Source organism: Notolabrus celidotus, chromosome 15 (genome assembly GCF_009762535.1).
Source record: "Notolabrus celidotus isolate fNotCel1 chromosome 15, fNotCel1.pri, whole genome shotgun sequence".
Taxonomy (NCBI): domain Eukaryota; kingdom Metazoa; phylum Chordata; class Actinopteri; order Labriformes; family Labridae; genus Notolabrus; species Notolabrus celidotus.
The window spans coordinates 22384231-22608718 of NC_048286.1; the positions used below are offsets into that span (position 1 = coordinate 22384231).

The 224488-nt window shown below is 40.1% G+C and overlaps 8 protein-coding genes and 2 long non-coding RNA genes across 15 annotated transcripts; 5 read left to right on the forward strand and 5 right to left on the reverse strand.

Moving 5' to 3' along the window:
• Positions 1–2924: 2924 nt before the first annotated feature.
• Positions 2925–9597, reverse strand: angptl4 (angiopoietin-like 4). Its single transcript, XM_034704009.1, has 7 exons — positions 8609–9597; positions 7644–7754; positions 7450–7531; positions 5164–5277; positions 4876–4971; positions 4374–4658; positions 2925–4272 (listed from the first exon to the last, which is right to left on the reverse strand). The coding sequence occupies exons 1-7, from the start codon at positions 9134–9136 to the stop codon at positions 4088–4090; spliced, it is 1401 nt and encodes a 466-aa protein (XP_034559900.1). The 5' UTR covers positions 9137–9597; the 3' UTR covers positions 2925–4087.
• Positions 9598–31872: 22275 nt separating this feature from the next.
• Positions 31873–35401, reverse strand: rps28 (ribosomal protein S28). Its single transcript, XM_034703976.1, has 4 exons — positions 35275–35401; positions 34945–34992; positions 33399–33521; positions 31873–32012 (listed from the first exon to the last, which is right to left on the reverse strand). Exons 1-3 carry the CDS (start codon positions 35311–35313, stop codon positions 33399–33401), a joined length of 210 nt encoding a protein of 69 aa, XP_034559867.1. The 5' UTR covers positions 35314–35401; the 3' UTR covers positions 31873–32012.
• Positions 35402–37771: 2370 nt separating this feature from the next.
• si:rp71-39b20.4 (potassium voltage-gated channel subfamily V member 2) lies at positions 37772–45069 on the forward strand. Its single transcript, XM_034702922.1, has 4 exons — positions 37772–38310; positions 38436–39069; positions 40883–41008; positions 43200–45069. The coding sequence occupies exons 1-4, from the start codon at positions 37772–37774 to the stop codon at positions 43515–43517; spliced, it is 1617 nt and encodes a 538-aa protein (XP_034558813.1). The 3' UTR covers positions 43518–45069.
• Positions 45070–48738: 3669 nt separating this feature from the next.
• insl3 (insulin-like 3 (Leydig cell)) lies at positions 48739–49659 on the forward strand. The gene is made up of 2 exons (XM_034703333.1): positions 48739–49040; positions 49281–49659. Exons 1-2 carry the CDS (start codon positions 48842–48844, stop codon positions 49484–49486), a joined length of 405 nt encoding a protein of 134 aa, XP_034559224.1. The 5' UTR covers positions 48739–48841; the 3' UTR covers positions 49487–49659.
• A 30034-nt stretch (positions 49660–79693) lies between these two features.
• Positions 79694–85411, reverse strand: LOC117827264. 2 transcript variants are annotated; one of them, XR_004634174.1, is made up of 5 exons: positions 85232–85411; positions 82474–82671; positions 81832–81922; positions 81164–81262; positions 79694–80108 (listed from the first exon to the last, which is right to left on the reverse strand). It is a non-coding gene; the product is annotated as an uncharacterized LOC117827264 (long non-coding RNA). The 2 variants fall into 2 exon arrangements; XR_004634175.1 differs by lacking the exon at positions 85232–85411 and adding an exon at positions 83841–83895.
• A 13357-nt stretch (positions 85412–98768) lies between these two features.
• On the forward strand, positions 98769–161230 carry kcnn1a (potassium intermediate/small conductance calcium-activated channel, subfamily N, member 1a). The gene is made up of 9 exons (XM_034703796.1): positions 98769–100129; positions 125252–125725; positions 130280–130375; positions 131140–131558; positions 147137–147278; positions 148573–148683; positions 149847–149974; positions 156277–156346; positions 159187–161230. Exons 1-9 carry the CDS (start codon positions 98849–98851, stop codon positions 159490–159492), a joined length of 3027 nt encoding a protein of 1008 aa, XP_034559687.1. The 5' UTR covers positions 98769–98848; the 3' UTR covers positions 159493–161230.
• On the reverse strand, positions 137135–179107 carry LOC117827263. The gene is made up of 3 exons (XR_004634173.1): positions 178938–179107; positions 167708–167888; positions 137135–137392 (listed from the first exon to the last, which is right to left on the reverse strand). It is a non-coding gene; the product is annotated as an uncharacterized LOC117827263 (long non-coding RNA).
• Positions 171907–182216, forward strand: ocel1 (occludin/ELL domain containing 1). The gene is made up of 6 exons (XM_034703797.1): positions 171907–172171; positions 175351–176523; positions 180459–180661; positions 180751–180922; positions 181028–181078; positions 181424–182216. The coding sequence occupies exons 2-6, from the start codon at positions 175402–175404 to the stop codon at positions 181520–181522; spliced, it is 1647 nt and encodes a 548-aa protein (XP_034559688.1). The 5' UTR covers positions 171907–172171; positions 175351–175401; the 3' UTR covers positions 181523–182216.
• A 2738-nt stretch (positions 182217–184954) lies between these two features.
• On the forward strand, positions 184955–199804 carry zgc:154006 (uncharacterized protein LOC563016 homolog). Its single transcript, XM_034703361.1, has 9 exons — positions 184955–185168; positions 187285–187864; positions 189331–189534; positions 189614–189775; positions 195535–195692; positions 197281–197529; positions 198121–198292; positions 198565–198606; positions 199363–199804. Exons 2-9 carry the CDS (start codon positions 187313–187315, stop codon positions 199462–199464), a joined length of 1641 nt encoding a protein of 546 aa, XP_034559252.1. The 5' UTR covers positions 184955–185168; positions 187285–187312; the 3' UTR covers positions 199465–199804.
• A 980-nt stretch (positions 199805–200784) lies between these two features.
• Positions 200785–213561, reverse strand: nr2f6a (nuclear receptor subfamily 2, group F, member 6a). 5 transcript variants are annotated; one of them, XM_034702786.1, is made up of 6 exons: positions 212907–213561; positions 211802–212566; positions 207898–207992; positions 206179–206510; positions 205725–205971; positions 200785–203199 (listed from the first exon to the last, which is right to left on the reverse strand). In XM_034702786.1, exons 2-6 carry the CDS (start codon positions 212068–212070, stop codon positions 202925–202927), a joined length of 1218 nt encoding a protein of 405 aa, XP_034558677.1. In that variant the 5' UTR covers positions 212071–212566; positions 212907–213561; the 3' UTR covers positions 200785–202924. The 5 variants fall into 5 exon arrangements, with proteins under 5 accessions (XP_034558677.1, XP_034558681.1, XP_034558676.1 ...); XM_034702790.1 differs by having other exon boundaries at positions 206179–206507; positions 212907–213554; XM_034702785.1 differs by lacking the exon at positions 212907–213561 and adding an exon at positions 212667–212777.
• Between the last annotated feature and the right edge of the window lie 10927 nt (positions 213562–224488).

The following is a 224488-nucleotide window of genomic DNA, read 5'->3' on the forward strand; positions in this document are numbered from 1 at the left end:
TCCATCAGGTCTTGTTTAGTTTGTGTTAAAGTCAAGTAGTTAGGCAGTGTTCCATCAGGCTGCCTGTCGTTCAAATGTAGCACAAATTCTTATGTTTGTACTTTAACATGACTTTGGGCATGAATCTTTTTGAGTCGTTCAAGATTTAAAGCTGCTGTTGGTAGTCACAGAGTAAACATCTGTTCAGAGAGAGGGACTTCGAATGTCAACCACTATCCCTTCCAACCAGATTTCCTCTTAGCCCCCAAACACAGATCGGCGTGTGCAGTCATGATAGTGCCAGACTCATAACCGATCGGAGGATGTAGCAGGGGCTGCCCCTTACCCAATCAGGACAGAGGATTGGAGATTAGCTATGATTAGTCTGTCATAAAAGGAACGAGGGGAATAATAACATTGCTTGATACAAAGATTTTGCAATAGTCTCAAATAACTCCACTTACTGATGGGTATTATGACCTTTTCTCCAAACCCAGCAGAAAAAAAAAAAAAGTTTTTTACACCATTCCTACCAACAGCAGCTTTAAGCTAATACTTAATATTTCTATTTTCTTGTGCTACTTTTAAAAGTAATAAATAAACAGTATATAAAATACAGTATAGCATCTGTACTTATGGTGCCGCCGATCGGGGTCGTGTTTACTGTTTTCATGAGTAGAGAGAGACCACATCAATGTCCCCTCTTATCACACACACAAAGCTTCAAATATAATTTGAAGTTCATGAGTTTTATGTGTCTGATGACATTCTCAGAAATAGTAGAGCCCATGATAGCCAGTTTCACATAAATACATTGCATTATTATGTAACTGGCAGTTAGAGTATTAGTGAGAGCACAGCTTGTGCAACATGTTATTTGATAAGCCACATACAGTACTGAAAGGACATATCTCAAGTGTTAACCTAGATCAGTAGGTTTGTTTTCTTGTCTCTTGTTCCTCTGTTTGATGTTACAACTGAAAGAAGAAAGAATTCTTGCATTTCCACATAAAAAGCCAGCATTGATATTTTGGCGTCCATGATGCCGCTACCTTGCAGCTTGAACGCCAAGCCTTTCACGCTCCTGATTGCACAACTTTACAAGTACCATTTGGAGACAGCCTAGAATGTAAGTGGAGTAAGTGTTTGTTATAAGATGAAATGTAATTCCTTTTTTTGTGAAAGGGGTTTCATGCTACCACTGCAAAAGGCAGTGCCCAGTTTGACCACTCTTATCAGAAAGGTCTTGCTCTGACCCGCTCTTCCCCGCTACCAGAAATATGCTGTTTTGGTCTTTTCAGATTTTGCTAAATGAAGTGGGAAGTCAGTACATTTCTATCTTTAGCTAAGCTACCCTCCTTGTCCAAACTTATCAATAACCAGCCATCAGCACCTTTAATTCAGGAAGCCATGTTGGTGATTTCCTGGAGTGTAGTCACACAAATTGAGCAAATAATTAGTATAATTGCTCGTCCACTTAGGGTTTCCTTACCTCTGTAATCCTGGTTTTACATAGTCCACTTTGTTTTAAGCTAACAAGCCTCTCATGGGTGTCAAACTCATTTCAGTTCAGGGGCCACATACAACCCAATTTGATCTCAAGCATAGACTGTAAATAAAAAGATCTCAAGTGGGCCGGACAAGTAAAATCATGACATAATAACCTATAAAGAAGGACAACTCCAAATTGTTCCCTTTGTTTTAGTGCAAAAAGTACAGTTAAATTCTGAAAATGTTCACATTTAATGAACTATATTTTTACTAAAACAGCTGCTGTATTTTTTGCCATGATGAGTCTCATAGTCAGGCCAAATATTATATTCTTTAAGCCCTGAAACCTGCTGCGAACACACCAAACACACAGGTTTCCCACTCACCTGCCTCGTTCAGGTGCGCTCCATCAGCACTATAATTGCATGTGACCCCCCAGAGGATAAATCTGAAATAGCAGTTACTTTTATTGAAAAATTGCAGTTAATGTCTTTATATTCAATTCAATTATATTTGAAGCTTTGTGTGTATGATAAGAGGGGACATTAATGTGGTCTCTGCTGATGAAAATAGTAAAAACGACCCGATTGGCGGCACCGTAAGTACAGATGCTATACTATATCTGTAACCATACGAACACGCGCGATCCATCGCTTGTCTATTCAAATTCTCAGCAAGGACGCAAATGTTTAAACCATTCCTTGGAGTGAGCCTCATGACATGTGCATCATAAAGGATACTTGTTCTGTATTTATAACATCAGTCTCATGACCAAAACGCCTCTGATCTTTACCATGGAATAAGTCACTGTGTGTTCTACATTGCAGGTGACAGATGCTGTCCTCAGAGTTGCCAATAAACTCACTGGGTAACCTAGGAACTTACTTTCACCAGCAATGCTGATACCTCGAAAGGCTGGGGTCAGATCAGAACAAACTCTCATCAGATCAGGTGGTCTAGAGGAAGATCCTGAACCGTTTGTCAGAGCTGGAAGGATCAGGATGGATGAAGCCCACAGAGGAATCAGAAAGTGGTGCAATGATAAATTAAATCCGACACCTAGAAGCTCTTAAAGATTGCTTCCAGGTAATGCAATTAAGCTGCTTAAATCATTAAGATACAAGAGATGTGTCACGTGTGGCTCTATGGGATGGTTCGGTACTGTTGAGTTGTATTAATGTATTTAAAACAGTTCGATGATGGGAAAATCGAAATGTTAAATGAATTCAGAATATCAATTTTAGGCTGTGGCATGTATTTGACATTGGCATTTGTTTGGATTGGGCCTGTAGTTTTTACATCACTAATTTGGGACAATATTTGCACAACTATATATTTAAATTCATGAAATCTATGCAGCTGTGTAATAGGTTCTGCATTTTATTAAGGTTTTTATCAGAGGTTAAATGTGTTGCATACTTTGATTTGTGGGCACAAAATACAAAATGCAGTTATAAGTTTGAATCAGTTTTATTGGCTCATTTTTGGCCATAAAATGGTTATTTTCTTTTATAAAACAGTTCAACATCAGCACAACAAAGACAATATAAATTACAAACAGGCAGCACCAGAAATATACATTGATTCTTTACAGCTTTTAAATAAGGAAAAGGAACATCAACAAGGACAAAGTCTCGAGTCACATACGACAGATAACGTCACAACAAAACAGTAACAGTTATATTTCTGAAAAGACAGATGACATTCCTTCAAATATTATGTACAAAACCATGTCTCGCTTCTTAAAGGTAGTCAATGTGACTAAACATCATCCAAATCTCCACACCAAACCAAAGCCAGTGAAGAAAATGCTTAAGTGAATTCAAAAGTCGCTGTCAGAAACTGTAATGTACAAAAGGCTGAAATGGTTGTCAGTGCCCTGTGAACTACTTTCTAACACCAGTCTTAACACAGTTTCTCCATCATAATCCTAGTTTACAGTGATTTATAACTTTACATAATGCCTTTGAACACTAATCTCAACATGTTCATGTGGAAAATTTCACTTTGTTTTAAGTAAGTCGCCATTTGGTCCATTGCATTTAAAAGGCTTGCTTAATCTGCCTTAATTTCACTCCTACATGCGTCCTCCAAAGAGCTATTCTTGAGCTTTTCGTTGAGCTGAGTCTGCTCCTTATTTGCTACATAACCGCATTAAAACTCGACATCTGCCCACGCATCAAATGTCTTGTGATGAGTGTCGACATGTTAGAAATCCTCTGTGATTTACAGCACGCTGGACAGGCTGGGACTGGCCCTGTGACGCCCTCCTGACTAGAGGCCCTACTTCGTGTTGCATGAAGGAATCAACTTGATGGTACGTGTGAGCATGCTTCCACTGCACAGTTTGTCTTTTTCCATCTGCGGCTGTACGTGCCTGCTTGCCTTCCAGAGAAACAGAGCAATGGAAACCTAGAACTCATTAAATGTGAGTTCCTTTTTGAGGGCTTTGGTTCTGGTATGAGGTCTTCCTCGCAGGGAGACAACCAGGCAAAACAAAAAATACCTCTACCTCATCAACTAAGAACCAAGAAAGTAAGAAAGAACCGTTCAAAATCTACTTCTTTCACTCCCCCCTTTTTGTTTCAACCTTTTCCTTTCAGTCTCTTTCTGTCCTTTAAGACTTGTTTGCAATCGCAGCTGGAGCAATCATTATCATGCTGGACTTCAGGGGATAGTAGCGCCCCCTCCAGGTCTTCCAGAAGATGCTCTGCTTCCTCTGGTGCCGCTGCTTGGGAGGAGGGCTCTGAAAGTACCTGCCATTCAGGTTGGAGCGACCGCAGTTACTGAACCACCAGCCACCTGGGGAGACAGGGGAGAAAATGATATCAGATAAGTTGATCCTCTCCTCTAAAAAATCAAAATTTTAAGACACAATTCAAGTTATCCTTGTTGCAACTTACCAGAGAGGTGTTTGGCACAGTTGGTGTCATTTTTCTGGTCGTTGTCTTGGTCCCGGGTTGAAAAAGGCAGGCCTGACGTGGCATCAGTCCCCAGAGAAATCTGCAAAGGGCTAAAAGTGCTGGTCTCTCGAATCTGCAGTGAGTACTTGGTTTCCTCTCCACCCAACTGGAAGGGGAGACTGATTGTTGCAACATCACCACTCCAGTCAGCCAGGTTGATGTTCAGGATGTAGCCGCCGTCTTTAGCGATCGCGTGCATCTTTTCTAGACCCAACCAGAACTCTCCTAGAAGACACACACAGAGAGGGAGAGAAAGGTGAGAAAACAACGCTTAGCTGAGTTAACCCTGTTTGTCTTTGATCCATTTTAAGGTGTGATAAGATGCTTTGGGGAGGCCAGCTCCTGCCAAAGCTCTGTGAACTTATCTAACCTTGGAAATGCCAACTAACACCTGTCCAGTCCAATTTTGCCTTCAGTGAGAGTGAGATAAAGGCGTATTTACCATTCAGGCTACCAAAGCCTTTTTCATAGGCCTGCCATAGCTGGTCAAAGTCCACTGAGCCATCTTGGCGCCGTTGGATCACCGTCCAGCCACCATCTTGAAGGGAAGGACAGAAAAAGACTGATCAGAAAAACGCTCAGAAAGAGAAAGAGCAGCTTCTTGTGCTGTTTGAACCTTTGAGCCATTCTGATTAAAGTCAGTGACTTATTGTCCATTTTTTTTAGCAATTATTAGCTAACCTACAGTGTGAGGGACAACAAAAAAGCAGAATACGAGGAAGTCTCTTACCAGCTGTCATCTCACAGAAGACCTTAAAGGGCTCTCCATTGATTGGCTGGATAGTGTAGACACCACTGATGGTCTCTCCTCTCAGGAACAGCTCATGACAGTCTGATGCCATCTCTACAAGAAAAGAGAGAAGAAGAGAGAGACAACAATGTTAACATCAACAGCTCTTTATAATCCAAACAATATACTCACAGCTTGAAGGCTGTTATTTTGTGTGTTACTTTTTTAAATTTGTGAATCTGAACTTGTTCACCCTGGCACTCAGAAGTAGGTCATTCACACTCCCAGTGTGAGGTTTCTCTAAGAGTGTCTGCAAATACGACTATCATTCCTGGTGAGCTTATCGGCAAGTCTAGAGATATAAATGTGCACCCGATAAGGCCTTTGGTTTGGCCTTAACAAGAGTTCTCACTTATAAATATGACCTTTCTCACAGTTCCCAAGCAGGCTTTCCTCTTTACGGCTACTTGAATTACAAACTACAACCCTGTACATTCCTCCCCCTGTCTCTGAATCCCCCCTCACCCATTGGCTCGTTACATCTCCCTCACGTGCGCAGCAGCCAGCCGGTGACGTAGGAGTGCGTGGCCGGAGCATGCATGGGGTGTGATCAGAGGATGGGGAGGGGGATGTTTGGGGCTGTTTCTGTGAAGGGAAAACTGAGAAGGGGATAATACAAAGCAGGGGACTCCGGAACAAACATGTGTCCAATGAGGCACGAGACAAACGGCATCCCTCTGGTGGTCTTTTTAAAATGAATGACATCAACACATTGTGCTATTTCATAGCTTAAGAGGAGGAAAGTTCGAAAGCACGTTTGACAAATTGAATAATGATTGGTATTGGTGGATATTGGCTTCATATTGTGCCATTGTTGGAACACCAGCTGACCACAGAGCCACATTAGTTCATTTGTGCATATTGACCTTTCCTCCAGAGGCATGAACTCTTTGTGGCCAGTTGTGTCTGTAGTCTGCCTCAGGGGGGTCAGGGGTTCTCCTGAACTTTGGCACACTTCTTATTCATCACAATGGGCAAGCAGGAAGAGATGGAGGTGCGGGGGTTTGTGTGTAGAGCTAGAAGAGGAGGAGGAGGGATGTCTGACTCCCTGACAGATGTAGGGGAAAGGTTGCTCATTCTTGTTGGGATGTGCAAATGTTTGTTTTTCACAGAAAGGTGGGATGTCTTAAGGAAGAGTAGGGAGGCGAGTGTCTTCAGAACAGTGGAGGATATCTGTACAAAGTTCATAGATAAATATAGGCTGTCTTTTCCCTTTTACAAATTGTTATTCCTCAGTTTTTCCCCCTTGTGCACACACAGCCTGTAATCTGAGGAACATTGCATGCTAGATTTGTGGAAAGCCTTTTCTTGCTTGTTTCTCCCCCCCCCCCCCTCCTTCAAATAACATAAATGAGCTGTGTGAGTAATCCTGCTGAGCTGTGTGACCCTGACTGAACACGCTCAGTGACCAGCGAACTTTCCCCCAGTTTAAACCATGCCAAAGAAACTTGTTTCTTTTTTCCTCATTGCACAAATCTTGCTGATGTCAGAGCTGCTGGGTGTTATTGTGATTTGCACTGAATGACTGATCTCGACTGTTGCCTCAGCCATGTTCACCTTTTACCTACTTCTCGGCTTTGGCCTGAGAAATACAGATATTACTATCACTGTAAATTTAATGTAACTGAGATGTACTCTATCAGGGCGCACATATTTCTAATTTAATCCTCCCTTCGCTGTCTTTATGGACCATATTGACCAAAAGTGAACGCTAATTGTGAAGGTTGAAGAGCTTAAAGTCTTCTTCCAAAAGAAAGCCATTCATTTGATTCTTTTGTTGTTAAATAAGTGTGCCAGCTGCTTGTGGCTGCTCACTGGGGCATCATTTACTGTAAGACTCAGTATGAGCCTCACTCTGAGTAATGTGACTTTTTTTCTTTGTAACTAAACTAAGTATTGGATTAGAAAAAGAAAAGGCCTAATTTACATCTTTAGTAACTTTTTTCAAGTTCACTGTGGTGACATTATTCTGTAGTGGCTGCCTAATGCAAAGCTAAAAGGCAGAGCATCTGCCAAAAAAAAACCACCTGTTGAAATTTCTGGAGTCCTGCTGAGCAGAAAGCGTGCCCTAAATTGATTAGTTTCCTTGATTTTAATTGTTAGTGATTTAAGCTTCTTTATGGCCTGACTACACAGATGGTCTGCCACATTTGGCGTCAGATTGTGTCCAGTCGACTTAAGACAGTGCCAGGAGGGGATTTTGGACGCTTCTCTAGCTGTACTTACCGACTGGTGAGTCTTGTTGCTCCGCCACAGAACTCTCAGCACTGCTGCTACGAATGACCGGTCTCTGTCGGGTCTGCTGGACCTGAAAAGAGTTACAAATCAATGATGTGGTGGCAGAAATTGTGTCAACTCTGACTAGCAATGCAGAGATTTTTGATGTTGAAACTCCGTGCTTAATTGTGACTCTTCCTCACCTGGCTTTGCAGTGTCCTGATGCGCACATTCTGCTTGTCAAGCTTCTCCTGCTGGAGTCTGATGCGCTCCATCAGATCATCGATGCGTTTGTTTTGACCCTCCAGCATCAGCTGAAGAAAAGATAACACAAAGGTGCCACACTTTTAGCTTTGTCTCACTTGCAACACCCTGCTTGTGCATGAAGTGTACCCATAGTGCTTAAGAAGTTCAGAGTACATCACCAAAGGAGAATTAACACAACAATACAGGCCAACTACAGAGTTTCATTGGAAAACCTGAAACCCAGACCCCCGACACATTTCCACCCTTCAATGACAAGCTTTTGTTCCTGCCAACCCAATGTGTTACAGTTATGTAACTCCCTTAAGCGCGGGATTTTCCATCCCACTATGAAGCCTTTCAGGTTCACATACTGCTGTGTAAATGGAGCTTGCGAAAGAAGCACAACTCTCGAAAGCCTCTTTTCACTGTATCATGTGGATGAATGCTCTCCAGGTTGTAAAATGTCACAGCTGCAAGAATTATTCACACATTCTTGCAGCCGATCTGTGCCGATCCCTTTGTCTGGCTGCCCTTCAGTGTTTCCCTGCACGTACAGCAAGCTCTTCCTCCCCGGCCTGGAGGCTTGTTAACCACCTCCCCCCTCCTCTTTACTACACTCACCACCCACTGCTTGCCCTCTGTGCATTTTAATTCAACGCCTCTGAGCTCAGAGAAAAGCCAACTGCCCATTTATACTGTAGATGGACTAATTTAATGAGTACCTTCACCCATCGGCTGCAGCACAAACACATGTTTTAACTTTTTGCTAGTCTCTTGAAGTAATTTGTGATGGGTTGATATCATGCAATCCCCAGTTTGCCTTGTTTTCTCAACACTGTCTCATTCATCTCCCCTTAACATGCTTCAGCATTCCCAAAGAAGTCATCATCACAAGCCAAAGATAGAAATCTTGTATTCTAACCTGGATGTTGCGAGCATCACTGTTGTTCTTGGCCCCAGGGTTTGCCTCAGACAGCAGTGTGTCTCCCTGCAGCATGCTGTCCACCCTCTCCTCCAGCCGGTTTATTCTCTCCCCCATCGTCTTCCTCTCCTGCTGCATCTCCTCCGCCTTCTCCCTGAGCTCAGCCGTGATGTTCAACAGCTGCCCCTCTCTGTCCTCTAGCCCCTGGGCTCGAACCTTCAGGGCCTCCCCTTCCACACGCAGCTTCTGGCTTTCCTTCCCCAGCTCGGTCACAGTACGATTGAACACCTTCAGCTTGCTGGAGATGTCCCTCATCTGGACTTTGGTTTTGTCCACGTGCTCCTTCAGCCCCTGGCCCAGCTGCAGCAGACCATGGGCAATGACATTTACATCATCCCACGCTGCATACTGTACACGCTTCTCCTTGGCTGCATGACCAGAGGGTGAGCCCCCTTTCCTCTCGAGAGGGAAACCTGTGGCCATGAGCACCACCAGGCACAGTGTCAGAGTTGCCAGTGTTGTCTTCATTTCTGCTGTTGATCTAAAGTGCTGAGACGTTGCTTTGAATAGTGGCTTTTGCAGAAGTGTGCAGTGTCCTGCCCTGTCTTCTTGAGTTGGATTTGAGAGCTCCAACTCCTGGCTGAACAGTCACAGTTATATAGCTTCACAGCTCTCAAGTCTGAGCTGCAAGCTGCCTGCCATTGGCCAGCGGAGGAGAGGGAGGGGTGCAGTCACTCTCAGGTTTCTGTCCCTCCTCCACCTCTCTGTTAACTACTCATGTAAGAGGCGGAGGAGGGACATGATATACAAAAAGACTGGCTTTCATCTCTGCACTGTGGGAGACAGGGAGCGCTTTATCCACAGGACGAAACTAAACACTTGATATTCCCCATATACTGAAACAACACTGTAGGTGTACCGCTTGTGTCCCTGATACGGTGAGCTTATCCATTCATCAGAACAGGAACTGTCTGAAATTGGAAGAGAAAGATATTAGAACCCTGATACAACTCATGCAATAGAGTGCATTATTTTAAGAGTCATACAAACTCAAAGTGAATCTTTAACACATCAGAAAGGATCAGCAGAACTATGATCAACACAGACCTTTTAAACATCTAGACACACCATTTCCTGTAAACTGGCCCGGTGTAAAAATAACATTTCCAAACTAAATTGGGAAAGTGAAAGCAGTAGATGCAATCTTAGTGAACCTCACACTGATGCCAATGAAGGTTTAAGCCAAGACCTTAAAAAAAATAAACTTTTTGCCATTCAAAGGGAGCAGCAGAGCCTCTTTTTCATGTCCTTAACTCACAAACTCATAACATATCTCACTCTGTAAACTGATATTGTTATTCAACAATATTATATACTATATTGCTATTTCTCAAATAAAATCCTAGTTGAGTCCATACTTTCTGTGTCCATCAGTATCACAAGTTTTCTTTGACACTATACTGTACCTGAATGATTTTTGTTTGCAACAAGATAAAGAAACCATAGAAAGAATCATTTTTCTTTAATCTCATTTGGGTGATTATAATCTGTGTTAAAATGAGAAAGCTGTTCATGTAAAGCTGGACCTTTATAACTTTAATGACCGATTTATTCATGCCAAATAAGTAATAAAAGTAGTGCAACCATGGTACCTCTACTAGAGTGCTTGAGAGACATCAAGGCATGGATGGCTTTTAACTTTTTAAACTTAAATGAAGATAAACTGAGGTCATGGTGTTTGGACCCAGTCGAGCCAGTGGTGTCTCTCCTACAGATCTGGGTTCCCTGCAGACTTATGTAAAATCCATAGTCACAAACCTTGGCGTCAAAATGGACAGCGATTTTAAACTTGATAAACTCAGTAGTTAAAACCAGTTTTTATCCAAAACACGGCTGTTCGCCTTTTAACAGGAACCCATAAGCATGAGCATATCAGCCCCGTTCTCGCCTCCTCCACTGGCTCCCTGTCCATTTTAGAATTAATTTTAAGATTTGTATAGATAATGTTTGTGTTTAAGTCACTACATGGTCTGGCACCTCAGTACATTTCTGACCTCATACACATCTACGCCCCCTCCAGAGCACTGAGGTCTGCTGATCAGATGTGTCTCGCCGTGCCAAAAAGCCGACAAAAGACAAGGGGTGACTGAGCTTTATCAGTGGAAGCTCCTAAACTGTGGAATGAGCTACCCACCCAAGTTAAAATGGACCCCCACACTGGATACTTTTAAATCACATCTTAAAACATAATTTTACTCCTTGGCTTTTAATACAGCATGAGAGTTTGTGTTGTTGTCTCTGTTTGTCTTTTAATTTACTGTATTTTAAAATGTACTATTATTTATTTCTACTGTTTGTATTTGTTGTGCAGCACTTTGGTAACCTTGTTTTTTTTTTTTAATTTGCAGAGGTGTCAAAAGTATTCACATTCATTGCTTAAGTAGAAGTATAAATATAGGGTTTAAAAAGACTTCTGTAGAAGTTGAAGTATCAACTGAAGCTTTTTTACTCAAGTAAAAGTGTAAAAGCTGGTTTCAAAACTACTTAAAGTATAAAATTAAAAGTAATGTAAGGGGGGAAGGACAAAAGCTTAGGCTGCGCCACAGGGCCCTATAGTGCACTACCCCACCTCCCAAAAAAAATTGTTTCTGAAGGCCATAATGACTATAATGTTAAATTAATATGTTAATGTATCATGTTTATAGCCTACTTCTCATCCAACCACAATCAAATTCACTCTATCTGGATGGCGGGATTTATCGGGATAAGTTTTTTGTTTTTTTGTCTGATTTTTTGAACAATGATGAGCTGGAATGAAAAGAAGCCGAAATGAAATAGGAGTAACAAGGCTATTTTTAAAATCTAAGGAGTAGAAAGTAAAGATAATTGCGTGAAAATGTAAGGAGTAGTAGTAAAAAGTCGGCTGAATTATTATTACTCCAGTAAAGTATAGATACACCAAATTTCTACTTAAATAAGGTAACAAAGTATTTGTACTTCGTTACCTGACACCTCTGAAAATGTGTTATATATATAAAATGGATTGGATGTTATATATCAACATCTCATCATGCTCAACGACATACTCTTAGAGTAGGTGTCCATACACATCATATTCATATTTTGTACTTTTGAATTATGTTGATGTAATAACTGTATTTATATTGATTGTTAATTTTGTATATTCTTATGTTATTTTATTTTTAGTATCAACTATTGTCTTTCTATGTGTCAATTTATTATTTTTTAATTCATTTTGATATTAGAACACTATTTGGGTGGAGGCTTCAAATAAGCTCTCTGAGTTTTCTGCCTCTTCCTGCACATTATATTATTCCATGCTATTTTTTTGTATGTATTTTCCTTTAATTGTGCAAGTAAATAAACAAACTTTATATTATGTAGCTTATAAAGGAAGGTAATCTGGCCTCTTGTTTTCTGTAAATTAGCCTGCTAGCAACAATAACAAACCTTTACAAAGGCTAAGCTAACTTAAAAATGTAAATGGTGCTTTATTAAACACACAACTGTTATGACGTTTTTGACAGCTATGATATATTAGATAATTATTCGAAATTATTTGCTGAACAGGATTAGTTTAATAATTCTGTGACGGGAATAATGTGGGTAATGAATTCAATCAGTGACGCAGTACGCAGAGGAGCCAGCTCGAGCTGCTGGGCGGACTGTGAGAATTAGGGGAAAGTTCACAGCTCGGAGAATGCCCAAAATGTGGGGCCGTAGGGTTTCTTTAACGACCTCCGCCGGGGATCTCGAAGGGCCATACGTGATACGGGGGCAGACCACAAAGAAGTATTAACCCTCTCCTGTCTGCAGTCCAGACTAAGTAGGTGAAAGGTAACTGGGAGACTGCTGACGATGCTCAGAGGGGAAACTCAGTGCAGAGGAATTACAAAGCCCTTTCCTTGTGCGTCTGGAATGTAAAAAAAAAACATGCATTATTTCCTCAAATCCTTGGCAGAGAGTGGGGTTCCATGGGATCCACCAATGACGGCTGTGTTCTGGTTAAAAATAGGCCTTTCTAATACCTCTTATTAATCTCAACTAATGCCACCAGTGTTAATGCAGACAGAATGGCTTTTGTTTGTTCAAACGGACTGACAATGGATCAGCTTTTATGATGATTCATAACCTCTCAGGTACAGCAGAGAGATAATCACTGAATGGATCTTCTCACAGGTGAATGAAAGGCTGAGTGGTGTCTGTCTGCAGCAGGCACAAGCAGAACATCTCAAGGCTTTCCCCAAACATAGCAGTGACAGTTGAACTCATCAGACTGTCTGTTTCATGGTCCTTGTGATTGTACTTGTAAAGAACGTACATGCCATGTTGTATTTTTTTAGGACACTGCAGAACTTGCATAGATCTGATTGGGGATACAGAATGGATGTGCAAGGTGAACTGCAGATGTTCATTTTTGGTGTCATGTGCCCATGACCATATCTTACCAGGAACATAGAGGATTACATTTTCAAATGAAAAAGATCTTTTTCAAGTCCAGTTCAGAGAAATACCACTTGTGTCAGTAAAGAAGAACTTGGTTGTTAAGCACTTTCATTGTGTGATGAGCGGGAATTTGTGGTGTGAGGCAGCTGTTGGTCTCATCATCTGACACAGATGAATCCAGTTTTTCTTGATAGTGCAATAATACTGTAATTGTAGGATGACTCACAGTGGTTTCCATCATGACCTGAAAGAAAGGCTGGCATTATGATTTTACAAGATGTTGACGGGAAGGGTGCGTCATCGGCATTTAGATCCTCCTTACTAACATAAAGGTATCTATCTTAACATCACAGTGTAAGATAATCATCATAAGTCATATAATAAAAGGTCAAATAGGTACAGCATGTGTATGAAATGTACTCTAATTGTCAAAAGTTGGATGTAATTTATATGCTGATTGCCCCTTTCTAAGATTGATTTAAATTCAGTATTTTTCTGAAACAGTATTTTTCGTATGTGTATTTTTTGTCAATCAAATTACAGTATTTTCCCATGAAATAGTTGGGCTGAGTTTGAAGAGTAACAGCTAGAGTAAACACTCAAAGTAGTAATAAATTACATGTTATTTGAGTCAGTTATTTTCACTCCTTATCCATAAAGGAATAAAACCAGCTCAAAGAAGAACCAAAAGTAGTCTCCCTTTTAGTCCACAATTATTTGTATGATATCAGACTAAACTTATGGGACTACTTGGTTTCACTTGTACAATTAATCTTTAACATTGACTCTCTCACTGGCTGATTTTTATTTATAAATCTATTCTTGGACTTCTCCCTACAGACTTGTGTATACACTTGTAGAAACCTCAGCCAATATGGCCTGCGCTCTCAGGATATCATACAGTTGCAGGTCTCGAGAGTCAGAACTGAACTGGGCTAAAAGGCTTTTAAATTTTCAGCCCTGTTTTCCTAGAATGATGTGCAGAAGGACTTGAAACTGAAACATCTTGTAACTCTGGGGGAATTCAAGTCACTCATAAAAGACAGAGAAACAAGCAGAATTAGATCATGTGATTGCATTGTGTAATCATGTAACCATGTGAAACTGTGACTGTATTTTATTTGTGTTGTTTTGTGTGCTTGTTGTGTGTTGTAACCTGTTTTGTGCTGCCGTCTTGGCCAGGTCACTTGAAAAAGAGGTTTTAAATCTCAATGAGTCTCTTACCTGGTTAAATAAATAAGAAAAAAAGAAAATGTAAAGGCTACACAGAAATCCGTTTCCTCAGCTCCTCCATATCCTCCCATCCACTGCTGCAAATCATCAATGGACCGACACCTTGCCACAGCTGCTGATTAAATTTTCCAAAATGGCCGATCCCATCCCTCTTGCCGGCATGTTGACCTTTTACCCAGATCCCGAACACAGAACATCTGTAAATCCTACACAGCCCCCAGACTTACTCATGTACGAGAGGATGGAAAGAGGCAGGAAGAAAAAAAAAAAAAACAGGTGCCGGAGCCCGGAGAGCCGTCACCCTCTGGTTCTCATGGACACACTGTGATCTGTGATCTCTTCCATTTGGGACCATTTTATGAGGTTTTTGTTTTTTATATGCGCTGACTTTTTCCACTCATATTTGCCAGAAATACATATCTGAATTTTTTCCAGTGAAGTTAAAGTTCTTGTGAAAGATTTAGACCCGTTTTGATTGAAAAGGAAGAGAAATCACAGGAATAATTGGGGAGATAAACTCTCGCCCTCTGTATTGGTTGCTGGAATTGTTTCCGTGTCAGCCCAATGACACCAATGCAAGATTAATCACCTCACCTAATCCATCATCAGAAATGACACCAATTAAAGACTCATAAACCCTGTCTGTGGATGTCCCCCATCCTCATCACTTCTCTCACCGTCAGCTGGAATTATTAAATGTCACCAGCTCCATGTCACTCATGTCTGATATCATGAGATATTCATGAGACACAGACATGCAGTGACCTTTATATCTGACTGCGTGATCACTGAGGTTCAGGCTGAAGGGAAAAGAGCTCATGACTGTCTTGTAATTAAGTGGAAAAGTCAATCAAGATGGATCAGAGAAGTAATGCTATAGGTGGGATCTTTTCTCACCTGCTGATGTAAAAAATATACATTTTTCAGCTTTCCTCAAAAATTGATGAGCTTTTTAAGAGAGTTTCCAATGCAATGTAATCAAACTGTATCAACAAATAGCACCATGGAAACATAATAACGAGACTGGAAAAAGGAACTTTATAACCAGTGTCCTTACTCATTCACCATGCAGACATGCAGAGCAAAACGCCTGCTTCAAAGCAGTTTTGCAATCCCTCTTTAACAGCATCTTGAGAGCAGTAGAAAAGCGGTTAAACGCACTACTGCCCCCCAGTGGTGCTAATCAAAAGCATATTGTTCCAATTTGTTAGGTCCATTCATCCAGTGGGGCCCCTTCACTGACTGATATAGTATTGCTGCACCAGGAACTGAATGTGACATGGCAGTGAAGTAAATGAAAACCTGCAGTTTTTCTTTTCACCTCCAGCAATCTGTAGAAACAAGATGCGATTGATTTCACCCCTAGCTGTGTTCGGTGCAAACAGATTCTGGCAGGGAGCGCACGGCTGAGAGGATATGAATGATTTCCTGTATGGATTCCAACATGCTGTCCTTGGACGTCGATGGTCCCTCTTCTTGCATATGCATGTATCAAGAGACCCTCTCAGTTCCCACGCAAATATTTGACTTCTGCCGTTTGTATGATGCCAAATCTTTAAATATCCGCTCAGCTTTTGTAACATCCTCTAAAGTTTCCATGTGCTGGATCTTTCACACAAGAAGCAAGTAGCAGTCTCTTCTCTTTGGGGTCAAAAGCTTTATGAAAGGAGTTACGTAAGACCAGAGAATATGTGCCCTAGTGCCCTGTATGTTCAGCTGCCAACACAAATACACACCAATCATGCATGTCTGTGTCTTGCATGCCCAGATGCATGCAAACACACCAACAGTCTTCTCCTTTTACATTCCTTGCCCTCATACTCAGCTTACACATGCACAGACATGTGTAATGAAATGTGTTTTTGTTTTTGCGTCTGCTTGCTGTGCTTTGGTATCAGTCTGCCATGAGATACTTTTACTTCTCAGACTGGTTGTATGGAACAAGCTCCCGCTGATGGATGACCTCCATACATCTTGTCCCCGGACCCTTTATGCTTTTCCGTCAGTTCACTCACTGCACATGGACTCAACGAGTGTCCCAGCTGGCAGGAAGCAGAAAAGTACAGAATGTACATATATCCCTCTTTGGAAAATGTAAATATGTGGATGGGATGTGGTGGACCTCAGCAGCTGTGCATGCTGTCAGCTTTGTAGAGTGCTGGCATCCACACAGGTTTACAGTATTTCTGAATTAGGCCTACCACTTTACCCTGCTGCCTGTGTGTGATTAGAGTATTAGACCTAATCCTCAGGCTGAGTGCAGTAACTACACTTAGGAAAGACATCTCTGCAGAGTGAGTTCTTCTGAGGGAGTTTGGAGTCATTTACAATCAGGGCAGCTGACAACTTGATTATTTTTTTTGTCTTCAAACTTTATTTGTTTGTTGCTTTGAGACAGGACCTCAGAACGTTGCACAACTGTTATAAAACAAAGCCCTACTTTGACTCACTGGGTGTCTGCTCCCTTTGTATACCCAGGAACAGATGGTAGAACAGAAAAATGAACTTTTTTTTCTAGTTCCATATTTTTATGAATTCTTATTATGTAACATGTTTTTTTGCAGTTATTGGATGCAAATGACCTGTTTTATACTTATCCTGAAAACATTTGACCACTTCAGAATTCAACTGGGAAGATCTAGTAATAATAGTGACATTGTCTTTGATTTGATTGATCATGTCTTTTGGTCAAGTGCATTTCACACAATTCCCAGTGATTCCTTTAAGCTAAGAGTTTAAAGGTGAAAACATCAGTATCGTGCTTGTTGTCCGTCAAACATGTAGCCATAGCCAGTTTAGCCTAGTAAGGCATGAAGGCTGCGGGTAAACAGCAAGCGGCAACCTCTGGTCTAAAAATATGAGTCCAATGCGGAAGTGCTAACAACTGCAGTTCATCGAGGATCCGCTTGAGGCTGGCTCCAGAAGTACCGGAAGTCACACACACACCAATTCAAAAAAGACAATCTTTACAGCAGAAATAAACATGTTTACAGCCTGGTACAAAAGACGAGTGTGGTCTAGATAGCTCATTTCTTGATCGGCTCAAACTGTGAGGGGGGTGAATTTCTTTCTAACGCTGCAATTTCGAAGATATTGAGATTACCAGTCTTCCAATGAGAGACACAGCTGATTGCGGGAACACTGTAGCTGTTGGCTAGGAGGCTCAAACTCCGCCTCTTTACGTCACACTGGCTCGACAGAAGCAATATGGCTGCCGCCGCCAATTGGCCTCAAAACAGCGGTTCAGAAACAGATAGGTGACGTCACGAATACTACGTCCATATTTTATACAGCCTATGGTAAACAGCTAGCCTGGCCTATTAACATTTACCTGAAGCATCTATAATGCCCACCAGTTAATGTGTCTGGTATCTTGCTCGTTCAAAAGTTGACTGTGTATTCGACTTAATAAGAATGAGCTTCAGAGGTGTAGTAAGAATTCTTTTGTTACCTGTGGAAACAGCATGGCTAGCTGTTAAACATTTACCCCATCATTGTGCTAAGCTAAGGTAATGGCCTTCTGGCAATGCGCTTCATATTTAGTACACAGACCTTGTGTCTTGTATCAACTGCCAAGCCCTGGCAGCACATCATCCCCACTCTCATTCACCTCCACTGGCTCCCTCTTAAGTACCGCATCACCTATAAGCTCCTCCTCTTCACCTACAAATCCCTGCATGCCCTTGCCCCCCAATACCTGGCTGACCTCCTCCACCAACACACTCCATCCCGGAACCTAAGGTCTTTGGACCTGGGTCTCCTCTCCATCCCCTGGACTAAGCTGCTGACCTTTGGGGACAGAGCCTTCAGTGTGGCAGCCCCCACTCTGTGGAACTCTCTCCCTCCCGACATCCGCAGCGCCCCAACCCTGGACACATTTAAGAAAGTAGTCAAAACACACCTTTTCCTCAAGGTTTTTCCCCATTAGATAGTGTGATTCCCACCTACCCCCCAGACCCCCTACCTGACCCTGTGAAGCGACCTTGGGTTTCTTGACAGGCGCTATATAAATATCAGTTATCATTATTATTATTAACTGACATCAAGAAAGTTCATCATTTGTACCACAGATCCCAGATGCTGTTGGGCGAAAAGCGGGTTACACCCTGGACTGATTACCAGTCAGTCATCAGACATCTTGTCACACTCACACTCAAACTGAATTTAGAGTCTCCAATCAACCTGTATGTCTTTGGACTGTGCCAGGTATTCAAACTCTCTGCTGTTAGATGAAAAAGCTAACCCCTGCACTACTATACAGCTCTCAGGAAGACATTTAATTAACATGTTTGTCAAAATATTAATTCTAAAGTTCTCTTTAATGAAATACTGAATTATCTTACACAACCCAACCAGGTGTCATGTGTTTTTATGAGCCCCTTGAGGATTTCTGCTTCAAATGCTGACTCTAAAAAAAAAAGGAAGAAAACCCTGGAGACCCAGAAACAAGTTACCAAGGTCAAAGATGAACTTCATGCTAAATGCCTCAGCTATAAATAACCGAAACCCATATTCACACTGTCTGGGGATTCTGTTCAGGAGGATCAGCTGTGGGAGATGACTGAGCTCCTCCAGATGATGTGTGATATCTCATGGACTCAAATCCTCAGACGTGATATGTTATAGCTGTTTGGTCTCCCCAGAGTTTCAAAGGACAGTCCCGAGCGCCTGTCCCATAAACCTGATCCCTTGGTGGAGCGTAACCCGGTTATTAAATGCGCAGATTCCCATGAACTAATTGGCCTTCTGTGAAACCCTCCATCACACACACACTGTGTTTACCGCAGACAAAGGAGCACTTGAGGCCTCTTGGTGTAGGTTACTGATCTCAATGATACTAACTCATTGTCCAATTAATTTAATCAACAGGAGTGTAGGTAGACGCAGGTCAGATGGAGAAGACTCTTAAACTGAAGAGGGATTTAACCGAATAGGGCCTGTGTTGGGAAACAAATGTGGGTTTCTGGCAGGCAGGCTCTTACTGTCAAGAGCTGGACAGCTGGTTTGGAGAAGAAAAAGGAAAGACGGTTTGAATTACAAAGTGTTCCTGCAGAACTACAGGGGCTCTGGCCTCTGACTGTACCACAGCTGTGCACTCTTTAGCACTTACATCTTTGTAGAAATTACAAACGTATGACTCTTATTTGACTTGTTAAAGGAACAATATACAATGTAAAACAGCACTGTAGTATTTTTTTTAGGAAACCACCCACACTCTGGAGGTTTTTGTGGGTGTGTGTAGTACTCCAGGCATGCAGAAGCTTTGGATTGCAAAGGAGGATTTATTTCCCGCATGTTCACTTATTCAAAGTAATTATTTACTGTTTTAGAGCGTCCTCATTTGTCAGTTTTGCTCCATATTGGATACCGGTATGAGATAAGATACTACTGTCGAGCTTTTCCAGTAATTATGAAATAGCTGCCAGGAGCCAAAGAGAGGTGATAAAATCTACCAGTATGTCTGGAGCTCATTAATTAACCTCTGAAATAAGTATTTCAATTGTAAAACAGCATGTGATGTAACTGTCTCCTGCCAACCTTATGAAAACCCCTTGTTAAAAAGGGGTTATACAGTGACAGTGTTCCTGATAGCAAATCTTCAGACAGCTTGGCTGGCTGTGCTCTAGTTTCTAGTCTGAGTTTTTGCCATTGTCAAAGGGAGTTCCACAAGGTTTATAATTGGGTCCTGTTTTATTAACACTTCATGTCAATGTTATTACATCTGCTATAATAAACTGTAATGTCCATCTTTATGCTGATGATACAGTTCTGTATTTTACTAAAACTGCACATTATCCAATGAAACCCACCAGCAAGCTTTAGATCAATGACAGCATGCTCAGTTTTATTAGGGCCCGAGCACCAACAAGGTCGGCGAAGGCCACAGGCATCGGCCACAGGCATCGGCCGTGCATCCCATTTATATATTTCGGGACTCTTGTCAAAGAAATAAAAAAATGTGCTCATCAGACGGTGGCGCAATTCAGGCGGTGCTTGTGCGAGGACCCGTTCATTGCTGCTTGCGGCTTTAATTTGAAACTGGTTCTCGACATGTTATTTTCTTATGATATTTCTGACAGTGTTTTACATATCAGACCAGGTGTTGGCTGCAGCTTTATATACTCTATTGAAACTTAAGATTGGTGTCTATTATTTTAAGATTTAATATTTAGTACTTTAAATGGTTCAAAGATACGTCCATATACTACATTTTGTGTTCATTATTCTTACACCATCAAAATGTTTCTAACAGTGTTGACACACACACCCAGGGGAACAGTGTGTTTCATTTGGTCTCTTGTCTTCTCGCTAAGCACTGATTCTTTGTCAAAGAGTGAGGAAGCAAGACGACAATAAACATTAACAGAGAAAGAAGAGAAAGAGAAAGAAATGTCAGTAACATTTTGTTGAGGGGCTTGTCCCTACAGCTAATTTCTGCCTTAGTCAACAGATGAGTCAACTTGGCAAAGATGGTTGCCAAGCAGATGCAACAACTCCCATGATTCCACAATGGTCACTGAAATAAAACACTCTCTGCAAGGGTATGTAAACAAACAGATCCCATGATTCATGTCAATAGTGCCTTTAAAGAGAGGTGTGCAGAAATCTTTGAGGTGTTGTGTCATGGTAACCTGGTTTGGCTAGTTTACGTGGGGCTAGCTTGGGCCATGTCAAAACAACAAGAGACGTTTTTTTTTAATCTCTACTTGCCACCTTTTCACATCAACAATTATCAGATGTAGCATGAAGTCCATGACCTCCGTCTGTTTGTTCTCTGTTGGGTCTCTAAAGACTGTCCTGATCCACGTTAATCTCAAATCCTAAACCCTAATCCAAGTGATGGTGGCAACAGGTTGGTCTGGAGTTTTGGAGGCAAAAGCCTTCAAATCTTTAAAGTATGGGGGGGGGGTCATTTGTCTTTCTGTTGAAGTACCAGAAGCAGACTTGCTATTGCAGGTGTGACTTTGGCAGGTGAAAATAATCTTTATTAATTTTACACATTTTTTGATGAATATTTGAATGTGGGCTAGAGAGGGCATTGCTGGTAGCATCCCATTTCTAAGCCGCCAACTGATTTCACAAATTCTCTGAGTCAGACAGTAGATATGTGAACACTGACATACATGTCATGTCAAAGCTTGAAAGTTAGAGTAACCTGTTTTATCAAATACTTTAATCTTAGACTTGGAGTTTGTTCGTGTTAAATATTGATCCAGCTGTGTCGTGCATGTTCTCTCATGGATGTGTCATCGGCTCACAGTCCTTCAGTATTTTGATTTCGTATGGCTGTGAACTAAAAACAAGACCAACTTCCAAGGAAGGTTGTGCAAACCAGAGTGTGTCATTGCTGAACGGTTATCCTGCAACGAGTTTTTAAAGCTTTTAGCACGTTATGGACTGCTGTATTTATTTCACATTGTGCCTGTATATGTTATCTGTTCCTTTTTAAGGCAGAAGGAACAAACCTGAACTCTTAAACAGAAACACACAGAACAGACAGAACATCAACACAACCTTTATCTCAGATGAAGTCTTCGAGGAAGATGACTAGTATGTCTTGTACCTGGATTAAACAGAAGGGTAGCAACCTTATCGCATGTTTTGGTTTTCAAGGGCCAACTTGATATATTATGAGTGTTTTTCAACCATAACACCATTATTTACTGTCAGCTATACAGGACTCCTTTCTCACTGTTTCTAACTGTTGATAGATTGTTGTTTACAGAGAGAGACAGATATGTTTAAAGGAGCTTCGATTAAAGGAGTTTTCAGCATCATGCAGATGTTTTGATGAAAACCATGCAGGACAAAAAGGTTTAGAAACTGTTTCTATCCAAAAGCAAAAAAAGCATCTAATTGAAAATAATGGAAGTGCAAATTTGGACAGTGTTATAGTTTGATCACTGCATGTGTGTTTCTTGTGTTTACTAATGCTTCTTTTTTGTGCATCTTTTTGCACCTGAAAAGGTTGCATTTAAATGTTGTTGTACAATTTACAATCACAATAAAGATATAAACTATCCTTAACCCTTCTGTTATTTTTGTTTCTCTGGAACAGCAATAGTATTCCTGGGTCAATTTGACCCGGGGTATATTCCATTATCCAAAAGTGTCAGAACCCCAATGGCTCTGTACCATAGACTGTATAAAATATGGACGTAGTATCCGTGACGTCACCCATCTGTTCCTGAGAGCTGTTTCAAAGCCAATCGACGGCGGCAGCCATATTGGAAATGCAGAACTCAATGAGGCATAGTGTGACGTAAAGAGGCGGAGTTTGAGCCTCCTAGCCAACAGCTATGTGTTACCGTCCAGGAGACAAGTCAGTCATGTCCTTATTTGGGAAAAAACTTGTAATCTTAATATCTTCTGAACCGTCGCGTTAGAAAAAAATTAACCCCTTGTACAGTGTGTGCCGATAGAAAGATCAGCTTCGTAGGGCCAAGCCGTTTTTTGAACCAGGCTGTAAACATGTTTATTAATGTTGTAAAGATTGACTTTTTCCCATTCATGTCTATGTGGTTTCTGGTGTTTCTGCAGCCAGCCTCAAGCGGATTCTCGATGAATTGCAGTTTATAACACTTCCGCATGGTCTTCATCGTTTGAGACCGGAGGTTGCCGCTTGCTCTGTACATGGGGTGCATGAGTTAATCACTAGGACAAGCCGACACCGCTCTATAAGCGTTCTTAATAGATGTAAAAAAATAAAAGCAGTGCCTGAAAAAGGTCCTCTCCCCTGCAAGTTTGGTCTTCAGTGAGTCTCACCCATAGACTGTATAAAATATGGACGTAGTATCCGTGATGTCACCCATCTGTTTCTGAAGAGCTGTTTGAGGCCAATCGTCGGCGGCAGCCATATTGCTGCTGTCGAGTGATTGTGACGTAAAGAGGCGGGCTTTGAGCCTCCTAGCCAACAGCTACAGTGTTCCCGCAATCAGCTGTGCCACTCATTGGAAGACTTGTAATCTCAATATCTTAAAAAATTGCTGTGTTAGAAAAAAATTCACCCCCCTCACAGTGAGTGCCAATCGAGAAATTAGCTATCCAGACTACACTCGTCTTTTGTACCAGGCTGTAAACATGTTTATTTCTGCTGTAAAGATCGGCTTTTTCACATTCATGTGTATGTGACTTCTGGACTCATATTTTTGGGATGGGAGGTTGCCGCTTGGTCTCACCTACTCAGGTGCGTCAGATGCATAATTCCACTTGATCCAGTTGTTGTGCTCTGGCTTTGTATTTAACAGATTGATTTGAGAGTGATATCAATCTTTCTTCCTCTTCCTTGGCAAAAACATGTTCTTACACTGTTATTGCAGGTTACATGTGAAAACCGCAAAAAAAAGAGGAAGGAATCAACTCTGATTAAATTAACCCTACAGCTACTTTTATTCACAGGGCTTATTACATTCATAAAACAAGCCTGGTCACATCATGTTTACTGAGTGCCACACAAGCCCTCAGTAACAAGCAGGAACAATGCCTGACTTTGTATTTTCAGGCAGTGTACGGAGCCGGTTTTCAAGTCAGTCCAGAGTCCAAGAAATGTTGTATTTATAATGTTTACATTAGGATGTTTGCTGGAGAGTTTAAAAAACAGCTCTGTCACCAACCCTGCTTCCACAACAGGCTTCATTATCATCAACAGTCAAGCATGACCCTGTGTATCAGGGGTCTACGCACCTGCTGTTTGTGCAGCGACAGTGTCGTGGAGGGATTGTGGGAAAAAAGAAGAGTTGCAAGTTGTCATGCTTTGCAGGGGGAGCCTTCAAAAAACAAATGGATAGCTTGTTTTTCTGACCTTCACACAATGGAGTTTTCCCCTCTAGCACTTTGGCGTACATAAAAGTGAGTTAAAAACAGTCGCGCTGTTTTTGGCTTTTGTTGCCACCCTTTCAGCTATCTTTTCTTTATCGTTCACTTTATGGTCTTATGTTTGTTTCTGAAGTGGTTTTCTCTTGCTCACACAAACATGGGCTTCTATGTCAGGCTCAATCCAAAATGTCATCATTATTTGAGCATCCTGGACTTTTTTATTTGCTGTGCACTCCTTGATAGCAGTGGAATAAAATTTACAGGTAAATAATGATGTTTTAGAAGGAAGGGTTTTATATCTTAATCTTGTTTTTTTAGCACCCCTTGCTGCTGCTGCGAGCTGTAAAAACTTGGCTTGTCTTCCTGGAGCCTAATTAGACCTCACCGTCTTCAATAATAGCAGGAAACAAGGATAATCTTTGGAGTGGAAGAGTGTACTACAGTTCAGCGCTATGAGGGTCTGGTTGGGGGGGTACACTAAGGGTGAAAAAGTTTGCAAGTCCTTGGACAAAGAGACTTTGAGAAAAGGAGTGGCAGACAGAGGAGAGAGAAAAAGAGAGGCAGTGAATGTCCTCTAGTTACCTCTGGGGTTGTAGTCTTCTTGGCCTCTCTTCTGCGTCCTGTGGGCCCCATTCGTGAATTTGAGGGCCTTGACCCAGGTCGTAGCCGAGTTCAGAGTGCATAAATCAGAGGCCTCTCTCTCCCCCTTTGGATGCACCATGACCTCCCTGCAGCACATCCTGTTACCCAGCATGGGAGAAACAAAACCCACAGTCTCCATCCAAGTTCCTCCTATTCCGACAAGCCCCCTCATACCAACATCACAAGATCATTTTTAGATTTCCCATGTCACTGCACATTAATTTCAAAACCGTAAAAAAAAAAAATCTGTACATAATTGAAACGGCTCAAGATAAGTTATACTCGAAAATGCTATCATACAAAGTAGAAAATAAGTGCAGTTGCTCATTTATGATACAAAGTTTCAACTTCATTATGAGGTACTTCTGTGTCATACATGACTCTATCCTAATGTTGTATTCACTTACTTTTTACTGCTCATCAGACAGTTTAAAATATAAGTGTTAAAAGATGATCAGGTAAGAAAAAGAAAACAATGCATTGAGAGGGAAGTGCCAAAAGATGTGTTACTCTTCAGCAGCTTCAACCAAGACACAATAACATTAGATTTACTGACTATGGGGCTCTGGTGGCCTAGTGTTCTAAGTACCCCACGTTTAGAGGCTACAGTCCTCGACACAGAGGTTGCCGGTTCCATTCCTGACTGGTCGACCATTTGCTGCAAGACTTCCCCCACTCTCTACTCCCCACATTTCCTGTCTCTCTTCAGCTGTCTTGTCATTAAAGGCAAAAATGCCCAAAAAACATAACTTAAAAAAAAAAAAGACTAAATACCAAATAAAATACATGAAAAAAAACATATTTCAGGTATTTGCCCTTATAGATATCAATACTAATTTGTAGGGGAAGTTCATTTGTTTATACTATTTTATACTATTAAACTTGCAGAAAAAAAACACGTTTGTTCCATGCATACTGCAGTAACGTAAAAACACTAAGATACATTTCCCTTGTCCTGTTGTGCATGAAAATATATATATTTTTTTGCTCCTGTTATCTCTTTTTTGGATCATACCATGCACTAAGAAATAAATATGGCACATGAGATGTAGTGTGCACCACAACGATGTCCAGCTTGTTGCTGGTTGTCATTTGGTGCCAGAAACATAACCTACAGTCTGTTTTTTTTCTCAGTATTAGAGTTGCCTGTTGTGGCCTGAGACAATGCAGAGGAGAGTTGAGAGAATGAAACAAAAATTGGAAAGCTGTAGGCTGGAAAACCAAATCAGTGAGCTGAAGGACAAAATGCTGTAGAGCTGAGACTAACTAAATGTGATAGCTTTTTAAGTTTGTTACTTCAAGCACCCAGTTCCATACTACATATAAGCTTTCCAGTTTTGGTACATTGTACATAAGGAATTTAAAGGTTTTGCATATCCTGTCTGTTATTCACAACACGCAGAGAAGCACTAAGCTTTTTTTAATGACCTAACAAAGCAATAGAAAGATGACACATCTGTTCTGATGTCAGGTACAAGACGTGTGTTGTTAAGATTTCGAGCATAGATATTCTTGGTAGAATGCTAGAATTTTAAAAGAACTCTGATGTCCCTGGTGTAATAATTCCCATTGCCACTTCAAAATAAAATAAAAATTGGACAAGACTTTGTGCCATCATTTCTTATTCTAGAAAGATTACACACTATTTCGATGTTGTTGCAGCCATTATACCTCAACACTTCTGTGCACAGTGTCCCTGTTCCTGTTGATGTTTGTGTGTCTGGTATAATGTTGCAGATTCTGCCTGCAGACAGACACACAGAGACGAGCAGACATTCCCAGCACTGCTGTTTTCTTCCGGCTCAGTTAGACCTTGGTGGCATGCAGACAAACATAGAGAGGCCTTGGGTCATATTTGTTTTTAAACTAGTGTGTTTCTATTTCAGAGAGAGAGAGGGAGGGGGAGTGAAAGAGAGAAACTAGGGCGATGGTAAACACATGCCACCCGTGAGATGTGTGTGGGTGAGGCAGGGAGTTTGAGAGGTGGTGTGAAATGATTATGACAGGGTGGTAAGACGACACCAGGTTTTTTTTCAACTGTAGAGGTGTTTTGAACCTGGTTAATAACTCACTTGAAGTGTCCCTTTCCTTCTTTTCTATTATACATTATGTGTTATTTTTTCTCTTTAAGGTCAAAGTTCAGAGCATGGTGCCCTTTTTCATGATTTATCCACGTGTATAGTATGTGTGGTAGTGTTTTTTCAACACGACTTACTTCAGCCTCTCCGATTCTGCCTGTCAAGTGAGAGCATGCTTTTGTGAGTGTTACATTTTTTTCACCATAATTTCTTGAATTGCGGCCCAGAATTAATTTGTGGCTTGCTGTCAGTTTACTACTTTGGATTCATCTAACTTGTTCATGCTTTTCTGGTAAAAGCTACAGAAGTTCTTGGGAGTTTGAAAACGCCTGCAGGTGTAGCTGCAATACAATATGAACATGCATGTAATAAATAAAGATCTGCATGAGAAGAAAATGGGTCAACTGGGTTATGTTTCGCTGACTCGTGGAAGTATGAACTGAAGTCAGTTGTCAGTTGGCCAACTCTATTTATTAGATTCATAAAGTGGGTTTTGGGGTCACTTTGGGCTTACTTGATGCATTTTCATACCAACAGGGGGGCCATGGCAGTAACAGTTGCACGTGCCATGCGCCACGTGGTGGTGATTTGTGGTGTCTCTGAACTTGCAGAGGGTAAAGCCGTCTGCGAGCAAAGCAAACAAACGTTTCATAAAAGCTGGATTCAGCTGGAAAGTATGCACACAAGGATATAGCTGCAGCCTGATAGAGGTATAAAACATGTTTGAGCCAACCTCGGGGAGAAAGAGAGGAAGATAGTAAAGATAATGCTAAAAGGTTAAGACAAAAAAATTAAAGATACAAACATACATGGACAGCTACTACTTAAGAAGCTTGGTGAGCAGTGTGCTGCTTTGTTAGCTGTAAGGTAGCCAAAAGTTGACTGACAGTTAACCCAGCTGCTGAGTTACACTATAGGTTCAACATTTTTTAGAGTTCTGGCTATGACAGACAGACTAGCTTAGACTAGGCTAGCTTTGATGCTTTATGACCTACAAAAACTAATGATATCATTTGCAACTAGACGGACAATCTCTGCATTATCATTTTTATTACCAAGATAAGCAAAGAGGAAAGACATGTCACTTTGTAGCTTGCGCCAAAATCGTCGCAAGCAGAATCTTTCTCACTGAAGCTTTAAAAATTAAAGCTTTATGGGTTTTTTTCTTCTTTGTTTTTGTAGGCCCTAAAAAGAAAACACAGCAAACACAGCTAGTTTCAGTGTGTTAACTGGTTACAAAGTCATCAAAGGGGCTTTACATTAGACTTTTCCATCGCTTTATTTAGGACACAACCTCGTACATATATCAGCACGGTATGGTAAAGCTGGGTCAGCTGTGAGGCAGACACTGATGATATACATTATTGATTTTAAGACTAAAATAAATTAACCTTGTAGGTCAATGCATAGCTCTGTTTAATGTAGGTCAGTGTTAACTACAAGTAAACATTCAGCACTGAAAGAGCCCCATCACAACACATCGCTCAAACTGACATGCTTTCCTGTTCAAACAAACTCTGAGGCCCTTCATGAACCTTCAGCTGGAATTCAGTCAGATACCTTCATTTCCCAAAACAACTCCCTCAACTTCAATGTTTGAATATACACATGTCAAAAAAGAAAAGAGGATTTTAACAAATTGAATTTGTTATTTATTATATTTACACAACATTTTAGGTATTTATTGGACAGATTTTTTACCAGAGGCTTATATTTTGATAGTAAAATTAGCTTAATTTTTGCCGTTCTCTCCATTAAAACACATTTTACCTTGTATTCTGTTGTGAGAAATAACTGAACAATGCATGACAGACCGTCAAAATCTGGGTGGGAACTGAAAAATTGTCTCAAAATTGACAACATGTGAGTCTTGTAAAACTTGAGTTTGGTCACATTTTAACACATCCAAATGAAAATCCACTTCTTCGTGCACGAGATTCTGACTAGTTCCTTCAGCATTAACATGGATTCAGTCACAACCTTTGATGCTGAAGCCATAAATTTGTTCAGCCAACAGAAAAGTGGTTTCAGACAAAACTCAAGCTGTAAGCAAGGGTGGGAAAATGTCTGAAGAATTAAGATATGCAGCCGCCCAGGATTTTCTTTTACAGCCCTCACATGTGAAGTTATTCAGGAAAAGACCAAATATATTGAATACTTAAACAGTACTGGAGACTTTATCAGAGTTCAAAACGAATTGAAGATATGTATTAAAATATAAAACCCTCAAAGGAAGGAGCTGGTGTTTATCACTGTTTTCACTGGCTGACTTGGAGACTAAATCCCACAGCAGTTCATATGATGGTATTAAGCAATACCTATTGTGCTCTATCCACAGACATTTACAACTCTGATTCAAAATATTGTAAAATATTTATTTAAAACAGATTTTGACGGTTTGCAAATCATTTCAACCTTATATCTAATGGAAAATAATGCCAAACAACTTATCAAATGTCAAAGCTGAAATGCTTTATTATAAAAAATATATTATATTCTCAATATGATGCTAGAATCATGCTTTTAAAAAGTTGGGACAGGGACATTAAAACATCAAAACTTTTGTGGATGCGAAAAAAAAACTAGAGGAACATCTCTTAACTAATTACATTAATTTGGAACAGGTTAGTAACATGACTGGATATAAAATTGCCCTCTAGAGAGGCTGAGTCTCAGATGGAAAGAGGTCCCCTCGTGAGAAACTGGGTGAGCATATGTTCAACAATTTCAGAATAATGTTCCTGAGTGTAAAAATGGTAAAGAATTTGGGGATTTCATCATCTGCAGTACATAATGTCTTGACAAGTGGTTCTGTAGAAGTCTCTTGGACTTGGCCAAAAACCAAAACTGGATGGCTTTGATCTTCAGGCCCTCTGCAGCACTAGAACAGACATGACTCTGTAGTGGAAATCACTGCATAGGCTCAAAATCTTTATACTGACAATGACCACCACTGTGCCTTCTGTGTTTTAATAACTACTTATTACTGCCTATTTATTTCAATTAAATAGTTTAGCTGTTCTATTTATTCAATATATATATATATATTACAACATTTGCACCCTGCACTACCTCACTTACTGTTTTATCTATTTATTTATTCACTCCATTATCCATAATTAACTCATATAGTCAGCCCTTCTAGTCTGTCCTCATATTGTTGTTTCGTCTTGTTTTTATATTCTGTCCTCGTCAGTGTATTGTTTGTCTGTCGTTTTATTTTCACTTGCACTGCTTTGCATATGCCATGTGAGAAACAAAATTTTGTTTAGCTGTAAACAGGCTATCCAGATGAATGACAATGAAGTTTGAGTTGAGTTGAATTGAGTTGAGTTGAAATTGGTGAATTGGAGACTGTCCTGTGTGGTGTAATAAATCAAAATGTGCCATTTTTGGAAATCATGGACACTTCATCATCTACTCTAAAGAAGAGAGAGACTACCCAGCTTATCAGTTCACAGTTCACAAGCCAGCTTCTGTTATTGTATATGAATGCATAAGTGCTCATGTCATGGGTAGCTTACACCATTAATGCAGAATAATATATACTGGCTTTAGAGCAACATGTGCTGCTATCCAGACAACATCTTTTTCAGGAAAACTTTGCATATTTCAGCAAGACAATGCCAAACCACATTATGCACGTATTACAACAGCATGGCTCTGTAGTAGAAGAGTCTGGCTGCTAAACTAACCTGTCTGTAGTCCTGACTCGTCACCCACTGATAACATGGGGCGAAAGATATGACTATGGACACACCAAACTGCTGAGCAGATTAAATGCAATATCAGGCAAAAATGGGACAACATTCCACTTCCAAAATGTCTAAAAATGATTTTTTTTACTGAAAGTTTACAAAGTGTTGTTAACAGAAGAGGGAATGCAACACAGTGGTAAACATTCTCCTTAAATCAAGCACATATCTTTCATAACATAATACAGTTTTTCAGTTTTAACATTTGATGTGTTATATGTGCACTATTTGAAATCTAATATGGTGTTGAGTTGATTTGTAAATGATAAAATTGTGTTTTTATCATCATTTTACAGGGTTTCAACTCTTATGAAATTAGGGTCGTATAGTATATTCTGTTTACACCCCTGGACTAAAGCTTGGTTTATATGAGCTTTGTGTTTAATGATAAATGAAAATAAATATTTGTAATCAAAAGGCAAAGGAAATGGGGCTCTGAGTTGATCCCTTAGTGGCTCAGCAGACAAGCAGCTTGCGTGAAATAACCGAAACAACTCATGCTCAACTCAGCTAAAATCAACCAAGAGTGATGCTGCCCTCTGATGGACAGCATGGGAATCAAACCTGAACACTCAAAATCAAAAATGTCTCTCTGTTTGAGTTGGGTATGCACTGCACATTCTAGTAAATAATTACTGCATATGAAGATGTCAAATGCTTATGCAATTATATTTGCAAGAAATATATCAAGAAACCTAACAATCAGGAAACACTGGCTACCTTTTACTTGACCCTGTGGTGCTGCTTCTAAGTGGGGCGGCTCTAGTGTTGTTCATACTAAGATGCTTGAGATATTATTAGAACTAATTCATGATGAGAATAAGTATTTTTGAAACTAGGTTATCAACTTCAATATTTGATCGCCGCACATGCATCTAAAGATTAGAATATAGTTGAAATGTTCAAAACTTTATATCAGTTATTTTACAGTCAAAATGTAATATATTCTGGACCCCTTGCACGATAATGTTACAAGCCTGTTTGTTGATTTTCTCTCAAAGTAACAGTTTAATTTGTTCTGAGTTACTCAGGTTTTTAACAGAGGAACAAATAGATTCTCCATTTTTTTTCTGATGCATTTGTTTATTGCTCAGAGAGCATCTTTCAGTATGACCTCTGAATTTTTGGAAGAATACAAACGCCCCCTTTTCTGAAATTACACTGCTAACGTAGCATTAATACCCCCAAAATGTAGAACAATATAATTAACCAACTAAAGGTTTCAGATCTGTTCAAAGTATTTCAGAGAAGAAAAAAAACACAGGACATTAACTCATCTTAATACCCAAATTTTATTTTCAAAACATCTCCCGAAGTGAGTTGTGCGACATTCCAATTCCAAATGATCTTCTCTTGAAAATGTTGCCGTCTTCTCCACCATGTTGGATCTGCACCTCACAACTTCAGTGGGCCCTGTGAAGAAAAGACAAGAGTCAGTCACACAACTTAAAAAATATACAGCTTTTACTCCCATGGCTGACAGACAGAAGAAAAGGAGGAAAGTATTAGTTCATTCAACCGCTGGGCAGATTATGAAATAGAATCAATTACTGTACTGTCTCTAATAACTAGTGCAGCTCAAAGCTAGATATATTGGTCATCCCAGGGCTGGTTCTACTTGTAAATGGCTAACTGGCTGTGGTGACTTATACTGCATACTTAACCAGGTCCAGAAGAGCTTTTGTTCTGAGTTTCTGGTTTCAATTCAGTCAGGGACAGCTCTTTAAACCAATTATTGTCCCTTATGAGCCACAGAGACTGCACTCAAATTTGATTGTTACATGCCTTCAGTTGGCAACACAAATTGGTCCATCTCTAGCTATGTCCGTTTTTACCTTTAGATACCTTTAATTAGTAGCAGGACTGTTTGTTTTTAATGTAGCCTTTTGCATTTTTAAATCCTACTGCCGATCATTATTACAACCTGGCTGAAGAAGGTGGATCGCTTCAATTTCTGTGTAGGGAACGCCAAACGTGTCAAACGCCCTCTATTATAGGAAAGATTCAATTCAAAAAACTTTATTTGTCCCCGGGGGCAATTTAAGGCACGTATGAGCAGCATTGAATACAAGAAACAGACACTAAAATTCTAAGAATTGTAAAAAAGGAAATATAGCTAAAAAAAAATAAAATAATAATTAACAGGTGACAGAAAGCCTGGGATAAAAGTTCTGTGCATGGTCCCTAACTAATAAACTAAGTCTATGACCACTTTCTTGATGCTATCATCTGACTGCTGTTGACAAAGCTTGTAACAAAATGTCTGGTTATTTTGAACCTGCCTCTAAGTACAGGCCCTTTGTGTCCCAGAATTTAATACGATGAACGCCAAGAGCAGTCTTGATGACTTGCACAGAATCAGGCCTTCACACAGTCAGAGTTTCACTGTAACTACGAGCCTCCTAAGTTCAACTATCAATGAATATCACTTGGACTCAAAAACACCAAGTCTCCTCTTGGATCAAGATTCATTTTCAAGTTACTGAATAGACCATGAACTATAAGATGCCTCACAAAAGAGAGCCACAGTAAAAAATGTGTCAACGATATATTTTTGTTTTCCTCCTAAGGACTTTGAAAGTTGGTGCTCTGAGTGTTAAGACAGTAGATGTCGGTTGGGTTTATATCCAGGTGGGCAATCTTCAGAATCAAGGCTGAGAGCTTGAGCAGGTCAAGAAATATACTCTAAGAAATATGAGCCCCTTTAAATGGCATATAAAGGCTTAAGTTTGTCTGCAATAATCATACTTAGGTTAACAATTAAACGAACATGGCCGGGTCTGAACTCCTCACTCTCACCTATCGCAGCCTCCTGGCTTCTCTTTCAGACTCTAGGAGTGTCAGCACATCTCCTTCTCTGACTGGGCCCTTCACGTTCCTGATGATGGACCGGTTGCTGTCGTCCATGAACTCAACACGGACCTGTGTGGACAGATAAAACGCCATGAATACATTACAATGAGAGTCAAGACCTACATATGTGAACGAATAAGTCTAATGTGGGAATTACTAGTTCTTTCAATTTCACCTATTTTAAAAAAGGTGTAAGAATTTCAAGACAATTACATTACACAGATGTTCACTCTTAGTTACTCAGAGCACAGTAGCTTAAAACGTGACACACGCATCTTCCGTAATGTAACATTTTCTTTTCAATTCTGATGAAGCTAATCTTCTACAACCATGAGAGATGTGGCGTTCGTGACCGAGTCGGTCTTTTGAACAGCTCTTTTAAGTGAACGATGAGAACTTGCTTCGGGTTTTAGTGAATGGAGAAATGAACTGGCCAGGATAGCTTCCTTTGAACAGCTTATATACAGTATCAACAATAGCACCAAAGTATTCAGATCAATATGGGGTCCTTATTTGGAAATGATTGGAGAAGGTGACCATGGTATCCGATGTGCAATTAATTTGTCTTTTATGTCTGATGAACGTCATTATGAAATGTAATATTATGACATGAAATACAATATATGTTAACCTCTAAACATCACCGAGAAAATTAGGAATGCCATTTTTCTTTATCACTTGTATTTTTTTTAATTATTATTATATGTTTTGTCTTGTCTTTTTTTCTCTATTTTCCTTTTGTTGGTTTTGTATTACTTATAGATAATTTGTCAACTTGTGGTGAAAAGGAAATACTGAACAAAATGCAATAAAAAGTTGAATGACAATAAATATATACGTTTTGTTATTTATTATTTTTACATTTTTTCTGTAATGTTAAAATGTTCTTGAGTGGAACATTTTACAGTAAAGTTGTTTTGTATGTTAGTTATTTGTAGCCTGCGTAGTTTTTCTAGTGCCACAAAGTTTTATAGGTGAGGGGAAATTCAAAATAATGATCTCACTGTTGAAGCATGGGGATATGGCACCATCTTATGGAATGTTTACAATGCCAAATAAAATTATAATCAATATTTCAGAATAATTCCCACCAATAGAGTATATATATTGGTGGGATGTGTAAGTTTGAATTATTCTGATCCTAACCTTATCTTAAAACTGCTACCAGTGATTGTTTCATTGATAAAAACGAGTTACCCCTGATTGACTTCTAATAAATAAATATATTTATTTATTTAACAGTGAACCAAAGAGCCAGTCTTTTGAACGGCTCTTTGAAATGAACGGCTCCTCAAGATCAGGTTCCCTTCAAAGAGCCATAGATCCCTTCTCTAACAAAAATGCATGAGAGACATAGCCCAACATTACAAAAATGGACATGTAGTAAATTTAATGTGTGCACAGTGTTCCTGTCCTCACACAGATAGGAGGTATCTTATTTAACATTGTTCCTCGGTAGCTGTGAGACATTGTGATAGCATTATTAGCTTACCTGTGTACATTGTCCCTGTGATCCAGTTCTTCCGAGAACTCTTGTAACCTGAAAAAAAAAGAACAGAATGAAGTATGAAGGCAGAGACTCTTTAATACCATTTATATTTCCCTTCCTCGGCGTGGAGAGCCGAGTGTATCAGACGCGCCATGCTAACAGCTAACTGTAGCATGGACGGTCCTCCATGATGAGCGCTCGAGCCCTTCGTAAAACTGAGCCTAAGAGTCCACTTAGGTTCAATCCTTTTGGACCCTTTATGTATTAAATAGTTACTGTAGCCTTCTGTTCGCCTAGCAGTGTTTATTTTCGTTATTAAATGCATTTTCTTACTCTTGCGAGCTTGATCTGTGGCACGCGGCTGGCGTCCATGTTGTCAGGTTAGACCGGAAAGGACGTCACGTGGTCCGCGGCAAGAATATATCACTGTCATCTTCTACTTCTTTTTTTTATCTATCTTTATTTAAATAAAATATTACTGTCAACATTAAGACAGTTACTAATAAGAATGAAAAAATAAATAAATAATTGGTATTGAAATGTAATGTTAGATGACCACTTCCACTTCCGGTGAATGGCCCATACCATGAACACCACCTATGGGTGGAATATAGGGTTGCACCCGGTTGCACCACTAGTCGATGTGTAACAATCTCTGCTACGAAGTTATACATTTTCACATTACAGTTGGATTAAAGTGATGACTTCATGGACTCCGTTTGTTTCACGGGATTTTTTTGGTATTACTTTATTTTCTGCTTTTCATATTTTAAACAGACACAACATACAAACAACCACAGTGCAATACAAAAACAAAAACAATACAAATACATGTATCAACTCCCCACCCCCTCCCTGAGGCTCAAAGAGAATGACAAGACAAGAAAAATAAATAAATAAACAACAACAACAACAACAACAACAACAACAACAACAACAAACAAAAAAAAAGTCGCAAAACTAGACAGGTTCTTCTCAGTACCATTCTGTGTCTACTTTTAAATGTGATAGAATTGTACACAAAGATCTGAGATAAGATAAGATAAGATAAGATATTACTTTATTGATCCCCGGGGGGGAAATTCAGTTGTTACAGCAACCCAGACATAAGTACAATCAAGAAGAAGTTTCAGTCAGTAAAATAAAATAAAATAAGTAAAAATAAAAATAGATAAATAAAGCTAGAATACAATTTAGATATATACAATGTTACAATGAAATTTAGATTAAATAGAAGTAATTACAGGCAGTATTAAAAATGTTTCAGTAGTGACAGGTTGACATGGTGTGAATATGGTTGGTAATGACAGATTAAGCAATAAATAAAAATAAATATGGGTATGTAATATGACCATGAGTTGTAGTTACAATAATAATGTAATGTAAATAAAACATTTTTAAAAAGGGCAAATACTGCTAAATGAACAGGTCACTTAATGTAAGGTGGAACCTATCTGCCTATCTTATATCTGAGCCTTTCCAGAGGTAGAACTGAGAGCACCTCCTTCAACCACTGTGAAAATGATGGGGATTAACTTGCCTTCCAGTTAAAAAGGATTAGTCTGCGAGAAAGTAGTGAAGCAAATGACAAGGCATTCGCTTGTAATTTTGTAAGCTTACAATTTGGGGGTGTTATACAAAAATGGCCGTGTGGAAATCAGGAGCTATGGTCTTTTTACACATATGAGAGAATACCTCGAAAATACTGTCCCAGTAACTATTTAGAGAGGGGCATGCCCAAAACATGTGTCCTATTGAGGCTGGGCTATTACCGCACCTCGGGCAGGCAGAGTTTGTGCTGGGAAAAATTCTAGCAAGTTTGTCACTGGAAAAGTGGAGATGATGAAGTACCATAAATTGAATTAACCTGTGTGTTCACACAACAAAGGAAATTTGAATCACTATCTCATTCATTATGAATAATTCAAGATATTTTGCTGTTCTGAGATGGGGATCTCTGTAAATTAGATCAAAGGGTGTGTGTATAATGGTACCAATAAAATGGTGAAGATAATTATTTTTATTGGGGGGACTGTTTATAGTTGCTTCAACTATATAAAAGAATATCCAGTTTAGCATATGCATCCAACAGATTGTTTTTATGCAAATAGGAGTAAATGCATGGTTATTTTGGTTGCATATTAAAATTATTTCAATACAACTTTGACTTTATTGAATTTAGATTTGGTACACCCTCCTTTACATAATTCAGTTCTAGGTCATCAAATCTTGACTTAATATTCTTTTATCTTTACTTTATTTTTGAAATGCACAAATAAAGTATTTCCTTTATGTATCATCTACACACCAAATCCAAGCATAGTGATAGAATATTACAGGGCTTTGACAGTGTCAAAGCTTAAACTATACTTTAGACCAAGTCCGTATTGGCTAACTTGAGCTATATGTCTGTAAAGATACAATAGGCAAAAGCAGTCCATAGTCTTGTAAGAAATGCAGTGCTGTCATCACACCACTCTCTTCGCCTGGCCTTCTCGCTCAGAACTCAAAGCCTTAAATCACATCGCTAATCCCTGTGAACAGTATTTTTAACTTGCGTTTGGACAGAAAGGACAGCAATAGGATTAGAGAATCAGTAAAGAGGCTGAATCCCTAACTCATGTCGTTGATCTTCTTGCACGCTGAGAGAGAGAAAGCACGGTAGCTCTTCCTTCATCTTTATTTCACCCATGGAGCATTTCCTGAGAAGACAATATACTGCTTGAATGGAGATCTTGTGGAATACTCTTGTTATTGCCTTTCACTGACTTGATCTGAACTTTGCAGAAACTTTTTCATTGGTTGGATTGTCTTTCAAGGAGCTTACATAATGGCGGCCATGAAGCCCAGGTTAAAAGTGCTGAAAAAGCGTCGCTCCAGTCTTTTTGCGACAATAAAACGGGAGATGAGTTTTTCGCACAGCATTGAAGAACAGGAGGGTGAGTTCCCCTTTTCCCAGGACAGCTCTGTGAAAGCATGGACATCCATGGACAACCTTGACACACCCGATGACAAAAAGAAGGCAAAGAAAACCCCAAACAAAGACCTACCAAACCCGAGGCAATCAAATATTGTCAACCTGAACATTGGAGGAAAGGTGTTTCACATCCCGAAGCATCTGGTCCTCAGACACCCTAAAACAAGGATTGGAGTCCTTGCGCTCTGTAACGATCCGGTCAAGCGCCTGACACTCTGTGATGATTACAACGTTCAGAACAACGAGTTCTTTTTCGACAGGGACCCCATGTTTTTTCACTACATCTTCCACTTTTATTGCAGTAATGTCCTGTGGGTGATGGACAGTCTCTGCTCTGTGAACTTTGAGGAAGAGATGTCATTCTGGGGGCTGAAACTGAAGGACACTCCAAGGTGTGCTGTGGATATTTGAAGTTTCAAAGTGTAGCCTGGTCTGTTGCTTTTTGTGTATGTCATGCATGTATTTATGTAGCAGCTCTTTAACAAAGACACATTGGTTTCTCTTTTTCTCCATCCAGGTGCTGCCGTATTCTGTTTGAGGAGAAAGTTGATGACATCAGAGATCAGTTGAAGGTCAACCAGGAGCTGATCGAGGAGATTAAACCTCACCAAGATGATGAGGGATATAAAACCATGTTTCTTGGGGGGCTTCGGAAGATTCTCTGGGACTTGATGGAGAACCCTTACTCTTCACTGTCGGCCAAAGCCTTTGCTGTGTTCTCCAGTCTCTTTGTGCTTATCTCCATCGTTGCTATGACTATGAACACGGTGAAAGAACTCAGGGATTACAAACTTGCTGGCAGAACCTACATGGAGTGGATAGAGATTGCTTCCATCCTTTTCTTCACCTTGGAGTACTTTTTGCGGTTACTCACCACATCCAACATCAAACATTTTGTAAAAAGTGCCCTGAACTTTGTCGATGTGGTGGCTGTCATGCCCTACTTTGTCCAGCTCGTTTTTGAGGCATTTGTTTTAGATTCGGAGGATGTCAGTCAAAAGGAGGATTTGAAGACCATGGCTAGAGTCAGTAAAGTCAGCAAAGTTCTCAAGGTTGTCAAGCTGATGCGTATCTTCAGAATCCTGAAGCTTGCCCGGCACTCCACAGGCATGAGGGCGTTTGGTTTCACCATCCGACAATGCTCTGAGCAGGTATGAAGAAAAGTCAAGCAAGAAAGATAAATACAACATATGCTCAAATAAAACAGAGCTACCTCTACCACTTCATGAACTTGGGTGAAGCCGATAAAAATACTGTTGCATCACTCGATCACATGACTTATATATGCAATTGGTCTCTCACTGGGATGAACCCACCTTAAATTGTCTCTACCTTTAGCCACTTCTAACTTCTTGTTTTGGTTAACCAACCTTAACTGCACTAGTATGTTTTAGTGTCACTGCTTTCTTTGAAAGTGTTTAAAGCTGAGTAGATATCTGTTTGCAGAGAAAAGGCCTTGCCTGCACAGCTCAAAACCGTTGACCTCTAACTGGTTACTTAAGCAGTGTATTTAACAGTTACATGCAGTATTTCCCTTAAGGAGCTGGTGGTGACCAAAACAGAGCCAAAAGCTGAGTGATCCTTTCCAAGGAGGCTATAATCACTGAACTTTAAATGAACTTCAATTTGTCTCCATAAGTAGTGGTAATATACAAATTAACTGTCAACAGCCAGCTATACAAACTTTTAAGTTGATACCATGCAAGTGCAGTGTTTACAGCTTTTATCATTCACAGTTCGTCAGAACTATTTTACAGGTTTGTCATGACAAGTTGGCAGGCAAACCAAAACAAGACTACATTTGTCAGGTGTAAAAATTAATGCTTATGCTTCTACAAACTGGATTTGTAAATTGGCAATCATTTGCTTACAAGTTTAACATAAAAACCTTATAGGGTGATAAAATGCTAATATGAAACAAGCATACTTTTGAGGACATATTGGTCATTGTAAGGTGAAAAGTAGAGGGGAAAGGGCTTTACGTTTCATGTAGCCACAAAGATGTTATAGTCTCAGTAGTTAAGATTCTCGCATAATCAGCTCATGCAACTTATGTGTTGCACTGGTTTTCAGCTTTACCACTGTATGTGGTTCAACAAAAACAAAATATAAAAACAACAACATACAATTTCATGTGTTTCAATTCTATTTATTTTACAACTCAATTCGTGTAGACATTGTAGGAACAACATTTTCATCCATTGTTATGCTTTCAAGATCCCAGAAACTTCATTGTGTATCACACAGTAGACTTCCACAAAATCATACCAACAATTCCATAACTTATTAAATAATTGTAATAATAATAATAATAATAATAATAATAATAATAATAATTTATTTGTAGAGCATCTTTCAAAACCAGGTTAAAAAGTGCTTTGTAAAAGGGATTTAAAAGAGCTCACTGACTCAGCATACCTAAATGTATGTTTGCAAAGCACATCTAGCCTCTTTTAAAATGCACATTGCAGTGGGAATAAGAGAGTTCTTGTAAGTTATCTTTTTGTCAGAATGTGTACGAAAGCATCTGAAACAATTATTGAAGGGGATGTGAAGAGTCCTCAGTGATGCAATAAAGTTCTTAGAGTTGGATTTGGATGGTGTTAGTGATTTCAACTGCATGTGTCTTCATGCTTTCTCTATTTTTATGTTCCTACAATATTATGCACATCACCTTAATCCTTGTAGCAGTGCAGGCCCTCATTGTGTATCTTTCAGTGTTCCTACTTATGACCACATTGGAAACTGTAAACACTAATCAATATCTGCAACAAGTCACACCATGGCCTCCCTTTTTCTAAATGTAATATGTATGCTGAAAATGTTGCTCAGTGTTTTATGGAAACACAAATACAAGTGTCATTTCACCTTGAAGGTCGCTCTAGATTCATAGTATACTGGTTTATATACCTTTAAATGTAAATGGTGACCTCTGTTTACATGTTTATTTCTGTCATTGTTCAGGTGTGCTGCCTATTTCTGTTTATTGCCATGGGCATCTTTACCTTCTCTGCGCTGATGCACTCTGTGGAGGTGGATCAGCCCGGGACACCGTTCAGCAGCATACCAGATGCCTGGTGGTGGGCTGCGGTGAGTGGGTTACACTTTCTTGGCACAAATCTTGAATCCAAACAAGGCAGGGGAAAACAATGGGGAAAAAGATGCTAACAAAATTTAAATTTCCTTCTTAAGCTTTTTTTCATAAAGCACTAGGTGACACATTTTCATGATTTAAAAAAGGAATGCTGCACTGTATTTTAAGGATTTGACCTTCTTTTATGGCTGCCACTTAAATTCTTCCGGATCAATTAACCTTGCTAATCTTTTCCTCTTGACTGTGCTGAAGTGTGTGCGTGTGTTTGTGTGGCAGGGGTCATTATGATCAAGCAGTGTGGTGCATTTCAGTTGTCAGGGATTAAGCCTCCTGGGATTTGCACAGCCTTCCTGTCAAGGCAAACGTGAAAAATGCAGAAGCGAGTAATATTGTTTTGCTGTTTTTGTGGCTCTATCATGAAGCAACTAAGACATCTTATTTGAAAATGTATTTTTGTAATAGAGGGTTGGCTAAGTTACATTGATATGAAAGTTTGTAGCAGAAATTAGACACAGCATTTTTTTTCTGATGATGAGCATGCAGTTATTGGATTGAAAACTCTCTTGCTGGTTGACAGGCCATGAGAATCGTGTTTTACATCTGTGCAGATGTGAAGAACTGCCAAACTGTTGTATGGTACTAACTGCTGCTTTGCTCTTACAGAAAAAAGGAAAAATTATTACCATACATTTGTGGCAGATCTCTTAAAACTAATCAACATGACATGTAACTTGTTAATTGGTGCAGGTTTGCACGTTTTTGAACTAATCTTAATGAGAAATTGAATCTGTGCATTGTCAAAATGTCAATTAATCTTTTGATATTCGACAGAAGTGATGATGATTACAATCTTCCTCTCTGAAACACATTCTGACCACCAAATATATATTTTTTTCTTTTTGCAAATTGACATTAAAATAGAACTCCACTGTGCGGTACATTTAGCAAATAACAGATATATGAGATCCAGTAGGCTCCACAAAACAAAGAATTCACATGGCAAAGTATAAAAATTAATAAGACACAAGACTGAAGACTTAGTGTGCTTCGGTTTACTTTCAAGTGTTTGATTTTGCCCTCAGCCTCGCTCTCTGTGTTTCTTTCATCCTCTCATTCAGGGACGTTTGGTCTAAATTTATCTGGTGTCAGCTCTTAACTTATATGTGTCTAATCCCCTCTAATACGGTGTAATGCGTCTCCTTTGTGGCTGGACATTATGATTGCATTCCAGAGATGGAAAGTGTTTCAGTGGATTCTTGGAGGTTTTATTTAATCTTTTTTGTTCTCAACTCTCAACGCATCAAATAGTCTGCAGAGGAGACTTTTATTAAGAGACTATAGGGGCATACTGCAGGTCATATATGGGTCATGGAGGAACAGTGCAGTAGTGTTGAGCATTCACGCTTGGCCTTTTTCTCTGATATCATGGACAGGGTGAGAAGCTTCATAGCTGTTATATAGTGTAGATTATATATCTGTAGCTGCAAGGTGTATTAATGAAGGAAATCTAACAGTCATGAACATCCCATCCTTTCCTGATTGATTGATAATAAGCTGATAACAGAAGTGATAGTGAAAATCTGCAGGGATAGCGTGCCAAATGTAAAGTTAAAGTAAGTAGAAACAGAATATATTTTTAGCTTACATTTTAGCTTTACTTCTATTTTTATCTCTTTAGCTAAGGTTGGGAATGAAAGCTAACATTAGCTGTTGTCTGATAGTAGAGTTATCAAATATTAAATATGATGTATCTTTAAAGCCTTTTCACACTTTCAAAAGGCAATGTTAGCACTGAGCTCCCTTTTAGCCAACAGAACAATTGCTAGGAGGTGGGTGGATGCTAACACCAATTGCTATCTGATTGGTTGTTAAATGTGTAGTTTTAACTTGAAATATGGCCCTATGTTCTTACCATAGGGCCATATTTCAAGCGGCAACCTGTAGTCTGGATAGCTCATTTCTCGATTGGACAATCGAACAATAAAGATTTGTCAGATTAGCTACATTTAAAACTTAGAACAAACACTCAGCAGAATGACTTTAATACAGCATGAGAGCTCAATTCCCTGAGAATGATGTCAGAGAGAACTGGCTGCCATGTGAACACAATATATGTTATACCATTTTCATTTGCAGAGTGTAGGTTGCATGAGTTCAAAGGCTAACTTTCTTCTTTTCACCCTCCAGGTGAGCATCTCTACTGTGGGCTATGGAGACGTTGTCCCCATCTCCTATCTTGGTCGCTGCGTGGCATTTGGCTGCATCTCTTTTGGCATCATCCTCAACGGGATGCCCATCTCCATCCTGTTCAACAAGTTCTCCGACTACTACGCCAAACTCAAGGAGCAGGAGTACAGCGTTTCAAACACAGAGCGCTCCTTCCAGCTCCAAAAACGTCTGAGGCGCAAGTTTGAGCACTGCTTCGAACCCCCACTGGAGGAGTCTGATGATGAAACTCACTGGAGGCCCAGCTGGAGGGAAACTATCCACGAGAGCGAGGATTGAGCAAAGCTGCCAACTTGCGATCTTTCTAACCCCAAACAGCCTTATCACCCATGGGTCTGCGAAGTTTAAGACCCCATCTGCCTCCAGTTCTGAGCCTGTGTGATGTAATACAAACAATCCAAAGGGGCAAATGGAGGCAGCAGCAAGTTGAGATAAGCTTTAAGCCTCAGCTTTACAGCAGGTATTGTTTGCACGCTATGGACCACGACTCCTCGGTCAAACAGACAAGATCCTTCCAGTAGACTTCCTCACCTCTTTCTATTTAATATGACTTAACTGAAGTACACTTTTGACACAAGGAGAAGTATTAGTAATATGAAAGTAAGAATGACGCTTTAAACAATTGTTTCTGTTGTAAGTGCTATTGAAGAACCAACTCGGACACCTTTATGGTCAACTCTGCACAAAAAAATGTCTTCTGTAAAACGGTTGGCCTATACCAAAACGTCAAAACATTAAAAAGACCTGTTATCACCGTCTTCCTATTTTCAAGGCTCAGAAAATCGAAAGAAAAAAGCAATGAAAACCCCTCAGATCTGTGTGCAACTGAGAACATCAGTGCAAGCTTGCCTAGCTGTCATCAGAGTGGTATTCCTGTCAAAAACCCTCTCCAGACACTCAGCAGGCTCTTGACTGTACCTAAGTAGGAGGAGATGCAGCTGGGATGTGTCGGAGGAGATCAAGCGTATGAGTGTAATTTTGCTGTCAAGGATTAACAGGACTTGCGCTTGCGCCTCCCGCCTGGTCAGACAAGGGCAGAAGTCAATCATGTCAGGTGCTATTTTGGTGGCACAGGGGATCAGGATTGCACTATCAGGTCTTGCTTAAGTTCTTACAAACTACTTCTATGGATGATATTGGAAAAAATTGAGACTGATATTCTATTGAATCCTTATAAGCAAACTAGAGAAAGGCCATTATGATGTTTACAAGTCATGCAAGGTGAACTGTGCTTATAATAGCCATCAGACATGTCCGTATTTAGCATCGTCGCTGCAGGGGTTGTGAAGATCTCCCATGTTCTTGGCCTGTAGATGTCAGGATCAAGCACTTCCTGTAGTCAAACTGTCCTTGGACTGTGTTGCTGCATTTAGCTCTTTCTCTAATACCATTAAACCAATTCCTGTTCAGAGCCACAACTCTCCGAAAACTGAAGAGTTATCATTAGACAATGTTTAATCCACTCCCAGACTCACAGCTTATATACATGAAAAGTGTAAAAATGTATGCATGTGATAAAAAAAAGTGCATTGGTAAAAAAGTGACAAAGAAGAACCTTTCCTAGAATGATTCAGTGTTATTTTTCTCATTTTCAAAGACAAAGCTCATCTGTTACTTTGTGGCTGTGAAGAAAGATGTGTGTGTGTGCAAAACCTGTAAGACTTATTCTTCTGTTTTGTGTTGGAAAACAAACTATTAAACACAAAATGAAAATAGTGTAAACCCAAGTTGTTAAAGATTAACACATGTATCATTGAGGTTTCTCACATGATTAAAGATATCTGTATCTCACGGCTTTCTTGTATTTTCATAATAATCCACACTTTCTTAAAAACCCCAAAGGTTTAAAGCTCCTGTGAGAAACTTTCTGTTGTGTTGATTTTGGCACCCCCTGTGGTCAAGGTGTTGACTTTAATCTCTTATCTTGTGCATGTGTACGTTGTGTTTTCAGACAAAAAGTCTCACCCTACTTTCTTTTAGCAGTCAAATGTATCATTCACTGTGAATATCTGCTGTGCATAAAGTAAAAAAGGTTGTTTCTGAAGTGTGCTTTCAAACATTTGGTCTGACCCTTAACCCCTCACAGAAGTTTCAGGTCTTAAATGCTGAAGAATATCAGTTGTCGCTGATGGTCTTGTTTGCTTTTGTAGGCTATAAAAAGGCTACGCTTTTTTATTGCTGTCTGTTTCATAACCAGCTAAAAACTCCTCAAAGGGGCTTTAATGTCTGTATCTATTTACAGACACTTGGGTCACGTTTTCAAAGTGGATGCTGCTGCCTGTGTAATAGTATTACAGGATAAGGTAACCGGAGAGATGCCAGAGGGGTTTAATGGTGTCGTCAGCATCAATTAAACCTCAAGAGGACAGAGAGAATCTGGCTGTGTTGTGTGAGTCGGTCAGGTCTGAATGGACAGGATTAGAAGAAGGACATCAGAAAAATAGATCTGAAAGACAGACAACCAGGCAGACAGATACACATAAAATCTTAAGGAGCTGATAAAACTCATCAACTGATTATTATGTCACTTCTTTCACACTGACAGAAAAAGTACATATATTAGTAGTCAAGTATGTGTTCAATCTCTTCTACATCTGTTTTGGTTTCCTTTTGTTGCTTCGGCACCATCAGAATTTCAGAGCAGGTGACCTTCGAAGAGTCTCAGGGTCAAATTCTGGAAAGAAATTGTCTTAGGGACTCTGTTGTCTTCCAATAGACTTCAATGTTCACATTCCACTGACAGGATAATATATAGAGTTGGTGTTTGGGGGACCTTCCTACCTGATCTAAACCTGATAGGTGATTGTGTATGGACTGGCCTGACTAACACAATGTTTTAGCACAGGTTAATTCATATGTCTACCTGGCTCCCCTCTGCAAGATCTGAAATTCCTACCACCAGATATATTTTTTGTGCATCCTGCTGGAGTTTTGGCAATCCAAGAGGGCAATGAAGCCACTAATTTGGAAATATAGGTGTTGGGAGTAATGCTCAGAAAGCAAGCTAAGGGTTAGTCATGGATGCTGGTGGTAAGGAATAAAGAAGGAGGCCTTTTCATTGGTCTCTGAAAGCATCACAGAGGCACTAGTTGGTATGAGAGAAGTTTGGGCCCAGGATGTTCTGAGCTAGGGAAGAACTCCTTTCCTGGACTCTGGGCATTCATGAGTGATTATAAGAGCACTTTGTGCAACTCCTGAACCCAAGAATGTCCTCTGCTAAAGTAGCAGAGTTGAAGATTTAGGTAAAGCCACACCCATGTACTTATAGGAGGTCATGGAGGTAGTCAAGAAGCTCCTTGGAGGCAGTCTGCCAGGTGTGGATGAGATTTCAGCCTGACATCTTAAAGGCTCTGGACATTGTTGCACTCATGTAGGTCTGGGACAGTGAAAATGGATTGGCTCTCTGGGGATTTCCAATATTGTGCATACAAAATGCACAAATATTTCACATTTTAGCAAAAAAACTAAGATCATAAACTGACAATTGTAACACTAGTAAAACAATCAACTGGAACCTAAGAGACAAAGGAGGACACGTACCTTCAAGGAGGTTATATTTTCTATGGCTCATCTGACTTTGAAACACCTTTTCATCTTTGAAAATTAGTAAAATGATTATGCACATTGTTAAACCTAAATGTTGCCATTTGATGCATTGAACCAGAGTTAGCTGAAAGCTCATTTACATTTGCAGAGATGAGCAGGAAAAATTGCAAGGAAGAGGGCTGTGTTGGCGGACTTTCTTATGGCTCTTTTCCACCGGCCCATCTTAGTCCTACTCTACTCGACTTGACCCGACTCTGCTCGGTTTTTGTTGCGTTTCCACGAGCAGGTACCTCATGTCAGATACCAGTTTCTCGTACCTGCTCTGGTTTCAAGCGAGCTGAGCCGATACTAAAAGGTGATGTCGACGGACTGCCGGCCACTGACTGGTCAGAGAATGTCATCACCGAAGAGTCATGAGCGCGACGCCTTACACAAGAATCAAACCAGCCATTTTTAAAAAACAACATCAGTACTGTACATTGTCTGCACGCAAAGTTCCTCCATAGTCCGATGACGAGGTTAGGGTTAGCAAGTACACTATTGCCTCTATGTCCTCCATTGTTTGTGGTTGATGTGTTTGTGTCACGTTCAAGACGTGAACGCAGTTTTGCACAGGTGTTTTATGCCGACCCCGCCCACCGTGAGTCGGTACTCTGGTGGAAAAGGTACCCAAACGGAGTAGAGTCGAGTCGAGATGAGCCGAGTCGAGTCGAGTAGGGCTGGAACTATGTAGTGGAAAAGGACCATTAGAGCAGCCAAGGATAAGCATGAGGATGGATAGAGGGATGAACAGATCGATGGATGGACAGAGGGGGAAATACTTATTACTTATGAACAAACCAACAAACATCACACTTAAGAACCGGGGGAAAAATTAGTTCCTTTCATTCCAGACAGGATACTTGGCTAATTTGCATTTTCAATTACTGTGGGCCTTGAGTGCTGCACAACAAGAAGTAAAACTAATTGGCCAATAAGCAAAAACACAATTACAAATCAGAGAACATACCAACTGAACAGAAAACACAGAGGCAGACACAGTTGATTCAAGACATTTCTCTTTAGTCTGTTTTAGAACCAGCAGGTTTTGGCCTGTATCTTGTTTAAACACATAAACTTAGTAAAGTGTAACATTTTTATGAAATAATTACTACAAATCTGTAGTGTCAAGTGAACACAATGAAAAGGAAGACCTTGAGGTTTTTAATCTAATATCTTACTCTCACTGAGGGTTATGGAATAAAAGGTACAAATGCAAAGTGTAGCCAGAGGTTCATTCAAGTCATAAAAATCACACCTTTCATAATTTCCTTCATTGCAGGAATTATAAAACAGTCCGCTCTGTGTCAGTTATGCAACTTCTGCCCCGGGGTGAACATGTGTGTGAATAGTTCCATCCATGTCCTTGACATCTTTTTGCTGTTACGCAATGTTCTAGTTAGCTGTCATCCGTCAAGATGTGTCACGATAAGGTGTAAAAGCAAGTCACATTCAAGGGAAAGATGAAGCACAACAAACGTCAAAGCTGTGAGCTGTGTGAGCGAATCAGGAGCAGAGGGACGTCAGCGAAAAAATCACCAGCTGGCAAAAGTGTTTTTCAGCATCTGAAGTACTTTAACTAAATGTTTGTTATATTTTTAATGTGTAATTTTTACATATGTAGACCCAACACAGACTAGTTTAGAGTTCCGAAGAGTCTTATGATGTTATTTTGAATTTGAATGACCAAAACAGTTCACCTGATTAATGCGTCTTAAGTTTTTACACCATGCTGTGGATCTTGGTCAGACCAGGTGTTTTTATCTCTACGAGAGTTTCAGCCTTGAGGAGACTTTGCATCACCATCATGATGAGCTCTAGTTCAGAACATGCTTTTCCTTCACCAAGGCTGAATACATCTTCCGAATATGTGGCCTAAGCATTTATGGGTATGACACTGACTATATAAACCACCTCGTGTACCAAAGGCAAGTCATCTCACATCCTCACAGCTCGTCTCTTCATCCATTCAGTACCTTTCTCTGATCACCAACAAGGGAGCAGAAACACATCACACCATGGCTGCTGCTGCTGCTAAGTTCTTGCTGCCTCTGATGCTGGTGCTGGTGGCTGCAGGGTGTGCGGCTGATGCCCAGGAGAGGATAAAGATGTGCGGGAGAGAGCTGATACGCCTGGCCGTCTCGTCCTGTGGTAACTCTCGGCTTAGGCGGAGCATTCTGGATGTAGAATCTGACCAGGATCAATACAGTCATACCTGTGAGTACTTTATTTTGCATTTTCAAACTTCTAGAGCCATTGCTTTTTTGTAGTTAGATGTGAGAAATATTTCACATTTTCAGACAAATATGCTAGATTGTTTGTAAAATGTTTAGATATAGTAGAATAACTCCAACATGGTATGATTTATTTTCTTTCATGAGTCTCAAGAAACATATGAGCACAAAACTGCACAATGCTCCCCTTGAGCCCTAGTTTTTCTGTCTGCCTCCACTCCAGGGAACCAGGATACCACCACAGAAGAGGACCCTGAGTCAGAGACGGTCCACACCCCTCTAGAGTCTGACAAAGAGGAGAAGGCAGCCGTCTTCTTGGTTCCTAACTGGTACCCCCTGTCCTCTCGGTTCAGACGAGCTGCTGGAAAAATATCTGATATTTGCTGTGAGAAAGGATGCAGCATGAAAGAACTGATCCAGTTTTGCTAGATACAGAACAATTTCTGTGAACAGCTTTCAGAATGCTCAGGATTTTTGAACGGATGTCTACCAAGTAACCCTTGAGAAGAATAACTTTATATTTCCAGCGATGTAGCATTCTCATGTTAGTAATTATAGATACTTGATCATATTTAATAAATTATTTACTACGCCAAATGATACGATCATCATGTGCACAGTCTTATTTTGTATTATAATTTATTCTCTCTGCATTGTTGTAGAAACATTTATATTTAACCCTGCAACCACACTGTAATTAATAAAGCTTTTGAAGATTATCTATAAAGGTTTGTTTGTTATCTGTAGTACTTTTTTTTTTTTGCCAGTTTCCCAACGTCGCCTGATGAGAAAGTTAGTGAGGTCTGATTTCTTTTGGAAAGCTACAGAAAAGGAATACTCCAGCAACTTAGCAGTGAGTGTGCGCAGAGTTCTGAGGACACAGTTAAAGCAAAAGAGGCCTTTGTTTTTGGACATCTTACTCCCTTAACCCTCCTGTTATGTTGTGGGTCAAATTGACCCTTTTTAAAGTTAAGAAATCTAAAAAAATTGTTGAAAATATATTTTCAGTACGCAACGTCTTTGTTTTGCTTAATAGGTGAAATCAACATTTAAAATCAAAATGGTTCATTTAACATTTTAGGCAATATATGTCTCCCAAACCAGCTAAAAACATCCAAAAATCTGGGCAGCATGTGACAGAAGAGGGTTTCGTGTTAATTTATCAACATCACTTCATAGAAAAATAATAATTCAAAATTCAAAATAAAATAAAACAAAATCTATGTCACGTAAAACTATTGTATTTATATTTAGGTCTTTTCAATGTACATTTAAAAAAGTTTTAACATGAATTTTCCTGAAAAACAAGTGAGTTATCCTCATTGAACCTTGATCTGTGAGAATTAAAGAACACCAATGGACTAAATATTGATTTAAAAGGTTAGTAATGGAGTTAAAAATTAGATTTAAAAAATGTTTATAGGGATTTTTTGGGGTTCTGACACTTTTGGATGATGAAATATGCCCCGGGTCAAATTGACCCAGGAACATTATCCTCGCCCAGGTCGTTATTGCAAATGAAAATTGGTTCTCAATTCACTCACCTGGTTAAATAAAGGTTAAATAAATAAATAAATAAATAAATTATTGCTGTTCCAGAGAAATGAACATAACAGGAGGGTTAAAAAAAATTGATCTTATAAACTTCCCATAATACAACTCAAAAGCACTTTTCATAAGACTCATAACTTATCATCAGATTTATTCTCCAGGTCTTCAAAGAGCTCCTGCCAGAGCCACAAAGACACAGTAAAACTGCTTTAACAGGATGAGAAGTGCGCCCCAAGACAAGTTTTAGAGTTGACTTGTTGGGCTTGTTTCCTTCAGAGCACAGGTCAGTGGATAGAGTAGGAAACTTGGATGAGAGAGTGGGGATTGACATGTGGCAGAGAGCTGCAGGTTGGAACCATAGACTGTATAAAATATGGACATAGTATCCGTGACATCACCCATCTGTTCCTGAGCGCTGTTTTGAAGCAAATCGACGGCAGCAGCCATATTGGAAATGCGGAAATCAACCAGGCATAGTGTGACGTAGTGTGAGCCTCCTAGCCAATAGCTATGTGTTCCCGACCGGGAGTCACGTCAGCCATGTCCTTATTTGGGCAAAACTCGTAATCTTAATATCTTCTGAACCGTCACGTTAGAAAAAAATTCACCCCCGGTACAGTGTGTGCCGATAGAGAGATTAGCTTCGTAGGGCCAAGACGTTTTTTGAACCAGGCTGTAAACATGTTTATTAATGCTGCAAAGATCGTCTTTTTCCGATTCATATCTATGTGGTTTCCGGTGTTTCTGCAGACAGCCTCAAGCGGATTTTCGATGTATTGCAGTTTATAACACTTCCGCATGGTCTTCATCGTTTGAGACCGGAGGTTGCCGCTTGGTTGGAACTGAGACTTAGGCCGCCTGCTTCGAGGACTTCAGCCTCTGAACATTGAGAATGCAGTTAACCTCTGGGCTTAACTTGCACCCTGCAATTTGCTACATTTGCTAAATTGATGGGTAGCCCCTTGAAAGATCAGAATCAGGTTTTATTGCAAAGTACAGGTTTAGAAATATGAGGCACTTGGCTTAGTGTAAAATATACAACAACAAGAAGAAACTCAGAAGTAGAATAAAAAAGTAGAAAGTTATGAAACAACATTAAACCTACTATTCAAGGGCCTAAATAGAATTTAAAAAAACAATATCATGAAAAATATTCACGATAATGATAAATTATGAGGATTTACTGTCCTAAATGTGGATTTTTAAAACCAGATTTTTACCTTTGAGAGTCTGTTTCTAAAAAACAACCTGCCAAAATGGTAGAAAATGATGCTGTTTATTTAAATACACCAATGACGAACAATTTATCTTGACTCACTGCAGCTCTGAAGTCAAAAACTTCCTGTTAACACCACTAATCCATTTTTAGATGATACCCTAGACATTCTATACATAAATTACTCTGACAATACCTGCAGCACAGAATTCAAACCAATTTAAACAGAATAATTAAACCTGTAGAGAAACTAACCTTGAAATTGCAAATGGTTCATTAAACTACAGTACCTGTTAAGTCCAGAAAAATGAAGGCACACACAGGCCATAGAGCCACACTCCAGTAATGTCACTGTGAGTTTACATCACTGGTGCTCTCTCTGATAGTGTTAAATGGGATGGAGGCCATTGGGCAGCCAATCAGGCTCATAATAACAGGAATAATCTCTGTAACTCGTCCAGTTCCTCACACTGAGGCCTGTGTAGTTCTCTCAATGGATAATCAAATGTGGGGCTGATTATCTGCCACTCTAAACTGCAGCTTTCACTAAACGACTCTTAATAGCAAATTAAATCAGCCCACAGTGACTGATTGGTTAATGGGTTTTATTTTGGAGGGATGGATTGTGTTGTATGTTCAATTAGTTTTTTGTGTAATTGGTTTTAATTGTTTCGTTATTAGAATGCTAAATGAAGATCTTGTTGAAGGAGGACAATTTGTTTGGAAGGTTTTTAACACAAGCTCAGAGAATACAACACTGATAAAGTTTATACCAATTACACAAAGCAAACTGCCTCTGGCCATGGAACCGATTCTACTAGTACATGATTAACCTTTAAACAGGAAACCAATTTCTAAGAGTCCTCAAGCCTGTAAATGACGCATTCAGAAGAATGCAAATGAATAATGACAAAATATAGGAAAGGAAACACGAAGAAGAGAGAAGATTGGAGGAAACATGCCAATACTTTTGGCGTGGAGATGTAGCTAGTGCAGGGAAATAGAAACATTGATCACTTTGTTGCTCACTTAAATGTTGGTAATTTAGTCAGCTGTACATGCAAGAGTATTTTATTGAATTCATGATTATGATCTTTTTTCACATCCTGAAACTTAGTTTATATTTGTTTCTTTAAGTTATTATGTTTTTTCTTTTGATGTCTGTGAAGGTTCTCAGTCATCCAGGTCATGGCAATTCAAAGCTTGATCTGAAAAGGCTTCTTCAGTTCTGACCAGACTTGGGAAGAGCTAGAAAATATAAGCCTCTATCAGTCGTGGGTGGGTCCAGGTGGTCACTGTGGATTATAAGCGTCAAAAGTAGGCTCGTTATCCTCGTTCCTGACAGCCGTTAGCTTACCTCCTGACAGTCCTTAGCCTAGTTTGTGACAGTCGTTCAGGTCATAGGTTGTCTGTGGGTCGTTTGGATCACATGATCTCTGGTGTGAGTGTTGCCTTAAAAGAGCATTAAAGAGGGCGTTGTATGTTGGAGATAAATGGTGTGTTAGACCACTCTTTTTTCATTATACCTGGGCTTCTTTGGGTGCAAAAAAACTGAACAAACTGATATAGAGTATGAAGATTCTAATTTAATTTAGGGCTTTCAAAAGATCAGTTTACTTAAGTGCAATCGATAACTTAATTTCAAAAGATGCTTGGGATTAATCACAGCATCAAAACAGTTTGGAAGTCCATATTAACAATGTAAAACAGCTCTTATCACGGTCTTGATTTGTCCAATCAGTGTCAATATGTTGATAATTTTACATTCTGAGGTAATTTGAATTACTCACTGAGGCCCAGTGATCCCTGTTTAATGTGATAACATTTGAACTTTTCAGGAGTTCCAGTTTGGATGCTGTCTCTGTTTCATACTGGTCCTGCATGAGTCAAACTATTATTCCTTGTGGCGACAAAGCATATCACTGGTCACAACATGCCAAACTTAGAATGCCCTGTAGACCTGAGTCTTCTACCATGTTGCCTGGTTTGCAGTCAGTTGACACTCAGTTAGCAAGCACTGTAGTTAACTTCAACTCAGTTTCATCCACAGGTTATTAACTGATCGCCATCTGGGAGTCTTTTTCAAAGTGAAATGTGCCACTCAAAATTACAATGGTGTATATGGCTATTTTCGAAACGGCCTGCTACATACTACCTACTAATGTAGTAGGCAGTAGGTACTGCCAGACGTCACTAGATTTCCGGTTTCGGAAAGCAGAAGTAAACAACGGCGAAGCCGATAGAGAAACTGCTTCTTTAGCATCCACAAATGATTTAAAAGGTAAGGAAGTGGTTTATAAGGAATTTAATAATTTTCACAGCACCTAAAAACTGAAGGCTCCCCTCAAATAAAAAAAGAGAAAAGAAAAAGCGTAAAGAACGCTCTGCATTGTGGGAAACAGTACGCAAAGCAGACTGGTACGATGCATAATGTGAAATTTTCCAGAATCAGTAGACATCCGGGGAGTTTTGGCATACTGCAGATTTTGCACTTTTTCACATACTACTTACTAAATACTGAATTTTGGCCAAATCAGTAATTACTGCTAGTATAGTAGGCGGTTTGGAAAACAGCCTTTATCTTCAATCACCGCAGCAGCAGGAAGCAGGAAGACACTGCAGTGGCTTAACTACAGTGTGCCAAAAGGGACAAAATAGCATGCAATTGATAAAAAAAAAGAAACAAATTTATTTCACTGAGGTTAAAGCATTGATGAGACAGCCCTAATTTAATTATCTTTAAATTATTAATTGTATATAATTGAAAAGTTTCACCTTTAATAAGCGTAGGGTAAATAATGAGAACTATTGTCAAAAGTTACTATGAAGTCACATTAAACCATATACAATCTGTATATGTATAAGAATCAAATGTATGTTTACACATAAAGAGTACTCAGGAAGAAGCTTGAGGTGACAAGTAAAGACTTAGTGCAGTGCTTCATATTAACCAGCAGAGGGTGACAGATATCTGATTTCTAATTATCTACCTTCAGGACTGCTTACTTTCATTCAACGGTGGCCCTTGCCTGTCACCATTAACATGGGTTGAGAATATATTCATTTAGCAAAATTCAGGGTGTTTCTAATTTCCATGTCAATGAATTGAGCTCCGTTGGTACAGTTTGTCCATCTCTGCCATATTTCCCCTCCTGCTATGCTGATCCGCCTCTTGGAGCTCGTTATTTTAAGATGCTCACTCACCTCAAGTGATCCTTCATCTCCTTGAGTCAGGAGGAGAAATATGATCAGAGGACACTTCCAGACTCCAGCCCATTATTACCCAATGCTAACATGAGATGACAAACTCCAGGCTGCATGGGGCCTCTTTGATGAGCTTCTCTCTATGCATGCTTGTCAACCAAATATGGATAATAAAATCAGAGCCTCAATCTCTCTTTCGGTCTTTCTATCTCTTTGTGTTTTAGTTTTAGTGAGCAGTAAAAAGCAGCGGGGAAGAATAGCACCTTCACAGAGTGCCAACAGAGCTGCCACACACACCACACACACACACACACACACACACACACACACACACACACACACACACACACACAAACACACAGTCACAAACACACATGGCATAACACATAAGCCAGGCAGGAGAGTGTATTTGGTGGACTGGTGGGTGTCAATTTGCATGTAAATGAAATGGCTCTCAGTGCTCTTGTTTCTAACAGTGAACGTGTCAGTACTAAAGATGCTTTATTTGGTGTGTGTGTGTATATATAGTTTATATGTTTTCATGGGGTGATTGCGTCCATGTTTGTACATAAGTGCATGCACTCTGCATGAGGGTGTGTGTGTGGGTGTTAACAGTACAGGGGAAACCCATTTCAAATTTGTGTCTATAATTATCTATTAAAGCCTTTTTTTGTGCGTGTTTGTGTGTTTTATTTTGAAAGCAGTGAGCACATGTGGGTTTTGGAGCTGAATTAAAAAACGATGAGTGACATTTCCGTTTTTGTGTGTTCATTATGATTTGCTCTTGAGGCATGCTTCTACGTAACACAAACTGTCAAATGTTGTGTCAAACACATCCTCAGTGACAGGCTCTTTGTCTGCTTTTCTTACATGCAGTCTTCTATCTTGACTGAAGCTTGTAGGAATCACACTGCAAGCTTGTTATAGTCAACCTACTAGACAGAGGATCTGCTCTGATTCTTGATGAGAGAAATAAGTGAAGAAACAACATACATAACATATAAAATAAAATTTATTTTGCAGGTGTCAGCATACATTGTCTTGCATGCATGTGCTTTAGTGATCTAGCTTAGTGAAGGCGCTACATTTAGTTACTTTTTATTTCGGGGCTTTAAACTTTATTTAGAAACAAGACGGTGAACATGACACGCAGCAAAGGGCCGCAAATCAGAATGGAACCTGTAATTTGTGCCACTAGAACTGAAATTGAATAGTTATATTGAATTTGAAAACCATGATTTGAAATTGAAATTAATGTTTTGAAACTGAATTATTTGCTTTGATAGTGAATATCTAACCTACTTCAAAATTAAAAAAATTCAATTTTGGTTTGCACATCTCAGCCCATACCTGTACTGTCTACTTCGAGGACTATAGCCTCTGTTCACGAGGCCCACAGCTCATCTGTGAAGCATAACCATCACCCTCACTATTTTAGTTTCTATGTCAAACTTAAATTCTCAAAGACTTCATAAAATGTAGATATCCTCAATAACCAGAAATGGGAGCTTTTAAGTTACACACCTGATTGACATTATAAGACAATATCCATCTAATTATTATGATTACCAAGTTGATCTGTACATGGTTTCTCAGGCACTTTTATAATATGATGGGAAAGTTAACAATTCATAGTAATTCATTATTTTGTTTTAGTTTGTTTTTAAAAACTATTCATAGAACTGTTCGCCCTATCTAAAAGAGTTTCCTGGTTCAATATTCATCTTCATATCCCTCAGACATACGCAACATCCTTCTTCATTGTCTACAGAATCCATAAAGAAATTGGTCGCAGGTCATTCAAATTCAAAGCCCCATCCAATTGGAATAATCGACCCCCTTCTCTTAAATCCATCACCTCCATCCACTGCTTTAAATCAAATTGTTTAATCATTTAAAACCAGCTGTTCCTGTTTCTGATGTGGTTAATGTGCTTTTTGATGCCTTTTGTTTTGTTGATGCTGTCTATTGTCAAGATTTTGTTTAATGATAGGGATGCTGGGTGGTCCAGGAGTGAGTAAGAGTGAGGGAGTGCTGTCTGTGTTTGTGTATTTGTGTTTGTTGTGATTTACTGTTTTGTGTGTATTAATTTGCTTTGTGTTTTGTTGGGACCCCATTGAACACAAGATGCTGCATCTCAAGGGGCTATCCTATAATAATAAATTACAAATCTACAATAATTAACTAGTTTAACTAGTACTTATAATGATTCAGTGGCACATGGACTGAGATACTAGCAGTACTTGATATAAATCAAATTACAAACTTTTTTGTATGTTCTGTTTTAAATGGTCCTGATCAAATCAATCAGCTATTCAGGAGAATTTTTTGAAGTGAAAATTCCTGTTGCTTTCAAAACCTCTTGAACCAGCATGATGGCATTCACAAAAACCAGAGCCCTGAAACTTTCCACATGTAAACTAGAAAAGATACAGTTAGCTTTTAAGAGACTCCTGTGTATGCAAATTGCAGAGAAATTGCTCTTCTCTTTCGATTTACTCATAACATAGTTAGAAAGTAGGGTAACATTTCTTACTATGTTCATTTCTGTGCTCTTCTTGTAGATGACATAACTTATTCATGTCTTCACATCAGCCACTTCCTGTCTCCATCATATTTGCTTCACTCAATACCTCAAGAGACTCTCACAACACCCATTTCAAACCATTATGAGGCTGTTTAGACCAATGGACACACCATTACTGGACGTATGAGGTCCTGAAAGCTGCCTAAGAGACAAAGACTGTCTCAGCTTCAGAACCCCTCCTGAGTTAAGAACCCGAATCCTTCATTTAAGTCTCGTAAAATGCCACCCAACATTATCCTGTATATCATGCGTCTCAGTTATCCTTCAACCTGGAAACATCTGCCATCTCCTACTGTGATGTGGACAGTCTGTCTTATCCACTGCTTGACAACAGTTAGACAGCCTGACCAGCAGTGACAGCTTCAGGAGCTCTGTGTGATTAGACGCTGCTCCCAGGGGGCCGAGAGGAGGAAGACAGAGCTACCAGAAGAGCTTTGTTGTTGTGATGGGCTCTGATCTCCTCTCATCTACCTATCTGCCTTACTGGTGTTCTACTATCTTTAGCATTGTTACTGGATTGCATTTTAACATTGTTTTTGCCAGGACAACAGTGAAGTAGTACATCTGTGGATTTAAAACTGAGTGAAAAGTTGTGAAACTTGATGAAAACTTGACATTCTTAGATACCTGGTAGGTTGAACTGTCATTTCATCACCTCATCAGAAGTTTGTTCCCTGGAAAAACACAAAACACACATTGGTTTAGTAAGGTGCCTAACTGAGAGAAAGGACCTGGAAGTGTTTCAGTGTCGGCCATGATAAGAGCTCTTTCAAAAATTCTCCAAGGATAAGGAACGGAACTTCATTATCTCGTTTAGCAAAGGATACCCGGGCTCATCTTTACAAAAGGAGAGAGGTAAAAATGACCCACAATTCTGCACTGATATCAAAGCCGTCTTCACTGGATGAAACAATTATTTTCATTAATCAAACTTATGATTCACGTGGATGCAGATGAGAGAAGAGGAGTGTGAGTGGGAGCGATATTTTCAACATGCCAACAATTTCACTCACCTATAACTTATACATCATCTTTAATTCTCATCTCCAATTAATAATGAATCAATAATTCAAACAGCACTTTATGTCCTTACTTTCTATTAAACAGATGAGTGCATAAGTAGTTTAACTACCAAGATGCTGCTTTCATGAGTTATGATGCTTACAACTGTAATGCAGTATGTAAATATTTACCCGAGACAATGGAGTGTTTGTTTATATTGGAAATACAAGATAAGATAAGATGGTCTATTATAAGTGTGTGTCTCAAACAACACAAACAACTGATAAGGAGATGATTTCATGATGTAAATATAGTAAGTTAAATAAAGGATTAAAATCATTCATGAAATTATATCAGATTAAATTTAAATTACAGTGGTGTACTCAGAGGGAGGGGGGCTGGGGGTGATCGCCCTGCCTGGTGCCTTAGTGTCTTAGGCTATGTTACAATGTTACATTGTTACAATGTCATTTAGCAGACGCTTTTATCCAAAGCTACATACATAAGAGAACAAGAACAACACAAGCAAAGATCTAGACAAGAGGAAACAAGATCAGTACGTGTAAGAAAGTGCTTCAAGTTCATTTGGGTGCAGGTACTGCCAAGCAGTGTAAAGGCAATGCACAAAAGTAAGTAAGGAATTTTTTTATTCTTCTTTTTTGTAAAATAAGAAACATCTACAATGAAGCAACCAAACCATTTAAGACTTTCCGTTATCATCATCAACCATTAGTTATCATCATCAACTATTAACATCACCACAATAATGACCAAAGTACCAAGTGCTGGGTCACTCAAGAGCTGAACACAGATTCCCAGAGTAGAGCAGGACAGTGTGAGTCAATTGTAGCTGGAAGACATGATCTGCCACTGGGGACAACAGTGGAACAGTCTAGCTAAGTGCATAGTGCTTCCTAAAGAGCTGGTTCTTTAGCTGTCTTTTGAAAGTAGAGAGGGACTCTGCAGATCAAATGGAGTTGACCAATTCATTCCACCATTTAGGGACAACAGAAGAGAAGAGTCGAGCTAGTGATTTTGATTTTGAGGCCTTGTGTGCTGGAAGCACTAGGCGCTTTTCAGAGGCTGAGCGCAGCGGGCGAGAAGGGCAGTAGACCTGAATGAGGGGTTCCAGGTAAACTGGAGCGGTTTTGGTGACTGCTTTGTAAGTCATGATTAGAGTTTTGTATCTGATGCGAGCTGCAACTGGAAGCCAGTGTAGCGAAATGAGCAGGGGAGTGACATGAGCTGTCTTAGTTCACACTGCAAGCAGAAGTGGCCCAAATCCGATTTTTGGGGGTCAAGTGACCAGGTTAAATTTTTTAGAGGCAGTGTGAACACTCAAATCTGACCCAAATGTGATCCATATGTGGTCCTGATTCAGATACAGATCCGATTTATTTCAATGCGACCTCAGTGTGCATGGCCAAGGCGGACTTGATGCGCATTTGATACTTTCACGTCACTTTATAGATGGAGATGGCACGCCTCAATTGAGTGTCCTGCTGAAGGAGTCTTGGGGAGAGCCGCTGATAGATGTAATTGAAAGTTGCCCTCGACATCCGGAAGTTTTGAATAAACTCTATCTCGCAGACTCACCACTCCTGACTCCGTGTCCATATCCACATAGCTCCGCAAAAAGCAGAAACAAGCAGTTTGGCTCTCTTTTTCTTTATAGTTGACCTCTTCTGCACCTGATCATTCATTCTCCGGCTCCCACTGCACAAAAACTTTATAACAAAGGGGAAAATGCTGACTTCCTTCATGTTTACGTTTGTGAAATAGCTATGTGACGTCATTGTTACTGTTTTTTGCCGCAAACAGTTCACACTGGAATCAAATACAGGTCACATTGTAGATGGTAATGTGAACAGGCAAACAAAAAATTGGATCTGAGCAAAAAAACGGAATTGAGCATGAAGCCTTGCAGTGTGAACTTAGCTTTAAATATGTCAGAGAAGTGCCCTCTTGGATGTCTTTGTAGTACATAAAAGGCCCTCTTTGGTGCCCATCCACTGGATGAAACATGACTAGTACCCTCTGAAAGCCCTTCAAGTTAATAAAATCTAAAAAGAAATTAAAAAGTGCCCCCAGTGGAAAACAAATAAAAAGCCAGGAAAGGACAGAAAGCTGAGGAGATTACAACTTTCTTTCCATCATATACAACAGGTGCCCTTTTTATTGTTTTCACCCCGGTCCCTCTAACAGCCTGATAACGCTACTGCATTGAGGGACGTTAGGGTTTGTGCATCTTCTGCGCTTTGGCATTAATTGATTTAAAGCTCCATTAGAGGTGAGTTTATAAGATTGCTTAATGTTTATGAGTACAAAAAAAACTACTCAGATTGCAGTTCTACATCTTATAAAAAGATCACATATTGCTTCCTCAGGAGGTCACCACTGTTTTTAAGCTATGAAACAGACACAAGAAGAAATTTGTTTTGAGGATCTCATTAATATTTATAGTAATAAGTGCGTTCCTTCCGGCTGTAAGGATATCGTGTCAGTTTTCTGGTTTATTCCTCTAAGACTTAAATGTCCTGGATTTCCATAGTAAGTGGCCTCTGAACCAAAGCCAATTATTACCTCAACTTCCTTAATTACTTCCTTTCCCTATACAGTCCTCCATATGCATGTCATTATATCTGCTTAATCTGCCCAGTGAGAAAAATGAATCACATGCAGCAACACACACACACACACACACACACACACACACACACACACACACACACACACACACACACACCACACACACACACACCACCACACACACACACATACATTAACTAGCACTTTGTCACAACCTCAGGACTGCTGGGAGGTGCTGAAGCTGAACTAATAGGGCTGAGCTGGTAGAGGGCAGTGTGGCAGCAGCAGCAAATAAACCCACTGCAGGCAACTTCTGCAGCTGCAGAGCTGAATGTCACAGCGCAGCACTGAGACTGTGAAGCTCTTCGCTGCTGTTTGCAGACAAATGCATGGTAAATAATTGAGGATCTACAGTTTGATTTGCTGTTTTGAAAACATCAGCCCAGAACCATAGCAAGTCGTTTTAACCTCTTCTAGTAGTGTTATCATATCCGGTGTCTTCTCTTGATTTTAGACAAATCACTTTTGCTCTTTGTTGATATTTAGAGAGACACTGAAATTTAATTTTAAGGTTTTTTTTTTTAAAGAAGCAACCCAACCGAGGTATTCTTTACCTGTGCTGCCTCTGAGTGGGAGTGTAGATCATTTATTGAATGAATCAAAACCTTTATTGGTCCATTGAATTTATTTCAATGCACATCTGAGTCCCTGTGATACAGCCAGAATCAAGTGATAAACAGTATCAGACAGCAACAGTCCAAGAGGGATTTTGATTAAATTTGATAAAAAATAAATGAAGTGAGCACATCCTGTATATGTTCTGAACATAACAGCACAAGTTAAATACTCATCTTAACCCCCCAGCATTTGTTTGGTTTAAAGGGCCTGTATTTAAATGTTGTTTTCAAAGACTGACGCTCTTAAATTCTATGAATTTTTGTGGAAATGGAATTGCAGCATGTTGTGAGAGTACGGCAGGAGCTGCAGGTCAAAGGAAGTGGTGGACAGTAACAAAGTAAATTTACTTGAGTACTGCACTTAAGTAAATTTTTTGAGTATCTGTACTTTACTTGAGTATTATTTTGGGTGAAACTCATTACTTTTACTCCACTACATTTGAAGGACAATTATTGTACTTTTTACTCTTCTACATTTCTATCAGTGCTCTAGTTACTCACTGCTTTTTGCTTTAAAGTCAGCTCATGAATTTCCTTCTCTTTTCTGAAATCTGATCCCTAAGACAGTAAAATGTGTTTGTGTAGTTCTGTTTGTCTCAGTGGTTTAGCTGTACCTGTATATCGTGCGTCTCCACGGTTGAACGTGGAGCAAACACAGAGCAAATTTCACTCAGATCAGGCAGTTCATTCAGAGGTGGTAAGGCAGGCTATAATTCTCCACCTGAGCACCCATGTCCATATCTTCAGCCCGTGTTAGAGGTTTTTGAAATGAAGAATGATACGTATCGTTTGAAATGTTCTCCCTGTTTCCCACTCTGCCCAAATATACAAAAATTCACTGTCCAACCTGAGAAAACGTGTTGAGCAACGTAACGTTTGCTTCATTCCAGATGAACATTTCAAACTAAGTTGTCTGTGCTTGGAGTAACTTAGTTTCTGTTTTTATTCCATTGTATAGTTTTTAGAGATTTCAAGTAATGGTTTCTAGATAAACATAATGTAACATAATGTACTTCTATGTATTCTTGACTGCACTTATGTATTGTGAAAATACAACATTTTGAGATTTTTTTAGTACTTTGAATACTCAAGTATTTTTAAAAGCAATACTCCAGTACTTTAACTCAAGTAATAATCTGACAGAGCAACTTTCACTTGTATTGGAGTAATATTTGACCAGGAGGATCTATACTTTGACTTAAGTAATGAAGCTGTGTACTTTGTGGTCATAGGCATACTTTGAATCCAGGTCTAAGTGAGGGACCCTGTGTTTCTTTGGAGTTTTTGTGATTACTTAGATGAAGACACAACTTAATAACTTTATTCAATGATTTTGGCGAATCATCAAAACTTGGTGTAAAAACACATTATTGCAAACTCCCAGTTCAGAAAGTGTTAAAACCTTGGGTGAGGTAGCATTTTTAGAAACTGAGACACTTGTACTGCCATTATGCTCGGCTAAATAAATAAATAGTTCTATAAATAAGCAAGCCTTATTTATAGATTTGTCCTCGGGAGATGTGCAAGACAAGAAAAATGTTGTATTTGAGTGCTTCCTTGTCTTTTATTCTTCCCCTCTTTTTTCTCTGGTAGCTTCCATTGAGTGATAGCCACTTCACCTGGCAGTCTACCACGATTCAGTCACTGTATGTTGGCCCATGCAGCAGAAGAATAGGTGTCCTGTGAAGTTGATGCTGATCGGAGTAAGCACCAAATCCCAGATGGTTTTGTGTGTCTGTCCACTACGATGTGGTGTGACCTTTGAAATGCATTAAGAGGATATTGCAGCGGACAACGTTACAAGTCACACGCACTAAACATAAATCTGGATTTCAGTGCAATGGAGACAGAGAACAGTGATGAAGATGGAGAGAGCATGTGTGTCAAAGTGTGTGAGTGACAGAGCAAGCAAGAAAAGGGTGAGAGGAGAAAAACGAGACACAGGGAGATAGAGAGAGAGAGCCGGAGACAGAAAAACGATTACTCCAGCTGCTCTTTCACAGCTGCTCCCAGCTGCTCCACTGCGCCTCTTTCTCCCCGTCTATCACTCCCTCCTTCTCCTCCCCATACAACCATGCATGACTGGGCTGTTTGTAGCTGATGTAGTGTTGACAAAATACTCCTGAGTGGCACTACTTAGCTGGCGTGGCTCACTGTTTCAGTGATGCACAACTTAAAGACGTTGTTGTAAAGATGTAGGAGAGGATTGTAAATGATGGGATGGTGAAACACTTTCAGTTTATGACTCTTTATCTCTTTCTGTTTCATGTAATGCATCATTAAATTATGTGCTCATTAATTTGATAGATGAACGATTATTTTAAAGCTTCAGTATAAAAGACATTCCTGCCTCACAGAAAGTGCACAATGGAAATCCTGAATAATGGCTCCAGCCACCTCATTGAAGGGCGTGTCTAGACTTTTTTGAAAGAGGTGGCCAAGTCAAAAGAGTGCACACGCACACGCACACACACACACACACACACACACACACACCACACACACACACACACACACACACACACACACACACACGGCGTGCCTCCTTTGATATTCCTGTCACACTTATCAGCCAGGTCCATCTCAAGGGGAGGCTGCTGTTAAAACATGATCAGTCCATTCAGTACACTTCAGCTAATCAAAGCTAAGCTGGCTGTGAAACTTCCAGCTCTCCAACTCATCAGTGTGTGTGAAGAAGACAGAATGAGAGTGCCAGGTTTTTCCAGGATGACTGCAGTGTGTTCTTCGTACACGTGTGTTTGAGGCTGTGTGTACTTGTCGAGGTTTTTGTGAAGCAGATTTGAGCTCTCATTCTTCAGTAAGTGAGTGTGTTTGTGTGCGTGTGTGCGTGCGTGCGTGCGTGCGTGACTCAGCAGGATACCTAAGCCCAGTGGAGCAGAGCAACAGCGGGTACAGTATCTTACTCCAGTGAGGCTATTTTTTAAGAAATTGAAACACCGCCTCTCTGTCACTTCCAGTAAGTGGACCCATTAATGAAAAGAGAGACTTAATGGTTCAGGGTCTGGCCCCCTCGGTGGTGAATGCGCCATTAACAAGGGATCACCTGAACCTGGTAGGTGTAAAAGAAAGAAAGGTCGGAGACACAGGAACCCCCAAGTTTAACCTTCCTCTTGTGTTAGCTTTCTGTTACCATCTCTTGTGTTGATGTCACTGACTCTCGTCACAGCAAACCTTGTGATTCCAGGGGTCATTTTGATGACAAAATGAGAATCCCCTAAAGCTCACATGATTGGGAAATGAGCTGGCTGTCAATGTGTTGACTCACAGTGCACTTAGGATTTCAGTTTTGGCTCTAATTATTGCTTTTTCATCTTATTTTTATGACCGGGTCAAAACTGACCCTAACAACACAAAGGTTATAATTTCAACCAGAGCATTTCAGGATTTAATGGTTTAAATTTATGTGGTTCTTTTAAGCATTTAAAAACTAAAACTGGTCGGTGCAGACCCTAACACAAGAGGAAGATTAAGTTTTTTCTAATGTGCCCTACAAAACCCATACATCTTTAAATCTCATATGCAGTATTCTGTCTTTTTAATTTCTCTTTACATTCTTTTAATTAGTTTTTCTTTAAACAATCCAAGGGATAAATCAAGACTAGTATACACATGAATCGTTCATTAAGAAACCACAATCCTCACAGACAGCATCATCTCACTTCACCAATTCTGACTTTGGGATTAAAGCTCCTGTAAAGAAGTTTTAGCTGGTTATTAAACAGCCTCACATGTATCCTGATGTTTCTATTAAAGCAATCAAGACAATCAGCAACAGTATGATCATTTTCATATCGTTGTTATTGATGCCTGAAACCACTGTTGCCAGGTGTCAGAAGAGATTCTTAATGGTGGTAGTGATGTGCGGATTGATACTGAAATATCGATACTTCCTATACCAGATCTTTATGCTCTAAAATCGATTCTCAAATCAAAATATCGATACTTTTGAAACTTCGGTCATTTGAGGCGATGTATATCATTAACAGGAACACAGTAGAAAGTAACTAAACCATTGAGATCTTGTTTAAATGATACGCAGTTGGTGGGAACTACTAGTTCTACTTCTTGATAATTAAAAAATAATTTAGTGTAATGGTTTTATTGTTTTACTTTTCTTTTGTTTTAAAACACCTTCTTCACATATTTTGTATGATTGTGTCCTCTGTTTTTCTGTTGTTGTATTATCTCGGCTATATTGTAATTGAGGCTGCTACCTCGATATACTTAGGAGTTTAAAATAAATAATAAATAACTCAGAAATACACTACTTTTTTAGATTTACCAGACACATTGGGTGTATTTGCACAAAGTATCTGTATTGGATCGGTAATGCTGATACCAGCCTGAATTTTACTCAGTATCGGATCAGAAAGGAAATCGGTGGTATCAAACATCACTAAATGTGGGATTCATGTGACTGTACTTTCAAGACACACAACTTACACAAAATCAGTAAAGACAAAAAAAGGTCTCACTTTTTCTACAAAAGGCACCAAAATCAAAACAAACCTAACGTTCCTCACAGGAGCTTTAATGTTTGCTTTATCTTTATAAGCTTTGTAAAAATGTTTTGCTGTGGTAAAATCAACCCCTACTTTCGAAATCATGCATTCCTTTTCTTTTTAGCTGACTGATCAATTTTCCTCATATTTTAACTGAATGTGTTTCTATTCATTGCTGAGCTGGCTTCTCTGCACTGTTAGATTAAGCAATTACTCCAAAAATACCAAGAAAAAGAACTGATTCTTGTTTCCTGATAATATACGTCCTTGTTCTGACCAGATACACTGTTATCATAAAGTCACCTGGAGCTCAGTCCACATATCCAACTCTCATGTGAATTTGCCGCTCACGACCCCCACATCCCCCTCCAAGCACGACAGAAACCCCCCTCGTACCTCTTACTCATTTTTATCTCCTCTGACCTTCCTCCTCCCCCTGTCCCCCTGTGTAGGTGGGTTCTCTCCTCTCCTCATGCTCTCTTCATCCATCTCTCTTCCTCTCTTTTTTGCTCCAGCTGCTCTGCCATGCATAATTAAGTTTCTAGTGGAAGTGCACCCACCCTCACTCTTTCTCTGTTGTCTCATCTTCATTTCTCTTCACATCCTCCTGCCCCTTTTTTGTTGCTCTCTGGTGAATAAAAAAAAAGAAAAGTAAGGCTGGCCTGAGAGCACAGGATGTCTTCTCTTTTCTCCTCATCTTTTCCTTACCTCCTTCTCTCCTCTGGCCTGCACTGGGGCCATTGCCAGACATGTCTAGTTAAGTGATAATGTTAAAATGCTAAATCACACCCACCACCGCCACCGCCATCCCACCCTCCCCTCTCCTTCCCGCCTCACCCTGAGAGGGGTCCTGGTTTCACTTTGCGCTGTCATCCTATCCAGTCAGACTCATCAATACGCAATGCAGGAGCTCCATCAGCCTGTGAGTTCCTCTTCCAACACCAGACAAGGTGATGCTTGGGGCCCGACCGACGCCATGTTAATGCGCATGTTAAGAGGCTGGAGTATCAGACTCCCTTCTTTCTATCAATTTCATGTCTTTTTCATGCATTGAACATGTACAAACACTGGGTCAAATTCAGGGTCTCTTACTTACAGTCTCCACTGAAAAGAGGAATATAGTAACACAAAATATAAATATCTGAAACATTATTGTTTCATATAACTAGCTTTTTCTGTATAAGACCCATTTCAGATCAACACATGAAGCCACAGAGAAAACATGAACCAAAGGTTTCATCAACATGTAGATTCTTGAAATGATGAGACATTCGAGTCTTGGGTATTCCCCACCTCATCAGGTCTTCAAGCACATATCATGCACTTTAAAGCTCCTGTAAGGAGTTTTCACTACGCTTTTAAACATAATGAAGCTATACACTGGAAAAAATGCCCCTCCAAAAACAAGGAAAAAAACTTATTTCAAGATACTTTTATCTTGAAATAAGAAAAAAAAATTGCCAATAGAACATGTGAAAATTTGATTGGTAAGATTTCTTAAAATATGTAATATTTAGAATACTGTGACCTTATTTGGCAGGGAAAACTTATTTTAAGCAATATTTTACCAGTATTTTAAAGCTTAGTGTCTCAGAAGAAGCCAGGAATGCTAACATTTAGTATTTTTTCACTCAAAAAAAGATTTCTGCACAAATAAATTTCATGTCAACTTCTTCATTTGAGATATATTCACCTTAATTTGAGTTGTATTATAGCAGCACTTCTCTAGGTTTAAGACCATCTTGTACTTGAAATAAGATTACAAAGTTTAATTTGAGCATTTTGAGATATAATGTCTTCTCATAGTTAACTGGATATACTAATATTTTGCCATGTGGTTTTTTAGGATAAGCCAGCTATGCTCAAAATTAGGTGTTTCATTGTGTGCATGTAGTTTGAGGATGTATATTTTTATCTGATTTAGAAGAAACAGTGTCTGAAAACTGTAACCCACCTTTAAAAAAAAGAACTTTCTTTCTTTCTTTCTTTCTTTTTTCTTTTTTTTTCTTTTTTCTTTTTTTTGTTTTTTTTTTTCTTTTTTTTTTTTTTTTTTTTTTTTTTTCTTTCTTTTCTTTCTTCTTCTTTCTTTCTTTCTTTCTTTCTTTCTTTTATCAATGGAGCTGTTTTCTGATAGATTCTCCAATAAAATGCATTTACTCAGAAAGCAAGATTATCTGTCTTCTACAAATAAGATCTCAGCTTGAAAAATGTATGAAATGTAAAATAAACCTTGTTTCTTCTAAATTACAACTCAAAACAAGATAATTTCAAGATAGTTTGACTTAACAAGATATTTAAGATGCATTGTCTTAGAACAAGTCCCTATCTTGCTCAAATGTTACTTTTTAAGTAAATTTATCTTAAATCAAGTGGGATAAGACATTTTGACTAAAAATGAGAATTTCACTTGGTAAGATTTGAGTTTTTGCAGTATAACGGTCTGGTCAGTCTTTAAGACCTACAAAAGCAAACGACTGTCTGCATAAGGATGGATTTCAGTAGTACAGTGGTGTTTTTTCACCTAATTGTACGAATATGCAAAATGTTGTGGTGCTGTTTATGGTTGCCAATATATTATACAGGCCCTCCTATGCCAGAGAGGCTGTAACCTGTGGTGGTTTGAACATCCTGCTGTCTCCAGGTAAAGACCTCTGTCTCGTCTATTTATTGATCGCTACCTCAGAATATGACAAATGGCGATGAGGACATTAAAGAACGTCCCTGCCTAAGAGGACCGCAGAAAAACACTGTTCACTTGTCATGAGTATAAACAAGACTTTTAAGTCTTTTGTAGAAGGAACCTGGCACGGGTTTTGACAAGCAGTTAGTATTGGACAAGCTAACATGGGACATACAAGTATTAATCTACAAGTAGTGTGCGGAGGAATACCATGAATCAAGGGGGGAGTCCTGATCCTGTCTGGAGCGGCTGGTGCAGTGGATGTTTGCTAATGATGTTGAAGATATAAATTAGGTGTGTGTGTGATTGGAGTGGGACACTTACAAGCTGCTGAAGAATTTAATGTCTCGGAAAGCCAAGAGCACCATGCAGCATGCTGAACTGACAGGAGTGCTGCGTATGCACTATACACCAGTGACAGTCATGATAGCAGTAGTATACTCCAGATTCTAGAAATGTAACAAGAAACGAAGTAGAGACTTTTTCTGGTTATATTGTGGCTTTGAGGCAGTTGTCATCTACATGCAATTTTGGAGAGTATTTTGGACGAAGCCCCGAGGGATCATTTAGTGAGAAAACTACACCGTGACGCTGTGCAGCTGTCAGAAAAGGATCTGACTTTTCCAGTAAGGGATTGTAGTATAAGTGGGAATTACTGTACATCCAGAAGTACAACAGGTATTCTGCACAGTGGAACTCACCAGGTAAACGCCCCATCAAGTGTTAACACTTTTTCTGACAGGGGAGGAGGGGAAAATTTAGACAAGGATATAAAAAATAAAGGACAAAAAAAGGCACAACCAACATGCTGTTGTTTATGGGGCGCCGTTTGTAATTCTCTACATTTAGCTCTAAAAGTTATAAAAATATAGAGTGAAGTTTTAAAAGTCACTTTTTTTATCATATATAGAGGAATATTGTGATCTTCTTCACATTTAATTTTCTTGTGAAAAATATATTAAGTTAAAATCATTTTTATATCCAAATGCTAAATCTAAATCTAAATGTTAAGTCTAAATCTAAATCTAAAAGTTAAACGATAAATCTAAATGTTAAGTATAAATCTAAATGTTAAATCCAATGTTAAATGTTGCTCCGCGATCCTAAATATTTAGCTGATATGCGGTAGTGTGAATTTGCATATCAGCTAAATATTTAGGATTGCAGCAATTTAACATTTCTATTTCTATTTAACATTTATATTTATCATTTAGATTTATCTTTAACATTAAGATTTATCATTGAACATTTAGTTTTATATTTAGCATTTATATTTAACATCTATATTCATATTTAACATTTATATTTATATTTAACATTTATATTTATATTTAACATTAATATTCATACTTAATATTTAACGCTCATATTTACGTTTAACATTTAAATTATTATTTAACATTTATATTTATATCATACTTGACATTTATATTTAACGTTCATATTTACGTTTAACATTTATATTTATATTTAACATTTATATTTATATTTAACATTTATATTTATATTTAACATTCATATTTATATGTAACATCTAGATTTATTGTTGAACATTTAGTTTTGGATTTAAAAATTATTTTAACTTGAAAGATTTTTCACAACAAATTAAATGTGAAGAAGATCACAAATATTCCTCTATATGTGATAAAAAAGTGACTTTAAAAATTCACTCTACATTGTTATGACGTTTTGGAGCTAAATGTGGAGAAATGTTTTTGTTATTTTCAGTGTGCACAACTTTACAAACGGCGCCCCATAGTTGTTCTGAAGTGAAACTCAGCTCGTGACTGCAGGTTTAAAAATAAAAAGTGTCACAACTGCTCCAAAAAGGGACACATTGCTCAAGCTTGCAGAAAGGAAAAAGTAACTTCTCAAACTCGGTATGTGTAAACAGAGGGAACTGCATCAAAAAGAGGGGAGGAGGAGGAATTTTGTTGGAGTGTTTCCAGTTTACCTCAGTCTGTGAAAAAGGAGTTGATTTTGTACTGGGGGACAAAGAGCACGACTATGCAACTGGATACAGAGCAAAAGACACACAACTGTTGGACGAAATCTAAATTCCTACTTTGACCAAAGGATAGCTGTTAGAGGGTACATCATCAGACTCAGCAAGTCCCTCTACCTGTGATCACTGTGCTGAGCAACAGACCGCCTCTGATTGGTCAGAACTGGACAAAGAAACTGAACTGGAAACAGATTTTTATTGTACACAGGGTTCTGTGGGGCACAGACATCCAAGAGGTGACACAGCAGCACAAGGGGGTGTTTTTGGAGGACCAAGGGTGCATTTAAAGGTTCAAAGCAAAATATCTAAAGAAAGCTTGATACTACAGTACACAAATCTTCTGCACAGCTTGCCCAGATCCATATTCCCTCATGGAAGCTGTGGAGAAACAGCTTGAGAAGTTTGAAAAGCAAAAGTCATTTCAAAAACTGAGAGAGAGAGTGGGCAGCTCCTGGTCCCTGTTTTGAAGGTTGACATAATAATTTGTATAGTGCAGACTGTAAGGTCTGTGTTAATCCCTTAACCTGTTGCTAATACTGAAGATTTGTTCGCTTCTTTGGCAGGAGGATCATCATTCAGTAAACTTGACTTTCGGTGGATGGATCAGTTTCTGCAAGGGCTGGACCTTGTGACATGATTTTTGGATGATTTTCTCATCACAGCGTTCTCAGAGGAGGAGCACTGGAGGCTGGACCAATGAGCTCACACATATGGAGATACAGAGCAGTGTGGAGTATCTGGGACACTGCATTGACAAAGATGGCTTGCACCCTACTGCAGAAGAAGTGGCAGACACATCAAATGCAGCAAATCCAACAAATGTCACAGAACTGAAGTCTTTCTTAAGCCTTCTCAACTATTACAGCCAACTTCTGGGAAATCTATCCGCCAATCTGTCAGCCTCTGCACAACTCACTAAGGAGAGATTCTAAGTGGATGTGGACTACTGAATCTGCATGTTTTTATGTATGAAAGGTGATATATAAATGAAGTTGAGTTGAGTAATTATTTTGCAGTTGAATAATAGTAAGGTCATGTCAGTAGCTTTTTATTGTCAAATGAGTTATGTAAGTTAGTATAATTGCAGACAAAGCATTAATAAATAAACAATATGAATACAAAGATTATTGTTGTGTTCAAGTTCTACTTCATTCTGTTGTAGTGAAAAGCAGACACAATCGTTTTTTAATCCCTTTTAAGCATTAAAGCTGTTTAAACTGTGACATTATCTCTTTTGAAATCCGGTTCAATCCCCATGTCAGTTTGACCCTTTATAACAACACACTTCTACTGTAGACTATCAGTCTATACTGTTTAGTACTAGTACACCAGGTAGTCCATCTTATCAGCTAATGTATTTTCCAGCAGCTACTGTACCACTGACCCACTGGTGGCCCTGTCACAGCTTTAAGGCTTTACAGGATTTAGACGGTAATGTACCTGGCTGGTTGCTCAGCTGTAGCCAGCATTAGGATAGGATATCAGTGATTCATTACATAGGAATGAAGACATTTAAAATGTCTGCTTTAAATGATTCTTTGTAACAGAATACAAACCGTCTAAAAGTTAACTGTTAGCTTGCCTCTCCTGGAGTGTGTTTCCTGGAGATCAGATAAGTGCTTATTCATGATTATAACATGTATCTAGTAGCCGTGAGCACAGTGAGGCAGTTCCTGTGTCAGACATTTCCATCGCACTCGCTTGAGCCAAGTCTTGAAAATAATCCAAGGCCATCTGTTGGGTAGATCCTGCGATATGCTAATTAGCGTGTGCCAGTCTTTTCTATTTACAATTGAGACCTGACAGTGTCTTTCAATAGAAGAGATCTACTATGTCAGGGATGCATTTAAAAACCAATTAAGTTTGAATTGAGCCTGCTCTAAACTGCTCACTTGAGGAACTTACAGCCCTGTGAAGATAAAATTAGTGGTAGAAGTTATTGATGATTTTTGACAAACTCTCTTATGCAACCCATGGTAAGGTGTTTGTTTTATTCATTGCCATTGCCTGTTTTATTTCGTACTTGCCCTTGTGTCTGTCTTTTAGATCCTGCTCCGTGTTCCCTGCCTCATGTGTCAACCCCACTCTGATTAGATCCACCTGTGTCTCCCCTGATTGTGTTTGCATTTCCTGTGTCTTCCCTTATGTTGCCAGTTTGTTGTGGGTCCCTGATTGTCACCTTGTTCCAACATCCCTACTCATGAGTCTCAAGTGTTTGACCATAGGCTGTATAAAATATGGACATGGTATCCGTGACGTCACCCATCTGTTTCTGAAGCCCTGTCCAATCGTTGGCGGCAGCCATATTGCTGCTGTAATGCAATTGTGATGTAAAGAGGCAGGCTCTGAACCTCCTAGCCAACAGCTACAGTGTTCCCGCCTGTCAATCAAGTCAGCTGTGGCCTCTCATTGGAAGACTCGTAATCTCAATATCTTCGAAATTGCAGCGGAAGAAAAAATTCATCCCCTCTACCGTGTGTGCCAATGGAGACATGAGCACAAGATCGTCTTTTCTGAATTGGTGTGTATGTGGTTTCCGGTACTTCCAGAGCCAGGCTCAAGCAGATCCTTGATGAACTGCAGTTTTTAGCACTTCCGCATTGGACTCATATTTTAGACCGGCAGTTACCGCTTGGTTTTGACCTTGCTTGTATTTTTTGACTGTGTCTTTGAACTGGACATTAAACTCTGTTTTTTACACACGCGCCCTTGTCAGAGTCATGAATCTTTGGGTCTGTCATTCTGTTTCCACTGGCTGTGTCAATTTTGTTCTTATGATCGATAGGGTCAATTCCTTTGAGGGATATATAAGACGTTGACCTGTGACAAAAGGGAAAGACAAATCTGATGCTATTTTCACCACTGAGAAAAATGGCCTCCCACCCAAACAAACACATTTATATCCAAGAATCATTAAGTGGTGAACTGATGGTGCTGTTCACCTGTGTCAATGACTGAGGGAGCAAGTTTGGGTAATGTTTTACATACAGGGTGCATACATTGATATGCTTCTGGTGTGATGCACACATAACCTTCAGCTCAGGGAAATATTAATTGTCAGGGAAAAATTTTAAGCCTGTGTGGTACTTAGTATGCTATGAGGTTGGCCATTTGACTCATAGGAGACCTCAGGAGCCTGAGTTAGTAATGGTTTCACTATAAAACACTGTGCTGTATAGCTCCTCCTCTTTTGAGTGTATTTATTTCAAATATCCCCAGAAACGGTCAGAAACTATCATTGTTATTCTTTTATCAATTACAGAATATAGAAAAGTATTATTCTTTTAATAGAAATAAGTTGTTAAATAAGGGTCTGTGTCCACTAACAGCTTTGCAGTACCTATTTCCAGTACAAAATCAATGCAGTTCAGTGTATTCAGCACTCAGCGTCCAAAGTGAAAAAACATTCTTAGCATTTGTTGCTGCATTTACAGTGCTTTCAGTTGACAAGTGCATAAGTTTTTTTTAACACTCCTGCGTTCGTCAATGTCACTTCACCATCAACCGGCCTTCCATTATCAAGAGGGGTTGGGACTAAGGATATCAACTTTGTTCTGCTGGATTACTTTCCTGACTCAGCAACAGTAAGCACCAGTGACGCACTCTGAAACTGAGTCTATTGCCAGTTCAAATAAGCTGTTTGTGGACACAGGCCTTAGGAGATTTACTTCAACAAAACACAACAAGGGTAACATGTTAGCTGGTTTACTGTCAGATGTCTGATGAAACAGGGCTGGGTGTTTATGGTAAATGTAGTCAAAGTTTCTGCTCTGAACACTTGATTACCTTTGTGATTAAATGATGCCAGAATATACGGGAGAGTCACATGGTTCTTTGTAAATACAGAATTTATAAGCAAAATGTTAATTCATGTCCCCTATCTAGTCACCAACTTCATCTGTCTTCCTTTTTGTCATATACTGATGGTGTACAGTTTCACGAATGACAGCTTCATTATGATGCAACTTACATTAAAGAAGTGAGAGCAAATAAAGAGTGATGTTGCAGGTAGCCAAAAGGTGCTGATGCCAACTGAATGATATTGTTAGCTTTGGTTTTAAGCTGTTTATTTTTTGGCATTTGACAAATGATTAGCATTGTTGTTTTCTCTCTCTCAGAGCAACCTCTTGTTCACAATGGGGCGCCATTTGTAAAGTTGTGCACACTGAAAATAACAGTTACAATTCTCCACATTTAGCTCCAAAACGTCATAAAAATGTAGAGTGAATTTTTGTGAAAGTCACTTTTTTTTAATCACATTTAGAGCAATATTTGTGATCTTCTGCACATTAAATGTTGTTGTGAAAAATATATTGAGTTAAAATCACTGTTAAATCTAAATGCTAATTCTAAATGGTAATATACATTTTAAATTTAAATCTAAATCTAAATGTTAAATATAAATATTAAATATAAATATAAATGTTAAATATAAATCTCAATCTATCTATATCGCAGAGCAACATTTAACATTTATATTGAACATTTAACATTTATATTTAAAATTTATATTTAACGTTTATATTTAACGTTTATATTTAACGTTGAACATTTATATTTAACTTTTAGATTGAACGTTGAGCATTTATATTTAACGTTGAGCATTTAGATTTAACATTTATATTTAACGTTGAACATTTAGATTTAACATTTATATTTAACGTTGAACATTTAGATTTAGATTTAACAGTATTATTATCTTAAATATATTTGTGACGAGAAAAATAAATGTGAAAAAGGTTACAAATCTTGCTCTAAATGTGATAAAAATGTAACTTAACGCGTTGTGATATTTTCAAAGACATTTTGGAGCTAAATGTGAGGGATGTTGCTGTTATTTTCGGTGTGCACAACTTTACAAACGGCGCCCCATAGTTTACATCTATCTAGCAGACAGCTGGAAATCCACCATGCTGTTTGTGTGTGAGAACATGAAATATCAGATGCAAAGTCTTTATGTGAGACTTCCTTGAATTTGATTTTACTATTATTAGCTTTCAGTCAGACTGCTATCCACTGTTACATCAGCAGTGAACTAAAAGTGTTGTCCTTTTTACCTAAGAAAACTTTAGGACAAAATGTACATTAAAGGAGCTCAGCAAGGCAAAAATAAAAACTCATCCTTGTCAGTGAAAGAGGACATTGGGAATCTGATGCTTTACTTTGGATATAAGAAAAAAGTGAAGGCTGGCAGTTTTATCAAGTAAGCTACAGCTCCCAAAAGGCTGAAAACAAGAAGAGTAAGCAGACAAGAACACACAATGTTACCTCAAGGGTCTTCTGTCAACAGAATGTGCTGCATCTTGAATAAAGATCACTCTGTGACATCACGCTGTACAGTCCTGCCATGCATTGGAAGTTCAATCATTTAAACTGAGATACTGGCATGATTTATTTTTGTTTTAATTGTGTCAGAGGTGGTAGCATTGCTACAGAGCCAACAAAGGAGAACATGTTGCGGTTGCTCGGAAGATTTTCACTGGTAAAACTTCAAAAAGTCCAGAACTGATGCAATTTAAGAAACAGATGCAAAAGTTCAAAACTAACACAATGAAGAAAACATGCTGCAAATTAAACAGCATATTAGCTGATAATCTAATGTAAGCAGATGCAACGTCAAAAACAATAAGTGAAACACTACATATCCATTTATTTAAGATGGGAGAGGGTAAGACCTACATTTATTGATTACCAGACAACAAAATATGTGACGCTGCTATAGCAGTGTTTGAGGGCTGGGTCTTACCAACTACTGCTCAAAACCATGACTTCGGGCGCTGGTGGCCTAGCGGTCTAAGCGCCCCACATACAGAGGCTACAGTCCTCTTCGCAGGGGTCAACGGTTCGATTCCCCGCCGCGACCATTTCCGACATGTCTTACCCCGCTCTCTCCCCATATTTCCTGTCTCTCTTCAAACTGTCCTATCGAATAAAGGCAGAAAGCCGAAAAATACAACTTTAAAAAAACACGACTTCTTAACTGTCAGCTTTGCTCAAGTAGCAGCTGTTAAGTGTTGCTGTTTCAAAGTTTTGATTGTGTGAGAAGGAGAAGAGTGGTGATGAAAAAGACAAAGTTTGAAAAAGGAGGGATGTCAAATGGATTTTTTTGAGCTGACACTCAGGACTCCTTAGATTACCAATGAATATGTATATATTTAATTTTTTTTTTACTTTAAAATTTGTAGTTTATGCACACCTGAGGTTAAGAAAGGCTAAGACAAGTATTGCATTTTCAGAATCGTAAAGAATAATATAATACTGCCTTTATCATACTGATAACCTATCACATGATGTTGGGGGAAAAACTGATGTAAAAGAAAACTTGTCATATAATTGTTGGATTCCTATTCTCTTTTGTCATGTTAATGTAGCCTAGCTTACTACATTTCTCTGGGAGATAGCTCCGTTGTAGTAAACTTAATTTAATGTGAAGTAAGCAGTAACTTAAATGTGAAGTAAGCAGTAACTTAAATGTGAAGTAAGCAGTAACTTAAATGTGAAGTAAGCAGTAACTTAGCTCACTGAACCGTCAAAGGAGTTTACCCAACACTGAGCATTAGATATTGTTGCTTTACAAGTCCTAACAAGTGTTTGATTTTGTTACTGGAGCTGTATCTTAATTACAGTTCAGATAAAGAAGCAGAATAAGGACGGATAAAGCCTGTTGTCTGATCGTTCAGGAGGATTGAATTCTATACACTGACGTATAGAGGGAATACGATCTGGTGGGTTCATGTGTACGTTACGTCTGGCATTAAGCATTGATCTAACAAGGGAGTTGTGTTGTACTGTACTGTAGGGCATGTCAGTCATGTATAATCTAACAGTCATGTAATGTGGTGACGTAGATTAAGTCCCAGTCTTTCTGCGCTTGAGGTTGCTGTAATAATCCAAATCAGACTACTCAGTGTTTAATAATTAAATAATACAGAGTGTGTTGATTCACTTTGAATCCATGTTTTCTCTCAAATTTACCCCTCTCCTCTTTCAGATCTCCAGAAAGAGCTTTAGTCAGTATCTAAAAAAAGGACTGACTTGACATAATGGGAACATTGTCAAAACATCCTCAATCTTCAACTCTTCTCTTTAAGGCCCTATCAGTGTTTGTTTACTTATACAATGAGGAATTCTTTAAAACATATTTATGTTTGTTTCTTTTTAAAGTGATGCACTGACACAGGTTAGATAAGCACCGTTCAAAATAAATGCTTGTTTATGTGTTTAAAGGGGCATGGGTGTGTAAGAATTAGATGAAGTGTTTTCCTTTAGCTAGTTAGAGATTAATGAAAGGTTTTTGTTTGTTTACATTTGGATCACAGATGATGGTTTCAAGAAACAAGCTAAAGAAGCTCTGCTGCTCTTTGACAAATCAGTGCAGAGTGATTCTGTGGGATGAAGAACTGCGTGTATGCTCATAAAGAGACAGCCCAGAACATGTAAGAACTGTTTCCCAAAAGCCACGCATACATATGTATATGCAAATCTCTGATGCAGAGCTTTTTTTCCTCTCCATGTCATGCTCACTTATAACTAAAAAAAATTTAAGCCCTGAAATCCTCCTCTCACAGCCGCAGCTTTGGAATACAATCCATCGCAGTTCATGATGAAGAGGCAACTGCTGTAAAATCCAATTGGAGGTTTATGGAGATGGATGGCGATGAATACCTCCCTCTGTCATCCCTCTCTCTTTCTCTCTGCCAAATAAATGCACAAGTATTAACTCATACTCTTGCACATACACACATATACACACTTACACTCACACACTTCCTCTCTCTTGCGCGTGGAGTTACATGAAATCCACCCACAGTTATTCAGCATCCTGCTCACAACTGCAGAGGAATCTTTCAGCAGCCTGGGTTCAGTCTCAGTGGGCAGCGCTTCACTGCTGAGTGTGCAGCCTCTCTTTCCTTGGCGGGGGGAGGCCTCCTCTGTCGAGGTATTATCCACTCCCATCTAATATTCATCAGCTGCTGGGAGATTCGTGACGACAAGTCAATTTGATAGGCCAACAATACACCGAGGTGGTCTGTGTTGCTGAGCGCACATGCCGGTGTGTGAGTCTGCATTAACAAGGTATAAACAGTACACACATGGTTGAGCATGTGAATGGGAGATGAGTTGTGCCACCAGAATATATACAGACTTTTCAGATATTAGAAATTACACATAAGCTTACAGTATTTTTAACAAAGTCAAAGATTTAGGGAAATAATTTAAAAGACACAATAATAAGATAAATTGATTTCCCTAATTTAGACTATTTCATAACGTATTTCCGTTTGATTAGGTCATTTCAATGTAAATTAGATAAATAGGACATAGTTAATTTTCCAATAATATAATATTAATTTGCTCATAATTTACCACAATTTGTAAAATAATTTATTCATTCTAATTTTTTTAAGATTTGAAATGTATTTTACAAACATTCAAATAAAGACACACAAATAATGACAATATAATAAAATTAAAAAATAAAATACAAATAGATAAAAACAAAAGACAAAGAAACAACAAAAAACAGACAAAACAGATTCAGCCCAAAAACATAAATTTGATTATTTACAGCAAAAAACAGTGAACATAACGACTCGTCTAATGAGAGAAATATATCATACCATACACAGGCCGATTAACACAAATTCATAATTATGCACATAGGCACATGTATATGTATATGTATGTGCATATGTATATTAAAGAAAAATTAAAATAAATAAAAAAGGGGGTACGGGGTGGCTGTATTGGTTTTTAACACTATTAAATACAAGAGAAAGACAAAAGTTAGTTTATTCATTCTAAAGGCAATGGGAAGCCAGGGCATGTGCTGGCATGTGTCAGTGAGTATGACGTGATGAAGGGTCATGTAACAGCTCACATGTGTACTTGTGTGTTTAAAGTGTAAACTGATGGCCAAGCGTTCACATATATGATACGCAGTTGGATGTGAATGCAGTCAACATCAACACTTGACCACTGCTGATTAGCATCAGGGCGATCTGGCACGGGGGCATCTGCAAAAGTGTCACATCACATTTGTTTGTTCAATTTGATCTTATAAACAGGGTTAGTTTGAAGTTAGATAAGAACAGCATGTGATGAAAATAATGACATAAACTTAAGCATGCATTAAATATTTTGACTAGGCTCTACACATACTGTATTTTTATGTTTAAGTCTAAAAGTGCCAAAAACAAAAAAAAAAGCTGCAAACAATTAGACAGTGGACTTTCTCTGTGATTCCCACAATGTGTCTGCATAAACACACACACACACACACACACACACACACACACACTCCCTTTCCGCACCTCCTCTTACTCCTCTTCCCCCTTCCCTCTCTTTCTTTTTGGCATCCATCACTGTCCGCGGCAATGGACTGCGAAACAAATTTCTATCACTATACATTACAGGTTAAGAAAGGGAGCTGGGAATGTGTTATATATGCCTGGTTCGATTTTTATGTAGCGTCTACGGCCTCGTCCATCATTGCTCCGCTGCACCCTTGTGCACCGGGCCCCTGACGAGATGTTGTCTTGGCACTGCTATCAATCACCCTACGCTTGCCCGAGCCCTGTGCCCGATATGCAGGAGGGGGGCATGTGTTGTAGCTGCAGGACTTTCTCCCTCCCACCAGTCCCTGCTCCTCTCCCGAGTCTCCATGACGGTGACCGTAATAGTTGAAGTCATCATTTGAATGGTGTATTGAGGCATGTGTTTTGTACCAGGGGCCCTCTTAACTGTCATGATCTCTAAGGGTCTTTTTGTTGTCTCAGTCCAATGATTTTAATGATAGGAGAATATTCAGTAATGATTGTACAGGCCAGAGGGAAAACAAGGTTAGCCTTCCACCTGGAACCACTCACCCATGCAATGATACTTGGGTCAGAACCATTAAGAAAACATGAGGTTGTGCCTTCATGTGAGATATGTGTAACCTAGAAATGTATAGCTAACAAGGAGAGCATTCTATAAAGCTACAGCAGGTTGAGGCATATAGTTTTGAAGGTGTAATGAGTTAGAGTACAGTGATTTGATTCTTGAATGCACTGCTGTATCAAATACTTACTTCTGATTGGTCAATTGCGGGATTCTACGGTCTATTATTTCAATGTAGCAGAACACTGCTATGAAAATAGACAGTAGCAGGGAGTGCATCCAATGTGATCTTAGGGGAATCAGAAGATAGAATTGTCAGGTTAATAAAATAGTGATGTGTCTATGAACAGCAAAGTAAAGATCTGAACATTTTCTAAATAGAGCGTACACTTAAAGTGAAGTGGTAAAGATGACCTTGTCTGTGGTGGTTGTGGTTGTTAGCTTCAGGTTCAGGTTCAGGTTACTTTATTTGTACCCGTAGGTAAACATGTTTTGCAGCCATTGAGATGTTAGGTCAATACAGAGTTAGAAGACAGATGCCAGACAGAACAAACTACTCAATGTGCAAAACACACAAAAATATCCTAAAACTAATCTAACAATAAAAATGTTAAAATTAATAGACATGATAAAATGATAAAAGTGCTAAAGGTTCCATTTAAAACGCATATCAGAAAACAGTCAACCAATAAAAAAGGTTAAAATCACATGAATAAATAAGAAAATCTGGACTCAAGTCTTAAAATTGGAGTTTGACTCTGTGTGAGAAAATAAATACTATTGCTTGTTCAGCTCAGTAACAGCAGCAGGAACAAAGCTTTTCCTGGAATTCAGTACTGGTTCCTGCCAGTTTCTCACCTGCAGTGATTCCACCGATGAGTGCGTCTCCACATCGGTAACTTTATTGTTCATGTAGATCTCCAGACATGCCGACAGGATCAGTCAGAACCTAATGTTAATGAACAAAATGTGTATTCTACAATCAAAAGGTCCCACACACTCTACCAAAGTTCACACAGTAATTAGTTGAATAGTGAAGCAGTGCTCCTCTTTAAAAAAAACAATAATTCTCCTTAAATGGACTCATTCATCCCCACCTAAATTTAACAATGCATTAGATTTGAGAAAATCTGATTCTCCCTGAAGGGTTCCCTACAGACCTTCCATAAGACCTGGCAACCCTTTTTTAATCCATATAGATACCTTACATACTGAAGCTGAAAACCAATGAACTACTGAGTTGTTGATGTTTTTATTCTATTTATTTATTTATTTAGATTTTCTTTTCTCCTCTTCCCTTTTCTTTCCTACTCTACGCTGTTATTTCTCCACTTGTTAATACTTTTTGACTATTGATTGTATTGATTGTATTGATTGTATTGATTGTATTGCCTTGTCCATTTTGTCTCTTGTGGTGTGAATGAGTGTGATTGGATGAGTTGTCTAAGTTGGGTAGCTGTTTATTGTTGTGCATCTAAAATGTCCTTTTTCTGTACCCACCTCATAAATGGAAAAATTCAATAAAAATATTTGACAAAAAAACCCCAAAACAATAATTTAATGATAAGGACTTGATGCAGAGTTGGACCCAGGTATTGGGGACTTGACTGGGATTTTTCTTTGGTGACTTGGACTTGACTCTGACTTGAACACCGAGGACTCGAGACTTCACCCACAGCAACGGAACCCAGTTCAAATCTGTAAAACCAATTTATGGAGAAAAACAAATCAGTGTAGCCATTCCCAAATCAATGTTCAGTGAAGAATTTGTCATTTCTGTTGAGATTATAAGTCGCTGCATGATTAGCAAATAATGTAGACAGAACAGGTTGCCACAGCAGAATAACAAGCTGCTCATGTGAATTATCGCTTGGCTATAACCCTTCATCATTTTTATGATGAAAGGTTCTCAGTTCAATGTCTTGAAATGCCTGTTTACTCTCTCCACGCTTTATGAGATGACATATAGGGTTAAACAGACACAGCATGCTGAAGTGCGTGCCTCTGCATGGCTGTCTGACTACTGCTAGACTAATCCTTTTTCTCCCAAAGTCAGGAGGATTATGATTTGAAGAGTACTCTTTTGCCCTTCACACTCCTTGGTGAAAGTCACAAACCTATAAGACAGCGGATGGGAGGGTTGGGGTGGGGGTGGAGGAAGGGGGAGGGGAGCTGGGAGAAGGGTAGAGTGGGCTTAATTAGGCCAGATCAGCACCACCATCCAGCACCACCATCCCCAGTCCTCACACTATTCCCTGAGATCCCATCCACTTAATGTTCTGTGAAATCATATTCCTCTCCCCAGAGAAGAGAGGGATATCAGAACAATAAAATGACACATTTTAAAGAGAGGCAGCACCACGGGGAAATAGACTGGTTGTGACACATGGAAGGTGTCGTGGGCTGATGGATAGCGAGCACATCTGTCTGGCCCATTACCAATAAACAGCATCAGGACCAAAACACAGCAGTCTGGAAGGAATCTGAGCCTCAGTCAACTCGAAACAAGTTGTCTGCTCTGTTTTACATGGCTAACAGAGATTTTATGACAGGGTCATTTTCACTGAAATTCAAATGAATAAAATCTAGGCCTCACATAGATTTCCTTTATAATTTTACTGTTCTAGAGTAAGTGTAACCACACAATCACACACTAGCACAAACTCTAGCAGAGTGAAAACAGCTGAAATCTACTTAGCTAGTTCGCTTTAACAGGTTCCAGCTATCTTTATTGTCACTGTCATCCTCGGTTTAGTAATGCAAAGCACATCACTAAATATCCAAAAGTCCAGTTCATCAAAAATAATTTATCTCTTTGTTAAAATGCTGCAAAATTCAAAGAGTGAAATAAGTTTTTTAGCTTTTACCTTTACTAGGTGGTCGGCTAGCTAAAACTAGGTTTGGCGTCTTGCTTTAGCTGTGTGCCTGACAGGGTTTCTTTAGTGTCCTGGAATAGAGAATGACAAAAGGCTGAACAGCAGGTATCCACAGCTGGCTGAAGTTTCTCATTTCAGTTTTTTTTCGCTGTCTCTTTGTACACTCAGCAATTTTCCGTTCAACCTTAAAGGTAATTATTCTATTATACCAAGCGGCAACCTCCGGTCTACAAATATGACTTCAATACAGAAGTGTCAAAAACTACAGTTCATCGAGGATCCACTTGAGGCTGGCTCTGGAAGTACCGGAAACCACATACACACCAATTCAAAAAAGCCGATCTTTACAGCAGAAATAAACATGTTTACAGTCTGGTACAAAAGACAAGTGTAATCTGGATAGCTCAAATCTCGATTGGCACACACTGTGAGGGGAGTTAATTTTTTCTAACGCCGGCAATTTCGAAGATACTGGGATTACGAGTCTTCCAATGAGAGGCACAGCTGACTTGATTGACAGGCGGGAACAATGTAACTGTTGGCTAGGAGGCTCAAATTCCGCCTCTTTACGTCACAATCGCATGACAGCAGCAATATGGCTGCCGACGACGATTGGCCTCAAAACAGCGCTTCAGATACAGATGGGTGTTGTCACGGATCCTACGTCCATATTTTACAGTCTATGTATTATACACAGTAAACTTGAGAGGTGGGAAAACATACAACTGCAGAGGTGACAATGAATCTCAAGGATGGTTATCTGCTAAAAATTACTACGTTGCCTAGACTAAGGAAAAAAAACAAAGTGAAATTTAAAATATTAGTGTTTAACTCTAAAGCTACAACAGCTCAAAACTACCTGCATCCTGCAGTGCTGAAATCAAGGTGAGTAGTTATATTCTCTGATAATCAGACCTTGTTACAAATGAAACCAAGGTTTCTTTGGGTTTAATTAGACATGTTTTAGCATCCTTGTTGTTTCCCTCAGCTCCATTTTCAATTAGCTACGGTAAACTAAATTTATTCAGGCATAGCTGTCAAACTGTTCACTTGTTTTGGTTGCACAGTGAATAACAAAGTAATTTGCTCTTGGGTGTGGCCGAGCTTTCTGTCTGCACTTAATTCTTTCTGAAGCAGAACTGAGGCAGTGAAGCAGATACGTGGCCCCACATGCAGCAGGAGGAGGAGATGTCTAGAAAATGGAGTAAGTGAAACCGAGAAAGGCACCGAGCGTCAACATGCAGACAGACACAAGGGTGAGGAAGACTGTCAGCGAGGGAGACAGAGAGAGCCAGCACATTGAATACACATTGAATACAAATAATACACAGTCTGGACTAACAGCTGGCCAGGAAAAGACAGATAGGCGAGTTGACACGCACATGAGGAGTGATGGACAAGAAGACATGCAGGCAGGCAGGCAGGCAGAGTGGAGGAAATCCAGACATCCATGTGAAGTAGATGGAGGGCAGATCTGCTGCCTTTCCACCTTGAGGACATTTTGGCAAAAACGAGGAGCTGAAAATGATCCACCACTGCATTTCTCCAGTTAGGGGCCCTTCAAATGCAGAGACAGTGGCTTTACTCTGCACCAAAAAGGAAAGAGAGAGACAGAGAGACACAGACAGACAGAGAGAGGTCCGGCATTTTTCCAGAAGCAAGATAGCATCTGGGTTTTTTCATTAGGACACAAGGCAGCATTATCATCCAGAACATCTGAATTTACCCTCATCCAGTATACGCTCCCGCTATCGCTCTCCTGCAATCATTTCTAATGCACTCTGTCTCTCTCCTTCCCCTTACCCTCCAATGTCTCCCTCTCAATCAGACAACCCTGTTGTCATCCCTTAATACATCAGACTCCTTCATTGTCCTCACATTTTGTCTTTCACTTTATGTCCTTTGCTGTATGTTCTTTTCCTTTATGTCCCATTTGGCAGAGAAATCCGGGCAATTTGGTGTGTTTCTGAAGATCCTTTGGGACGTGTTTTAACACTTAAATCTGCATAAAGTCTCAATGATTTAGATTTGGGAGAATCTTGGATGCTGGTCATTTTGAAAGGTCAGGGTTAATTTTTTATTTGAGAAATATAGAAAAGTATCAGTTTATATTAAGGAAGTTTTCACCCAACCAGAAAAGCATTTACTGAAATATACAAGCGACAATAGTACTCTGGCTAAGTGTACATTAACACACAATTGTAGTTTTCATGTTTCACCAAGGTACCACAAAAGCATGTGAATCCTTTAAACTGCTCCTTGTGTCTCATGTTTGACAGAGATCTGCTTAAAGTATACTAGCCAACTCTGTTAAACCTAATGAATTTAGGTTTCAGTTAAACAAGTTGTAGTAGGCTGTCCTTCAAATATTTCTAGATGTTTTCAGGAGTCTGAATTGTCTGACTGATTCATGACCCTGGCTGCCTCTGAAGGACACAGAGAGGAAACTCTGTGTACCATCTTCTACCTTACTTCCTAAATGTCTGACACATTGCAGGCATGAAATATACTTGCGAATGAAATATCGTTTTTTACAAAAGCCTAAAAGAATGGTGAAATTGTTTCCATGTTCTTTAATCCTGAATGCATTTTGTGACATTTTCAGGAACTGCTGATACACCGGATTGAAAGACTGCCAATTTAGTTGTTCAGCAGGTATTACACAGAAATAATAACCTGGCTTTTTGTCAAATACAATAAAGCTAAAATAAAATGCTGCTGCAGGGTGACCTTATACAGCCTGATAACAACCAGGGAGAACACAAACTTCCAAGTGATAATCATGTTTTACAATACTCTTCTGCCAAGTATTTCACAGTCACATTACTTTACATTACATCCCTGAAATTGTTGTTTAATACTGATGATGTATTTCAAATATATAAAGTTGCAGTATTAACCTTTAAATTGTGAATATTATGAAGCCTCATATTGTTTGTTGGAGTACCACATCTGCTCTATCATCAAATGTGAACTTGCTGTAAGATTTGGTACTGTCTTTTCTATTACTTTTTTCCTCATCACATGGACTTCTACAGGCTACATACGCCTCCTCTGCGGCAGTCTGTCAGCTCGTGTCTCTCGGTAATTATACTCCTCTGATTAAGTGCGTGAGTGAATAACACAACCAGCTGGAGGAGTCCTCTCTGATGTCTGTTTTTCTCTTTTCCTTTTCCTGCGGTATGGTATGCCTGGGTGTCCCCCCGCCGTGTGACCTGTGGGTGACGGGGAAACCTGCCATCCATGTGCCCGGAAACCCTCGACGCCAACATGGCAGCGCGAGCTAAAAATAGTACGCTGGTGATAAATTATTTAACCACTCCCTATATTATGCCGAGCATCCCTGTTCTTGTCGACATGATTCAAGTGTGTGAGGGTAAATACATGACTTCATTTAAAGAGCGTTTCGTCGTCTATACTGCAGACGATGAAGAGTTCAGGTCAGTAACCCGTGAGCACTGGTTGACCTTTGCTAATGAAAACTGCACACGGCCAGCTAGAGACACAACCATATTGAAACTCATAGAGAATATCACACCTAAAATCCAGTCAACTTTTAATGTTATCATAAAAACAGTATGCACAAATTTAATATTTGAGCTATTATGACACCGTATGATAGGATAAGATAGACTTAATTGTCCACCCTGAAAAAAATGTGCTCCAATGCAGCACATGCAGCAGTCAGCTAATTATGAGTCAAACTAAATAAAGACCAAACAACAAACCTATTTACTCTCACTATTACATACAAACACGACCACAAATACAATTATTATATATACATAGGGATAATGTTGAATGTCTATAAGCTGTTTAAACAGTCTACACTTTCAAGATGCCCTGATGCCATCAAATAAAATAATATATAGTCTTCTTTTATTTAACCTTTTACTTTACCAGGAATATTCCCATTGAGACACAAAGTCTCTTTTACAAGGGAGTCCTGGCCAATACAGCAGTGTAAAAAGTTTTACAAAGAGAACAAGACAAAACAACAAACAAAAACAGGTAACTTTTGCGTCAATTAATAAATTAGCAGTGTTAAGCAGTAAAACATCTGCACAAATTGATTCGATTTTTTAAATCCTCCAATCGAATTAAAACAATCCAGTTTTAGGTGAGCCTGAAGCTCAGACCAGGATGAGGGGGCAAAAACATTAAAAGCACTTTTACCAAAAACAGAGCGAGTACAAGGAATGACAAAAAAAAATTGTGCATGTGAACAAACATCACAGCCACTGAAAACTTTAGGAATCAATAAAGACCATAAATAAGACGGCAGATTGTGGAGTATGGCCTTATAGAGAAAGACATATTCATAATATTATATTGTCACCTCAAGTATCCTCTCATTAAAATGCATTGGATGTAACAGGTTTAAATTCAAACGACGAAGCCCTATGACATAAGGGTCTGCATTGGTAGTCTAATAATAGCTGTAAAGATACTGGATTATCAAATGATAAAACTACATCCTATTTCAGGTTTATTTCTGTGTATTAACTGAACACTCCCTCATCAGTATCCTATTCTCAAATTTTTCACAATACACTCTACAGTCTGCATGATCCTCCTTCAGCATAACATTATTTATTCTAAGAGCAGTGTAATTTAAGACTGGTACACAAAAATAAAAATGCAGCTGAATCAAAGAAAGCAGTACCGTCCTATGTGCTGAAAATGACACGGCGCTCCCCTTTTTCTCGTGTTTCCGGCTGTCTGGTCACGATTCAAAGCCTTCACAGCGGGGGAGCTTTGTGTTGATGCTGCTGCAGCTCATGTCCGCATGGGAACCCCCCCTCCCAATCTTCCTCACGTGCACAAATCCCCCTCTTCTCATTCTCCTCCTCCTCCTCCTTTTCTTCCGCCTCTTCATCCCCCTGCTGCTCCTCTTCCTCCTCCTGCTGCTTCCCTTCTCCTTTCTCTCCTCCGCCCACGCACGGCACTCCATGACCGAGAGGCTAAAAATAGCATCAGGAATCCCCGCATCAATTCAGAGGGAGGGGGAGGCAGAGGAGGAGGGAGGGAGGGATGGATGGAGAGAGAGAGGGGGGGAGAGGAGGAGTGAGGGGGGATTCAGCACACACAAGGTCATAAAACCCCCCTTCTGTGCATTTGTCACAGCATCCATCAGCATTTTTTTCCTGCAGATCCACACCGTGTCAGATTATATTTTATCGCCCTGAATTGATAAAAGCCCAAATTGTATCGATCTCCTGTAAATCACATTAAACGCCCCTCCTATAATTATTTTCACGACACTGAGGCTGGAATGAGATTTTGTTGCACACAGAAAGCAAAAAGAAATCTTTCAAATACAAAATAGAGGTCTGAAAGCGGAGCACAAACAGGTGGACGAGAGAGGGTAGAGAAGAGAGAGCAGCCAATAAGCTGTAACAATAAGCTGAGCATGTGCTTACCAAAAAAAAAGAAAAAAATCAGAGCGAGTATTCCCCGTTATTCCAGCACAGACAGGGAGGCTGCAATGACTGGGAGAGCCCCTATTCTTAGCAGGAGACTATTGATTCTCTTTCTGTCATTTCTAATAATCGTTGATGTGTTTTCTGCAGGGAGAGAGCCTGCTTCTGAAGCCTGCATCAGATAAGAGGTATGTGCTTTCCTTTCAGTTCATTCTCTCTTTGCTGGCAGTACTACTTCTAAAAGAAGGGGTGTGGAAAGATTGCATGATGAAATTGTAATTGCAGGCTCTAATATCAGAATCAGCTTTATTCGCCAAGTATGCTTGAACACACAAGGAATTTGACTTTGGTAAACTGTGCTCTCTTTGTACAAGGCATAAGAATAGGAATAAGAATAAGAACTACAATAAAAAATAAAATGAAAATATAATAACAATAACCTTAGCTATAAATACAAAGAAACAACAAATATATGTGTAGCTAATAGCCTTCAAGGGCTACTTCATTTGCATTTTTACACCTAAAAGCACTAGTGCGTGACTTTTATTTTGCAGGGGTGAATTTTCTTATCTGACAAGGAAGTGTGTGTGTGTGTGTTACTGATGTGCAGGGTTGAATTTAAAGGGAAATCCCTGCATTAAATAAGCATGTTCATGTTTGACCAATACGTCACATTTTGCAGATGATCTAAAATAATCATTCAGAAAGATTTAACACTTGTCATCTTCAAACGTTTCTTAAAGATGTTTCTTGAGAGGAGCTTGTTACAGCAGAGTGTACAGTGTGTTGAGTGCATCTCTTCCTGCTGGTGGTGAATATGGGGGGTCACTTGGTCATCTCCTTTGTATGTGTTGCAGCTCTGATGATGAGACGCGGAACCGAGTCTTTGAACCTTTGCATTAGTGATGAGCTTTCTCTTTTTCTCTTTATCTCTCATCACCATATTTTACAACTGAGCCTCTCTTGTCAAACGCTGGTCCCATCCGCCCACACAGGTATGCACATGTGTTACCATGTGCACTCACATGCACACACACACACACACACACACATGGAGGCACACGTTTCAATCACTTACAAATCATTTCTTAACCATTTTTGCGTCTAAAAGCGGGGACAAACCTACACAACAGACAGCTCTTTGTCCTCTTCACTTCCCCTCATCAGCAGCTGCTCCATTTAACACGGAGGCATCATTGTACTCTGTGAACAGAGGTTGATGGTCCAATGCTCATGCCAAGGCCATGTCCAAGAAAAACATGGCTGGTGTTTGTTTTGTGTGGCAGGAAGACGTCATGCACAGCCAGCGGCAGGCACAACCACGAGACACTTCTGTCACTGCTGCATAAACACTGATTAGGGGGAAGGAAAGAAGACAAGGTTCTAAAGCAAGTGAGATTACCTCGAAGGTAAGGATAAACGAGTTAAAGGGAGAAGGCGCTATCAAGTTGAACAAAGCTTTAAATTGATCTGTCTTTCTCTCTCTTCATTTGAAGTTTATCAATTGTTAAAACAAATGTGGCAGTCTTCTCCCTGCTCAATGTTTTTCCAGTTCTTGTGGAGATAATTGCCACTGACAGCAAGATTTGTCATTCATAATGTCATAATTAAACACCAACGTAAATCTAATATTACAGTTAATGAATAGAGCTTTGCAAGAGAGGAAGCACGTAGAAAAAAAGGTGTGTGTGTGTGTGTGTTTCTGTGTGTTGTTGGGGGCGTTTTGTGTGGACTAAGGTGACTTATTGCTCTCTTGTTCATCCTCTGCCATGGATGAAAACACTCACCCCTCTGCTTCTCTAAGCTTGTGACTGTGTGTCAGGATTACCCATGATGCTCTAGAGTAGCTCCTTATTCTTTCAATGGGATCTCATCACATATAAGATGTTACCTGGCGTGCATTAGAGCCTTTTAGACCTCTTCATCATCCTCTGCACCTTGGCTCAGCTGGCGGCGGTAATAGAGAACACTTCATCACAGGTGTCCACCTCACAAAGGCCTTTTAGCTCATTTGTGGGATTTTGGGATGCTAATTTATAAGATATTTAACAATGACTCTCCTTGTAGGCAACTTGAGTGATGGGGAAGCTGCTTAGTCATCCGAGGAAATCTAACTAATGATCTTAGCCTTCAGAGATCAGGCGCAGGGCCCTGGCTGTATCTCCTAGGCTCTCTGTCTCAAGCATGCCTCTGCTATCTTCTTCCACCGAGTGTTCGATGATGCCGCAGCCCGGCTTGAGTCACGACTCACCTCTTATCTCCACGATCGCAGGTTGTTTATCATGTGTGGAGCGTTTACAGCCACATCAGTCCTGCTGAATGTGTGTCACATTTATTCTCTGGTCATAACACTGTATCAAGGCCCGCTGTCACTCCGGCAGCACCAAACTCTCTATCCTCAAGGCGTCACTCGGGTTAGTCATAGCGGAGTGAAATGACAGCCATTGCCATGACATGCAGGGAATTGACAGGCTAATTCAAGATGGCTTCCCTCACACAGCTCACACATGAGGCACTCGGGCAGGAGGAAGAGTTTTTGGAAACCTCTGCCATGTCTTGTCTGAAAAGTCCTCCTTTTGATTCATTATTTCTTTTTCTCCCTTGTGTTTTTTGTTCTTTCTGCTGTCAGAGCAGACGTTCCTCTTACCTCTGCAGAGATACATCAGTAAACAAGAACTGTTTGTAAGGTAGAAGGCAGAAAAAGTAAAGCACTTTATCACTAAATTGCCCTCTAAGCGCCGTGATATTAAACTCTAACACAATTAAAAGAAGAACATCAGCAGAAGTACAGTATCATTGCTGCTGACCAGTGAAAAGCACTTATTCGCCATGCACATAAAGAGATAGAGAAAAAATGTGACTGCCTTGTGCTTTCTGTATTGAAATGATACTTTCATACCTTTAAATTAAACTCTTACAGCTACCTGTATAAATGCAAGTGTGTTTTTTGATTTACACAGAAGCACTTTCCAGAGACCTCATTCACATGGTCACCTCATATATCTTATGAATTTTGAACTGGAGCACTTCTATTTTTAAAAAAATCGCAGTGTTTCTGCCTTGCATTTGTTTTCAGTGTTTGTGTGTCCCTGACTTTTGGCCTGCCACAGCACACTTCTTCACTGTCAGTACATTTCCATTTCAGGGCTGTGGTATGTGAATTTTAATTTGCATAGTTCCTGAATTCGAAGTCTGCTTCCCTAAATGTAATCCTTTAACGCCATCGCAACTATTGCCTTTTTTGGTGGCTGTATTATAAGGAGACTTTCAGTGCTAGCTAAGGGCCAGAAAAAAAGAAGTACACCGCCTCACATGGGAATTAACTCAAGAGAGTGACTGTGTTTGGCTCGACCTCTGTGCTTTTTCAGCTAACTTGACTTTGCACGCTCGTGTTGACTCATCAATAAGGTTTACTTAGAAGGCAGCCATCACAAAGATACCAGTTGTGTCATCTGTGGCGACACCTCTGATCCTAAGTGGTAAGTGCAGGTGTGCTTTCACCCGCTCCCTCTAGTGGACCAATCACTGCTGGTTGGATCGATTTATTTTATTTGGTTGAGACAATCCAATTTAACAATTTTTCTTTTTCTTTTTTTAAGTTACATTTTTGGGCTTTTGTGCCTTTATGATAGTTCAGCTGGAGAGCAACAGGGGAGCAGAGATGGGGGAAGACATGCAGGACATGGTCGCAGCCAGGAGTCGAAACCGGTGACCTCTGCGTGAGGACTATGGCCTTTGTATGTGGGGCGCTTAGACTGCTAGGCCACCAGCGCCCCTAACTTAACATTCTTTCAATAGTTTCAAAATTCTCATCCCTAGTTTGGTCTATAATCATATACTGTAATCAAATATATAGGATTCAGGAACATAAAATTACAGGTATAAAGCCACAATAAAAAAAATATTGGCAGTATATTGATTACTGATTAACAGATACAGATCCTGTTATGTCTTATATGAACTACAAAAGCAAACAAGACCATCGAAAATAAGACTGATAATATCTGCAGTTATTCTAATGCTGGTAGACACTGCTGCAGGACTAGTGTCAGACTAAGTGAGTTACAGTCAAGCGGCAACCTCCAGTCTAAAAATATGAGTCCAATGCAGAAGTGTTAAAAACTGCAGTTCATCGAGGATCCGCTTGAGGCTGACTCCGGAAGTACTGGAAATCACATACACACCAATTCAAAAAAGACGATCTTTACAGCAGAAATAAACATGTTTACATCCTGGTACAAAAGACGAGTGTAGTCTGGATACCTAATGTCTCGATTGGCACACACTGTGGGGGGGGGGTGAATTTTTTCTAATGCTGCAATTTCGCAGATATTGAGATTAAGAGTCTTCCAATGAGAGGCACAGCTGCCTGCGGGAACACTGTAGCTGTTGGCTAGGAGGCTCAAACTCTGCCTCTTTACGTCACACTGGCTCCACAGCAGCAATATGGCTGCAGCCGACGATTGGCCTCAAATCAGTGCTTCGGAAACAGATGTGTGACGTCTAGGATCCTACGTCCATATTTTATATAGTCTATGGTGACAGCATTATGCAGAAAATACATTATATTTTTTCTAGGGGTGAGCCCGACTAAGGATTTGCTTAGTCGAATCTGATCCATCAGATTTTGCCCATAGTCGACGAATAGTCGAATGTTTGTTGTTTTTCCTTATTGACCCAAAGTCTGCATGGTAGTGACCTCATGACAATATTACGCATAACCCTTTACAATTAAGAGACTCGTAGCTTAAAGTAAAAGGGACAACAGAATATTATAAGCATAAAACTTAGATTTTTTAAATCTAAATTGCAAAAACAACGAGGTGATGGAGAGAAAACTCAAATAAGGCCACCATCCGTAAAACATGGAACAACGCGCCGTTATAGAATAAGGAATCAGGAGATATTTAAACAGTGTTCACACAGTGGAGAGCAGCACTGCAGAGGGTAGTTTGTCCAACTTAAGGCTAAACATTTGTATAATGTTCAAAATCAAACCGGAACCAGCTAGAGGGTTTTTAAATCTCTTAACAGTACCTTTTAAAACAGTCTTTCATCGCGTCTTTGTCCGCGTGAGTATTTTCAAATTGTATGTGAGGAAAACCATCGGGCAGAAGTGCGCTCCTTGCTTTGTTGACTGTAAATCCTGTCTTTGAGAATATGCTCTCTGATGGCGTGGAGGTGGATGGGATGCTGTGGATTGTTTTTGAGGCTTCGGACAGCTTTGGGTATTCCTGCTCGTTCGTTTGGCCCCGTACAGTTTTTGTGTGGTCCGGTAATCCTTGATCTCACAACCCTCTTCATGAAGCTGCTCCTCATCTTCATCACTATTTTTTAGGATCAACTGAAGTTTTATTTCCTGACATTTTGAGCTGCCATGAACATAGAAAGATTTAAAGACCAGCTGAGGTACGTCTGCTCCACAGGTCCCGCTAAATGGTCCACCTTTAATTACCAGGGGAGATTTAATTACCACTTAAAGGAGATTTAACACTTCAAGAGCTGTTCTCAGAATTACATTAAATAAGTCTATATTTATATCAATATAGGATATATGAGACACTATTTTTTACGGGAAACAGGAAAATAGTGTAAAATTAGACATTGAGCACCCCCATGGTTTGAATGGAATGATCCACGTTTCATATGCAAATATTCGACTATGAGATTGGCAGTCGACTAAGGCTCGTTAGAACGAATCGTCGAATATTCGACTATTTGGGGTCACCCCTAATTTTTTCTGTAGCAAAGTTTTAAAGTTGTTTTTTTATCAGTAAAACCAAACTGATACATGCACAGCCCAAGATCTGCAAAGAATTGAGAAGTACTGCTCTGTCCACAGGGGGCGCCAAAATCAACATAAACCGAAAGCTCCTCATAGGAGCTTTAAAAATAGATATTTTGAAAATACATACTTTTCAAAGGGCAGCAGCAGCACTTTAGCCAACTTTATTTATAGATAATCACAAAAGTCTGTGCTATGTATAATACCCCTTAAAATCGGAGCCTCAATTGAGACAGAAAAACTTAACTCTAACTCTACTTTTACTATGAACTGCTACACAGTAGCTATATGAGTAGTGGATACAAAATTACATGTAAGTTATCTCAGTGTGGACGATTATGTCATAATATAACAGGCTAATCTCTTTACCTATGTGTAATTATTTTTATTCACTTCACAGTAAAACACGTTTTCTATCTATTTCTGTTGAACTCTTCTGACCTCTTCTGCGTTGGTGCACCTGCTCTCTTTGGATATCTGTTTCTCTCAGTCCAGTCTCTCTCTCTCTCTCTCTCTCTCTCACACACACAGAAACACGTACACACACACAGTGCTCACTATCAGTTTCTTTCCCTCTCTTGCTCACACGAATACTTACACATCTCTCTGCTTCACCCTGGTAGGATTTCTCTCTCTGTAATTACAGGCTTCTTATCTACTTCCTATGTTGCGTGCGGCAGCCATTGGCCTCTACCATTTTAGTGTCACAGATCTTCCGCTGGTTCTCCCTCAAGGAGCCAATGAGGCAGGGACACACAATGTGTTTTGACATGGCCGGACTGGCCAAGTTTGACGGCTGCATGAGACAAATCCGAGAGGCACTAAATTCTGGTGGCAGCTTTTGCTCGAAAGAGGCTATTTGAGTGAAATATTGTGGTGGTGTTGTTGTAGGTGTGAGTTTCAAAAAGAGGGAGTGAGTGAGTGGGGGAGGTGGCGGGGGTAAATCAAGACTGAGAGAAAATGTGGACTCTGGCGTTGCTCAGAGAATGAGTATTTGTGTGTCTCAAGGAGTTGTAAAGTTTGATTTAATTATTCATGTGGAAGCAGTAACATTGCTTCCCAAACCAGCAAATGAAACTCCATCTTGCCAAGGAAACTCACACAGGTCACGGTGACCAATTACTTAATGAAAATGATCAGGTTTCTATTGCGGGCCTGGCCAGAACTTGTTTCCAAATATCCTGCAGCACTTTTCATGTAGCTATAAAACAGAGCGTACATCAGCTTTCTTCCAGTGGTTAGGCAAAGTGTGCCATCGCTGCACTCTTCAGACTCATCAAAACTCAGAATGGCTGAACCAGCTCTGAGAAGAGGATTATTACTTATTAAGAAAGGCTAATGTATGATGTAAAATTTGGCTCCATCTCCATCCACTTGTCTCTTTGGATCAGACTCAACTTCTCTCTCTTTGCCCTAAAACTGTTTTTGTTGTGTATGCTCACACGTTCAAACACTAACTAACTCTTATATAGAGTGTGATTGCTACAAGAGGGTAAAAGGTCTTCTTTAAAGAATACTGATATGTCTGTAGGGTTTTTTCTGTCGTAGTCATTCCTACTTACCATACTGGCTGTATCAACCCATAATTTACTCTATTGTGGGAAACAGGGAGCAATATCTGCAGTTATCATCAATGCATAGAAGTTGATGCCCTCTTTCCTAGTAACATGTACAGGAACAAAGAAAGCTAAGTCATATGCAACAACTGCATCAGAAGTAAGGTTCAAGTTTCTTTCAAGTTTGGACATACACTAAGTGTGATCACAACTCACTGAGCAGCTTGTTGAGTAGGTCCAAAATGGCTGAAATAAAACTCACCTCAGCTCAATTTTACACCTCAGCCAGAATGCTGACTAGGTGATTTCATCAGGTTACTTCTGCAGAGTTCATCTGAGTCTCGTAATGGAAAGCTTGAAAGCCCCTGGTAAAACAAATAAGACACCTATGTTTGGTTTGAATGGGTTTTGCAATCAAATTCAATGTTTTCAAGCTGTAACTGGTAACACATCAATAGTTGAAGTGTTAATTTGCTAAAAAAAGTGAACCCACTTTTGAAAAATAAAAATTAAAACATTAAAAAATGTATTAAAAAAACATATTTTTTCTAATGCTAGCTTTTAGTATGGTCAATAAACTGAGGTTGGGTGGCTTTGACTAAGTCAAAATGACTTTACTAATCAGAGATATCTTGAAAATGTAACTTTATTAGGAATCTCTTTAAAAAAGAAATGTGTTTTTGGAAAATGTATAAAAAACGAGTAATCTGTTTTTGCAAATGAACTGTTCACTTGTAAAAACTGACTTATTCAGCATAAATACTGTTCACTCAATCAAGGGATGTTGAAAATGTTACTGTCCTGACTCAGCGGTTTGAAACATTTTCCCCTGGGAAACTCTTAAAACCTGTCACCTGTTGTTTAAAAATGATGTCAGTGTCATGTTTGAACGATGACTTGGGAGATCTGATTGAATCCTCAGCTCAATTGACAGAATTTGAGGCTTCAGCAGTGCTCGTTTTCTGAATCAAGGGGATATCTGTTGTTTTTTTTTAGTCTTTCAAGTACTAACGCTCTCTTTGTGTTGTTATCCACCAACAACAAAACACTGTCCGGGGACACACAGAGGGAGGACTGTGGAGTGGATTTCGTTGTCCATCTGTTACACTGAAGTCCTGCTAGGAAGGGAATGCCGGCATTGAATACAGTCCATCAGTAACTTTGTCAGTGTAAACATGGACATGTTTTACTCTCGCAATGACTTGGAAAAAACTGAATTTGCCCTTTAATGCAAGTTGCATGTTACGAAATGATAACCCCCCAGCTGGGTGACATTTTTGACCGACATATGATGGACAGTTGTCCGTCCTCTGGCAGCTTCACATCACAACAGAGGCTATTTTTGTGATGATCTCCTTCAGCACCGCGGACAGCTCCGTCTGCGCCCAGCCTCTCTCTGTCTCCATCTAACCTGCTTCTTCTCCTGCCGCTGCTGCTGCTGCTGCTGCAGTGACAGCAAACCTTCTTCGCTATGTTTGAATGAGAGCATGCAACAGCATTGAGCATGCTGCAGCTCTGCAAGCAGCTCCCATTCTAAATATTTCTGCCTGGTAATACAAAACCAGGCATATTCTGCTTAATTATTAAATACCATGCAGACGGCTCGAGCTGTGTGGCATGAGGTAATCGCTGCAGTCCGGTTTGTTAAAGGCTTCTTTCAGTGTGCCAACAAGTGGGAATTTCGGAAATAGACATCAAGAGCGTGCCTCTTGTCCCTTCCATGATTTTAAAAATGCTGACACTTTATGAGCATCAATTCAGAAGGGATGTAATCATTAAGAGTTGATCATAAACTATAGAGACGTGCAGATATATTATTTGACAGGCCTATGGATCGGTTCAGGTGACGTAGCAGTTAAAGTGATTTGTGATTATGCAGGGTGGTTATGGCAACATTGACAAAGTCGATCTATTGGCTCCACAGTGGATTAAGATGATCGACCATGTGAGCGGGATTTAAACACCTTTCTACCCCTTGCATAATCCCGTTCTTGTCATATCCTAACAGCCTTCAGGAGTGATCGATCCGCTGCAACCTGTGCGCAGAGCAGGCGATGGAGCGATATTCAGGCGAAGGCGGCGTTGTGGCTGTACGGTGACGTTTTAAGGCAGGTCCTGGTCAAACCTACCAATGATACAAGTCGCTCCTATTCTGCTGGGACTGATCGTAATGAACGGGTGTCGGAGCTCTGCACGCCAAAGGAGCAACCACAGCCAGACGCGGCGATCAAGGGGATGCGGCATCGGTACGCGGGAGCTGTCCATCAGCACCAAACCTCCGACCAAAAGCAAGCAAGCAGCGCGCAGAGCCGAGACCCAGCCGCTCCTGTTTTCAGCCTGCCGCCCCCGCCCTCTTCTCACCACCGAGACCGCGCTCCGACCACCGCCGCTCAGCGCCAGAGCCTCCAGGAGCTCCCGTGTCTGAGCCAGCCCTCCAGGAGACCTGTTCGCAGTGGAGACCCTCTACCTCTGGCGAGCTACGACACCGCCCAGCGACCTTCATACCAAGCCGGTGAACCCAACACCGGGCAACCGGCGCACCTGCAGCAGGATCCCTGGGCCCCGGCCGGCTCTCAGCAGCAGCAGCCGCCGGCGTCGCAGTCAGATAAGCAGCCTGTTTTTCCGAGCTGCCACTGCAGTTTTTCCGAGCAGGAGGCAAGCCTTTCTAAAAACCAGCCCCATCCTGTCGATTCTCTCCCACCGCAGCCCTCCCCACCTTTTCCGCCTCCTATACCTCCGCCACCATCGTCCTCCTCCTCTCTGCTCTTTTCCCGGGTATCTAAACGGGGGGATCGGCTGCGAAGGAGTGCCGATAATTACCAACAGGCGAGCATCGTGGAACGCTGCAGGGGAGGAGGAGGAGCAGGAGGGCAGCGAGACCACAGGCAGTTGTTGCAGCAACAGCAGCAGCAGCAGCAGCAGCAACAGCAACAGCAACAGCACAGTCATTTAAGACTCCAACAGAGGGACCCCTCCCCTGAAGGAATCCGTGCAAACTCACAGAAAGAGCGCTCTTTCAATGTATGTGAGTCAACCGAGGCTAACAGGAGAGCATTTGAGTGTCAGACTCAGGACCTGCAGCAGCAGCAGCAACAGATACCACAATTACGAGCGCAGCAACAGCTTCTGGTTGGGAGCAGCTTGCCGATCAACTACTGCGCCAGCGGCTCAGGAGAGCTATGTAGGACTCACCAGGCTCCTCAGCTGCAACCGCACGAGCAGCAGCAACAGCGGCAGCAGCAGCAGCAGCAGCACGGCGCACTGGGGCTCTGTCCCCAGCGTCCGCAGCACTGTGAGCAGGACCGACACAAGTCTGCGAGGATCTCCGGGCAGGCAGGCGAGCACAGCCGCGAGTCCCGCGTTTCCCCCCCGGTAACACAACAGGCGTACACGGGGAACTCGTCTGCGACTGTCAGCAACAGCAGCAAAGACAGCCCCAACTACGGCTCGAGCTATCACCTGTGGCCAGAGAGCCCGCATAAAGGCGAGGAGCGGATCCGCATCGACCCCCACAAGGTACATTTTGACATTTTCTCCTGCGATATCACATTCATGTTCCTAATAATGACAGAAATACATCCTATGAATGACCACGCCTGTCATATGATTTTGATAAAGCTCATTTGCTCATGTGTACGGCGTGCACGCGCGTTATATGTGTATGTTAAAGAGGAGGAGGGGGGCTTCTCTTTTTTTGGAATCGTCATTCATGTTATTTTGTGAAGCACTGATGTTACAACCTTACATGCAATACAGCGCGTGATGCTTCTTATCCAACCTGGTATGTGTTTCGCGCGAGCACGCACAAACAAACCGCGAACGCGAAGCCTCACGCGCACACACACCTGTTCCATGTTGCAGTGTTGTTTTGAGGAGCTCAGTGAAAATATTCAAACGACGCTCCCCGGCAGCTGAATTAGGAACAAAGCGCGTGTTGTTTCCACAGACACAGGGGTTTATGAGCGGAGGGTTTTTATGATTTGGCTTTCAGACACTGTCACAATGGTTAGCTTTGTAACATTAGGCCTGCACCTGTCCGCGCGAGCTGCTCCTGCCTCTCTTACGTACTTTAAAAGTCACTTTACAGAGATGTACGAGCTGCATGTACTGCTTAGAAAGCTGCCCTGCAGTCAAGTCCTCAACTATGTCATGGACACAGAGTAGAATAGAGAAGCCTATATAGTTTGCTAATAATATACATAAAGGAATTAATCTTGAGGAACAGATTTAAACAAAACATGACGAGGACATGCATGTGTGTTTTTAAATATGACACAAAAGAATAAAACATATGTTGAAGAGCTATTTTAATACAAAGTAAGATGAAATACAGTGATGCCATGTGAGGGAATGAAAGAAGAAAACTGGACATTTTAACTAGGTTTGCTTTCAATTATGTAAATGTAGAGTAAGTGTGTTGCTGCTTTCCAGCCACCCTTACAGCATGTCTCAATAAGATATCTGAGAACATGGGTTTAAGCTTTCATATACTGTTGCTTGATATGTTATGGTTACATAAATGATTGAATTGTTCTTTCTGAGTCTTCAGATTAAGCTTACTGCAATATAGTAGAGAAAACAAGATGCTATAGCTTTACATAGGGGAAATACCCACTTTCTCATAACCTGTCTTCTGAAATGAGAAGTTTAAAAGACAAAACAAGGCTTATGACTGACCAGATGTTATCTGTGTTTTTAAATGGGTATCAGTTTAATCTTTACAATGTTTCCTGCCCCAGAGTTGTCCCTATAGATGCAGTTGATCCGGAGTTTGTACATGATATAAATAGGAAAAGCAAAGGAGCCTCTGATGAGGCTGCAGCATCTAAATAAGTGCACCAAACTGCTCTTTAAAATGCTGCAGATGTTTTTCGGAGCTGAGCTGGTGCCAGTAGCTAAAGGTGGTACACCAAACCACCTTGACTTGACTGTTCTGAACTTGGCTCAATCCTGGAGCATCAGCAGAACAAATAACTGAGGAGAAAGTAAAGTTTACTTTCCCTTGAAGTTGTCACTGAACTGGTCCAAGTTAAAAACACAGAGAGTGAAGCTGAAGCTGACAAGTTAAGAATAGTGGAACTCCCAAAAATACATGTCCGAAGTTAAATAACCAAAGGTAAAATAACAGAAATATTTGTTATGTATACTGCTCCAGTCTGAGGGCTTTGTCCATCTGCGTATTCAATGCAGCATAGAGGAATTCAGCACAGGGGGTTGGATATTAAAACCTTTAAGTAGTCAGAACTACTGATTAAGTAACTATACATGAAAAAATTAGCATATAAAATGTTATATGTCAAGACTGCAATGGTATAGGTGACACCATTTATTAATGAAATACACTTTTTTTTTTAAATATTTGGTGCAAAATGTCACCACAAAGTCTTTTTTTAGGTCTAATTTATCACTGTTAGCTGTGACAAGGAGCAAACCTGCCTTTTAAATCCATTCTGATTAAGATGGGAAGATTTTATTTGGCTTCTCCAAACTGTTATTGCTTATCTCTGATGGCTGATGCAACGAAAAGCTGGAAAATAGTCTGAAAATGTCAGTATGAAGCAGGATACCAGTCATTACGACAACATCCTCAGATACTGTTACAGAGTAATGAATAAATTGACAACTGAGAGCTGCAAGACAACTTTTGACACTCTGACAAATAATCAAATGGCAAGTTAAATCCTTTGTAAGCAAAATAAAAAACATTTCCTATACAAGCAGTACTTGAAATAGGAAATCTGAAAGGGAAACCAATCTTCAAAGATCTCCCCTGACAGACTCTTGCTAAGTATCAAACCTTTTCCACTCGCTCTGATCCAAGTATTTTGATCTGGCCAGACACGCTTATCCAGTCAGGGATATTTGTGGGATCGTGGTTACATCGTATTGAGCGGCCCTCAATGAAACAGCCTCCCCTTTTGAAATCCCTTAAACAAAACACTTGTGACAGAACAAGCCTGATAAAGTGTATACGATTACAGCACAACCTGAAACCTGATCGCCCACCCACTGAACTGATGGTAGCTCGTACGATATTGTGTCCTGCCTCAGTAACATTGTGCTTTGAAAGGTGCGCTGCTGCTTCTATTGTGATCGGTTGTGTAAGTACTCTAATGCTGCCACTTACTGCCGGACTGATAACTCTAAAGAGACTCTGTTGTACATAAACATGGGGGATTGGATCTTGTGTTCAGAAGACACAGACGCTGGGGTTTATAGAAACTTGTAATCAATTATTCACGGTATGCTTAGAAACAGCAGTCTGTCGATTATTTGTATGAATTAAGGAAAAGTTAAATTTTTTGGTAATGCCTTGATTTGCTTTGTTTTGATTGTTAGATAAGAAGATTTAAATGTCAAAATATTCCTTTAATTTATCAAGTGTTAAACCTCTTTACAGTTAGGTGCCCAATTTGACTTATTTGTGTATTTGATTTTGTTAAATTCGTTAGATACTTAAAAAAAAAAAAATCAGGATTAAGTTTGAAATCCTCTCATTTGAGAGGGTTTTTTATTAATACTGAAATTATTCATCCGTTTTTTAATTGAACAAAGACCACTGGTGAATTATAACTTGTTGCAGCACAAAATTTTGATCAACATATCAACAGGTATAAATTACCAGAAAATCCTCAGAATAATGAGGCTTTTAGTCTTATATTTACTTGAAAATATCCTGAATAAATCAGTTTTCCCGTGTTTTTTTTTATAATACATAACTGTCAAATGAAGTAGCTGAGACTGTAAGGTGATTTAGGTCATTTGCTGCATAGCTTCTTCTCATTTGTTGCAGATTTATCATTTCATAACTCAATAAAATTGCACTTGAAGACAAGGACGAATGTAGAGAAGAGATCAGGGGTCAAAGGTACAAAAAAGTTACAAAAATATTCATAGCCGTAGACCGTCTGTTCTCCTGTCACATCACCCATGTTTGTTGGGCGCTCTGGGCCTGTACGCTACTTTGTTGTATCTGTGTGTGTGTGTGTGAGTGTGTGTGTGTGTCAGACGAGTTGCCAGCCCACCTTTCTGGAGAACATAAGGTTATGTGTGTCATTGCAGAATGGATGGCTTGAAAGAGGAGAAGAGCCATTATAGCAGATCCTTTTGTGCAGATGCTGCCAAACTGCGGTCCAACACGTGTATCATCAGCCTATATGATCTGAGAAAGGTCAACACGGTGTTCATCAAAGTGGCACCTGCGACCAACTTAGTGTCTGTGAGATGCTGGCTGCAGAATTTAGCACTGGTCTAGTCTGCCTTTTGATATCTGAATGGTAGAACCTTGCTGTATTCAGCAGAAAATTAGAGAGAACTTTTTAAATCTGGCTTTTAATTTGGAGCAAAGTTTTGACTAGAGTCCATATGTTACTAGGGATGAGCATGATGGGGGATAACTACTGAGACTGTGCAGTTTAGGTGCATGCTTCTTTATCTAACAACTCCACCGGAAACTTGCAACATGTGCAGCAGTAATGTTTCGTACTAATAATGGCAGTCGTGCTGAAAAATATAATGGGAGCCCAAAGGAGGAAATTTGCGTCAGCTGTAGCCTACTCCAAAGAAGCAAGAAACCTTCTATTAATGGATTCAAAGTGAGAAAAAACAGACAAGTTACTGGATTTAATTGTTCTGGATCCTTGAAATTAAGGGATTCCAGCCTCTGGTTTAGCACAGCTAATATCGGTATCGGCAGATACCAAAGCCCAGGTGCCGATTTCGGGACCTAAAAAGTAGGATCGGTGCATCCCTATATGTTACCCTTTTTTATTTCTTTTTGGTGTTATTTTGTCAGGACTAACATTTGAACAGAGGCAGGGCTGACGACAGAGGAGGAAACTGGGGAATGAAATGCTATAAAGGGCCCCGAGCTTGGATCAAACCTAGGCAACCTGCTTTGAAACTTTACCCTCTGTACATGGGGCACCTGACTTAACCGCTCAGCACATTTGTATGAAATGTGCTGCCTAAATGACGTCATATAGGAAGTACCATGACTTTGAGCAGCAACATAAGTCTAAAAGCAGGAAAAAATGTCACCTGTTTCTGTGAATACTTCCAGTACTGCTGCTTTGTCGAGCGTCTTGTTCAGCCATTCCTCTTCTCCTGTTTTCTCCCCTCAGTGTTCAGTTTTCCTATAACAGAAATTATTTATTTTCAGGGCAGTTCTCTTGTTTTTAAAAGCTTCTCAGCTGTCTAAACTAAGGAAAATGTTGAGGTAATTTGGCTGCCGGCTCTCTTTAAAAATCTACTTCATCTTATCATTTGTGTTGTTTATGTAATATCACTGAGATTACTTCCAATGCTTGAGCTTTGGAACAATTGATGTTGACATATGCTTTTACAGTGCTCTGATTTAGTATACTTACCCCTGCCAAGAGAAACATTATGTTGATTTAAACTTTCTCCATCGGTCATCTCTGCTGCTGTTACAGAGGCCTACGCTTGTTTTCCTCTCATTAGGGCGCCCATGTTTCCACTGCCTCCTATGTGTGTGTGTTTAAGCGTCTCTCTGTGTGTGTGTGTGTGTGTGTGTGTGTGTGTGTGTGAGGGCAGCCAACACCTTGAAAGTAAACACACCGCGCTTTAAAATACTGAAATGTCAGACAAGGGGCAGATCCTTTAGTTCACATCCTCTGTGTGTGATGAAGGAGTGGCACTGCTGTAGATCTGTGATAAGGCAAAACAATCGCACTCAGAGAGGTAGGTAAGTGCTGTGTGAGGCACTCAATTTGGGCTGCAGCTGGCGACACACGGGCTGTAAGTATGAACATGAAGCTCTTTTAATAATTGATCGCTGTTTTCCCTATTTTTTTTTCTTTTTTCTTTTAGTCGGCTGTGTTTAAGTGCTACGCTGCGCTCACTGCTCTGAAATAGATTTGTGTTACCATGTGTGTTGCTATGGAGAGATCAGCCTGGTATTGTGTAGCTGTCTCTCTTTCTCTTTCCTCTCTCTCCTCCTTCTCTCTCTTTCTATCTCTCTCTGTCGGGTGTTGAGTTTGGTCAAGGAAACATGTGCAGAACAAGACTATCTTTTGGATTAAGGTTCTTCTTTTTATCAAACACACACACAAAGGGCTTGCACATGCTCCACATACACACAACGAAGGGTAACCCACACACACACACACACACACACACAAACACTGGTGTTACTGTAAGTGGTTCAAACAGTGCTCCACTTGATGTAGTTCATTCCCTTTGCGTTTCATTTGAGTGAGCCTGCACAAGGAGAAGTGTATTGAATTACTTGCAGTCCAGTTGAACACAAAGAGTGGAAAGAAAGCGTGTTGGGGGTTTCCTCGCCGCTTACTAACTTACTCGGCGGGTGGAGGCACAGCATGGCAGATGTTTTCGCTCTGCCAGCAGTTGATGCAATTTGTAACCCGACTGCTCGACCTCTCATGATGTTTCCCTTTCCTAATGCGTGTTGTAACTTACACTTTTTTTTTTCTCTTCGCTCCCGTGCTAGCATGCCAAGTCCTTACTGTGGCTCTTAGCTTAATAAACGGCCACAGTTCATTTATATGGTAATTCCTGCGAGATGTTAGCCAAGAGATGCCAGGCACATAATGTATCACCACAATGCATATGCTTTATGGCTAATTAGGTTATTGATCTGAGCCCGTTCCTGCGTTAGGGCGTGATCACAACTCAAAAGGGTATGTGAGTATGAGTAATGCAGCTGTAAGCAAATATTTTTCGTTCATTACAACGCCGGAGAGATTGAGACGTGCAATGATGGCTTCACGCACGTGTAATGGGGGCAGGTGTTTGCGCGTGCGTGAGGTCTCTGCGTATCTGGAAACACAGTCGATGTGTGAGCTATTATTTCAACACTGCCTGCTGGTTGTTTGTGAATGTTTGTTAAACACAGTATTTGGTGGGACAGCAGAGTGCAGACACGAGATGTGAGAGATGTGTGATTTCATCATTCTTCGCTCGCACAATCGACAAACGCTTTCGCTTGCAGCCCGCGCGTGAAATATGCAAGTTTGGAAAGCTGCTCCTGCCATTGTTAAACTCCATACGGAGAGTATAGGCTGTGTGTGCATACATGTGTGTGTGTTTTTCCCCACTGCTCTGCCACTCCATTTCTCCTCTTTCTCATCAGGTCTTTACGCCCTCAGGTCGGAGTTTGACTGCTGATCCCCTGAGCTGCCGTACTACTTAATTTACAGCACATGATACATAACAGTTCTGCTGTAAAACTCAATCACAGCCTCCTCCGGCCACTGATAAATATTCAACAAGGAACAAAAAGCCTTAGCTGAACCGCATCTCGTCAGATCTGCTCTGCCTTCAGCTGTTTATGGAAAAAGCAAGAACAATTTGTTACCTTTATATAAACAAAGATGCTTCTATGGGAATTAGAATTTAGCCCAGCCTTTAATCTGGAGGCCTGTGTGTGTATGTGTGTGTGCTAATATATACAAATTACTGAATGCATATGTTTGTTACGCTATCCCCAGTCTTAGTGGCTCTTCTCCAACATGCAAGCTTCACAAATTGAAACAGAAGATGAGTTGAATGAAGCTGCTTTCCCTCAGCTTTACGCCCCACCCCCCTCCCCACCCTTTCGTCACCTCAGATCACCTTGCTGGAGAGTAAAAAGGAGCTATCATGTATATGCAGCAGCAACAGGGTCTGCTGAGGTTAACTACAGGCAATTTAAGCTGCAAGGAAAACATCATCTGTTCCACCGGGCATTCTGGTACGTGTGTGTATGTTCTGCTGCACATAATTTATGTTCGGTGCATGTATCCACGTTTATTTGTACCTGTGTTTGTGTGAAAGGGAAGAAGAGAGAGCAAGGGTGAGTGAATGAGTGGGAGGATAGCGTTAGTATATGATTATCGTGTGGGTGCCACAGTGTTATCTTTACATGCTAAAGGTCACATTAACTCTATGGCAGCTTGTAGTCATGAGGAAGCCCCCGTTTCTTCTTCCTGCTCTGTATCTGCGCACTGTAGTGTTCACAAATGCTTAATTATGCATCTGCAGGCCTGTTTACAAGGAGTGAGCGTATGTGTGAACGAGTGTGAACAATATGCATGTGTTTTCAGAGGTGTCAATAAAAAACACTGCTTTTATTACAATATGTGAAAGTTATTTTTATTTATTTATTCAGTGTTGCACAAGGTTGACATGAGATGAGTGTGGCGCATCGTTTCTTCCCTGTGTTTTTCTCTGTCTTATGTCAGTGGTTGGTGTGTGGCTCCTTCATACAGCTGCTCCAGCCTCCATTATCGCTTTCCCTCCAACTGTTAACCCCTTAATGGGCCGCGATCACACTGTGCGCTCATCCCCTTTTGTTGCTGCCATTTTCTTTTTAACCCTTTTCACCAACAATGCTGCCTTCCATCTCTGCCTTCCCCTTTCACCGAGAGTCACAATCACTCATCCTCGCTCCTTCTTCACTGTCAGTCTGGAGGGAAAACGACTTTAAAATAGAACCAATTTACACTAAAGGGCCCAGGGGGCATTAGAAAACCTCAGCTCTTAATTTCATAAGCAGGAAAAAAAAATCACAGCTGCAGGCTGTTAGCACAACTTTTATCATGTGAGATGGAATAGACGGGCATGAAAGACAGCTACTCTTTACTGTATATAGTACAGTGTGGGGTCTGATTATGGTTCACCTGCCTCAAAACAAGGTTACATCCGGTGCAGTCAAGTACAGTAGGTTTGTGATCAGTGTGTGTGTGTGTGTGTGTGTGTGTGTGTGTGTGCGTGTGTGTGCTAGGTTTCCTCTGAAAGCATCTGTAGGTGAATACAAATGTTCTTCCTTTCAGTTCACCAGGGGAAAGCAGGGTTTAAAGCCAGATAAGGATATTCATTTAGCTAGAGTCTATGGAAGACCACTGCTCAGTGCTCCTGTGCTCTGCAGACAGGAGCAGGGTGATATACAGGGAAGGAGGACAGGAAAATATCTTCTTGTTTCATCTAGTCACTGTTTCAGTCCTTTTATTAAATTAAATAGCAAACATATTCCCTAGAGTGGAAAGTCCACATGCGATCAGCAACAGTGCCGTAACAAAGCTCTGCCATCAGTACACATTGTACTTTTATACTGAATCTGTTACAACGTTATATTGCTGTCCGAATGTGTGGTTTTACATTGCGTTACAGCATTGCAGAAGCACAAGAGGCATGACGTGTAAACACACAGCAGGAGCTTTACACACTCACACACCCGCACACACATCCATCACTATTCCAACCTGCTGGCCTCACAGTTTCACAGTAATCCTGTCTCTGGCCAGTAACACCTCTGTTACTACCTCTGATGTCGGCACAGTAGCAAGAAGACTTGGTCCCACCAGCTCACCTCAGGGACATTAACAGTGAAGGCGAGACGTTGCAGGGTTGCAAACGATCCCGCCTTGGACTTGTAATAGAAAAGGCTTAAATGGCTTTGGAATTTAAATCAAGATGAATAGCATGTTGATATAAAATCAGAGAAAACCTCTCAAACCTATGCAGCAAGTGCTAAAACTGCAATTCCATGGGTGGCCACTTGAGGCTGGTTACAAAAACTCAAGAGACCACATTTGAGCCTATAACATAGACTGTATAAAATATGGACGTAGTATCCGTGACGTCAGATATTGAGATAAAGAGTCTTTCAATGAGACGCACAGCTGACTGCGGGAACACTAGCTGTTGGCTAGGAGGCTCAAAGCCCGCCTCTTTACGTCACAATCACTCGACAGCAGCAATATGGCTGCTGATGATGATTGGCCTCAAAACAGCGCTTCAGAAACAGATGGGTGACGTCACGGATACTAAGTCCATATTTTATACAGTCTATGGTCTTTACATTGACTTAACAAATAATTCACTCTTAGATGATTTTGTTAGTGTTTGGTTTGAACACAACACAACACAACACAACACAACACAACACAACACAACACAACACAACACAACCATCAAATTGGCAAAATAAAAGACTAAGAGCAAAGAGGCTTTACAGCACCATCAACTGAAAAAATAAAGCTGTGAAGTTTGGTAAGCGTATGTATCATGCAAGTTTTGTGTTAACGAGGAATAATCGCGGTTTATAGGAGTGATACTATTTCAAACTCCTTCTAAGGGGCTTAATCTTATCCACATCTAGTTTGGTCTGCCTATGACTCCATTATTCACTGATGCTAAAAACATACATGTTCATCATTTGTTTTTAAAATTGCTGTATCCTTTGAGAGAGTTCTCTTTAACCCAGAACTGTCCCTCAGATTCCTCGCTCTGCTCCTTCATCCTCTAGCGTCTCCGGTTGGCTTGTGTCCCCGCTACTGTCATAAATCTGAACCAGGATGTTTCCAGGCAACTCTCCAGTCAATCTTTACTGAGTTTGTTGCTCTATTGATCTGTCCAGTGCTATAGGTTGTCCTGGCTCCTCTCTCTCAGCTATCGATGTTTTCGCCTCGGGGAAAGAAAGAAACTGCCTCCACCTGAATTTACCGAGGGCTCGTTTTCAAATGACTTACAATCACCTCACGATGAAAATAGAAGTTGTCAGGCGGTGGCGTTTTTATACTGATACTGTTGTCAGATCTGTGGTTTGATACGAGGCAGAGGTTGTGGGATTGCAATGCGGGTTATGGAGAACTTAAGGGTGATAATCTCTGTGAGGAATATATGGTCTCTGTGGGATGTGAAATAGCCGCTCGGGGATCTGTCTCCTAATGAAGATGCCTTAGTCTTCTGGGTCCACATAGACTGAGCGATATTTCAAGCTTGTGTGTGTCCGACCACATGCGTTATTGGTCGTTTTGATAAGTGGGAGGAAGTACTGGTATGAGAGGCTGCTCAGGTCATAAATCATACTTGTGCACACAACATTGTAAAGTTACATAATGTTACACCACACTCTCCTACACACTGCTATGAAAGCTTATGGAAGTAGCCACAGAATACTACATATACACCGCACAGATACTCCTGCTAGACTCTCCTGCATGAGAGAATTATTGTACACTGGAATGACAGTGGAGGGCACCTACATGACAGGAATGTACACCAAAGTGGATAAAGTCACAGTCTCCTCTGCAACAGTTTGTCATAATTGTATCACTTTCAGATTTTTTGCATAACATGGCAACAATGTGTGTGTGCAGGGAAGTTTTTATTCAGCTCGCAAGTTCAGCAGTTCAACTCACAAAGTTTTGCAGCCTCACTTTTACCATCAGCTTCGTGTTGACTTCATAATTGTAAACAAGTCTGAACCTTGATTCCCTTAATCTAAACCGTACTTGCTTTACCTTCCATCAGTGCAATGTTTTCTTTTAGCTTTCTACCCACACCTGTACAACTTTGATCATACATACAGGCGCCAGAGGGAAACACAAATAAAAGGCAGTTTTGCTTGTAGTAGAAATGTGTCTTCAAAAGAAGCAAACAATTTGCTGTTGCTAAAAATACGTTTTGTGTGACGTCGCACTGCTTTCAGCTATTCCTGAAATTCTGTAGTTCATCAGAAGAAAATGAAAGATCGTGAATAAAGGAAAGACTTTCAACTTTGTTACAAAGAATTCCCCTAAAGCAGTCCTGGGAATTTTACGGCCTCCGGGCCACATCCGACCCTTTGGCTGTCCCTGACTGGCTCGCGTGAGGTTAATGGGTGATCAGATTCAGAAATAAAATGTAAATTAACTAAGCATACACCATGCATCCAATGCCAGTCAAATGCTTTTATTTTGAAGGTAACTTTTTTTGTTGTGATTTACGTGCGGCCGCACGCCCGTCCCGTACGTGCGTGGCAGGTGGCGTGTGAACGTATATGCCGCAAAGCAGTCCGTGATTAACTAAGTAGAGTTTTTAACAAGACATGGACAGCTAAGAATTTATTTTATGAACTCAAAGGTAAAGCTGTGTGCTTAGTTTGTGGAGAACAGATCTCTGTGTTTAAGGATTGCAATTTAAACCACCACTAAGAGACACACAGAGTCGATGTAATGATTGAAATAGTGCAAAGATGTGAACTTTTTCAAATCTGTAAATACTTATGAAAGAGTGTTACAATATTGATATTTACAAAATGCCTGTTTTCATGATACCTCAAATGTTTTGAGTTTCTAGTCAAAACCAAAAAAATCACTGCTTTTAATAAACAGCTATAATTTATATTGAGCAGAGTTGAGTTCAGTTTTGTGTCCAGCCCTCCTAAACAGTCCCTGTCCCTCATGTGGCCCCTTGGGAAAATGAATTGCCCACCTCTGCCTTAAAGTAACAGTACGGACAAAACTGACCTCAGAGTTGTTACAATACAACCAACTAGCCTTTTCACCCATTTGGCAACATTATTTCTTGTTTTGATAGCAGAGATGCTTTTATTTTGCAAGGACGCAAAAGTAATTTCCAATCAACTGTCAAAACTTCTGGATGTGTTTGCACTATAACCCTGCAGAGAGATGAACTCTTGAGTGAGTGAGAGAGAAAGAAAGATAGTTTGCTAGTTTCTCCATAGAAGTCAACAATTTCTGAAAATAAAAATGTTAAAATGGTCAGAATGGCGCACTGCCCAGTTGAAGAAATTGATACTGTTCATTAATTTTCAACTGTCTAGCAAAGAACTGTAATATCCTGATGTTCTGCTTTAGTAGTCCAATATTAATGCTGATCTGACATTAGATGATTTAGAAGTCTGCAGAAATGTTGGCTTGGCGCTGAACTGGAGCTGCTGGTGCCACAAAACATATATTCTGGTGACACAGTTTAGGCATTGAGATATTTCTAGTGCATTAAAATTAATTCCAATGACGTTAATTCGCTGAAAAAAATAACTACCATTTGAAAACAGGTTGTAACTCTCTGTGAAAGGGTTGATGAGAGTCACTTATAATCAGAGTTTATCAATCTTGCATCCCGATGGACTTAATGCCTGAAACACCTCTCGGTTTGTGTTGAAATGTATCAAGGGCTGCGTCTACCCCTTTAAGGGGGTTTGTTGCTCATGTCTGTATTTGGTGGCTGGATAAAAAGTGGAATAATCTATCAAGAACGGGTTATGTGGATTAGATCCGGACAGGGTGTGCAGGATCCTGACACAATATGTCCTTGAAGGGGAAGTGTCTTGCACACCATGTCAGGATTCTAACATAGACTGTATAAAATATGGACGTAGTATCTGTGACGTCACCCATCTGTTTCTGAAGCGCTGTTTTGAGGCCAATCGTCTGCGGCAGTCATATTGCTGCTGTCAAGTGATTGTGACGTAAAGAGGCGGGCTTTGAGCCTCCTAGTCAACAGCTGCAGTGTTCCCGCCTCTCAATCAAGTCAGCTGTGCCTCTCATTGGAAGACTCATAATCTCAATATCTCTACAATTGCTGCGTTAGAAAAAAATTCACCCCCCTACAGTGTGTGCCGATCGAGAAAAGAGCTATCCAGACTACACTCCTCTTTTGTACCAGGCTGTAAACATGTTTATTTCTGCTGTAAAGATCGGCTTTTTAAAATTGGTGTGTATTGGTGTGCTCTAGATGAATTGCAGTTTTTAGCACTTTTGCATTGGGCTCATATTTTTAGAACGGAGGTTGACGCTTGGATTGTAATCACTCGCTCACCATATAGTTTCCGTAGTATTCTGCCAGGGCTACCAATTTTGTCCTCTAAAACCAGAAAGGACAATATTGATATATATAAATATAGATGATCATTTTCTTGTCAAAAGTTTTGACAATAATGGGCGGATCGATTGGATTCAATGGGTATGTTGTTTTACTAACCTCATGCTTTTGGTGATTTCATTATAAATACATCGTATTAGTGCTTATGAAGTGGGACTTTGTAGTGTATTCCTGGATATAAAGAAGAACATCAGTAAACTTTGATGCTCCCAGCTCAGGGCAGGGATTGATTCTCCGGCACGTTGTCACTAAATATGGCTGTCTGATTCCTGCAACTTTTAAATAGATTTACAGACACAAGCTTCCATCAGACATCAGAGATAATGATATCCTCAAGAAGAGCAGGAGGTGGTGAATCAAAAGATAGTTGTTTATGTATGTGTATTGTTAGGATTCCAAGCAGGAGTGTGGATTTTGATAGAACCTTTGCTGTAAGTCTTGAGCACAAGTCTTTCCCAACATTTGTTTAATAAAATGTCAAACACCCAGAAATCCATTTATTTCCTAGAAACATTTCCTGTTGAGTGTGTTTTTAGATGCAGGTTGCTGTGTGATTTTTGGGTGGAATTTACAAAATTTAGAGGTTGTTTTGGTCCTGATTATTTTGCGACAAATTGCCAGCTTCAAAGTTCACTCTGCTAACTGCTCTACCAGGGTAAGTCTATCTATCATGGCCCTGATCTACAAATCACATTTCTAACAACGACTTCCTTTAATTTGTTGGAAATTGAACTTGTTCCTAATGAGGCGGTGGGAGTCCCACAGGGAAAGCAGCCCCCCCATCAGTTCTTTCCCCAATCTCCCCAGGAACTAGTTTATAAGACACACTTTTGCTAGAGCACTCATACTAACCTTGTTGGGTCCTAATTAAAATAGCATTGTGTCTCTGCTGAACAAAGTGTGTTATTAGTCCTAACAATAACACATTCCCACAGGCATGCACCTTCGTCCCGTCTCTCCACAGAGGTTTGGACTTTCTTTTGCTACTTTTTGTTGGTAATCTGTAAAACAAGAGCATGAGTGGAAGAGGAGAGTCATTCCATAGGCCATTTAATATCTCTGTTATCTTTTTTTTAACTTCATGTTGTGGAGACAGATGGAGCATTAGCAACAGAAATAAATCCAATGTTTTTTCCTTTCATACTACAGTAGCTGTTGTATGTTCTCACAACCCCACATTTATCATGCATTATTAACTTGTTTTGAAAGGAGATGTTTTTAGACTTGTCTTTGGCTTTTTAATCTAATCTGAACTCGGTGGTAATATTGTTCTGTTTCTTTGGTTTGGTTCGTGTTCCTCTTTTATCACTCTACAGTGTTCTCGATGTAAAATAAACAAAAAAACGAATTCTGGCCTCATGTTTCAGATGATTCATAGTTGGATTGAATTTGATCTCTGAATGATGCCAACACCAGACCAGTAAAATAATGTAATCTTGTTTGTGGTGTGATTTAATGCTATTACTCCATACTTTAAGCCTGGTTATTTGCCCAAGTAAAGGTTATAGCTTCCCTGAGGCGACTCCACTGCTGAGCATGTTGTTTTTTTTTATAATGTACTGACACAATTTAGTGTCTGCAGATTTTATTGCTACTTTTTATTTTTTGCTTAGCTTTAGGTTCAGGTCTTTTCCCCTCTGGGGATTGGGGTAATGCAAATAATGGTCCTAGAACAATTGCTGTGGTGGTGATGGTGTTGATCATAGCAGTTTGTGTAATTAATTATGAAGTTTCCAATACAGCTGATTCATTTGTTTTACTCCCACAAGATCTCCAACTCCATTCAAAATGATCATTTGAGTTTCAAATACCAAGAACCATTGGATCAAATACCAAAACACTCTGACTGGTGTATCATTGGCACCCTTATTTCAAGTTGCTGTTTGAGATGTTGGATTAACAAGCAGGAAATACCTCCAAACTACTGAGCTTTGGTAGCTAGCTCCCTTCATGCTGCATTAGATGCTGTGATAGGATTACATTATATGACTAATAATAACAAGGAACTGGATGAAGGAAGCTATCGGGTGTCAGGATTGTTGTAGCCTGGGCCAAAGACAGCACAAACTGTTATAAAAAACACCAAAGAAAAGGACAAACGAGACGAAACAGGTCTGTCGGTCTTATACTTCAGATGTGAACAAACTAGCCTGTAGAATATTTGACATAAGATGAGATTCAGGGTACATTACAGTGAAAACAGCATTAGACACCTGCTAGCTAGCAACCTTTTTCCTGTAGCTTTGTAATATTAACTGGAAGTACATGGTACATGACAGCAGTAGCTAGCTTACAAAGTTCACAAAGCTAACTTACACTATGCATGTAGCTTTAAAGTTCTGTTATTTTGGGCATTTTTGCCTTTCTTGGATAGGACAACTGGAGAAAGACAGGAAATGAGGAGAGTAGAGAGTGGGGGAAGACATGCAGTTAATGGTAGAGGTCGAGGGTTGAACCTGCGACTGCTGCAACGGGGGCTATAACCTCTGCACTTGGACCGCTAGGAGAGTGGCACCCATAGACTGTATAAATATGGACGTAGAATCAGTGATGTCACCCATCTGTTTCTGAAGCGCTGTTTTGAGGCAAATCTTCGGCAGCGGCAGACATATTGCTGCTGTCGAGCAATTGTGACGCAGGCTTTCAGTCTCCTAGCCAACAGCTAGTGTTCCTGCCTGTCAATCAAGTCAGCTGTGAATCTCATTGGAAGACTCGTAATGTAAGTATCTTTGAAATTGCTGCATTAGAAAAAAATTCACCCCACTATAGTGTGTGCCGATCGAGAAATGAGCTATCCAGACTACACTCATCTTTTGTACCAGGCTGTAAACATGTTTATTTCTGCTGTAAAGATCGGCTTTTTTATGAATTGGTGTGTATGTGGTTTCCGGTACTTCCGGAGCCAGCCTCAAGCGGCTCCTCGATGAACTGCAGTTTGTAGCACTCCCACATTGGAATCATATTTTTAGACCGGAGATTGCTGCTTGGTGGCACCCCAACACATCTCCATACTAGCATCCTCATGGCTGGATTAAACAGTCTGCGATCGTTGTCACCATGAACATTAACTTCCCATTTTTCTTATCAACGCCAAAAGTGAAAACGCTAAACAAACTCCACTTCTCTAGTCCTCTGACCACTCCAAGCACTTTCATACATGTGACATTCACCATTTCATTCACTGAAAGCAGTGGCTGCTCAAGTGCCCAACAGTTCACCACTACCAATCACATCACACACACACTTACACACAGCTGGCAATGCCTTAAGGGGCAACTTGGGGTTGAGTGTCTTGCATACTTTGGCATGTACACTGGAGAGAGCTGGGGATGAAACCACCAACCTTTGGATAGAGAGATGACTCACACTGAGCCACAGCCAAGTAACAGTACGACATGGTCCATAATCAGCCGAGTAGTAAAAACTTATTGTATTCCCTGAATCAGTGAGTTCGTCATAGTTACTCCTACACTGGAAACTATTGTAGTAACATTTCTTTCTGTTGTTCCAAACATTTAATCAAATCCCCCGAGCAGTGAAGGTTATTGATCATCTCCATTTGCATACCTGGAATTAAATTCCAGCGACATGATGCATGTCCTTGTGGTTTCCTTCTTATTGTCAGACTCTGGGACAATTGTCAGTATCCATGTTTTTTGAGACCGCATGATATCTCAATATTCGCCAGGTTTTCCAACAATGCATAGATCATGATCATAGGGGCATCCACGTAAAGAACAGTGATGACATTGTACTGCTGAAAGGAATCTTTGAGGACTTCAAACTGATGTTGGGCCTTGAAGAGGTCAGAGTGATCAGACTAAGAACAACTAAATACCATAGACTGTATAAATAATGGATGTAGTTTTCGTCCAATCGACGGAGGCAGCCATATTGGAAATGCGGAAGTCAACTAGGCATAGTGTGACATAAAGGGGCGGGGTTTGAGCCTCCTAGCCAACAGCTATGTGTTCCTGTCCGGGAGTCAAGTCAATCATGTCCTTATTTGGGCAAAAACTCGTAATCTTAATATCTTCTGAACCATCGCGTTAGAAAGAAATTCATCCCCCGTACAGTGTGTGCTGATAGAGAAATGAGCTCATTGCAAGCAGATGCTCAATGAATTGCAGTTTATAAAACTTCCACATGGGCTTCATAGTTTGAGACCAGAGGTTGCCGCTTGCTAAATACAGACTAGATTTGGAATGACTGGAATTAATTTTTGGGGCTTAAAACTCCCCTAGCCCTTTCTCGTGCTGCCTCTTAAACATATATCATATATGTCTTGTTTGCATTAGCTCAGCACTTATAATGAGGGTTTTTACACTTAAGATGTGGAGCTGCAGCCTCTGGTTTCCTCGGTTTTTGCCAGTGTTGAGTGATGTTCCACATGCTGGTCAGGGATGTTCGGAGGAGCCCTGAAGCCTGCTGGCCTGTCAAAGAAATGTGACAGTGTCCTGTGTGCAGGGACAAACTGGAGAGTGTAGCCTGCAGCTCTCAATCACTCCGGGGGCTGGCAGAGACACCCACAGGGAGCTGTCTACTCTCTCTTTCATTTATCTCTTTCTCTTTTACTCCCTCTATCTTTCATGTTTCCTCACTTTCTAGAGCTCTAGCCTATTTGGTCCCTTGTCCCTCTTTTTCTCCGTCTGTTTCATGCTCCATTTTTTTTCACATCAGTCTCGACAGTATCACTCCGTTGTTCACAGATTTTACATCCTCGCATACACGTGGCTCTTCTCAAACAATTCCATGTCTTTGCTTGTTTCGTTGCCGCACGCTGTCTGCGTCAATATTCGACCTAATCCAGTGCCTGGCTGAGGCTCAGCTTGTTCAACTAGCACACATATGGACACATCCAACCACCCACCCACCCACATATACACACACGCATAATTAAACAGACTGGCACCCACATGCTCAAACTCCCAAAACACACACAAAGACTTGAACAGTGTATTTTCTAATGCACAGTTCCATTTTTAGGATATATAAGCCCTCCTTACAGCAGCACAGTAGCCCCACACAATACAAAAGAATGAGGATTTTCTATTAGATTTGTCTGGAGAGAGAGAGGGAGGCTGAGAGTTTCCTTCATTTAAACTGTTCTGCACTGAGGCTTTTCAATTTGATTATGAGGCTCCATTTCATAGAGGCTGGATGCTGCGTGCCATTCAGAATGAAATTGAGCCGTCGGTCGGCTGGACGGGCAGCCTCCTGGTGTCTCCTCCACAGGGGCATCAGGGGACGACAAGGGTGACGCTGCCCCGCCATGCCCTTTCGCCGCAATGTTTAGTCAGGTTGCAGGGGAAATGTGACAGAGGCTAGGTACATGGCTTATGTGGGTGAGAGGATAGAATTGATTGCACCTCTGTGAAGGACTCTGAGGAAAAAGCCAGTTTTTTCCCCCTATTTTTAAGTACTTCCTGCTGAAATATTTCTCTCTTCCTGTCACACATATGCCAGCGTTCATACAAACTGACTGACTGGATAGATGCCCAGTTTTGGGTCACTCCTGACCTGCTTCAGTGACTGATGATCACTAGAAACAGGTAACTAAAGCTGTGGATGTAACAGCAGCCCAGCTCTCCTGGCGTCTATCATTAATCCTCTTCTTTTACCTCATCGGTGCAACACTTCCTGGGACGTTCTCCTTTTACATCCCCCGGCTCTAGAGTGGCCTTAGATTGTCACAACATGGCTCTTTGGCTCTGATCTATCGTTGTGTAATTTGTCATCTGAAACCAAATTAGGGGTACATGTAGTGTCTCATTTTTCAGCTTTTCTGTTTTCAACGACATTCAAATATTTAAAGGAGAAATGTCTTTGAGGAAAAGGTTTTGGTTTCTTTTTTGCAGTGATCCTCTCTAACTTAACGGGAGAAGAAACCCATTTTTATAGTACGGTAAAGGATTTTATCAGGGGTACTTAGTTTAAATTACTCAGTAAAATATATTGATAGCCTGTTAAAGATTGGTGTGATTGTCCAGTCTAGATCAGATAATGTACTTTCTTGTACTGTCACAGACCCCCCTTAGCTGTATAAAGGTGTCACCTCGAATCAATACCAAGAATGGCTTTTGGTGTTGTTAAGTTCTTTGACTTCCTTTGACTACAAACAGTGGTTATAGGTACTGTGAAGCATGAACCTGGTGGAAGTTAATTAAATGAATTTACTAGTAAGTATTGTACCTCTATAAATAGTTTACAGATAATCCTGTTTGATGTAATTTGGTATCGGATGATAATAGTTTACTCTCCAAAACATGTTGGACTTGTACAGTTTCTGATAATTTTTTACTTTTACATTTTGTAATGAAAATGTTATACTTGGATATAGGGATGTTCTGAAGTGTCTACCTTCAAATTTGTTTAAAAAAGAATTTATATTCTAGATCAGGGTTTTCCAAGCTTTTCAGTCCTTGACCCCCAAAATGTAGGTGCCAAAGACTTGTGACCCCTACTATCCCTCAAAGTGATTTAATGTGGCTTCATTTAGCTGGTCCGAAGAAAATTAGCCTACCAATATGAGCATGTGGTTGTGTTTCCTGTGCCTTATGAATAAACCTACTGCTGCTGATGCTTTTGATAATTAACTGTTCACTAACTCTAAACTTAGGAGTCATCTGGCAAAAAGAAAGGCAGAAAACTCATTACATTTTCTATTTTCAAAGTTTTATGTCAAGTTTAGCTTCTATTTTTGTCAATATTTTTTACTATAATGGGTAAAATGTACTGTTTTCCGATAACTTAAAAAAAAAAAAAATTCTGGAGGACATCTCACGACCCTCCATTTGTGTCTCGCGACCCCTCAGGGGGGCCACTCCAATTTACAGCCAAATCACAGCCAAAGATGGGATCATATTGTCTATGGGTAAACAATGTCAAATAAGTTTGCAAAGTGTGACTAAAGCTAGCAGAGCTATCCACCAACTTCTCATCCACCCTGCAGATTAATGTCCAGATTGGAGCTTGAGTTCACCAGACAGCCTAAATAAAACTTCCTCTCCATTTCGTAGATCTAAATACTGCCAAGCCTCTCACGCTATGAGATACCATCTGTCATCCGTGCTTGTTTACATCTGGGTAGTAGAGCACTATAGCATTATTGCAATAGCCATTAACTGGAGCTACAGTTGTCTAGTGGAGGGTGACTGTGCTACAGCTAAGACAAAACATATGATGCAATGCATGCATTTAAGGGCCTACAATACCAAAACTGTTAATATTAAATTGAACTGACTAGTGAGGATGACTACATTTAAGATAGGCCTGCCACACTATGCTGATACTACTCCTATTTTCACAGTCTACATTTTGAATCTGAGGCTTTTACTTGTAAGAGTATTTCAAGACGACAGTATTTCACTTCTAATTGAAGGAAGACGTATGTATTCTCAGCTGTGAGGAGCAGGTTACCAAGTTGTAAGACTTATACTTTGGATTTTAGCAAGATAATCAATATCGCACCCAAAACATCATATCAATGTGATATATAAAGTAATACTGTGGCAAAAATGTATTAAGTTTCCCATTCATGCAAAACAAATGTTCAAACATACGCAATCTTTGTTTGAGATGGTTTTGGATGTTTTCATCAGGTATTACTCTATAGCCCAGGACCAATATTTACATATCAAGCATATCTGACTCTCTGACAGTTAGTTTGAGGCTAAAAATACTTTCTGAACGGGACAGAACTTCACCTGAAACTTCAAAGATATTTACTTCTTACACAAAAACAGGAAATGCTTTTATTTTTGACAACATGACACCATGTAGGGAATCTTACAACCAAAGGATTACTGATGTTTTTAAGTTGCTCTGTAATATTAATCCTGGAGATTCGACACATTCAACACACTGTAGGGGTTTCATTTTATGGTGATATTTAGTCAAATATGTTAGAATATTCCTAAATGACACGTTAAGTTAAAGAGCTCCTCCTGATTCTTAGGAAATCTAAGGAGCCTCACATGTTTAAAACTTAGTGTTATGTTGCACAGGACAACACAAAGGTTCTCTTCTTGTCACATCTTCTTGTTGTCAGTATGCATGAATTGCAAAAATTCACCTTTTGTAGACGTACGACAGTCAGACGAGACATTTATTCCACTCAGCCTTTGAAGAAACTTGTTTTTGGTTTCTTTGCAGAAGTCCCTGTTCTATTTTTACCCTCAAATAAAGACCAGCATCTCCACCCCTCCTGCCATATCAGCATCTATTTCTGGAGTATTTCCTGTCATTCAAACCTAAAGTTCACTCGCTGCACCGTCTTCAAAAGTGTAGAGGGGTCCTAATGGTAGAGATTAAAAAAGCAATTTAATACAGAAAAGGGGATTAGAAACACTATGGGCTTCACTAATCCTTAACCTTTACTCCTGTTCTCATGGAGCCACAATATGTGCCAGACGATAGCATCACAGGACCAGAGTTGGTAAATTTCCATTAGGGCTGCCCTTCTTTATTCCCACCAGCACATTTAAAGGCATTAGGCATGCTTTGTCAAGGCTAATAAAAAGGTCCAGCAGTGCTATCACACACCCCGACTTGTTTCGGAAAAAGCACTGTTCCATGTGAAGTTTTCATAACCCATTATGATAATCTGGCTGAGTCTCTGAAGGGCAGGGGATAGACAAGCAGATAGATGCTTCTGGGGTGACTGCTCCACAGACTCTGCAGGGATAGAACAGTTTCTGACTGTCTGTGTAACCGGGACAGAAAGTCACTCCTATCTGCTGAAGAAGAGCAGAAATAATAGACGTCTCAATGCTATAAGAGAGACGACTGCATAGCAGCAGCTCAGAAAGACGCAAGGGACATTTTGTTCAAGTGAAAAAGAAGTAAAATAAGTTTATGCCTAAGTTTTTGTTGCCCCTCATTGGAATCAATAATTTTACAATCTAAACTTACTGTTTGCCCAGACAGGATGTTTATGCACAAACTTCTTCTGGGATACCCACAAACATCTGGTCTCTCGTTTGAGAAGGTCTGCATTTCTTTGCCTGCATTCTGTTTGCCTGCATTAATCTCTGCAGAGGAAGAGTGTTCCTCTGATAGGAAACAGGGTCATCTTGTACATACATTTTTTATATCTAAATTTGTGCAGTGCAAAGATTCAATTCTCTGCACTTTGTAGGGTCCACCGTTGGTTATATGGTTTTTATTTATACATCAAAGTCCATTTATTATTTATTTGTTTGTGAGCAGTCAAACTCTGAAACAATTTTCCTGAAGGAAAAACTGTTACACATGAAACGAGCTGTCCAATAAAGAGATTGTTCAACTTCTTTGATGGTTAATGTTTGTCAAAGTCGGGGTGTGGTGAAATTACTATGGCAACATGACTGCTATTCTGGCACTTGCCAAAGCGGTTCCTTTGGCATGAAATGAGGACAACTTTGACAGTTCTAAAGGGGGTGGATTTTCTTGTGGGGTTTGCTCCTGGCATGTCAGGTCTGTCTTGGCAATAACCTCCGCTCAGACATCAAGAGGTTGGCGCTGACTGATGCTTGATTTCCTCTTAGCTCCTCTCTCATTTCATGCTACTCGTTCTCCCTGAGAACTAATCACTGTGAATCACATTGGTGCTGTACATCCTTTCATAAATGGGTCTGTTGGTCTCAAGGAGCGTGATCTGTCCTACCTTATTTGGAGAATAATGGTACTGCTGGTTCTGTTTGTTTGCCCAACTCTGGTCTTGGCACTCCATCTGTAGTTGCCTGCCACCTTAGTATGAAGCGCACAAAAAAAAAGTGAAAAGTTATGAAATATTAGAAAGATGAAAAAATATACTGGAGTTTAGCTTCAAACAATTTGTAAAAGGGAACTGTCTCTGGTACAAGAAAGAAGACTTTCAGCATCAATGACTTTTGGACCATTGAAGTTAATCCACAGTTAATCCAAAATGTAACCGTCAACTTTGATTACACTTCATCCATTAATTCAATTCAAAACCAACAGAAGTTACATTTATTTTGATGCCAAGACCAGTTGAAAGTCGGACAGTCTGCTTCCCCTTCTCGATCCATGTCCTGTAAAATATTTAATCCAAACACGTTATATCAACAAAGATCCACGGATTATTTCAAATCCACCAAGGCTGTATGCTCTTGCTCAAGTTGTCTGTGATCCATCTCACCATGTTAGAGCAGGGTTTGGATTCTCCTTCTTTCTCAGGTAAAATATCTCAGTGTAGATTGCTCCCGGTGATGGGAACTATGGCTCTTTTTAGTGATTCAGATCATTTGGTTGAGAAAGAACAGGCACTTTTGGCTCCCAAGCAGCTCTTCATAGTATCATTCACGTACAATACCTTGCTTTTAGAGCCAAGTTGTTCATGACTGATACATCACTTGGCTCCCCACTTCAATGTAGATGTCTGCTGCCACAGAGCTGTGTTCCTGCTGTCAAGTCAGGTAACACAAAAATGACAAGCTCAAAGAAAACTACATGTCACGGGAGTTATGAGGTTTCAATAGTCGTTTTATAAATTGACGTCTGCTTTAAAAGTTAATTAAAAAAAGTAACTCTGAAAATTAACGATTCATGGATTAACAGATGTGTGCCCAGCTCTGATTAAAGCTTGGGTTGGTAGTCAGATTCAGATACACTTTTTGTTATACCGGTTAAAATGATCTTTATGTCCCGATGGCAATCAATACATAATGTGTTCTTAAAAAAAGAGTGAAAAAAACGCTATCTACAGCCGGAGTAAACCTGGGAAAACACCAACCAGTCCCTGCCATCAGGAACCAAATGATGAAACCAATCAAATCCCGTCCTGCCGTTCTGCCCGCCTCCTGCGTGTACATTTCATGTTTGTTTGTGTTTTTAACTTTTACTATGATAATGTTTTGGTGTTTTCTTTCTGCTGAATGAGACATGAGTTGACGTAGTTCAAAACACAAACAATGTGCTGAGGACCGGTTGTGAATCAGTCACGATCATATGGTCGCGAATCAGCGCCATTCGTGAATGTGAGTGGGGGCGTCGTTTTGGAGGAGCTCCGAGGAGAGGGGGGGAGGGGTTAGACGGAGTCCTGAGGAAATGCTACATTCAAATTCATGCTAGTTTTCCATTGCTACCAACCCTAACTTTAAATGTGGAGGTACCCTTTTGGTTCCAAAAACAAGCAAAATGCTGGATTGCTTTTAATTTCCTTTATTTCTGCTAGTCAACAGAGCAGGACTCTACAGATTGTGAATGTCAGCTTATATGGAGGAGGATTTGATTTGATTTGATGTCTTTATTTCAAACATGTAAAAGTAAAATAGAAAAAAAACCATACAAGTAAAAAAGAAGAAATAGTTCTAGAAAAAACCCCAAATCAATCAGTTCCATTAGCAAGCACTGAAACATTTTACTTTACATGTGCGAAAAGGAGTAGGAAGAAGTAAAAATTTATCTAATCCTACCCCTTTATTCACTATTTTCTGGCATTATACAAGTGTATTCCCACCAAACAAATCTTCATAACCTATCTTCATACTTACACTTACATTTAACAGTATTCTATAAGGGTTTACAGTGTCATTTGCTGGTTTCAGGTCTCCTTTGGTACATCCTGATGTTCATGAATTAAATTGTGGCCCCAATTAGGGCTTGTGTCTTGTGATTGCAAAATCTTTAACACAAAGACCTGTCAACCAGGATAATGACACGGCAGCACTTAGCCACCCTCTTGTCTGCATATGGTCACTCCTGGTTCCAAAAAAACAAGATGGTGATGGTGAAATTGCCAAACTCTAGGCTCCAAAGCAGTGGACACAACTCAGCAGTGGCCATGTCCACTTCTAGCACTAAATCTGTCTGCTTTTATAACCAAAATTGTTTTGCAAGCTCCTTCCCTCTCTCTGCCCTCTCCAGATCCACAGAGATGTAACTCCTACATCAATGGTCTATTTTAAGTCTAAAACAGGATGTGTCTTTTCATTCTACTGTCGGTTTTTTACACCTTTTTTGTTGTGATAGTATTGTATTTATCACTCCTCTTCCTGTTCGCAGGCCACTACTGAGCAGAAGAAGCTGAGCCATGCTGGATCCAAGCCCTCCCTCTCTGAGAGCAGTGGCCGACTCCCTCAGATAGCCATGAACACCTGCAAGTACAATGGCGGAGTGGTGAGACCACTAGTGGGCAGCCTGGCGTCCTCGTCGCGCCGCAACCTCGCGGAGCTCGACTCGGAGACGCAGCCCTTGCAGACGTTGCACAGCTCTGGCCTGGAGGTGGTGGTGTCAAAGGGCAACGGTGGCGAAGACCCCAGCAAGGCGTCCAACGAGAGCTTGGTCAGGGAGGGCAGCGGGCGTGGCGGGGGCAGGGCGCCGCAGAAGAAGAACAGGGACATTGGCTACAAGCTCGGCCACAGGAGAGCACTGTTTGAGAAGCGGAAGCGACTCAGCGACTACGCACTCATCTTCGGGATGTTTGGGATTGTTGTCATGGTGACAGAGACAGAGCTGTCATGGGGGGTTTACACTAAGGTAGGTTGCGCATGTGTGTGATGCATGAGTGGGAGCTTTGTGTGTTGTCATGGCTATTGTAAGTTTTTGATTTGTGTGGGGTTGCCAGCTGTCAGATTCATGAAGAGTGATTATTAACACAGACACTGACATACATGGTTTAACAAAGGTGTTGAGAATATTCCACATATAGACAGAAGTGTCATGTGAGCTGCTGTGTGACTAACAGTGAAGCTCAGAGTCTGCCCTTTAAAAATGTTTTATTCAGAAATATCTTGATTACAAGCCTGCTTTTGTTACTAGTTTCTTTCATTTTGGCACCTAAAAGTGAATGGAGCTCAGCCAAAAGATTTGGTTCCACTACTGGCGCCATTGTGGCTTTCTGTCATTCCCTGTGATTCCAAAACAACTCCTTTCACAGCAGAGCGAGACAGATAGGGAGCCGGATAGTCGAGGATAAGGAGTACAGAGAGACTTTAAGTGACATAAAGACAAGTTGACATGAAGAGAAAGAACAATAGGAATAAAAGATGAGAAGTTCTTTGGTGCTTTAAACTGCAAATAAGCAACTTAAAGCAGCAGATCAGAGTGAGGACAACTAAGCACTTAAATATCAAGCTGGACTCTTGAACAAGGACATCAGCGGAGTTGTCAGGTTTCAGGGTCATGGTGACCGGGTCAATACCCTTTCACCTTCTTTTACCCTTCTGCATCAGTCAGCCACTTCTGCTGGGTCAGATATTTTGGGAAAATTATTGTTCCCTCACTGCACACAGAGCAGCTTCTACAAGGCTGTTTACTTCTGAGGTGACATTGCAGTGCACTGCAGCATAAAGGGTCACAGCCTCTTCTTTCTCTGGGAATTAGACCTTGCTCTAAACGTCACACACCATGCATAGAGGGGGGGACAGAACTCAAGATCTAAAAGGTGGTTTTGCATGTTTAGCCAATCACAGAGAGCTCGTTGGGGCCAAAAAGCAAAAAAACTTATGTTTAATTTACTATAGCATCAAACAGTTCATTATCATTCTAGCCAGTGCCTCTTGGTGTGTTCACAGTGGCAAAAATTTGGAGACATCCAATTTGGCAGCAATTCTATAACAGTTTTCTCTCTGCACCAACGAGGTACAAACATGAATAGTTCTTCATAATCTAAATACAATTACTTTGTACCTTTTCTCTTAAGCTAGCTGGCTTCAAAGCAGTCATTGGCTACCACCTATTTCACTCTGTGATACACTTAAATCCTGTGTTGAGCAGTAAGATGTGATAATACTTCCAGATTTAAGACTGGTGTTGATTGGTAGCTGATGGTGGCGGTGCCTTAGCTTTGTTTGAAAGCCACCAAAAAACAAGAGAGCAAAGGCAGCTTTTTGTTTACTTCTGCGTCGAATCGACAGCGTAGCCTACATCGTGGGTCCACGTAGCTCTCGTACCTACCCAGAGGCCTAAACACATAGCGGATGTGCACCTCCTCCAAAATGTAACTACGCGTAGTATCGACGCAGAGCGCAAGCCCTGTGATTGGTCCGCTCGGCAGCATTGCGTTTCCTGCATTTACACCACTTCTGGGATCCCCGTTCATCGGCCTACATCGGCCATGTATTTCATCTCCTCCTCTCTATGCTTCATGTAATCATGTCTGTATGATAAACAGCAACATGTATCAGCTGTAGCTTAACTTAACACGCTCTGATCTCTGTGGAAAAGTAAACAGAGATCATAGCGGGGCTGGAAGCAGGCGACCGGCTATCAGAGAGACTGCACTTTCCTCAAGCGTTTCGACGGAGAATTGCTGCGCGGCACAGACACATCGACGCACAAGTATGTGGGGCTCATGTCCGCATCAGCCCCTGCTGCGTAGGGGCAGAAGTATAAACCTGCCTTAACAGTGTCGGCTTCCAGCTGTAGCGATAGGGGGCTTCATGTATTAGTGTAAAATCCTCAAAGGTGAATATTTTGTCATCGCTGTATTTTTGCTGGAGTGAAATAAGCCAGTGGACTAATGCAAACTGAAATGTAAAATAGCATATACTAATTATGATAAAGGCTCATACAAACAAACCAACTGGTATGCTTTGTGCTGTAATAATGTTTTAATGGGTTTTGATTACAGATAGGTATGTGTAAGTGTGTACCATATACATAGTAGGTGAGAGTGGTAATCCATACCCTGATTTATAGGGTTTAAGAAAGTCAATAAATTTGTCTGTGGCTGTTACTGAATGAGGTTTAGTTCATTCATCAGGTCGACCTCCGCTGAAATTGAAATGACCTCCCATCTCTGAGCGCCGCAGCAGCCACCCCCCCTCCCCCTCCCTTCCATGTACCATGCGCTGTGGATGGTCCATTTTCTGTCTCACGTCCTATCACGCTGCAGACACTTGAGGCTCAGCAAAGGGGTTTTCATCCCTGAAGGAGGGGAATGCGTTAAGAGGCAGTGAGCACTGGGACTGAAAAATCCTTGAACCCCTGACAGGTGGATTAATTGGTTTACTCAATATTATTTCACAAGGGACTTCTCAAAACAATTTCAGGCGTTAGAATGTCTTGAGAACGTGTTGCCAACCTGAGGGGCAAAGTAATCTAGTTGATAGCTAAAAATAAATTCTGTAATATGGACCAACGAAGGACAAAGTAATATCGAGCAGCTCTCTGTCATTTCACCAACGATTATGAATGATATTTCTGCTTGTTGTTTTTGTCATTTGTTGTTGGCGTCGTTATGATAACAACAACCGGAGGATCATTAGCCTGCCGCAGAGAGGCCTTTTTACACCAAGGCTGTTAACTTGATTTATCAAATGGCATTTTACCAACATAAAGGGGGAGACTTAAGTAGTACAGGTCCTCATTTCCTAGATCTATGGTCCCCATGTAGACACATACACAAACACACCCGCGCACACACATCGCTGCAGTGATAGCATCCAGCTGGCCTATTTATCATCAGCAACCCTCACCGTAGTGGCCCCCCTGCTAATGCTAGCCTTGCCTTTTCTGCACCCACCATTAAGTGGAAAGTCCCCCTGTTAGTGCGGGGCTTTGATTAATTGGTAGTTTAGATGGTGGGGAACGGCTTCCAAAGATAATACCAGGCTGCACCTACACCTGCAGCTGCATTGTTTAGCAACATCCTGACGGCACTGTTTGTGTGTAAAACCCCCATTATCTAGTCCCAGATAGACCTTTAAGCTAATAAGTGTTGTGTGTGAGCATGTATGTGCGTCCTCTTGTGTTTTTGTGGCTATATATACACTGCAGTGAGAATCCCAGCACCTTCAGGGGACCGTTTGTTGAACCAGACTATAACATTAGACGTTTGTTTTTTAATGAAGCTCAACACTCACTGATGTGGAATTCTTACTTACAGTTAAAACACTCAGCTTTCACTTGAAATGTCCTCTTTTACTCAACTACCTCATTTCACCTTGTTGCTTAGCAATAACATGCAGCTCACAAAATCACAGGCTGTGTAGTGATAAGTCACTAATGGCGTCTATTGAGGCTAAATTTAGACGGTGAAAGTATGGAAAATGCCATTGAAGATAAATACTAGAAGAAACAGTTTATCTTGTTATTTCTATGTATTCTTTCTTTCTTTCTTTCTTTATTTAACCAGGTGAGAGACTCATTGAGATTTAAAACCTCTTTTTCAAGAGTGACCTGGCCAAGACGGCAGAACAAAATAGGTTACAACACACAAGCACACAAAACAACACAAATAGAATACGGTCACAGTTTCACATGGTTACATGATTACACAGTGCAATCACAAGAGTCCAATGGAGCTTCTTTCTCTGTCTTTTATGAGTGACTTGAATTCCCCCAGAGTTACTAGATGTGTCAGTTTCAAGTCCTTCTGCACATCATGCCAGGTAAACAGGGCTGAAAATTTAAAAGCCTTTTTGCCCAGTTCAGTTCTGACTCTCGGGACCTGCAACTGTATGATGTCCTGAGAGCACAGGCCATATCGGCTGACGTTTCTACACGTGTAACACAAATAAGTAGGGAGAAGTCCAAGAATAGATTTATAAATAAAAATCAGCCAGTGAGAGAGTCTACGACCGGACAAAGACGGACAGTGTGCGACAGCGTATAAGGAACAGTGATGTACATGATAGCTGCAACCAGTAATAAAACGCAAAGCACAGTGATACACAGTATCTAATTTCTTTAAAAACTGATCAGGAGCATTCATAAAAAGCAGGTCTCCATAGTCCAACAAGGGTAAAAAAAGTTGTGGTGATCAGATGTTTTCTGACTTTCAGTGAAAAACATGATTTATTTCTAAAAAAGAAGCCAGATTTCAGCTTCAACTTTGAAACAAGTTTATCAATGTGCAGTTTAAAGGACAGGTTCTCATCAAGAAGAATGCCTAAGTATTTATAAGATGTGACCATTTCAATGTCAATACCATGAGCAGTAGACAGCCAGGGAAGGTGAGATGGAAGCTGTTTGCCATTTGAAAATAAATGTATAAGATAAGATCATGAACTTTTTTTTTTATCACTATGCTAATGTGAGTATTACATTTCTAATTTCTCTTCCCTATGTCTCTTTCTCTCACCTTAGGAATCTTCATACTCATTTGCACTGAAATGCCTTATCAGCCTTTCCACTGTTATATTGCTTGGTCTTATAATAATGTACCATGCCCGGGAAATCCAGGTGAGTTACAGAAAACAAAATCATGTCATTCATGCTATAAGCAGCTTTTTGTATAAGTACAGAGAAAATGATGAGATCAATGCTGATAAAGGAGTTTTCTGATTTGGTAGTTGGACTTAGCTAAAAGAAAAAAGAAAAAAATGTAATCACACTAAGGAGTGACTAAGAAAAAGTATATATTTATGATAACTATTTGTCGTATTTTCAACTGGTGCACACAGAATTAAAAGTATGTAATTTAAATGCAAGTTCTATTAATATCAGTACAAAGTGTATTCAGAAGAACTATGTATCTGTAGAGTAAAGGTTGATTGCATGAGAATTCCTTAATCTCACTTCGTGCTATCTTATGATGTTCTGCTTGGTTAAAAATTGAATCACATCTTAAATTAAGTTTATTTTTAATCTGTTTTATATTTGAGCAATCTTATCATTTTTAAATGTAATCAAATACATGAATCTCGTGGACGAGGGGATCTTTGTACCAAATGCAAAATTGTCTTTGTCCCCGCTTTGGTGCACATCTTCCTCTAATTCATCATGACTTATTCAGATCATGACTCCAATTTCAGACAAAATATGAGGGTTTGATTTAAATAATGTTTGTCTTGCAAACTTGGCTTCAACCCCCAACACTTTGAAGGTGTTGGAGGTTGAAGAGGATTGAAAAGTGCTGACAATGCCAAACTTCAAGAGTAACGTAAAAAAAAAAAAAAAGGGGAATTTCTAGAACAAGGCTCTGATGCAAGTGTGTTTTTCTGCAGCTGTTCATGGTGGACAATGGTGCGGACGATTGGAGGATAGCCATGACGTATGAGCGAATCTTCTTCATCGTGCTGGAGCTTCTGGTGTGTGCCATCCATCCCATCCCAGGCCAGTATGTCTTCACTTGGACAGCGAGGTTGGCCTTTACCTACACGCCGTCGGTGGCAGATGCGGACGTGGACATCATCCTCTCCATCCCCATGTTCCTGAGACTCTACCTGATAGGCAGGGTCATGTTACTCCACAGTAAGCTGTTCACGGACGCTTCGTCACGGAGCATCGGCGCCCTCAATAAGATCAACTTCAACACACGCTTTGTCATGAAGACCCTCATGACCATCTGTCCGGGAACTGTTCTGCTGGTGTTCAGTATATCCTCCTGGATCATTGCTGCATGGACTGTGCGCGTCTGTGAGAGGTAAACACGGGGTTGTGAATAATGGATACGTTTGAAGAGCAAAATGGCTGATGCACCATCATGCTGTTGTGGATTACTAGTTCCCTTTTCAACTTCACTCTTGGCTTCTCAGTGTTATCTTGTTTTCAGTCGCTCATCTGCACTGATTCACAGAAATGTGTGGAGATATCAGAACAGGTTACATATAAATACTGTACTCATGTACAGGAAGGCTTAGTCTGGTGCGCACCTATCACTCCACTGTCTGAGTGTTTTAAAAAAAAACACCCTGACATCATTTCAGTAGCTCAGCAATCGCTCCACGACTCCCGACTCCCTGGTTTTATTGCTATTTTAGAAGGCTTGTCCATAATTCATGAGTGTTTAATTGTTTGTTTGCTGAATGGTTTGTTTTGGTAATACAGAGCAGCCCCCAGGATCCCCTAACCCGTTTTCTCCCTTAAACTGCACATCGGGCTTCGTCTCAAGGGGGCAGCAACGATTCTCACTGAAAGTGAGAGAGGCAGGGAAAAAACGAAGGAGTTTTTTCTCTTCGCATTTGCATAGGGAAATGAGACGCTAATGCCAGCTTTGATGTTTTCAAGTCATTTTTGCGTAGTTGAGTAGAAAGGGGGGGGGGGGGGGGGGCCTTCATTCTGGTGGGTGGAGAGTGGGAGATCTATAGCAGAAGTTCCTGACGTACACAGTGTGATGCTGCACATTCACTGAACAGTAAAAGTCTAAAATCAGCTCAGATGAAGAATACGACTACAGATGCTCAGTGACCTCCTGCGGCTCACCTCCCCTGCTTTTACTAAGTACCTCCCCTACCCTCCCCTCCCTACCCCCCCTCCTCTAAACTACCCCCCTGTGTTAACACCTGTCACTAACCTTAACCCCTCGCACGACCAACCCTGGATCCTCTCAGACTCTCAGTACGTCCAGCTGTTTGATGATGGGTTTAAACTTTGCAGGGTGACCCAGTAGTTAAAAGAGCTGATGATGTTTGACCCATGCTCCTCTGGAACACAGAGTACAACAGTGAAGGGTCACTTTGACCCAATGTTGGCACCCAATCAAATCAACACTTTGTCCAGTTTATATACCCTTAATGAGGCCCTCGTTAGCCTAGTTCAAAACCACTTTATGGATTCCACGGCCACTGCTTCACACTCATTCACTGTCCCTCTTTATTACTCCCAGCCCTAAACGGAGAAAAGGGTATCATCATCGTGGAAAAAAATCCTAATTTCCTCTCTTACCAAGAAATAGAAGAAAAGATCAATACCACCATTATGTCATGTTTGTGTGATAATTATGTAGCTGTAAGAAGCCACCAGTTACCCTAGCTTAGCAAAAAAGCACAAAATTGCATACTAAGCTAAGCTAAGTTAACTATCAATGCCACTGTGTACCATAAAACATGGATGTAATCTCTGTGACGTCACCAAATGGTTTCTGGAGATACAGTCTGAAGCTCAATGATGACGCGTAACGCATTAAAAATGCTGACCCAACCTAACTTTCAATCAATCTAACACAGGAAAAGAGGTGGGGCTGAAGATGGGCTTTGAGCCTCCGGGCAAACAGCTACAATATGCTGTCAACTCAGCCAAAGCGTCAACCTCCTGTCTCAAACTATGAAGCCCATGCGGAAGTGTTATAAAATGCAATTCATCGAGAATCTGCTTGAGGCTGGCTGCAGAAACACCGGAAACCACATAGACATGAATGGGAAAAAGACGATCTTTGCAGCGTTAATAAACATGTTTACAGCCTGGTTCAAAAATTGTCTTGGCTCTACCTAGCTAATTTCTCTATTGGCACACAGAGGGTGAATTTTCTCTGATGCGACGATTCAGAAGATATTAAGATTCCGAGTTTTTGCCCAAATAAGGACATGACTGACTTGACTCCCGGTCAGGAACACATAGCTGTTGGCTAGGAGGCTCACACTCTGCCCCTTTGCGTCACACTCTGCCTGGTTGAGTTCAGCATTACCAATATGGCTGCCACCGTCGATTGGCTTCAAAACAGCGCTCAGGAACAGATGGGTGACATCACGGATACTACGTCCATATTCTATACAGTCTATGACTCAGCCACACTGTTACTTTGATTGAAGTCAAACTCCTCCCCCTTTTTTTTTACCTTAACAAATGCACAGTGTGCCAATACAAATATGATACAGATACCCCAAAGCTGTTCATGCACCATGATGTAAACATGTTTATTTATGCTAAAAAAAAAGAGCCATTTTAGACCTCCTGGGGATTCCTCGACTTCTGCAGATAGCCTCAAGTAGACTCTCAAAAAGTTGTGTTTCTTTTCTTTTGTACTTAATTGGCTTCAGTTTTTAACACTGAAGGCAGCCGATTGGACTATACATTTAATTTGTTCCTGTAGCAAGTAGCCAGTTAGCGAAACACAACAACATAAAACAACAGGAAACAACTCCCATGGTAAACACCCTCTTATTGTTAAACTAACAGGCTCTAGCTACATTTAGCTATAACACAAACATGAGAGTGGTTCCAGTCTTCTCCTCTAAGTCTCAGGAAGAAAGCAAACTGGAGGATTTTTCAAACTGTCCAGTATGCCTTTAAAAGAAATGAGTATATTGGCTGAGCATTGAGATTTTATGAACATCGGGGCTCTTGTATCTCAAACACAGTCTGAGTGTACTGACACTCAGACTCTGTGACACACAGTCTATGAGCAGTGCATGCTGTTAGTGCTTTGGTTTCAGTTGCAGAATAACATGCTGAGTTCCAATGGGTGACTGATTTGTGAATGTATGTCTAGGTGTTTCTCTTAAAAGTGGTGCAAGTGTGCACATGAAGGTGTGTGTGCGTGTGCATGTGTGTGTGTTTGTATAATGTTTTGTTGTACTTTCTATTTCCCCACTATGCTGCTCCATAGGGATACCATGTGAGTCCTCGTTCTCTAGCCGTGGAAAACAAAAGAGCAACTTATCATTTTTGCACTGAGCTGGCGCCACTACTGCCCTGAGTGGGGTTTTGAGGGTGGGGTGGTAGATGGGAGAAGGGGGCAACTCCTCTAAAACAATTAACCATTAATTATTTGCACAGTTAGTATGGCAAAGAAGGAGTAGGTAGGCCCTGTAGTTGGCATGTAAGTGGCACCACCCTTCTGCTAAGAAAAGAGGCTTTTAGTGGCTATAGGAGCACAGCAGACACCGACGGAGTGAGCAGCACTTTGAAGCAAGCGTCTCTTTGCTAACATATTGTGTATTAGGCTGGTAGGGACTGGAGGAGGAGATGGAGGAGGTGAAAGGGGAGGAGGAGGAGGAGGAGGAAGGGGAAATCTGTGCTAAAATGGAGCAGCTCCTTCATGTCACCTTCACGAACAAGCCAGAGGGCAATTCGTCTTCTCTCATTCTGTCTCTCTCTGTCCTTATGCAATTGTTATAGATCCATATTACACAAAAAGACCTTTTCGCAGCAACTCCAAAGATTTGTCAAGGAGCAAAAGCCTTTCTGTTCTTTGTGTTCACACATTACCATCCCATTATGTGTCTCCCTTCACCAAATTAATTGAACAGTGGTGTAATGGTTTGTCTCAGACTTTGGTTGCTTCTGCCCCAAAGAATGTTCTCTGGCAGTCAAGACAGTTTGTCTGAGTATGCCTGGATATGCAAGGAGAGGACAAATAGAAAGTCACACTGTGTATTCTGCAGTGTAATATTGTTCTGGGATGCATCTTCATATCTGGCACAGCAGGATTTTGAACACGAGCTAGATATGAATGGTCTTACCCATTTCAAAGCTAGGCAGGGAAACAAGGGCATCACTTTCCATCGTCGCACTGGTTTCTTGAAATAATGCAGTGCTGCTAGTTTTTGTTAAGTCCTCACCCCCCTTTGTCCCCTCCTCTGGTAAACATTGAAACAGCATGCAGGTTTTCATGTTTACTTAATCCCATCATTTAGAGTTTAAAAAATAAACATCAAAGGGATAAAGAAGAGGCGCTTGTTTTCCAAAGTGCTGTATGTTACTTTATCTTCTGTTAAATGCGCCGTTACACTGTCACATTGACACACTTCTGAGCCAATCAAAGGGCAGTGCGGTGTGAGATTGGACGAGCACAAAGTCTACCTGGAAAATGCCTAGATGGGGGGAATGAAAGACACACAACCAAGGGTGTACAGAGAGGGACGGAGGTGTGGAGGAAGAAGTGGAGATGTGAGGAATGTTAATGTTACAGTAGATGGATTTAACGCCGGTCACTGGCCCTGTTTCTCTATGTTCTTGATACGGCCCATCTTCAGAGCTAACCTACCTTAACTAAGCTCCTTAACTAAGCTCTTTGGCTTCTCCCTCAAAACCACAAGGCTCCCTCCCTCTCTCTTACTCCTGACTGATCCTTTGCAGATCTCCAACTGTAACCCATCTAACGTGGCATGCTTTGCAGTTTTTCCTCATCTCTCCCCACAACTGATTCCCTGTCCCTGTTGCCTTCCCTGATCCATAACAAGCAGGCCTAATCTCTCACTTACACACTTGCATGTATGTCATGCCTGCCTCTCTGGTTCCACGCTCCTTTTTCTCCTTTACCTGTTATCTAACTCTCTTCTTTCCCTGTTCTAACTCTGTTATCTGTAAAAAAAAACAAAAAAACATAGGTCTATTCTGAGGCAATGTGAGTCCGCTGTTTCTTACCTCTCGTTCTCCGCTGAGGACCCGTAGGCTAAGTAAAGAAAAAAAAAAGCTCACAGAAAGTTTAGTCGACTTTCCCTCGGAGCGCAGTGCCGGATTATCAGGCTTGGGTTACTAGTCAGCTACACCTACACCCAAGGTCTGACATGGAGATTGTGTCATCGCTTAGCCACAAGATACAAACAGTACCAGCCAAGAACAGACTGTCCGAATGTCCAACCAGGGAAACACACACCAGTGCAACCTGAACTTCCTCACACCAACCATAGGTTTACATGAAATATTCAGCTAGATTTGACAACTCTACAAGTAACAACGCTGATACTGCTGAAAAGACACAAATCTAACGAAGAGGGCGCCTCTCTTCAGTTTGTTGGATTAGAATCAATATGACAATGCAACTCCCTCTCATCATCTGATGGAAACAACCTTGATATGTCAAAGCATTTCAGTGCAATAACTGCAGGACTCTTAGGTGTACTCATCGAGGAATACTGATTCAAAGTTAAGACAATGCACCCCAAGAATCACACAGTAAACAGCATAAATGCTTCGCTCTGCATTTTCTATCTAATCCACTGTTCCTTTAATCTGAATCATTCACAAGATTATCTGTACAGCAAGCATCTCCTCTGCAAAGACAGATGGATTTTATGCAAATTGTGTCAACCTCAAGGACAGGTGGATATTCCACGGTTTGATGACTTGATCTGATAAAGTGTTTTTAATACGATGCACGCTCTGCAGGCATATTATTGATCGCAGCCTATGGCAAAGTCACATGCAGAGCCCGCGAAGCATGATTGCATAACAAAGAATGTGGAAGTTATTATCAGCCAAGATACGATCTGAACTAAAGATCAGGAGCTGAACCAGTGCTTCTCTTTGTTCCAGGAGAGATAGTGGTGGCTTCAAGTCAAAGGTTCTCTCAGATGTTTTTTTTTTTTTTATTGCTTTTTCTTTGGCTTTAAAAGTAAAAGACATCAAGATTCAGGTCAAATAACTTCACTTTTCTGTCGGCTTGTTTTGTCCACGGGTATATGGTTGGAAGAGTTACGTGCACATAAAGACAAAGTAGTCGTGGTACTCGTTTCTTTCATTTGGGACAATCAAACGTCTTTGGTAGCTTCTGTCCTGGATGTGAACATCAAGTCCTGTCAGCGACTGATCCGGCTCCTAAGAAAGAACAGATTTATTTTTATTAAACTGATTTCAGGCATCACTTTGGTTCAGCTATCAAAGTCTCACGGCTGAAACTCACTCCAGAGTCTCACAGTCTCATATGAGGTTTTATCCAGTACAGATAGAAGTTGTAAGCATCTTATGTCAATGCTGCTAAACTGCAGTGGAGTTTTGGTGGTCTAATATTTGATCACTGCATCCCCGAAATTCTAGAAGTGCATCCCCTTACCTCAAGTAAACTCTGTTATCTATTAACACCACACAGCTTGGATGGGGAAACAAATACAGTCTTGGGATCATCAAGGCTGTAGGCTAGGACCAAATCAACACGGCTGCATTTTTTGAGCCTATGCCCAAATAAATCTATCATTTCAACTTTAAGTTTTAAATGCCTTTGCAAGACAAAAGCTGAGTAACTTGATCACAGTGTTTCCCACAATATGGGGATGGAAAATACCTGGGCAGGCCGCCCAAGTTTAATGTCAACCAATTTTACATTTTGTCCTTATCCATATAGACCCATTAACTGTTGGTTAACAGTGATGACGCAGGAGTATGGTGGAGTACAATAGTTTGTCAAGCTCTCAAGGGGATAAACCACTAGAGATCGTGACTTCTACCTAAACTATCCGACAAACTAAACTGTCTCGAGAACATCGTGATATTATTGAGATGAGAGAAGATATTAGTAAGTGAACAGATATGAAGTGATCAGGTTCTTTTGGTAGAGAAACCAAGCGTGTACACCAGAGAGAAATTAAGTACGCAAGTAACTTGACGGTTGTAACTACAATATCTGTTATCGTGTACAGGCGGTACAGGCTCTGAGTTTTGTGTCAACAAAAAATAAGTCCTCTCAAGCCACAGAAAAGCATACAAAGTCACTCTATATGAGACCTGGGTCATAATAAATGAGCCAGAAAACTACATCCCAACAGAACACTGTACCTGCAGACCAGGGTCATGATTATTGGTATTTTTGACTCGTTAGCTAGCTTGGTTATTTGTTGGATGATATATAGTTGTAATGCAGAAACAAACTTTAACAGAATGCATCTCTCACAAATGCCTTTAGTGTTTCATTAAAGACATATCTCGTGACTTTATTTTCACATTACTCAAAAAAACTAAACTAGGTGAAATTTGCAAGGATTTTTATTATGTGTTTCAACAGCTGCTGTGATCGCAAAAAACACTGACAAATGTCCTAAATTCACCACTTAACAGGGTCGCTTGTTAAACTGCAACATTAGCTGCTTTAAAATGCTTGTGATCATGTCCAAATTCTGTAGAGCTTAAATCAAGGGTTGGAATACAGTTCCTGAAGATCAACAATGCAACAATCAGATATTTTGATGCTGGTAACAGTTTTAATTCAGCGTTTAAAGCTTGCTAAACCGTCTGGATAAATCGAGCAAAATGCTGCTTCTGTTGGAAAAATGCGCACACATATTTTTTCTGACGTAGGCTGTTAACAGGTTTATAATCACCATCTGGGATCAATAATTTAGACAATCTCTCATCACTCTTTGACCCTGACATCTGATATCCTGCAGGTACACATGCTCTGCTGAAGGTGATCAAAGACAGTGAAAGAGAGAGAGGGGTCCTTTATCACGTCCCTCCTGTTGGCGCCATGACTGCGGATATATATCATTGTTTTGGAGGTTTTGCGCAGCTGGTTGCTGCTGATGTCGTTCTGCGCTCTAGGTTTTGGATCATTACAAAATGCTACGTCATTAACAAGACTCATCCATCTGCAGATCACCTGTTTTGAAAACAGAATACCAAGTGAGATATTCTAACGTGAGTTGTGTTGTTTGGGCGTCTTTATAAAGCAAGCTGCGGATGAATATTGTCAAAAGGTCAGACACATCCAGAACATAGGCTGTATAAAATATGGACGTAGTATCCGTGATGTCACCATCTGTTCCTGAGCGCTGTTTTGAAGCCAATCGACGGCGGCAGCCATATTGGAAATGCGGAACTCAACCAGGTAGAGTGTGACATAAAGAGGTGGAGTTTGAGCCTCCTAGCCAACAGCTGTGTTCCTGACCGGGAGTCAAGTCAGTCATGTCCTTATTTGGGCAAAAACTCGGAATCTTAAAATCTTCTGAACCGTCTCATTACAAAAAAATTCACCCCCTGTACAGTGTGTGCTGATAGAGAGATTAGCCAGGTAGAGCCAAGCCGTTTTTTGAACCAGGCTGTAAACATGTTTATTAATGCTGCAAAGATCGTCTTTTTTGAATTGGTGTCTATGTGGTTTCCGGTGTTTCTGCAGCCAGCCTCAAGCGGATTCTCGATGAATTGCAGTTTATAACACTTTCGCATGGGCTTCATAGTTTGAGACTGGAGGTTGCCGCTTGATCCAGAATAGAGAAAGTGTTGGCGGCGGGGCAGGATACAATGATGTGTCTAAAGAGGGGAGAAGTGTAGATTAAGTGTGTGTGTGTGTGTGTGAGGGGGATAACAGAAGGGGGAAAAGGTAAGTTGAGCAGTATACAGTTTTTGAGGATAAGACTTGAATTAGTCAATAAGAACAAAGCAGGGTCAATAAATAAACATATATTGTAATTAAAAGACATGACGTTATATAGAAAAGGTAATTTCATATATTTTCACCCTGTTGATGCTAAATGCACTCATTCATGAACACGTCAAAGAGTATGTAAATTAAATCTAATTCCTTCATAAATTTGAGCAATACAATTAACATTTTGAAAAAGATGAATCTCACAGCATTGTACAAAAGAGCAAACTGCTGGACATCATGCCTCTTTACAAGATGAAATCTAAATAACTTATTATTTGAGTAGGCATGTTATAAGGAACCTGAACGTGGGCAGAGATTAGTAAGACAACAGGCAATCTCACAGGTTCTAATGAGCAAATTCTACCTTGAAGCCAAGCTTGCAGTTGTGGGCAGAGGAGCAGGTATTCTGTGTGCTGTGTGGAGTGCTGAGTGTACTGGAGAGACTGGGAACATAAAAGAAATACTTAGGTTTACTTAGTTGTCAGTGAAGGTAGAGTGGTGGTGGTGTTGGTGTTTCAAAGCTTTTTCTTATCCCTTGAAGATTGGATACCTCGAGCTTGTAGCAAAATAAACCAGAACTCTACAAGTTGTATGAGGAATTGTTTTTTTAAGAGTTACACAAGGATGATGGTTAGCTTGTTCTCAGTTTCAGCACAGGTTAAGTAACAGGGCCCACTGAGACTGGGATACTTGAAGTCATGGTGGACTGTTTTGGATGTGTCTGCAGCCTTACTCAAAGAAACCTCTGTAATAGGATACTCAGTGTTTGATAACCCCAGATACATGACCACACTCCTGCTCTGAAACATTGAGATTAAGAGCTTTGAGAACTGATCTTTCTGTCAGGTGGATTTGTAGATTAAGATGGAAAGAAAAAGGTTTGACTTGTGGAAAAAAAAAAGTGACTTCAGTGCTTCTCTTACATATGAAAATTTGTAGGAATAGTAGGGACACGAGCCTGTGCGAAGGGCTTATGTTAGCTTAGGTCTTTTGATGTACTTTTTGTACCGGGGTAACCTGCGAGAAATCGTATTAAAATATTCCACCCTATCTGACTCTCTGAGAGTCCTCATACAACATCTTTGAAATGGATGAGATTCAACAAACACACTTGATCAATTCTGGCAACAGAGGCCTGGATTCTGCCTCCCTGCAGTATCTGCAAGTCAGCAAACCCCAAGCAGCTCTTTACTTTCAGATTCATAGCTTAGTTGCTCGACAGAAATACATAATGTTCACTTTATTAATGCAGTGCAATCATATTGCAATTGGTGCAACGGAATCATTTCACTCTCTGAAACAAATATACTGTAGATGTAACGGGGAGTGATGTATGGTAACAAAGACTCATCAAATCTCACTTTATCAAACGCTGATCACTTCTGCAACACGGCAAACCTTCGCTGTGGTTCAGGTTTGTTTGTGTTGAATGGCTGAAGTACATTCAGAAGACACATTCTAAGAACATCACATCTTCATTGTTTGATTGTTAGCTGAGGGCTCTATGTGACACAGAGTCCTTGATTTGTCAAGTGTGTTTAAGAACTCATTGACTGTAGTTAAACTCAGGCACAAAGCCAAGAGACGGCGAAGGCTGTAGATGCTAATTTATGTCCTCTGCATACATGCTTAAATTTAATGGAGTGAACATAAAGGTAGAACAAGACTTGAAAATGAAAACCTTTCAAGCAATTAATCAAACTGTACATGTATAAAGCTGTTGAAGTCCACTTTGTTTTTTAAATACCGTGTTTTTCAGATGAAGCCAGTGATAGCTGTGTGTGACCAAAATGTGTCTTTTACCCCTAAGGGCTTTTTAAATGTGCTTGAAAGATGTTTTATTGTTTATCAAAAAGCATTTTAACCACTCTGTGAAGTGATGCTTTGAGGTTGATCCTAACCTAAGTATGCTATCATGCTTGACAATGACGATGCCAACAAGCTGATGTTAGCATCTTTGTGTCACCATTTTTATTTAGCATGTTATCAAGCTAATATTTGTTCAATGTTTTGCTTGAAACGAAGCTGATGGAAGTGAAACAAGTTTTGTACTTAGTAGTGAGACACAGAAGAAGAACCATGGATAATTGATTGGGTGCTGGAGCTAGACAAAAATAAAAGGTGTAAAATCAGCCTTAGCTCATTGTAATTTTCCAACATATTTCCAACCCATAGTCAAATAGTTCAGTCTATGAAAAAGGTGTTTGACTGACTTATGGCCCTTTTCCACCAGCCAGTCTTAGCCCTTCTCTACTCAACTTGACTCGACTCTACTCGGTTTGTGTTGCGTTTCCACGGGTGCAGTACCTCGTGTCAGATACCATTTTTTTGTACCTGCTCTGCTCTGGTTCCAAGCGAGCTGAGCCGATACTAAAAGGTGACGTCGACGGATTGTCGGCAACTGATTGGTCAGAGAATGTCGTCACCGAAGAGTCATGAGCGTGACGCCCAACACAGAAAAACGACATCAGTACTGTACAATGTCTGCACGCAAAGTTTCTCCGTGGTCCGTTGACGAGGTCCAGACACCATTGCCTCCATGTCCTCCATTGTTTGTGATTGTTGTGTTTGTGTCGCGTTAAAAATGGCGTGAACGCAGTTTTGCGCAGCTGTGTTATGACAACCCCGCCCACCGTGAGTCGGTACTAGGGCTGGTGGAAAAAGAACCCATTCGAGTTGAGTCGAGCCGAGTTGAGTAGGGCTGGATCTGTGTAGTGGAAAAGGGCCATAACAGGCAGACTGACATCCCTTAGACCAGTGGTTCCCAAACTTTCTAGTCCACGACCCCCAAAATAACAGTCCTACAAACTGGAGATGCCCCCATTGCCTTGAGGGGGTTTGGTGTTCCTCAGAGCCGCATGCAAGAACTAGTATGCCGATCCTGAAACCTACATATTTCTTTGAAAATTAAAAAAGGCAGGAAGCAGCATAATCTTCATCAGGGGTCATATGACAACAAAGTTAAGAATAAAATTGATGATTTTTTTTTATTTGCATGGTTTTATTTAGCTACATTTTTTATATATTTTTATGACAACGGATAAAATATGCAATTTTAGATCATTCTAAATTTTCATTATTATTATTATTCTTTTTTAAGTTATATACTTTTGGGGCTTTTTCGCCTTGATTCGATAGGACAGCTGAAGAGAGACATGAAATGTGGGGAGTAGAGAGCAGAGTAAGACATGCAGGAGATGTTCGCGGCCGGGAATCGAGCCGGCAACCCCGGTACAGAAGAGGACTATAGCCTATGTATGTGGGGAGCTTAGACCGCTAGGCCACCAGTGCACCCTAAATTTTCATTATTTTTTTGAGGGCATTTCGCGACCCCCTCATCACTGTCACGTGACCCCCACTTCGGGAACCACTGCCTTAAACCATAAGATAAGATAAGATACTCCTTTATTAATGAATATACATACATATATATATATATATATATATATATATATATATATATATATATATAAAATTCACTATATTCATGAAACCATGAACAGTGTTGATTTAAAATAACTTCCACCTCATTTTTGATCCTGCCATTAGAGTATAATGCCAGACAGTTATCTCTACATTTTCTGAAATCACAACACAAACACAAAACTCTGATTAAGAAAGAGTTAAAATTCCGTCTGTTGAGCCTAACATAACTTTGTTTTTTTTTGTTTTTGTTTTTTTTCACGTCTTCTTAAACTTCCAAACATTTTAAAATGCTCATCATATAACTGCTACAGCCCACTCAGTGTCCCGCTTCTGCTGCTGACTTGCTTGCTCTGCACATTGGCTGCGCTGTAAAAACACTGTTACGTCTGCAGTTTTTTAATTAGGTCATCATCACTTTTGAGTTTAATCTGCTCATGTTTACTGCACCTAACACTCTCCCCAAGGAGCATCGCAACATATTTGCCCCAGAGTAATCTCAAGCAGCACTCAAATTCATTAAGATCAACAAGACCGGAACTTGTTGATTTTTTTTTTCATTATTTATTTTTGTTGATGTGATATGGAAATGCTGGAAGATGAAGGGAAGAACTGTTGTGAGCAGGCGATGGATGCAGAATATGAAGTGGAGGAAGTCATTTACAGGACTATAGCAGGTGACCAACTGAGGATAGAAAGAGCTGACACAATACACAAAATACAGAGAAAGCATTTATATAGTGAAGTTGTGCATTCATAATATATATTAGAGGGTATTACAGGGACAGAAGCAATACGTTTTTTGTGTATGTGTGTTTTTTGTGTGTGCACTGGCAGAGGCGTGTGTGTGGCTCTCTCAGATTTGATCCATCATTACAAGTCTGTTTTTTCAGAGGTTGTATTGTCAACTATGTATTTATGCTCGTCATATGAATCACAAGCTCATTCATACACAGTGGCAGCTGAAATATTACATGTCTGAATATCAGTGGTGCTGTTGTACTTCAATATGATATATACTTCAGGGCTGAGTTTGACTACTTTGTATATTGTTTCTTCATTTAAAGACAAGGAAGTAGACTTATAGAGGCTATTGGAGCCTGTTATCACTGATCTGTTTAGAGGCAAATGAGCCTTATAGATGCTGCTTTATGTTGGGTGTATCACACTGCACTCCCTCCTCTTACCCACCGTAGAGGCAAAAATATAGAGCTCATTTGGATGTAAATTAAAGTATTATTTGACTGGATAAATAGCATCATCTCTGTAATATTAGAGTAAGTGATTCCAGGAGAATGCTTTCGCTGCAGAGTGTCTGTCAGGGAGGATTTTTACAGCGGGGGATAAAACTGTCTGCTCTGGACACTATATACCTCGTCCTGGAATAGGTTGAAAGTGGTGCCAGCTCTTCTCCATGCTATTCCAAAACTTGACACAGTATATTGAGAGCCTTAAAATGCTATCGATTACCCCCCCCCCCCCCCCCCCCCATTATCCAGCCTCTGTCTCTATTCCCCTTATTGCTGTCTTTTGCTCTTTTCCCGGGCTGAGAATTATCGAAATATGTGTGCGTTGAGAATATAGTGCCACATCGACCATTAGCAAAGCAGACCATAATAAAAAAGAAAGCATCTGTAAAAGATTTAATTGCTGAAAAAAACGACGTCTTCTGCATTTTTTTGTCAGGCATATTTATGAGGAATATTTACAAGAGAGGGGCGGCCGATGTTATAGATTGGATTAGCGTGCCAAAAGGTGCAGCACATCCCTGCCTGCCTTTAAGACATGACTCACTCTCTGCACGCCTTGATGACAAGATGAATGAAATTAACATACTAGTCACTTGTAATTACAATATTTAGCTAGCTGATCAAGTTTAGCCCCCCGGCAGCTATCAAAGGGCAGCTGCTGCAGTGTTGAGATGCAGGTAAAAGAGACAGGGGTGTCAAATTCAATGAGCTTCTTCCTTTGTTACTCATCCAATCCTGCCCTGCTGTTTACAAATGAAGGCCCATCCGGAAGACGTACGATGCCCCCTCCACCTGATAGTGCTGCAGTCTCTGTCAAAGGTGGTTTTCATCTCAAAAAAGAACCCCAGGTTTTTTCCCCATGGCCTCCCCCCCGCCCCCCTCCCCCTCCTCCCCCCTGCTCTCAATATACTGGCTTTGAAACATGCATGATGCAGACATCTTCTTTATTCCTGCATGGTGTTGTACAGACTGCTTCTCTGCATGTCATTCAAGAGGCTTGAACCCCACGGAACGCACACTTTTTGTCACAGGAAAAAAGGAGTGCTCATAGTTGTTTTTTTCCCACTGACTTTGAGCATGAACAGAAACTCAAGAGTGAGAGTTTTACAAACTGCAGAAGGCATGATCAGTTTGATCTATGATATTTGATGTCAATGAACTGTCTTGGAGGTAGAGGAGGAGGAGGAGGAGGAGGAGTAGTCGGCATTTGTACTTATACAAAATCAGGGTATTGTTGCCTTAATTTGGAAAGAAAGACTTCAGAAAATTCACCATCCAGTCCACGTTTGGTCACTGCTGAGTAGTTCGAAGTCTCAGGCTCTTAATGATCGGCCCAGTCAGAACCCCTTTGGGAAAAAGCGCTAACAAATTCCCAAGATATAAGCCTCTGTCTGTGGTGTCTTATCAGAAGAGTCCTTGCAAGATGTTGTCTCAAAGTGTTTAATGAATCTTTGATTTAAACTCCAAAATTAAATCTTATCTGATCTCCTCCTAGACAGCCCATTGGGAATAATGAGGCGAGCTGAATGGGGGTGGGTGGATGAGGCAGATTTGCTTCTGTGATGGACTTTTTGTCTTTGTATAAAAAGGTATGGGAATGTCATCATCAATCCAGCTTTGTAGTGTCCGTTTTTTTTTATTATTATCTTTGCATAAGCACTGTGGGGCTTTTGGACTGTCAGTTCAAGCATGGCTGTCAGCTATTTTCAGCCGACATGTTTGAAGTGATGTTTTGCATTGCCAAACCTTTTTTTATTTATTTTTTTATTAGGGGGGTCAGAATAAACTCAGTGGAGGAAGATTTGCAGTAAACTGTGACCAATAAGCCAATTGTTAGTCTGGTTTAAAGCAGCATTTTTTGGATTCTGGGACATCACATTTGTTGGGTTGTCATATTCAAATCTAGTTTGACCTTCGGTATTCAGTCACTTACAGCAACATGGTCCATCTCTCTGTCCTGGAAACATATGGTCTAAAAATGTAATTTATATGCTAATGTGCAGAAAGAGTAGGTGATTTGGCCTCAGATGTATTTTTTAAAATCTCATTCCTCTCACCAAAGGGTTAATTTGTACATTGACAGACACTGAACATGATGCTCAGTGGTTTTGCTCTCCCAGTTTGAAATCATCCCATCAATTTCCTTAAAAACTGACACTATTTGCAATGTTCTGCCTCCATGTCAGTATAAGTTTCCCTCCCATTAAACATTTTCCTCCATTAAACTGTCTCCAAACCAAATAAAAGTGCAATTGAATTATAGTGTCTCTTGCAAATCCATTGAAATAACTTAATTTGTGTTCTTAAGAATTGACATTTATTTAACTTGCTTTACAAAACAGGTATAAAAACCTTATGTCATGATTTTTTCCTCCTCCTCGGTTTTTCTCCACCTCCACCTTCTCCACCCACCACCCTTGTTTGGTTCACAAAGCTCCACATCATCCTCCAGCATGCTCACCTTCAAGAAGCTGCATGCAGCTTTACTGACTGTGTGTATCCCACCTCTACTTCTCTTCACCCTTTCAGGTATCATGACAAACAGGGAGTGACCAGTAACTTCCTCGGAGCCATGTGGCTCATCTCGATCACCTTCCTCTCCATCGGCTACGGGGACATGGTACCAAACACGTACTGCGGGAAGGGCGTGTGCCTGCTTACAGGGATTATGGTGGGTTACTTTGGCCGTTACTAAAAATGACACCAGACAACATTCTCACAGGACACCTCTGAGTGGGACTGTCATAAAATAATAATTAACTGCAGTCTGAGTATGAGTGACTGCAAGACGATACACAGCTTTGAGCTAAATGATATTTAAAACCTGTTTAACCAAGATGTTCAGCCATCTTTTACCATCTTGTATTTATACTTTTACATACCTCTTTCTTCCTTCCTTAACGGGCTCCAACTATTATACTGATAGGATTTAAACAGGTTTTTTAAAAGGCTTTTTGGAGTACCTGAATGCAACACATCTAGGCTATTTTTTCCGCTGATGTTTATTTACAATGTATTATTATCATTATCATTATTATTTTTATTATTGTTGTTATTATTGTTGTTGTTATTTTTTTCTATTATTACTATAATTGTTATAATTGTGGGAAAACCGCAGCAAATGGTCAAGGCTGAGACTCGAACCAGCAACCTCTGCGACCAGGACTAAACCTCCTGCACATGGCAGCTAGGACACTAGAGCCCCCTTTACTGATTATTTCAGCTGGTCTTTCAGCAGAGAATTAAAGCTGCTGTTGATAGTCACACAGTAAACATCTGTTCAGAGAGAGGAACTTCGAATGTCAACACTATCCCTCCCAACCAGATTTCCTCTTAGCCTCCCAACACAGATCGGCGTGTAAAGTCATGATAGTGCCCGACATAGTAGGGGCCGCCCCTTAACCAATCAGGACAGAGGACTGGAGATTAGCTCTGATTGGTCCGTCATAACGGGAACAAGGGGAATAATAACATTCCTTGATACAAAGGCATTGGAAAACACAGAGATTTCGCAATAGTCTCCAATTACTTCACTTACCAATGAGCACCTATGGGCATTATGACCTTTTCTCCAAACCATGCAGAAAAAAAGTAACAGTTTTATACGCCATTCCTACCAACAGCAGCTTTAATTGCTACTCATTGATCCTGGTTAAAATCTGCTTAGTCACCTCATTCCTATGACCAGTTTTGTTTTTGAGATTAACTGGTCAGAATTTAAAAATCATCATGTCACCGTATGTCTAGTGGTTAAGGTGGGCGCCCCATGTACAGAGTTGCTGGTTTTACACCTTCCCCCGCTCTCCCACATTTCCTGTCTCTCCTCACCTTTCCTATCGTTAAAGGCGAAAATGGGCATAAATATAACTTAAAGTACATGTTTGTCTTTTTAATCACGAAATGAAATTGAAAAATGTACAAATGTCATTTGAAAACGGAATGTCTCTGTGATGTCTGTGCTACAGGGAGCTGGTTGCACTGCACTGGTGGTTGCAGTGGTGGCCAGGAAACTAGAACTGACCAAGGCTGAGAAGCACGTCCACAACTTCATGATGGACACACAACTCTGCAAACGAGTAAGTCACATCTTACCACGGTATGCTGAGTTGATATCATTATGGGATGTTGTTTATTACAACAGCAGAGTTCTAATATGACGGTTTGTAAACTATTGGCCAAACATGATCTTCGTTTTTCAGGCTCTTAATTGGAGATAGACCGATATGGTTTTTTCAGGGCCGATACCGATTATTAGTAGTCAGGGAGGCCGATAACCGATATTTGGAGCTGTAACTGCTGCAGGCGGAAGAGCACGTCTGTGTTGCAGCCGTAAATAGTGCAAAAACGGACTGGCAGCAAATTAAAGTGCTGGAAAAATTCAAGTGGAGCGTACACCTAAACAGAAGTGAGTGCTTGGGATGGAATCTTTAAAAATTTGCTAAATCACGTGGCAGAAATGACTCCATCTGCAGAAACGGTAGACTAGCTTGTGTTCCATTTCTCCCTGCTGTTTCTCATTGGCTAATTGGCTGTTGCCTGTGCCGGGGCTCTGCGTGTAACCAATCAGATGGTGTAGTGACAGCAGACAGAGAGGTGCGGCTGCATCAGAGCCAAATTAACCCAGTTTTAATTTGAAGTCTTATCGGCTGTCGGATTTTTAGAAAAGGCTGATGCCGTTATGCATCAAAATCCCGAATATCGGCGCCGATATTCGGCCGGTCGATAATCGGTCTATCCCTACTATTAATTCATAGGTCAGACTGAAATGATTGGATGAACAGTTTGAGAGACCAAAGCTACGTTAAAACTAGAGTATTAGCATCTGGAGCTGTGGCCAATATAGGAGGTCAGATGGGAGGTCAAGCAAACCTCACAAAGATGAAGATCTACAAAGTTGTTTTTTCTTATCCAGCTCATTATCTTTGTACTTTTGGATTTATCTTGCAATCTGATTACCAAGTTAAAGGACATTGATTTCCCAGGTCTCCTCATTTTACTGTCACCATTTCATAACTTGATGTAATACTATGTTGCGCTTTCTGATTAAGTTTTATTTTCAATACACATTAATCTCCTGAAATCAGTATAGTTCATTGTTTTTACAATATGTTTGTTCTTTGTTACTCTGATTAGCCTTTTATTAGATATTTCATCTCAATTTCCCAAATTGATGACTAAAGCAACCCCTTAAAATAAAGTTACTGTACATCTTATGACTTTCCCAAACTTTGATTCACAGGTAAAGAACACAGCTGCCAATGTACTCAGGGAAACATGGCTCATCTACAAACACACTAAGTTGGTCAAGAAGATAGATCACGCCAAGGTGCGGAAACACCAGCGCAAGTTTCTCCAAGCCATTCACCAGTAAGTCCTGCTCTCTGTTTCATTCTGACAAGAATATCAATCCTTTTTACTAACAACCAACAAAGGGGATCACTGTATTACCAAAATGTCAGAGTGTTAATCCAAAATGTTCTTACACTGTGCCTGACTCAGTATTTTGCCAGATGAATCAGATTTGGCTGTATGAAACGAAGCTACCAACAAAACACCCTTTTTCTTGGGTGTCTTCTGAGTTACACACCAAACTCAAACACTGACTTTGGCCAACTTGATTCTCATTTTCGTGCTACCACTGGTTTCAACTGGTGTCCAGATATTAAAACATCTTAGACAGTCATTTTTTTTGTTTTAAATCCTGTCACTTTTGTTTAAACCTAGATTTTATTAACCAGATAAGTCATCTGAAGCTGGGAAATACACAAAAAAAGCTAAGCCTAAGTTTTGCTACAGCAGGCTCTTATTTTTAAACTACTTTATTCAGTGTTTTAATGATTTGAATTGTTTGGTAAGTTTGTTTTTTTAAGATCAGTATTTCAAGAATCCTCAGAAAAGACACCAAGCACCAACAAACAGTATCTGGCTCCCCCTTTTCTCTGTGTACAATGATGCAGCTACTAAGTCTTAAGATTCAACTGACAAAATGTGAGTCAACTGAGGGAGTTTTTGACAAGTGACTTGAATCATCGTCTTTAAAGGGCAATTCCTAACAAGGATACTCAGTGCATATGATAGATAATTTTGATCGTATTGTTAATATTGCCAATAAACTGATGAAATGACAACATTTGGTAGCTCACCCCAGCTTTTTAAAATGTCCTCTCCTAGAGTTTTTTCAGCCTACACACGTAAAACTCTCACACAAGTATACACGATCAAACACACATACACACACACTGCAGTCTAGTGTAATGGTCCTTCCTTTTCCCCCTCCCCCTCCCCCTCTTCCTCCAACCCCCCTTTTTGACCCTGTGCTTACAGTGACAAGTGTAATGGTTTCACTCGTTTCGTGAATGTTGTGGGGTTAAAACTATGTACTGTGTTCTGTCTTTGTTTTGCTCTATCACCGCAGAGCTCAGAAGTAAGTTGAGTCTTCTATGTATCCTCCTCCTACTGTTTCCTCAACATCCTCCTCCTCCTCCTCCTCCTCTTCATGTCTGCGTTTGACATGCATGAAAAAAAGCGTTTGTTACAAACAGAAAAGAAAAGAGAAAAAAAATGCTGGATGCTGGATTGTTTTTGGTTTTTCTTTTACTTCAGTGTTTCCATTGACTCCCCTCTCCCTCCCATCCCCCTTTGAATGGAATGAAACTAAAAATAAGCATCAACATTTTGCCACTGGTGTCACCAGTGGAGGTTTTGTTTGGAGAGAACGTGTGAAAGGAAAAGCATCTTGCACAGAATGAGCTTGGAGCTTGGATGGCCTTGCCAGCAGTTCATGATCATCTACGATGTGCTGCACTATGTTGCCATGATTAATATAGCTGCTCTGGAGGCTATATTAACCTCATCCTACACTCCTGATGGTTTTGTGATGACATGCACACTCAAAAACTTAGCCATAGTTATGTTGGGGTTCAAATGTTTCCTGTTAATGTTTATTCTGTGCTTGCCTCCTTTAAGTAAGATCAAAATGTACAGCTAGTAAAAGCAGTCAATCCAGGAAGTTGCGATTGCAGTAGTTCACACACATTTAGCCAAACCTGCAGAAGTCAAATAGGTTAAATTCTTGAAGTCCCCAAAACGTACCCTTCATCTTCATCTTCTTAGGCCAAGAGCATCAGTTCGATGTAAATTGAATTGTTCAAATCTCTTACATGGGCTTAGGTTCGACCAACTTTTTGACCCATTCTTACACCAAATACACCAAATCTGACCAAGAGCAGTAAGCTGTGCCCCTTTTATTGTGTGCGTTCACAAGAACATACCTGGGGGGGGTGAGTGTTGTCGAGTATAACTCTCTTTTCCCATCAAAATATCTGCTGACGGTATGGACAACCAAGCGGCTCAAACTATGAAGCCCATGCGGAAGTGTTATAAACTGCAGTTCATCGAGAATCCGCTTGAGGCTGGCTGCAGAAACACCGGAAACCACATAGACCCCAATTAAAAAAAGACGATCTTTGCAGCATTAATAAACATGTTTACAGCCTGGGTCACAGCCTGGCTCTAACTAGCTAATCTCCCTATCGGCACACACTGTACGGGGGGTGAATTTTTTTGTAACGCGATGGTTCAGAAGATATTAAGATTGCAAGTTTTTGCCCAAATAAGGACATGACTGATTTGACTCCCAGACGGGAACAAGTAGCTGTTGGCTAGGAGGCTCAAACTCCGCCTCTTTACGTCACACTATGCCTGGATGAGTTTAGCATTACCAATATGGCTGCCTCCGCCAACTGGCTTCAAAACAGCGCTCAGGAAGAGATGGGTGACGTCATGGATACTACGTCCATATTTTATACAGTCTATGTGGACAACACAGCCCAAAGAATAAATTCAGAAAGTTAGGGGTGAAAACTCAGTTTTATGCGGAACACAAAAATGTTCTCACTGCGAAACTAAAGAACTGAAACACAAACAAACAAGGGAAACTTTGGAGGTCTGTTGCCATAACTGTCTTCATAAAGCAGCTCATACATTAACATATTTGGAGAGACTTCTCTCCACGGGGCAAGTATATCACCCCATCTCTATCCGACATATGTTGTAGTTCAGGGGAGAGCTGTGATTGGCTATTCAAACAGGACTTCCCTAAAAATCAGCTCACTGTCTGAGTAGTGTCTGATTACAGATTCACTCTTTATCTTAACAAACTTTCATCAATCATCCTGTAAACATGACGGCAGTGGCATTAAGGTTTTCTTTAAAGTTCTGGAATTGTTACTTTTTCTGTTCATCTAACATTGAATGGGCTGACTAGTCCAACTTTACAAACTTACGCCTTCTCCTTTCCATGGCGTTTCAACGAGTATTTAAATTGTTCTAGTTTGACCCATGTTCCATCCGTTAGCGTGATTCCGCACCCAGTCAGCAGGGGGAGCTCTGAAAGTTTTGGCTTCACAACCAGCGTACATTTTAATACGTGCTATACTATGCGCTGACATAGTTTGGAGCTAAGGCGTCTAACAGAAGCAATCAAGCAGGTGGCGCTGTAGGATCGAAGTCAGGACCTTTGCACTAACCAAAAACAATCTGTCAATCATGATGTCACATCCCCTCTTTCTTTAAGCATATAACCAAGCGGCAACCTCCGGTCTAAAAATATGAGTCCAATGCGGAAGTGCTACAAACTGCAGTTCATGGAGGATCCGCTTGAGGCTGGCTCTGGAAGTACCGGAAACCACATACACACCAATTCAAAAAAGAAGATCTTTACAGCAGAAATAAACATGTTTACAGCCTGGTACAAAAGACGAGTGTAGTCTGGATAGCTCATTTCTCAATCGGCTCAAACTGTACGGGGGGCAAAATTTTTTGTAACGCGGTAATTTCGAAGATATTGAGATTACGAGTCTTCCAATGAGAGGCACAGCTGCCTGTGGGAACACTGTAGCTGTTGGCGACGATTGGCCTCAAAACAGCGCTTTAGAAACAGATGGGTGATGTCACGGATACTATGTCCATATTTTATAAACTCTATGCATATAACTCATTAAAAGTCAACTCCTCCCAAAACTGAACACTTGCATATGAGTAATTGTTATAAGAACGAAGTGTTCTCAATCTGATAATACTTTGACCCATGTTCTGTTATAATCAAGCGGCAACCTCCGGTCTTAAAATATGAAGCCCATATGAAAGTGCTAAAAACTGCAGTTCCACAAGCGTCCGCTTGAGGCTCGCCGCATAATAACCAGACACCACATACACACTCATTCAAAAAAAGACGATTTTCACAGCAATGTTTACAGCCTGGTTCAAAAAATGGTTTAGGTCTGAGTAGCTAATTTCTCTATCAGCACACACTGCATGGGGGTGAATTTTTTTAGAACTTGGTATTTTTGAAGATATTAAATGTACCAGTTTCACTTAAATAAGGCCATGGCTGATTTGATTGACAGGTAGGCACCCTGTAGCTGTTAGGGAAAAGGCTAAAGCCCGCCTCTTTACCTCACACAAGCTTGGACGAAGTTTGGTTGTGTTCAGGGTTCCAATATGGCACCGCCAACAATTAGCTTCAAAACAGCGTTCAGGAACAGATGGATGACGTTAGGATACTACATTCATTTTTCATACAGTCTATGGTTATAATGGAGGTGGGCTTTAAGAATGTACTGCAGCCAGTCACAAGGGGAAGATTTAAATGTTTTGGCTTCACTTTTGGGAAGCAGTCATGCCATCCATCTTTTTACAGTCTAAATCTTTTTTTTAATCTAAAAACACAAAAAAGGTAGCAGCATGAGTCAGTGCTCATGTTATTTGCTTCACATTGGATGTGATGACTGCATATTCCTACATCAAAACTATGATGGTTTAAAAGACATTACGTACATCATTAACAGGTGCAGCTCTTTATCTTCAAATAAATCATATTTTCAGGGACATTTTTGGCAGGGCGAGTTAGTAAACTCAAATTTTAAAGTATTTAAATGCTACAGCTGTTTCACTGCAAAAAAAAAAGCCTCAAAATAATGTCTTTTTTTTTTTTTTTTTAAGCTGCTGCAAAATCAGGCATTTCAGGCTACAACAATCACCAAGAAAGGCCACAAAATCATGGGACTAAAAGCACAATGCAATTGGTTGACATTTTGAAGAATACATTTGTACTCATAACGTGGAACACTAATAAGTCGCGCTTGTAGCATTTGGCCCCCATTCTTGGACAGCCATAAGGGATGACAAAGCCAAGCAAACAGACACATACGGGCTGAAGCGGCTTCCCGCAGAGATAGGGCCGTAAGCGAGCAGTCTCACTCTGCTCTGATGTACTGATTTGCACATGAATAAATGCCCTTGAATGTCATCCTGCCTCATAATTTGCCGAACAGGGAACTTCTTCCTCTCACACATCCAGATGATGGCTGTGTGATGCCACCGCTAACAATAACACATTATTCACATCAGCGTTAGCAGCTCTCACGCTGCCATAATGTATTTGATTAGAGATAAAGAGGCACAAAGGCATCACAAAACATGTCTCATGTATCACTACGCAAGTTATTTCAAGTGTCTATGTTGCTGTATGTGCAGCAGTGTCATTATTAGACAATTTATTTATGGCATCTTTTATCTGTGGCATCCTCTCACACACATGCACACATTTCAACCCATGAGCATACACACAAACACACACATACACACAATTCAGCGTTTCATTGTGCACGGTCAATCACAGTCACTGCACGCTTACTGAATGACCAGTGTGTTTATATGAAGTTGTGCAACTGACAAAGGGCATGTCATGTTTTTCCATTTTAACATCTTAAGTTTTGAGAATAATGAGAATGTTTTGATTTTAAACATGAATTTGAGGATGTTCTTTTTGGAAGCATATTGCATTCTTGCTGGAAAAAAGTGAATGTTTTGTAGCAGTAGAAGTGTGTTATGGCATTTTTCCTCTACTATTAAAAAAATGTTAAACCAAGACCATCTCTGTCTTAAGACTTGGTCTGTTTGCAGCAGAAAGGCTACTTAAAGCACTTTCCAAATGAGATTTTAAGAAAACTTCTAAGATGAAATAAAGGTTCAATAAAACAAGATAAACACATCCATTCTTGAATGAGTATGCTTCCACATTTTTGCATGTTTTGGTTGGTATTGCGTTGACCAAGACCAGGAATGCTTGGACATATTTATACATATATATTTGTTCTATATATGTATATATATAAGTTTATAAAGCATATATTTACAATGCATGCAGGCTGTCCTCTCTCTTCTCAATGTCATCGGTGAGGGAGCAGGCGTGATAAAAACGTGTTGTTGTCCCTCCTCCTCCTCCTCCTCCTCTATTCTTCCCTTTGGCCCTCTCTGCCCCCTCATCTCTCTCTCTCTCTCTCTCTCTCTCCTCTCTCTCTCCTCTCTCTCTCTCCTCTCTCTCTCTCTCTCTCCTCTCTCTCTCTCTCTCTCTCTCTCTCTCCTCTCTCTCTCTCTCTCTCTCTCTCTCTCTCTCTCTCTCTCTCTCTCTCTCTCTCTCTCTCTCTCTCTCTCTCTCTCTCTCTCTCTCTCTCTCTCTCTCTCATCCCCTCCTACAAACAAACGCCCTCCTCCTCCTTTTATATTCCCTCCGCCACTCTTCTTCTCCTCCCCTTTCTCCTTTGTCCCCTTGCTTCCATCCTCCTCCTCCTCTTCCTCCTGTCCCCACCTCCCCATGCCTCCACCAGACTGCGCAGTGTGAAGATGGAGCAGAGGAAACTCAACGATCAGGCCAACACCTTGGTGGACCTGGCAAAGGTGAGAGTCCCTTTTAAAAGTAATTCTAAAGTAGCTACAAGCCCCCCCCCCCCCCCCCCCCCCCATATCAGTAAGTGATCATGACTTTGTGTACGTCCGAGGTGTCCGTTATGGACAACAAACCTACAGAGAATTATCACCTGATTCTATCGTTAGCTCCACAGGGCTTTGATGTTTTCAAAGTACTCTGCTGGACCTAAACAGCAACAGAGTAAATCACTAGAATGGTAAAAAGGCAAAGACTACACTACTTGGGTCAAATAAAGCTCCGAAAATGTTCTTGAAACTTCAGCAATAAATCTTTGAAACCAATCACACCATTAGCCACACAGTTGCTGTTTAGTTGTTTATACCCAGCAGAGGTGTTATCCATTAACAGTTATTATTGACTGCAGGTCTTCAGTGTTGAGTTTAGTGTGTGTATTGATATTTTTCTTTTTGGCTAACATCAATGACTTTGCACTTGCTAATGTTGCAAAACAGTTTGTAGTTTGCCATTTAGTGACCAGTTTAAAAAAAAAAAAAGTGCAACAATTTATTGAAAAATCAATGACAAAATAAGTTGCCGTGAATAAATTAGTTGGCAACATCCCTACATGTGTGTATATGCTGTGTGCGGATATGACATTTGTCTCGAGTTGAATTTCTTAAGGAGTGAGCCATCTCACATCCTTACTAGCTTTGTTGAAAGTGGCGCATGGGGAACAGCAGCCTTGTGGTGACAGGTAAACAAAACATGGCGAAATAATTACTGAAGAGTGAGACATCTTGCATCCTTACTATATCTGCCGTATGCAAATCAGCAACTGGTAAGCAACAGGTAAACAAAATAAAGCCGATGGCTGCTGAGAAACGTTTGCATCATACATTTCTAAAGTTTGGGAGCATTTCAGTCTCAATGCTGTGAAGAAAAGAGCTGCCTGCAAGATGACTCAATTGTAAAGTTAAGTCTTTTAAAATGGTCTTTAAAGTGGACTGATTAATTTAATCTTAATTGCGATGTAAGCACGTTCAATGCTCATTACAAATATTTGTATTGCTAAATATATATGAAAAATATCTTTAATGTAAATAAGCAATGCTTTCTAACTCAGCATGTGAACACTTTACCTGTTAGAGGATGTACAGCCAAGCTTTCGCACCATTTCGATGCAGTCAGATGAAGTTAAGCAAGCTATGAGCTACCCTGGTGATTATGTTGATTCAGGAGGGACACGTTGCAAACATAGGTGTTGTATAAACGACCTCCCTGAGGAGATATGGCTTGCAGAGTCAGTGACATCTTTTACATTTTTTCTTAAAACCCATTTTACAGACTTTATTTGACTTCTAACCACTTTTAATTCTATTTTAGTATTATTTTTAGTTTTTATCCAACTAATTCATTGTCTTAAATTTATTTGACTGTTTATTGTTTTAATTATTATTATTTTTTTCTTTCATTATTCTAATGTTCCTAATTTATCCTTTGCGCTTTTTCTAATTTCCCCGATTTGATGACGTCCTTTTACTCTGAAAATCTCTTTTAATGTCATTTTAATGCTTTTATTTACTTATCCATTTTTATTTATTTATTTTTATTCATTTATTTTATTTATTTATCCTTGAAAAACCTCTCAACAACAATTTACTGGTCTACTGTCCCACCACTTCATTCTGTTTAATTGATGTGTATTCCTTGTAACCTCTTGTGTTGCATTTTCAATATTACACAATCTTCTCATATCATGCAGGCCTACTTTATGGTAAAATTAGTTGATTTGAAATTGGGTTTTTTTGTACGCCTTGAGACTTTCAACTTAAGTTCTCTAAATGCGTTTTATTTTTCAAGCGTAAGCCAATTTTCCACAGGCTTTTTCACTGTTTTTCAAATGACTAATAGAATCAAACTCAGTCTACATTCCTGTTTCTGATCTTATTTGCTAGCAGAATAAAGTTTGAGGAACTCAAGTCAAGCTAAACATAGTAGACAGGATCCGGGGGGTAACAGGGTGAATGCAGTCATGCATCGATAGCTTCTGTCCGACCCACCAAAGCAGAGCAGAGAGGAGGTTCAAAGGGAGGTACATGACAGCGGCCTCGTTTGATGTGGATGGCATTTGCACTCCAGTGTGTATTTTAAAAGGTTCCATGGATGAGTCCTTCATTGTGTGTTTACTTTCTCCTCCCTGTTCAGGTGCTTCCGTGTACAGTAGTCCAGCAGCTCAGTCGTAAACCCCGTGGAGAGCTCCTAAATCAATATCAATTATTTTATGAGCTCTAAAATTCACCATTAAAATCTTTGTTGCATGTTGAAAAATACTCAATCTAGTAATAGATCAGAGCGTATAGAACATATTTCATATTTTACAGCTCATGCAGACTGAGAGGAGAATGGCGAATTAAACGTGCATTACGACTGGCTGCACCGCACCCACTGTGGAACAATAGGTGCCTAAATAATGGAGACGCTTTTCATTAAATGAATGAGTTGTGTCAGGCATATACATAAAGCATTAAAGAGCTCCTCTGGTTATAAATGGATTAGAGGAGCTGCTTGTGAAATGGCAAGAAGATAAAATCTGTGCTGACTTGCTGAAACTACACAGCTCCCCTTCACAGTGCGTCCTGTCATTGTTTTCTCCTGCTTAGTTTTAGTGAGACAGATAAAGACCATCTACTCGTTTTATTGATTGTCACATGTACACATTGCGCTTTTGTGGTAGGAAATTCATTTTAAAACTTTTTAATGTCCTTTTTAATCTCTTCTCTCCCTCTGTTGCCCCACACCACTCCTGCTCCTTCTCCATCCTTCTGTTATTGCTCCTCCTCAAACACATTTCCCTTCCCCCCTCCATTAGACTCAGAATGTGATGTACGACTTGGTGTCAGAGCTTCAGGAGCGCAGTGAGGAGCTGGACAAGCGCATCGGCACACTGGAAGACAAGCTGGACTCGGTGACGGGCAGCCTGCAGGCGCTGCCCTGCCTCATCTCCCAAGCCATAACCCAGCAGCAGCAGGACTTCTTGGACGGCTTCGTCCACCGATTCCGGCCCGCATCGCTAGCCTCAGAGCGCTCCGAACGCTCGGAGCGATCCTGGACTTCCACCGCTCGCAGGCGGCGCTCTCCCTCCACAGCACCACACACCTCCTCTGATAGTGGATAACCTTGAAAAAGCATTTTCAATGACCTTTGACCCCAAATTACCAAACCAACGCCACACCTCATCCAAAGCTGTCCCTGTAACCGCTGGCCGAGTCCATCCCTGGACTTTTATGAACACATATCCTGACCCCTGATCTGATCCTCTGCCTCACATCCAACCCGTTCTCCACTCAACATTAAGTCCAAAAACTAATTCTCCTGTGACTGAGCGTCTCAGCACAGGACTGGATCAGAGCTACTCCAAAAGAACAAAGAAAAGCAGACTGACGACAAGAAAAAACAAATGCATCCAAAAAAAGAAAAAGAGAAAAAAAACTCAAAATGACTGAAAAACCGAGATAAAGTAGAGATATGGTTTATGTTTTAGCCATTGTATGGCTGTCCAAGTTAGCTTTTTTGTAAAAGCCCTTGTATAGTTAAAAAATGACTGAGTTCAGGGTCGCTGGAGTGAGAGCTGGCTATCACACCGGAGAGTCCTTAAACATGAAGGGGGAAGTTGGTCTGTGGAGCTGAGGGCCTCGGCCTGCCTGCCGGCCCGCTGAGGCCATGGAGGACATCCGTCCACACATTCGTCCATCTAGCTGTTGTATGAGGAGGAGAGCGAGACAAAGCATTGGATTTCCCTACAAAGACTAGTGTCATGGATTCTGTCCTATAGCTTTGTGTGAAAGCTCTGACTTCAGGTCAGTGGATGAAAACGAGCGCAGTGTGGAGGGGGAACCGTCACGAAGAAGACGAGCAAAGGAAATGCAAATGGCGTAACTACTGGTTAGGAAGAATTTACACAGTTGCCAACTTCAAGGTTTCAGCTTCCTTGTTCTTACCAAGGGAAAATGAGAGCGACTATCTTTTTTAGTTACATATTGACATGTGATTTTTCAGTGCCTGAATGTATAAATAGTAGAGGGTTATTTAATTACTAATTTCAGAGCTTTTTTACGATGTTAACAGTCTGAATACAGCATTGCATTCCTTTTTCAGATACATTCCTCTCCAAAATTTTAAGAAAATGTCTTAAAGTAATGCATAACATTGCCTCCATTTCACAGCAACTCCTAATGTTTTACAACCTTTTCTTTATATTTCTACTAACACTTAGAAAAAAAGAAAAGGTTCAGAGAGAGAGAGAGAGAGAGAGAGAGAGAGAGAGAGAGAGAGAGAGAGAGAGAGAGAGCAGTGAGAATGTTGTTAGTGTGTTTTGTCAAGGAACGAGGTCACTGTTAACTTCACCACACTGAAATATGTAGTCTACCTTTAACAGCACCACCAAGTCAAGCTTCCTGTGGCCTTCAGAGTTTGACGTGACTCAGAAGGTCAGCTGGTAGAAACGGCCACACAGGCACACACACAGCACTGGTCAAACTAGCCCCGCCCCTTTGCATGGTTCTTTGCAAAACTGAAAATGGATCACAATCTTCCTTGAATGGCTTCTTGATGATTTTACATCATTTACTTGATTTGATTTGATCATGTTTACTTTTGTTTGTTTGCTGCCTTTCTTTGCTTTTTTTTACTAAAACTTCCTTTTTTTACTAGGATCTTAGTGTTTTTAGAGTTGCAGTACCTAGAGAGTTGCAGTAATGTAATTCTGTGATGCATTCCCTGTTTAAAGTATGAGGTCGAGAAAATTTGCTTCTACAAAAGATGAAAGGATACAAATAAAAGTGCTCAAGAAACTTTGCTGAATTACATTTCCCTTTGAGACGTCCAAAGGATAGTTTTGATATTTCTGGAAATACATTTCTACTATTTCAAGCCAGACGCAAGATGAGAAGTGATACTGCCTTTAAGTCACGCACAACTAGCAGCTGTTTAACCCTACTTAGCATGTGGACTGGAAATATGAGTTGTCACATCCGGTACAATTTCAACAAGTAATAGTTTTGTCATTTATTTGAAACAAAAACTGATAAAAAAATGTATTTTATAAAATGTATGAATATGTACGTAAGAAATGCTCATACTGGAAATGTTTATTTGATTGGCAGGAATTTTTAAGTAGGAGACAGGAGCTCACTAATCATACTAAACCATCGCAAAAAGCAATGCAGCTCTTTATACTATCGAACAGCGAAGCTCGCCAGCCAGCAACAAGCAGCACACAAATCAAATATATTTTATATGTGGTTAAAAATACATTTAAATAACTTTATAAGTAACTAAAGTTTAAATATTGTTGTTGAATTCTATACATGGCTCAATGGGCGTACCAGCTTAGCCACTGTAGCTAACACTAACACATGAATGATAGTCTATGATCAGTGGAAGCGTGCTTTTTATGCTGTTAACAGCATACTAACTGTCAGTATGCAGTACATACAGTTTGATTATGTAGTATTATAGTATGTGGTTACACACAGACATATTTCTAATTTATAGGCCTTCAGTTTTACAAACAATAACATTTTAACATTGAAAAACCTGTTTTCATTCTAAGCTAGGCTAATCAGCTGCTAGCACTTGCTCCATATTTTCTAACAGATATAAGACGACGATGAAAGTTTTCATGTCACCATGAGAAAAAAAAAAAGTAAACATGCGTAATTCCCAAAAATAGAAGAACAAGTAAAAGGTGTTTCAGGGTTTTGTGGCATGCCTGTATTTTAAATGCAAGGCCTGGATATGGCACAGCTGCTCAGTCTTGTAAAAGTGCCCCAATGGCCACTTGGGGTACTGCATCAAACAATAATCCAATAAGGTCTGTCCCCCAAACAAGTCCAATGAAGTTTCTTTGGTAACTTTGGCTTTCCTTGGGTTTTGTATTTGTACTTTTTTTTAAAGCCAATTAAAATTGATCTAAAAATTCTATTTGCAGCCTTAGCAAACTAGGAACTGAAGTTGTACAAAACCACAAAAAAATTGCCTAAGTATGAAGGCTAGAAACGTTTTAGGTGAGTGCAACAGTAAAGTAATTTTTCATTGACTGAATTGGCCCAGTCTTTGGTGCCCGCGATTTTAAAAGGCTACTTCCACGGTTAGCCAGTAAGCATGCCAAGTTTGAATGGAAAATAATCCACACTATGTTAGTATTAAAACTTTTCTTAATGGCCCCCAAAACAAACAAGCAAATATGATCAATACCATTTCTTGGATTTCAAATTCCAGCGCTGGCTTGAGATTGATTAAGTCCAAGTGAAACCCTGTGAGACAGTGACTGAGTTGACTCTCGCACAGACTTTATGAAGGCCAGAGAGCCCTCCATTTAAGAAAATCTTCATTTTTCTACAAGTGGAACTTAATCAAGCATGAGTATTAGCTTTTTTTCCCTTTCAACTTGAGTTGATGAAGCATGACTCTTAACTGCCCCACCTCTCACCACTTCTCAAACACAGTGCTACACCCCCTCCCCTCCTTTGAGTATAAAAGGATCCATCATGCCATTAGAGTCTCTGTTTCAATCAGTGTCATCCAACAAGTCAGAGCGGCTAATGAAAGATTATCTGCTTGATTACGACCTCACCTGCCTGTTTGAATCTTAGGTTTCCACCTCTTCATTACATCTGAGGTTTTGAGCCTCCTGCTTGTCATCTGTCATCATTAAGAGCATCAGTCCCCCTTTACCAAAAAGCTTCCCAAATGGCTCACGGCTAAGACCTTTGAGTGGTTCAAATGAAAACAAAACAAGAAGTACAGGAAATGAAGCGGGGGAACCCCCAGGTCATGTTCCAAGTTGCACTCAGTGTGTAATATTCAGTTACACCACGAAGAGTCACAGATGCTGGAGTGTCCTCCCCAGAGAGATGGTGTTAAGGACTTCATCCTTCACCTGGCAGCAGGGACAGGGGGAAGAGGAGATTGAAAAAATGAGTAAAATGAGAGCAATAGCTCATTTACTGACAGATGTCGTTTTGGCCCAGGGGGGTTGTTAACAGCAAGAGAGGGTGTCCTGTAAATATGACCTCATTGTAGATGTCGCCAAGTAAACGGGACAAATGGTGAACCGCAGGGGGAAAGGTGGCTGGGTTCAACGCACAGCATGTTGCAAGTTTGCTGTCGGAAAGCAAAACAGAGATGATAGAAAAGGTCTTCAATTCTGGCAAAGCATTTCATTAATTTCACATTTTTTACTGCTATGATCCGGTTCTGTTGTTTTTTCACTTTGTTGTAGAGGTTTGTTTACTCCTTCTCCTGCCATCAACACAAAGTCCTGCCAAACACCATTCCAATATTTGATAGTGATCCGATATTATCCACTGTTAGATATAAAAAAAAGCAGTATTTTGTAGTGAACTGAGGGACACTCATGACGTTATAACAATGATGGTAGATGAGTCAAAGTGAAAAAAGCATCCCAGAATTTTTAACTATCCTGAAAAGTAGGCTTTCCTCATAGCGCAGGAATCAGACCACATTTCTACTGAACAAAAACAGAGTGAAAACCCCTTCAAGAAATGTATCCCAATCATTGTTCTGTGTACACTGCCACATGATGCATAATGTACGTAGTAGCACTGGAATAAATCAACTTTTAATGGATGGCAAATGGGTTAAACATGTTCTCTGTATGCTGTTCGCTGTTCCTTCATTTTGCAGGTGAACTTTTGTCCTAGCAAGGAGAGACACCAAGGTCCAATCATTAAAGACTACCTTCCGCTATGAACCCAACTCTCTTTTCTTCTTCTTTTTGGCAGCTATAGACACATTTCTGAGTATTGTTCCTCTCTAAATCAACTAAATAGCAGTCCAAACCCCTGCCAAAGATTGTCCTTCAATCTCAAACTTTTTCCTCACATGGTCCACCCGAAGGTCGAGGGGAATGGCAGCCGCCTTAAGCCAATTTTGACACTGAGAGGTTGGTTGGCACACGTGTTGACGGATACAGACATCACACGTCTCTTCCTGTAAAATTGTGAAGCAGGGACATACTAAAACATGATTACAGGAGGATGTATTGACAGAAACATAAACACTGCTCCAGAGGACACACAGCTGCCGAGGCGCTGTTCCAAGGTGAACTATGGGCTGCATGCACACATACAAGCACGCGCACACACACACACACACACATGCACACACGCACAAACACACACACACACACACACACACACACACATACAAACACAGCCATTAATGCTGAAATAACAAGCTACTATTCATGTCCACATGCACAAACAAGGCTCAGCCTGGTTAATTACAGCCAAATCAGGAGGGAGTTGGCAGCAGACCCAGATCCCGCAAGAGTGGCAGAGTCAGTCACCCTGAAGTTGTTGCTATACAATCCCACAGACACAAAGCAGTGGAAATACATGGCTCCTCCTTAATTAAATCAAATCTTTTTTTATCATCTGATGAAACATGAGGATCATTTTTAATTACAAAATACTGGTACGTCAAGAAATGTGTTTTATCGTGCAAGACTTTCAGAGAAGGTCTGGTTTACCCGAGGGTTCCCATATCTCTAAATATTCTGTGCACGCCACCTCTCTATTATCTTACCCCATAAGAATAATCAGTGTAAGTGCTGCATAATATTCATTCTTGTCTGCACAAAAGATGATTTGTGATTTCAAACATGCAGTTTGTCAAAATGTATGTTTCACCGTGAGGAAAATTAATCAGGCTTGGTTCAGCTGGCAGTATTGAGCTTGCATAATGAAGGGCAGTTTGAGCTTTCCACTACTAAGTACAGCGTTACTAAATTCTCTGTTTTTTATCAGATGACATACACTACCAGAAACACCTTCTCATTAAATGGTTTGCATTTATTTCAATTATTTTAAACACTGTAGATTAATACTGAAGACATCAAAACTATGAAAGAACATATATGGAATTATTTAATTAACATAAAAGTGTCAAACAAACCAGAATATATTTTATATTTTAGATTCTGTAAAGTAGCCCCCTTTTTCCTTCATGACAGCTTTGCACACTCTTGGTATTCTCTCAGTCTGCTTCATGAAGTGGTCTCTTGGAATGGTTTTGAATGAACAGGTGCCATGTCAAAAGTTCATTTGTAGAATAACTTGCCTTCTTAATGTGTTTGAGACCATCAGTTGTGTTGTTCAGAGGTAGGGTTAGTACACAATGGATAGCCCTATTTGACTACTGTTGTAATCCAGATTATGGCAAAACCAGATTATTTCATAGTTTGGATGTCTTCAGTGTGAATTTATAATGCCGAAAATAATTAAAATAAATAAAGACCAATGAACGAGAAGGTGTGTCCAAACTTTGGACTGGTAGTGTATGTGAGGATTATTTGTTATTTTAAACATACACTTCTATTTTAGAAACACAGTTAATATAAATACTGAATGATGGTGGATATGGTCTCAGTGACATCACCCATGGTTTCTGTAAAGTCCCTGTGAAGCCAGACAATGGCATTATTGGAATTGCTGACTCTACCTACTTTGCCTTTTTCAAGGTTGACCACAAAGAGTTGAAGTTCGTACCAACAAGCCTAACGGTCAGTCAAATAACCCTCTCCCCTGATTATGCAAATGTATGCATTTCTGTTAGCCTTAATAAAACACATGGGTTATATTAAAAAGATCCCTCATATGGATTGTTTGATTAAAGGCTTAAGCTACTGAGACTAAAACTTGTGTTTGATGTTCCTGAAAATTTCTGCTGTAAAGATGAACATTTGAACACAGGACCTAAAGGGGATTCCTTAACTTTTGTAGCCAGCCTCAAGTGGAAATAAAAAAATGTAATGCAGGCCTGGAGGGGGAGGGGTTGTCTTTGGATATACAAGGTTAGTTCTCTATTCTTTGACATCAGCAATAAAGTAAGTATAATGAAGAATATCAGGTTGTGTGCTGTGGACGATAAAGGCAGCTTCACTGGCGGTGTTGACGGCATATGTCTGTAATAAAGCTTTGGCTAGTGTTGCACCATCTTTGGAGTTAAACTGTAACACAATAAAATACCTCTCTTTGCTTTCTTTTTACTGGTAAATTAGTAACGTCCTACTGCCAACTATTTAAGATTATTTTACCGAAAGTCTTGCTTTTTGTTATAATATAACATAAAAATAATTGTTCTAAGAATAATAACAATAATAATAATAACAATTATTATTATGATTATTATTATCATTATTATTATTATAACAATCATAACAATAATCATAAAAGTAGTAGTAATAATAATAACAATTATTATTGTTATTACACCTATTACTATTATTATAACGACTATTACTAATATCACTATTATTACTTTTACTACTATTACTATTATTATTACTATTAGTAGTAGTAGTAGTTGTAGTGTTAGTAATGGTAGCAGGTGTAGTAGTAGTAGTAGTAGTAGTAGTAGTAATGGTAGTAATAGTGGTAGTTGTAGTAGTAGTAGTAGTAATAGGAATAGTAGTGGTGGTGTTAGTAGTTGTAGTAGTTGTAGTAGTAATGGTAGTAATAGTGGTATTTGTAGTAGCAGTAGTAGTAATGGTAGTAGTTGTAGTACTAGTAGTAGTAGTGGTGGCGGTGGTGGTAGGAGGAGGAGGAGGAGGTGGTGCTGGTAGTAGTAGTAGAAGTAGTAGTTGTAGTAGTAGTAGTGGTAGGAGTAGTAGGAGTAGTGATGGTGGTGGTGGTGGTAGGAGGAGGAGGACGAGGAGGAGGAGGAGGAGGGTGGTGGTAGTGGTGGTGGTGGTGGTGGTGGTAGTAGTAGTAGGAGGAGGAGGAGGAAGAGGAGGAGGAGGAGGAGGAGGAGGAGGGTGGTGGTAGTGGTGGTGGTGGTGGTGGTGGTAGTAGTAGTAGGAGGAGGAGGAGGAAGAGGAGGAGGAGTAGTAGTGATGGTGGTGGTGGTGGTGGTGGTAGTGGTGTTGGTGGTGGTGGTGGTGGTGTTGGTGGTGGTGGTGGTAGTGGTGGTAGTGGTGGTGGTAGTAGGAGTAGTAGTAGGATTAGGAGTAGGAGTAGTAGTACTGGTGGTAGTAGTTCTAGTATCATCATTATTACTATTATCAAAAGATTTATTTGTAGGTTTTTATGGCAACGTGCATCAGAGGGTCGATGCTGGGAGTGGAACCTGCAACCTTAGTTTCAGAGACCTTGATATATAATAATATATCAGATATGGTTTCCATATGAAACAAAAGATGCACTAGGCCCAGTCAAGCCAAAAAAAAGCAGCTTACATAATGTCCTGCTAAGTGAACTGTTTCATACTTTGAATGTAAGCCTCTTAATGACCACAGTTAATTCATCCAGTTTCAACTGAATCTTGTGCTTAAGTGTGAAAGGCAAGAAAAGAGGGGATCAAATTACCAGAGATCTCCCCTAGAGGGTACTGAAGCTCAGTCCACAGCCAGAAACAGCCAGGGGCAGGAGGCAGAATGGTGAAGATGACCCCGCTACCGAGGAGGGACCAGGGGAGGAATCAGGTTGCAGGGCAGGTGTTGCGGATGATCCCAGGGTGTGAAAAGATCCTTCAGGGAGAGCTTGTGGCCTGCAGGGGAAGTAATTCATTCAATTTATTAAAAGGCCCCACTTTCCTCCCTGTCTGCCCTGTGGGAGCTAATGGCTAGCAGCTGCATTATGCTTAATGCCCCTGCTATCACTTTCAGCTAATGCAGTCTGGCAAATCAGAGAGAATAAGTATTGATCTTGGTTTTTGGCCTTTTTTTAATGCACAATGCTTTAGAGGTAGAGAGTGGGCGTGAAGGGCCTTTTCATTCCACCAAATGTTTTTATGAGAGTCATTTATTTCTGCATCAATCATTTCTCTTTTTATCTTCCCTTCTCTACCTTTCTCTTCCTCTGTCTCTTATTTCTCTCTCCAGCAGATCAGAGGCAGGGATGGCTCTTACAAATAAAGGTTTTCTGTTGAGGGCTGCCATGGTGTAGCTTCTCTGCTTCATTAATCTGTAAAAGAGGGGGGAAAGGCTCTTTTTTTGAGCCCTCTAACCATGTATGAGGAGTTTATGCATTAGTGTCCAAAGTGTGTGTTCATGTGTGCAGTCAAACACACACATAATGTATTGGCCTACATGTATCCTATTCGTCTTCCACTTAGCAGAATACCTTCAGTCAAGACTATAAATTCATATCAATCATCTCACATCAGGTACTGTTTTGTTAGCTATATGGCTGTACTCATATATACACATCAATACAGAAGATCAATATCCCATTACTATCAGTTAGAAATGTAAAGTCAGGAGGGAATGGTGCTTTTGACTCGGGTCCTGAAGGCAGTATAAGGTATTTCTTGACATCAAACAACATACAGTGTAGGGATGTTATTAAGTGACTGATTTCCTAGTCATTTAACCCTCCTGTTACCCTCAAATTTACTAACATCTTTTATCCTTGGGGTCATGGTGGCTGGAAACATTATATCTCAATCTAAAGGTTGGCGGTTCGATCCCAGCTCCTGCAGTCACATGAGGAAGTGTCCTTGGTTATAGTGACCTCAATATCCTCCAAAACAACCAGAACAAATTTCTGTGAAATGTTGATATTTCTTTTGTTATATACAGCTAAAACAGCCTGGGGTCAAATTGACCCCAAGGAACAACGATGTGTAATTTTTTTAAATATATGGAATTGGAACATATCAACATTTTAATTTTACGCTTTCCCAGTTGTCCCCATTAAATTAGGAAAAGTCATGAAATATGAAACCAAAAAATGATGTTAGTCATTAATTTAGAGATGTTAAACATTGAATGGGGTCTAATTGACCCCAAGGATAATAGGAAGGTTAAAAAAAAATAAACAGCCAGTTGTCATTGCAGCTCCAGTTAACAGGGACTGTCACAATGCTACAATCCTCTACTAACAGGTTGTAAACAAGTACAGATGACGGACGGTAATGCAGCTCAAAGTAGATTGGCGGTAGATTGGAGTAGAAAATGGAGAAAAGTTGTTCGTAGGCTGAAAGTCCAGTTGGCCCAACCAGAGCAAAGCGTAACTAGTGCAGGCATGAGGACTGAAGGCTGGCAGTGCTAGCTCTGCAAATGTTAGCCACACTCAGCAAATCAATTTTACTGACAGACTCTGTGATCCTGTGCTTAACCGTGTTGGAAAATGTGCTAAATTTTGACAGCTGTTTGGGTGTTTTCTTACCTTTACACTAGTTGGTTAGAAGAAATTCAGATTTCTGTTTAAACGACCGGGAATATTGTGGCTGAGGAACATTCCTGGTATTCTCCCCCGTTTTTCGACCACAGGAACTTTACCCCCGAACTAGGGACTTTACCCCTGAACTACGTGCGTTTTTCGACCGCAGGAACCAGGGTCTAAATTTAGTTCAGGGGTAGATAATCTCCCCCCTGAAAAGCCCCTGCTTGGGGGGGTAGTACTTTTCAAAGGTCCTGGGACTTTCGGTTGAACATAACGGTGTTTGTGGAGTTTACACAGTTGTTGAAACACAGAAGGGGTTCCTGGGAATGCAAACTAGTTCAGTTTTTATTAAGATTTCAAAATTTAATTTAATATAATTTTTTTCTCCATACGTCACTGGCCTGATTTGCACAATCTACCCAGGACTTCAGCACGCAGTCAAAACGCAGACAACAATCGGGGCACAGGAACCTTTTAGTTCTGGGGGAAAGTAGTTCTGGGGACTAAAAGACCCCGGAACTCTTGGTCGAAATGCACCTTTTTTCACCTCTAAATGAGACACTAATCATCTAATCTGAGGTTAGCTGATAGCCAAGCATCATCTGACTGCATCAATATGGTGTGGAAGCATTGTCATTATACCCAGGCCTTCACTCATTAGGTCAAATATAACCATGTTAAGATAGAAAGCATCGACTATTTACATGACTTGTTTTTCTTATTTATTGCAATGAATTCAGACTCTCATGTGTTCATTGAGAGTGCTGTACACATGAGTGTGAGTGAACATTCAAGTCTAGTAAAAGCTCCTGAAATACATTTCTCCTTTTACATTAATATTACTCACTTATTTATTATTTTAATATTTCTCTTTATAATAATTCAAATAACTGCTTCAGAAATGTATTAAAATATTCAATGGATCTACCCCACATAGGCCGGCGAGGACTGTATATGCTCTTTTATGTAATCATTCTACATGTAAGGCTAGTTCCTTTATATAGAACATATGGGCCTACATAACTCTTCTATTGTCCTCCTTGTTATTTGCAGCTGAGCAGGCCTGCATCTGCACTTGAGGACATGCATGGCACCAACAGACGAGGTAGCCTTGGGCCAAGGCCACTGGTGGGATTCAGTACACTCACTTGAGAGAGTGGGCTGCATTATGTGTTTACTGTACTGTACTGGTTATGAGTGCTGCACAGTGTTTGTGTGTGTGTGTGTGTGTGTGTGTGTGTGTGTGTGTGTGTGTGTGTGTGTGTGTGTGTGTGTGTGTGTGTGTGTGTGTGTGTGTGTGTGTGTGTGTGTGTGTGTGTGTGTGTGTGTGTAGAGAGAGGGGGTCAATACAGATGTCCTTGCCCTGAGCTTTCTCTCCATGAAAATCAGCGCTGCTCTGGAACAATCCCCGTCACATTATACGCCAGGAATTGTTCCTGGAGTCACATATGCAGAGATGAATCCTCGTGAAAAACAGACATGTGGTCGGTGCTTAAGGCGAGTGTTCTATCAAAATAACCAGCCGCACTGCTGCTCAGGAAACACTGCAATCTCTCCGTATCAGGATGTTTTCTTATGAATCCAGCTGATGTTTCCTACTGTTTTTAAGAACATTGAAATTGTTAAATGATACACTGTAGAAAAATACTTAAGTATAGATAACAGTTGGTGTTCAGGCTGCCGTGTTTAATAACATTACATACAGCAGAACAAAGGTAACTGGAAGCACGAGAGAGAGAGTAAATTCAATAGAGAACAGACCCAACAAACTCAGCGGGCGATCTGAGTGAGAAGCACACGAGCATGCTGCCCTCTAGTGACAAACCCTCCAACTCCCTCTGTGACAACAGCACACCGTGTCACAGCTAATGGGAGGATGAATTATTCATAAACGATGGGATGATAAAGCAGTATTTCACAGATCATGGATATGAGATGTAATTGTTATGATAGGGGTGATATCAAACACATGCTTGTCTCTAAAATAAGTGTAATCTTGCAGACAAGCTTCTGTGTTTGAGAGTTGAACATGTGATCTGTAATACTATGAGTATTAGTAGACGAAGCAAAGGCTTGATTGAGTACCAAGGAGTATTTGTAGCTATCTTATGAGCATATTATCACGCTTACACTTTATTTTTCATTATTTGCTGATAATTTAGACTGTAAGCAGCCTTAATGAACATCTAGACGGTTTTAAAGAAGCAGTTACAACTCCATCTTTGTTTTGATGAATGTTAAGTTTCCGCTTCACTCTCTCACACACACACACACACACACACACACACACACACACACACACACACACACACACACACACACACACACACACACACACACACACACACACACACACACACACACACACACACACACACACACACACACACACACAGAGATTAACCTCCCAGTGCCAGTCTCCAGCAGCACATGGGCGGTTCAGGTTTAATGTTTAAGCTTTTACTCCCCCCTCTGCTCTCCACACACTGGCCGATCGCCCTGCATGTGTGGAATCGAGTGTCTGCCGTCAGGAGTGAGTCACCTGAGAGAGTAAAGAGGTTGAACTGCGTGGGCTTCCTGGACACGGCAGCCATTTTACAGAAGAGAACAGGTCCTACGTGGGTCCAGCATCTGCATGACTAGAGGGCAATTGGGGTCAAAGCGGTAAGAGAAGTTGTCGGTTTTGATATTCTTTGGATTTTCTTCACAGCTGTGCTCTCACTGGAATGTGCTGTGACAGCTTCATGACTGTTGCTGTGCATTAAGAGCTTGTTCCTAGTCACAGCTCAGCTTAACCTTCTCTGTTGTGACTCAAGCAACGTTACTTTACAACCCTCTACAGGTCCAAGATAAAGGAGGAAGCTCAGTGTACTGTAGCATTGTTGTGTTCCCTATCTGGGTTACTCTAATGTAGCAGGGGGACTGCTACGTTTCTGAAGGTGAAGGACACAATTTGATCGCTGTGTTTAAGAGGAAGGTCTCAGTGGTTTGGTGTTGTTTTGGTTAGTGACACCTGTGACATACAGCCGACTGAATATCAAACATCCAGCTGTGTTTTAGGAACCTGTGTTTTTCTACCATTTCAGACAGTTCATTAATTTCTTTCAATAGGAACAACTGTAATCAGACCCATGGATCAGGAGTTTATGCATTAGTGTACACATGTCCAAAGTGTGTGTTCATGTGTGCAGTCAAACACACACATAATGTATAGGCCTACATTTATCCTGTGTTTTCTACTGAGCAGAATACCTTCAGTCAAGACTATAAATTCATATCAATCATCTCAGATCAGGTACTGTTTTGTCAGCTATATGGCTGTACTTTTATATACACATCAATACCGAAGATCAATATCCCATTACTATCAGTTAGAAATGTAAAGTCAGGAGGGAATGGTGCTTTGACTTGGGCCCTAAAGCCCAAAAGTATAATCAGAACTTGTATTCAGCCAATCACAATGCACATTACAAACGGACTGTGTTTATGGAGCACTGGCTTTAGTCCTCTGACAACTCAGAGCGCTTTTACATTACATGTTTCATTCACCCATTCGAACACTGATGGCAGAGGCTAATATGGAAACTGCCCATCAGTGTTTATTAATCCCCTTCATCAATACATCATACATCAATTAATCAATCAATCATCTTTATTTGTAAAGCGCCAAATCACAACAAACATTATCTCAAGATGCTTTTACAAACATAGCAGGTCTAGACTGCACTGTTTGTTAAATTATTGACATTATTAAGACCCTACACCAAGACAGGATAAGCTCCAGTCCCCTCTTACTGACAGGACTGTCTGATCTCATCTGAATCCAACATTGCAGTATTTAGCTAGTTACAGCAGCGAGGAAAAACGTCCTTTTAACAGGCCGAAACCTCGAGCAGAACCAGACTCATGTTAGACAGCCCTCTAACTCGACCGAGTTAGGGTTGGAAAGAGGGATAGAGGAGAATAGGAGAAAGAAAGAGAGCGATTCACACAACGCTGGCACAGCCATCAGGGACAGTTTGGAGTGATGTGTCTTGTCACTTTGGCATGTAGAAGGAAGGACCTGGGATCAAACCCCTGACCTTCTGATTGAAAGATGACTGACTCTACCACTGAGCCACAGACAATAGACAACAGACCTTCATTTCCTCCTACTGTGAGAAGAGATGCCAAACTATGCAAAAAGTCAACAGACATAACCAGAAGTCACTCTCACACACACACACACACACACACACACACACACACACACACACACACACACACACACACACACACACACACACGCACACGCACGCACGCACACACACACACACACACACACACACACACGCACAGTGTTGTATAGTGGTGTGAGATTCAGAAACTGAAAATTGCAGCGACTGTCACTTCTGTTTTATTCTTAATGCAGTCAGCATTCATCTCCTACTGTTATCTAATGCAGCTAGAAAGCAGCTTTAAGACACAATAACAGGGGATCCCAAAGTGTGGGTCGGGACCCACTGGGGGGTTGCGATACACAAATGTGGGGTCTTGAGATGTCTTCCAGAATGTTTTTTTTTTAAGTTATAAGTTATCTAAAAATATATATTCATATTTTGTTTATTTACCTTGTTTTCTTATGTTTATCTTCCTTTTTCTTTATACTGTTTATTCATATTATTTTCTATTTATTTATTTTCTCTATCCTTTGTTGGTTTTATATTACTCATATATAATTTGTTAACTTGTGGTGAACAAAGAAATGCTGAAAAAATGCAATAAAAAAAGTTGAATGACAAAAGTTATCTAAAAAAAAGTACATTTTATCCATTATAGTAAAAAATATTGACAAAAATAGTAGCTAAACTTGAAATAAAACCTTGAAAATATAAAATGTAATGAGTTTTCTGCCTTTCTTTTTGCCAGATGATTCGTAAGTTTAGGGTTAGTGAACAGTTCATTATCAAAAGCATCAGTAGCAGCAGTAGGTTAATTCATAACGGCAAAGGAAACACAGCCACATGCTCATATAGGTAGGCTAATTTTCTGCAGACCAGCTAAATGAAGCCACATTAAATCACTTCGAGGGACAGTGGGGGTCTTGAGTCTTTGGCACCAGTATTTTGGAGGTCGTGGGCTGAAAAGTTTGGGAACCCCTGATCTATAACCACTGTCTGGCGGAAATAGCCTATTACAACCTGGCCCTGGTGAAAACTGAAAAATTGTACTTTTAAAATGAGAAAATACTAGCAACAACTCTTCGATTTTTACTGAGTCAATGAATATATACAAATTATTTTTTAAAAAGCATTTCTGTTATCCTGATGGATCACATGTACAATCAGTCAATCTTTATTTACAGGCACTTTACATTGTTGAAACCCAACATAATCAACGTGAAATCTGTGTTTATGCCCAGTTTAAATAGATTGATATGCACAAGCCAGAAAATAAATGTCACCGTACTCGATCTTGTAACGATCTAGCGTCCCTCAGCTCATTGTTATGGTTTTGATGCCCTCTCATCAACCACGTTTCAACTCTCATTAGTCGCCTGTTTTCAATGACAAAACCCACGGAGTACTACCTGAAGAGGATCCCAGTGGAGCTTGTGAAAAAGGTCTAGCATTTAGTTTCTGAAGAGACATTTCAATAATTGGGTTGAGACAAACCAATGCTAATGAGCTAAATGTACACGTGATATGTTGACGGTGGGTGGGATCAAGTTGAATGTGTCTATCAAATAAAAATACAATGAGATTGATCCCATTATTGTGCTTTGTTTCATGGAAGAACCAAAGTTATTTTGTATGCTTATTACACATAACTAATACTTGTTTCTCCTTCTCTATGCCACATAGGGACTGTGTGATCACCTCTTTCTCAATGAATCACCAGAATCCTCCTGCAGCATGAAAAGCTGGAGTAAAACACTCGAGAGTCAAGAGGCTGACAGCGTGGTCGGGTCCTCCTCCAGCAAGAGGAACTCCATCAGTGATCCACCGGTGCCTGTGTGGGTGACTCACACACCCACACCGGATAACAACACAGATGAGGATGATGACACTAACCCTGCCACTTCACCTCCTGCAGAGGAAGAGAAAAAAGGGAGCATGAAGGACAGGCTGAAGTCCCTCCTCCCTCAGTCATGGGGGCGTAGTAGTCCTAAAAGAACACCAGAAAGTGACAGTTTAAATGACTCTGAAGGCAGCTCCAGAGAGATCAAGATCCTCCCTAATGGGACCAGGGTGAGCCCTCCTGTAAGCCCCCTGGTGGGGCGCAGAAACTGGGCTGAGTCTCACAGCAGCTCCAGCAAAAGCTCCCATAAGCTTTTGCTAAGGGAGAGCCCCTCTGATGATCTGTTCAATCAGAGCCTCAGAGAGGAATCCCTCCTCACCAGTATCCACCCTGCAGAGTACTACGCTGAAAAACTAGAGGTCTACAACCTGAAGTACTCTTATTTAAAGTCCTGGCCAGGGCTGCTCAGACTCCTAGCAGGACTCCAGCTCCTATTTGGAGGCATGGTGTTTGCATGCGTCATCTCCTATGTTCACAAAGACAGTGAGTGGTCCAATACCTACGGGCACTATAACGGTGCATATAACAATGGGATGGGCCTGTCTGGGTACAGCTACGCAGGCCCAATGACGGCTTTCATACTAGCAGTAGCAGGACTCTCCTGGATTATCACTTTCATCCTCCTGGTGATAGGAATGACGATGTATTATCGCACCATCCTCCTCGACGCTCACTGGTGGCCGCTGACGGAGGCTTTCATCAACGTGACTCTGTTCCTACTCTACATGGCAGCAGGGATTGTCTACCTGAACGACTTGAACCGCGGAGGGCTGTGCTACATGACAATAGGTGTTAACCCCATCCTGGCTAATTTGTGTAGGGTTGACGGCGGCCAGATGGCAGGGACCGCTTTCATCTTCATCAACATGGCAATGTATCTGGGAAGTTTCCTGGTGTGTCTGAAGATGTGGAGGCACGAAGCCACAAGAAGGGAAAGGGAGGACTTTGAAAACCAGGTAAAATTTATCACAGAAACTAAAAGCTCCTCTGAGGAGTTACAGAACATACTGAATTATACTGTTGTCTCACTTTAACCTAAAAAACAGATGAGACCATCAGAAAAAATACAGATTTTCTTCTACACCATGTTCCAAATTATTGTGCAAGTTGCATTTTTGTGATCATTTTAAAAACTATGTCAACAGTCGTTTTCAAATTTGTTTGGAAGTCAGATAGTGAATATATTCCTTCAACTGTGTGGTTAAAATGATGCTTTTCAAAGTACATTTGCTGCATTTTTACATAAATGCAGGATCTGCTGAAATGAGTGTGTCAAATTATTATGCAAATTGGTGATAAGAGAATATAACTTGAGAAAATTAAAAACTAGGCACCGTTTTTAATGTTCTATTGATTGAAAATAATAATATTTACTGCAACTGTATTCAACCTTCAACAAAAACAACAGTTTTCTTTAAATTTTTATACAAAATAAAACTGTTAATGTCTTAGACTTTGAAACATTTCAAATCTAAAGTGTTTCTCAAATGTCCAAGTTAACCTCCTTTTCTCTCAGTGAGGGTCAGAGGTCACTGGTAAACTGATTTAGTTTCTGATGACTTCTCTGCTGATACTGTGAGCTGTACCTTCTGGCTTTCCAAAGAGGCTTTTTTGAGCTGTATTTCTTGCCATTACTGTGAATTATATCCTTTATTATTGACCACAAGTTCTCAATTGGGTTGATATCGGGTAAGAAGGCAGGCCGGATAATTTACAGTAGTGGCGAGAAATACAGTCCAAAAGAGCATCTTTGAAAAGCCATACAAGATGCAGCTCACACAGTCAGCAGAGAAGTCATCAGAAACCTCACTACATCAGTTTACCAGTGACCTCTGACCCTCGCTGAAAGAAAAGGTGTTTATATTGGACATTTGAGAAACACTTTAGATTTGAAATGTTTCAGAGACGTTAACAGTTTTATTTTGTATACAAATGTAAAGAAAACTGTTTTTCTTTTTGAAGTTTGAATACAGTTGTTGTAAATATTATTATTCTCAATTAATAGAAGGTTTAAAATGGTGCCTGGTTTTTAATATTCACAAGTTATATGCACTCATCACCAACTTGCATAATAATTTGGCGCACTCATTTCTGCAGATTCTGCAATTATTTAAAAATACAGCCGAAAAGCATCATTTTAACCACACAGTTGAAGAAATATATTCACTATCTGACATCCAAGCAAATTTGAAAACGACTGTTATCATAGTTTTTAAAATTTTCACAAAAATGCAACTTGCATAATAATTTGGAACACAGTGTATATCACTTTTATGGTCCAAAACCACTGCCTCAGGATAGGTGTCACACAAAGTGTTAACAGGACTCTGATTAACCAGACTTTATTACATTTGTGGTAAAGGTTCTCAATGAGTAATAAGTTCAACTGAAAAAAGACAGCAGGGCAAGATATACTGTTTTTTTTAAAAAACAAAACAACTCAGATGTGCACAAGATAAACTCAACAAATAGATCGGACTTACTTCTTTTCGCAAAAAATTCACGCATATAAGAAGTTCCTCACAGGAGCTTTAAAATGACTTAAAAGATTTTGCCTTCTGAACTAAGAGTAGGAAATAAGATCTGTTTTTCTTTTATGAAAAGGATTCAGTTTTATTAATCTACATGTGGAAATTACTCCCAACTCTTATACAAGACCAAACATGCTAGAAAGTCTTTCCTGCAACAGTTTTACATTAAAATAGGAGCTTCTCTTTTACTGTTTGCTTGAGTTGGTTCTGGTTCTGTTTGACTGAGTTTGATTCTGGTTCTGTTTGCTTGAGTTGGTTATGGTGCTGTTTGCTTGAATTTGGTTCTGGTTCTGTTTGCTTGAGTTTGGTTCTGGTTCTGGTTGCTTGAGTTGGTTCTGGTTCTGGTGCTTGAGTTTGGTTCTGGTTCTGTTTGCTTCAGTTTGGTTCTGGTCCTGGTTCTGTTTTCTTGAGTTTGGTTATTGTTCTTGTTGCTTACGTTTAGTTCTGGTTCAGTTTACTTGAGTTTGGTTCTGGTTCTGTAATGTGGATATGTTTGCAGCTTTTTTGTTAATTTGTACAATAAAAAAGTTTGATTAAAATATTAAACAAAAGTAAGAATGGTTTTGCAACAGAATAAATGCACAAAATTAGGCAATTATAAGGCTTCTTATAAAAACACTGTACGTAAAAGGGTTTTCAACACACAATCAATTAGTTTTTGCAAAGTTTTGGTAAAACATACGGCTACAAAAGATCTTAAATTAAGGGAGTCGAAAGAGCCGGCTATTCTTTGAAGCAGAGTCAAAAGAGCCGACTCTCTGAAAAGAGCCGAACTTCCCATCAATACTAAGTTAGCCAAACGGCGCGTGCGTACGTAGTTTACAGCAACGTTTACTCACAGTATTAAAGCAGCTCCAAAAACACTTTGTCTTCATCAACTTCATCGTTCCTGCTGCCTATTCTCCTCTGTCCTTCATGTTTGGCATCACAGTTTCCAAGTTAGTACCTTGTTGGTTTGATTCCACCAGACCAAACATTTCTGCAACAAAGAGGAAAGGTCAAGGGTCACTATCCCTTGCGTCGCTGGTACGTCATCACGTCGATGAAAGTAAAATAATTATTTTGTCTGTTTTGGTAAACTTATAACTAAAGCGTCTCTGTACGTCTGTAAATACAAGTTAATATTTAATATAATTATTTATTGATTCAAATTATTTAGGTAGAGGGCGGGTTGCATTTTTTTCCCCCTGGGTCAGTTTGGGGGTCATGACCTCATGACCCCGTCGGTCCCACCCTTCTTCCATATGTTATGTTTTTTTTTTTTTTTTTTTTTCAACTTTATTATAGATGTACATAACAAACAATGGGTACATTCAGAAGGAGCATCATACATAAACAATCATTAAAGATACAGAAGCAGTACTGCTTCAGTTGGTAATTTAAGGTAAATGAGAAAATTATACATACATAAATAAATAATAAATAACAAATAAATAAATAAATAAATAATACTATAAGTTGAGTGAGGAGAGGGAATAATTTTACAATTCAGTGAGGAATTATTTTAGGGAATCGTATATTTTAAGAGCTCTTGGTCCTTTCATCATTTTCAATGATTTTAGGTATATTTGGAATTCATTTAGAAAAACAACAAATTTGGGGGGAGATTTTATAGTCCTGTTTTTATGAATAAAGAATTTTGAGACTTCATCACTTTTATTGTTTAATATCAAACCAAAAGTTGTGTCATTTATTGAAAAGGAAATTGGAATGGATTGAATTTTTACTTTTAACCATTCATGGATATCAGTCCAGAAGATTTTCACAGTTTGGCATGAGAAGAAAACATGGTTTGTCGACTCCACTTCATTTTCACAAAGGGGGCATAAATTGTCTTTAAATTCAAAGCGTGCGCAGAGTTATTCTTTAGAAGGATAAGTTCCTTATGTTATGTGATGTTGTTGATATGAGGCAGGTTAACAAATGCAGAAGGGCTGCCTGAAAGGTATTGTTGCTATGGTTGCTATAGTTGGTATGCTTGCATGTGGACAATGAGGGAAATGGCAATGCTATGCAGCCTATAATGTTAAACAGATAATAGTGTATTGTAATAATAATTGACACTTGGTTAACATGACAGATGTGTAGTATCTAAAGACAAATATCTAACAAATGTGGATAATGTGTGAGTGAGAGAGTGAGAGACAGCATGCTCAGATAATGTAATTTATGACAAATAAGAAAGTTCAGAGCAAGCACTGAACAACATAATGTACCAGCAGCAGTTTTTTTTTGTCAGTTGTCACATAGTGTTACTCTAATTTTGCACCTGGTAAAGACAGACCAAATTGAATAAATACTCTAATTTGTTGTTTTATATATCCTAACAAAGACTTTATCTCTTTTACTTTTCACCCCAGGAGGAGTTTCACCAGTCCATCCCGCTTACACTCCAGAAAACAAAGCACATATCATTCAAGGATGAAATTGATCATCCTTTTAAGAAAAGTATCAACAACCAATCAGTGTTCAACCCAGAGGTCCATAATAAACCAGTCAGTCTGAGCAGAGCACTAGCGCCTGGATACACCCCTAAAGTGCATGTTGTCGCCGACTACATCATGTGAGTACATAATACCTCATGTCTTAAAATAAAAAACAGATGTGACAAACTTAAGATAAGTTAATTTTCCGTAATATCAATCCCTACAGAAAGTATCCAGAGATCAGCAGTGTGGAAGAAAGGGAAGAGTACAAAGCTGTGTTCAATGACCAGTATCAGGAATACAAGGACCTCTACCGAGACGTCAGTGACACCCTCAATAAGTTCAGAGACCTGGACGCCATGATGGAAAAACTGCTCAGGGATGGAGAGAGCCGAGAAGTGAGATGGATGAACAACAAGCTTTATTTACATTATGCACTTGTGACACTGACTGAGGTGTTTTGCATCATATTTAGTTAAAAGTTTTTCTTCTTTATCATCTAGAGTGAACAGAGGATTCAAGGCCTTCTGAAGACGTTGCAGCAGAAGAAGAATGTAAGTGACTGGGGTCGTTCAGACGTACTTTCCTGTTTTAAATCTGTTCCCAAACAGTAGATTGAAAATACCAGAGATGTGTTTGATTTTTAACTGTTGTGTAAATATCCAAACACTATTTGTTTTCCTTCGATAAAGCTCTCAACTGATGCAAATAATATTGATTCCGTCATCAACTGTGGCAAACTCTGGAAATTCTCATTTTATGCAGCTGTGCTACAAAATAATTCAGGCAACAAGCAGAGAAAAAGAAATAAGCATTAATGGAGAAAAAAAGACAGATTCATGTGATAGAGTTTACAGTCAGTAATCGTTTTAGTTATCTTATTTGTTTGTTTTTAACAGGACCCTGCTTTCCTGGAGAAAAAGGAGCGCTGTGATTATTTAAAAGCTAAATTAAGCCACATCAAAAACAGAATACGCACTTTTGACCAGGAACCATGAATGAAGAAGAGTTGACCTGCACCAAATGATGAACGAATACAGCACAGCACTTCTTCTTCAGTGGTTGTTTTCTTATTGTGTTGTATTGCATCAGTATGTTGACAGATTCCAATATTTTTGTTTTGAATCAAAGTATATTTTTATTACGGGGGTTGCCATTAGCCTATAGCGTGCACCCCATGTACAGAGACTACATTCCTTGCTGCAGCGGTTGCGTGTTTGACTCTCTGTGTTGACCATTTTCTGTATGTCTTCACCCGCTCTATCAAATAAAGGGAAAATGACCCAGAATACAAGTTTTAAATAATATATATAATTTTTTTACATAAAAAATTGACTGAACATGTATTTGTATATCATTTTTTACAGGCCTCAATATGAGGTTGGAGTTGACTTGAAACTTGATTTTTAACACATTTTTTTACTCCTGAACTACATTCCTTTTGTATTGCTTTCATTATTATATCACCCTTTTTATGGGTTTATCATCTTGTTGATCCATGTGCATGATTTAATTGTAACTCCTGCTATTAATGTGAGTAGCGAAAAGAAAAGGTTGTGCTGATATATTTTTAACTAATACTTCATCTGCAATGCCATTTTTGTGTTTTATTTACAACTTTTGATTTGTAATATCAGCTGTTTTTTTGTTCTTACCACCCAACTAAAGGATGAATGTATCATTTTTATTCTTTAAGCCATTAAACTTGATGATTTTTACCACAAATGTGTTGTTATCAGATTTATAAATGAAAGCTTTAATCAGCTCAGTATTAATCTTAGCATTTTAAATGAATCAACAACTCAATAGTGTTCAGTGAGCATTCTGTACAGCAATTTTTTTTTATCATCCTCATATACTTTAGCTTTGTGTTTCATTTTTATAAAATATGACAAAGAAACATGCATTAAAATGCTTGGGTTTTGAAACAGGCTCTATTATCACCCAGTTGGATCTTTCCGTCAGCAATTTGATTGATACGAAGCCCCTGGTGTCTTTTTTATAAGGGGATGAGTTCCGTCTTGTATGCACAAGTGATAATATTAGGCTCACAAGATACTATCCTACACATATTAACATTGTCCTGTGTGCAGAAGTTAATTATATTGTGCACAGAATATAATTTTTGTAATGGGCACAGGTTATTTTCTTATGCGTACAAGAAAAGTATGTTGTGCGCAGGTGTGCACATGAAAATATCTTTTGTGTACAACATACATTTTGTTGTGCACACAATATTAAAATGATCACTCTATGGGACCTCAGGAGCTCCATAAAATCCAGCTAATAATACATTTACATGTAATTTATTCCTGAATCAAAACCTTTTATGTCTGAGAAGCTTCATCAAAGACTTTTTGGTGACACATTTATATCCCTCTGTGACACGATGGCAGTTCATCTTACTCATGCTGATGAATCAGCTGCTCACAACTCTACACTAACTTCCTATGAAAGAGTGCAGTTTCTTTCTGCCTTGATATCACATGCATTCAATATCATGAGATCTTACATGTTGAGCCACCTTACTGCTTCATTAGTATGTATTACAATATTCTCTGTGTTTTTCCTTTGTTTGTGATCTCTTCTGTTGTGAAGACAATGATGACTGCTCTTGTGACCATTAGGATGTTTATGTACTGCAGTTTTAAGGGTACTGATGTTCACTGCAGACTAATAGCTTTTCAATAAATCAATGAATCACTCAAACAAACCACTTCAACAATCCCTCAGGGTGCAATTGGTTGTTAGCAACTGCTGCATAAACACAGTGCTATTTAAAGAGGTGTTATTATCCTTTTTTCAAATTTTACAAACAAATATAAAGTTAAAATGTTGGATGTCAATGCTAAACATGGGCAAAGTTTCAAAGTACGAGGTAAACATGTGTTGAAGTAATCCCTTGATGAGACTGCAAGCTGCTTTGAGCGGCTTATTCAAAAAGTCAAATTTGCAAGATCAGCTGGTGAATCTTCTTAAAAGGGCAATTAGTAATTGTTGGTGTATGGCAACATTGAAGGAGACTTCCAGAATGCTGGGGTCTTGAATACTTATGCTGAAATTAAGCATTTCAGACAGAGGGTGAAAGGAGGGGTTTCAAAGACACCTGCCAATAATACATCCTTTTTTAGCTGTACATCATGTAAAGCTACAAAGCTATCAGAGGGACAATATCAAGCCTAACAAATGAGCACATAACCCCTCATTAAATATATATGTATATCTCTATACACATTCACAAAAGGCCTTGACTTTTGTATAGAAACAGATGATTCACATTTACAAACATGAAGTAGTAACTGAAGTATAGTTTGTCAAGAAACAGAAAACCCATAATAAGTATTTAGTGATTTGGACACAGATCACATAAAATAATTTCAAGCCTGAGTTTTATATTTGATGTGTTAACAAAGCCAGCTCTCCTTGTTCTGAAAATGTTGTGATGTACATGTTGTACATTGATACCTGCTGGGCTGCCTTTAGTTTTGCATTAACACACTGGACCTTGTGAAATCACTTCCAGGACTATATGTAATAATAATGATCTTCATTATCGTTTGTCTGAAAGCATATTTTCAATTCCATTTGGTTTTTAAAATTTCTAAACAACCCCAAAACACTCGAAACCAAAGACACATATGAATATAGCTTACTCACTTGTGTTCTCACAGTTTAGAGACAGTAATTTGGTATTTGACTTTGCTTAACCCTCCTGTTATGTTGCGGGTCAAATTGACCCATTTTACAGTTCAAAAAATCTAAAAAGGAAATTGTTAATAGAATGAAACAAATTCAAAATGTAAAATAAAACACACAACAATGGAAACCATGTAAAGCTACTGTGTTTACATTTAGGGATTTTCAAAGTACATTAAAAAAAGTTTTAATATGAATTTTCATTAAAAAAACGAGTGAGTTATCCTCATTGAACCATGAACTGTGAGAATTTAAGAACACCAATGCACTGAATATTGATTAAAATGGTTAGTAATGGAGTCAATAATGAGATTAAAATAATGTTTGTGGGATTTTTTTGGGGTTCTGTCACTTTTGGATAATTAAATATGCCCCAGGTCAAGTTGACCAGGAACATTATTGCTGTTCCTGGGAAAGATATCTAATAAGAGGGTTAAATATTGCATTCATCAAATATTCATTGCAGTATTTCTGCTGGTGCATTAATAAAAAAAAAATACAGTTTCATAACAAATATTATTGATAAATGGTAAAAGTATCATAATCATAAATCTCTTAGTTTTCACCATGTATGGGTAACACCCCTTTAGTTTTTTTAAATAGTAAAATCTGTCAAATAGGTTCCTCTGCATGTTACTTGAACTGAAATGAGCCTAGATGTTTTTAGATTGTATTCTGCAGCCTATAGACAGGTCCGTTAGAGAGCATGTGGGAGGCGTCAGGTGGGTGAACTCTGCACCTGCGGAGACACATCCGCTCCTCAGGGCCCTCGGTGTGTTCCAGAGAATCCAGACTGCTCTGAAGGTTTCATTTGTCGGGAAAAAGTAACTTGGAAGTATAATGACGAAGTTTACGACCGTCGGTGAGCTATAAAAATAACACTGATGTGTCAGTGTCGGTCTTGAATGGACGAGTGTGAAGTTCCGGGACGTTTTCTACATCGTGTCAGTAAGTTGTGTGATATATTGAAATGGTTCATTCATTTAAAAAAAAGCCTTTTAAGGACTTTTCTGTTGATATTTTTCAGTTTTGTGATTTGTTTAATGTTTAAAGGAGACTCCAAAGCAATAATAGGCTGATTATCTGTAAAGCGCTCCGTAAATGTGGTTGAGTCTAATTCCTGGGATTAGGGATAGACAGAATACAGAAGGTTATTATTATCTCATTTAGATGTGAAAGAATAGCAGAAAGGTTGCCTTGAAAAAAACAACCTTAAAGCTGTATTTGTTTCGTTTACCCCCTTTCTGATAGCAAAAATAAAATAAAACTTATTTTCAATGAATGAATAATGTGAGACAGGTCTGCCACGCTTGGTTGCTTTTCTTCTGTAGCTTCTCTCTCAGTGGGCTGACAGACAGCAACAGGGCTCAGACTCAGGTAACACACAGTATACTGGTGCAGCTCAGGGAGGGAAAAAGTCTGTGGTTCTCTCCTGCAGTAAACACCCTGCATGGCTGCCTCAGCTTGCTTCTAACCTGCTGCCTGTCTGAATAATTGAAGCCTGCTGGGTTGAGTTCCTCTGGAGTAATGAATTGCGGGTCAGTGATACAGGCTAGAGAGGGTTCAGGCTCTGGTTGAGGTGAACGAAGGACAGAGGGGTGCAAAAATCGACTTACTTTGTAATTAAACAGATGCAGACATTTTAAGTTATTTTACCAAATGCTTTAGTTTATATAGGAATCAATGTACTAATAAAGGCCTTTTCAAAAGGACTTTGACAATGAATGCGATTAACTAAACCAGTTTAGTTTTAGTCTGGTGGTATGTATTTAAAGACATGTGGCACATCCGCTACCTGAAAGTGGAGCCAGAACATTTCCTGGAACTTCCACTTGTTGCCTGTATGTGACAGCTTGGCTATGGTTTAGCTCTGTTACTATTTGTGTTTGAGTTGCGAGATGGAGGATTTCAAGTGGTAATTACAGAATCAATGGTTTTCCCAAGCGGCCCATGTGGAAGTGCTAAAAACTGCAGTTCATGGAGCGTCGTCTTGGGGCTGACTGCAGAAACACCGGAAACCAATTAAAAAAAGACGATCTTTTCAGCAATAATAAACATGTTTACAGCCTGGTTCAAAAAATGGTTTAGGTCTGAGTAGCCCATTTCTCTATCGGCGAGTTTTGCCCAAATAAGGACATGGCTGACTTGATTGACAGTAGGGCACCCTGTAGCTGTTAGTGGAAAGGCTAAAGACCAGCCCCTTTACCTCACACTAGCTCAGACGAATTTTAGTTGTGATCACCATTTCCAACATGGCAACCAATTGGCTTCAAAACGGCGCTTCAGAAAGAGATGGGTGTCGTCACGGATATTACATCCATTTATTATACAGTCTATGGGTTTTCCACACCCATCTTGTTGAAGTTCCTTGCAAGATATCTTCCTGGTGACTGGCTGAAGTCATAAAGAGGTCATAAACCATAATGACAGATGAAACATGGGTTAAATTAGAAAATTTAAATGCACATTAAATAAAAAAACTCAATAATGATTTCCGTCATGGCAGTTCTTTTCATGCTGATTTTAGTGCAAGTGTTTATATTCAAGTTCCCTTTTTAATTAGTTATTTTATATGATTATACATGATTGACAGCTCTGTTACAATAGAGGCTCCTACAGTGTTCCTTGCTGAATTAGCAGAGTTTGAAAGCCTGTAGATGGTGGTTGCCATATTTAAAATACTGACTCAACCTAACTGTGCAAGCTTTGGCTCCAAAATAATAATTTAAACACTTGTATATCAGTGCCCATTGGACTGGTATTTTGACTGCACATTTTTACAATGGGAGGAGATGGAGGCACATCATCATTGTTTGTGTACATTCTATGTTTAGAACTCTGGAGTAGAATCAGACTTTGAGTCAACATATTTAGAGTATCCTGATGCCAACAGAGGTTGGATTTCTGCAAAGAAAATTAAAAAGTCATGATTTATAAGGAAAGACTGAATAGCAAAATTAAGATTTTAAATCTGGATCACTCTGATCCACATTACATACTTGAAGTATCTGTAACCTGAGGATAATGGCAACATTGAGTTGAATAATGTTCCTCCCTCTTCTAGGTGATCTTGCTGTGACATCCTCTTAAAGATGCATGAGCCTCAGTACTACGATTCCCCCCCTGTGTACAGTCCTCCTTACAGCACCAACTCCCACAGCTTCTACCCTCCAAGGAGCGCTCACTCCCCTCAGAGTCAGTACACCCCCTACTCCTATAATGCCCCTCAAGACTCCTACTACCAGGAAGAGAAGCCTCAACTCTTCTACCGCTGGTATTCTCCTCCTGGTTTCGTCAAAACCTTCCAGGGTGCTACAGTTCTCATGTGCTTCCTCATCTTTGCCTTTGTGGCTTCAACCCTGGTGTGGGACATGAATGGATTTGGGTATGGGGGCTATGGCATTGGCGCTTCAGCAGGTGCTGCTGTAGGGTCAGAGTACGGATATTATGGAGGTAGTTACGGTTATAGTAGCTCCTACATGACGCCACAGTCTGCTAAGGCAGCCATGATTTCCATGGCGTCCATCAACTTCCTGATTTCCTTGGGGTTCCTTGTGGCGAGTTTCTCTCGGTCACGAATCATGAGGGGATGCACTTTCTACCTAACTGTGTTCATCTGTGACATCATCTTAGCTGTGCTGCAGGTGAGTATCACCAAATAGTAGAAAAGCTGCCCTCCTAACTCTAGACACATGTCTTGTTTTGCAATCTGGTTCATTGGGTCCTATCCCTGCTTCTCTGTGACAAGTTTATAAATAAAGACATGACTCTGACAGTTTCTTTGCAAAGGGAAAAAGCTGGAAGGATACAACCTTTAAGATCAGATAGCCAAATAATCTAGCTAAAAGAGGTTAAAGGTGCATTTTGACCAAGAGTTCCGGGGTCTTTTAGCCCTCAGAACTAAACTAAAAGGTTCCTCTGCCTGCATTGTTGTCTGCGTTTCGACCGCAGGCTGAAGTCCCAGGCAAATTGTGCAAATCAGGCCAGTGACATGGAGATTGAAAATTATATTAGATAATATTTTGAAATTTTAATAAATAACTAAACAAGTATGCATTCCCAGGAACTCCCTCTGTGTTTGAAGAACTGTGTAAACTCCACAAACACCTTTACGTTCAGCTGAAAGTCCCAGGACCTTTGAAAAGTACTACCCCCCAAGCAGGGGCTTTTCAGGGGGGAGCTTATCTACCCCTGAACTAAATTTAGACCCTGGTTCCACCGGTAGAAACGCATGTAGTTCAGGGGTAAAGTCCCTAGTTCCGGGGTAAAGTTCCTGCGGTCGAAAAACGCCTTAACACAGTTGCAAAGTGAAGAACCAATACATTACATGATTTAATCTCTTCATTGCAAGTTAGCATTAAAATAATGCCTTTTGCAGTTTAAAATTGTGCATATTTTTCATTGGGAGCATCTTAAACAACCTGTGAAAAGAAAAAATCTCAAGCTGATATGGTTCCTTTGTTATCATATAACGGCTATTTTCTGCATTAGCTTTCATACAAAGTTAAACCTGATGAATGCTAATCCTTTTTCAGCTCTTTCCAGTCCCTACCAAGCTGCAATATTCATTATAAAGAAGGTAGCAAAAGTGGAAGTGCAAACAACTGCACTTTCTCAAGTTTGCACTTGAGGCTGAGTCCAAAAACTCATAAAGACACATTAACACTCATGTTAACATGCCCATTGTTACAGCAGCATGTTCACAGCCTGATACAGAAACAATAGCTCCTTTCTTTATTTGTACACATTGTACAGGAGGTGAAGTTGTGTGAGAATTATGAAGATAAAACCATTTACAATGATACTAGACAGTTAATTATTGAGGCCAGAAAATAAAATAAAAATAGCTGAAAGACAATAAAATGCCCTGAGGGGAGCTGAGTGAACAGGCCACAGAGTAAGCAGCTTTTGTTACCTCCATTTTGTTACATAGGGCTAAATAACAGCAAATATTCTCATGAATCCTGAAATGAAAAGCAGATCTAGACTGTACTCTTAGTGATATTATTCCTCTTTTTAACTGGCAGAAACCTCAAGCATAATCAGACTCATTGGTAGACAGCCATCTGACTCTACCAAAACATAATGACTCCTCTCTCTTGACTTCCAGGGCATCATCGACATCATCTTTGTGATCGGAGTAAACCCAATGTCTCAGAGCTCACAGAGCATGCTCTATAACCCCATGCTGATGATGTGCCAGAACATCCAGGGCAGCCCCAGCCTCAGTGGCAGCGTGGGGGCTGGTTTCCCAGGGGGGTTCCCCATGTACAACCAATACCTGCACCACTACTGCTACATGGACCCAGAGGAGGCTAGTTGAATTATTCTACTCTATTCTTTGACTTTTTACTATATTCTCTTCTGATCTATAATTTACTTTCTCTCCTCAGGCAGTGGCGCTAGTGTTGGGTCTGATAGTGGTGTTGGCTCTCTCTATGTCTGCTTACTATGCCTATAAGACCCGCAGCAAGATTTGGCGACATGGCAAAGCGAACATCTTATGGGACGAGCCTCGGAGCAGACTGTCAGAAGGGCAGGACGTACAGGACTGGGTGAGAGATTGCTCATTGGGTTTGAATTGTCAGTTTGTATGTGATATCTGGGGGTCTTGATCAGGGATGTTTCAAAGTGAGTAACTTCCAAGTTGTTTAAGCGAAAATTTATAACAAAGCAGTGATTTCACAGGGCTAAACAAAGGAACACAAGGTGCTCGGGTAAACAGTGTCAGATTAGTTTGTGTGTAGCAAACATTAGCAGAGCACTTACCAGCAGCCTTTGGTCGTCTTGGCAGTTTAAGGTCCATATGCCTGTATTGGTTACACATTACTCCAAGTGATTACATGCCAGTTTAACCAGACACAGTCTACAAACAACTTTGTCTTCAGTTCATATTCTAGAACAACATACTGCCAAAACACGTTGCACAACAAGATGCCATCTGTATTTGTTTACATCTGAGGAGCCAAATACTATAGCATAATGGCACAAGCTCCAGCCAATGGTGGGTGCTTAGCATTTCTCCAGTATTTTGATTCCACAACAATAAAAGTATTAATAATACCTTGTTTAACCAGCTGGTAATTCTAGTGCGACTAGCGAGGGGGACAACTGTAGATCATTTAGTGGACCAATCACGCGCATCCCTAAATTTGATTAAGTTAGTCAAAGGGATAGATTGAATGCAGAGGCATGTCCAGAGGGGTGGCCCTGACCCCCCTTGAAATCCATATGGTCAACCTGAGTGCCACCCCAAAATCCTTACCTTTGATTGGCTATTTGCCTTGTCAAAGGTGGGACTTATTTTGAAACCAATATTTTGGATGTGCTAACATTACCTTCAGTTGTGACATTGGACAAGCATATTCTTTTTAAGCTTAGATGATTTAACTGCTACGTGTGACACAACTCTGTTGTGTTTCTTTTTCAAGTGAAAAAAAAAACAAAACAAGAATATAAAAGCTCTATGATTGTGAATAGTCATTACAGTAGATAATGAAGCACAAAATGGTAAATGTTATTAATTCGCATGTGCGCAAGCATACCCTGGCCACCCCTGCCTATGTCAGTGTCAGAGCTGGGCCCACAAGTCAATAAAAGCCCAGTTCAGTCAGACAACTCACGTTTACTTAAGATAAAGTTTATTGCAGCATACAGTATTGTGTTTGGCGAATGGGCTCTGAACCTCATTACTCCTCGTAGATTATTTAAATGCAGACATTTAGGAGTAATGAGATAGGACTAACCCCCCTCGGAGCCCGCAGGTGGATGCCGGGGAGGAGGTGGGATTAAGTTTTCACATGGCACTGAGCGGGGCAGCTGGAAAACTCGCAAAGCAGAGGCAGAGACAGGGAGATTTGCAGTTTAGATAGACCGCCAAATGAGGATGTTGAGATCAGCTGAGAGGGAGGATGATGACGTGTCTGTATGAATTAGTGCAGCTTGAGTTGTCTGCCTTAACTAGCTTGCAGGCGGCGCTCCATATACGCCCCTGGTTGTATGAGGTATGTGTTAATAATAAGTGACTCTACCCACAAGAGACGCTATTAAGCCAAGCCTATTCGTTGAGAAATCAGAAGGAGAACCAAGACGGAAACTAGGCTATCAGCTGCTGCAGACCTCATAAAACTTGAGGAACATAGACGCAAATTGGAAAGTATTCTGAATTACGTGGTGAAATTGTCTCCATCTGAAGCGGTTGATAGACGAGCCTCTGTGCAGGTTCTCTGCCAAGTTCCTCCAGAAAGGAGTAAGCTGACCAGGATCACCTGTGGGTACACACTTAGTATTGACAAGTATCTTAAACAACCCCACTTAAACAAAAACTAACAGACTATTTTTTGTAGAAAAACTAAAAGTGATGGCAAGTCAACAAAACCTGCACTGACTTCACTTCTCACTATTGTTTCAAGTAATGAGCCAGTACACATTTCAGGACCAATACCTCACGTTGTTAAAGTTCTCATTTCTTGAAAGTGACCATTCAGTTTCAGAAACTCACGTTACATGCTGGCGTTGAGTTTGATAGTGCTGCTGTTTATCTTTGGCACTCCCAGGTTTCACTCAGGCTGATCATTAACCAGACCAGTGATAAGAGCATCCCAGCCCTATAACCATAAAGACCTGAGTGACAAGCATTGTTATAGGACTTCCTCAAAAAGGAAACATGTCAAGGTAGTCTTTAGAGCTAAATCATGTCATGTTTAAGAACAAAGTTTTAAGCTTCAGTTTGTTTGAGAAGGCATTACACAGGCACAGGGTGATAATCACACAATTTGTCTGGATGGACTGAAGTTTTGAAACCAGCCTGAAAACAATGCAAATGACGTACAGTGTGAAATAGTTCTCAAATTAAATACTGATTTTTTAAATTTCTAAACATTTTTCAAAATAATTTTTTATTATCTTTATTTAAACTCGAAAATCACTGAGAGCAAGCTGTCATTCACATTGACGAAAGAAACATTAAAATGCATGATAAGCAAATAAAAGATATAACCCTAAAAGAATGGTGATCAATTAAAAACAGACAATGCAGACCTCTTGAAGAATCGTCTGATCTCTGTCTCTTGCATGTGACCCTTCAAAATAAAGTTATTTATTTGTCACCCCTCAGCAAGTTGAAGAGACATTATAAATCTGTGAGTAGTTAATTTAAGGAATTGTTCATTTAATTTTTCTTGGTTTGATTTTTTAAGATTTTTGAGGCATGAAGATCTGAAAAGCCTTTTTTTTTTAACTGTTTTTTAAAAAAACCATATAACATGTTGAGAGACTCAGTCACAGACCCTTGGTGCGAGTAATATAAGCAGCAGTGCCATTTGTACTTCACAGCAGCAGCAGGCTCATGTGGTATTTAGTAGTGATTAATGTACTGGAGCATCAGTGTCCTATGCATGTATCATGTCCACCATGTCTCATTATAAATAAGAAGGAAACCCATTCAGTTCATCCTGCCAGGCCTTGGCCCACATATGTCCTATCACTGCAGAGCGAGACATTTCATGGAGGCCGTATTCTGGGCTACTCTTATGTTGCAGTGAAGATGCTTGCCTTGCATGGAGGCATATATAATGTATGTGGCATGTATAATGTATAAAAAGGGTCGAGTTGCCTCGATGTTTTCTTGTGAATCCCTACAGAGTGTGGTGGCGCTAAATGATTCAGTATGAGAAGGGACTGCTGTAGATTAGACTCCTGGCTAAGACATCGTTTCCTGGTGTTTTGAGCTGCATTTGTGTTTCACAGAGCGTGGCAGACTGGAGAAAAAAAATTGGGATGAATAGATTAAAAGCAAGCACTACATTAATATTAGATTTGAACATTAATTGCATTGAAAAGGAAAGCATAATTAATATTTATTAACTGGCAACTCAACCAAAGTCAAAGAGGAGAACAGAAGACCGTAGAACTGATGCAAGTCTGCAAGCTTCTACGGACTGTTTTTAATCTGCTGAGGGAAACTTAAGAGGGAAATTATACAACCATTCATCAAAAAAGGGTGACAAGTAAAGATGTAAAATCATTTATTTAATTTATTTCAAGTTTAAATACTGAAGAAGACACTGCTGGTCACAGATTTAAAAAATCACGACTTTTTCACTCAAGAATTAACTTTTAGGCCCAGACATAAATTAGGCAACATGTTTATGTTTTATAATATACTTAAGACAATCACTTTCCAAAAACTCTCTAGTATGTTGTACAAGCTTGTTATATATTAGCTCATATGAGTATTTTCAAAATACATTGTCAAGGGTGCTGTTGGCCTAATAATAATAATAATACATTTAATTTAAAAGCGCCTTTCTAAGCACTCAAGGACACTTTACAGAGAGGTTAAAAAAAATTAAAACAACACGATAAAATAAGTAAAGACAACAAGCAAAGTAACACCAAGTTAAAATGAAGCAGTGAAATTAAACAGGGAATGCAGCTTGGAACAGTTGGGTTTTGAGTTTTGATTTGAAGAGGGGAAGTGAGTCAATGTTACGGATGTCTGATGGGAGTGAGTTCCAGTGTTGGTGAGCAGAGCGACTCAAAGCTCTGCTCCCCATGGTGCTAAGACGGGCAGAGGGCACAGAGAGGTGGAGGGAGGAGGAAGACCTGAGGGAGCGAGAGGGGTTGACAATGTGGAGGAGATCGGACAGATACAGGGGGGCGAGGTTGTGGATGGCCTTAAGTGTATACAGGAGGATTTTGAAGGTGATTCTGAATTTGACCGGGAGCCAGTGGAGTTGCTGGAGGACAGGGGTGATATGGTGGAAGGAGGGGGTTCTAGTGATGATGCGGGCTGCATAGTTCTGGACCAGTTGAAGCTTATGGAGGGATTTGTGAGGGACACCGAAGAGGAGTGAGTTACAATAATCGATATGGGAGGGGATGAGACTGTGGACCAGGATAGCAGTGGTAAAGGAAACAACAAACACACCCCAAAATATATGAACATCAAATTTAAAATTTCCTAGATAAATATAATAGAATAATTGGATCGGATTAATTGGATAATTGATCTGCAATAAAAAAGGGCAGCAACGTTATTTGCACCCCTTTAATAACAATCACCCAGAAATACTTAAATGTCATCTTAGCACACCTTCAGATTTCAGTTCTTTGGCAGAAATCAGGCAACCTCTTAAATACTGACTGGACTGAACAGCTCAGGAATAACGCTGAAGTTTCTCAAAGCCCTGGTGGTCAGCAGTGTATCTGATTCCTTGCAGTTTTCCAGGATTGTCTCTGCACACAGCAGATGATCATCCCCCATCTCCTTGGTCATGAGATCTGTTTCACAGCCTGCTTTTTTCCAGACATCTTCATCAGCTCACTTGATCCTCATCCTGTGGAACTGCACTGGTTCAGAAATAGGCCAAAGACTGGAAGTCATCAATTATGTATTAAACAGTATGACAGAGGATTATAAGAGACATGATGCAGTTTCAGTGTGGGGGTTATCTTGTGAGGTAGTGTCTCCTTCTTGGCATAAAATCTTGTTAATGTTGCAGTTAATTTTCTTTTTCTCGTGTCTATGGCTGAAAGGTGTTGTAACAATGCTGCTCCAGCTGCAGGCGCTCACATTTTCATATTTTCAGTCTGATAACCTCATTGAGGGCTTTTTATCTTCTGAAGTGAAAAGAGCCTGCTGCTCTGCTGTGTGTCACCTGATAGTTCAGGAAGATGGAACAGCAGAAATGTTTGTTCCACTGATTTCACTCCTGTCTATGTATTCATAGCATGGTCACACACACACACACACACACACACACACACACACACACACACACACACACACACACACACACACACACACACACACACACACACACACACACACTGCTTCTTGTACCATGCATTTTATGTCAGACACAGCTCAGAATTTTTTTTTTGTGTCTTTCTTTTTTTGAAATGTTGATTCTGTTAGTTGTTGGAAGAAAGGATTTGAGGTGGGACACAGATGATCCTGAAAGAGAAAGGGTGTTTCTGTTCTCTCGGTTTGATGCATATTAGAGGTTCTTTTCATTTTAATGCAGTGTGTCACACTGTAGCCAAGACACGTGTTTGTGTATGTGGGGCTTTGTACATTCACCCTTGTATTTGTCTGGCTGCATGTAAACATGTTGTGCAGAAGGGTTTTTTTCAGCATGAAATACAGACTTTGTCTCCTTTTAAAGACCTCTTCTATAATATTTTTAGAATTAAGAGACATTATAGATCACCTTACTAGTATTTTTGATAATTGCTTATGTTCTGTCTTCAAAAGACACAATCTCAAACAAACAAAGGGATGCTGATTTGTCTTCTGATATCATTTCAGGTGAACCATGTTGGGGATTCACGCAGCACCCAGCAGGCACCAACTGTCGTCGTATCAGAGAGAGCAAGAGCGCCTGAGCTGAGGGCAGAGAACAGCGTGGTGTCCTACAGCAATGGGACAGTCAGTGTTCACAGTGAGGCGAATTACAAAGGCAACACGTGAGTGATTGTGGCGGAAACAAGTGTGTGAGCGCAACAGTAAGACCTGAGCCCAGAAAACAGGACACGTCAAAAGACAGGAGCCTAGACACACACACACACACACACACACTCACAAAAACATGACCTTCATTGTTAGCTACAATTGGGACAAAAATGAGGGATAATGAATGTTAACATGTATTTTTTTTACAGAGCAAAGCAAGTTTTAAGACCAGGTGTAACAAAACAACCACTTGAGGATGTGTTGTTTCAAACCACAAGAACTAGAAACTGAAAGAAAGAAACACTGGTCCCCACAAAATAATCAATTTCATAGTCAAGAAATGTCAATTATGTCAATTTTGACACAATAATTTCATATAACACAGATTGTTCCAGTGTACTTTTGAGTCATGTGGACCATAACTGTCATTAAACATCTTTAAACTTCAGGTTGCTTTGACTCCTCATGTCAATGTGTTTTAGATGAATGAACAGTCAATACTGTAGCTTTTTTTTGTTTATAGATTAATATGTCATTAAAAATAAACTACTGATGTAAAAAAGTAATAGAAACTTGAATTTCTGACAGGTCACATTCGTCACATAGAGTTTCTGTTGAGTTTAATATGTTCCACTCCAAACTTCAGGCAAAAGAAAATGGATTTCCTCTCAGAGAATTTCAAACATATGTGACTTTTTTATAACATTTTTATAAGCCCCTTTTATCCACTTTTTTATTATAAAATAATTAAAATCTTAAATCTTGTTGTTTTGGCCTGTCTTCCCTTTTCTGGTCATAAATAGCTTTTTCTTGTTGCTGCATTTTTTTTGTCTTTGGACTCATGAAAACTGCTGACACCCTTGTGGAAACTAACAGGGATCATTTAAAGAGTAGCAAATAGGGTCATAACTTTTTATCTACCATAAAAATAAATACATGAAATAAAAGAGTCTGCCCGCCACTTTGTTCAGGACCTACATGTTTAAAGCCACTGGGTGGCCGACTTTTAGTTATTGGCCATCACGAGGGAGATATCTGGGGTTTTGAGTGAACTGGGTCAACAACTATTGGATGGATTGCTTTGAACTCTAGTTTGGACACGAGTGGCACCATTGGAGAATTGTGAAACCTTTGATAATTCCACTTGTTTTAACTTGTGATAACATCTGATTAAATTATGGCTGCAAGTTCTTCTCATATTGAAAAAAACAAACTTTATACTGCTTTATTAATTGGGTGATTTGACCAGTTGCAAATGACTGTACAGAAAATGAGAAAAGGAGTCTATTCTAACTTGAATAAATAATGTGCTTCATGTGGTCTACAGTTTATCTTAAATAGTGATCCACAAATCCTGTTTTTAGACTATCATGCTAGGATCAAACACTTGAAAACTGAAATTACCTGATAACTTTAAGACTCCAAACCTGGGTATACTTAGACAACACGACCCTTGAACCACTCAACTCTGGTTGCAGTATGAAAAAAAAACAAGAAAAGCGGACACTTGGTATTTGTTGCTGAATTGTATTTTAACTGAAAACAATATAACATCAATCATTTGATTCCTGTCTTTCTTTTCCTTTGTGTCTCTGCTGACAGTAATAGTCGGGGGGCCGAGCCTCTGTATCAGAACAACCGGGTGACAGTTTGCTCGAGCAGCTCCTCAGAGCAGAGCGACAGCATCAGGAAACCTCCTCCTCCGACTTATAATGTGAGGAAGGAGCAGAGGGAGGATCCACAGTACAGGCTTGCTGCTCAGGAGGGGGTTGAGTCCCAGTGTGAGACTGGTTACACGACAGGAGACACTGGGAATGAGCTGGACCGAGACCACACTGAACACCTGTACAGGTGAGAAGCTCTTCTACTGCAAGTTAATACTGCTATCTTTGTGTGTTTGTTAGAAGACGATATATAAGTTAAGCAAGCACACACTCTTTACAGGACAGTTCAAGTATTATTCAATAACTTATTACATATATTTAAAAAAAAACATGCTGTGCAACATCAGAAGGAAAACATGCATTAAAAAGGTCAGACATTTTTAGTCTTTTAAAAACAATTCTGAAAAGTTAAAAAAGTTAGTTTTGATTGGTTGTGTCCAAATTAAAATGGTGAAATAGCATTATATTATAATGTAGTGCCAGTCTGAGAGGACACATCACTACCTTCAGGCTTAACTCATTCTAATTAATAACATAATTAATGCAAAGAATATGCACTGCCCTGAAACTCATTTTATTTTGGATTGTAAAAGAAAATGCTGAAACACCAAAAATACTAGCCAACATCACTGCTGTCTCTGAGGAAAGTTGGCCGCCACTTTATTTTAATATGATATGACCAAAAGCTCACCCCCTCTTTTTTAAGCTCTCCTCCTCAATTTAATAATCATTTCAACTTAGTAATAATTGTTCACTTTAAATTTATCTCTCACGCCAGGCTGTATCCCGAGATAACTTCAGACGAGCAGCGCCACCAGTACAAGAAGGAGTTTGAATCAGATCTGGCCCGCTACAAGAGCCTCTGTGCCCAAATGGATGACATCAGTGACCAGATGCACAAGCTGAGCCGAGAGCTGGACATGTTGGATGACAGCTCTGTAAAGTACCAGGTAGAGAAGAGAAAGAAAAAAAAACAGGAGGCAAGAGCACATGGCAGAAAAAATTTGGACGGGCTGCCAGGAGAATACCGAGTCATAGCTGTGCCTTTTAATTATATCAATCAGCTTAGTTCATCCTCAGTGTGAGTCTGTGTGACTGCTATGGAAACACAAAGAAGTCACCCAGGCTTGATATTAATTTGTGCTTTAATTACTAAATGTTCTTGTGTTACTCGTCATAGAGCCAACATAATTCATTGAGAGGATTTCTAATTCTGTTTCAGGGTGTGGCAGACGAGTATAATCGACTCAAAGAACTGAAAAGGGTGAGTGGAAATTCATCTGTGAAAACATTAATGTGAAATCATAGGAAAACTCCACATTTTGTAAAATATGCTTATTGGCTAACTTACTTAGAGAAGGATGAGAAGACCGATAACGCTCACAGTCATGTTCAGCAATATGTACAAATACATCATCCAATATCAGAATCAGAATCAGCTTTATTCGCCAAGTATGCTTGAACACACAAGGAATTTGACTTTAGTAAACTGCGCTCTCTTTGTACAAGGCAGAATAGGAATAAGAATAAGAACTACAATAAAAAATAAAATAAAAATATAATAACAATAACCTTAGCTATAAATACAAAGAAACAACAAATAGGCTTGACTAATATGTACAGGCTAAAATAATATGATAAAGTGCAGTGGTGAGTTGCAGAGGTAGTTTTACATTATAAAATAGTAGTTAAATAATACAAAAAATAGAAATATGGAATTCTGCTTTGAGAATTGTTGCATTGTGTATCTACATCTGTATGAAGCGTTGATGCTAAACTAAGCATGTTAGCCTAACCTAGCTAAAAGGTGAGGTATTAGATTGCTGGTTTTTGTGTGGCCAAACAAACAGGATAGGTAGGGAGCATTGGTTGTGCTGTTTCTGCCCATTTCAAGTCATGACGCTAAGCTCAGCCAACTGGCTCCTAGCTGTAGCTCCATATTTCAGTTAAAAAAGGGAATATGTATTAGCTCATTTAACTAATGCTAATCATTCAATTTCTAATGTTCTCTTTCTTCCAGACACATGACTACCAAGCGAAAAAGAAGCACTGCAAAGAACTACGGCAGAAACTTTTCCACATCAAACGCCTGGTGAAAATCTACGACCAAGGCCTCTGTTAGCGTGTTTTAATCATCTGTACAAACATCTGAGGATGGACACTGACTGAGTGTGACTTGGCAAAACAACAAAAAGATGCATGCTCCATATTTGCTTAATTTTCAACATTTTCCTTGTTTGAATTATAAAGGTTCCGACTGCTCAAACAGTCACTGAAACTAAACTGTGGGAAATCAGGAGGATAATGGGTGATCATATTGGTTAGAGTGGAAGACTACCAACTAAACTTGAAAACTAACGCCTGGTTTCCACTTACATGTTACTCTTTTATTGTTATTTAAATCAATATTTAGTCCATTGGTGTTCTTTGATTCTCACAGATCATGATTCAATGAAGATAACTCACTCATTTTTCATTAAAATTAATGTTAAAACTTTTTTTAATGTACATTGGAAAGACCTAAATATAAATACAATAGTTTTACATGACAAAGATTTTATTTTATTTTATTCTACATTTGAATTTTTTTTTTATGAAGTTATGTTGATAAATTAACATTTTATGCTGCATTTAGCTGGTTTGAAAGACATATTGCCTAAAATAGACTTTTAAAAGGGTCAATTTGACCCGCAATATAACAGGGGGGTTAATTAACATTTTTGTAAATATGCCAGAATTAGCCAAAAGGCTAGTTTACATTTGTAGTCCCTTGCCAGATGTTAAAAAGGCTCTGTAAATATACTTATGATGCCTTTAGTGTCCAATGCAAGGAAGTCCAAATTTTGTCTGATAACTGATAGATCTGACTGTATATATCAAACTGGTAAAGACAACCTGGCTGTAAATATTGTATCCCCATAGTTAAGTAGAATATTACTCAAAGTTAAACTAGATAAACAAGTGCTTTTTTAATCAGAAAATACATTTTTGAACTGGGCAGTTTCATAGAGCCGTGTCGATCCTTGGCTCATGTGAGTGTGCCTGAAGACAACCTCTGTGAACTTAAAGTGTATTTGACCCTGATGTTTATGGCTTCTGAATTACTCTTACAGCTGTCAGAGCTGGTTGCTAATGGGAGAATGCTAGCAGCTTTTCTCTGTGTGGTTTTATCAAAAAATCTTGATTTCATGATTCTTTAAACATTTGAATTTGTTGTATTTATGAGTCATGTTTTAATTCATCAGAGGCTCTTTTGGTTTAACATGTTTGTTACAGAATGTTGTAGTATTGGAACTAAAGAATCTGATTTTTTTATACAGAAATAACGTTATGAGTGAAGAGCATAAGGAAAGGTGATTAATATTTAAATAAAAGTATGGTTAATACCAAACCGTTTTAACTCATTCAGATCTCCCCCCAGTGATACACATTAACAAACATGGCACATGTTGCAGTGTTTATTTGGCATTCTTCATACAGATGTAATTACAACACTTTTTCAAGTAGTTTGCAAATAACAAAAACTGAACAAAAGACACATTATCATCTTTTTATTCTTTCGATAATTTGCCGTACACAGAAAACTTTAGAAATTTAAGAACTCAGTAACACAAAGATAAGAAAACATTAATAGTATATTTAATTTTTTATTTTGTGATGACATGATTGAATGAGTTGTTGCCTTACAGAAGGACATCTGTACAACTTTCAAAGGCCTGGTGGTAGATCAAGAAGCAGGGATACATCTGTCAAAAATGCGTCTGATTTTAGATTTGATTTAGCTCTTTTCTTTCCAATACATAGCTTGTCAGCTTGTAAACATGCCTCTTGAAACACCCGTTTGAGGTAAATCCTGGTGGACCAGCTAATCAGGGCCTGTCGTCTTTTATCAAGTCGCTGATCATGTGATGTTTTGGCATTTGAACATCCTCCAAGTGCATGTATTTTTTTTTTCTCCCCACCAGATTTTTATCCATTACAGCGTCATCTCACAGCAGCAGAGACTCACTCGGGTGCTTGAAAATGAGAGCATGAACATCTCTATATCATATCAGCTGTAATGGCATGAAGGTAAGCTTCTTTTTTTGACATCTGAATAGATGCAAGAGGTATTTTCATGTAAATACAAATAGAAAAAAGCATTTAAGAGCTAACAGTGAAAGTAATACTCAATATATAAATGAAAGTTGAATTATGAAATAGAAAAGAATCAAACTGTCTCGATTTAGCAGAGATCCAAAACAACATCTGAACATGCAAAAAGACAAAGTTGGCCTCAATATATATACACGTCAATACTTTCTTCAAAGGACAGATCCCCCTAAAAACAGCATTGATCTACGTAAACTCATACTTAACTGGTAGTGTTGGCTTTTACTTTCTCACCACCAACTGTGTTTGTGGAAAACTCGTATTATCTGGAGATGTTCAATTAGAGCCCGAGTTGATGTCAGCCTGCCGATACTCATAAAAGAAAGAAAAAAAAACCATCCAAACAATATATAATAGCTGAATTCAACATATGAAGTTTGTCAAAACACGAGTGAAAATCACTTTGGGGATCTTTCTCTAAAAAGATCCAAGATGAATGTTTGTTATGCTCAGAAGTGTCCCAAATTTGTACTGAATAACAAGGCAGTTTTTCAAAAGAAGGCGGTTTCTGGTGAACAACGTTTACAGAGGTTTGTGTTTAGGAAATATCAGACTAAAGCATTCTGATGTCTTGTGAGGTAATAGTCCATTCTCATGTCACTTCTTTTTTCTCCAATTGTCTTTAGATACAGCAACAGTGAGCCCTGTGGATGAATGTAAATGCATTGTTCACATGATGGTCAGGCAGTCATAAACAGGTGGTTCATGTCCTCTGCATTGTGTACTCATGATTTAAAAACGATCTCTGAGGATGTTTCGATAGACTTTGGTGATTTTTCTTTCTTTGTTTAATTTCATTCTGTTCCATTTGAATCGTTCCTTTGCAGTGAGTTTGTGGTTTTATCTTTTGGTGCTGTGTCTTGCATTTCATTCACAGCACAACCACAGCTTCCTCACATGTATTACTATCCATTTAGCTCCATGATAACCTTGATGCTGTGTTGTAATGTTTTCAGCTGTGTGGATAAAAAGATCACTGTATCACAAATGGTGAGCCATGAAAAATGAGCCCAGCGCTTCAGTGGCGGGACAGTTTTGTCCTCTTGAAGTGTTTGTAGCGGGGTGCTGCTGCCCTCTACATAAAAACAGCGGCGTCTTTTGTCACTGTGGCGTGTGGGTGGTACATGACTAGCTGTGACGACCATATCGGGACCCAGCATGAGGATCTGGTCTCTGGCCTGAGATCTGGCACCAGACCGAGCGGGCTGGCAACAAGACAGATCCAACCTGGCATCTTTACCTCTCTTCTCGGGAGACAGAGAACGCGTTTCATGAAAGGGAATAGAGCGGTTTCAGTACAGTACGTATGACGGCCAGCTGGCGCTGCAGTTTCATAACCACACAGATGGAAAGTGATGAGTCAGGAGGTTTCCTGTGGGTCCTTGTCGTCACTAATCCCAGACGGAGACCTCGTACGTGATGGGTGGGAGCTACTGTCCCGGGACATACGGCCAGCTGATGGAGCTTCCGGAGAGCTGCATGTCGCGGATCAGCGTCTCGATGGGAGTCTTTCCTACCAGGCGCATGAAGAAGAGCTGTGAGATGAGGTTAGCGGGGACTGCCCGCAGAGCAGGGAGGCGCAGGAGCAGGCGTCCGAAGCGCTGAGGTTGACTCGGGTACTGCATCCTCTCATACTCTGTCAGAGCCACCTGAGCCTTCTCCTGCAGAGACTCCACGTGGACCGGGTCTGTTAAACCGCAGGCGTCTAAGAAGAAGGGGGGAAGAGGAGGAGGCAGTTACTCAATAGTGTGGGCAGGTTATATAAAGAGTCGTGATGCTCTGAGAGAAAGGTAGCAATTCTGGTGCATAATGGATAAAAATGCACTGAAGGGAAATACCTACACATATAGATCCTAAACATGTGCACACTAACACAAAAATATATGATTTAAGACCTATAAACCTGGAAACAACAAAAAATAGCACAATATGTGTAATACAATAATAAAGATGATAAAGAAAGCTGCATAATCACAAAATAATCAGTTTAGGAAAGCTACTTTTTAGAGGCACTTAAAAGCACAATGTTGTGTAGTGGTCAGTTACAGCACCTCATTATGCGGCTTCACATGTTGCATTTCATGAATAAGCCAGAAGATGGTGCTACAGTAGTTAATACATGGATCAGTATGGTTAACTGAACTGCAGTTCTCTGACACTTAATGCTTGGACAACATGTTTTATATTATTCACACTTTTATGATATTTAAATATCTATGTTCAGTTCCTATCAGCTTAATTGGGAAGCTTAGTCTCTCTTTGCTGGTCGTTTAATGTGTTATGTGGCTCTGCATGATAAGTTCAGTCACGTATAAAACTCTGATGATATCACAGGGATTGGTTACATCATTGGTTATATCCGCTCAGGCTTTGAGGCTGCACATATCTCACAAAACACTCCCATTAGAAACTAGAAGTGTTGAGTTGGAAGGATGAGAAAAATCAACAAATCAGGGAGAATCCAACAATGTGCTATCATGTTGCATTATGGGTAATGTAGGATTAACATGTTTTAGATATTCCCCAAGCGGCAACCTCCGGTCTCAAACTTTGAAGCCCATGCGGAAGTGTTATAAACTGCAATTCATCTAGAATCCGCTTGAGGCTGGCTGCAGAAACACCGGAAACCACATAGACACCAATTCAAAAAAGACGATCTTTACAGCAGAAATAAACATGTTTACAGCCTGGTTCAAAAAACAGCTTGGCTCTATGTAGCTAATTTCTCTATCGGCACACACTGTACAGGGGTGATTTTCTTTCTAACGTGACGGATCAGAAGATATTAAGATTACAAGTTTTGCCCAAATAAGGACATGACTGGCTTGACTCCCGGTCAGGAACATATAGCTGTTGGCTAGGAGGCTCAAACTCCGCCTCTTTACGTCACACTATGCCTGGTTGAGTTCCGCATTTCCAATATTGCTGCCGCCGTCGATTGGCTTCAAAACAGCGCTCAGAAACAGATGGGTGACGTCACGGATACTACTTCCATATTTTAGACAGTCTCTGATATTCCCCCAAACTAGAGACAATCAGACTATCTGATCCACTGCTGTGTGTATTTTTTACCATCACTTCATAGGTCCAGTTCCCCTTTGTGTACCCTCTTGAATTTTATTGCAGAATAAAACATAATTGTTTTTTATTTCTTTAAAAATTGTGTTATTGGCTTCCAGCACTAGAACGCTGTTTACTGTAGGATTGTTCTACTAAATGTTTGCACTATGGAGCCCCTGTACGGACATTGGGACTGTTGGGTTATGAGGGATGGGTTTTGTGCTAGAACCAGCTGATCTCATTGTGCAGTTTTCTGTGTACATTTTGTATATTTTTTATGTGTGAAAATCAGTAAAAAAAAAAAAATTGTGTTATTGAGTCACCTGTGGCCTAGGGGTCTAAGCTAACCCCATATACAGAAGCTATAGTCATAGTCACAGAGGTCACTGGTTTGACTCCCGTCCTCTACCATTTGCGGTATGTCTTTCCCCACTCTCTACTCCCCACCCTTCCTGTCTCTCTTCAGCTGTCCTATCAAATAAAAGTGATAATGTCCACCAACATAACTTTAAAAAATATGTTATTATCATAGTATAAAATATGGACGTAGGATCCATGACGTCACTCATCTGTTTCTGAAGCGCTGTTTTGAGGCCAATCGTCGGCAGCAGCCATATTGCTGCTGTCGAGTGAGTGTGACGTAAAGAGGCGGAGTTTGAGCCTCCTAGCCAACAGCTACAGTGTTCCTGCCTGTCAATTAAGTCAGCTGTGCCTCTCATTGGAAGACTTGTAATCTCAATATCTTCGAATTTGCCGCGTTAGAAAAAAATTCACCCCCCTCGTACAGTGTGTGCCGATCAAGAAATGAGCTATCCAGACTACACCCATCTTTTGTACCAGGCTGTAAACATGTTTATTTCTGCTGTAAAGATCGTCTTTTTCCAATTCATGTGTATGTGACTTCCGGACTTCCGGAGCCAGCCTCAAGCGGATCCTCGATGAACTGCAGTTTTTAGCACTTCCACATTGGCGTCATATTTTTAGACCGGAGGTTATTATCTATTTTTTGCTTCAGGGGTCTGTTTTCAGTTGAAATAGCTTGACCTCCAGTTTTACTTTGCATCCTTTGTTTTTCTTCTTTATTATCATAGACATATTTCAAAGTGTCTTTAATAGTTGGCTGTTGAAAACATTGTGTCATAATAAGAACAGCTAAAGCAGAATATTTACCTGGTGAGAACAGTGCGATGGCCTTCAGACAGCTGTACTCGGCTGAGTCCACCTGTAGCCGGGTCAGCTTGTCCACCTGGTCTTGGAACACCCTCACCTGGTCCATAAAGGACACCACGCGCTCTGCTGACATGGGCGAGGAGTGGAAGCCGGCAGCCGCTAACAGGGGAGCCATATGGAGCGGCAGGGCTGACTGGGCTGCGTTGAGGATGAAGAGCTCGCTCCAGCTCAGCCTCAGCAGGGCCACCTGTGGATTTGTTGGAGTGTTAATCAGGTTGCTCTACACTGGTATCATACATTTTTAATGCTTACTGCATTCAGTGTCTATTTATGTTTTTGCTTCGACCCATATTGTCTGTTTCTCTTCTGCATGTCTCAGACTATCTTCCAATGTGAGTAAAATAAATTCCATCCAAATACATCATCTTGGGATGTTGTTTCCTTGTTTTCTAACCTGATCTGAGACGGGGAGTTCAGGGAAATATGGGATGTTTCTGGCCCACTCCACGGTGCTGAAGAGCAGTCGAGCAGCTAGTTCGCAGATGTTATCAATCCCCATGGCGTTATCGGGACCCGCCTGTTGGTTGTACTGGTGTCCATAGCGACTGCTGGGATATGGCTCGGCTCGCAGCAGCTGGGAAATGAGTTCTGACACTGGCTGACCTCCTCCGCTGCCTCCGTTGTTGTTGTTGTTATAGAACTCACCTCCAAGGCCGCTGGCACCACCTATGGGCGTGATTGAGGGGCTGAGGCTTGGCTGAGGTGGGATGCGACCGCGTTGAACTGCTGTAGTTTGGTTGGGTGGCAAAGGGGAGGGGAGGAAGGTGGGGTGGGGGGGGGGGAGAACAGACACAGAGAGAAGAAGATACAGAGAGGATGAAATAGTGAAGGGCAAGGGGAAAAATGAGGGGGGATTTGGAGAAGAAACCAGAGAAGAAGAAAAGTTAAAACTGAGTTCAGCCGGCGGTGGGTGTCAGATTATCGGCAGACAGGCTCGACCCGATTAGAGCTATTCTTGAAGATTAAAGGAAACATAATCAAGCCCAGAATGAATTCTGAAGAAGACCATGACAGAGAGAAAGAAAACTCTTGTGCCCGTCAGGCTAAATGAAGGTTATCTCTTGAAGTAAAACAAAGAACCCGGGACAAGAATTAACGCAGCATTCATATTTTAAAGCTTTGCAGGATCATATCTTGTTGCAGGAATACAACGTGCTTTTGCAGCAACTTTTAGAGCCTCTACAACGGATGCACTCTGCACTCAAAAACAGCAAACATACTTAAGAGCATCACTTGGTGTAGTGAAACCACCACAGCTGTGACAGAAAGCATTACTGCTAAATCTAAGACAGCAGGGAGGATTTTCTTTATTCATGTGGGGATATAGATTCATGTGGTGTGTGTCTGTACTACTTAGTGTACTTCAACCAGTTTCAGCCAGAGAAATTGTGTTGTGTAGCTGACCCTGACCTCTGGCCTCTCTGTGGAGCTGGTCAATCAGAGGGGATTTCTCTACAGGGAGCTGTAATGCGTCTAATCAGTATGCTTGACGATCTGTGCAGATGGGTGGAAAAACAACCTGACATACACATTCGACTCAAAGCTGAAAAGTCTTACAAGATTTTCCACATGTGCTGTATTTTATCTTATTTGTTGCTTTTTTCATAACATTGAATGATGCTTCACATGTGCTCCAGGACTTTAGGAGAAATCCCTGTATTGGATTCTGCCGGATCGAGCCAACATGTCGGAGGGGCTTCAGCCGCATCAACCAGGGGCTTAAGGCTCTGACTGGGATGCAGGTGTCTTAGAACTGGATCCCTTTCAGTCACTCTTACACAGGCACTAGATTAAGCCACTTAGTACATGGCATTGAGCCGACATGCATGGTTAGTTTAGCCATGATAGGGCCCAGACTGCCATGTGCAGCGTTTTTCTCTGCTCTGGAGACTTCATGGAGCAGAAGAGGCGAGATAACGGCATACATAAATTTGACTACGATTGATTTTGTTTTCTAAGAGTGACTGGCTGACTCAGAAAACTATCAATAATTGTATTTTTATTTTCAAATATAATCCATTTGCATTATTTGCATTGTTGCTCATGCACAGTCTTAGTGTATAATCGGTTCATAGAGATCAGAGTGGATTTATGAATCAGGGTAGACAGTTACCTTCTTTGCGCATGCCAACACGGAAACACTTCTTCAGTCGACAGTACTGGCACTGGTTCCTGTGGTGCTGGTCGATCTGACACTCTCTGTTTGACCTGAGGAGAGAAACAGATTCATTAAATCAAACCATGGGTGACTGATTTTATAGGAAACATTGACGCTTGTGTTCATTTTAGGTTTACATAATGTAGAATTTTACACTAGATGACAACAGTCTGGTTAATTATGATGCTACACTTTGGCTTTATCTGTTGCTCTTGAAAGAGCTTCCTCATTTCAATCTGGTTTTCAAACATATCCAATGTTATTTGGAGTACATTTATTGCAAATTCTCATATTCTGATGATGATGATATTGCAGTCTTAATTTCAATTAAAGACTGCTTCATCCAGAAAGAATAGGTGAAGTCAAAAGCTCTATCAATTTCACATTAAAAAGAAAAACATGAAACAGAAACACTACACACGAAACATAAAAACTGATGTGCGACCAGTCCCATTAAAAGCAAATACTAATGTGAAAAGGAAAAGCAGCTTAATGATGCTAATCTTCAATTCATAAACATTAATGTATACAAATAGCTGTATTCACAGATTATATATATACACAGCATGACCAGCATTTACTCCTTACAGAGCTCCAGGACAGTGATAACCCATCACAAAACATGTATTTCCTTTTTATTTAGTTCCAGATAAGAAAGATATCCTCCTCAAGGGAGACAGGCTAAGAATGGAAGCAACATAGAAGCTTCAACAAAAACAATAAAAGGACACCAAGAAAAATCATGCTTAGAAAGATTGTTTTAACAGCCAGGGTGATTTCAATACAATAACTCAACCTTTCTTAGATAACAGAAAAACTAAGTGGAACTTTTTAAGAATCGATATCTCAAATGTGAGGAATGATACCTTTTCTCTATCACATATAATCTATACTGGATGGGTTTAGGTTTTGGACTTTGATCAGACAAAACAGACAACTTAAAGCTAGGGTTGGTAAGCCCGGAAAACCAGTATGAATCTGAATGGAGCATTTCCTCAGAACTCCATCAAGGCATTTGATTGGTTCCTTCCATGAGGATCTCATGGCAGCGATTGGTTGTTGTTTTACTAAGTTTACTCTGGCTGTAGATGTTTTTAAGTCTTTTTTTAAAAACACATCATGTATTGATTGCCACCAGGACATAAAGATAGTTTTAAACAGTATAACAAAAAGTGAATCTAACTCAGACTACCAATCCCACCTTTAAAGCCATAAACTTTAGTTCTCAGAAATCCATAAGTAATGTGGTAATAAGTTCTATCTTATTCATCCTCAACAATTTGGATGCAACTACTGTATAGCTCCAGACTGTAGAAAATCTTATAAATAACATACTTCAATTATAGTGTGGCTGAAAGAATGATTGTTTTTATCATTGATTCATCTGACATATTCTATTTGACTTGTTGTTTTGGTAGCAAAATTCCCTAAGGATCCAGCTCAAGACCATACAATATATTTTAAAATTCATGAAGTTGAAGGCTTCATATTATATTTATTATTTTGGGGAAATAGATTTAGAATATCATAAAAAAGGAGGGGAAACTAGAATATTTTGGCTAATATGAGGGTAGAAATATTACTGGGTTCAATTCTAAAGCTGCTGTTGGTAGTCACAGAGAAAACATCTGTTCAGAGAGAGGGACTTCGAATGTCAACACTATCCCACCCAACCAGATTTCCTCTTAGTCCCCAACCATAGACTGTAAAAAATATGGACGTAGTATCCGTGACGTCACCCATCTGTTTCTGAAGAGCTGTTTTGAGACCAATCGGCTGCGGCAGCCATATTGCTTCTGTCGAGCCAGTGTGACGTAAAGAGGCGGGCTTTGAGCCTCCTAGCCAACAGCTGCAGTGTTCCCACAGGCAGCTGTGCCTCTCATTGGAAGACTGGTAATCTCAATATCTTCGAAATTGCCGAATTAGAAAAAAATTCACCATTCATTCATTGCTTGATACAAAGGTATTGGAAAATGCAGAGATTTTGCAATAGTCTCAAATCAAAATTAAAAATAAAGTAAAACAGCTGTTGTATTTTTCGCCATGATAAGTCTCATAGTGGGGCCAAATATTATATTATTTAAGCCCTGAAACCTGCTGCGAACACACCAAACACATGTTTCCCAGTCACCTGACACAATGAGTGTAATGTTCACAGCAAAAGAAGAGATAGATTAAAATGATGAAGAAAGCAAAGTTGACTATTCTGGACCCCTCAGCTCCAGCATGAACAGTTTGCTTGCCGGACAGTGTCGCATGCAGGGGCGTAGTGCTATAGTGAGCGCACCTATAGCACATGCACAATATGAGGCTTCTTTAGAAAATGGTGGATCCACCGCTTTTACATATACGTAAACATAAGTGTTGATTTGATCTTGAAGTGCTCTAAAAAGTCTATGAAATTCAACCAGATTATCCAAACTGCAAATATTCTATTTCCTCACTTTGAGAAAAAGAGTCCTGCAGCTTGTTGCATCAGCTGTGCGTAAGTTGTGTCCTAAGTTAGGGTGTAAAGTCCTCACTCAAGCATATGTTGAAACTAGTTAGATTGTAACTTAAGTTGTGTTATTGTTTGGTTTCACCACAGAGAGGTAAGGCTCATCTTAACTAGTAGACCGTAACATCCAAACTAACCAAAACATTGTTGCAGATATGACGCTTACACTTCCAGCAGCCAATCAGAGGAAAACATAGTAACCATCAACTGTATAAATAACTTGGAACTGACCAACAACTGAAACAAACTTCCGCTGACTGACGTGGTACAACAACAGAAGGTATGTAAAGTATGATAAAGTAACATAGTAAGGTGATAAATATAGCCTTAATCCTTAATCTACGGTGTGTGTATAATAACGGTGATATCAAGTGGCAAAATTACAAAATACAGCATAAGTTAATATAACGGTTGCCTACTCTGCAGTTGAAACTGTAACAAAATAACACACACCACAATGGTCTTCACCGCTCACGGGTGCCGTCATAATCTAGCTGGGAGAACCCTCTGTATCTCCTCATCCTCCAAATCATCTCATCTTTCAAAACAACGCTCCTAGCAACCGGTACTCTACAGAGGACTTTACACCAACTCGGAGCTAAGTGTAAAAATTAAGTTGTGACTTAGGCTAACGTTGGAACTATCTCAGCTGGTGCAACGCCCAAAATGTTAGTAGAGTGTAAACTCCATCCTAAATGAAAAATCACATTCAAACTACATGTAAGAGCCATATTGTTGATTTTCTGTCTTAATCGTTAACCATGATTATTTCCTTTTTTATCGCTTACTTCATTTCTGGTTTTGGGTTCATGGGTGAGGTTAACATTTTAAGTACCTGTTCAGTTGGGTGGCGGGCGGTTTACTAAGAGGGTGAGTGGGGTTGAATATTTTTTGTTGACCGCCACCATCATCGTCACTATGATTGTTTATTTTGATATTTTTTGGTATTTATTTATTTTGAGTGTTTTGTTAATAAATAGAAAACTTAATTTGGACTTTGATTTTGATTATTGGCAACACACAAGCACGACCCCATTAAGTCTCTGCGGCACCTTTCAATCTGAGCTGCTTCACTAGACCACGTTTGAGCTTACGCACAGCTGGTGCAACAGGCTGCAGGAGCGCTCTTCAGATGCACTCCCCCCAGAGGACAGATTTGAAATAGCAGTTACTTTTACTGAAAAATTGCAGTAAAGGTCTTTTCTGCAATTTTTCACTTTGCAAAGTCATCCCGCAGACCGGATTAGAACCTAAGGCGGGCCGGTTTTGGCCCGGGGACCGCATGTTTCACACCCCTGCAAGTCTAACGTTTTGTGGCAGCAGCTCGCCTTGTAATTTACCCACAATGCCCCTCTCTCTTACCTGCATGTGTAGCTGAGGTTTCGTCTGACGCTCCTCTTGAAGAAGCTCTTGCAGCCCTCGCACGTGAACACTCCGTAATGCTTGCCGCTGGACTTGTCCCCGCACACCACGCAGTCCACCACGCAGGCCTTGTCGTCGTCTCCGGCCTCCATGTCGCTGCCCCCCGCCTGAGGTGAACCGTCCTCCTCTTCGCCCCTTAAGTAGCTCTTGTCCCCAAGTCCGTTTGTGCCCCCGTTGGGATCTCCCCAGCCCCCACTCACCATGGCCATCGCTTGGTCACCGAACCACCGAGGAAGAAAATGGGACAGGCAGCCAAGATTTCTGGTTGCTGTCAAGGTAACACAAACATCCAAAATCCAGATTGTGTTTTCCCCCCTAGTGCCTGAAGAGAATCAGTACTTCCTGCTCGCCTGTGATTTCATTTGTCAATAAAGATAATTTAATTGTAGAACTGCAAAAAAGGCAACCACTCCTCAGGTCTAACAAGCAGATGTCAATGAGAGGAAAATAGGCTACAGCATTGAGGACGGTTTGACTAAAGAAAAAAAAAAAACAAGACCAGTTTTGTCTCCTCCTACTCCACTATGACCTGGAAACAGTCTCAGTGTGACAACTTTTTAGATCTGCATGCCTGTGGTTTTCACTTCCACCGCTTCCTTCTTCTATCCAAATGTTGTGCTGCTGTGTCCTCTTTTTTTCTCCTGTCCCTGAGAAAATCCTGCTCGAGCTGCCCAGTCCTTCGCTGTCACGCTTCAGTCGAGGCACCTTTTCACAGGAAACAATGGGTCAAACATATGCTGCACATTCTCCAAAATGTAAGCTTTCAAGCAATAAACATGAAGCGTGTTCTCATCTGCTAACACACATTCTTCTTATTTCCCCCCTCATACACACACAACACTCCCTGCTCGGTGTCTGTAGCAACAGTAATGGCTGAAAAAGGACCTCGGTGTAGCTCTCCTTAGCACATGCCTGGAGAGGCTTTGACCACCCCTCTTAAAGCACCCCTTACACTGATTTTCTCTCCTCTCACTCCAGCTATTCCTGCAGCTTTCTTGCTAAATATTCACCACCAGTTCCCCCCTGCATATCACACCAAGCTTACCTCTCGAATATGCTCTGTCTTGTAGCCTCCCCCCCTTACTGGGAGATAAATAAATCCTTTTCTCGCTCTAGATCTTGCAAGGCTGCAGACACAGCTCCTCTATGCTGCTGTAATCCTCTCAGCAGCGGCAGCATTTTGACCCACAATGAAGAAATCCCAAGTGAAGTAAAACCAGTCGATGTCCGCACAACAAAAACATCACTTCATGTGGTCGTGGGAGAAGAGCGATGTGGACTGCCCCTCGAAATACACAACACAAGGAAGTGATCGGTGTCTTCTCAGACCGGCTGTGGCAGTGTCCTCTTTGCTGCTTTTCTCAAAACAAAAACCTAGAAAAGCGTCCTTCTGGTTTCCCTCAGCCCTCCATGGTTCCTGTGGAGGTTTCCCCTCATGCAGGCTTCTCCCTCCAGCCTTTTGTCAGTGCTTGTCCACCAAGAACTAATGACTTGCGGCCTAGCCCAGTGTGCTGCTTTTCCTCGCTGTGTGTGAGAGGTGGGGGTGGAAGGTACGTGTGCTGCTCTTCCCCCCCTCTCTCTCGCCCAGTCCAGAAATCAAATTTTGATTCAAGAAAGGATGGATTTCTCTGCGTTTGCTTGCCTTTTCCCTCCTTGTGTGTTGTCCTCCAACCTATTTGAAAGAGAGATCAAGCAAAGCTAGGGAGGGAGGGAGAGGGAGGGAGAGGGAGAGTGTGTGCAGAGGGGGAGGGGGAATGCTGTGTGTGTGTGTGTGTGTGTGTGTGTGTGTGTGTGTGTGTGTGTGTGTGTGTGTGTGTGTGTGTGTGTATGTGTGTATGTGTGTGTGTTTGTGTGTGTGTGTGTGTGTGTTAGCTCCCAGGGATTTGACACTGCTATTCAAGCCCTGCGGTTACCATGGTGCTGGCCGCCTTATATGGCCATCGGAGTCAAAGAGCAAAGAGAGTGGGCTGTGAGGGGCAGCGTGCACACACACAGACACACACAGACACACGCAGGAAGGATGTGGAGGATCTCTCTCCTCAGAGATGCAAAGAGCATGACCCCGAGGCCTCAAAAAACACCCCGACAAAACCAGATTAACCAGAAGCCCAGCAGCAAATACAACCAAGCTGATCTCCTGCAATGCCCTTTGTCTTTCAGAAAGTAATTAAACGCAGAATCTTAATGTTCCTTCACTATTTAAAGAACAGAAAAATGCATAAGAAAGGTTATCTGCGTGTCTCAAAGGGACGGTATTTCTCTCCTATGTGAATATCACACTTTGATCTTGCATACTCACAAGCAGCTCGCTTGAACACAGCTTATTGTTCTTGAAGTAAAGGTTAGCATTTTGTGGTCATTGCTCATTTGCTGAAGGCCCTCTGTCTCAACGCTTTTGTGGCGCACACGGTGATTTGTGTTCGAGGTTACCCCAAGAGGTCAAATTGACTTTCACACCCACATCGTGCAAAAAAAAGAAGCCCAGGGTCAAATGCAGATAAAGGTGGGGGAGGCGACCCTGGATAAGAGCTTCAAGAGATAAGTGATGAATCTGCTTGTAAATGTGCGGCTCTTTGGGGGTCGCTGATATGCTGAGATGAAAGTGTGAGCCCCCTGAGAGATGCACCAAATGCAACCTGTTGTCTTATCTGGAGTGTTAAAAAGGCATTTTAAAGGCATCCTTCTCCCCTCCACTGACACTTTTATGGCATTCTTAAATCTAAGCCCAGCTTTACCCACTGGTGGGCTGAATGTGTGTGTGTTTGACAGAGCACCATTGTCCTGGCCATTGTGAAGCTAATGGGTCATCAGAGGGTTGTGTGTGTATGAAGGAGAGAATGTGTGTGCTAATTTGAATGAAAGTCCCTTTAATTAGGCCGCTGTGCCTGCTTATTGTCACTTTTTGTGTTGGGAAAGATTAGGCTTGTCAAATAAAAGAGGGGATTGTAAAAGAAGAGGAGATATCCACAGAGCTGTTAATCAATAGCTTAACTGGGAAACTCTGCAGTACAGTACATTTGTTCTACTTTTTTGTTTAATTCCCTGTTTTAGTTTTAGATTTTAGTTCAGCATTAAATGTACAGAATTTTTTTAATCTATTTTGTACAATGGGGTGATACAAAGCACAAATATTTCTTCGTTATCAATTGGGCAGTACAGTCATTGTAGTGCTGGTGGAATAAAATCCATATTTTAATTTGCAAATAAAGTAGCTCTCTAAAGAAATTCCCCTTCCAATTTGCATTTTGTATTCCTTCATTAACCAAATATTGTGATATATCACTAAAGGAGTATATTGCAATTTATGAGTTATCACAGAATTAATGTTTCTTGTTATTAATAGGCATGTATTGAGTTTTGAATTGTATGGTATCTTATCTTATCGTATTGTATTGTATTGTATCTTGTGTTGTATAGTATAGTAATCTATTGTGTTGTATTGTAGCCATAGACTGTATAAAATATGGCCGTAGTATCCGTGACGTCACACATCTGTTCTGAAGCGCTGTTTTGAGGCCAATCGTCAGCAGGAGCCATATTGCTGCTGTTTAGCGATTGTGACGTAAAGAGGCGGGCTTCGAACCTCCAAGCCAACAGCTACAGTGTTCCCGCCTGTCAATCAAGTCAGTCATGTCCTTACATGGGAAAAACTGGTAATCTTAATATCTTCTGAACTGTTGCGTTAAAAAAAAATTCACCCCTGTAAAGATGTATTGTATCGTATCTGATTGTATTATATCTTATCTTATTGTGTCATATTGTATCGTATAGTATAGTATCTTATAGAATGGTGTAGTATCATATAGTATCATATCGTATTCTATTGTATCGAATGTTATTGTATTATATCTCATCTTATCATACCTTATTGTAGCATATTGTATTTTAGTCATAACTTATTGCATCATATAGTATTTTATATTATTGTTTTGTTCCATGTAGTTATGTTCCATATTGTATCATTAGTCACCCAGTGATTCCCACCCCTAATGTGTATAGTGTGTAACATGATAAAGTAGTTGATAACACTGAGCTGAAGTAATAACACTATACTGGTGGTTTACATTCACATCAACATTTATTACTATCATGTCTTGAAAAATCAAACTTGCTTAATCTTGGTTGTAGTTTGTTTAAGTATTTCTGTGTTTTAAACTTCCCCTGATACCTCACTGAAAGCATCCAGACAAGGCCCTGTTCTACCACATGGAAGTAGTTTCCATCATCACATTGCAGTCTGATATTTCAAAAGTTAAAGACGTGATGTAGCTCTAACCAGAGGTGTTATACCTGTGAAAGTACTCCGATCTGCTAGAACAAAATCCAAACAAACTGACAACTAGTCGTGATTTATTATCGGGTAAAATAACATATATTCAAAGTAGGATTTTAAATTACTAGAACTGCAGATTGAAAAAGATACTGTACCTGCCTATCATTTCCACTCCAGTGTGTCTGTTTGAGAGATACCACAGGGGGCAGGAGTGATGCGACCTCTGAACCGCCAGTCAGGAATGTGTTTGCTCCCAGAGAGGAATCCAGAAAATGCAAGACTGCAAAAGATGTCAGCCAAACTGCCAACCCCACAGATACACAGCACAATGCACACAAAGACAGCTGACACTATGACACAGAAGTTTGAAAGCAGCTTACAGTTCAAAAAGTCTGTTCAAACTTTACATTTTAAGGGTCAGTCTACTCACTTTGTAAAACTGAAAATATTAACTGACTTCAGTTAACTTTTCTTTCAAACTAAGTAATCTGAAGAAAATCAAACTGGGCATTCTGAACAAAACCTTCACTAACTCACAACATTCTTTGATAATGCCAGGACATTAAGCTCCTGATATTTCCAGAGTTGTATTTCACACGTCTCATAAAGAAGGAAATCTGTGTTTGACAATTCAAAATACTAGGATTGGTTGAGGTATCTTGATGTACTTGGTCAGCGTGTGGCAATAGGAAGAAGAATATTCTTTAATGGTGACTGTTTCTGTATTAATATTACCACAGCATGTAAAGGTACGTTTCCACAAGATAAATAACACTGTTGTGAACTATATACCTGCAACTTCAGCAAGCAGCAAAAGTCATAAAGCAACAAGACTCTTCTTGGTGTGAACAACATCATTGCCCTCCTTACTCCCTTGCAGTGAATATTCTAGACCTTAACCTGTTGTGTTGACACATTAGGTTTTTACATTATGCTATTTTAAAGCAGGATATTTACCCCTGTTACACCTCTGCAATGTGTACCACACATGGTGGGGTACAGTCTTTCCCCCTCTGATTCTTCCTCAGAGCTAGTAACAGAAGTGGAATTGTTGAAAGAAGATGACATGGGCGGCGTGGGTGTATGTGTAATCACATTCTGGGACCCAAATATTATGCCGTTTCTATGTTAGATATGTAGGTACAAAGGGTATATTGATGGCGGAACTCCATTCCAGCAGTGTTGTGTGTTGCTAACACCAACTTTATGCAGACGTCTTAATAATAGGTTGAAAGGCAACTGTCTGATTGAGCAGTTTGCGTTCACACAGGAAACCTACCCTGACAATGTCTTGTCATTTTGAGTAGTGCAGTGCATCATGTGAGAAAGAGGCTACAGTAACCCATTCTTGCCAGTGTTTTAGTTGCACACACCTTTAAGTGTAGTCTCATAATACAGCCCTGTCCAACCATCAGCTCCACAATGTTCCATTTTGTTGATATGGTTTCAGAGAGCTTGCCTCAGCTGCTGGTATATTGTTTTACTTTATGAAGAAAATCATCTACCTTTGAGAGGTCAATCCTCACCTCTACCTCTACCTCTTCTAAACACTCTGAACCAAAACTAAACATGTTTTTTCCAGAAGTTGAGAATGCTTCTCACATGGACAACCTCGCACTGTGAACTACACGTGCCAAAGGACAAGGCTGGAAAGGGCCAGGACCTGATCGTCCAGAAAATGAGTTCAAATGTGCAAAAGGCCTAACATTACCACCTTAAATAACTACTGCTCAATCTACATGTAGTTAATTTATTGTCTTACACTGTAATTAAACCCACCTCTCTTACCTGAGCCAGTTTGCCTTTATGTAATTTTAATGACTGATCTAAATCTCACACTGACCCTGATGGCTTCTTTTACTGCGACCAGCCCCTCCTGTATCTGGTTTCCAGGTTCTCTCTCTAGCTTTTACTCACAAACACAAACACAAACACACACACACCTGTTGAGTCCTCATGCACCAGCAGCAGTGGGTGGAATAAAAACACTACTACACTCTACACTGCAGTAGTAGGCACTTACACTTTACTATGCATCATCATATTTGTATCTGCCAAAGGGGATTTGTTGACCATAAACCTCTGCCTTTTATTTCAGTCCCATTCTGAAAAAAAAATACTTGCAAATTAATATCATCTGAAGCAACATCTGCCATATTATGCATCCATAAATCTTGGAAGATGCAAGTCTAAAAGTTTGTTTAGAAATTAAAGGAATATTATTTAGAAGTCACTGCTGTCATTTTGAGCAGTTTTTGGAAGTGACAGGAGACCAAATTGAGATTAGAGCATATGAGCTGTTGTTTCATCAAAGTCTGTAAATATCTATATCTATCAGTCTACGTAGACAAGTATTGCAAAGATGGGCTGATGGCATGTCTGACTTGGCTGAAAGGTGGGCAGATTATAGCTGTCTCCTGGAATGCTAAAGTCCTCAGCCTCTTTGCCTCTCTCTAGGTCTACATAGCTGAGTCAGCATTTCTGACCACCATTGTTGGTCTTCAAAACTCTACCTCATAAACCGATGGGTTATGTCACTATGACTACATCCAGGATGTCTACTGTTGTGTAGAAAGTCCTTGTAAACTAGCAGGAAAGTCATTTTACAAGCATATTCCACATTTCATAGAAATAGAGGAATTGTTTGCGTACACTTGGTTTGATTTAATTGACGTTTGAGGCTCTGCATTTTACAGATTATCAAAGCTCCTGTAAGGAAGTTTAAAAAAAAAAATTATATGTATGTGTATTATATTTTTGGGCCTTTTGCCTTTACTATGATAGGATAGCGACCTCTGCGATGAGGACTACAGCCTCTGTATTTGGGGCGCTTAGACAGTTGCTGTATGTGTTGCACAACTATTAAAAAACTATCATTTTAGTTGCTGATAGTCAGATTTGCTTTTGTAACTTTTTTTTTTTTAAGTTATATTTTGGGCTTTTTGCCTTCATTCCATAGGACAGCTGAAGAGAGACAGGGAATGGGAGTAGATAGCGGGGGAAGACATGCAGGGGATGGTCTTGGCCGGGAATCGAGCCAGCGACCCCTGCAACGAGGGCTGTGGCCTCTGTATGTGGGGCGCTTAGACCGCTAGGCCACCAGCGCCCCGCTTTTGTAACTTTTAAGTACGAATCAGTATGAATTTCATTTTTTCACAACAGCTAAAAATTCCTTACTGTAGCTTTAATAGATAAAAATGTATTTCTTGAAAGTGACCACTATTGATCATCTTAACTGTTGCTTGGTAAGAATGTGTGTTGTCATACAAATTATGTTTTTCAGTTTGGATAACTTTAACTTTCTGTTTTTTTTTCAGTTGTGTGCAGGTCACACCTTCATTTGTATATACCTTAAATTTGTATCCTTATCTTTATGTATCTGTTTTAATTTTTCTTATTTTTACTAATCTAAACTTATTCTCGATTTGTGCTTATGTCTGTGTTGCTGCAACAACTGAATTTCCCCCCTGGGGATCAATTAAGTATTATCTTATCTTATCTTATCTTGTTTCAGGTGGCTGTTACCATGAGTCTGGTCCTGCTGGAGGTTTTTGCCTGCTACCTAAAATTTTTCTTTTATTACTGCAGTCAAGCACTCTGGTTTGTGGACTGAGGTTGGGCCTCATTGAACAGAGAGTTTGGTTTGGACCTGTTCCTTATAGAAAGTGTCAGAAGATAGTTTTGGAATGATTTGGCAAAATATATTAAAAACAACATTGAATTTCTGCACAAAAGCCATTCAGCCGCTCTGTTGGTCAAATTTAAAATGACTCACTGTTTTTTTTTATTTTTTTATCAGGAGTAAGTTGTTAGACTGTTTCAAAGAATCTAAGATTACAAGGTGGAGCACAGAGCTTTTGCATTTCAGGGCAGGCCCAAACACGACACAGTTGGCTATTAATTTGGTTAACATTTTAACCTTAATTTAAGCTTTAGGGTCTAGAACAGAGGTCCCTCAACAAAGAAGACCCTCCGCCCCCCTGTGTGTTTGGTGTCTAAAGTTGGGTTGGCCTCTCCCTGAGGCGTCCCCAGCAACTGTAATTTAATCTCAGAGTGTTAGCGTGTGCTCTCAACCGCATCAGCATATGGAAAGTAGGTCTTTACTTAAGGTAATCATGAGGCGTCTGTGTTGCCTTCTCGCAGGGACTGTTTTCATCATGCTCTGCTGGCTGTTAAATGTTTAGACTTGCAGTGACAGCTTCACCCTGAGACCACGGTGACCTCTGACCTCTGAGGAATGGACAAGCTTGGAAACAAAAACAGAGGCTTTTGTGCGGGGTCAAAGAAAAAAACATCTGCTGGGGTGAAGACACAGAGAAGAGGGGGATTAACTCTCAGGGATTCATCATCCAGTCACCTCAGATGAGAGGTGGCTGATGGGAACATGCAGAAAGCCACTGTACGTCACATCATTACGAGCCAAATCCCCTCCTCATTTCACCCGTTAATGCCCCAGCTGCCTCTTGGCTCAGCAGGAAAAAGTGATTAAAAAAAAGCAGATAAATAGAAAATGAGGGAGAATTCCTTTGATATGGATGCTGTAGTCTCTCTTATCTCATCACTACAGGAGCCACCGGTCACAGCCAGTCTTTCATTTTAAAATTAAATTTGAGCCTGAATAAATGATCTGAGAGGATTGCACATCACACTGCCTCTTGAGAAAATTCATTTGAACAATTCTGGCTTTGATACTATCCTGCATTGTCATGATAAATGAGCGTCTGAGCTTTTTAACCCGACCGGAGCGGTACAGTGTAATTTAAATTTGGTCGATGGGATGCTGCCCGCTCAGGAGCGTAGATAACAAAAGAACACATTTCTCCTCCCTTTCTTCACTTAACACAAACTGAGAGCATGAAGTTATTTAGCACCACATTGTTTATTTGTCTCTGTTCAGCCTGGTGATCCACTCAGGTATTTACCACTTCCCTTCTGTTCCCCCTGTGTCTCCCAGTAACAGAGGCCTCTTTCTTCAAGCAGGACATTTGATATAGCACACGGCTGTGATATGAGTAACTAGATCCTTCAGAGCAAGTTAGCAATTAGCTAAACGTCTCTGGAGAGACACATCACAGTGTGACTCAATGTGTTTCCAGAGCTTGTTTTTTTATTGCAGGTGGATGGGCTGAGAGATGATGGAGTGAAAAAAACCAACACATTTGTTTGCATTAAAGAAAGAGAGACATTTTGGAAATACTTTTATTGTGCAGTTGCCAGGCAACCAGTGTGGAAGTTACTGCTCTCAGTCGACAACTGAAACCAATCACAATGTTTGTTTTATGATAACTACCTGGTAGAAAACTCCAGAGTCCCTTACAAACAGTTTAATGGCACAGAACATAGAGTGGAAAACAAAGATACAATAATCAAGTCTTGTCGTGTGTGGTGGTGCCTGGGAGCAGTAAAGAAGAAAAATAGTCAGAGTTTTTATAACCCTGATTCTATTAGAGTTGGAACGCAGTGTTCAAATGTTTGTGAAAACCGATTTTGATGGTTTGCAAATCATTTAAACTTTATATTTAACCCTCCATTACCAATAATGTTCCTGGGTCAATTTGACCCGGGGTATATTTAGTTATCCAATATTGTCAAAACCCCAAAAAATCCCAATAAACATTTTTAACTCCATTAATAACCATTTAAATCAATATTTAGTGCAATGGTGTTATTTCCTTCTCACAGTTCATGGTTCAATGAGGATAACTCACTCATTTTTCACAAATATTCATGATAAAACTTTAAAAAGTATAATGTTAGTAGGACTCCCTTGCAGAGAATCTTGATATGTTTTGCCCCTCCCCTGCTGAGTGTCCACTCAATGTGGATGGAGTTTGCCCACGAAGAACAGAAAAGGTGGTGTGAAATATTTCACACAGTTACACAGAAACAATTAGTATTGGACACTTCTGACTTTTTTTAGCCTCCACTTTGACTGCTGGGTCAAATTGACCCACAAACTGTATCTGTGTAATATAAACATGCAGCTGGGGTTGCAAATATGTGAAATTAACCATTTTTATTTTATATGTTGATTATGCTAATTAAGCCAAGCTGAAGAAGTTTCATACTGAAAAAATACTTTAACAATTGATTTTGAAATTTTGAAATGGGTCAGTCTGACCTGTAACACAACAGCAGGGTTAATAGAAAATAGTGCAAAGACGGCATGCTAAATGATGAAACTGAAAGTTTGTATTGTTTCATGTATATTCTCCTTTTCAATTTGGTGCCACCAACACGTTTAAAACAGAAAACAGTTGGATTAGTGACATGATTGCCATTTTGTTGCATCACCTCTTATTGAAAAAACACTCTAAACATTTGGGATTCCAGAAGACGAACCTCTAGAGAGTTTGAAGTGATATGTTGTCCCACTCTTGCCTGATATAGGACTTCAGCTGCTCAACAGTTCAGGTTCTCCTTTTTCACAATATTTGTGTCATGATGCACTAAATGTTTTTAAAAGGTGACTTGTCGAATTGAAGGCAGGACAGTTTAGCACCTGGACTCTACTACTACAGAGCCATGACGTTGTAACATGCAAACGTGTTTTTGACACCTTTGTTGTATTATGCAAGGTCTGACCCCCCCCCATGCTTTGTTCTCCTTATTGTGGGTTTTTATGATGTAAAGCACTTTGTTTGCAATCTATAAAAACATATATAACATGATTTAAAATAATGTCTTTTTCAATAGATTGATTCTTTTTGTAAAATTGAATGGAAGATTGAACCATTGAGGTCATCATTTCATGAGGAATGTAATAGCAACTATCTCTATATATTTGCAGCTTGTTATAATTAATAGCATATCCTCAATACATGACATTGGTGGTACACCTAATATTCATTTTGTAACTGCAGAACCTTGAATATTTTTGAAAAAGTTGTGAGCAAAAGTTGTGTAAACTTTTCAGAATTAGATATGGTGAGTTATGCATATTCAAAGATTGTCTGCATATCGTTTTACTTAACATTGTTTTATATCTATGATGAGAGCTTTTACCTCTGTATCTTGTTTATTTGTCTCTGCCAGAGCTTCTGGTGTAATAGTAGTTCAACAATTCAGGAACACTTACTGTGTTCTTGACTCAGTCCATTAAATATTGATCACCAATGATCAGATCGGTAAAAGCCATGAATAAATGATAGAACATGTTTTGAAATGATGGATGTTTTTCTAACCCCTCATGTACTATGACATTTTTAATGCTTTTACTGCTGAAATCTTACTGTGTATGTTTGTACATACTGTATATTCTGATCCTTCATTCAGTGATAAATCAGAGTGGTGACCTGCAGCTGCAATACATTAAATCCCCACCAAGCGGCGGTGTTCCATGACAATACTGTGAGTATGGTATTAGGTTTGTCCTCACTGCCATTCTCCAGTGTATCATTGAAGTCATTACTTTATACACCAGTCCAAGTTATCATTTCTCACCAGAGGCTACGGCTGTGTGGTTTAAATGTCAAACTGGAAGAATGTTAATACCTATTATTTGGCCTCCATGCAAATATATATAGTGAGAGAATAAACATACACTATATTAACAATTAAAAACAGCAATATAAAATTGAGTACAGTAAAAACCTTATGCTGTATGCTTACTACATCATATAGACAGTTAACACAGAAACATCTTGTTTTAGTTATAAGTAAGAAAACACATCAACTCACAGTTTCACATATTATAATGTAAGTGTATGAGCTTAGCTGAATATAGTATATTTTCCACAATTATGTTTTAAGAGATTCACAACACAGACATTTTGACACAATACGATTCAAACAATATTTTTGACTTCACTGAATTTCTATGAAGACATTCACAGAGCTCTTCATACATTTTTTATTATTTCACAATATCTGTATATGTAAGCCTTAATTCTATCAACTATTTATTGTGGCACTGTAGAGCTCTTTGTTCACAGGAGTAGCATGCTGACCTGAACTCTTTGTTTGTTGGTCTCGACCAGTCAGCATTGCACCGTCTACAGGTAGTCCAAAATGCAGCCGCCCGCCTGCTGACTGGAAAGAAACGGCGTGATCACATCAGTCCTGTCCTTGCATCTTTGCACTGGTTGCCTGTTAACTTTAGGATCCAGTTTAAGGTTTTATTAATTGTTTTTAAGTGTTTAAATGGTCTGGCATCGTCTTATTTATCAGATCTTGTACAGCCTCACAGTACTTCCAGAGCACTTAGGTCATGAAACCAGCTGCTCCTGGCAGTACCTCGGTCCAGACTCTCTACTCGTGGGGACAGAGCCTTCTCAGTGGCGGCCCCAAAGCTTCGGAACAGCCTACCTTTCCAGGTTAGAGCTGCACAGTCTGTTGAGGACTTTAAAACACTG

Bases quoted from the DNA above. Each gene is read 5' to 3' on its own strand.
- nr2f6a (XM_034702786.1), bottom strand. From the start codon at position 212,070: ATGGCCATGGTGAGTGGGGGCTGGGGAGATCCCAACGGGGGCACAAAC. The intron at 207,993-211,801 runs GTAAGAGAGAGG...TTCTCTCCTCAG, and splicing joins AACCTCAGCTACACATGCAG to GTCAAACAGAGAGTGTCAGA. The intron at 205,972-206,178 runs GTTAGAAAACAA...ACAAATCCACAG, and splicing joins AACTCCCCGTCTCAGATCAG to GTGGCCCTGCTGAGGCTGAG.
- zgc:154006 (XM_034703361.1), top strand. From the start codon at position 187,313: ATGCATGAGCCTCAGTACTACGATTCCCCCCCTGTGTACAGTCCTCCT. The intron at 187,865-189,330 runs GTGAGTATCACC...CTTGACTTCCAG, and splicing joins TCATCTTAGCTGTGCTGCAG to GGCATCATCGACATCATCTT. The intron at 198,607-199,362 runs GTGAGTGGAAAT...TCTTTCTTCCAG, and splicing joins GACTCAAAGAACTGAAAAGG to ACACATGACTACCAAGCGAA.
- insl3 (XM_034703333.1), top strand. From the start codon at position 48,842: ATGGCTGCTGCTGCTGCTAAGTTCTTGCTGCCTCTGATGCTGGTGCTG. The intron at 49,041-49,280 runs GTGAGTACTTTA...CCTCCACTCCAG, and splicing joins GGATCAATACAGTCATACCT to GGAACCAGGATACCACCACA.
- angptl4 (XM_034704009.1), bottom strand. From the start codon at position 9,136: ATGAAGACAACACTGGCAACTCTGACACTGTGCCTGGTGGTGCTCATG. The intron at 7,755-8,608 runs GTTAGAATACAA...TCTTTTCTTCAG, and splicing joins GTGATGCTCGCAACATCCAG to CTGATGCTGGAGGGTCAAAA. The intron at 4,659-4,875 runs GTAAATACGCCT...TGTGTCTTCTAG, and splicing joins AGGCTTTGGTAGCCTGAATG to GAGAGTTCTGGTTGGGTCTA.
- rps28 (XM_034703976.1), bottom strand. From the start codon at position 35,313: ATGGACGCCAGCCGCGTGCCACAGATCAAGCTCGCAAGA. The intron at 34,993-35,274 runs GTAAGAAAATGC...TTTTTTTTTCAG, and splicing joins CACAGATCAAGCTCGCAAGA to GTTACAAGAGTTCTCGGAAG. The intron at 33,522-34,944 runs GTAAGCTAATAA...CTGTCCACACAG, and splicing joins CACAGGGACAATGTACACAG to GTCCGTGTTGAGTTCATGGA.
- ocel1 (XM_034703797.1), top strand. From the start codon at position 175,402: ATGAAAAGCTGGAGTAAAACACTCGAGAGTCAAGAGGCTGACAGCGTG. The intron at 176,524-180,458 runs GTAAAATTTATC...TTTTCACCCCAG, and splicing joins GGGAGGACTTTGAAAACCAG to GAGGAGTTTCACCAGTCCAT. The intron at 180,923-181,027 runs GTGAGATGGATG...TTTATCATCTAG, and splicing joins GGGATGGAGAGAGCCGAGAA to AGTGAACAGAGGATTCAAGG.
- si:rp71-39b20.4 (XM_034702922.1), top strand. From the start codon at position 37,772: ATGGCGGCCATGAAGCCCAGGTTAAAAGTGCTGAAAAAGCGTCGCTCC. The intron at 38,311-38,435 runs GTGTGCTGTGGA...TTCTCCATCCAG, and splicing joins AAACTGAAGGACACTCCAAG to GTGCTGCCGTATTCTGTTTG. The intron at 39,070-40,882 runs GTATGAAGAAAA...GTCATTGTTCAG, and splicing joins TCCGACAATGCTCTGAGCAG to GTGTGCTGCCTATTTCTGTT.
- kcnn1a (XM_034703796.1), top strand. From the start codon at position 98,849: ATGCGGCATCGGTACGCGGGAGCTGTCCATCAGCACCAAACCTCCGAC. The intron at 100,130-125,251 runs GTACATTTTGAC...TCCTGTTCGCAG, and splicing joins TCCGCATCGACCCCCACAAG to GCCACTACTGAGCAGAAGAA. The intron at 131,559-147,136 runs GTAAACACGGGG...TCACCCTTTCAG, and splicing joins ACTGTGCGCGTCTGTGAGAG to GTATCATGACAAACAGGGAG.